The 210,697-nt window shown below is 40.3% G+C and overlaps 13 protein-coding genes and 2 long non-coding RNA genes across 29 annotated transcripts in view; 8 read left to right on the forward strand and 7 right to left on the reverse strand.

Moving 5' to 3' along the window:
* Positions 1-3,729: 3,729 nt before the first annotated feature.
* Positions 3,730-9,953, reverse strand: LOC108882692 (uncharacterized). 2 transcript variants are annotated; one of them, XR_007813368.1, is made up of 4 exons: positions 8,573-9,953; positions 6,185-6,235; positions 4,657-4,746; positions 3,730-4,381 (listed from the first exon to the last, which is right to left on the reverse strand). It is a non-coding gene; the product is annotated as an uncharacterized LOC108882692 (long non-coding RNA). The 2 variants fall into 2 exon arrangements; XR_001960824.2 differs by lacking the exon at positions 8,573-9,953 and having other exon boundaries at positions 6,185-6,672.
* Positions 9,954-10,441: 488 nt separating this feature from the next.
* LOC108882690 (glutathione synthetase) lies at positions 10,442-20,185 on the reverse strand. Of its 2 annotated transcripts, none has more exons than XM_051071038.1 (14): positions 19,909-20,185; positions 19,441-19,585; positions 18,882-19,027; positions 18,666-18,741; positions 18,400-18,539; positions 18,117-18,233; positions 17,737-17,817; positions 17,553-17,630; positions 16,882-16,948; positions 16,084-16,227; positions 15,231-15,312; positions 14,794-14,983; positions 12,051-14,654; positions 10,442-11,686 (listed from the first exon to the last, which is right to left on the reverse strand). In XM_051071038.1, the coding sequence occupies exons 1-13, from the start codon at positions 20,019-20,021 to the stop codon at positions 14,537-14,539; spliced, it is 1,497 nt and encodes a 498-aa protein (XP_050926995.1). In that variant the 5' UTR covers positions 20,022-20,185; the 3' UTR covers positions 10,442-11,686; positions 12,051-14,536. The 2 variants fall into 2 exon arrangements, with proteins under 2 accessions (XP_050926995.1, XP_018530877.1); XM_018675361.2 differs by having other exon boundaries at positions 16,033-16,227; positions 19,909-20,184.
* A 466-nt stretch (positions 20,186-20,651) lies between these two features.
* Positions 20,652-31,401, reverse strand: gss (glutathione synthetase). The gene is made up of 13 exons (XM_018675357.1): positions 31,079-31,401; positions 30,584-30,725; positions 28,599-28,744; positions 28,319-28,394; positions 27,273-27,412; positions 26,832-26,948; positions 26,240-26,320; positions 25,884-25,961; positions 25,683-25,752; positions 24,486-24,680; positions 24,107-24,188; positions 23,741-23,930; positions 20,652-22,847 (listed from the first exon to the last, which is right to left on the reverse strand). Exons 2-13 carry the CDS (start codon positions 30,713-30,715, stop codon positions 22,724-22,726), a joined length of 1,431 nt encoding a protein of 476 aa, XP_018530873.1. The 5' UTR covers positions 30,716-30,725; positions 31,079-31,401; the 3' UTR covers positions 20,652-22,723.
* A 63-nt stretch (positions 31,402-31,464) lies between these two features.
* On the forward strand, positions 31,465-35,981 carry zgc:103759 (U8 snoRNA-decapping enzyme). Of its 2 annotated transcripts, none has more exons than XM_018675358.2 (5): positions 31,465-31,610; positions 32,641-32,783; positions 33,033-33,073; positions 35,097-35,340; positions 35,493-35,981. In XM_018675358.2, the coding sequence occupies exons 2-5, from the start codon at positions 32,652-32,654 to the stop codon at positions 35,736-35,738; spliced, it is 663 nt and encodes a 220-aa protein (XP_018530874.1). In that variant the 5' UTR covers positions 31,465-31,610; positions 32,641-32,651; the 3' UTR covers positions 35,739-35,981. The 2 variants fall into 2 exon arrangements, with proteins under 2 accessions (XP_018530874.1, XP_018530875.1); XM_018675359.2 differs by lacking the exon at positions 31,465-31,610 and adding an exon at positions 32,330-32,452.
* Positions 35,982-37,637: 1,656 nt separating this feature from the next.
* On the forward strand, positions 37,638-65,295 carry arhgap4b (Rho GTPase activating protein 4b). 2 transcript variants are annotated; one of them, XM_018675355.2, is made up of 24 exons: positions 37,638-37,885; positions 45,221-45,570; positions 48,107-48,278; positions 48,390-48,552; positions 49,793-49,855; positions 49,962-50,135; positions 50,445-50,573; positions 50,987-51,208; positions 51,688-51,789; positions 51,928-52,113; positions 52,397-52,481; positions 53,031-53,058; positions 53,928-53,955; positions 54,866-54,926; positions 55,126-55,203; positions 56,148-56,276; positions 56,896-57,001; positions 57,164-57,391; positions 58,786-58,841; positions 58,999-59,170; positions 60,852-60,950; positions 61,103-61,210; positions 61,980-62,082; positions 63,101-65,295. In XM_018675355.2, exons 2-24 carry the CDS (start codon positions 45,501-45,503, stop codon positions 63,302-63,304), a joined length of 2,766 nt encoding a protein of 921 aa, XP_018530871.1. In that variant the 5' UTR covers positions 37,638-37,885; positions 45,221-45,500; the 3' UTR covers positions 63,305-65,295. The 2 variants fall into 2 exon arrangements, with proteins under 2 accessions (XP_018530871.1, XP_018530870.1); XM_018675354.2 differs by lacking the exon at positions 53,928-53,955 and adding an exon at positions 53,327-53,423 and having other exon boundaries at positions 37,640-37,885.
* A 1,436-nt stretch (positions 65,296-66,731) lies between these two features.
* cav4b (caveolin 4b) lies at positions 66,732-70,754 on the forward strand. 4 transcript variants are annotated; one of them, XM_051071039.1, is made up of 5 exons: positions 66,732-66,983; positions 67,413-67,541; positions 67,618-67,850; positions 68,495-68,682; positions 70,270-70,754. In XM_051071039.1, the coding sequence occupies exons 3-5, from the start codon at positions 67,623-67,625 to the stop codon at positions 70,457-70,459; spliced, it is 606 nt and encodes a 201-aa protein (XP_050926996.1). In that variant the 5' UTR covers positions 66,732-66,983; positions 67,413-67,541; positions 67,618-67,622; the 3' UTR covers positions 70,460-70,754. The 4 variants fall into 4 exon arrangements, with proteins under 4 accessions (XP_050926996.1, XP_050926997.1, XP_018530869.1 ...); XM_051071040.1 differs by having other exon boundaries at positions 67,418-67,541; XM_018675353.2 differs by lacking the exon at positions 67,413-67,541 and having other exon boundaries at positions 67,584-67,850.
* A 346-nt stretch (positions 70,755-71,100) lies between these two features.
* Positions 71,101-83,336, forward strand: fam50a (family with sequence similarity 50 member A). Of its 2 annotated transcripts, none has more exons than XR_007813369.1 (13): positions 71,101-71,371; positions 71,646-71,730; positions 72,030-72,129; positions 73,793-73,914; positions 75,129-75,202; positions 75,602-75,668; positions 75,790-75,851; positions 75,999-76,075; positions 78,649-78,703; positions 78,805-78,883; positions 79,050-79,098; positions 79,258-79,328; positions 80,598-80,702. XR_007813369.1 is itself a non-coding variant. In XM_018675350.2 (13 exons), exons 1-13 carry the CDS (start codon positions 71,261-71,263, stop codon positions 83,047-83,049), a joined length of 993 nt encoding a protein of 330 aa, XP_018530866.1. In that variant the 5' UTR covers positions 71,102-71,260; the 3' UTR covers positions 83,050-83,336. The 2 variants fall into 2 exon arrangements, 1 of the variants encoding a protein (XP_018530866.1); XM_018675350.2 differs by lacking the exon at positions 78,805-78,883 and adding an exon at positions 83,041-83,336 and having other exon boundaries at positions 71,102-71,371; positions 80,598-80,708.
* Positions 83,337-83,500: 164 nt separating this feature from the next.
* si:ch211-207e14.4 (interleukin-17 receptor D) lies at positions 83,501-95,796 on the forward strand. The gene is given in 13 exon segments (XM_018675349.2): positions 83,501-83,889; positions 88,679-88,763; positions 89,696-89,845; positions 90,659-90,777; positions 92,119-92,242; positions 92,410-92,448; positions 92,579-92,724; positions 92,852-92,926; positions 93,310-93,376; positions 93,807-93,953; positions 94,137-94,309; positions 94,507-94,854; positions 94,856-95,796. Coding segments are annotated over 13 exon segments (1,800 nt in total). The 5' UTR covers positions 83,501-83,766; the 3' UTR covers positions 95,060-95,796.
* A 304-nt stretch (positions 95,797-96,100) lies between these two features.
* On the forward strand, positions 96,101-104,441 carry sars1 (seryl-tRNA synthetase 1). The gene is made up of 11 exons (XM_018675346.2): positions 96,101-96,278; positions 97,372-97,442; positions 97,605-97,685; positions 97,853-98,011; positions 99,290-99,433; positions 99,665-99,820; positions 100,131-100,352; positions 100,637-100,766; positions 101,616-101,773; positions 102,054-102,183; positions 103,355-104,441. The coding sequence occupies exons 1-11, from the start codon at positions 96,143-96,145 to the stop codon at positions 103,513-103,515; spliced, it is 1,548 nt and encodes a 515-aa protein (XP_018530862.1). The 5' UTR covers positions 96,101-96,142; the 3' UTR covers positions 103,516-104,441.
* A 287-nt stretch (positions 104,442-104,728) lies between these two features.
* LOC108882681 (PTB domain-containing engulfment adapter protein 1) lies at positions 104,729-107,208 on the forward strand. Its single transcript, XM_018675347.2, has 7 exons — positions 104,729-104,838; positions 104,943-105,009; positions 105,137-105,208; positions 105,793-105,892; positions 106,010-106,147; positions 106,298-106,402; positions 106,579-107,208. The coding sequence occupies exons 3-7, from the start codon at positions 105,168-105,170 to the stop codon at positions 106,636-106,638; spliced, it is 444 nt and encodes a 147-aa protein (XP_018530863.1). The 5' UTR covers positions 104,729-104,838; positions 104,943-105,009; positions 105,137-105,167; the 3' UTR covers positions 106,639-107,208.
* A 70-nt stretch (positions 107,209-107,278) lies between these two features.
* LOC108882683 (transmembrane protein 106C-like) lies at positions 107,279-114,337 on the forward strand. Its single transcript, XM_051071042.1, is given in 10 exon segments — positions 107,279-107,419; positions 107,725-107,953; positions 108,510-108,521; positions 108,524-108,574; positions 108,794-108,795; positions 109,091-109,246; positions 110,269-110,409; positions 111,127-111,176; positions 111,574-111,627; positions 112,605-114,337. Coding segments are annotated over 9 exon segments (849 nt in total). The 5' UTR covers positions 107,279-107,419; positions 107,725-107,739; the 3' UTR covers positions 112,774-114,337.
* Positions 114,338-114,610: 273 nt separating this feature from the next.
* Positions 114,611-164,488, reverse strand: tns2a (tensin 2a). Of its 6 annotated transcripts, none has more exons than XM_018675340.2 (28): positions 163,511-164,482; positions 148,406-148,514; positions 147,929-147,966; positions 133,740-133,778; positions 133,261-133,302; positions 131,809-131,858; positions 131,187-131,370; positions 130,850-130,900; positions 130,613-130,735; positions 128,883-128,947; positions 128,355-128,438; positions 127,148-127,260; positions 126,450-126,510; positions 125,955-126,030; positions 125,482-125,611; positions 123,960-124,025; positions 123,657-123,773; positions 121,835-123,412; positions 121,432-121,597; positions 119,948-121,134; positions 119,674-119,805; positions 119,412-119,507; positions 119,195-119,272; positions 118,951-119,028; positions 118,356-118,524; positions 118,000-118,068; positions 117,548-117,577; positions 114,611-117,163 (listed from the first exon to the last, which is right to left on the reverse strand). In XM_018675340.2, exons 1-28 carry the CDS (start codon positions 163,637-163,639, stop codon positions 117,025-117,027), a joined length of 5,199 nt encoding a protein of 1,732 aa, XP_018530856.1. In that variant the 5' UTR covers positions 163,640-164,482; the 3' UTR covers positions 114,611-117,024. The 6 variants fall into 6 exon arrangements, with proteins under 6 accessions (XP_018530856.1, XP_018530857.1, XP_018530861.1 ...); XM_018675341.2 differs by having other exon boundaries at positions 148,406-148,511; positions 163,511-164,477; XM_018675345.2 differs by lacking the exon at positions 163,511-164,482 and adding an exon at positions 157,206-157,425 and having other exon boundaries at positions 148,406-148,511.
* A 21,851-nt stretch (positions 164,489-186,339) lies between these two features.
* LOC108882678 (keratin, type I cytoskeletal 18) lies at positions 186,340-189,391 on the reverse strand. Its single transcript, XM_018675338.2, has 7 exons — positions 188,878-189,391; positions 188,124-188,206; positions 187,885-188,041; positions 187,482-187,646; positions 187,262-187,387; positions 186,855-187,078; positions 186,340-186,536 (listed from the first exon to the last, which is right to left on the reverse strand). The coding sequence occupies exons 1-7, from the start codon at positions 189,292-189,294 to the stop codon at positions 186,425-186,427; spliced, it is 1,284 nt and encodes a 427-aa protein (XP_018530854.1). The 5' UTR covers positions 189,295-189,391; the 3' UTR covers positions 186,340-186,424.
* Positions 189,392-190,771: 1,380 nt separating this feature from the next.
* Positions 190,772-197,027, reverse strand: LOC108882677 (keratin, type I cytoskeletal 18). 2 transcript variants are annotated; one of them, XM_018675336.2, is made up of 7 exons: positions 196,485-197,027; positions 194,051-194,133; positions 193,367-193,523; positions 192,174-192,338; positions 191,927-192,052; positions 191,481-191,701; positions 190,772-191,357 (listed from the first exon to the last, which is right to left on the reverse strand). In XM_018675336.2, exons 1-7 carry the CDS (start codon positions 196,917-196,919, stop codon positions 191,243-191,245), a joined length of 1,302 nt encoding a protein of 433 aa, XP_018530852.1. In that variant the 5' UTR covers positions 196,920-197,027; the 3' UTR covers positions 190,772-191,242. The 2 variants fall into 2 exon arrangements, with proteins under 2 accessions (XP_018530852.1, XP_018530853.1); XM_018675337.2 differs by having other exon boundaries at positions 191,444-191,701.
* Positions 197,028-210,321: 13,294 nt separating this feature from the next.
* LOC108882676 (uncharacterized) overlaps positions 210,322-210,697 on the reverse strand; it is a 20,729-nt gene continuing 20,353 nt past the window's right edge. Inside the window, exon 3 of the long non-coding RNA XR_001960822.2 lies at positions 210,322-210,697. This exon is cut by the window's right edge and continues 935 nt beyond it. This is a non-coding gene — a long non-coding RNA (uncharacterized LOC108882676).

Here is a 210,697-nt window from a genome sequence, read left to right on the forward strand (position 1 = left end):
GATCATCTGATGTCATGTTTCTTTCAGATGTCCATAAATTAATTAATTAACTGACAGCAATAAGCCAAATTATCTTTTAACCCTGCATGAAGAGGCAGTGCAACAAGCTGTAAAGACAACATTAGCATATTATCACATTATAAAGTTGTCATGGTTAACATGTTAGCAGATGGTTGCATAATTACACATCCAGCAGACACAGAGCAACATTATCATTTTGTTGACAAATAGGTGCAATATTAACTTTTAGTTCTCTTTTACTTTCTACCAACCTAAGACAAACTGCTGGGTCTTTAGCAGCTAACTTTGTCTATCTTCTGTTTAGTGCTGGGCTGGCAGCATTCATTGGGTACAGTGGTACAGCTGGACACAACAATAATGAAAGTGGTGAGAGTGAATCAGAACAGTAAAACTATGGGCTGCAAAACCCAGTAACTGCAGAGTCAGGTGATTTCTTTCATGACGGTTTATCACTACGAACAGCACCTTTCACGTTACATGAAGACATTGCACCCAGTGTTGATTTAAGCAATATTAACCAAGAGGGTGTGCTTTAACATTATTTGAGCATGACAGTGACGCGGTCAGGACTGAGGCGCTTGTGCCGAGGTCTGCAAGCATCACTGAAGTGCTCAAATGAAGTTAAAGGACATCCTCGAGTGTAATATTGCGATTATACAACTATTGTATTACTACTACAAAGCAAAATGTATAATCAAAATCTGTTCATGTTGAGGAGCAATTTGCTCTCAAAATTAAAAGTTTTTTTTTTTTCCCGTTTCCATGGAAATACATGCGGTCGCACAGATGTAGCTTTTGCAACCGCAAACTTTTACATGAATTTTAAGTTATAGCGCCGTGTCACCGGCACAGCTGATGGAGAAAGCCGAGGTGCTTTGCTCAAATGACGTTAAAGGACACCCTCGAGTGTAATCTTGCGTTTATACAACTATTACCAAGGAAGTAAAATGTACATGGTAAAATGTACATAGTAATATTTTTAGTGATGAGTAAGGTGTTCTGTCATGCTGATTTGAGCACATTTTAAATGTCTTGTGGACTAATTAGATTGCTCAGTCGGAACTACTTGTTGTGTGAATAAAAATACATACTAGAGCAGCTTTAACATAACTTCGATGAGCTCACCATTTGGGCAAGGAAGAGGTTCATTTGGATCAGGGCCAGGCAGACAAATAAGCATTCAGCAACCTGAGATGAGCTAAACTTCCCCTTCTATCCACCAGAAGAAAACAACAGATGGGACATTCAAACTAAGGAAGAAATTGGGAGCTCTGAGCTGACACAGGCCAGTTGAAACTTCTCACTGAAAACACTTGAACAGCCTCTTCTCTCTTTGTTTGCCTTAGTTAAAACATTTTCACTGAGTATTTTTCCCAGGCCTGGCTGGGAACTGCGGGAGTCTAGGAACTCACTGCGGTAGCTCAGTGGCTCTGTGTTTGTCTCCAGGATGCCTGTTGGGTTTCCAGGGTAGTGGGAGTAACATGTCTGAGCCAGGGGTGACCCTGACTTTCTTTTTTGCTAATTCCCCAAGCAGCTGATAGGCTGTGGGAGGGGGAGGCAGCAGATCCTTGAATATGAAAGGTTATGGGAAGGGGAGGTTTAGGAAGCTCTGAAGAATGAATTGGGGCAAAATCACCAAAAAAGGGTTCTGCTCAGCATTCATGGTGTGTGTGTTCAAGTCTATGTCATGACCTCTGCCATGTCATTCTCTTTCTTTTCTGTGTTAATGTCCAATTATCGTACAGTCTCACCTTAAAGGAATGGTTCAGCATTTTGGGAAATACACTTACTTTCTTACATTGATACCTTTCGAATAACTGACAATTACATTTCAGGCTGGAGCCCACAGGCGATTAACTTAGCATGGCATAAATAGTGCCGGGGGGAAACAGCTAGCCTAGCCCTGTCCAAAGTCCAAAGAATATACCTACCAGTACCTCTAAATTTTTCATTAGTACCACGAGACTTAACCAGATGAGATGCCAGGAAGTCACTGCTCCCCTCCTCTGTTTGCCAAGAAATGGTTACATCATGTATCTAAGTAACTAACTGAATGAACACAGCCACAATTAATAAAAATGCAGTGTCTGCTCAGCTAAAGGGGCAGATATCACGGTTTGAGATTCTCATTTAGCTCTTAGCAAGAGAGCTAACAGCTAACATTTCCCAAAATGTCAAACTATCCCAATAGTAATAAATGAATCCCTGTGGCTTAGCAGCAGTAGTATCTCCTACACTGATGTCTAAACAATCAGATAGACTCCTCCTCTGAGATTCATTGACGTCTTAACAGAGATAACAGCTTCTGTTGATGCTTGGTTTCTGACAGGTTAGACCTGAGGTTGAGGGAGTGGCAGTAGTTGGAGGGCTAATCAAGCTGTCTTGCAACCAGGTCGACCAGTTTCAAATTTCTCATCCAGCTGGGAGACTCTGGGTGGGGCTAATGACTAAGTTTTAATTAAACAAGTGATTATGTTAATTGACACTGAATCTTATGCCTGATCAGCATACAGGAAACAGGCTGTTTGCAGAACTAACAGAGTGTGTTTGCTAAAGGTGCTTTGCCATTTTGTGTAGTAACTAATCTTCTAAAAGGAGGATTTTTCACAAGCATTGAGCAAAAACATACTTTCATGACATTTATAAGTAATACGTCACCAGAGGGGATTAAGAAGAGAGTGATGGGTCCTTATCTACATGTAGAGGGTCATCCCTCCCAGAGCTCCCCCCTCTAAACACCATTTTTCTGTGAGAACCTTTGCAAGGTTTCCAGGAGATGCCGGGGGAGTGCCACATTCCTATTCACTGACTGACTCACCACATTACACAGAGTGCCGGCTGCTGCCACGTCCTTTAAGGGAAAAGGTCAGCCTGCTCTCCTTCTCTCTCAGTGATTGAAAAAACGGACACAGCAACACCAGATATGGAACTAAAATTACAATCACAGACACACATCAAAACATGTGTGAATCATGCTGAATTCTTCACTGTGTTTCTACACAGTGTGTTTTTTGCTGTCTTGCAATGTGTGTGCTATGTTTGTGTATTCACACGTTTCTTCCTCTGGAACATATTTTACCAACTTTTCCTGACATTGTGAAAGAGCACACAGTGTATCTTTGCCCCAGGCTACATTAATTCCCTTTTTGAATAACCTGTCAGTTTGCCAAAGAAGACACTGGTATGAAATTTTCTTTCACAATAACTGTCAGGTTTGCCAAGAGGCTGCAAGTATTAACAGTAACAATGATAGTCTAAGGGCTGGGTGGGTACACAGAAACTGACCACAGTGTGAGTAAAATGAGAAATGTGATTACCCAGTGTCAAATGTAATTAAAGTTTTCCACCTTTGCACTTTGCCTTTCTTCTCATCCTGCTCTTCTTGTCTGTCTTAACAAATATTTGTCATAACCTCCCCACCCACGTGCATTCCCACAAGCCCCTCCCTCCCACACTCATTGCCTTCCCGTAAAGATGCTGCCTCACACACTTCCTCATTCCTGAAAAACCAATAAAGAACACTGATGTGGTAACACTCATGCTTCTGCTTGCTAGTACAGGCTGCAGGGACTTTGATCCTCAGTGAGTGTGTACGTGGAAATGAGTTATTTGGAAGCAATGTCGGTACACTGATTTGTTATTGTAGCATATCAGTTAAGGTGATGATTCTTTGATGATTTATGATAAACAGTGCTGAGCAAAAGGTGATACAGGTGAAGTAAACAGGTTTTATTGACATATTAACAGTGTGTCATAACGCCTGCAAGCACAGGCACTGCAAGTGGTGGATGTAAACACACAAGGAGGGAGGAACATAATCCTCACACAGTATATGGTTTATTTGCACTTTTCCTCGGACAGAAACCATACAGTTCAGATTGGTTTGGTGTGGGTGTACAGAATTATAGAAAAATGACTAATTTAAACTTAGGGGGAAAAAAGGAAACTCAGTTATCAACAAAAGAAAAAGAGCTGGTGTGCAGGGCTTGATGTTTATGGTGATTTTTTAAAATTTTTTTTTTATCCTGAGCAGGATGTTCTGATCGACTTAAATTTGGTGTATTGCTGTGGAATCAAGGAAGTGCAGTGCAAAATGTTTTGAACAAGCGGTTCTCGAAAAAGCTTCTAACGTCACTTTTCTATGTATTACTAAACAAGAAGAAAAAGGCAGAGCTACATTATGAGGGCAGTGCAGCACCTGGGCAATTTAGAGCGTGCACATTCCAGGGTTTTAAGAAAGGTGGAACTCAACTGCAACGGTACTTTATACCCCATCACCCAGACACATCGAGTGAAGTAGAGCAGAGCTGCCAACTCCAGCAGTAGCAAACAAAGACAGACTGACCACACACACTGCAGCCTGGAAAATAAGATGGATAAATGCAGACCAAGCAATCAGCCCCTACCAACAGGCACATTTTGAACACGCACTGCACTATTTCACTAGAATCAAACACTGACACTAACAACACAGGAGGGATTTATGGTTTCTGAGGATGTATTATATTACAGTCTGTTTCACATGGTTTTATAGGGTTAAATATGAATTTTAGGTTCTACAACAGGCTAACAGCAACTTCACTTTAGGCAACAACTGCACTGTATTTTTGGGTAATTCATGCATTTCTGTCATACCTCACAGACCGCTGTCGATGGAAGTGTCACACCTCATGCCTGGAGACCCTACTGTCTTCCCATTGGCTCACAAACCTGGGGTTTGTGTGGCTTTATGTGAAGGTAACAAGAATGGCAGTACATGGTTACAAACATTTGATTATAACTGATTTATTGAATGTATCAATTAAGGAATTTTAATGTAGTAAACTGATTTGAATTTGTGTACTGAACAGAATATTAAAAATCAATCTATTGCTAAACCCCCTGTGCTTGTTTGTTCACTTCAAACTAACACAATTTAGCCTTAGAGGCTCTGGGATATGAGTGGTGCGGTAACAATTTAGCTATACTACATAACTAGACTACTACTCAATTTTGGAAAAATTGAATAAAAGAAGTAGAAACATACTAAATTTAAGGTTTATAATGCTGGTTTTAATAATCTTTAATAATCTGTCACTCTATGATGAACTTTCCCAGTGATAAAAGTAGTTTGAGCCAGTACATTCTTTTTGGTCCCATCTTTAAACGGCTCATTTTCCAGCAGTAAATACAATAATGTAATGAATTTCCCGCTTGTATGCTGTCACTGAGTGAGGCTTTCCGGCTCCAGCCAGGCTGATCGTAACTGCTGAATAAGGAGAGCCTGTCAGTAGCCACTGACCATTTATTATATAAAGCTCCCAGGACTGTACTCCCTGAATTTTCCATTGGGCTGTTTGCTAATCAGTCATTAATAGCAGAGGAAACTGGGGATTATGTGCTCTGCATTTTCTAGTAATGAAGAACTCAAAAAAGTACAAAAACAGGAACTGACCTTGAGTCCTCCTGCTGGCTGTGTGTGTGTGTGTGTGTGTGTGTGTGATTGTACAGTTATGCTTCCTCTGAGCCAAATCAGGTGGACAAAGCTTTGTTTGTGTGTGTGTGTGTGTTGTAGCTGGAATGTATATGGGAGTCATGGGAGTTCCTATGTGTTGAAAATGTCTGTCACTTTCTTGTTTCTGGCTCCATTCACAACACTAGACAGGATATTATCATCACACAGTGGTGATAGAACAGAATGTGATGATTAACTACAAACCGTGCAGATAGGCCTAGTGATAATATTAACTACAAACAGAAATATATGCGCACACCCACACTGTCATACATTATTGTGACAGTGACTGCAGTACACTTATTCAGTACATGACAGCGATAATGAAACAGATATAACAGTCTAATACCAAACACTGCTATCAGCACTAAGTGTCTGCTGTCAAATCATCTGTCAGGGCACAAGCACAACACTAAATGTAGATTACACAGAAAAAGTGCCTGTTAAGGTCAACCAAACCTTGTGCAATCATTTGCAAATTTGTGTTACACATCAGGGTCACATAACCCGGTCAAATGAAAAACAACAACAACAAAAAAAAGAGAACCAAGAAGAACCAATGAACAGCAGCTTATGACATGCAGATTGATTTTCAATATTTTGTAATAATTGTCCTCTCTAAAACTTGAATATGAACCATAACTGACACATGAAGTAGTCATTTCTTACCTTGTAGTCACTGCAGATGTGGCCATGGATGTAGCGGGTCAAGGTTCAGTGCTGTGTGTTATAGGAACATGTTTGTGTGGTGAGTAATGATCTTTACAGTTAAATTCCATTTTAACAAGACATGTGACAAGACAAGACGACTTGTTTACTGCTCTCTGAGCTGCTCATGCACAGCAGGGCTTTGAGCTAAATGCTATTGTCAGCGTGCTACCATGCCCACAATGACAGCAGGTAGAATGTTATCACATTTACCATCTTAATTTAGCATGTTAGCATGCTAACTTTTGATAATTAGCACTAAACACAAAATACTGCTGAGGGTGAGGGGAATATCATTTTACAAGCTTTCAAATTTTAACAAAAAATACCTACTAAAGAGTGCGAGAATGACAAGAGAAAGCAATTCAAATAAGTCTGACTGTATTTTTTAATAGAAATTCCAGCTGTTGTAGGTACATTCTACAGTATATAATCTAAATGCAGCTGCCAAATCTTGAAGAAGGACTTATACTGTTCTAGACTGTATGTAATCTTTTCAAAGGGAACACATCATCATTTCATTTTCATTCATTTCACAAACTTCCATGTCTTAGCAACTCACTTTATGGCAACATATAAGGCTTTTTTTCTTTTCTCTGTCTGATATTTCTTTTTACAAATACAAAATACTGCCTGCAGTGGGAGCTTAGTTCCCATGATCTTTTTTCAATATGTTACAGGTACAGTACAAAGAAAGACTCTTCCGCACGTCCATGTCTGAAACACATCTGTGTTTATTCAGGTTTGGAATTTTGCAGCTTCTGGGGTGTGAAATGGAGTGGTGAAGGAGGTTGTAATTTAGTTGTATAGTCTGTATCAAACATAAATAATAGTGGACATGCTATTGAGATTTATGCAAGCTTATGTGGCAATTTTCAATTTTGATCTGATGATGGCGCCACAGGAAATGTTATACAATCACAAAAATGATTGCAATCCATTCTTAGGGGAACATGAATGAATAGTAATAAATGTAACATTTCCAACATTTCATTAGAAATCCTTAATGTCAGCCTCATGGTAGCAATAGAGGAAAAGCCAGGAGATCACTGGTGTCATCAAGGAAGCATCCTCTGTACAACATTTAGTGACAGTCTATCCAGTAAACTTTGAGATCCTTCAACGAGTAAACAAAAACTTCGACCTGATGATAGCACTGCTGGAAAACTCAGAGGATCACTAAAGTTGGATTAATCCCCTGGGGAGCATGAATGCCAGTATCAATTTTCATGGTGATTCATCTGATAGTTTAAGACATTTAGCTAAAAACAAAACTATCAATGTTATGGTGGTGGAAGAGGAGGAGCCAGTAGATGACCAATGGCAGTAGGATTTGTCTCCAGGGGACCACAAATGTAACAACAAAATTTTAATTGCAAGCAACGGATGGATCCAATTAGCAGAGCGACCAATCAACTGATCAATCAACCAACAAGCCAACAATGCCATTCATAAAGTCATGCCAGGAGCACGGCAAAAAACAAAACTATTTCTGCACAGGATTTCCTTGTTGCAGTTTAATTTTAGCATGAAATCATTTGCACAAATGGGAGGCAGTGTTTGCTCTACTCAAGGGAAATAGGCTTATTTTAGGACAGTGGTGAGTGTGATGCCAGTAATTCTGCATTTTCCTGGACAGAAGGTGATAAAGGTGAGTTGACGTCAGCTGCTGGCTTAATTCACAGATGTTTTCTAGCATTCAGAGTGGAAAACCAACACTGATACCACAACAGGAAACTGAGAGTTGTGGTCTTAGCAGAGAATGTAGAGGGCAAAGGTACAATGAGAGCTGGGGGGCACATGTTCCAGCCACTGACAGCAATGATTTTACTTCCAGCTATTCTTGTTAATAGGATATAGTGGAAATGCTAGGAACAAAGCAGTGAGTGGTATGAGGTTAAAAAAAAACCTTCTTGTGCTGTATGTCCTCTCTATGTCTTCCCACTCTACATTAAGCAATGCATTTTACAAGAACCTGTGTTTTCATCCACTACATTCACACTTGCAGATATCTAAATCTTGCTGACACCAGTTCCCCAGCCTTCCCCATTGTGGAGCAGAGAAGAGGAGATCAGGGTGACTCTGACCCACTTCCATCCTGCCATGACCCACATCCTGTCCTCTGTCTGTGCAACACACACTCTAATCTACACAATTTCTACTCACACTTAAGAGAGAGAGAGATCCCTGGCTAACTGGGCCAACGCTTGTGTAACTGGCTTATTACACTGTGAATGTTTGGTCTGGAGTTGGATTGTGAGCAGTCAGAGCTGAGTAGTGAGATTTGAAGAGAAAACAAAACAGGGAATTGCTGGTTCTACAAAATTTCTGCTGAACCATTCCCTTTACCTTTACTTCCAATAAAATGTAAATCGAGAGGAACATAATCCATCCTGTCAGCAGACTATTTGGCTCCGACAACACTGCAAACTCTTGCAGTCATTCTGTAAACAATGACAAGCAAACAGACACATCAGCTCAAAGTAAAAGTTAAATTTGATTACAGACACTCAAGTTGGTTGGTTTGAACGTCCCGTAATGTTCATGTGATAATGAACACATTTGACAAATGTAAACCAGGTTAATTGCCAATATTCTGTAACCTTATCATCACACTCTCCCTGGGACAACAGCATCAGGGAACAAAATACAGAGGCATTTTTCCTCAGCTGCTGTGGCAGTAAAAAAGCTTGTGCCAGAGTGTTTCCTGTGGGAGATTCTTTGGTGCTGACGGCCCTCACTGACAATGACCCCTACCTCTGTTTGATGACCCGGAATGCTAACTGGAACGTGTCACATTTGCAAGTCAGCACTAAAGTGTTCAAATCATTAAGAAAGAACAAAAACAGGAGATGGACAAAACAACAGTAATACTTTAATTTAGAACTGTGGAAATGTTTGAGGCTGGATTGTAGTGGATTGGATGTTATGAGGTGTAAGTTCTATGATTGTACTGAATGATGTGAAGTATTCTCCTTGTACCAGACTAGAGTCTTATTGGCTAGAGGGTGCGGGTTATCTTTGAGTAACTGGACAGAAATAATGTCATAATGCAGGTATTTGTCTGCCATTCTAAATTAATGCATCTGTATTTAACTGTAGGTAACCACAGCAATCTACTGAAGCTTCAGTACTTCACAGTATCACAAAAGCGCCTTATTTTCGCTTGTGTTTCACATAAAACAACTTCTGGATAAAGAAATAAACACGAGAAGCAGGGACGTTAACATCTTATTTAAAGTGTTTGGTGAACATGGCACTTTTAAAGAGTGGAAAGGCTGCTTTTCATGAGTAAGAAATAGAAAACATCAGACACAAAACAGAAGCAGAAACAGCACATGGAGGAGGAACACAAGAAAAATATCAAGACTACAAAGTTGGCAGTTGACATATTAATGGATTTCCTTGAACAAAAACATAAAAACACAGACCTGAAATATATGATCTGTCCTTAATTGACACCTCCCAGCCAATCAGAATCAAGAACTATCAGTGCCCATTATATAATATAACATAAACTATTCAATTATCCACCTCTTGTTCATGCATACATACAAATTTAGAGTAATGACCAAATTCTAACATATGGGTCAAACAAAACTCCATGTTATAGGGGGAAAGGCAAAGTTATAAAGAAGTGTATGCACATCTCAATATCACATCAGGGTGCATTGAGAAGTCAGCAAACACATAATATGTCAACATTTCATTCTTGTTGTACCATACATAGTAGGTGTACTTACTCCTTTTTTAGGAAAACACCGTTGTCTTGACGAATGAAGATAATAACAGAAAATTCTAGTCTTCCACTGCAGGTTGGGCTCTTGCTGCAGTTCATGAAAAACAGGATATTAACTAATGACACAGGTTACACAGTTTAGAAAGCCACTGGTGGAAACTATTTTTTTCCTCAAATTACTTGTACTTTACTTGAATATTTCCATTTTATGCTGTTAATACTCAGACTGCACTACACTTCTCTGGGAAATATTGTACATTTTACTCCTCTACATTTATGCAATAACTGTGTTATACTGATTGATTCTCAGATTTCATGGTTTTAAATTTAAAAACATACAAGAAACTAGTAATGTACTACAACTGACATCAACCCTCTTGCCTCATTGGCCTGGTATGAACCCTGCAGATCTCCTACTGGGTTTTAACTATATGTGGAAAATGTCTTTGGTTTTGCTGACACATTAGTGTTCAGGCTTCGAAACTGCAAGCTGCTACATTCAGTGATTTGTAAAGATGATCTGTTTGAAACTCAGGGAACTGTATTCCAGTAATATGCAGTATTACCACTGACAAGAAGCAGAGTTTCTCTCAGCATGCTGTATGGAAGTGTAGAGTACTGTGAGGTTATTTTAGACTGAAAAAGACCAGCTCAGATTACAAAAACCAAACCAAATCACAAAATCAGTGCTTACTGTTATTAACTTCATAGTAATGTGCTGTGTCTGTAGCCCTTTTCCGAACAATATTATTGTGTGTGAAATGTTTCTTACTATGAGGTTATAGCCATGGGTCAAAATTTGTTAAAGATTATGAGCTTTATTTTAATTTCAGTGCATTCAAAACTTGACTGTGATTGTTCACAGAGCAGCAGTAAAGAGGAACCTTCAGTGAGGAACTTAAGAGAAATCACAAGGTTCCAGTCTGCTGTTTGAGATTAATAATAATAACATTTATTTTTATAGCACCTATCAGAACCGCAGATGCAGGTGCAACATAAATAAGAAAACTATATACTTATGTATTAAAACACTGTAATAACCTATATACACATACACTGTGCATACATGCTTGAGAAACAATTCACCAGAAATATATCAACCTATACAGAGGGATTTCAATAAAAATAACTTTCTAAAAGTGCTTTCTGATTCACAGCCATTAGGAGACCATTACAGTAATCTAAACCTGTGGAAATATAGTGACATTGGTATTAACTTCGGTTGTGATGACACATGATTACACCAATCAGAGGTCACCAAAATAAATGTTGAGTCAGTGTGCACATATGCAAAAACTATGGTGGACATGTAGACTATTGTCAAACACCTTTTCTCCTCGTTTTCTCTGGACCCATCATACTCACTCTCATTCACAAACCACAAAATAGCCAACCAGTATGGCTATCACCAGCTGCAACATCTAGCCTGAAAGAGCATTTTTTTTTATGTTTGCAGTTTTGGGCTGAGCTTTTGTTGTCCAAGGTTCAACAATATCTTCTGGATGAACTCAAATGTGTTCTTCATACCTTTGGGGTAATCTAGATGGAGTGTGTATATCAAGCCAAACAGAAGACAAAGTGCTGGGGGTTGTAGGAATCTCATCCATGACAATGTTTCCTTCAAGGATGATGGCAATGCTGTTAATCGATGGTGGTGTGTCCTCAGTCATGATTCTAAAAACCCCAACAGGCACCTGGGTGAAGTCAGCTGCAGTGTCTGAATCCTGCATTCAAAATAAAAATAAATGAATTTATTGGATATTATGACCCACTGTTATAGTGTGTTCACTGTTGTAATCAAAGTGAATAATTGTTTAGTGTTGTGACATCCCCACTTAAATATGTTTGGCTTGCAAAGTGTGAATACATGCTGTAATACCTAACTTGACCTCAGTTTTAGCAAAGTTTACTATTTTGTCTGAGACTGTGTTGTGTCATGCTGTTATGCCCATTGCAGGGCTTGAAGCAACTAAAGACGTGAGGCTGGAAAGTTCTGAAAAAAATCTAAGAACTAAACCTGAGGTCTGATGATGTCATAAAATAAGCACTGTGTGATGGTATTATGATCATTATTATAAATGTACTTACTGAGCAGCTGAGGAAGAATTCGCTGGAATTATCTCCAAGATACAGGGGAAGACACTGTAGGACAGCAGTGTGTGTTGTGGTGATGTCATTGGTCTCATGGAAAACATGACAAAAAAGCAATAAGACTATGACAGGCAGTGTGCTCAGGTTACAACATTGAATTCCAAGTGCTTGAGGTAGTTGGTGTAAGTAGTAGAATAATGTTATATATATTATTATTATTCTTACAGCGGCTACTACTACTTCTACAACAGTACATGTTATTATTTAAAGATACATTAGGTACATTAGCTTTAATTATCAGTACCTGTTGTTTTGAGATCCATGAAATAAGAATGTAACGTTAATGTAATGTAATGTAATGAGTTGTTTTCAAGGCAAATGCATAGCCGAAACTACTTTCCAGGTGGGCGGGGTGCACGTTTGGTGCCGCTTCTCCAGTTCCGGCTATGCATTTGCCTTGAAACAACTCTGTCTCGTAAAGATTATTATTTCATAGCGTGGTGAACGTGCAAGTCACAACTTGTTCTTCAGAGCGTTTTGGAGTTGTTGGATTGTGTATTTGATGAGTTTTGAGGGACCCTGTACCGTTCACCTCCACTGTGTTCACTGAGCATCAGCGTCTCTACCCCACAGATCTCAAAACAACAGGCACTGATAATTAAAGGTAATGTACCTACTCATATGACTATAGGGATAATTATTATTATTATTATTATGACAATAGGTGAATTTGCCAGAATGTAGAACTATCCCTTTGACTACCTCAAGCACAAGTAAGCACACTACTATAAGGTGATAATGATCACTTCTTTTTGGCCTTTTTATGTTACTACATGATGGCTCTCCTTCAGGGGAATCCCTCTTCCGCTTGTTGCCATTCACTGTGACATCGGCCATTCCAGATCTTCTCATTTATGTACGGAAATTCCCCATCTTGAACTTAATGCTATTCTTCCAACTGCAATATCCAGTGGGTGATCCAGCTTCTTTCAAACAATGATGCTTTGCAATCAGTGCAGAGGCCACTTCTCGACAGTGTTCTTCCAGTGGGGTATGCCGTATACTTGTACATTGTCTCTGCAAGTCTCTCTAAGATCACATGTTTCATGTCCCAGGTAACATCCATCCGAGTTCCAGCCTTCATATAGGCAAGCTCTCCCTGTCTCCAGTAGGAAATTTACATCCACAGAGAATTCTGGAATATCAAATACAGAAGGCCAAGGATCCGGCCTCATCAGCTGAGATTTTTCTTTACTTGTATACAGTATATCTGGAAACCAAAGAGAAGGACTCAAGATTTATAATTTTCAGTGTGGCTCGATCTGGCAGTTCTGACACATCTGTCAGGTTGCAGAGGGCATTGTTAAACAGTGGGTCTTCAAATTGTAGACTAAAGTCATATGGTAGTGTCAGTTTAACTTTCAAGTGATCCAACAGAGACTCAAGACTAATTCTTCTAATGTCACAATCAGTGACGATGACTCTGATTGGCCATTTCTGTTCCATCATTCTACAAAGAACAGAGGCATATCGTTAGTGCAGCTAGCATAATATATAATGTTTCAAAGAAACAAACAATGTGCCTCTGACTTGGTACACTGACAAAGGAAAACCATCGTTGAACTCAGTCAGATGAGTTGCAACCAAGCCTGTGCTGCTTTGTGTCAATTCATAAGCACAAAGGTGCTCATGATACCATGCTATCATTGGTTTGCACAAGAAAACAATGTCTGCATTAAGCACTAGCACTTGCTTAATCTGTCTGAACTCTGGAAGGCCTCCACATGAACCTACAGAAACCACCATATCTGAAGCATAGTTCATTCCATCAATATTGACAGACGGAGCTGACAGGACTGTGTTTTGGAGACCACACATATTCTAAACTTAATAGATATTAATATTTCAATACATTTCTGTATTTTTTTTGTGTTATTGATTTTTCTTAATGCTTTTGAACAAAGCGAGAGTTGCAAGGCACACACTAACAAATAAATGAAGACAAGAAAGGTATTGAGGAAATACAGATTATTTAAAGATATAATGGTAAAATCAAGTTGTGGACCATACATATTTTCATTGAAACATTAAAACATATTCTGCTGTTTACTTTCATATGTTTTTATATGAATAAAATCACTTTTGTAAATTCAATTTGCTATGAACACAAAAATGGGCGAGTTTCAGCTTCACTGTGATCCTTAAAACAGATTTTAACATGTCATCTAGTTTTTGTTGCCTCACAAGAATTTGTTATATATAACCTGTTGTTACACTGAATGATATTTTTTGTGGGTCTCCTCTGTAAATAGTGGCATGGACAGTAAGCAGGATCCACAACAACTGACACTGACCCCGTTGCCTCATTGGTCTGGTATGAACTCTGAAGATATCCTGGTGAGATTGTGTTTTGTCTATTTGTGTGTGTTTTCTTGAGCTGCCATGTGTTGAGCTCTCAGGCCGACCACAGCTATAAGGAGAGTTTAGATGATAAGAGGATTGTCAAACACAGTCACTCTATCAATTATCCCTGAATCATTGATGCTCATAGTCCTTAAAACGTGACCAGCAACTTCATTGAGGACCATTTCTCTTCCACGCCTGCATGGAGATACAGATGTATCATGATTAAATATGTAAAACACTGCTTTCATGACTATCTATGCATTTATGAGTCTTATTTTTCCATTTATGTCACATGAATCCTGCACAGTATGTCTCTGTGTCTACTACACCTTACCTCACATAAGCTCCAAGAACTCCTACTTCATAACAAATAGAGGTGAGTTTGAGTGGAAGTCCTCTCTTCAGCAGGAAGTTTTGTTGTGTCCTGGGTCGGATCTTGTCCATCAGAATATAAGCAGCTCTTCTTTCGTCACTTTTAACCTCCTGTAGTACTCGGACAATGTCCTCTCCAAAATAATTGTTCCCTGAAATCATAAAGCAGAGACATGTGAGGTCTCGTGAAGTCTTACAATAACATTTAGTGTCACAGTGCTACATTCACAAGTTGATCTGTTTTATAAAATGTAGGAAACTGTATCTTAATAACATATGGCATGAGGACAGTGGTGGGAATGCCATCAAAAAGACATGTAAAAAATCTCAAAGAACACTCAGAGACTACCAACACATCATACACTAGCCCTTTTTTGAGGTATGCTGATGTCATCTTACCTCCTCCTTCTCTCTGAGGCTTCAAGACAAATTCATCAGGGTTGGCCAAAGCCATGGCCACTGTCTGGTCACCTTCTGGACCCTGGAGTGAAAACGTGTCTTATTCTCATCTAGTTTTGTGACAGGCACATACAAAATTCCCATTGAAAAAAGTGAATAACATCTTTCAGCACAGAGCACCAGCATTTCTTTCAGCATGTCGTAAGTAGACATATGGAATTAAAGGGAAAACCTAAAAAAAATGAGTGGAGAAACGCAATGTCAGTGCCCCCATCCATAGGACATGAGGAGTTACTGAATGGTCTGATGAGCATGAAAATGACGTGAATCATATGCTATGGTCTTCACAGTCACCAGATTTCAAGCCAACTAAAGACCAATGGGAGATTATGGACTTTGGATGGATGGATGATCAGAGATGTTCCAATTTCTTAAATGCATCTTGATGAAGACAAAGAGCAAGATTCAAACCGGTTGTTAGGGAAACTAACCAAAGTTTAAATGTGTCTTCTGTAAAGCAGCAGTCAGTTTGTGTAAAAAGGACAAACTTACTCTACCAGCAGTCTTTCACAGACAGAATAATATGTTATTAATAATTTGTATGCAAATAATTAATATAATGCACAGTTAAACTTTGTGCATTAAGAATAATTGCTGATGTCTCCTAATTATTTGATATTGGAGTGAGAGTTCCACTTGGCAAATACACTTCCTCTGTCCTGACAAATCTTGGCACCACATGTGACCTCATCATCTTTGCACAGTAACAAATAAACCTGTGTAGTGTGTGTCATCCTCTCACCATGTCTAAAGTGTAGAGGCCAGCAAACGTTGCTCGGATCTGCTCCACTACCTGAGGCTGCTCAGAGAAGAACTTCTCCAGAATTCCAGGTCTTGCGAGCACCTGCTGGACCTTCTTGGTTCCTGCCAGGTGAGTGCTGATGTCTGGACATTTCACAGCCAGAGAGCGCTCCATCAGAAGACGAGCGTCCCAATTCTACATCATACATAAGTTTTGTGTTATAAGTGATACAGGTGCATATTATGAAATATTTCATAAAATGCAGGTGCAAGGTGATTACAAGCAGCAGATCTAAATTTACTCAACATGACACTTACATGTGTCTATAGCTTGGTTCTAGTTCATAACCCCGCCTCCAACACTGTAATCGTTATAAATAGCAGCTGTCTTGACATCAGCACTTCTCCCGTCCGACTATTACAAGTCTTGTCAGCAAGCTACAGCTCGGTCATCTGCTTATTACAATTTTCAAAGGCATCAAGATGAGGTGGATTAAGTGGCCGTTTCCCTCTGGTTAGTTTAACATTAGTTTCATCGGTGTAATCCACTGTCATTATTGAATGAGGCCTGAGTCCAAACCCCCACCCCAAGGCTGCTAGTATCTGTTTCACAGGTGGTGGTGCTAACAGGGAGCTAGCTGCCACTGTGCCGTAGCGTTAGAGTGGGCGTGGTTTCACCGCCTGCAGTGGACACGCCCCCAGCGTCTCAGAGCAGAGAGCTTATTTTGTCATGGTTTTGAAACTTATTTATATATATTTGACGTTTTTTTTAACCATTCAAATTTAGCTGAGTGGTTAATAGCTCATTTCTCTGTGGTGTGACCAACTCAGAATGGAAGGAAGTTCTTACCTGTCCAGTGTAGTGATCTGGCATGTAGCCATAGCGGTAGTAAACAACAGCTACCTCCAGCCCATCTCTGCAGAGTTAGAGTTATTAAGCATTAAGCCCTGAGAGAAACGTCTTCAACAGCTTTCAAAGAACTAACAGAGCTTGGTTGTAACTGATGTGAGGGTCAAAAATCAATCACTCTTGCTGATAAAATTGTCCACAAGTGACAGTTAAAAGAACAGTGTAGAGAAAAGATTGATATCAATCTGATATCTGTGCATCAGGTAGGAAGCTAAAGTCAGCAGGCAGTTAGGTTAGCTCACCATAAAGACTGGAAACGGGGGAAACCTCATTAATTAACATGTTATATCTCTGACAGTTACGGTGGTTGTCAAGAAATAGCTTAAGCACAGTGGTCTCTATAACACCTGACAACCTACATCCCATTGTTCTTTGACTATACTTTTGTAATTATCCTGTATTTCTCATTTTGTTTCCATTGCTCTGTCCTCTTAGTGTTCTGTCTTTTGTCTTTCCATGAAGGAAAAAAACAAAACACCCTCTAAAACCATTTTGCCTGCTGACTTCACCTTCATATATAGCATACAGGCATGTGTGGTATATATCTCTGCATCTAACTCTCAGCACGAAAGTGAAGATAGCTTTCACAGCTATTAAAAATGTATACTCACATAAACAGTCTCTTGTCACCATCAAGAGATCCTTTTCTGAACACATCCTCAAACCTTCTGCGGAGAACAGGAATATTCCTGCACAGAAAAAGAAAGAAAGTTGTCGTCTTCATACTAAAAATTCTCTAAGTTGTCATGTGTCATAATGACAACACAAAGTATCTTATAAATCCTTTTTGCCTACCTGGTCCAGAGCTCTTTTTCAACAGCGCAATGAGTGAGTTTGCTAATCTGGACATCCTCAACCAGAAAGAGAATTACTGCCCTGCAAAAAGAAAATCAAGATTAGTACTGATTTGTTGACATTATTCAGGCAACAATAAAATTGCTAATCTTTCTAGCTGTACAAGTTTCTATAAACAAATCAATAAAATAATACAGACTATTATTTGCAGTGTGATCATTGTTTTATTGAGTGAGTTTGTATTTTCCAAGAAAATAAATTGTGAAAATGTATAATATTATAATATGGTCATCATATGTAATCAACCAAAACATGCTTTTCTCTGTCCACACACTTGTGATACACTTGTGTCACATACAGTCAACCACCACTACACTCACTTCTGTCGGCCGTAGAGCTCCCAGGCCTTGGCTAGTGCGGCACTCATTCTAGGAGTCCTGTTGGTATCCTGGATACATTTGCTCTCTTCCAACAGACCGACTGACTTCAATACATGCCTGAAAGATTTAGGGAGAGTCATGTATTTGTACAAATGGAAATTACATAAATAGCATAGTATGAGCATGATAAGTTAATTTGACACTTCTCTCATCTTTTGCACATTTAAGTTAATCTTAGTAGCAAACATACACCTAACCTGACGGGCAACATTTCCTGACATACCTGTGCACCACAGGGAGACGGTCAGACACACCAAAACCACCTACAGCAATAGTGTTGATTTCTATCTGCTTCATTGAGGATATTCCATCCTCCCTCTGGTCAACCATGTAGTCAGACCGGTTCAATCCAACAACAATGGACTGGGGAGAAGATAAAAATGGCAACTGTGTCTGAAACTAGTAAATACACCTGGGTTGTGCTTGGCAGGGGTTGTAGATCAGGGCCTGATTCTAAGGAAGTTTATCAAGTAAAGTAAAGTTTCTTACCTGATTTTGCCCTTCCTGCTGCACTTTTCTGTATATGTCAAACAACCTAGCTGTGAAATCATCTCCATGCAAAGTGCTGTGATGTGGAAGAAGACAAATCATCCTTACATCAACACCATACATCAGTGAACTTTTTTGTCACCATAAAAATCATGGCAGGTAAAGGCAGTTTTACACATGGTTTTAGAAAGAAAATATAGCAGTTTCCCTCAATACCCTGCAAGAGCCTCCTCTAGAAAGTCGGGGTCCTGGCTGATCTTATCCACCAGTGTGTTAAAGTGAGTTTGCACTGCCAGAGCCTGGAGGAAGACGGCTTTGGGCACAGGAGAGGGGAAGAGTGTGAATGGGGCATAGGTCACAGCCTGAAATGATAACACAAATATATTGATTCATTGCTTTTAGAACTACGAATGTACATGAGTCAGTGGTGCATTACTTATTGCACTTTGAATTTCAGTTCTCATCATGATATAAGAATATATCTTGCAGCACTCTTGGTCACAGAGGTACCCACTCTTAGCATGACTAGTGTATGGGACACTCAACCTTTGTTAGTTGTTTGATTAAGTTATTGCTTTGGTGTTATATTGACACAGGCTAGGTCAAATTTTAACACAGTTGTTTTTTGTGTACATTCCTCTGAAGGCCTGGTTTTGTCAACCCATGGGTCCCATTGGATTCAACTTTTTATGTCAACCTCAAATGCAAACCAATAATTAACATGAATTTAACATACATAAGAGGAATGAAAACAAATCTGCATGTTTGCCCCTACCTCCGATGAATTTGGGGTCTCATGTGTCCGGAATACAATTCCATGTAACAAAGCCAAATCTTTCGCTTCATCCACTAAACTGTGAAGTCTGTCAGGATTTGCCATAAGCTGCTGGAGAACCGCTTTTGTTGCCATCACTGTGGGTCTGAGGGTAAAATACACCCCACTTTCACAATCACTACACAAAATGCAACTTCCAAACCCCAATTTATAGCCCTCAAATATTACTAAACGGTAGAGATGTACTCAAAAATGAAACTAAGAAGAGAAAGAGTAATGATGCAAATAAGGAAATCAACTTCACATCAAATATGTCAAATGTCTCTGAGAGTTATTAGTCTTTGAAAATGGTCAGTATCAATACAAATGTTATCTATAAAAGCTAGATCTGCATGTTGCCATCTCAGATGATTTCCTATCTTCCCCAGTTAATCAGAATTTTTTTACATGATAATAACACATGCTTACCCTGTGAGGCCACAGATGCCTTTCGGTGCAACACCACTTCTGAAAAACAGTTGCTGCTGAAGCACAATGTGACTCAGAGAAACCACAGCTAAATGCAAAGTGTGATGTAGCATGAAACTGTCAGAAAGTCAACCACGAATCAAAACTAATCCCGCCTTCTGGAGGAGTGGGTAAGTGTTTCACTGTTTTCATCTGGCATGGGGCTCAGGAGGTAGAGCAGTTGCCCACCAATCAGAAGGTCGGTTCCATTCTGCATGCCGAAGTATCCTTGGGCAAGATACTGAACTCCAAATTGCCTCCGATGTGTGTCATCGGTGTGTGAGTGTGTTTAGAAAGCACATTATATATATATATATATATATATATAACATGTGCTGTATGAATGTGTGTGAATGGGGTGAATGTGATCTGTAGTGTAAAGCGCTTTGAGTGGTCGAAAAGACTAGAAAAGCGCTATACAAGTACAGTCCAAACTTCAAAGTAGTTGTAAAGTTCACATTTTTTCTGACATTTTGTGGTAAAACAAGACAAGCATTGTGTCACTATGTAACTGTGATGAGTACTTCTATTTTATCACAAGATAAGTAACAATGAAGACAACAGTCAGCAGATTAGCCCATAAGGAAAATGATCATGAAATATAGTCATATACACAAAACAGTTAAAATTATGATGAGTAGGAATGGTCTCACCACTGTGCTTGATTTGATTGTAAAAACAAAAAAGGGAGACTGAACCCAAAGTGTCTGACATTTGCTTTTTAATTCTCCTTCTGTGGTAGAATTTACAGATGTATGATGTTTGAATAATTGCTGAATCACTCTTAAGTTGTCTTTTATAATAATAATAATAATTATAATTCATTAGGATCATTGTAACCTTTGACGCCCAGTTGTGATTGTACTGTCTCAGTGTCTGAGATATGCTTATTATAAACTGTTCTCAATGGAATTTGTTGCTCCAAGACACTATGACCTTGTCCTTGAGTTGTTATAAAAGGCTGGTGGAGGAAGCAATATTAGGAACAGACTCTGTAAACAGAGTCTGTTGCTTGGGCTCAGATTAAATACAATCATTGAAGCCAGCAGAGACTGACCAGAGAGTGTGTTTTTTTTATTCATCATATCAAGAATTGCAATCAATATGTTACTGTACACAATCACAGTATTAACCCTTGAATGCACCATGGGAGGACAAAATCAGTGTGTGAATGATCCAGAGTCTAGTCCAAATATAAAGTCCAGCAGAGTGAGCAGCCTTGATATTATTTTGACCTGAGACTTTGATGATGATGATGATACTCAACTACTCAACTCAATTTTTTAATTTTCAATAGAAATACAGTGCTACTGAATTGTTCTGTTAATCCATTGTCACTCTCCTTCTCTCTTGGTTTCCCTTCATGGTTAGCTGTATGTCTTCAATGAAAGTTGCTATAAAAATACATCATCATTATTATTATTATTATTACTGTTGTGATTATTATTTATAGTTGCAATAATATTAGTAATACTGCCACAGTAGCAGTAGTAGCATTAGTATTATTACTTTCTGCATAAACAAATTTTCACTTCACCCCTCAGCTGTGTTGGCTGTTACATATGAAGAGGGAATTTATTTATAATGAAGAAAAGTGACTAAAAGTGTTTGGGGTTATTTTAGTTTCTAATTTTGTTGGTGCAATCCAGGGGTAAAGAAATCACAGCAATGCCACAGTATCTGTATGTATAAAGTAAAAGTTTGTTAATTGTCCGTCTCAGTCATAAAAACTCACAGTTCTCAGCATAGTTCAAGTGAAAAAATAGTAAAATAAAAGCCATCAGTTGATAGCTACTTTTTGCAGTCTAAGGACACTTGTTTCTTTTCTTCCAAACTTCCAGTTATTCCTGTTAACCTGGGTTTTACCATTCTAGTTTTTGCCATCGTGATGATCAACTTTTATCATGTTTTAAACCATGGGACATATAAAAAAACTTTTACTGAGCCAGTTCAAATTCCAATCACACATAATCTAAATCTTAACATTACACTGTGCTGCCACATTATAGGGTAACAACAGAGCTGCATTAAATCCTAAAGAACCTCTTGTGAAATCGTTATCAGTTTTATGTTTAACTAAAATTGTGTCCGAGGGTTATTAGAAAGCTGCAGTCGTGTTGAATTGTATTGAAATATGTTGAAAGATGTCTTACTTATTTTTGAAACACCTGTCAGTAACACAGCGTTCCTACACTGCTTTTAAGGATTTAAATGTTTCTAACAAGGTAAAGCACAGGACAGTATCTCTTGTCCTATCAGAAATGTTCCAAAGTATATCTCTGAAAGAGTGACAGTGAGGCTTTTCATTAAAGCACTGAAGTATTTACTATTATAAATACAATGAGAGGTAATGGCTTCAGCTTGCATCTAACCAAGTACTGCTCCTCTCCTTCTCTGAGGTAAATAAAGACATAAGTATTCATAGCATTTAAACATGTCACTCAACTGAGCATGGTATTGTGTTAAAGTTGTGTCTTTTTAACATCACTCACAAAGTCACTGATATTGGTAATATCTGCAAATGCCAAACTACATCAGAAATCATACAAAGACATGTGTCTGCTGCATCACCTCTAACAGCAGGAGGGATCCTTAAGGAAGAAACTTCAGTCCAATCTTTGTCAAACAGACAAAATATGTGGAACACATTTGCTCAGCCTTACCTTCATACTGTAGCAGCAAAAGTTACAATGTGATTTAAAAGTGCAACCATGACTTCACTGTTGTCAATTTGTGCATTTTTTGTTTAAAGCCCAGAAAGTAGGAGTGTAAATTCTCAGATGAGGAGAGGATTGTCCAGCACGGCCACTCCTGCTGCTACGCCTCCGTCTGAGTGTTCTGAACTCTTGGTCCTTAGCAGATGGCCCACACACTCATTCATCACCATGTCGTTACCTTGCCTGGGAACAAACAAAGAGAAATGACAGATAAACACTAGTGAATGAAAATAATATAAATACATTTCACATAAACAGGGGAGGATTAGAAGTGTGCACTCTCCTGACTCATATTATCACATCTATTATTCGGTCTTAATTGTAAACTTAGGTTATGCTTTTTACTTAATTTTATTCACATAAGTACATGTTACATGTAAAACTGCTCACTGCAGCTGGAAGAGGCACTGGTGAGAGCAGTGAGAGTGAAAGAAAACAAAAGTTGAAAGTTGTGAGCCATAAAACCAAAACAGTTATCTTAAAACTAAAATTCTCTGTAAAGTTGTGGTTGCAGAGTTGGGTGATCATAGTTCATAAATAATATATATAATATCAACTGGTGCAGCTTTAAAAATAGTTAGTAAGTCCACAGTGTCTCATAACATCAATGTCAGATTTCCCAGATTTCCTCTACATCAATGAGCAGTAGTCCACAAAATTCTACACAAAGAGTCTGTTCCTTTTTTAAATACTTTCTTGAATTAAATTATCAGATAGTTAATGCCTCAGTTATCTGATCATTAGCTTTAGCTGAGCTTTGCAGTGTGCTTCTTTGAAGAACAAGTATTATGGATTGTGTCTCATTTCTTCCAGTGAGATGAGGAGCTAATCCTGCAGAGGAGGAGGATTACAGAGATCAAGAATCCTATCTGTGCTTATTGGCAGTGAGTATAATATCTAAATTAATTTTGTTATTCTACCTTTATTCTTTAATAAACATAGAATGATACAGCTCTATCTGCTTAAACTGCAGTTCTGAGATACTGAGCAATAGTTGAAGCTGAAATTATCTTAAACTATCTTAAACAAATTCATGCACACAATAAATTTATACCAGTGAAATCGTGATTGCATACCTGACATATGCTCCAAACACTCCCAGCTCACTGAGACAGTTTCTGATCTGGAGGGGAGCATCTCGTCTCAGCAGGTAGTTCTGTGAGGGGGTGGGATGGATTTTATCCATCAGAATAAAGGCCATCCTCTCCGTGCTCTCCTTCATTCCCTCCAGGACCTGGCAGATCTCCGATCCATAGATGTTATTACCTAGAAAAACAAAATTATAATGAAGTGTTGATAAACCATGAAGAAATCGACACAATAGTTCCTAAACTTCTAGCTATGACACATATTACTGTGAAGTTACAAACACTCAAAACTCTTCTGGTTAAAGAAATGGTGAACAACAGGAAAGTGATTTTAGGATGGTTATGTAATTGTACCTCCGCCCTCTCGCTGAGGTTTCAAGACAAATTGGTCTGGTGCTGCCAAAGCCATTGCTACTGTTTTGTCACCTTCTGGGCCCTGAAGGCATCAACAATGACAACAGAGAAATTAGGAAAGACACTACAACAGAACATTAGAATTAAGTGATTTTAGTTTAACATTTTCCCTACATATTTTCAGCACAAAAACAAGAACACACTGTAGGTTTTATGTGACCATCACAAGGCAGTGCTTGGGCATGAGAAAGAATAAAGTAACTCTATCTTGTGAAATAAAACAATACTTCCTAGATCCACCCATTGTGATATAGTCACATGATGTAGCCATGTTTGGTGTATATACAATTTCACAATTGCAGGAAAAAAAAAAGCTTACCATGTCTAAAGTGTAGAGGCCAGCGAAAGTTGCTCGGATCTGCTCCACTACCTGAGGCTGCTCAGGGAAGAACTTCTCCAGAACTCCAGGTCTTGCGAGCACCTGCTGAACCTTCTTGGTTCCTGCCAGGTGAGTGCTGATGTCTGGACATTTCACAGCCAGAGAGCGCTCCATCAGAAGACGAGCGTCCCAAGTCTATAATTTAAAAACAAGAAAAAAAAAAAAAAGACAAATCTGATTCTGTATTCAGACCTGTCTCTGTACATCAGTGACATGACAGGATACCATATTGTTTGATATTCAGTCATAAAGAGTTTCATCTAATTGACCACTGTTTACATAAAGTTATTTTTGAATTCAGTATACTATATGTGCATGTAAACAATCACTAAAATTGCTCTCCTCACATGTAACTGACATTTTAATTGCAATCTTATATTTGCCACCACCAGAGTTGGTTTGTAGATATTTCACAGCTGCTCAACTACTTTTATGTGTTGGCCATCTGCTTTCTCTTGGCTGAGACAGCTGACAAAGCACATTGGCCAGCAGAGCATTAAAAAGTTTGTTTTTGGGCAGGTAGCATATAACCCTAGACTAACAACACTGACAGTAGAATGAAGGAGAGTAACATACAGTTGCACAATCAGGAGCATTATAAATATAAAATATTAATTCAGCTGTGATTTCTCTCATTCTGCTTGAAGCAACTGTGTTACTGTGTTACTAGGATGATTTGCTCTGTTTCAAAATTTAGTTATTCAGAATCGCACCTCTGACAATTTGATTTGTAGTTCTTATCAGATATTTATAGTATATTGTTCATAATATAGCTGCACAGTGCATTCAATATGGTAAAACCAATCCAAGTTTAGTAAGATATACCTGACTAAACAGCTCCATTATAAGAAAAAGGCCAGCACAAACATAATTCTTTTTTAAATCTTATATAGCCTATAAAAAGAAGCGTCTGCTCTGGCAGTTCATGTCCAATGTGGCAGTGTGGCATACTCTAATGTAACTATCATTTTCATTTGGCAGATCTACATCCAATCAGTATTTAATGGTCTATGTCCCAAAGTTAAAAAGTAGTGCTGTCTGCAATTTTCCATATAGACTGCACTTTATATACTGAAAACCTAAAAACACTACAACACTACAACAACTAAAACCAAGAATAAAGAAAGAAGTCAAGACCTGTTCAGAAACATAGTTCTGTGGCATGTAGCCATTCCTGAAGTACACCACTGCAACCTCCAGGCCATCACTGAAAACACAGGAACACAGCAAAACTGATTGTTATCTCTTACTGTTACGTATAGCATATAGTTTTAATTTGTGGATGATATGTTTTATAGAAACCATGAATGTACATTTAACTAACAGAAACAGACTTACACAAATAGCCTCTTTTCCTGATCAAGAGATCCTGTTTTACAAACATCATCAAACCGCTTTCTTATCGTGGGAATGTTTCTGAAAAACATTGAGAATAACCCTCCTGTTTAGTCTGCTTCCATGATGGCCACATTTTTTGCACAATTCAAAAATGCAGCAAGAGGCACCATAAGATAAGAGAGGTAAATATGTGAATCAAGACACAAAGCTCCCAGCTCATTTCAAATGGTGGGGATTAGGGAAAGACACAGTTACAGATGTAGATATATCCTCCATTAAATTTGCATTATTTTCATATCAAACATAACCTTAATGCTTGCTTCTTCAAATACAGCTCCTCAGTACTAACATCTTACCTCTTCCACAGTTCATTCTCTATGTATCGCTGATCAAAGATGTTCCTTTGGCTCTCTTCCACCAAGAACATGATGACTGCTCTGTAATGACAACCATTACTCCTGGTAAACACTTTAACCACTACATTTAAACTTCATTTTGGACACTCAGTTGCTCTGGGATAGTTAACTGTGTTACAATTTCTTTGATCAGGAAGTACTTTTATACCAATAGTAAATCATACTGAATTTCTTAATACACTGGTTCCACAATCAACTTGGAATCAATTAAATCACTCTGGTGTTAGATGAGATCAGTGACATACTTATGCATCTGTTTCTAGCAACATCATGCCAAACATATCAGTGTGGTGGTTTCCATCCAGTATTAGTTTACAAGGAATTTGTATGATGGAGCTGATGTATTAAAAACAGAGTTTGAATATTCCACCAAGATTTTTTTACTCTTTGTACGATGAATTATCCAGCACTTGATCTGAGTGTATTCTTTTTTTAACAGTGTTTTTTTAACAGTGAGTGAAGTAAGGGGAGCCAGTAGGCAAAGACCTGTAATTTCATAGGCTTTAGTGGAAGTACTGTGCTTAACTCCCACCTCTCTGATCCATAGAGCTCCCAGGCTTTAGCAATTGCTCCAGCCAGGCCAGCGGCAGGGTTGTTGTCTAGGATGCGCTGGCTCTCCTCCAGCTGGCCGGCCACCTTAAGTATGTGTCTGTTCAAGCAAGATGAAGGACACGCAGTTATTTCTTCAGCTAATCAAAGCAACATCACACGCTCATTTGCCTGGGCAAAAGATTTCACACAGTGGATGTGAGAGATTATCATTTTTTGGTTTGGTTTTGTTTTGTTTTTTAAACATAGGAAAAGTGGCAGCATGAAATGATTGTGAGTGAACCAAATCTGACTGTTTGTTGAGTCCTAATAGGTAATCAATTTTTCATGAGATATACTGATCACCAAAAGATTTTACAAGACAGTTAATTAATTTATTTATAAATTACACAATCTGTGAGTGATAGGTTAACAAGTGACTTACCGGTGCACATCTGGTGTGCGTGATGAGAGACCCCCAAAACTAGCAGCAAAGGTGTTGATCTCTATCTGCTTTAGAGATGACGTCCCATCTTCTCTCTGGTCCAGCATGTAGTCAGACCGATTGAGACCCAACACAATAGACTGGCAAGAAGGCAAAGAAACACCATTCAGACTACTTGAATCATTAGAAAGCAATGTTCAAGGCACACAGCTCAGCATTCAGCACAGATTAATCTGTGCACGCTCCAAAATTAAGTCATTTGGCCCAGGATATATGGTATAGGTGACAAGTTGATTTGTCAAAGGACAGGAAGTTAATCAGTAGCAGTTTGATTAATTTGATTAATCATTAATAATACATTTTGACTTTCCTTGGTTCCAGCATTTAGTTCCATTGCTGTTTTTTTGTCTTATGTGATAGTAAATCTATAATTTTAGGATTTTGGACCAAAAAAAGGCATCTGAGGGCATTAGCTTAGACTTTAGGAGTCTGAAGGACTTTTTTTTTTTTTACTATTTCCTAACATTTAATAGACCGAGCAATTATAGCTAATTCCATCAGATGGCAGATCAATAAATAATGACGACAATTGTTATTTGCAGTCTCAATATTGTGTTATTTTAATGAAAGTATTTTTTTGATTTGACCACAAGATGGTGCCATAATGAGAAACAATGCAGGTGCCAAGATGATGACTTCATTACTGAATGAAGGAACTATCATATTGGACAATTTGTATGATGTCAGAGAGGTAGTTTTCTGCTTATTACTGTTACTATTACTGTTCAGTCCCTGATGACGGTGTAAGCCAAAATGTTAGACTCAACATAACTGCAGTTTGAATTAAAAAGTTTCTGTCTGATACTCCTCCCTCATCTCGCGAAGTACCAAATTATTTAATCAAAATATAAAAGTGGTCCTTTTAATGGATAAACAACAAGGCCTGTAGCCCCAAAGACAACTGATAACCTTAACAGTACCACGCCAGGATCAGCAAGGCTCAGTAATTTACATAACTGTAGCCTGACAGAAGTAAGCTGACATACCTGAGACCTTCCCTCTCTCAGGATCTGTTGGTGGATCCTGAACAACCTTGCAGTGAAATCATCCACTGCAATGGTGCTATAAAACAAAGAAGGTCTGTTAAAATCCTGACAATTTATTTATCATTATTTTTATATTATATATATTATATTAGAAGTTACATGAAGACGATGAAGAAGATGAGACAGACTGAGAGAACTGAACAACAATGTGACCTTTAGGAGAAGTTTTATATTGTCAATCTACTGAGAAGGCCATCATTTTAGCAGGCTGATACACTACCTTGCAAGAGCCTCTTGCAGAAAGTCTGGGTCCCGGCTGATCTTGTCCACCAGTGTGTTGTAGTGAGTTTGCACTGCCAGAGCCTGGAGGAACACAGCTTTAGGCACGGGCGTGGGAAAGAGTGTGAATGGGGCATAGGTCACCAACTGAAAAACAAGGTGAAAATGTAAGAAAAGAATGCTGACATCAAAATGAATCCAAAAACACAGTCACTGCACACACCATGTGAGGAATGAAAGTAAGCATTTGGGCATAAAATCCCTGTAACTGCAAACACAGGCTTAATATAGATCTGTCCTGAATCCAGTGGGCTAAAGCAGATCGAATTCCTAACATGACTTCACATTGAACACGCCTGTTTAAACAGCCATGGCTTAACAGCCCAAATCATGGACTCTCTTACCGGCTGGGGCTCACTCTGTTAAATCACACAAATTCATGTTCGACTATTTGCTCTACAAATTTATGTTTTGTTTTTTTTTGTTTTTAAATCAAATTGTGACAAAGCAAAGCAAAGTCTCTTACTGAAAATGCAATGTCCTCAAACATGACGGCATTCACTGCTAAGGGAGTCCAAGTTGTGACTTGAAAACTTACTATGATAGCAAAGGAAGAGGAGAGCTTTCAGTTCTCTCATAGGCTACTTCACAGATGGATTTTAAAAGTATTTTGTCAATGAAGCCTTAAATACTGGTAACGACCATTGTGACCATTCTCACAATAAATCCACTCATTTATTTTTGTCAGTTTCATAGTTCAATGAGTAATTCTGCTGCCTGTAAATTTCCCCATTGTGGGACTAATAAAGGATTATCTTATCTTATCTTATTCTGTAATGCTAAACAGTGCACAATCAAGAAAGAAGAGATGCATAAGTATTACTGAATATTCAAAACTTTAAAGGCTGTTTAGGATCAATCTACTTTTCACTTTTGTATTTACTGCATCCTTTTTCATGCAGAATTCTCCTCTGGTTTCTCTGATATTTGGATGATTAACTCATTTAACCAAAGTAATATAACACACTTTGCTATTCATCAGTCCAGTCAGACAAATTGTCTATAAATGGATAAATGGAAACCATTTAGTTCTACAGCTACTCTTCCAGGGGCCACCTAGCTAAGATGACTCAAAAAGCACAATGCAGTGGAGGGAGCATAATGATTTGAGGCAGCTTTGCAGTCTGGACAGCATCATTGAAGGGAAAATTAATTTTGCTGAGGTATCTCACAGGACAATGCCAGGGTGGGTGTCAGCCAGCTGAAGCAAAAAAAAAAAAAAAAACAAAACAAACAAACAAAAAAACAATCTGCCTTTTGGAGTGGCCCAGTCAGTGACCTTAACCCAACAGAGATGCTGCAGCACAGAGAGCCGTTCACACCAGACATCCTAAGAATTTGGCTGAGCTGAAGCAACTCTGTAGGAAGAAAGTCCAAAATTCCTCCTGAACATTGTGTAAGTCTGATCAGCAGCTACTGGAAAAGCTGTTACTATTAGTTACTATTTTATCACCAGCACTGTTGATTTGGTGTGTTAAATAAAGACATGAAAGATTTTAATTGTTTACATGATATTAGCTTAAGCACGTTGTGTTTGTATGTACTTTTGACTTAGAAGAAGATGAGAAAACATTTTATGACCAGACCAGGTCATTTCACAGGGTTCATACTTTTTCTTGCCACTGTCTTGACCATCATTTTATACTAATTTCCCTAAAATGCATCATGACATAATTGCTATCTTTAAAAAGTTTGGCATGTACACTAGTAGAATACACAACGCGGTTCTGAGGGGTTGTATAATGTGGCTGCACCACATGAAACGTGAAAGTATTAAAGATAGCTGACTTGGCAGATTATATTTCATGCCAGAGGATGCTAAATTAACTTTATACTACTATACTGTAGTACTATACTACTTTACAATGAATTACGTCACATCCAGCTGCAGCTCAACTGAAAAATGCCTGTGTTTCTACTTCTCACCTCCGATGAGTTGGGAGTGTCTTGGATCCTCATTATCACACCCTGCAGAAGCGCTGCATCTTTTCCTACATCTGCCAGGTCCTTTATCAGTGTAGTATTCAACATCACCTCCTCTGGTATCCCCTGGGCCATTCTGAACCACCTGAGATACGAGGAAAAGTCAAAGTCTGTGGTAAGACGGTACTAAAAAGCAATACAACAACAACTTCGCCGAGTCATATATTTTTAAAAAGCAAATAGGATGAATCTTTTTTCCCTTAAAATCGGGTTTTTCCACTACTGATATAAAAAGTCATTTTAGGGATCATAGCAGATTGACAGCTCTGTGTTCTGAGTTTAGTATCTGGGTTTACCTTTCTGTCAGTAAATTATTGCGCACACTCACTCGTTAACACGCTAAAACATTAAGTAAACAAAATAGTGCAGTCTTGTTGGATACTGGCTGGTAGTGGGCCTGTGTATACTGTCAAAAACAACTCCTGAAGCTTAACTTACCTAACGCTTACTTGGTTTTACATGTACAGATGTTGAACGCCGTCAGCTAACAGCCAGAGGCTGGTGGTAGTAGCTAACACTGTTGGTTAGCTGTCTGCACTGACGCTAGCAGGTTTCCCCTGGCAGTCAGCGATTTGTGTCCCGCAAGAAAAGTCTCACACGCACAACGTGTCCGCTTGCGATAGCCAAAGAATATTATCTCTCTAAGCTCACTGCTATTCTTTGAATCACCACGGCAGAGGTGTGGTTGAAATGTTGAGACAAGCGCCTGAAATTTACGAGGAAATAGATGCTGTGCCTCTCGCTAGTCTCCTCTGATTGGTCGGTCGGATCCCGCTACTGGCCAGACAGAGCCATTTTGCTTTGTTCAACCAATCAGTGCTTAAAACGTCACCGAAAGAAGCTTAAAGTCCAGTCCGGCAGTGAATGAGTTGTTGCTCAACACTATGGACGTACTACATATAATGCTGAGTGGGAATGAAACAGCACTTCGGGAATCCAGGTTACCTGCAAAGAGGCATTTATGTGGCAGGTAATGAATGTGACTCAAGTCACGTGTTAGTGGTTTTGCTTACTCTCATTATTGCCTACATATCAGCAGTCACGCTGTGAGACTGAAACATATAATATATATGTATGTTATTTTATATTTTGTTGTGAAAAACTCTGATATTAGAACTATATTTCTGGAGTATTAAAAGTAGATTGCTAAACGCATTTTGTATATAGCATTTTAATGGGTTGGTAATGAGCAATGATTTTATCAATATGGATTTTTTTAAATAATATAAATGTTGTTTTCTCCTGACGTGCAGACATCATAAAAACCACAGATTATGTTTCTATTAATAAAAAATGATCAGAAATGTCACAATGAATATAACTTGAAAAATTTAACTTTAATTTAAAAAAAACTGTATTAAGTCAACACCAAGACAAGGATAGAAGTGTTTTAGCAGAGTTTTAGCGGAATAGAAATGGATAGCATCGATGTAGTTTTAAACGAACTCTTAAAGACCAGGCCCAAACTATGCTCCATGGAATATTTGACTTGAACTTTCCCCAGTAACTGACTACATATGGAATAGTGACATTAATAGCAACTTCTTTAAGTAGCCAAACACTATGCATTGTGGATAAAAATATGAAGGAAAAGGAAAGAATTAAAATAGAATAAAAATAAGAATGAAATAAAAAATAACATGGATTTTCTAATTGTCAGCCTTCTCCAGACCAACAGGGGGAGCTAAAGCCTTTTTTGATACAAGTCAAAAAGCTCTTCCTTGAAGTTTCCTAGTACTGCGTTACCTATGTGCGTAGAGAGCTCTCTCCGTGAGATTTTGCGTACAAGACCACAGGCCTGTAGGCTTAGCGGTAGGTTTCAGTGAGATCAGGTCTGTTGATTCGGCACGTGAGGGAGGGGGAGAGATAAACAGAGAGGAGCAAATGTATTTGGATGTGGTCACACTGGCACCACATGAGAAGGGGGCAGCACTCCAAAAACACAGAGTAATCAGGAAGCACAGAACTGTGACTGTATAATTTTGCACTGTGTTTGTTAGTATACTTGTAGATGGCGAGTGGACAGCTGTCGAGGGAGGAGGCGTTGGCGTGCTCGGAGTGCCGGCATGCATGCCATGTGATGCTTTACTCTGACACGAAAACTCAGCTGTTTGGGAGAATTCCCATCAGACATATCATACTGGTGAGGAAGAGCACTGTGTTCGCGAGCGCTGTAAGAGCGGTGCATGGATGGAAATGGTTGAGTCCTTGTACAATCATGAATGCACACGCACCAGTGCACAAATAATGCACACCTTTGCTTTTAATGTTTCTGTCTGTTTGCATTAAAACACACTCATCTTGGTGCCTCTGTGTGTATGTGTTTGTCAGCGTTTGTGTATGTGGATGCATCAGTGTGTGAGTGTCTAACAGCCTCTGTCATTTCCCACAGATGCAGATGCGCTTTGACGGTCTGCTGGGTTTCCCTGGCGGGTGAGTCTTTCCTGGTGCTGCTATGCTTTTATGCCTTTATGTGCACAGGTTTGTTTAGCTCAGGTTTGTAAGTCTTTCTTTTTTTTCACAGATGAGCCCTGTCAAAAGATATAAACTCTTACAGCAGAGAACAAACACACACTGTCATTAGAATACTTGTACCACAAGAGGAAGATAAGAAAATATGTGTGACAGGTTCCTCTGTAAGGTGCCTTATCTTGCATTAAAAGCCCATCTAAAAAAATTGCGATTGTCAGACTCATCCTGTGCTCCACATAATATGAAGCACTTTGTATCTGTGATTTACAGTAGTCGCTGCCAGACTTTCTGGGGCATCACTCGCCAACACAGTGAAATTATATAACCAGACAAGAGGAGAAGTCTGAAAAATGATGACAAGAATAGAATAGAATAGAAGAGTACTTTATTGATCCTTGACAGGAAATTGCTTTGATACAGACATATGCAAAATAAAGGAAAACTGCAAATACATATGGAAACAATGGTCAGAACTAACAGTGTGTACCAATTTCACTCTATATACTAATGTTATCCATTATATTTTACATACTGTATCACTGTCTTAGCATGTTGTTTTGCAGCTGGTAGACAAAGAAATAAACATACATGTATTTAATCATTAATTACTAACTAATTATGAAACAGTACAATACATGGGCCAGCGAATCAATCAAACTATGAGCTTGGAATGTTACTACCAATTACACTTCAAAAATACATTGCAAAATGTGTGTGTTGACAAAACTCTTTCAGCACCATTCATTTTTTGTGCTGCTCACACATGTTTTCCATGTGTGAGCAGCACTTGCATTTCCTCTGTGCAGTGCATTATGGGGAAATGGCATCCATTAGCAGCACATTCAAAAGACATTTTTAGGATGCATACTGGATTTTTTGTCATAGCAGTAGCGTGGCTCAATGTTAGTTAGTCCACCACCTTGGTTCAGATAAACTGCTATGAAATGATGTGAATGATGAATAGTGAACTATCTTACCAACTATTAGCTGGATTGACATGAAATTTGACACACAGCCATGTCCCATGAAATTTTGGTGATTTTGCAACTCTCAATACTTGAGTTTATTACAAAATACCTGTAGACCTGTAGCTAATGACATTCACATCAGCCTATGTGTTAAGCACTAATTTGCAAGTATTAGCACAGTAACATGCTAAATCAAGATGGTGAACATGGTAACAATTATACCTGTTAAACATCAGCATGCTAGCATTGTGAGTTAGCATATTGGCATGCTGACATTAACATTTAGTTCAAACAGTGCTGTGCCTAATCGCAAATTCACAGAGCCACTAGCATAGCTGATAGCTCTGTTACTCTCTTATATCTTTTTCTTCTATGTTCCATGTATCTACAAAAGGGAAGGTTTCAAACCCTGCTTAGAATTAGTATTAGTATAGAACTGGATCACAGCACTGACCAAATGAAACTCAACAGCATGTTTGCCTAACAGTATTAAAAACAATTAGTTAAATGGTGAAACATTTAGAAATTGACTGCATGGCTGTGCCATAATGTTATTTTGTCACATGTCATGAGTGCAAGTCAGAGAAAAGTTGTTTTTCATTTCTAATACATACTGTTTAATTGAAAGCATAAACTGAAGATAATGGTCAGAGTTAAAACCAGAATAAGTCATATCAGGGACCAGTTTATATTAAATGTTTCGGACTAACAGCTAATGACATGACACAGACCACAAGTTGAGTGAAGTTGAATAAAGTCAAATTTTTCATAAAATGTTGTAATGAATAGCTCAGTCCCCTAAGGGGCGCCAGTAGGCATCTCACCCAGGGCATCAAAATGTCCAGCCATTTTCACCTGGCTCTAACTTTAGACTTAAAATCTAATGACTTGGGCTTTGAAATTCATTGATTTATTTACTCCTGCGCTGAGGAGTCTCAGGACGACAATATAGCCGGCATTGTTTATCTACTTTCATATCTGATCCTGACCTTTGACCCCCACCTCCCACTCTTCAGGCTCGTTAACCCAGCAGAGGAGACCCTGGAGGCGGGCCTCAGCAGGGAATTGTTGGAGGAGGTGGGCGTGGCTCTTCCTGTATCAGTAGAAGATCATGTGGCCACTTGCTTTGCCCCTGCTTCATCCCCCTCCTCCTCATCCTCTCGTCTTATCCTTCACTTCTACGTGAAGAAGATTGAGGAGGAGCAGATTAGGGAGGTGGAGAGAGCAGCTGCATCCACTGCAACAGATCATGGACTTGAGGTAATGTGTGTTTGTGTGTGTGTATGAGAGAGACTGATTGCAGCCATTTACCTGATCTCATGCTCTGTTCCTCTCTCTCTCTCTCTCTCTCTCTCTCTCCTCTCTCTCTCTCCTCTCTCTCTCTCTCTCTCTCTCTCTCTCTCTCTCTCTAGGTTCTGGGGATGGTCAGAGTTCCGCTCTACACCATGAAAGGCGGGGGAGGCCTTGGGCTTTTCATGTCGCACACGTTCATCGGCAACGCTCGTTCCCAGCTGGTCGACGCTCTGCTGCGCTTCAACCTGATCGCCCCCAAGGATTTGCACAAGGCCCTCACACACTCTCTGAAGAAACATGCACACACCGCAGAAGACCTGAAAGCGGCCCTTGCCCTTACAGAGGCGAAGAGGAAATGGTGTTGAAACACACCTGCACATGCATCAGAACATCCTCTCAAGCATACCCATAAGATTCAGTTTGGCCATCAGCAACACAATCCTTCACTCACACACTTAATCCTACACACACAAACACACACTCTCACACTCATACTGATTCTGAGCTGGTGACTCATAATTGCCTGCTGTGCATCAAGCAGTTTGGGGAAAACATTATCAACTCCTTTACCATTAATGGAAATAAAGTCATTCACAGTGACTGTCATATTCATGCATTTTCTGTCATTTTACTCCTTTGAAGCAGCAGTATGTTGTTGATTTCAAACCGCAACATTGAAATACTAATTATATGATGTGAGGGTAATTGTTATTTTAATCTTCATCAAACCCTTTAATGCATCTTGCAAGTTACTGACAGCCAAAATAACAAAATACAAAATGACACCAAAGGGAAACATTGCACAGGACTGTGCTACCTTATATGGTAATACATATGCATCCTGTGGTATTCTATAACTGACAGGATCAAAGGGGCATGATCAGCAGAAATGTGCCCAATCAGGTAGAATTATTTGTCTGTCTTTGTGCTGCTCACATTTTTGGTGGTTGCTTTTATTAAGTTATAGAGCGCACTGGCACTGGTGCAATCCAAAGATTAATCACGTCCGTGACATACTATATAGCCTGCAGGCGAAGATTTGATTCTGTCTAAGTGTACCCTCGGTGCACATAGAACGCCTGCACCAGATGTTAGTAACCTCATTCCCAGACAATATTGCTGGCAGTGAGCAAGAGCAGAGACATGATGCTGCCTAGTGTCTTAGATAGCTGCCGTACTGTAAGTGTACAATGTAAATCTGTCGACTGTTTTTTTTCTTTTCATGCAGGTGAATCAGCCCGTCATGCTGAATGTGTTATATGCAGTAATGTACAGTGAAGAAAAACAGGCTGAGAACATGTAACAAAACACTGAGTTTATCTGATTCATTGATCATGCAGCAGATTTACTGCACTCCACTTCATAAATTAACCTCAGTGTTCAAAAAATCAGATACAGAATGTGCATAAAAGACGGAATCAAAACAAGAAGGATGCTGAAAGAAAGACACTCATTCGCTTATCTTTTATTCAGCTTTATAATCCAGTAAATTCCATAAAGACTTATTGCAGGTACATCTATCAACCTTAACTTCCTACAGATTGACTCATGCTTGAGCAGGTGCTAATGCAATTAGTGATGTGAGTAGAATTCATTTGTGAAGTACAATGTGATTTGCTGTCGATGCAGATCTCTCTGTCAGAGTGTGTTTTTCTCAGCTGTTAGGAGGAAAAATACACCACCACATCCGGCACAAACAGACAGGAAGCACAGTAGACGGATAGCACAAAGCACAGTTGTCTGTTGTAGTGTTAATGTGGGTCTCTGGGTATATGCGGCTGCCTGAGGACATGCCTCCTCAAAGCATACACCTTATGTGTGTATGCGTACATCTTGCACGAGAGTGTGTGAGGAGAAAGGATCCTGTCATGTGATGGTGTTGTAAGGGCGAATAATACAAGGTCATCAGGAAGGGAAAAAAAAAACATTTCGAGATAGAAAGGGATGGAGGGATGGAGCGAGGGAGGGAGGGAGGGATGTAGGGAGGGCAGTGCAGGCAAGGAATGGACGGATGGAGGGAGAGAGCAGGAACGAGGGATGCTGAGGGAGAAAGACGGTATATTCATAGCAGCAGCGGTATTTATAGCCGCCCAGAGGAGAGGAGAGAGCGGGGGCGTGGCTTGGATTGTGGCTTTCGCACTGCTTCACAAGGCAAAGAGGGAGAGAGGGAGGGAATGGGAGGAGAGAGGCAGCTCTGGTGCCAGTGAGAGAGAGCGAGAGTGGAGGCTATTTGGCATATTTGGCAGGAGAAGGAAGAAAGAAAGGAGGGAGGGAGGGGGAGGGCTGTTTTTGAGCGTGTGCCTGAGAAATGAGAGAGAAAGAGAGAGAGAGAGAGAGAGCGAGAGAGGGAGGAGAGAGGAGGGAACTGAGCTGAGAGAAATCTGTCAGATTCAAACACACTGCTCTGTCTGTGTGAGTGTGTGTGTGTGATAGAGAGAACGAGGGATGAGAAGAAGAGAGGGGGAGAGCTGAGGAACAGATAGAAAGAGACAGCACAGGACCACAAAGTGAGGTATGTACGGCTGTCACGCTGCTCACGAATCCAATAACAACCTGTGTGTGTAAATATGTATATATATATATATATATATATGTGTGTGTGTGTGTGTGTGTGTAAGAGTGCATGCATGCCTGTGTACATGCGTGACTAAAGTGAATGTGTCTTTGTGTTTATATATAGTTTAGTGTTTTAAAGGGACACTGTATTCACTTGGGGTTTTCTAAGTGGACAAATGGATGTTGGCTACTGACTGTTAGGGGTATCAATTATGTAATATGTGTGCACCATTTTTAGTGTTGATGCTCTGTGTGCATCTGTGTGTGTGTGTGTGTGTGCATGTGTTTACATGCTTGTGTAATTATACCGAGGTGTTTATGTGGCCATTGTGTGGAGCACTGCTACAGTCCATTGACCATATGGGGTGATTTACAGCCATTGTAAATATAACTTAACACTCCTCCTTAATTCCCCCCCAACACATCACCGACACTATTGACAGATAATTTGATAAAGATCCAGTAAATGGCTTAAACAGAGAAGCTTTTCAGAGGCATTTACAAAATAGCATTCCATTTCTGCTGTTGGTTTACAGTGTAACAACAAAGGCTGTGATGGTAATGTGACAGAGAAGCCCTGCTTAAGAAATTCCAACATTAAAAGCTTTTGTATGTAGATTTTTTTTGTTTGTTTCTATGAGGAGTTAAAGTTTACTTAACCCTAGACAGGAGGTCCAGTGCAAGTATCAGGTGCAGTTTCTCAAACATACAGTATGGTTGTGCTTATGATTATGATCCTCTGTTGACTTGTGATTGAATGTCCACTAATGTAAAATACAACACTTGCCTTAAAGGTGGGTTCAGTCTGGTCTAAGATGCAAATCCCTGACCTCAAACAACATGACAGACGGCCACTCTGCCTTCAGTGAATCACACAACCGGTTGTTTAAAACAAAAGAAAAAACACCAGTGAGGAGCATATGACAGATTATTTATTTCATTTGGTGCATTTGCTGTACTGGCACATGTATTTGAGTAACTGTACTTACTTTCTGGCACTGTATTTTTTACAGTGAGATTTACTCTTACACCCTGTAGCACAGTAGAAGCTAACCTCAAAATTGGCAGTAGAGCCAAACCTAAATTGATCCCTAATTAGCTCTGTCAAAGAAAGTTCCAAGGAAAATGCAGATGGAGAAGTGAAGGTTTCAGCAGAGCGGATGTGGGCAGCCTGACAGCCACTCGCCCCGCACAGTACCCAACTGTCAGGAACTGTTTTCATTTCACTTTTTATTCATCTTTTTCCATTTTTGCCCTCTGCCAGGACCTACAGGTATGCATTCCACAAACATTACCTGTAAATGGTCCTCTACATAAAACCCGACCATGGCAGAACCTGAGAAATGTGGACAGCAGTGGAAAGTTTTCTCTGCCCTTTGGTTTTAATTTTGCGTCCGTTTGATGCAAAATTGCCCTCTGTGCTGTTGCAATTAGGGACCATGCTAAAATCTGAAAGGCATCTTACACTGTGTAAAATCTACTTACTGTGCTACTGCCAAAGGATATTAATTTTCACCCTTTTTCTGTACAAGTCATTGGTGGCCACACTTTTTATAATGTGATGCATTATGTCCCAGTCTCCGCTGGCACCTTTAAAACTAGTCATTCCTGTGGAGTGTGTTTTGGCAGTGATGAGAAGCAGGATTAAACTGCTGCTGAAAAGTTTCTGTGAGTCTTGCAGGTATAGAGTAATTCTCTACAGATGCTGCAAGAGTGAAAACCTGTGGTAACATACTATGATTTGGTTTCCTGTTTGCTACTGCAGCTGCTGCACAAGCAGTAATTGAGAAGGATATAGTATAGAGAGACTCTGGCATGAAGCAAACTTTGTTAGTGATATGATGAATTTGGATATTTCTACTTTGCATAGCTAATCTTGCATCGCCCTAAATCTCATGACTCGTTCTAAATGAAACCTAGGGACAGAGCCAGTATGAGGGCGCTCTACCTGTTGTAGTGCAGTCAGGTTGGCAGTAGGAGCTACATTCAGATTTGTTTTGCAATCTAGAAGCCAATGAATGAGCTGACGTGTCATCTAGCTACTAGTGACCCAAAGTAGATCAGCTTCAGTGATGTACAGCAACATGCTGTACTCTGACTACAGCCTCAGAATCTGATTGGTCATGTAGATTTTATCTAGTGAGACTGTAACTTTTGAAAGTAGATATGATACTGCCTTCCCCTCACAAATTAAAAACTGACTTTGTCAGCAACAAAGTTCAACACAGTCAGGGTATTTTCTGTCACAGCCTTATTTGGTTTGGTATGACCAGGATACAGTTACTCACTGTTTGAGCTACTGTTATGCTACGTTTTTATATTGGTTTCCCATGTGTGGCGAACATTAGCATTGCTAGCACCGGCAGCTTCTTACCTCGCAGGGTGACACCCACATACCTGCACTGAATGTGGTGACACGTTGCTGTTGCGTCAAGCAATTGTATGCCACTTTATTCTGACACAGTCTACAACCTCATTTTCATTTTCTAGATTAAGATAATAACAACCCATAATGGTTTTACGAGATGTGCTTGAAGAGCCTGGCCACTGGGAACTAACCACCCTAATACATTATAAATCTAACCAACTAGTATTTCTGGTGCTGACTAGCAAGGGTAGCGACGTTTAATCATTTAGTTGATAAATCACACAAACCCCTACACCAAACTGCAGCAGTGGGTTTCTCAAGTCACTTTAGCGGACAAGGATATTCCTGGAGACAGCACGTATCAGCATAAACTTGGTTTGTGATGAACCAGATTCTGATCAAAATCTGCTGCAGTGGAGGCCAAGTCACTACTGCTCCAAAAACATTGGATCCTTATCATTTCTTTGCTCACTCCATTTTAGCCTCTTGAACATCCACATCACCAGGTATACTGGGGACTTTTAGTTATAAACTTGTAGCCTCCAAGCCCAGATGGAGCTAGCCATGATGACATCATTTGGGACTTTGGATTGCTCCCTCCAGAGCCACAGAAGACATTACACAGCTGTTTGAATAATCAGAGTAGTACTTCTCATGACGAGTTAACTGACCTTTATGTGTAAAACCGATGGGGTTCTCCCTTAATTAAGTGATCTTTGACTGGAGGGACCTGTACCAAAATAGCCCAATACTGTACGTCCATCCAAATAATACAATTATATAAAATAACACAAAAGAAAAGAAAATACATGACAAAGGCCAGCAGCTGTTATTCTACAATATATTGAAAGACATTTTAATCACTGCCACTTCAGGTCATGATGAGGTCTGTTTGTGCAAAAGCTGCTGTAAGCTGTGACTGCACAGAGAACTGTCTGTCATTGATTATTTGGGCTAATTCCATTACACTTCATGTCAGTGCTACACCTACAGCCCACTCAGTAAGGTAACATGTTGTACATACAGCATGAATCATTCTGAAATGATTTTCTCTTGTTGTATTTGTTTAAAGCCATTTTATACTCAGCATTATGATAAATAGACTTTTTCCATTGAGATCTGTTCTATTCCACCAACTGTTTATCTGACTGCTTCCTCCTGCAGCATAAATTGCAACAAGCTCAATCTTTTCCCAATCATCTCTCTGTCTGTAAGAGCCTCTCCAATCAGTCTGTCACACAGATGAGTGTCTCACCTGACTCTATCTTGCTTGTGTTCACAGTGGTGAACATACAGCTGCAGCACATCTGACAGCACAGATTAGCATAAGATCATGTCTGACACGTATCCGTTGCTCTTCTGTGATCGTACTGCACTGATAAAGACAATACCTCAACTCCCATGCATGCTGTTACAGCTGAAACCTTACATTTCCCAAAAGTCAAAACTTTTCAGGATGTGAGATCATCTGGCTGAGGGTCCCGCTGACACCCATCTGTTTTCTTTGTGACATTTTCCACTGCATTAGCAATGGTTTGGCTTTGTCCGCATGGATGAGAAATGATTTTCTACTCATAGGGGGCAGCGGTTAAGAGACAGCATAGCTGTAAGAATTGCAAAAGAAAAAAAAGGATAGATTTCTGCAAGAAACGTGTCACAAGAAAACGTTCTTTACAGTTACAGGGTCACTGAGTGTGGTTTTCTCCCTGCAATGTCAGGAAATCCCCATATAGTATCATAACATCAACCACAATGTCCCACTTGTATCCTGTATTACTTCTTCTTAGCGCTTAATTTTTTTCTTCAGAAAAAATTAACAGAAAATCCCCTCAGTGGTAATAAGGATCTATCACACTGCACCACATGTATTCTCTCTTGTCTTCAGTCTACTTTATATTCATCACATATATCACATGACCTTCTCCTTTCAATGACATTGACTTTAGGTATGAAACATTGTTCCTCCGATAACCTCCATCTCTTTGCCCTCACTGCCCTTTTTTGTGTTTTGCTTTTTCCTCATCTTTTGCTGAATCTCTTACAACCCCTCCTCTCTCTCTCTCTCTCTCTCTCTCTCTTTCTCTCAGATCATTTACATTCGCTTTGTTCTGTGCAGATTAAGGTCACAGGCTGATGAAGGCCTCTGGAGCCTCCAAGGTCTCGGGGCCCTCGCGGTCTCATTTGCAGAAATCTCTCTGCGTTCGTTCACTGTACTTCTCCATTTACTTGCTAGTTCAGTCTGAAACCGTCACATAAGTATGTCTGGATCACATCTACCACAGAACTTTGGAAGAGGAAATGAAAGCAGGGGCCTAAGAGCAAATGTTAAGTCATGAGTGGTTTGCTTTAGTTATGATAACTGGGTATGATATACAATGTGTCAGACCAACTCTACATTTTCCATTTTCTGAATGTACTGAATAGTGCTTTGAAACAATGCCCTCATGCTTTCAAAACTGCATTGACAACCTGCATTACAATATTATGTTTTCCCACGGTAATGCAGAAGACCACATTAAACCAGTAGAAAACCACATGTTATTTAATGTGGTAGGTCACATTAAATCACATTATTGTCAGAGAGAGTGTGTTCTTCTGATCACATTTTACCTCAATTACTGTTTTTGCATTTTACTCAAAAAAGTTGAAGCTGAAGCTTGAAGCTGATTGAGGAACAATGTTTCCAGCGAAAGCAGCACACTTTGGCACTCTTTGAGTGCAGAGTACTGAAACCTGTTGAGAAATTGACACAGGATGTGGGAAGTGAAGTTGCCTCTGTATGCCGGTGTGAAAGTTAAAAGCAAGATATGATGTGTGTGTGACCTCAGTACAGTTTACGCTGACTAATAAGGATCCATGCAAAAACCTGTGTCTAATGCAATGTAAGCATTTAGTTATGTGCATGTAGGGGTAATTTGGTAAAATGTTTGTAGGCTAACTGGGTCATCTGTCTCTACTGTCCTAGTAGTGCAGAAATTGATTTTCATTATTCAAAAAAAGTATTCAAGTTTGCTGTCAACACAAAAAAATCAAGTTGGACAACTTGCAAGAGACAGATTTAAAAAGAGTGGCCAATGCAGCAGAGGCCAAGAAGATATCTGGATTTTTAAGACATTAGACTGTTAATTCTGGTTCCCAAAAGTGCTACTCTTTCTGTCATGTCAGTACACCCTGCTTGCCTGGTAAAGAACATGCCTTTTGATGCCCTCAGTTTGTCATGCATTATTCCATTAAGACTAGGTATGGGCATGCGTAATTATAAAATCCTATTAGATCATGGAATGTCTCTCCTGCTGGGCTGCTGACAGCATTATCAGTTGATGTTAACTTGGCCAGCAACAGCAGTAGTTTTCCTCTTAGCTGTGCACGTTTCCACGATGGGCATACAGCTCTCAGCATGTAGGCAGAACTCTGTTAACACCTGATGCTGGAGCTGAGAGTATGAGAGTATGAGATTATTAGAGTATGAGAGTGGTCAAACAGAAATGAGAAGCACCCTGTGATGACATATAATAGAGAATGTTTGTAACAAATCATTTTGACAGAGCAACAGCCAATGGGAGAAGGCCAATAGCCAGCCGACCGATGGTGTAACTCCATCACAGCCAGCCAGCCAACTCAGTCACTCCCTCAGTCACAGATATTCACATTTACATCCCAAAAGGCCAATAGTATAATAAAGTGGGAGGAGCTATTTTGGGTGCCACTTGTTCAAGAAGTTAAAAGTCCCATTCATTTTTCCCATGTTGTGTGGCTCATAGCTGGAGCGCTTTCAAAGCTTGGACAGACGTGAAACTGTCCTGGCAAGTACAACCAGGACAGTGTGCAAGACTGTGTGCACTAAAAATAAGAGTCCCAAAAGGGATTTTAGTTCAAAACATCCAATCATCAGAGCAACAAAATACTTTTACATGCACCATTAACCATGTGCAGAGGCAAAAACTATGGTGTTAAGAAACACAGTGACACAGTGTGTTGCTTAAATTAATGCAATTTCAAATTTTAGGTCAATTTTGGATGAATTCAGCAATTATAGAGCTGCATGACAAAGCATTTTGATGAGCAACAAACTAAGATTCATGATTTTTGCAGTATGTTGACCCAACTGCCATGCCAAAATGATGTGCATGATTGTGACTTTATTTTGGAGAGTCCTGTGTTTATTCTGTGCTGTTGAATAACAATGAGGAGATCATTTTTAAAAATCTGAAATGAGAATTAAGCTCTTTCCACCTAAATTACATGGCAAGGTTTTCTCAGACTGAGTCGTACTTCTCAAGTTGGGTAAAGTCACTTTATTGTGTAAAACTGGAGGAGCTGCCTTTTAGTACGTGTAAACAGTAAAGATAGCCCACCAATCAAATTGTTAATACATCAACAAACCGCAATTCGAGACACAAAGCAGATCACAGGCCAGTTTGTGGTGGGTCTCCAAACAATATTTACTACATCCTACTGTGACTCATATCTTTGACCTTTTTCCTTGTTAAGCTTGGTACAGTATGTTTTTATAAAATCACTGAAGACATTTGCTTGTGTATTTGATCATTACCTGTATAGACATCCCCAACCCCCGACCTCAAGGCACAGAATGTCCTTCATTACTGCTGTTACTCATCACCTCTCATCCTCCCATCCCCCATCCTTCATCCTTCTTCCCTCACGTCCCCATCACTCTGCCCTCTTACTGTCCATTCTGTGCTCTGCCCCCATCTCACTGTCTGCCCTATTAAATCTCCCTATCTGGTGTCACTGCCCCTTTCTGTCTTGTCGCTCTGGCCTCATTTGTCCTCTTCCTCTGACTCTTTAATCCTCTGATTCTGGTCTCAATAAATCTCTTGCCCCCTATTGTCCACTTGTCATCCAGTTCTTCTCTGACCAGTATCTTCTTTTTGCTCTATTCTCCCACTGTCTCCTGCTCAGGCCAGTTCACCTATGGCTCAACATTCATACCAGAGGCCCAGGCAATTCCATGGACACATCGACCCGACTGACATCCCTGCTGAGTGCAGCCGATCGACACTGATGCTGATGCGCTGCATGCAGCTGTAGAGCAGCAAGGTCAAGGGGTCAGGGGTGAAAGGTCAGAGTCTACAGAGCCAGAGCCGGCTAAAAGGTTTCAGGAGGGGAGACTGAGCATACAAGAAGAATCAGGGTTCAGGAAGTAAGGTCTCAGTGACAGACGAGGGTCAAGGGGTCAAAGATGATGACATCACATGGAAAGCTGAGGAGGGAGAAGGGGAGTCTGGCCGAGTATGAATCGCAGATGAAAGGTAAATCACTCTATGTATGCGTGTGTGTGTGTGTGTTGGTGTGTTCTGTGTGTGTGTGCATGTGTGTGCCCTTTATCGCACCTCTGTTTGTGCATGTGCACTTTTTTTGCATGCATGAATGCATATAAGACAGAGCATGTGCATTCATGCATGACTGTGTGCAGCTGCTTTGCACAGTCACCCAGCCACATACTCTCTCTGGATGCATTTGTGCATATGTACATGTAATCAAAATTCCCTCCTTGCTCAGGAAGTGATAACATCACCTTTGCTTTGAGCTTGATGACAATCCATGAAAAGAGTTTCCTTATGTCAGCATGAAAATCTTTTCAGCCTGTAAAGGAGCCTTTAATCAAAAAGAAAACACGAGCATACTGGCATTGCAAGATTTTTATATGACAACAGCTTTGTGTGTGTGTGTGTGTGTGTGTGTGTGTATTATGTGCTGTGTTCTAGAGCGTGCATGCTGTGGCTGGCTGGCTCTCTCTACTGTACTACAAGGGTGTATTTATAGTCAGTATTAGTGATGCTGTCTCCTCACATCCAGTCAGCCCAGGGCTGTGCACTCACACAGAGACAGAGAAAAAGAGTAAAGGGGGGAAAGATGGAGTGGGCAGAGTGGTTTGTTGGGGGGGGGGGGCAACTGAGGAAGAAAAAAATGTGAGATGAGAGTGGGTAAAAAAAAGAAAGAGAGGTGAGAGAGCAAAACAAAGGCGGTGTTACTTGAGAGAATGATGTTTGTATTAGCCTTTTCAAACCACAGCGCAGTGCTGGGCCACATCGCTACTGGTTTAGTTATGTTTGTATACAAGGATGTGTGTGTTAGGAGGTTATGTTGGGTTATTACAAGTGAGCTGTGTGTAATAATCCACACACTGCTGTCAAATTCCTCTGTAAAACACAATCAGTCACACCCACAAATGACAGGTATGGACAGCATTTTATTAGATCTTGCGTAAAGGGAGATTATTCCAATGAAATGTGTGATGTGAAAAAAAAACATTTTTATTATTCTCTAATTTATTATTCTCTAATTGGATCAGTTCTTTCCAGTTAAATTATTGTATGAGTTAATTGTTCTTCAGTGAGCCAAGGAAGCCTAACCCTAACCCTACCCTAACCCCATGCATTTAATATATCTAAAAGCATTATTTGTATATACACTATATTGTATGTCTCCATACTGTACACTGTGTGCCTGCATGGAGCAGCTGTGATATGCATGTATCAGTGTTATTCATTCGTTTTTAATTTGTATTATCAACATACAACATGCACATGTAAAGATGTGAAATACACATACAGTGAAGAAAAAGACAAAAAAAAAAATTATATTATATATATTATATATTTTTTTTTATTTATTTGCATATAACTGTATGGATATGACAAGAGCAAGCTGTTGACAATGATGATGTATCACTTCATGGATGGATAATTGGTGTATATATACACATATATTTCTTACTGCCCCTTCTTCCAGATAAATAATACGACTATGAAAGTAACCAACTGGGCTGTTCAAGTGAAACACCAAGTTTTATGTTTTAAGATACAGTCTGTATTATAACCATGATAAACTAATCAGGGAATCATCATTTAGGTTTAGAACAATGGAGAAACAAAGACTATTCTTTACCACTTTCCAAAATAGAGAGACTTCTTGGCATTCCCAATCAGTGTGATGATATGGCAACCACTGGGACATATTTCACTCTGTAGGAGATGACAACAACTTGATTTGTTATAAAAATTGAGGAGTAGAATATTCACTGTGAGTGTATTTATAAAGCACCTAATGATGATCAGTATTTCTAGAACAAAGTTTAACATTACTCTAGACTCTACTACAGTTAATTGAAATATCACTCCAATCTGTCTTAAGTGAGCAAAGACCTTGATTGTAAATAGAAAAAAAAAAGCTGCAAGCAGCGTTGAACAGGCCCTCGCACCCTGCACCTGTCGGGTGACAAAAGCCTTAAGAGTATCCTGACCAAGTTTGAGGGTGATATGATAAAAACTGTAGGAGGAGTTCGATCAAATACAACATCACCAAATGCCCAATAATGGCCAAAAATGAACAAAATTTTCAAATTAAAATTAAAATGGCCGCCAACTTCCTGTAGGTTTGAGGCTATGATGTCATGAGACTTTTTGGTGCATCTCGGCATGTTACATCATGCCTTCGAATTTCGTTCACTTCAGACAAACTAAGCCCAATGGCAAGGGGGTTTGAGTGTGTCCAAGGGGGAGCTATGGAACAATTTTATGGTGCCAATGAACGAGACCCCTATCAGATGTAAATTTTTGCCAGGTCTGATGCGTGTGCAAAGTTTAGTGAGCATGCTAGTGCTCGGGCCCTAATAATAATTTTATCAGCTGTGTGCATCCATGTATGTGCGTGTATGTTTTCATTTCACTCTCTGTGTTTGCATGTCAGTATGTGTCCAGGCTTACATCTATTTACTTAAATGACCGTCCTCCATTTCCTTTCTGTGTCTATCTCCCTGTCTGTCTCTGTCACTCTGTGTGTCAGACCTGCGGGCCCAGCTGACAGACCAGATAAAGATTTTAGATTCTCAGGTGGAGGTAAAACAGCAGCAGCTCTCAGACCTCTCTGAGTTTCTCCGGCGCCGTGGCGACATTGAGGCTGAATATGCACGTGCCCTCGACAAACTCACTGAGAGGTTCACCCACAAGACTAAGAAGTAAGTGTGTGTACTGCATGGGAGTGCACATTTGTGTCTTTCCTCCTTCTCAAGTGTTTCTAAAGTTATTATTTTTCTATATCTCAATGAGGATGTCTGTTTTTTCTCCAGGAAGGAGCAGTGGGGTCAGTCTGTGTGTCAGGTCTGGTCAGTTTTGCTGACTCAGACTCGTTTAGAGAGCCGGGAACATGCAGCACTGGGTGACACCTGCTGTAACACGCTCACCCAGAGACTGACCCACAGTACGGAGGATACACACCGTCTACACAAACGGGTAAGTAGAGGATCATATGTATAAAGACATGTGCATGACATGCAGACACACACAGTACAAGGCCAGGAGGTTCACCTACAAGACTAAGTAGTTAAAGTGTTAAGTGTGTATACAGTTAGTGTGTGCAATGCATATATAGGTCATCTTCCCATCATTCCTCTCAGCTATTGTAACATTATCCTGTTCAGTCTTTTACCAGTTGTTTTCAAGTCTTTCCAAGTCTCGTGTTTTTTAATTATACAAATGAAGTTTCCATAGACTGTCAGTATGGCACAAAGCACAATTAGCAAATGACAACACTAACATCAAGTTACATTAACAGACAAGTGAAATAACTCCAATCTGTCAGCTCTATCTCCTGTAAGGAAAATAAGCCCTAATGAATTTATGAATGTATAATTTTTTCCAGCATTGCCAGATTCATCTCTTAGTAGCACAACACTCAAATGATGCCAATTATTAGTTGCCAACCTTGAAGGAAGAACAGACTCACCAAAAAATAAGCTCTTTAAGTTGACACGTACTGAACACAATGAAACTCTTGATTTAAATCCCCCATTATGCATTTGTCCTGTTATCTGTCTTGGTACTGCAGTGGCATCTGCAGTCTCATTCATTTTATAAAGTACACAGACTCATCTTGCTCAAATTACTGGTTGTCAGACACACTCTCTGCACCTTCTCAGAGATGAAAAGTGAGCAGAATTTTAATTAAGCCACTTCAATATTTTCAGAGAAGCTAAGAGGAGTTGGTAGGCCCAACAGAAAGTTGAGCAAGACCCTTTTAGCATCTCTAAAATCATTGTTGGCACTATCCTGAATGTGTTATTGATGTTTGTTGACTTAAAATTAGCCAGCAGGTGGTTAGCTTAGCTAAATATAAAAACTGGAGACAGCTAGCTTGGATCTGTCCAGCAGAATAAAAAACAAATGCGACTATCATTGCCTCTAAAGTTTGTTCCATCTATACAAAACCTTAGATGTGTAAACATCAAGTTGGACTGTAAAAGTATTGTAAAAGTAAGTAAGTATTGTAAAGTGCACTGGAACTAAGCTAAACTAATTGCCTGCTGGCAGAAAGGTAGATTTATGTTAGGCATACAAACATGAGTGGTAACAATCTTCTCACCTATCAGCAAGAAAGCTAAGCTAAGTGTATTTCCAAAATGTCAAACTGTTCTTTAAAATAACAACAACTGTAGAATGTGTTTGGCTAACCGTTCACTTTTGTAAATTGCAGAGCAAAGAGGTTGGAATTCAGATGCAGGATGAGCTGCTAAAGGTCACCACTGAACTCCAGACAGTGAGTTCAATGTCATGGATACAACTATGCAAAATACTGTAATAATGCACTGACAGTGACAATGCTAATGTGGAGTTTGTGTTATGTGACCTGTGTGCTGATGAAGGCTCTGAAGACATATAACCAGTACCACACAGACTGCCTGATAGCTGAGGGGAAGCTGAAGGAAGCCGAGCGATTGGAGGAGAGACACACCGGCAAGTCCGCTGAGCTCGGCCCCGGCCAATCAGGAGGACAGAGGCGGAGTTCTGTGAAGAAGATGGAGAGATTAATGGAGAAGGTGAGTGTGTGTTTGTGTGCGAGAGCAGGTGACAGGAAATCTTGTTTCCACAAAACAAAACCAGACATTTCCTGCTCTTGATGTTTTGTCTGAGTGTGTTTAGGTGTATAAATGTCACAGCCCTGTGAAATCATGCACCCTTTATACATAGTATGTTTTTGAGTGAGACGGTGCATGTTATGGTCATGGGCACATGATATCATAATGCATTGTCTTGATTCAACGCATGATTTTATGTTCTTATGTATGTTATCTTCTCTTGTTTGTTTGTGTGTGTGTGTGTGTGTGTGTGTGTGCCTGTGCGTACAGAGGCATGGCAGAGTGCAGGAGACCCAGCTGAAGTGTACCAAGGCTCGTAATGACTACCTGCTGAATCTAGCAGCAGCCAATGCAGCCATGAACAAGTACTACCTGCAGGACGTGAGCACTCTCATCGACGTAAGAAACATGCAATTTCAGTTGTGTCGTTGTCTGTGTGTTTATGAGTGTGACTGTTCAGTGGTTTTGAGATGCCTTTTTATACTTTTTCTTGTTATTTTCTGAAGAAAAGCTGAGATTTTATGGGGAGAAAGAGTAGTATTGATTTTTGAAGGGTTCCCTGTCAAAAAATAAAAGCCTCCTCTCTCCTGCCTGTCTTTTCTCCCACACTACAAACACCACATTATTTTTTACATTCTTTCTTTACCTTCCCTCTCCTTTCTCCCTTCTCCTGCCCCATCACTGACTGCACACCTCATCCCTTCCTATCTGTCTCTTTCTGGTCGCACCCTTCCATCTGCATTTCCTCCTTCCTTTTTCCATCATAACACTTTCCTTTTATCTTTGTTTTCCTTTTCTTTCCCTCCTGGCAGTGCTGTGACCTCGGTTTCCACCTGTCTGTGGAGAGGATGATGAGGTGCTACCTGGCCAGTAGGTGGCGCATCCAGAAAACAGAGGAGACAGGGCTTAAGCAGCTGGAGGCAGCTGTGACATCCCTGGACCAGGGAGGAGATAGGGATGCGTTACTGCAGCAACATGACGCTGCCTTCTGCCTTCCATTCAGATTCAACTACCACCCACATGAGGGAGACCAGGTAAAATCACTGTACCTCTGGAAGAAGTGTATGGTTTCTGTGGAGGTAACTTTTTGTTACATTCATAGGTATAGTGCTCAACTAAGACACAACATTAATAGCATTATTATTATGTACTTACAGCATTACTGATCATTTCACAATCTGTTGGCCATGTTTGGTATGTTTATCTCATGTCTAGGTTTTTTGTTTGCTTCTTTGTTTTGTTTATTTTTTCTTTTCCAAAGATTTTAGGAATGGATTAAACAGTGCCTTTGTCTGCTGCTAACATTAGCATGTCCAGCTAATTAGCTTACTATCTATTGTGGTAACCCAGTATTACTTCCAAAGCCAAGGGCCGTATCATTGCCGGTTGTTTTATTATGTGGGGTTACAGGTTATGCTACAAAAATGACCGTTATCATCCACTATGTTGACGATGCTACAAGATAATAGTTTATGCTACAGCTAAAAAATCATATATTGTTTGTGTATTTCAGGTGTGTGAGGTGAGTGCGGAAAGCCAGGTGAGGTACGAGCTGGAGACCAGATTCCAACAGCTTCAGTCTCGACTCGCTGCCGTTACCTTGGAAACAGAGGAGGTTAGCTAATTATTACCACTTCCTGTTTCCACAGTGATCTGTCTGTCTGTCAGTCAGTGAGTGAGTGAGTGAGAAAAATATCTATATATCTATATAAGAAATGAATTAACAAATCAATATTTTGTTTCCCTTTCTCAGATCAGTAAAACGCTTAAGGCTACACTCACAGCTCTGCTGGACAGTATGTGTGACAGCGACTGTAACCCCTCCCCCGATGTGCCCAGCAGCCTATCACATGAGCCCCCTGGAGGAAGTGCTGCCCCAAAACTTACCCTTGCCAAGCGTCGAGCCAATCAGCAGGAGACAGAGACCTACTATTTTACAGTGAGTGACTGCAGAGTGCTGATCAATGCTTCTGTTAAACTGTACTCAGGCCAATATAGGCTGGATATCAAAACGGATTATAGGCCAATCAATGCCGTCTGTCTCTGGAAATCTGATGTGCATGATTTAGTTCACAGATTTATTCTCTACCTGATCACAGTTAATCATTAATTATGCTTTAAGCAGCAGTGTGGTGATGTGTTTGCTCTGGGTTTCCTGGAGCTTTTCCATCCTATCAAGGACTCAGTTATTTACTTTATTTATATGTTGTTTTTAATCTCAGAAAGTGAAGGAGTTCCTCACCAGCAGTTCTCTGACCTCCAAACTTCAAGCCAAACATGACCTTCTACAAGATGCCATACAGAAAGGTACTCTTATTTGGTTCAGTGTAAACAAGCAAGGGTAATCAAGGGACTTTTTAATGGCATTATAGCACAATCTCATTGTTAAAGGGGCTACTGTCAGAAAATGCGTGAGGTCATTTCTTCTAATGTTGCCTCTGGTTGAATCTGCAGAAGTCAGTTTCCTGGGGCTTCATTTGTAAAACTGCAAATGCATCGTCAGGTGACTCTGACTTCTGCAGAATTTCTGAAGTTTAAAAGATCACTCAATCGATTTAGCATTGCACTCTTATAACATTGTCGGACTCGGAATGTACAGTTTAGAAAAAAATGATTAAAATCGATACAGCTGAACCAGAGATATCATCTTTTTTATTTCCACTCATTCTTCTTCCTTCTCAAAACCTTCACAAAAGGCTCTTTTTCACATATGCAGTAATACTCCCCAAAACCTGTACACAGAGATTCATGTGCAAAATTGACAGAATTTCCCTTTAATATTGTTTCTCATTCTTTGCACCAGGCTCCTGCACCAAACCTCACTGTCTCACTTGTTTTTCTGTCTCTTTCTTCCAGCTGAGGCCGTCGACAGTGACCCTTCCAGGTAACCAATGTATTTGCACAGCCAAGAATAAAAAGAGAGTATGACTGAGAGAGGCGTAGAGATGTGGAGAGAGCAGAGAGGACGAAGGGAAGAGGAAAGAGACTGACCAAATTTAAATCAAAATGCCATTTTGAGGATTTTAAGTAGATTTTTTTGGTGGGGCAGACATACATAAAGTGTAACTGATCATAGCGATTAGCCATCATCATCAGATCCTGAGTATCAATACTCACATTTATATACATTTAATATTTATTATATTTCCCAGAATGCAATGTGCTCGGTCAGTGCGTGTTCGGAAGTCCAGACCTGTTTCCCAATTCTGCCACACACTCTTCACCACAGACATGCTCTCCTACATACAGGTAACACTCATGAATACACACACAAATGCAAATAAAAAAAATCTTTGAAGTAGACCCTTGTTGTTAACGTCCTTTTTATTTGCTTGCTGCACTGTGCTGCACTGCTGTTCAACCCTCCAATGGAAATTATATGGAAAATCCTGTGACACTGATACAGAAGAATTGGGGGGGGGGGTCCAGCAGCACATGCACACACTAACCCCCCCCCCAGTGTATTTGGTGCTGCCTTCATGTGTATGGTCATGCTTACAGCTTATTGCTGGCTTTCTCTCCTTTCGGTCCATTTCCCTCCTTTTATCTCTTCCTCTCTTGTGAAAGGGATTAAAATGCACTGGCCTCTTTGCTGCCTCCTCTCTCGACTCCTCTATTGAGTGTGTGCGTGTGTGTGCTTATGTGCGCCTCTTCCCACTGCTTCTAAGTCTTTATTCCCCTTATTTCTCACTCTTCCTTTTCTAATCTCTGCTTTTTCTCTGTCTCTGCTCTGCTGTGCTTGGCTTGGTACAGAAGAAGAAGGAGAATGTCTCGGACACAGGTACTGAATCCCATCTGTGCCCACTTATATACTGCACACTTATTTACTGGATAAATTTGGAGCTTTAGCAAACTTGAAGGGAATAGTTTGACATTTTGAGGCATCTAAAATCCAGCAGTAGTTGAACAAACTAAGAAACTTTTTTGGGTAATTACATGCTCCTGCATAACAATACAGACACAGTTTAGTGTTTATTCCTTTAAACATGGTGGATGTTTTTCAGACTCATTCCAATATTTTTAGACTCCCTATTTTTAAATTTAAGCCAAATAACTGAATAATGAATACATGATTCAGTATTCATTCACCAGAATTTTATGAGATTTTATTTACAGTCATGTGAAAAAGAAAGTACACCCTCTTTGAATTCTATGGTTTTACATATCAGGACATAAAAAAATCATCTGATCCTTAACAGGTTTTAAAATTAGGTAACTACAACCTTAGATGAACAACAACATATGACATATTATATCATGTCATTATTTATTTTAAGTAAAACCATAGAATTCAAAGAGGGTGTATTTTCTTTTTCACATGACCAGATGCAGCAGATGTTGATTTCCAGAAGAATCTCCTTAAAAGAACAACAGAAATGGACAGAATTCAACATCATCTATGGCCCTGCTAGTGTCATCTTACATTTTGTCCATTAGCGACTGATTAGTTATATTGTCCACTCAGTGGTATTCCCCCACTCTGTTACCCCCCTTCTTCTGTTTATTTGCTTGTTTCCCTCACATAGTATCTTCCTGTGCACATTCTTCCTCCCTGTAATGGCAGTTATTTTCAATGTCAACCTTGTCCTCCTCTTTGTCTGCATCTCTATCACCAACCACCACTCTCCCTCTGCCTCTAACACTCTCTTCTCTCTTCTTCTCTCCTTCTCTAATCATCTTTTCTACTCCAGAGCTCTGGGCAGCAGATTCCTGTGGTGGTTGAAAGCTGCATCCGTTTCATAAATCTTCACGGTGAGTCATTTTTTATGATATAGCACTAAGCCATGCTCAGACTGCTTTGGACACTGAGAATGAGTAGGTGGAAGTTCTTGTTTGTGTATATGTATGAGGCATCTGTGAACATTTGATATAATGTGTGTGTGTGTGTGTGTGTGTGTGTGTGTGTGTGTGTGTGTGTGTGTGTGTGTGTGTGTGTGCGTGCGTGTGTCAGGCCTCCACCATGAAGGAATATTCAGAGTTCCTGGGTCACAGAGGGAGGTTAACCTCATTAGAGATGCATTTGAGAGAGGTAAGTGATTACTTCATCTTATCACAGTATAGATAGAAAAGAGGTGAAGTGGAACTACTGAAATTGCATCAGAGTGAAATGCAAAAAAACAATAAAAAATTTGAATTTTAATAACAATGGTCCAATGAACATAATTAGGGGGTGGGAAGTCAGTGAGGGACCATGTCCTTATCGCTGCACTTCAGCCTCCTACTCAATGGTCATTGTGCTTGCACAGAAGCAGGTAGTATAAACCTGTGAGCGAGACTCAAGCAAGTATTGGAGGGTGTATATCTAAAATAAAACTAAAAAGAAAGATCTTTGGACTGGAGTTATTTTTGATTACTTCTCTTAGTCATGTGGCCAGAGGTTTACACTTGTTGAACATCACAAATAGTGTAACTACTTACTCATCACAGTGAGTGATACATTATTCATGACCTCAAACTTGCAGTAATTCACTTGTTGCAGCCGAAAATGATGCTATGAGAGCAATGAGAGCAGACCGAAACAGTAATGTTGTGGGTTGGAAAACCATAACACTGAGCTGAGAGCTCAACAGAGCTGAAGGGTCAGGTAATAACTCTGTGGGTTTGTCACAATGAGCAACCCACTTCATATACAGGTAGTTATTTTATCTAGTGCTATTATAAAAGTATTTATTTAGAGTTGCTTTCAAGAAAAGAAATAAGTAATCTTGAATGATTATGGCTAAGATGTCAGGGGCTATAATAATAATAATCACAATTCAATTTCTGATGATCAACTAAACTATTAACTCTAATATATTATAACCTTCAATAATTACTTGTTTGTGGAACACAATTTTACATCTTACAGGAATGTCCTGTGCTTTGTCGGTAGCCTTACTGCATGTAACCATATGTCTTGTTTTTGCACAAAAGTAGATTTCAGAAGCAGGTGTTGGTACATTCATCAGACGTGTCTGATTTAACGTCCTGTAGGAGAGGATCCTCTGTCAGACAGTGAGTGTGACCTGGACTCTGTGGCTGGTGTGTTGAAGCTTTACTTCAGAGGCCTTGAGCCTCCTCTCTTCCCTTACGACAGCTACTCTCAGCTGCTGGAGTGTGTTCGTAAGTCCCCCTTATGTAATTTTTATATCTGTGTGTGTGTGTGTGTCCTCAAATCATGTATTGGTTTCACTTGGTTTTCATGTCGGCTTTCAGTTACTTTGTCATTTAAATATGGTTTGGTTTCTAGGTGCTTACTGAACCTCGGTTAAGCTCACTCTCGCCCTCATGTAGGATATAAATAAATTCCTTTGCATATGAATAAATCTGATAATGTTGTTGTAGCTTTGCGCAGCTAAAATAGTAGTCTTACACAGTAGCTGCACTACCACTTCAGTGATGCTCAACACATAAAAAAGCTTGTTTGTGAAATTCTCCCTTACAAAGGGGTTACATGTACTGTTGATGTAAGGTCGTGCAATGTCTCCTCTCTCTCCTGATGCATCACGCTGACTTGTTTGCCCTGTAATTATCTCTTTCATTGTCTCATTATCTTTACCTTTATTAAAGATGTGTACCCAATTCTGTTTTCCATTACAGAAACTTACATTTATTGTCACTGGCCAAACACATCAGCCCCAACCCAGCCCAACCCTCATCTCAGAAGTTAAAGTACTTGTCACAACATTTCTTCAAGTCTTGTCAACTTGCTCCTTTTCTCTTTCATTTCTATCATGATCAGAAATTGAGGGAGACACAGAGAAAGCTGCCCAGATTAAAGCGATTGTCTCCACCTTCCCACGGCCCCTCCTCATCGTGATGCGTTACCTTTTCGCTTTCCTCAATCAGTAAGCTATAACATAACCCAGTGTGGGATATTCTGATACTTGAAATATCTGCCACATAAAATTTTACTTAAATTACTTAAATTTTACTTAACCTTTACTTAAAATTTAAACACAACCAGTAAATTCTGAGTGTGTGTGTGTGTGTGTGTGTGTGTTTTCCAGTGTGTCTCAGTACAGTGATGAGAACATGATGCAGCCCTACAACCTGGCCGTTTGCTTTGGCCCGAGCCTGCTGAGGGGAATGGACTCTGATGACGCTGTTGCTAGGCAGCCACAGGTCAATGACCTCATCAAAACCATGATCCTCCAACATGACGTCATCTTCCCTGGCCAATCAGAACTTCCAGGCCCCGTCTACGAGAAGCACATGACTCTGGAGCAGGAGTACTGGTGAGAGATGAATAGTCATCAATATAAATGTTACATTAGTTGTGACTAAATGCTGTTAACATCAATTCCTAATTGTTGCAAATACAAGTGTGATATTATGGAGCGTCAAAACTGACAAAATGTAGTAAAAAGTTTTCAGAAAATTCAAAAGTATAATCCATATAGTCTAAAATATACAAGTCAGTTAATAAAACTCATTTAGATTTTTATATATATATACATATGTGTGTGTGTGTGTGTGTATGTATATATATATATATATATATATGGACATTACCTGTACTGGTTGGTGTGGTTTGAATGAATGTTAGCTGCAACTAGGTAAGTAAGCTAACTAGGTAAAGACTGTCACTCAGTGTGTTAAGCTGCCTGTGATTCCAAGCGGATGAGTGGGCAAACCTGTTGACTTCAAGATATCAGGAAATTTTTCCACTGTCAACACACTGTATCTCCCACTTGGTGAGAAGAGCTACAGATATGTCAACAAACTGCCAGCATTTGCAATTGATTGAGCTAATGTTGTAGAAGCTATGCGTTGTTTGTTTGTATCTGCTTTCACTTTGTAATGGACTGCTAATAAATACATAATGTAAAAAAGTCTTAGCAAAGTTAGCACTAGGGCAAACTACCTCATAATAGTGGTTGAACTTTCAACTTGAAGTTGGAATAATGAGTGTTTTATTTATTTAAACTATCAATATGATTTATTGATGGATTTGGTTAACACTATATTTTTGCTTGTCTGATAACCTTATACCACATATGGTCAAACCTGGCCTCTATGATTTATGTTAAAATCGTCTGTGCTGTGAAAAACTATATGGACTTATTTCTGTCTTGATAACTTGTAGTAAACGAATGGCTAAGCAACAGCTTTGCATTGCTCCAGAGATTTGTTGATCATGTTAGAGTTTAATACTCAGTCAGCTTCAAGTGCAGCCCCCAATTTTATGGCTCATCCTCTTGAAACGGAATTTCATGCCACACCAGAGGCATTTTTGTGCAGCTTGCAATGCTTTGTGTTAAAACGGCTTAATACTATTAAGCTGATTGCTCACAATAATGGAACACAAGCCTCCAGCCTGTCGACAGTGTCCATGGAAACCTCTAACACCCAAAAATCTGCTTTTGGGGATTCAATAAAACTGTCTGTTCTCTTCATGAACATTTATATAATATATATCTTTTTGACATTTCACAGAGCATCATCAGTGATTTGGTCCATTGTTGTCTGTAGAACACTGAAATTGTAGGGTCATTTGAATCTCTCTCGTGTGAAATTGCATAAGCAAAGTGAGAAATTGTACCATAGAAAGACTGTGGTATGACAGTTGGTGAGTGTGTCAGACAGAAGAGGAACTGGGCATGACCACCATTTTTCTGCTTGTCTGCAGTGAACCAATCACAGAGGAGGGAGATGGAGAGACTGAGCATCTGCCCAGTGAGGACGGTGAGTACATACAGTGCACACACACACACAACAGTGTCACTTCACTGTACTTCACATAAATGTCACAATTCATATGCATACAAGAATCATAAAGATTATGAATAAGATTAATTTAGAAAGATCCATTTTGATGAGTTGATAATTGTGCTGTGCGCAGAGTGGGAAGCAGTGGCTATGTTCGACTACGTGGCGAGATCTCCAGCAGAACTATCGTTTAAGCAGGGAGAGCTGCTCATCCTTCACAGCAAAGCCTCCTCTGATTGGTGGAGAGGCGAAGTGGGAGGGGTTAAGGGTCTCATCCCTCACAAGTACATCAGCGTGCTGGAAGGGTGAGTGACATTTCTGCTTGTACCTGGCACTCAGAGCCATGGCCAAGATGATCTTGGAAGCCTCTTTCCTAATTTGATACATTGAATTTGGGTCTTAGTTGCCAGAGTTGCTTTATTTACTTCCCAATTGTTTTTTGAGTGCCAGAGTGCTTGTATTTGCCAGCAAGAATCTTTAAAGTGAGCACTGCATCACCCTGGGATGTTGTAAGGAGTAAGGACTAGCAAGATTAATTTGTACAAACCAAAGTGTGGGAACGCAAATGCAGTTAAATGTGGGGGACAAATTATTTATTGATTTCTTATGCATAGTGACATAGTGACATATAACATTTTAGGAAATGTGATTATATTATTTACTCCACATACTTTCATGTCTGTCTGCCATTAAATGTGACACTACAGCCAGGATATGGTTTGCTTATTTTAGCATAAACATTGAAAGCAGGGGAAACCGCTAACCAAGCTCTGTCCAAAGTTACAAAGACAGAATCCACCCACCAGCACCTGTAAAGCTTACTAACTAACACATCCAGAAACTGAAGAGTAGAAATGGCAATTTGTGGATTTATGCAGGGTTAAGTGCCTGATTTCTTGTTGGGGGTGACTACCAGGAGTCTTGTTGTCACCATGAGCTTTGCCACATAACTCCCCATAAAACCACAAATTGCACTTCATTTTTTCATTCATTTCTTTCTTCATTTTCTCAAACAAACATGATATAATGTTTCAATTAATGAGCAGATTTCTTAACTACCTTTGGACCTGTTTCCCTCTGTTTCCAGCCCTTATGTTAGGCTAAGATAAGCTAACCCTGCTGCATAGATCATAGAGCATAAAGTCATGGCAGTGGCGTCACACTTCTCAGCTAACTCTCAGCAAGAAAGTGAAGAAGCACATCCCCAAAAATGTCAAGCTGTTCCTTCAAGTTGACATTCAAGTCAAAATATTAAATATAGGCAATAAAAATAATTCATACTAAAATCACCTGTGCAATCAAATGGTGCAGTGTTGCAGCAAGCAGGATTTCTGCTGCAACAGGTAACATCTGTCAGTGTGTCAGGGAATGCGCATGTACAGGTTCATGGCAGTTAGAAATAGCAGCTAGGGGAGCAAGCGTTGGAGAAGCAGGCCTAAAAGAAATGCTGTATCTCAGTCTGAGAACCAAAGCCAGCCATGCAAAAGTGTGTGTGTGGTGATCGGGTGCCATGAACAGAAACATCACGTTAAACAGGTGCTAGGAACCACTAGTTTAGAGAATCAGAGTATGTGAACATCTAATTCATTCATATTGCTGTATACCCTTCCATAGTTAACTCTGGCCATAGTAATATATGGTACAGATCAAGTACAAGTTGTATAAAAAGGAGGTTTACAAAATAACATCACTTAAAGCCATGGCCTCAAGAAATGCCATACATTTGAATTAGCACTGACACAGGCTCAACAGTATTACAGAGGTAGTATTTCTGAAAGCTGTTGCCTGTGTTATATTGTAAGGAGTTTCTGCCTCAAAGATTCCATGTATAAAAATCTGGTCACACACATATTTTACTCCTGCTTCTGCTCCCTCCTACAATTATTTTGTCACTCTGTCTTTATCCCATACTTAAACTTGTACTAGTTGTACTTTCTGTGATGAAATATATGCTTAATATATCTCTCTCTTTTTCTCCTCCCTCAGGTCAGAGCGAGGGAAAAGAGAAGAAGGAGGAGGAGGAGGAGGAGGAGGCAGCACTGGAAACCTGACAGCAGAAGATCCACAGACGGAGAACACAACTCGGTATACACACACACATAGATGCAGACAGTAAAATACACCCAAGCAGACAGAAATACTCACTTCCACATTATTGCACACAGCCAAACATACAAACTCACACACATGAATGCACACAACACAGTGTTATATAGGTTCTGTATATGTCCTGACAGGATGCGGGTGAACAGCGACAGTGCTTCGTTACCTGGAAGACAGAGAGCAAGTGAGGGGAGCCCCAGTCGAAAGCCGCCAACCTCCCCTGCCACACGACACCTGCCAGTGTAAGACTGACACACACCTTGGACACAGCATGTGCTGTATAAAATATGAAAACACCATGCTTGACTCATCACTCAAATACAGAGGTTCAGTTATACGGGATAAATATAATTCACATAGAACCATTGGGCATGGAGAGAAATAACAGAGAAACAACACACAACACTACCATTAACATTCTTCAGAGCAGTTACTATCCATATTTTATGTTAATAATTGGTAATATGATTATGCACATCACCTGACTCTGCAGTTCTACTCAGCTCTATGCAGGTATTTAGTGTCTTTCAGCTTGTTTTTTTTTTTTGTTTTTTTTGGTGAGCACAGCATTATTGTTAGTGGAGACCAAAAAGTGAGCAAAAAGGAATGTGAATATAGAATTGTTCATCTGTAATGGCTGGATTTGTAAATAGGCAACTGACTCACAATATTGTATCATGTTGCATATTTCTGAGGTGATAATATGTCAGCGTCGTGTTTACGACTTGTTTCCACTCCCCTCATTTGACCAAAATCATTGCAGGTTTAAGTGTGTTAATAGTAATCACATACCACTGGTAGACACCGGCTGTGTAATCACAGCAAAGAGATCTTTGTCTGCCTGTAATTTTTGAATGGAATTTAGACAGTTGCAATGGCCTGATATGATGTGAATTGTGAAACAGAGTAACAGTATAGATCAGACTTCAGCAGAAATCAGGATCTATCTGTGTCTTTCAGTTATATCAGCCCGTTTAGTCTAGCCTGTTTTACCCTCTAACTGTCTTTCAGGTCTCACGAGAGAAGACACACTTTGGACACTGTGAGACAGGGTGGCTTCAGACCCACAGACAGACCTCCATTTGGTCAGGGAGACAGAACCACAGTTGACAAGGTCAGTAGTTCATCCTATTCAGTTATTTCGTTTGAATCAAATATTGCTACAAAAGCAAAAAAAAAGTATGTCACACTAAAATTAACAGCTGAATGTGCTGATATTGCTTAAGATACATCCTGCAGTGTTTTGGTGTAGAGCACTAAAGATAAGATGCTTTGAAAGGAAATGTATTTCATCAGACTTTTTGTTCTGATGATTAGTGCACACAGGCAGTTTTCCTCTGATGGCAGCTTAAATAAATCTCTAATATATTATACAGAATTTTTACACTCAGTGACCAGGAAAATATAGACTGTACCTCTGTAGAAATCCCTTTTCTCTTCCATTTGTGTATGTGTTGCTGCGTCAGACATTTGCCAAAGAAACTCAAATGAATTTGAATAAATCTGTTAAAATGGACTTATATTGATCTAACAGACCAGTTCCTGGACTTTTTAAAGGCAGCAATTTTCAACAAAGATATAAGAATCTCCAGAAAATATTTCATATATGATGCTGTAGATAAACAGGAAAAGTATCTGGAGTCCACAAAACAAGAGCTAACAAACAAGAGTGAGGTGCAGCGACACATCCTCCCTTCATGAGTTATAAAAGCAGGGTGCCTTTTCTGTTATTGGTAAACCACAGAAGGCCTTTGGGCTAGATCAGGCAAAACTCTAGCCTCTCACAAGAAATGCAAAGCTCTTACAAGTAGCAATGTTAAAAAATGTGCAACTTAGGCACAGCTCAGTACACTTGGTATATTGTAACATTTCAACAGTAACCAAAAAGGAGGAAAGTACTTTTTTTCCACCACTGCCATACATCTTAGTATACATTATACATGAACACAAGAATCATCCAGTCACCCATGCAGCATCTCAGGCAGTTAAGAAGTTCACACTGGGACGGGACAGGTCCTGTGTTCAGTGGGACGTGTCGTCAGCGTCAGACTTTGGTTACTGAGGCTACATTTTTCACTGTCTTCCATGTCTCTCTACTCTCATATTTGCCTCTCTTCCTCTTGCTTTCTCAGGAGATGATCAGCCGTCAAATGAACTCAGTGTTCAAGGAGCTCCTGTCACGCCAGCCTCCTGTCCAGTCGTCCACCCTCGCCACCCCTGCTGCCCCTGCTCCCTCTTCCTCCTCCTCCTCTTCCTCTCTTCCTCAAGCTGCCCCCGCTGCCAAAAAAGTAGGATTCGGCCTCAGAGGACGGGCCCTTTTCAGGCCAGTGGACTGAGAGAGAGGAGAGGATGACTGGAATCACTGATTTATTGTTTGACGATGATGATGATTACACTGATGATAATGATGATGCATTTGGTGAAGATCTTGATTTATTTTTTTGACACGTGTATAATACTTCCGTCTCTGCCATCTCATAGTGCCACTAGTCTCGGTGCCGTGTTACTGTACGTCCAGTGTGTCTGTTTTCCAGCTGGTTTCGGTCCTTTTATGTTCTGGTCTGTTTTCATTCTCCAGGCTTTTGCAGTTTTTGGAGAATCAGGGATGTGACATCACCAGTGATATCACCAGACTGACTTGTAAAAGTGGTTGCCATGATACTTACGTCAAAAACAACAACAGACTTAAGCTGCCCCCTAGCGGCAGGTCTGAGATCAGCTCACCCTATAATATTTGCTTTATTTTGAATAACAAACTGATCTGGGGCCTGTGTCTAGGAGTGCCTTCACATCTTATTCTTATCCTGTTCTTCTTATTCTTCACATTTATTTCACTTGAAAATATCTGATAGGTTTTAACTCTGCATATGAATATGTTTAAAAATGTGATTCAGAAGGACATTTTTGGAACCCCACGTTGTTCAATTTTATTTCAATAAGATGTCATGAAATGAAGAACCATATGATTAAACTGTGTAAAATATATATTGATAAAAAAAAGTGAAATAACTAAGGAAATTGTTAAAATGCAACTCATTATGATGAAATGTTATGTACCATTGGCATTGTAACGGTTTTCTAAATAAACCAAGAAGAAGCTGCTACTATAAATAAACACAGAACTCAAGCTTTTAGCTTTTAGCTTTTCTTGCTCAAGCTAACAGGAGCTAACTGGCTAAATCAGGTAGCAGTTGTTGAGCTTGCTAGTAAGAGCATGATAATAACATAACTGTCATGAAAAACGGCAACACTGAAGAAAAAGTGGTATGAAAGTGTATCTGTGAAAAATAAACTCCTATAAAATAATTATTATCAGAAGAAGGCTAACATAACATTTCATAATGAGCTGAGTTTCAAAAATTCCTTACATTACTTCACAAATTATTGTTCCATATTCATATTCAGTCAGGTAACAAAGGAAAAACCTGAAAAATGAATGGAGAAACAGGATGGCAGTGCACATCCACAGCACATGAGGGGTCATTGAATGTACACAGTTTATTCAACTGGTAATTTATTTCATAATTTTATTAATGCATTGGATACTGAACACTGTGGGGCTCCCTAGATGTTAGTTGGGAAAACTGTAAGCAGTAAGGTCAGTATTTTATATCAGCATGCAGTGTTAGCATAGACACACACACACACACACACGCACACAGATGAAACACACATTCCCCTTCATATGTGATACATGGCCTAATGGAGAGGCCAAATCTCAGGGCTTTTGCAGAGTTAGAGATGGGCTAACTCAGGTTTGGCTTTGAAGGAATAAGTAAGAGTTTTTTTTTTTTTGTTTGTTTGTTTGTTTGTTTTGTTTTTTCACTCAGGGCTTCGGTTGACTTACTCTTCAACTAGAAACTGTGCCCTAGCCTCAAGAGCCAAAATGGCCCCCATATCAGAGAGGATAAAGTGACATCCTCTGGTTTAAACTGTGAATGCAATGGCAACATTTTGGAGCCACAATCAAAACTCTGTCTCATTCATCCACACATTTTGCCCCCCGACTATATATCTAGCACCATCCACAGGTCCCATTCAAATTCAAATGTATGTTCCAGGATTTTTGCAGTGAGGTGTACAATTCCTTTGATTCTGAAAGCATTAGAAATGTTTTTACTTATGGCATCTCCCCTCTGTTGTGTTCAGTATTGGAAACATAGAAGTAGAATCTTTTTTTTTTAATTGATTCTGCTTCTATGATTAAAACACCCTGTTATTCTGGATCACTGTTTGATGATGTCACTAAATTTACTGTGTCCAACTGTATATGTGGTTTAAAAAAAGATATGAAAACAATAAAGATGATAAAGTGATTAATGATTAATGGGCTGTCAGTGTATTTGAACTGCATAATTGGCTGTATTTCAGGAGTGGATCCACAGGGGGGCATGAGGGAACAACTGTTACACGTACTATGAGGTTTGCCTTCAAAGTTTTTCAGCTCCTGAAAACTGTGATTGTTAAGTAATGCAGTTATCACTGTGTCACTAAGGCGTCCAGCACCAAAATAGGCAATAATTAGTAGAAACAGCACTGTTTCTGCCACAGTTAAATTCACTCAGTGTGAGTTACAGCAAAGTGCTGCTGCATCTGGAGGTGAAATCAGAGTTTCTCTGTTTGAAGTTACATGCTAACCAAGTCAGTCATAACAGTTACTTCCGTTTCACTGAATTCAATAATCAGAGCTTGATCATGATCAATCATCAGGTTCAGTTGCTTGCAACAATAGAGCTGGTGGGTTTGTTGAGAGCAACTTCAGTTCATCACCAGAAGTGATTTGGAGCAGCCTGAATGATACGAACTAACATCAAGAAACTCCAAGTCCAAAAAGTTGTTGTGTTATCATGTTTGTTGATGTTTACAGCAGGGATTTAACCTCTAAGGGTAAATCTGAGGGGTCCTCAGATGAAGACACAATTATGGAAAGTTTTCCCTCTTTATACCACTAAAAACTCTTCAACTGAAACAATCTAAGAGGGGAACATCACTCTTTAGCTGAACTGCTCAAAACTTGCAATGTAACCTCTGACATGGCTGAGCGGTCATGAGTAGACAACTTTGTTTTTAAAGGTCATAAGCCTCTGGATTAGGGAATGCTAAACTTGACAGTTTATTCTTAAGGAATATATTTTGTTTCTGATTTTGTGATGACTGTAGCCTTAAACCTGCAGTGCCAGCGCCAGAAGATTGGCTATTTTTAGAGTAGAAAATATGAGAAAATAAATATATTTAGACTTGGCCTTTTTCCAGCATCCACCTGTTAATCTGACCACAGGTCTGAAAACAAACAGCCTGCATCCTCAGACTGGAAATATACTAGCCATGCTTCAACAATGTAAAACACAGAGATCATATTATATATTGACTGTTACACATTAAGTCTGTACAGCAGTATACAGGCTGCTATACAATGAGACAGATGAGACAGAATCCAAGAGAGAGAGAAACTATGAAGAGACAGATGGAGAGAGAGACAGATGGCCCACTGCCTGCCACAACCACCCGCCAATGCCACCCTGCCATAACCTGTTGCCAACCCATGCAAAAACTTCGAGATCTACTGCTTCTTACTCATCATATGTCAAATGCAAACATGAATGCAGAATCCCAAATTTAGACTTGTTCACTTAATTATTGGTGTGTGCATGTATTTCATTGTTTCAGTTTCTGTGTTAAGACAGCACCCCAGTGCTGTAATGTGATCTTTTAGACCTATCCACTCCTCCTCCTAAAATAACCTCCTCCAAAACCACCCATTACACACACACACACATACACAAGGAGTGAGGGACACTATACCACATTAGCACTTCTGCCTCTCTAAGTCAGTGTCAAACACTGTAGGTGTCTGTGCGCCTCTGTATGAGTTCTCATATGCCAGATCAGCTCTGAGGGACATTGTGATTAAGCGGTTGAACTGATCTCATTGACATTTTAGATTAGCACTCTCTGCAGGGCTCCCCTGCCCCGTCTCTGTCACTGATACAGGATTAAGATAACACTTTAAGTAAGGTAAGTCAGACATGACTCACCATTTCTACTGTTGCTGTCCCAGCTGTAGATCTGCTACAATGAATTCTCAATAAGAATATGAATTACAACTACAGTTTGTCACCTTGCAACATCTGTTTCATATATATTATATATCTGGTACATGCAAGTTGATTAAAAGTTTTTTAAGCAATTGTTTTCAGTTTTCAGGGATTGTACCCAGCAAATGTGTTTAAATTGGTTCATTTTTTATTGGAAACTCCTCACTTTAATTTAGCAAAACTAACAAAGATATTATTAATTGCTCTATCCCCTGTGGGGGAAAAAATATAAATAAGAAAACTGATAGAGAATAACTGCACTGTATGTGTTTCATTTTTGACATGTAATTTTAAAATGACCAGCTGCTATTTACAGATTTTGGTGTGGCTTCTTTTTTGGGGGCTAAAGAACAGGTGGTGGAGCCAGTGCTCAGCTCACTGTTACATGCCTGCAATCTGCTGCTCGACTGTACATTATGCGTGTGTATGTGAGTGAGCACTGGTAGATGTTACAGTTAAAAGCAAGATCAGAATGAAGGTATCCCAGTTCAATTGACCGTTTGTGTTCATCTGTCTTCAGGCATGTGCAAACAAACATGTGCTTCCTCCTGCAGTGAGGATGATGATGGTGAGTGATGACTGTCTGGTGGAGTGTAAGATCGACGATGACAGCGATGGAGATGAGGGAGGAGGAGAACAGATGAACACTCCTCCTCCTCCTCCAGAGTTTGCATCTAAAGCCTCCACCCCAGCACCCAAACCTCCGACCCCTCCCACAGTCCCCGCTACGCCCACACCTACCCATCCTGTCAGCAGGGACCCTTATGGCATCAACAAGCACCTAAAGGTCTACATTGTCTGTCATGGTAGTGATACTGTTTGCACTTGAATGTCTGAAAGTCAAGTTTTTTTTAATTGTATTTTTAAATGCAGGACTTTTTTTGTAATGGAATACTTTTACTTTAATGTACTGGAGCTTTTGAGTACATCCTCTACCAGAACTTAAGCTTTCTTTAGACTCTGCCAGTTTCTGTTAAAGGATAACTTCAGCATGTTTTAACCTGGACCTTATTTTCTAATGTTTTTAGATGTAAATAATTGAACGGGACAGAAATCTTTGCAATCAGTCCACTATTAAGCAAGCTGGAGTCTGTTTTTAGAAAATATAACATCTCTTATCTTTTCAGAGTTCATGACAGACACAGCATATTTTGAAGGAAAGAAAATGTTGCATGCTCAAAAATTTCTTCCCGCTAAATGATAGTATAGCAAGTCCTTATCAGTCCTGCAAATTCCACCAGTGATGTGGTCAGTTTTATTGAGCTTCTGTCTTCAAATATTGCTCAAATCAAGATTTCAAAAATCTTTCTTTTGAAGATCTGGAGACCGCCTTATATGCTTTTATCTTCTCATGCCTTGAGCACTGTATTCTACAAGAGTCAGTAATCTTTGTCTCACCTGAGGCTCGTGTCTCTTGTTCCCTGTCTGCAGGTGGAGGTCAGTGACGTGCTGGCAGAACCTCCTACACCTCGTAGCATAGACCTAGTGTGGCTTTACAGTGTCATTGGCTTTGAGAGGGCTCGTATCTGGACGTACCGCTGTCTTACCTTGCTGTTTGCTGTGCCCTTCGCTCTCCTCTGTGGCATTTTCCTGGCCATTCTCGCAAGTCTACACGTCTGGTATGCTGGTGCAAGCATTAGACAGTCACATACTCACTCAATCAACAGATTACAACAGAAGATACACTATAATACCACAACTGCTCTAAACTTACTGTTCCCTTGTGACCCCTTGCTCTTTTTTTAGAGTCTAAGTTAATATCTTTTAAATGGTGGCTCTGCTTGAACAACAGTTAAGGGGGTCAGGAAGATAACTCATTTCTCACTTACAGTATGAAAAGGCATCTACTTGAAATAAGATTTGCTTGTATTCACTTGTTCTTGACTAATACTTTTTTTCACATTCTATCCTCATCACTACTTCTCTAATCCTCTCTATCCTTCCAGATAAAGCAAAAAACAGACCAAAAAAACCCAAACTAACTTAGAAAAAATTTCTTACTTTCAAGGGATGGATCAAGGTAACACTCTCCATACTTTATGACAGTGTGCAAAACACAAAAAAGCTGTTTGCTTAGCTCTCTGCAAACAGCATTTTTATATCTTCCAAACATGTTGTTCATCTTGCTCAGCCCTAATCAGTGATGTCACAGCAGGTATGTCACTGAAACACCTGCTGTGACATCACTGATTGAATTTGTTGAAGTGCCAGCATCCATCATGTACCCCCTGTTTATGCCTGTAGGGGAGAATAGATCCAGTTCAGAGGCAGCGATGAGCATACAACATAACAGACATGACTTGTAATGATGTTTTGGAGTCTTTCGGATACATTAATTTGCTCAATTGAACTCAATAGGTCACAAATGCAAGATATACAGTGGGTTCCAAAGGTCTGAAACCATTTTTCCATTCACTCTCTACAAGTATGAAACAAGTCATTTGTATGTTCCCCAGGTTTATGTGGCACATTGGGAATGTGACAAATTGTCCTATGTTCCCAGGGTCTTTCCAGTTCTATGTGCTCTCCCAAGAACACACTTCCTTGTGAAACTATAGCCAAAAAGTGATTAACTTAGCAGAAAGAACTGAACCTGGCTCCATTCAAAGGCAATAAAATCTGCCTACTAGATCAAACTATTCCTTTAAATCATTCTTTGATTCCCTATTGTGTGCATTGTTTCTTGAATTGACCAGTAATTGTTACACCACTGCCCTGTATGTAACAGTGCTCCTTACCTCTTCTAAAAACCTTAGTTAACCAGTTTCTTTGATATTATCTTAATGGTCAGGGGAACCAAACTGTTTTTTGCTGATAAAATCAAATGATAGCAAAGAAAAATGATCTTTTCTGCCATCATGACAAGAGAATACCTGTTTGAGTGGAATATGGCTGTTTTGGATACATTAATTTGACTTCTGTAAGCAACAACTTGTTTTTTCTCCACCCAGCACAGTACTCACAAAAGTAAGCATTTTAGATATTGTATTTTGGTGTCACGGGTTACCATTTTGGATGTTGCTTGCTCAGGGATTTGTCATCTAAATTCTTAACAAGATACAAAATTGCATGTTTGTTTGTTTGTTTTTGCTTTTTTACACATAATCGGTCTCTTTCTATTTCTCCTCCTCTCTCTGTCTGTCATGACAGAGCAGGAAAGTTTGACACAGTCTTTTAATTAAATCTCTCTCTTGCTCTCTCTCCAGGTTTGTGGTGCCTTGCATACAGCTGAGCAACACCTTCCTTCCATGCCTGCGCTCCTTGTGTATGTGTGCTGTGAACTCTATCATCTCTCCTTTTTGTTTGTCTGTAGCACTCTGCTGCAGTCAAATTGCCATCTCACTGTCTAACAAGGACTGGCATCAGGTGAGGGACAAAGAGGCCGCACCAGTGTGAGAAATAGCAAGTGATACTAAATAATTGAATGACCAAGTGAGTGGCAGAGAGAGTGAGAGAATTTTGTTTAAATTTGCATGTCTTTTTTAAAATTTTTTAATTGGCAGTTCTGTAACATGGTAGTGTTACTATTTGATATTTTTTTTTCTACATGTAAAGCCAATTCAGGAAAATCATTGTTATTATTATTATTATTGCTATTATTATTATTGCTATCATTATTGTCTTTCATTGTACACTTAAGCTGCAATTCTGTGTATTAGGCTACCAATAAAATGTAAAAAATCGTCAACAATTCCTCAGTCATTTTTGTTTTGTTTTATCAAATAGAAAGTGTGAACAGAATTTTGAGTCAAGTTTAATAAGTCAGTAAATCAATAAATGCTATCGATCTGAACGTTTTAGTTTTAGAATTTCAAACATTTTGCCACTTCTCTTTTGAAAATAATGTTTGGGAACATGTTTGGGTTTGCTTTTAAACTGTTGCATAATGCATTTTGGATGGAAATACACAAATTTTCGTATTCATTTCACCTAAACACACCTATATGCCGGTTTTTGTTCGGTCGTTACTGAGTTCGTAATACCGTGGTTTCCTGAGGTACATGAAGGCATCTTACGTGTCATAGTAACTACCCAGCATGCACTTCGTCATCGCCATTTTTCTTGTTGTGATAAGCAGAAAAGCCTTCCTGCACAAATCTGGAAAAGTCTGCGTTTTATTTTAGCATTTACAGTGTCTTTCTTTAACTTTTGTCTGAAGATTTCTTGTAAGCGAGCGTTAAAAACAGAAAAGGCGTCATGGCGCAGTACAAGGGAGCTGCTAGTGAGGCTGGGAGAGCCATGCAGCTGATGAAAAAACGAGAAAAAGAAAGAGAACATCTCGAACAGCTGAAGCAGAAGATTGCAGAGGTTTGTAACTTTTTTTATCCTAGATTATATTGTTGTTTATCAGTCACATGGTATTACTGCGAGCTAATTTTGCCCTCAGTCTTCAGTCAAATATATTTAACCATTACAATAGAGAAAGTTCCTGACGGCCTGACGGCCAGCAGGGTCAGTGAAGGGGTCACTGTTACAGATAATAGAAGAATGTTAACATGTGAAATAAAGCATACATCACTGGTATTATGGGCACCTTAACTCACCTTTATTCCTGCGCTCTGCTGTGTCTGTTCTCTCACAGGACAACATGGTCAAGTCCAACATTGATAAGAAATTCTCAGCTCACTATGATGCTGTAGAAGCAGAGCTGAAGTCCAGCACAGTTGGTAAGTGTCTTTGCTGTTGCTGTACCTAAACCATCCTGCGTTACTACAACATATCATTTTTAGGTGAAGAAAGGCCTGGGCTGTAAGTGTAACTGTGAGTGTAACTTAAAGAATTTAATATGTGATATAGTTGTGTCAGACGCAGTGAAGGGTTTCAGCCAAACTGACAGCTGGAATGGATCATCTGCACCCAAAATAAAAGCTTGTTGTATAACTTTATAACTAGTTTTTGATATTATTGCTGATGGATAAATCGATGTGAACCCTGTGAACAGTCATGTGTTTTATGTTTTGATCAGGTCTGGTGACGCTGAATGATATGAAGGCGAAGCAGGAGGCGCTGGTGAAGGAGCGAGAGAAACAGCTGGCAAAGAAGGAGCAGTCCAAGGAGCTCCAGCTGTGAGTTATTGCTTACTGTCTGGCTTACTTTCACACAGTAGTTTTTGCTTGATGATGTGGAGCGCATATTTCTGGCAGTGGCAGTGCTGGCCAGCTGTTTGGCTAAGGTGCTGTACATTTTTCATGTGAAGAATCCTCTTATGCACAGGAAGTAGGAAGTTTCATTACACATTTCTGAGAGCAGAGACAAAATGATTTATTGCTGCTCTCAGTACGAAAAGTTTGCACCAAAACAAAAACATCAACCACAACTCTTACAGGTCATCTCTGAAAAAGATCATTGAATGGCTAGAGCATGTGGACAGGGTTGTCTCCCTGTCTTTCATGGGTTAAGGGAAGCCTTAATGCTACAATGCATTATGATATTTCTAGACCAATGTTTCCCAACGTGGGGTTGGTACCCCCGAGGAGTTCCAAGATATATATATATATATATATATATATATATATATACATATATATATATATGTTAAGATATATCTGCAGCCTCAGACGAGACACCTGTGTCTGCCAAGGTGCATAGTTGTACTCTTGTCGGAGCACATGCACACTTCTTGTACTTGTAGTGTTGTGAAACAAATTGGAGAAAGAGCCTCGCATTCACCCTTTGATGGCAAAATATACAGTACATGTCAAGTCAAGACAAGTCAGTTTTATTGTCACAGCGCCAATTCACAACAGAAGTTATCTCGAGGCACTGTACATATAGAGCAGGTCTAGACCGTACTCTTTATCTTATAAAATTTACCGAGAGAGACCCAACTAGCATCCCCAACCTGCCGAACTAAAAGTGGTAACCTGAAATCAGAATCAGAATAAAGTCAACATCATGTGGACCATCACTGAGTTTTCTCTGATTTTTGCTTTTTTCACCGCAATCTTTTTCGGCCTCTGCGGGGGCCACATTGGTGGGGTTTTTCTCCATTAGTGGGGTTTTTCTTTTATTTTTTTTTCAAGCTCCTTAAGACGTAGTAACTGTAATGTCATCAGACAAGTTTGGTCAGTGCCTGATTTGCAACAGGCTGTTTTGAAATAACAAAACTACAAGAAAACAACAAGTTGTCCTCAGTTTCACTCACAGTTTTTATTGTTGAAAGAAGCTTGTCAAAGAATATAACTAACAGTGACATGTAAAGACAAATAATAAAAATGAAAAGCTGAGAGTAATAAATCCTTCTATCCAGTAAGACAGGCCAAATGCCAAATGACAGGATTATAGCTTGCTGATCTTCCAGCTTTTGTATGAAGTTTCAGATGTTATCTGTGAGTAATTACAAATGCTTTGAAACAAGGAGTCCACTACAGTTGGAGCAGGATTTATGAAGCAGTCATATCCATGGTAACAGGAAACAAGCTTTGGCTTAAGGGTTTGTAATTATAGAGGAATGTTCCCACAAAGCTGAAAAGAAATATAAAAATGTAAACTCTGGGTCATGTTCAGCCTGACACACCAAGCATATTAGAGCCAGGAACACACAGATGTTTCTTGAGGTGCAGTCAATAATACAAAAATTTTGTTCTGCTAGGTACTAGATAAACGTGGCTGATAATAATGCAGCTGCAACTGTGTCAGACTAACTTTCCTTTAGCTCTTCTACAAAAACATACTGTTTATTTAAAACATATTTGAGTAGGTCATTATTTATGTTTTTTTTCTTTGCAGCAAACTAGAGAAACAGAAAGAAAAGAAGAGAAAGGAGGAACAGAAGAGGAAAATAGCCAGTTTATCCTTTAATCCTGAAGACGAAGAAGAAGATGAAGAGGAAAATGAGGACGAAGAGGATTGTGAGTACTGATGTGAGGAATATTACAGTTTCAACTGTATACTAGATATCCAATTTTGCCGGTCCATTCTGGTGTAGAACCGGCTGTGCTGACATTTGCTAGGCTAGACAGGTTCTGACTAATTAAAAAGAAGTTTGCATCAGCAATGTGCACCAATGGCGTTAAGACACTAAATCCAACTTGTATTGCATTAGAAATAAGCAATATAGCACGATTGACACTATGTTTCTAAACAGACTTAACAGAGCCACTAGTGTCTAATGAGCAGTGGGGAGTTTAGCTGAGTCCTGCAACATGACAGGGATCAAATTTCATTAGAGGGAGTGGGCAAGATGTGCAGAGTGCATGCATGTTGTGCCTGTTTATAAGAAAGGTCACTTGTTTTGTGAGGTGATGACAAGAAGAGACACAACAGACGTAGTCTCATAGAAAACTAAAACTGGGCCAATATGGCAACATTTCAGATTTGAAGCCAAAGAAAGAGGTGAGTTGAAAAACGTACACAAGGCAACATGTAAACACTTCAGGAAAAAAGTCATGGCAAAAGGTGATAATACATATAATTTGCATACTCAATTGCAAAAACGTCATGCCTCCATCGCTGCACAGATGTGCTCTACACCAAAGGGAGGACAGTTTTCTGGATCTTCTGCTTCAACACAACTATCAAAAAGTTACACTGAATGGCTGTTGTGAGAAACAAAAACAGCCTTGTGTTATATAGTGGTGTTGTTGTATAATGTTTTTAATATGTTGTCAGACATTTAGAATAACAGTCTGAGCCTTGACACATCGCAGTGGCCAGGTACACTGTTCTTGCTCAGTTCGGCAGCAATTCCAAAGATTTTTGTCCCTATCATTCATTTACACTCAAAAACGTAGGAAAACAGGCCTAAGTAAATAGGCCTATTTTTTGCAAAGAGGGTTAGAGATGAGAGGGTTGATGCCACTTTGATGTCTGTATGCTAAATATGAAGCTACAACCAGCAGCTAGTTAACTTAGCTTAGCATAAAGACTGGAAGCTGGGGGGATACAGCGTGTAACAGGGGCCATGTCACCACAGCAGACCAATGGAGACTCCACAAAGTCAGAGGCCTGGGTATAGCTTCTTCCTAAGTCACAGTCATTTTTACGTTTTGGACTTAAAAAAACAAGTGTTTTAATTACAGAGTTTGCCCAGTAGATATGTGTTTTTGTCTCACCCTAACCCTAGATGTGCCGGCTAAGAAGAAACTTGGGAAAAATCCAGATGTTGACACAAGTTTCCTTCCTGATCGGGACAGAGAGGTGAGGTCAATGAGAATAAGACTTGCTGTGTTTAAATCAAACCAATAAGACTGATGGTCTTACTTGGTAAGCCACAGGAAAATGCACAAATCCAGCCATCATTAGGGCAAGTAATAACCAGCAAATACTAGACTAACCCAAATATACTTTTACAGTTGTCCATGTCTGTTTATATTTAACAAAACAAACAGATTTCTGAATGATTGGCAGCTTATGTGCTACATAGGGTAGGGTTATAAGGCTGGAAACAAGGCCACTCATGCTCTTCACTCAAGTAAATTTTTATACTTTGACATGCTCAGTCCAGTTTCTCTGTCATGTAAGTGTAACATGGTTTTGTAATATACAGTAAATGTTAACATTTTCACTGCACTGATATTGTCTGCGTCTTGTGTTCAGGAGGAGGAGAATCGCCTCAGAGAGGAGCTCAGGCAGGAGTGGGAGCTCAAACAGGAGAAGATTAAGAGTGAGTGTCAGGACCACCAGGAGCTTTGGAGAATTCCTCACTGTCTTGTCTTTTCATTGCTATAAGTACAAAGACACTCACTCTCTCTCAGTTTAACAATGGTATGTGTCTTTGTTCCCAGGCGAGGAGATTGAGATTACATTCAGCTACTGGGATGGCTCTGGACATCGCAAGACAGTCAAGGTAAAATGAGCTTCAACACTAGTTCATGGGGTTGTGACTAGTCACCCTTGTTTTGCTGTACTGCAGTGCACATGTGTGTAGAGTATTGAATTTAGGAGGACATAACAGTGCATATTCTCATTGTCCTTGTGTATATTTCTCCTGCAGATGAAGAAGGGTAATACTATTCAGAACTTCCTGCAGAGAGCCCTGGAAGTCCTCAGGAAGGACTTCAGTGAGCTCAGGTGAGGCAGTAAAAAGGAAAGAGTGTCAATCAAACATACACTGTCACTATTAATGAATGAATGAGGGCACTTATCAATTCTCGTGGTAAGTTGATTCCATATTAACAATAGGTCATCTTCTTCCTTTGATTTCCTCTTTCCCACACTTGTTGCTTAACAATGCAAAATAAATTGCCAAAGTAAAAATACTGTTTTGCCAATTAAAAAAAGATTAGCTTGTTTTATATGGTGGTTTTCTGAATACATGTTTTTTTAATTCTTATTTATTTACACTATTTAGAGTGTTATGAGTTTATGCATATATAATTCACTAAAATTAAACACAAATGTAAGGTGTGTAATTACATCACCTACACTTTATGTAACTTCCATGATGTATTTTTTGCATTGCTGTTACACCAAAAAAAGTTTTTCTGTTTTGAATTTTATCATAAAACCTAACACTGATGCATCATAATACATCCATCTGTGAGCCAGATCTTCACAGTGTTTTGTTTGGACTGAGATGAGGCTGAAAACACAGAACATCTAATCTTATTTGAATAGAACACATATAGTGGCAAGAAAAAGTATGTGAACCTTTTGGAATTTAATGGTTTTCTGCATTAATTTGTCATAAAATGTGATCTGATCCTCATCTAAGTCAAGGATATTGACAAATATAATGTGCCTAAAATAATAACACAAATTTATTTTTTGATCTTTCATGTCTTTATTGAACACACTAATTCAACATTCAAAATGGTAGTGGAAAAAGTCAATGAACCCTTGGAATTAATAGCTGGTTGACCCCCTCTTGGCAGCAATAACCTCAACCAGGCGCTTCCTGTAGCTGTGGATCAGACCTGCACTGTTTAACTGCATCGTTCAGGAGGAATTTTAGCCCATACTTCCTGGCAGAGCTGCTTTAGCTCTGTCATATTCTTTGGACATCTCATGTGTATGGCTCTCTTCAAGTCATCCCATAGCATCTCTATTGGATTGAGGTCTGGGCTCTGACTTGGCCACGCCAAAAGGTGGATTTTGTTGTTCTGAAGGCCATTCTGTTGTGGACTTGCTCTGGTGTTTTAGATCATTGTCTTGTTGCATCACCCAACTTATACAGAGTTTCAGCTGACATACAGACATTCTCACATTATCCTGAAGAATTTTTTGATACACTTGGAATTCATCTTCCCCTCAATGATTGCAAGCTGGCCAGGCCCTGATGCAGCAAAGCAGGCCCAAATCATGATGTTTCCTCCACCATACTTTTTGGTTGGGATGATGTTTTCATGATGATATGCAGTGCCCTTTTTACACCAGATGTAGTGCTGCGTGTTCTTTCCAAATAGTTCACTCTTAGTTTCATCAGTCCACAAAACATTTTGCCAATACCGCTGTGGAGTGTCAATGTGCTCTTTCGCAAACTTCAGGCATGCAGCAATGTTCTTTTTGGTAAGCAGCCTTCTTCGTGGTGTCCTGCCATAGACACCCTGCTTGTTCAATGTTTTACGGACTGTAGACTCATGAACACAGATGTTAGCCAGCTCCAATGACGCCTTCAAATCTTTGGCTGTCACTCAGGGTTGTTTCTTTACCTCATTGATGAGTCTTTGTTGTGCTCTTGGAGTCATTTTGACTGGGCGCCCACCAATGTTCCCCCTAATTTTTCATGTGTCTGAGCATACACACAAACTCCCTGAGAATTCCTTGGACCACTGTGAGCAACATCAGACGTGCACACTGTCGCACACTGTAATTTTATGCGCTACATAGTTTTGCTGTGCGCGGAGAAAGCGGGAGCAGTGCGCGATTGCGCAGGTGCGCAACTTAGAGGGAACTGTTGGCGCCCTCTTCTCAGTAGAAGTAGCAACAGTCCAAAGTGTCTCAAAGTCCCAAAGATTGTTTGCCTAACTGTAGACTGGTGAATTTCTAAAGTCTTTGAAATGACTTTATAACCCTTTCCAGCTTTATGTAAATCAACAATTCTTGATCGTAGATCTCTGAAAGCTCTTTTTGGTGAGGCATGGCTCTCATAAGCGTATTCTTCTTGTGCAGAGCAAACTCAAAAAGTTTTTGTGGTTTTTATCAAAGTAGTAGTTTTTGTCAAAGTAGCTCTAGTCCACACCTCCAAACTCATTTTCTTAACTCATTAATTTAAGGGTTCACATACTTTTACCACTTGTACTATGAGGTTTTTCTGGTTGCTCTCAATAAAAACATGAAAGGTCTACATTTTTTTTTGTGTTATTATTTTAGGCACATTATATTTGTCAATATCCTTGACTTAGATGAGGATCAGATCACATTTTATGACAAATTAATGCAGAAAACCATGAAATTCCAAAAGGTTCACATACTTTTTCTTGCCACTGTACACAAGAGGTCACTCAGCTACACACACTCAGTCTGTCTGCCACAGTGTGTTCTTCAATACTACCACTAGAGATCGCCATCGCCAGAAATGTTCAAATCCAGCTAACTGAGACTTCAAACTGGAAAAACAAGTCTGTTTTCTACCTGGAAGTGAGTGGACCAGGTGACATACTGTTTACTTTATCTTCACTGGACTTCATTTCTCCTCTGTGCAGGTCTGCTGGAGTAGAGCAGCTCATGTATATCAAGGAGGATCTGATAATCCCACATGTAAGTGCTGTGTGCAGTAATGACACACCCATGAAAACCACAGCTGAACTGTTCCTTCACTTTGTTTTGATTTGGCCCATTTCACCTCTCATAATATTCAGGTGTTACAGCACCTTGGATGTGTGTCTGTGCCCAAGAATAACACAGACTCATTTCAAGCCACACATTCTGGTTGCACTGGTATATTTTTCACTGTTTAACATTAAAGTAACAGCATTGATTGCTAAAATTGATGTGATACAATGGTGTGAGTTGTGAGATTATACTGGTTAGTGTTTTAGATCTGTCCTGCAGCTGTGGCACGTTTTCTCTCTGAGAATGTCTTCTTGCTCTTTGTCTCATTCAGCACCACAGTTTTTATGACTTCATTGTGACCAAAGCCAGAGGCAAATCTGGTAAGTGAACTCCAGCAGCATCCAGACCATTCATATAGTGTATCTTGATGTGTTTTTAGGTGTCAGATTCTGAAGTGGTAAGTCACTGTTTCTGCACTTCATGTGAAACAAATGAAGCTATGTTCTTGCCTTTTGATTTTTAGCTTTTTTCTTCCACAGGTCCTCTTTTCAGCTTTGACGTCCATGATGATATTCGGCTTGTGAACGACGCCACTGTAGAAAAAGATGAGGTGAGGTTTTTTTTTTTTTTTTTTGGTGGTTGTTGTAACTCCTCCACCCAGTCAACAGCCATGGCCAGAGTTAGTATTTTTTCAGGTTCTGTCCATCAGGTGGACCACAGTCAACATTTAATCAGATTCAATTTGGATGGATCAAGGTCACTGTAACTGCAAAACACATTTTTGGCCATAACTCAACACATCTCATAATTAAGGTAATTAACTGCAACTGGACTGGTTGGCACACGACAACCGTGAGGAAGTAATTCTGTGTTTTTTTCTCTTTAGCAGCAAAAACAGGAGAACAAAAAAAATGAACAAAATAAAAAACTTTGATCTGAACTAATTTCAACCATAAAGCTAACTGAGACTAAAATGACCAACAGATGCTCAATGGAATATTTTTGTTACTTTGTATTGGAAGAAAATCGTAAGAAGTACTAAGATGAACCAGACTTTTCAGCAGAGGAAACTTCTCTTCATATTCATTGCTGCTGGTGTGACTGTGAGGCTGACTTTCCAAATCCATAGGGCAGAAAAAACAAGCCAACCCACTGACTCTTTTAATTATGTATTTGTTCTTTTATTTCTTTGTCTTCCTCTGCAGTAACCTTTTGTGTATTTCACTACCCACATGACAGACTGTTTCTTGGTTGCCTTGTTACTGAAGTCATCAACAATAATGATAATTATTACAATATAATTTTGTGTCGCAGTGTAAAATTATAGAATGATGATATCGTTTTCCTTGAAAGAAATATAACAAATAGTTGATAAATGTTTAGTGCAATTCATTTCCGTGCTTAGACAGCATGCACAGAAATGAATCACAAACTGCCAGTCACGTCACAGGAATAGAGGTATGCATTGCCCAACCTAGGTTTCCTTTCAGTCAGGTTAGTCTCTATAATTAGAATTGTTTTTCTACCTGTTGCTGTTTGGCAAGTGTTTGACACTTTCTGACCAAAGAAAAGTCTTTCAAAAACAGCCTTTAAGCTTTCCTTTGACATTTATATGATGATAATTATTGATATTGAGTAATATGAACATTTTTATCAGGATAAGATTTTTGTCCATATTGCTCAGCCCTATTTTAACAAGCACTCTAGTTTGTATGGGCAATAATTATTTTGAAATTCACTGGAGACTAAAATTCTGAATTGAACATGTGGGATACCAAAGACAAACCCTGTGGTGCCCACAATGATGAGTCTGACACAGACTGCGCATGCATTTAAAAGCTGTGTCAAAGTGAACCAAGCTGTGTTCTTTTGCCTTAAGTCTCATGCAGGTAAAGTGGTGCTGAGGAGCTGGTATGAGAAGAACAAGCACATCTTCCCTGCTAGTCGCTGGGAGCCATATGATCCTGAGAAGAAGTGGGACAAATATACGGTGAGAGACCTTTTGCTGAATGTGGGCGTGGTTCATTTTAGTAGTTAATCACCTAGTTTCCCTGAAGGGATCATTCATCTTTCATCTTAAATTTGATCTGCCAACTAAAATTCCTGCCATAGTGGAGCATTTAACCACTAAAAAGTGAGATTATTCTCAGGAGTTAATAGAATCCAAAACAGCTAAAAGGACAGTGAGTACTGAACTTGGATTCGACAGATGGACTGAAGCCCAGCAAAATTACAATGCTGCTCGGAGTCTGCTGGAGGTGTAAATTGGCAGCTGTCTGCCAGAACAAGTTTATAAGGTGATTTTGATGTTGTGTTTAGAGTTTGTGGAGCGCCTCCAGAGTGGCCGTGAAGTTAGTTACTGCAGGATTAAAGCTGCAGTAAACAATGTAGTATAAATGTCTTTAAATGGCAGCAGGAAGTTAAAAAAAGTTTTCTATTAAGGTTGAGGATTTATAGTCTATTCCCAACCTTTAAATCGTTGCCTGTATCTCCGAGTTTTTTTCCCCCAATTCAAATAGGTTTGGCATTGTGCTCCCTCACAGGTTTAACATTGTCATCTTTGTCTAGCTGGAATGACCATTCTTGACCAGTAGCAGCATTTGTCAACTAGTCACAGTTGTTCACAACTACAACTTCTGTCCTCAGGTTCATGTTTGTGAGTGGAAACAAGAATTTCACATCAGAGTTTCAAGTCCTGCTGTCAGAAATCGGCAGGCATGTTAAGCAGTGGCAGTGCAGAGCAGACAGCTAGAAAATTGTGTTAGTACAGAGCAGCTCCGTACTGTGACAGACGTAAAGAGGGAATAATTTAACATGAAGCCAGATGTGAAAAAAACTTTTCTAAAGCAAAGTGGCCCATGACTAATATGAGAGGTGGTCATGTGACCAACCTGGAGATATTACTGGGATGATATTACAGCTGACAGTAGGTGACATTACGCTGCCAGGTGTAACAGAGGATGATACCGGACAGAGACTTGCATTAAGTCCCTGAGACAGCTGAATGCACAATGGGACAATTTTCCAACAGAAACTGCAATGTATACATTTCTGTGCTGAATTATGTAAAAAAAAATATCTTAAAAAACAACCTTGCATTAAATAGGAATAAACCTGTTTATATGAGTGGTTGCTGCATGAGGCCCATTGCCTCTTTCTAGTTTATTTCTTTTATCTTGTGCACATCCATAGTGACAATTAATGATGCACGTTAAAAGGAAATAGAACTGGATATAAATGTTATCTGGATGATTTGTGTTCAAATTGGCCTTCTGATTTTTAAAGGGTAATATTGGAAAGAATTCAGAAGCTTTGTAGTGTTGGAGAGTATATTTTCCACCACTAGATGTTTTTTTAACACAGTTTTACACTGAGTTACATCCATTTGGTTGAAATATGGGAAAACTGAGAAAACCAAAGAATTTGAAGGAGTGAACATGAAGGTGATTTTTATCAGCTCATCTCAAGATGTGGTGGAGGATGGGACAAGCTGGTGGTGCCAAACAAAAAAACATACAAAAAAAAAAGAAGAAGAAAAAGAACTTTATCAGAACAAATACAGAGGTGGCACTAACCAGCAATTCTAGTTTTTCCTGACTGAAGTTACCTATTGTCCTCAACCTCCCACCACATCCCTTTTTAAATTATTCTTAAAAAGTTTGCTCAAAACACTGCAGCTACAGCTCAGGAAGAGCAGAGGGAATGAACCTTGAGGGCATGCTCCCTTTTATTGAGAACCCAGAATGATGATAGGCCAGCTCAAACTCCTAGAAAACCAATAAACAGGCATGATCAGGACCGCACAGGTGGAAACCCCTTCGTGTTAGTAGCACCTGGAGAGAAAACAGAGGAGCGGGAGAAAAAGAAAAGTAGGAGGAAAAGAAAACACACACACACACACAACAGGCACTTTGTCTCCGTCTGACATGTAACACGCTGAAGTAAATCTTCACTCTAAACCTGTGTTCACGTGCCAAAGCAGTCTATGATAGAAGTATTCAAGTATTTCCTTGAGGAAACTGGATAAACTGTGTGCGCTGCATGTTGCCACTCTACCTACGGTTGCTCTGTGCAGAGAATCCCGACAGATCAGCCAGCGTTTTCTTGCATGGGCATGCTGTGACATTAGTGCATCCAGATGCCTGGCAAATACAGACTGTTCTCTACGGCTGAATTATGACCAGTCATTATTATTTCCTGAAGAGGATTAAATATTTGGACACAAATAATTCTGCAGTCATCAATTTATTATTTAGTTTGGACATGATGTTTTGGCCTGGGTGAGTAACTTCTCTCTCACCCTTTCTCTCTTTGTTTTTCAGATCCGATGAAACATCTGCAAAGCAGTCTTCTCCAGTCACTGGAATCTTTGATGCAAACTTTTTCTTATTCATTTCCATCTTATTTCACACTCTTGTACCTTCTTGTATAGCTCATCTGTGCTGCATCAAGATTTGATTTTTAAAAAAAATTCTACTTGATATTTGAAATACTAGTTCTCCCAGATGTATTTGAACAGCCAGTGTAATGTTTCCTGTGAGAACAACCGCAAATTCATATGTACATACTGTAGCTCACAAACATGTGTGCTCAATAAAACAAACCTGGCTTCAACTCACTGGACTCATGTCACCTTAGCTACTTTAGCCTCTTGTTGAAAACATGTTGATCATTCCTACATGTGTTGATGTTGAATATGACTATGATTTCTTGGCTCTAGCTACTAGCCGTAAATTGTGTGAGAGCCAAACCTGGCATGTGCCTCCTGGCACTAAATCACAAAATGATGTGTGGCTGCATAACTGTTAAAACATGTACAGGGAACTAGCTGACTGCACCTCCACCCATAGCCCAAAGACACCACTCCCCTCATCGCCTTTCTCCCTCCTCCCAGGTTCTTGTCATTCACTCAGCGCTACATCAGATTTGACTTCTCACACCAAGCGCTGGCTTCTCACCACCGTTCGGTTTGGTTCAGTGAGTATGTGAGTGAATGCGTTTGAGGTCTGGTGCTCACAGTTGGACAATGTCATGTTGGCTGTAACAGCATGTGGAGAGCAGCTCTTGTTCTGTACCAGCTCTTGGCACTTGGTCGGCCACTCTGGGCTCAAGATCATGTCGCAGCAGCTGCCATCACTCCTCAGGACTGCAGTCTGGACTGCGTCCAACAGGTAAGCCAGAATTCAAACCTACTGTAAATTTATACAGACTCTCTTTATGGAAGTTTTGTGTTACAGCCTTGAAGCGGGCTCGTCTAAACCGTGGTGTACACTACTAGTGAAATGAATCATGCTGCTTCTCCACCAGCTGTTTACCCTGTCTCTTTTGGCTGTTGTGTACAGTGGGGGAGCTCACAAACACTCAACAAACATGGGCTTCATGTCTAATGGACAATAAACTAATCTAGATCGGGTGAACAATTCTGAAATTCATGAATTAGATTCATTCTTGCTGTCTGCCTTTACGTTGTTACGCAGTGTCTTGTGCAGTACATGTCTCTATGCATAGAATTTATTTTTTATCAAGCATGTTTTGTAATTCCAATTACAAATGCTTCAGATTGTTTCTTCTTTCTAACCCAACAGTTTTGGCAAATTAGAACAGAAATTGTGTCTAGAAACCTGGAATTTGAAGCAGTATGTGAAATATACAGTGCGTCATAATATATATTATGCAGCTGTAAACCAGCGGGCCCCTTAATCTTAACTTTCTTTCATGAATTGCTAGAAAATTATACCGCAGACCACAAACTTCTCAACTAAAACAAAAAGAGGGAAAAAAATCAGAATTCCTTGGTCAACCTGTTAATAACCTGCAGCTGTGGTTCCCAGTCTGAAAGTCGATTCCCTTGAGGCTGTAGCACGGTAAATCTGAAGGGTCATGAACGAAGACACCTGATAACCATAAGAGAAAAAAAATACCTCTGAGCAACAGCTACAACGTGTGACGAGGGGTGGCAAAAAGAAAGAGTTAAATTGGTCGGGCCCACTGTCCTAGATGACAGATGAACTGTAATTGTCAACAAGTCTAGAAAGATCTGTAACAGTTTTAAATGGGAGGTTTGTGGTTTCCCCAGCAGAACACACTGGATGTTCGAAGACAAGTTTGTTTGTGACTAATATTTACTTTGCCCGCTCCGTCTTTGTGAAAATTCCTGAACTTCTCAAAGATGATATTTATGTTTCTACACTGAGGAAAGGTTGTTTCCAAAGCTTTTTGAATGTGATTATAAATACTGTGGAACCCAGTTGCTTCTTGCAGCTTATTTGTCGCACTGTAGTTTAATCACAATGTCATTTTTCTATATTTATAAGGGGGATAAAACATCCACCTTTGCTGAAAACACCACTAGTCAGATGTCAAGTGTCTCTCCTGTTGTAGATGTTCTGACCTGTCAGACATATGGTACACATAGACTCTCATTGGTTACTCCAGGCAGTACATAGCGATACCATCTCTGGTTTGAGACTTTCTGTGCTGTTTTCAGCCTTTGGCAGAGAGTTGTTTTCGTTTGTAAATCTTAATGGACAAAGGAAGAATGCAAGGTTGTCATCTTGACCTAAGCTCTAAGGTTAGTGTGTATTATGTAGAAATCCCCTGTGACTGACACACACTGTCGCTTTTGACAATGCGGCAACTCCTCTCAAGTTTCTTTGATCTCTTGTGTTAGTTAATGAGTGTAACTACAGAGAGTTAGATGTAAAAAACATTCTGCAGGTGTTGTCTTTTGTGATTTACATCACCTAAAGTGTGAGCATGTGAGTATAAAGCACTTTTCATTCGTACTATTGATTATGTTCTCTCATCAGCTTGCGTGCAAGTGAGTATTTAGGCTATAGAGACTTTATGGCGGCCATTACCTCACCTGACAGCTTAACTACCATTGTATGAACTGATGTGTGTGTGTGTGTATGTGTGTTCACATATAGTCTTTTGCTCTCATGCCTGAGGCAGAGAGAGTATTTCTTCCTCTCTCATTTTCTCCACCTGTTTGTCTAGCTGCAGTCTCTGAACCTGCGAGGCGAGTTGGCAGTGTTTATCAGAGGTGGAAGAAGCACTCCGACCCTTTACTCAAGTAGAAGCACTGATAATATTATCAGCTAAATGTACTGAAAGTATCAAAATTAAAAGCACTTGGTTCATGTTACTGATAGATTGTTCTGTATTATCTTAATAAACTGTAATCAAACTGTAGGAGGTGGAGTTAGTTTTAACCACTATATATGTAGTTACCTAGTTTGGCCCAGTGGTTCCTAGCCAAGGGGTTGGATCCCTCCAAAGGGTCACCAGATAAAACGGCTCATGAGATGATTAATGACAACAGAAAGAAAAGAAAAAAAAAATCATAGTTCTGCGACACTCATCTGTAGTTTCATTCTTTCTCTGATCTTTGTTCTTTGTGAATTATTAGATCATTGTACTCCCCAGGGCCTCAAACAGTTATTTAAATGAAACCATGTGAGAGGCTTAGAGAGGAAATAACCCTTTGGTTGAACTTTTAACAACTAATAAACACCTGAAACCTGTGACACTGGAGCACAGTGCTATATTGACACATTTGTGTTGAATTTTGTAAATTTATCACAAAGTTTTTTAATATGAAAGTTTAATCTGAAAAGTGACCATTAAGTCCAGTACTGGGTGCTGCTGGTTTCTGAAACGATCACTCTCACCTGTATCTTGAGGCAGTTACCACAAATTCATATCAAAGAAATGAATCATCTCTTAGAGATCCTGTTTTGATTTATGAATGTCAGAATGGGAGTCAAACTGGTCTTATGTGAAACCTTTTTTCTATGAAAGTAAGTGAAGAGTTTCACACATATGTATATACCGGTGGTGGAAAGTAGACATACCTTTGCTCAAGTGCTGTGCTGTACAATTTTAAGTACTTGTACTTTACTTGAGTAATTCCTTTTAATACTACCTTGTACTACCACTTTCTATGGGGAAACATTTTGCTTTGTATTGCACTAGATTTATCTGGTGACTGTTAAATGGAACCACATTTTACATATTGAACATGACACAGAGAATGTTCAGAAACAGACTCATATTGTTCAGTGAATTGAATAGTTTATGATTCCCCATAAATTCAGTCTGACGCCATGTCAGTGTTGATTGGGGGATTGAGCCACTGATGTAAGTATGTGCAGATGTTTGGAAATAACAGCCCCATTTTTGTTCTATACTTGGCTCATTAAATAGTACATTCCTATTTCCCTCAAGTTTCTTCTACTGTTTTTTTTTTCTCTTAGTATAAAAGTGCAGCTGCTTTTTGTTTATATCTTGTATTTAAAAAAGGCATTTTGTTTGTACATTGCCGCTGAGTCCAGCTCAGTATTCCTGTAGAATAAATACAAACTTTTGTTCTCTCCTACTGTGTCAAAAAATAGCTATCATGGGATCCAGCTGAATCACCATTTGTGCAGTGGACAAATCAGGACATTGCCAGAATTAGTGTGCTTGAGAGGCAGGTGAGAGTCTGCACCTGTCTCATATGTAAGAGAAGTGGAGGCAACACAGCACCTTGATTTGAATGAGGCCATACTGGACACAGATTGAGGCTGTATGCACTCCATTTAGTGCTCTTCATTTGAAGGAGAGAGGAGAGATTCCACGGGTGATTTCTCAGGCAAAATTATGGTGGCCCTGAAGGTCAACACTCAGTGACAAGTCACAAAACACTACAACATTTCAGAAAACACAACAACATTTTACAAAACACTACAACATTTCACAAAACACAACAACATTTTACAAAACACAACATTTCACAAAACAAAACGTTTTGATTGATTCATGTGCACAAGATAAGTTTATAGTCTATACAGAGAGCCATTACAACAGACTGGCTTTCTCACACTTTATCTGTGTCTATACCTCGCTAAACTGCTGCAGCTGGAGAGAGAGAGAGAGAGAGAGAGAAGATGTGCGCACGGGAAACTGGCCTTCATATTATGTTCTGTTAGCTCACTGACATAATGTAAATGTAACCTAAATATAACAGTCGGTGCCCCTCAAAAGCCCAACAGGTTGTTGTGGCCGGGACACACAATTGTGTGTGTTTATCGTGTTGTAGTTCACATGCAGCTTTGTAACGTGTGATGCGGATGTGACACTGTTGTTTTTACTGATAAAAACAGTCCGCTGAAACTGTCAGACTATCCTTCATCTTAAGTGAAGCATTGGCTTTTAACAGCTTCCTGACGCCCAGTGTGTGAGCACTGAAGGCCAATTTTCTCTCTCTCTGCGTACCAGCTGCAGCAGTTTAGCGAGATATAGACGCACAGATAAAGTGGTGTTGCCCAGTTTCCAGACTGACTTACACTCTCATTATTAATGAGTAATAAATGGCTATTTAATTAACATAGTTACCACCCTCTCTCTCTCTCTCTCTCCAGCTGCAGCAGTTTAGCGAGGTATAGACACAGATAAAGTGTGAGAAAGCCGGTCTGTTGTAATGGCTGTCTGTATAGACTATAAACTTATCTCGTGCGCATGAATTAATCAAAATGTAGGAACGTCATAAAACATACCCTCACTGTATAGCCTATACACTAATTTTCTCTCTCTGTTTCTCATTCTGTCGATCCTTAGGCTCAATTCTATCACCCACCGACTTTGAACAAATCACTGGATAAACTCTGAATTGACAGGGATTCTGTCCAATCACAAAGAAGAGCTATTGTCTCTACCCTTTCCATTTTGTAAAATGTTGTTGTGTTTTATGAAATGTTGCTGTGTTTTGTGAAATGTTGTGTTTTCTGACTTGTCGTTGTATGTTGACCTTCAGGGCCACTGTACAAGATGCTGCTTTTCTCCATTACAGTGTTTTTCTGTTGTCCTTCCCAGTTTTATGTGTTTTTACATCAAGTGACCTTGCTAACAATTTGCCAACAGCATTCAAAGGCATAAATGTTGCTTAGTCTGAATTCATTCTTACTTTCTCCTCTGCAGGGAGGACCAGGATGTGAGTACTGCAGAATAACCAGAAGTGATGTCAAGAAGGCTCTGGGGTTTAACTCCATTGAAGCATTTGGAAGTAAGTCTGATTCAGATAGACTGCACTGGATTCACAGCCAACCTGTAAATGTATGTGACCATAGACTAACTTCACCAATAAACTGTGTTAAAGTATAGAATGCACATATTTTGGCAGCTCTGAGACATCGTTCACCTTCATACTAGCCTTAACTTGAAACTATGCCTCACAGTATTAGCATTGTAATGAGCGGATGTCACATTGTTTGCACTTCATATTAGGATTTCAACACAGACCAGCCTAAAGAGCAAAGGGTATGACAGGTTTTCATCACTGAGGTCACAGAAAATTAAATGTGAGTCTCTCTCATTACTTATAAAGGATAACTACGTTATTTAAGAACCGCTGGGTACTCCCTTGTCAAATATTTGTCAAACTTCAACCTTTAGAGTTTCTGTTGTGCTAATATTTTTTTTGATGCAAAGATCAACAACTACTTCCACAGTTATTTTTTACCCATGCTGGCGCTGGTCCACCATTACAACTACAGGCTGGATTGCCATGACATTTTGTACAGACATGTTGACCAAAGAACAAACCCCACTGACTTTGGTGATCCTTTGACTTTTCCTCTCTAGTCACTATGAGGTGAAATATCTAATATTGGATGCTAAAATACTGCTACAGTGGACGATCCCAGCATCAGCTCTATTTTGTATTTAGTATTAATTGTAAATGTTAGGATGCACACTAACACACTAAATAAGATGGTGAACTAACACTGGCTAAGCATTACCTGCTGACCATAAGTGTGAAAAGTGATTGCACATTAGCCTTACATGGCTGTACACTCGGCTTGCTCAAATATACCATTTGCTTCCTATAAGATGTCCAGATTTATTGAATTCTGACTTGTGTTTTACATAGAAATTATACTGAAAATGTCTGAATATACTTGGACATTGTATGTATTTATTATTATTTCCTCTCAGGTTGTATTCCATGGCCATGTTTTGAGTTGCTAGACCCTGAAATCTGTCAGCACTACGTCCATGCACCAAATGATGTGAAGATTGAATTTGTAAATGAGCCAGACACCACTTCTGACACTATCGTTGTCTCCTGGAGGCCAAGTTACTATGGTATGTTCATGCACTGACTACACATTTCTCTTAGAACCAGTTTCTCTAGACAGTTATTTTTCATGGCGTGACTTTTAATTGACTGGGAGTCCTGTGGTTTGGTTGGTTTAGAGTTACCTCCCCCTGTGTAATTTCCCACATCAGTGTTTGACATGAATAAGACTTATATCAGGTGACAGTGAATTATCACTAATAGGTTGTTATGGCTGTAGGTTTGTGGTGCTCTGTCCTTTTCCTGTCTTCCCACTAGCTCCACCCAGGTGATATCTGATGAGCCATCAATAAGCTGCACTTGGCATTAATGAAGTCAGTGTCAGAAGGCAGAGGCTCCTAGGGTGGGACTGCTGGGCATGTTGCCTCTCAGCTTGTTTCTTTTTGTGTTGCTGTTGTGTTTTGACATTGTGTCTTTTATAGTCTTGGTTTTGTCTTCGTTGTTTGTATGTTTGTTTTTATGTTAATAAATACCATGAATTTGATTGTTTGTAAGATGTTTTCTGTGGCTGATTTGGGTCAATGGTGGAGTGTTGTGCTCCACATAGGGCCACCCAAGGGTGGGTACATAGGTAAAAATTATGCAATGCATTATGTTAACACATAAAGGTGGTAGAGACAACTCAGTTAATTATTCCATGTATAACCAAGGTTTTGACAGATAACAGCGTAGCAGACTTTCATGTTACAAGCTTAATTGACCATGCAGATGCAGCACACACATTTTTGACACAGGCGTGTACTGTATATGCAACTTGGATGATGGACTGTCACTGAGTCTGTGACGCTGATTTCACTCTGTCCCATCTGTGTTTGCTGCAGGGATCGCCTTCCTGCGAGGCTTTCAGGTGTCCCTCCAGGCCCTGGGAGGGTCTGCTATTGCCTGTCAGCTTTTCCTCTTCCACCGTAACCTCTCACTACCAGCTTCACATGCTCAAAGGGTAGGTAGGGCCCCACTCACTTTGGTCTTTGCTGTCTGGTATGCTGTGACAACACAAGTTCTCCTTGTTTTACTCACACTTATCGAGAGTCAATTTTGATTTTAGATACAAATAACAACAAAATTATAATTTCATGGAAATATCTTTTATTTTGCTTTTTTTTTTTTAATTTTGCTTTTTTTGGGATATCATAAATCTTTCCCACTCCTGTTTTATGACATTCCCCTGGCAGGACACACCAGGGGAATTTCTGTGCACACACTCAAATTATTGTGATTGCAAAATGTGATTGCCATATTTCAGATGGGATCACAGTGACATCATCTTTAGTATGTCCTTAGAGACAGAGCTGTCCATTTTACACTGATTATGACTTAATTCATCATTCATCAAACTACAGTGAATAAGTAATATTTATTCACAGTAATGGGCACTTACGCAATACACAGGCAGACATGTAAGTTCAGCACTAATTGGAGATAGTAATGGAAGGGAAAGGGAAGCACATTCTGATACAAACCACATAAAGAAGAAGAAAATCACTGTACTGCAAATAGTTTTTCAGAGATGTTGTGTTACTGTGTGTTGTGTGGTATACCTTGCTTAAGTATGGAAAAGGTAACTATCACATGAATTGAAATTCCAGGGATAAAATTATTAGAATTATTGTAATTACACTTATCATTTTCTTATTATATTATCATATTTATCAGACTACAACCAGTCCAAGTCACATATCCAAACTATAATTATCTTTGTAATCTTAAAGAAAAACAAACTCTACAATATGATTAAAGATATAAATCTTTCAGAAGTCTACTAATGAAGACATTTCAAGCTAATATTTCAGTACACTTTTAGGAATATCAAGTAAATTAAACAATGCATGCAATTCTCAAACAATCAAAAAGGAGAAATTGTCAAAATGTTAAACAAATAAAAACAACTATTAACATACAACCTCCTAAAAAGAGGGAAAAAGGAAAAACCTCTTTAAAAAGATATCATGTCACAAATGGCAAAACAATGGCTATATATGTATATATATTCTGCAGATCTTGACATGAGTAAACTTTTTCCATTAAAACATAAAAACACAAATAGAAACAATAATATTATTATAAAGATAGGAACAGAGTAGAAAACAAGGCAGACTTTAAAGCAGAGCTGTTTATAACAACAACATATAAGGTTTTATATGAGAGAGAATTTCTCCTCCACCTTAAATAAAGCATATGTCAAAAAGTCTTATCTCACTTTATCACTAAAACGTGTGCAGAGATAAAAGTGCGCAGTGTGTTTAAACAAAACCAAGGTCATGATTGCTGCTGTATTCTGTAGGTGTACAAATCAGACCCCTTCCCCGGCCTCCCCCTTGGGTCTCAGTATGCTGTTACTGTCATGGCTCTGCCAGTGCCTGAGGATTGGGAGAGGTTCTACCACAGCAAGATCTTCTCAACACGCTGTAAGACCCTTTTAAGCTCTAGGCTAGTTCTCTTATAAGGCACACACACACACATAGTTTCAATTGAACACACAGTCACTGAGTCTCCTTAAGGGTAACATACATACATATTAAAATATTTCACATCTGTCTACTCTCCACATAATATGCACATTATGTTTTTGCAGCGTGTGCAGAGAAGAGCGGAATTGAGAAATGCAAAAAGGGTGAGAAAAAATGTTTTCTCAGTTTGTCATACTTCCTAGATAAACTTAATGAAATGTTCAATAGTTTTTTTTTTTTTTTTTTTCTTATAATCAGTTTTACATCTGTCAGTATTTTATGGTCTGGTTGTAGATTGGTACCCCCAACATATTGAGGTCCAGCAGGAAGGGACTGCCATCACTGTGACTTTTAACCTGGCTCCCCCAGACCTGGGCATCAGAAGCTACTTCTCATTTTGTTATGCAAACGGCATGAAGAAATACACAGACATAATACCTGTAAGTGGTTTCAACTCATGCAACTTTATATTCATTTTTCAGTTTTTTTCTGTCATTTATATCACAGAAATATTTGATAATGAAGTGAACTTCATAATTGTATTTACCATTAACACAATTTCCTTAGAATTCCACCAAAAACAAAACTCACCACAGCTATCAGCTGAACGACCTTCAAGAAGGAACCAATTACACTTGTGAGGTAAGATAAAAGTGGATTAGCATTATTCAGTACTTCACTTTGATAGCACAACATGTAGCTACAGTTATTTTTTTCCACCAACCTCAGGTGGCTTTGTGTTTAATATATAGTATTTGAATATTTCCCCCCAGTGTCTCCCTGGAGGGAATATTTCCACTTACATTCATGACATAGCCAGAAACACAACTTTAAATAAATTCAGATGACATGAGTTTTGTTTTTGAGCCAGCATGTTTGTTATATTGATTTTATAAAGTAATACTGAGGATGTGTTACAGCTTCTTGTGTGGCACCTGGCCAAAAACTCAATCAAAGTTTAAAATTATCTTTTCAAACTTCCATTTCCAAGATCAAGTATGAACTCAACATTTCTTACGCCACAGATTGCAGCTAATGAGGTGGATGCAGTGAGAAAAATGTTCAATGTCCAGGTCATGCACATTCAGAAAGGTAGGGGAGGCTGATTTGCTGCTTCTGATCCTTATAGTCACAGTGTACCATTGTCTGTGCTGTGCAAATATTGTCTTACTTTTTGTCTGTATCTGCATGCTAATAATAGAGCTAAAGCCAGGAGGCGATTAGCTTAGCATGAAGACTCAGGGGAAACAGCAAGTCTGTCTCTCAAAATTATCTCTATCAACAAAAGAAATACAAAGGCAAGTGACAAAGATCACTCTAGTGACAACCAAGCTAGCTAGCTAGCTAGCTGTTTCCCCCTGTCTTAAGGGGGAAACTAAACTAACTGACTCCCAGGTCTAGCTCCATAATCAGCGCACAGACATGACAGTGGTATTAATTTTCTCATCTAACTCACAGCAGTAATGCATATGATTTCTTCAGGGTCTGTCACTGATTTGTCATGTAACTCCCCCATCCTCAGAGGGTGTCCCGCAGCTCTCTGTCACTCCGTCCCTGACTCTGGTGCTTCCACTGTGCCTGGCTGTGGTAGCCATACTTGTGATCTCATTGGCTGTTCTTGCAAGGACAAGGCCCAAGCTGCAGATGAAGAAACTTAATATAAAACCAGGTGCACAAACAAACAAAAATATCATGTTTATATTTCATTATTGCTAATTTGATAAATCATGGTTATTGTTCATTTTAAACTGTATGACAGAGAACCATCCTTGCACCTCTGGTCTGTCTTTTCCATTACCAGCAGCATGTGAAATGCAACCAGGTTTCTTTTTCTTTTTTGACATCCATTCAGATATAATCAAGCAGCACCAAGAGAGTGGGACTCAGGAGGAAGTGGTGATATTATCCAGAGGCAGACTGACCCCTCCTCGTCTTCTGATTTGCTACAGCAGCTATGATGGCCCTGCTCATGTCAAAGCTGTCATGCAGTTAGGGGCCTTCATACAGCAGCACATGGCCACTCAGGTAGTGGACATGACATATAAAGGTGTAATTTGCCATAGGCATTTTGTTCATATTGAGCAGTTTCAGTTTTATAGACCATTTCTGCAACAATTTGCTAAATGTGCTAGTGATTCTGTTGTCCATTTCTTTTTCCTTCTTCTTCTTCTTTTTTAAAAATACAAAATAGTGTTGGAGTTATACATTTTTTTTCTTCCTAGGTGTGCCTCGACCTGTGGGACTCTCTCAGCATGGCTGAGGAGGGCAGTATGGCCTGGCACTACCGGCAGATCCGGGAGAGTGACTTCATCTTGGTGATCTGTTCTCAGGGTCTTAACCACAGACCTGAGCCTCCACAACCAAACAGCAACGACAAAGATGAGGATGCAGACAGGAGGCTAGACTTTGGGTCTTACGCCTTCAGCTCTGATGCAGCTGTCCAGCTTATTGGAGAGGAGGTGGGCCGAGCCAAAGCCAGGGGCCAGGACCTGTCCAAATACATGGCAGCCATTTTTGAGTACTCTGAGGAAACTGACATCCCCAATGAGCTGAATCTGGTATCTCGCTACATCGCTCACGAGTGACTTACCACTGCTCTTCTCCCACCTCCATGGAGTGGCTCTGCACAGGCCTGGGGGTTACCTGAAGATAAACCATATCTCAGAGGAAGGTTTTGCCAAGTTACCAGCTGGAGCAGCTCTGCAGTGCGCTATCTATGAGGCTGGAATGGCAATGAGGGCCAAAGCACATCACTCTGTGGGAGGGGGTGACTAAATACACACAAAAAAAGAATCTGTATGCCCCAATTTAATGATTGTTCTCAGCCCAGTACAGCAGGAAGGTTAGCTTGAAGATAAACGTTGGTGATGGCCAAAAATTTGCTGGTTCTGTATCTGGCCAGATAGGAGGAGCTTGGAGCTCACTGCTAGAGGGTGACCAGTACACCTACAATCCCTGCTGATGTGCCCTCAAGCAATTGACCAACTAACCACCTCCGCCTAAGCTATGCTACAGTGGCAGCAATTGTGCACTTTGACCTCTGAAATGTGTTGACTTACGTGTGTGTACAGGAAGGATTTGTAAAAAAGAACATTCAGTAATGTGTGTAATGCTCACTGAAACTAAAAGTATTTGACATTTTCTGTTCATTTTTATCGCTGTGTCATGTAAAAAGCCACCATGTTTATATTGGCACTGTATATAAAAATCATATTAATCTCATTTGAATTAGTGAAGTTATTCTGTGAGGATGTTTACCTTGAAGTGGATATTGAAAAATAAGTGCATGCATGTTAACAGTCATGCTTACATTTTATTTATGCATGTGCATATCTCAAATATAAATAAGAATTGTTAGATTTAATAGGTCCTATCAGTTTTAGTTTTATGCTGATGTTCGGTTACACTCACGAAAAAATGTTGTGAGCTGCCTTGTATTTTATGTTGTATCTTTGTGAATTATAAATGTTACTTTGTGCATCTAACCATCTAATAAAATCATTCTAAAACAAGTTTTCTCATAACATGTTGTATTCATGACATTTATGAGTGATTCTTTTCTTTCTTCTTCTTGCTAAGAATTTTGCGGATGCTGCAGGTTGCCAGAGTAGAAAAAAAAAACCTTAGACTTTTTGTATCTAAAATATTTGAAGTAAATACACATGTCATCTGAATACAAATGATTGCATGGAGTTTTGCTTAGCGAGGGTCTGGTGTGATAATTATGATAATTAATTCGTATAACAAATCAAACTGTTATTACGGTTTAGTTACTCGAGCAACAGGATCTGGCAACCCGTTTGAACGAGTCATCGTTGTGAGCTCATTCAGACTCTCTCTGACAGGCAGCGTGGAAAGATGGTGCTCGACTTGGACCTGTTTCGTACCGACAAAGGTGGCGATCCAGAAATCGTCCGTGAGACTCAAAGGAAGAGGTTTAAAGATGTGACACTCGTTGATAAACTGGTCGCCGCAGATACAGAGTGGAGAAAATGTAAGCGCCGTTTCATTCCTTTTGTTTCAGTCATTGTAGCTAACGTTAGCGCGGTGGCTAATGATGCTAATGTTAGCGTAGCTCCAGTGTATTACCCATTGGAGAGGAGCTCACGCCCAACTCCCTTTAAAATCTTGTCATTTTTTGTGTTTGTACGCGAATACAGTCATTTTTTTTACACCCTATGTGAAATAATAGAATATTTCACATTTTTAGTACCCAGTCTTCTGTTCGGCATTTTAAAATGCACAAAAGGGCTTTCACGAATATACTCTTAAAATGATTTTGCTTGCCATTTCTACGTCCAGACACCGCAGTAGCGAATTATTTGCTACACTGCAGCGCACTACGAAATCAATTCAGAAGGTTGACGAATTACATAGTAAATATAGGACTGCTTGTTGTATTGTATTCATGTCGTATTCATCGGTTGTCACTTTTTGACCAAATGTAAAAAAAAGCACCTCTTATGTCCTGGATGTCGGTCCGTAAATTAGGCAACAATTTAGAGCAAAATTTGAATGGAGTTTGGTTGATGGTCTCACAGCAGGAAGAGAATAGCTCGCAATGGGGCTAATGTTAGCACAGCTAGCATCATTCAGTGAACCCAGATGAGCCATATGGCTGTCACCCACGTACTTAAATGTAGTTACTTAAGATCAGGTTTCTTGTTCATAGACACCAAGCAATAGTTTACCACGCGTTCTCATACTCTTATTGGCAGGTACAAGTGTTGGCTAACGTTAAGGCTGAGTTAGCTTAGCGATGCCGGGTAATAACGTGCAATCTGATGCAATCCCAGCCAGCAACATGTCAAGTCAACCTCGCCCTGCAGTGTAGCTAAAGACGGTGTCATTCTGATCCAGCACGATAAGATTCATGATTTTATCCGTGCAGTGTTGCTAACATATAAGTAACAAAACTAGTTTGTTCGTTTTTATCATCGTTTTTGACTGTATGAAGATGAGTTGTTAGTGACAGCAACCCCTGTTACCAGGTTACTAGTCCTGCTACTGCAGCTCACACTCATACTCTTATAAGTCTAGTTCAGTCCCATGATGCACTGACAGACTGTGATTTTACCTCCTGACAGGCCGCTTCACTGCAGACAACCTGAACAAAGCAAAGAACCTCTGCAGCAAGAGCATTGGGGAGAAAATGAAGGTATGGAAACATAACACACTGCATGACTGAACAGGCTGTGGAGCTTAGGTTAATGAGTGAGAGAGGAGAAGTCAGTATGTGTCCAACAGTCATATTAAAAATAGAGAGACCTGTGAAGGGAATTTGAACATCCTTTAATACCTTTCTGTGTTGCAAATACAGAAGAAGGAACCAGTTGGGGAAGATGACTCGTTGCCCGAAGAAGCACAGAACCTGGAGTCCCTAACAGCTGAAATGCTATCGGTATGGCTGTCTGTTCTCCAAGCACTTATCCCCACCTGCATGGCTGCATTTTTGCATATTGTTACATGGATCTATAAAAGATGGGCAGAGCTTGAAGCCTACAAATCTGTAACTCTCTTTCTTTGCTTCTCTTTACCTGTTTGCATGTTTATGTTTTTCTGTATCAGGCCCTGACGGTAACCCAGATCAAGAAGGTACGTGTATTGGTGGACGAGGCTGTGGAGAAAACTGACAGTGAGAGGATAAAGCTGGAGGCAGAGCGCTTTGAGTACCTGAGGGAGATCGGCAACCTTCTGCATCCATCTGTACCCATCAGCAATGATGAGGTGGGTGGTTTGACACAGGCAGATCTGATTAATGTGGGAGTTGATCACATGACTTGGATTTAATAATGCATGCACGCAAGTAGATGCAAATCCTCTGTCATTTTATACACTGTCACACTGATTGACATGATCTTCAGTGACATGATTCATGCAAGTAGGAGGGCACGTCCTAACAAAATGTTAAAATATAACAAAACTGAGTGCACACCTGTGCAATATAAATTCAAAATTGTTCAGTCTTATAAAAATTGTGTCATTTTTAATTCGTGTAAGGTATTTGATCATATGTATGATTTAGAACAAACAGGTCAGATAGACTACATTGAAAATTTGGGCCCCAAAGTACAACCTCAATGCAACAAAAGTGATTACTGCTGTGATTTTCAATTAAGGCTATTTATGACTACAAAGAATGTTATAAATTAATCTGTGAAAACCACAGCTTCCTCTGTTGGGATTGTATGTAATACAATATGGCTCCACATGGTAAGGAGCTACCTGGACAAGTAAGAAATGGGATTTTGAGGCTTTATAAAGATAGTGAGGGTACAGGAGCATAATGAACATGAGCTGAAACAAAGTTGCAGCATTGGTTAGGAGGTATAGGAAGAGTCAAATGATAACAGAGGGCACAGTGGCCGTCCTTGAAAAATGACTTATCTCACAATTCACTATTTGCACAAGCTTGCATTGCATCTACAAACAGCATCCAAGAAGAAAACCACTGCTCACAGAACAGCAAACAACTGCAAGGTTGAACTTTCCTAAACAACATGAAAAGAGGCCTGATGACTGCAGCACATTCTTTGGTTACATGACACAAAAATAATTTAGTTTGGATCAGATGGGGCCTGCATGTTTGGTTGTGGACCTGACCTGGACCACCACAGTACCAGCACAGTGCTGGCCATGAAACATGGAGGTGGGAGTTTGCTTTTGTGGGGCTGCATGACGATGATAAACACAAACGCTGCACATATCACACAAGAGTTTGTAAAGGAGAAAAAAGAGAAAACAACAACTTGGCCAAGTGCGTCCCCTGACTTGAATCTAGTTGAGTGGCTTTGGAGTATTGTTAAGGTGAAAGGTGTAACATCAAAACGACCAGCTGTAAATAATCCTATTTGATGAAAGGCAGAACATTTCCTCACAGTTTTGTTTTCGTTCCTGCCCAGGAGGATGGACTCTGTCATCAAAAATAAAGCTGGACATACAAAATGTTGGCTTCCTCTGTTTGTATAATAACAAATCATACCTCCTCTTGTTTCCTCCCAACAGGATGAAGACAACAAGGTGGAGCGTACCTGGGGTGACTGCACTGTGCAGAAGAAGTACTCCCATGTTGACCTGGTAGTCATGATTGATGGCTTTGATGGAGAGAGGGGAGCTATTGTAGCTGGGAGCAGAGGTTACTTTCTGAAGGTGAGGTCAAATATAAGCTACAACACCATGCCCAAACAAGTAAACCAGGGCATACAAGTACGAACACGCCGTCATTTTCTCCTCTTTGAGGCCCTTTTCCCCATAAAAATAGCATTTTTAACTTGCACAGACACACCCGAAGAAGAGAACCGTGACTGGCCTTTTGCTTCCCGGACCTACAATTCAAGAGACCAGTTGTTAAGTTGTTTTCCTCTCCTGTGTTGCGTTTAGGGACCATTGGTGTTCCTGGAGCAGGCTCTGATCAGTTACGCCTTAAGGATCCTCCACAGCAAGAATTATACCATGCTCTACACACCCTTCTTCATGAGAAAGGAGGTCATGCAGGAAGTCGCCCAACTGAGCCAGTTTGACGAAGAGCTTTATAAGGTGCAGAAACACATTGCAGATTTAGAATGAGATGTTTAGGCATTCACATACTTTTGATCATACTTTGTAGTTGTTGCCCTGCCACCTAGAGGCCTTAACAAAGAGCTACATGTTGGAGATGTTCGAGTTATTGTATATAGTCTGTTGCTCTGCTGACAGCTGCTATAGGAGATACCGAATGATACAGTGTTGAAGTCCATTCAAGATCTAAAGTTCTTACAGAACAGAGTTGGGTTCATTCACAGTGAGCTTGATCAGTGGATTCCTGTCCATTGTTCCTTTTCTCAACCCCTTTATGTGTTCACATCAGGTCATCGGTAAGAGCAGTGAGAAGTCAGATGACAACTCCATAGATGAGAAGTACCTCATCGCCACCTCTGAGCAGCCCATCGCAGCCTTCCTGAGGGAAGAGTGGCTCAAACCCGAGGACCTGCCCATCCGCTATGCTGGCCTCTCCACCTGCTTCAGACAGGAAGTGGGCTCCCATGGCCGAGACACCCGCGGGATCTTCAGGGTGCACCAGTTTGAAAAGGTCAGAAATAATGTTCTATATACAGTTTAGATAAATGAATAGTTTTTTAAATCACTATTTCCGTTATTATCCTAAAACTGTATGCCCAACGCACACTGAAGTAGTTTAAAAGAGAATGATCATTAATATTCAGGTAAACAGGTTTTTGGGAATCAGAACACATAATTAATTTTAAAATGTGTCATTATGTATACTGATTTTTCTTTCTTTTGGTATATTTGTGTTTTCTAGATGTATAGATGCTAGAATTGATCCATAAAGTTTTTCTCTTTCTTCCTTTATAGATTGAGCAGTTTGTCTATGCCTCTCCACATGATGGCAAGTCCTGGGAGATGTTTGATGAGATGATAGGGACGGCAGAAGAGTTCTACCAGTCACTAGGAATTCCTTACCGCATCGTCAACATTGTCTCTGGTAGGTCTGACACGCGCACTGAAGTCACAGTGTGCAGTTGTAGTTGCCTCATGTCTGAAACTGTTTGTCAAACAGTGACACACTTTATGCCCAGCAAACTACAGAGTAAGGACTTACTCTAAAAATTGGACAAAACAGATTAATGAGTGACGATGGTTTGTTACTGTTACTACAACAAAACAACAGAATCAAGAGTCAGGTTGCTCTTTGAGTGAGTTTGATGTGAAAATGAAAGACAAAAATGAGAGAGAAGAAAGACACCTGTCTGAAAAGTTGCATAGGTACATTGTTGTTTTAAAATGTTTTCTTGTCTTTTTGTTATAGTGAATATCTACAGCATAACAAATAGTGTTGAGTTTCATATTTTTGTCTCTCACTCTCTCTCTCTTCCACTCTTACATAATCTTGCCTGTGTGTCTGCTAATCAGGAAGCTCTGTAACATTAAACCAAGTTGCCATCACAAGTCCCCAATTGGTACAAATTGATAGAACCCACCAGTGCTTGTTTGCAGTGTGAAAGAATGCATGCATGTGCACAGGTTTTTGCAGCTGACAGATTTTTTTGACCAGTCAGCAGTATTCAGTGTGACAAATGCAACTCTGATAGTTCCTAATCACGATCGTTAGTTGAAGCCCCATTTAGTTCTGTTAGTACAACACACCCCTTGTTTTTTTTACATTGTTTATTTACAGCGAGAGGGTTTCAGGCAGTTTGCTCGATGTTATGTGCAATAACTCATGTCAGCTGTTCTTTCAGCTTAGTCACCAGGCCCTGTTAGAACAGCATGTGCTTGCATAATGATCAGACCATGATATAACCTAAATGCTTACCTATATATGTCATCACAGGTGCCCTGAATCATGCAGCAAGTAAGAAGCTGGATCTGGAGGCCTGGTTCCCTGCCTCAGGCGCTTTCAGAGAGCTGGTCTCCTGCTCAAACTGCACTGACTACCAGGCCAGGCGCCTCCGCATCCGCTACGGACAGACCAAAAAGATGATGGACAAGGTGTGTGCTCAGTTCCAACGCAGCTGTGCATCTCAGCAAAGGCGTTTTTATGACCAAGCCTCACAAGATCCTCTAAGGCTTTTCAGCATTTACAGCATTGCTGAAATAATGAGCTCATTTTAGAGGTCCACAAACAGTGTGTATTATAAAATTCAATTAATTGCGTACAGCTCATTAAAATATTACATTAATATTCCAGTCATTAATTTCCCTTGTTAGATGTTTTATTCCTTTTGTAGCTGCAGGCTCTAAACACACTTTGTCATTCTCTGTTATGTAGGCAGAGTTTGTGCACATGCTGAATGCTACCATGTGTGCCACCACACGTGTGATGTGTGCCATCCTGGAGAATTACCAAACCGAAGAAGGCATCATTATTCCAGAGAAGCTCAGGGAGTTCATGCCTCCTGGTAAGCTGTGCTGAATGCTTTCACATGTGGTGTGTGCAGAGGTCGTTCAGATGTATTCTAGATAGCTGTTACTGTTTTGGTTATAGAAGAGATACAGTCCAAGTGAATAATTAGGAGTAAGTTGCTTTACAAACAACTAAATTTTGGGGGAATTTTAGTCCAATGTAAATATATGCTCTTAGTACAGCAATAACAATAACAATACTCCTATAACATATGCTCCTCATACACTATGTATAAAGTGATTAATACATGGCGATATTTAGAGCTAGTCTCATAATGTAGCTTACTGCAGATAGATCTATATTGACGTCTGTCGGTCGATAAGTAAAAAGAAATTTCAGTACAGAAATGGCAGACTTTGAGGTCATTTAAAGAGTGTCAACATTACATAGTTTGTCCACCAGGGGGCACTTGACAAGTAGATTTTTACTTTCAGTATTTATTTTGGTCACAATTTTAAAAATGAAAAACAACTCTAAGGAGATCATTTCCAGATTGTTTCGCCCATGTGTTTTTAGTCATACAAATGTTAGGATTGGCTGATATATTGTTATTGTGCAGTACAGTGCTTGCTGAAGATCAGTATATGATACCAACACATTTCCAAAACACACAAAATTTCCATGAAGTTTACTTGAAAAACACACTGTAGCATTTGACAGAAACAAACGTTTCTGGAGTTTGAACCCATTTGACACTTACTTTTTGCCCAGAGTAAGATGAGAAGATTGATGCTATATTCATGTCTGTACAGTAACTATAGAGCTACAGCCAGTTAGTTTAGCTTAGCACAAAGACTGGAAGCAGGGAGAAGCAACCGGCCTGGCTATCACTATATATATAAGTCTACACAATATATCTTGGTTGTTTAATTCATGTAAAAACTGACATGTAAATTAACAGTTTGAGATAAAATGCATTAATTAGTGAGCTTTAGAGGTTAGATTGTGTCAGCTTTGGAGAGAGCCAGGTTACTTGTTTTGCCTACTCTAGTATTAATGCTAAGCTACCATGCTACCTGGCCATTAAGTAGTGTCACTGTTTAACTATGGAGGTTTTAAACCCACAATTTTTTTTTCAATGTGGAAATTATTAAATTCATATAGAAGATCTTTTGTTTTTCATTTGGAGGCTTGAATTTATTTTTTTCCCTCTGTCTGTCCTCTAGGTTTGACTGAGATCATTAAGTTTGTCAAGCCCGCTCCTATTGATCAGGAGATGTCTAAAAAAGCAAAGAAACAGCAGGAAGGAGGGAAGAAGAAGAAGCAGGGAGGAGGAGACCAGAACCTACCTAACTCCATGGAGAACATGTCCGTCAATGACTCATAGACTGCAGTACACGATGACAGTGTCGCTTCATCAACCTGACAGACAGAAACTGATGGACTAGAGCCTCATGTATAATGATCCAAAGTCAAACTTAAATGGTTAAAATTGAGAAAATGGAGACAAAAATCTCTCAAGCTGGCACTTAATGTTATCCTTACCTTATAGTGAAGGCCTCGCTCTGTCCCATCTGTGTCTGTCTAAAAGGTTGGTGTTCATTCATCTCAGTTGTTTGTCCCCTCATTGACATTAAGCACACTGAAAAAGGGATCCCTCTGTGCTCCTACCCATCCACAGTCCTCTTCAGAGTCCACTGACCACCTGTCTGTCTGACACTTTCTCACATCTGCAGCAACACTGAGTCTAAATCAAACAGATAAGACCACTTGAGCTGTCTGAGGTTCACCAGTGACATGTCTGGCTCTATTTCCACAGCAGTTAGTAGTTTTTGTGACTGGGCTGTAGTGCAGATGAATCACTGGTCATATACAAGTACATGTTTGTTTCTAGCAGTTTTGGGATCTGTCATTAATATTGAAAAGAATGGTTTCCAAATGTCTGGTGGTTTATACAACTGATCAGTTACTGTCTGGAATCTTTATTCATTGACAAAAACCTACACCTCTTCTGTGATTACTTCATGTCTGAAATGGCTTTAACATTAATACAAAAATGTAAAATTCTGTCTCGTGAAAAAGATCAGGTATTTTAACTGTCTGTTTAAGGCTTCCTCTCATGTTGTCTCTGACCACAATCATCATCTTCTACTATTGTTGCTTGATGTCATTGTTGACCATAATGCTGTTAACTAGCTTATGATTGAGACATTGACATTGTATTTACTTGCTGATATAAAGATATATATAAATATATGATTGAGCATTGATAAAGTGGCACTCACTAAACAAATAAATACAGTTGATATGGAAGATATTTTTTTGTGTGTGGTTTTTCTACATATCTTTAAAATTATAAAACTGCTCTACGTGCAACTCGACACACTGTTACTAACACCCTGTTAAAAACACTGAACACACGCTGTCTACAGTGGGAATTCACCAAATAGCATGTTAGCCTTTAAATATATGCAACTCTTAGCCATTTTAAGAGGATCATTTGTTACTCAAAGCATTTGGAATAACATGACAGCTGCTGTCTCCAGGCCAGTCCTTGTATCCATGAAACTTCCAGGCAGCCTGGATATCTGATAAAGAGCAATAAGGAAGACATGCAGGTTATATATTAACTCCAATAGACTTTACACCCATCCATTTGTAATACCATAAGAAGGCGACTCACTCTGATTGCTGTATATTTATAAAAAAGGTGAGATTAATATTCAATATGTCTTGTCAACACTGAGTTGATTCAAATATTTATGTAAGTCTTAATGTTAGTTTGTAAAATGTTCATGTTTCTGTGACAAACAGCAGGTACAGGCGTGTCGAGATGAGTGACACATCAGAAGATGACAATGAGATCTCCTTTCGGGTAAAGGTAAAGAAATATTTGATGGTTAAAAAACTGAAGGTGGAAAATAAGGTGAAGGTACGTATGTAACATTTTGTTTTGTTCAAAACACCATTTTCGTTTTGCTTCATCTGTGTTTCTCTCTCAATGCTAGTTTCTTGGGCGAGTTGAGGTAGTTCGTCCTGATGGACTACAGATCCTGGATGAAGCAGCTCAGAGCCTCAAGGTTGGTAATTACAGCCACTAACATTTTTAAAGCTACGGTTTATTTTAATGCATTTAAAATGCTCCTTTAGTGTATAGAATTTTTAGCCACACAAATAGCATGGCTCACTGGGATGGCAACACTGGTCTGTCAGTCTGTTGGTTCACCACATTGGTCCAGACTGAATGTCTTTATTTACTGGATGGATTTGCAAAAAATGTGGTACAGGCATCCATAGTTCCTATAGAAGATGAATAATGATTTTGATGATCCCCAGACTTTTCACCTTGCACCACAATAAAGTTGACATATTTAGGTTTTTTTGAACCATCTCAAGAATTATTGGACGGATTTCTATGATGTTTGGAGGAGACAGCCATGGTGCCCAGAAGATGGATCCTAATGAACCTCATGATGCCCTGTTTTTTTTTTTCTGTGGCACCATGAGGTTCACTATTTGTGGTTTTGGGGACTCCTCTCTGTAGCTACTATGGATGCACCATGGCTACTTGATTTTCAGACTGATTATTTTTATGAACTCCACATGTTGTTGACAGAGATGCAGTGACAAGCATGACATGTAAACCATCCCCTCTCATCCGTAGACAGCAGATAAATACTCTCCTAGAAAAGGCAGCCAAGAAGAGCAAAGTTCATCTCTTCCTGTCTCTGAGTGGGATAGACATTTTGGAAAACAAAACCAAGGTGTGTGACAAAAGTGTACAAGTTATACCGGTCCAAGGACGCATACAGTTAAATTACATATCTTGCTTACTCTGGCCTTGAATCATCACATCTTCTCACAATCTTTTCTTTCCTCAGTTTTTGTTGTATACATGCCCACTCTCCACTGTTTCCTTCTGTGCCGTCCTGTCATCCTCACCCAAAGTCTTTGGCTTTGTGGCCAAACACCCTGCAGCAGACATGTACCACTGTTATCTGTTCCAGAGCAAGAAGTTTGTGAGTATTCCCAGTACTGCATAACAGACACTATGAACTACAATCTGGTGATTCACTTTTTTAGTAGACGTGGAGACCACAAATATTGCCACAGCAAAACCATGTGATAAATGAGATATTCAGACATGAATTTCTAAAACATTTTTTCAGTCTCATGTGCTGGTGTCACTTATTGGGGACGCCTTCCGAACATCGAAAAAGGAGGAGAGCATCAGGGGAGGACGGGACCTGATTGTGGAGGCGCTCAGACATAAGGTGAGTTCCACTTACTGTCCACTACTCTCGGGGTTAGGGTCACTGTTTTTCAGTTTAAGACATCTCACCTCATTTTTACCACTTTATCCTAATGGCTTAACTTAAAGGGAATTAAATGTGAGTCATGTTGAGTGGTGCATTTTTACAGCTGTATACTGGTTCTCATTCTTCTTCAGAATAAAATGCTGCAGAGGGAGAATTCTGAGCTGAAGAGGAGGCTGGCACAAACTGACTAACAACTACACTGTATGTTGTTGCATTTGTACACTCAGAAAGTACTTGTGATGTGAAAGTAACTGTTTTAAATGTAGTAGTTCCCCTTTAGAAAACCTTTCAGCAAATGGTGGAACATGGAAAAGGGAAAGAGGAGAGAGTTCTGTAGAATATATATGTCAATTAAAATTGGTTTTGAGGAAAAAAAGAATGCAATAAATATCTTAATGTTTTGTTTTTCTGAAATATTTACTGTGGAATCCACTCTGACTGTGTTGTCTGTTTCCATAACAGTAGATGGCAGCATTAAACTTCTCACTGACATTCCGCAACATGTCAACTTAAACACTAGGTGGTTGTGTTAAAGTGCTGTTGTCACCGTGTCGGAAAAATGAGTGTTTTGGTTGTGTCTACACGAGGAACCAAATAAAGTTTTAAATACTACCACTACACATGACGATCGAATTGCTATATATCTGTAACTAAGGAGTGACTTGTAAGAACTGACAGTGTATGTAATGGAGGTACCTAATGGTAGAATAATTGTTTGCAAGTGTACAACAACTGGATAATAAATAGAACCTGCATGTCCACTTTTCTGTGTTGCGCACTTGAGTCTATAAAAAGCACTTGAATGCAACAACGAATCACGTTTGATCATTGAGTCTTGGATGGGCGGCCGTACGTAGGACACCTGAAGGCAACACAACATGAACGTAAACTTTGGTGTGACAGACGACAGGAAATGCGCGCTGCTGTAAATACGACATCATAATGACAACGGTGACTTGTTTTGTTTAAACGGTAAGTAAAATTTGTGTTATGAAGCAAACTAAGGTTGCAGACGACCACCGCCGGTGGCAGCACAGCTAACTTATAAAACACCTGTTAGCAAACTAGTTAGCGAAAGCTCAGAGACTACACCCTGAGCAACACTGAAGTCCGCGCTGTGTCAGCTAATTTAACGAATTTTCCCATTTTATTGTTGGACACAGAATCATAGATGATAATGGATATTTTTTTTCACACATTTTTTGGCCTAATGGTTCGGTCTCACTCGCCTGGAGACGGGCAGTAGTCGGCGTGAAACTGACTCTTACCATCCACAGGCGAGTCGAGTCGCCATGGGGACGCGGTGGTCTCGAAGCGGCAGCAGCCTGTCGCTCCTCCCGGACAGGCAGAGCTCTGGGCGGCAGGGAGAGGACAGGGACTCCGACAATGAGTCTTTGGATGGACTCGGTAGACGGGAGGACATAGCCCAGTTCCCATACGTGGAGTTCACCGGGAGGGACAGCATAACATGTCCGACATGTCAAGGCACTGGACGAATACCCTCAGGTGAGTGAAAAAAGTTTAATATTATTTAGCACGTTGACCATTAGCCTATTGAAGCAGCAGACATGATGTTTGCGCGAAACAATAGCTTTCCCACGCTGTAGACTCTTGCCTGAAAAGTTTTTTATATTTTCTGAGACCATGGCTGTAACTTTACATACTTAACTAACTTTAAATATACAATATTAAGGCTTAAAAGTTAGTCGTAGAAATCTTGGAAAATAATTAGTTATGGTTTGTTTGCAGAGCCCATGCAGTCATAGTTTGAATATGTGCAAACATCTCGTAGAGTAAATAGCACACAGGGTTACAGTCTGCATGTGTCTGTTCTGGTCTTTGATTCAAACTAATACAGAGTTAAAGAGCTTTAAGCAATATAACTTGATGAAACACACACTCTGGTGGGTTAAACAATGCTTTTCTAATCATATAGCATTGCAGGTGCTGTATTTTGATTTAAGAAAAAGAGTATGATTATGCAGATTTAGAGGCTTGCTGTGTGTCAAAAAAGAAAAAACTAATCATTATGTTTCATTACCTGTTATCTCTTCCTTGATAGATCAAGTGAATGAACTGTTGCACTGATCCCATACAGCGATCAAAGACTACAGCCCAAGAACGTAAGTAACCAAACCTTATTAATACAGTCGCAGGAAAAAGTAAGTCACTGCTTTGGGATTATGTGCATACACCTATAAATTGGGTTTAAAATGTGGTCACATCTTCATCTAAGTTATGTTTATGAACAGACATCATCTATTTTAACTAACAACACACAAATCACTGTATTGCTCTTGTCTACACTGAATACATCATTCAAAAACTCACGGTGTAGATTGGGAGAAGTATGTGATCCCCTCAGCTAATAACTTAAACAAAAGCTAATTGTCAGAAGTTAGCAAGCCTGAAGTCCTGTCAGTGAAAGCAGACTGGAGGTGATGGTTAGAGCTACAACTGATAAAAATACTCAAAAGGCATTTTGAGTTTGTTATTCATAAGGAGTATCTGCTAATGTGAAACATGCTTTGCAAAAAAGAGATCCCAGAGGACTTACTATACATTTGATCCAGGCATGTACAAGCTTTGTTCTGTTAGCATGGTGCACAGCACTTTAACCTTCATTTTCTCTGTTCTAGGAAGCTGTATGTGGTCTTGTCAGTAGTGCTGTGCCTCCTGGCCTCTTTGCTTGTTGCCTTCTTCCTCTTCCCTCGCTCAGTGGTTGTGGTGGATAATGGGATTCGCTCTGTGATTGTTCACTTTGACCACTCCAATATGAGGGTCCTGATGAATATGACGGTAGGTTTTCTCCATACCAACATACCACAGCTTATACAACTTATATTAAGTTCCACTCACTAAAATTTTGATGGTGTGGTATAAGAAATAGTAAGTCATCGTCAGGGTCCTTGTTTTGATTCCAAATCAGAGGTGAAATGGTCGACAGAAATGTAATTATCAATGATAGTGATACTCTGTTAATAATTTCAGTCATTATTAAGCTAAAGTGCCAAACATTATCTGGTGATTTTTAAAATTGAGGATCTGATGATTTTCTTTGTCATATGTGAAAATGAATATTGTTAGTTTTTGGACTGTTTGAATTATACAAACAATCTTAATATGCTACGTCAGACTCTTAGACACTGTAACAGGCAGTCTTCACTATTTTCTAACAGATATTCTGACCAGATAATTAATAGGTTAATCTAGATAATAATCAGTAGTAATTAATAATGAAATAAATTGCAAGTTACAACCCTAATCCAAATGCAGGCCCCATTATCATTATTATTTGTTGCAGTAGTAGTAGTTGTAGGATTTTGGCCTGCTATATTTTCTGCACTTCACCAATGTGTTTATGAATCTAAGAGTCAAGTTTAAAGCTAGGACAGATGAAATGTTGGCAATGCCATCATGATTACTGCTTTATAAATGTTTCAGAATGAGATATGGAACAATCTCAAGGTGAAAAGCTGTGTGAGAAAATTTCATTTGACCTGTTGGCTTTGTGTGAGAATGGCCTCGGTCGACCAATCTGATTTTCAATCTAAGCAGTCTAATTCAGTACAGCAGCTACTTTCCTTTGTGAAGTTTCTAATGTGTCAGAGGTTTTCATATAACTTTGAGAATTGGAAGAATTGGTTTGTACAGTTGTCTCATGTTCAAGGTTTTGTGACTTCCTCCCAGAAAGTGCTGACTGTATCACCACTCAGCTCTCCTGACACCAGGACTTCATTTGACCAAACATGGCAGGCTACCGAAGCATGTTGCATAATAGTTTGTGTCTTTTATTTCACTGCATGCTGTTTTTTTCTCAGAGCACATTGAACTTCAGCAACCCAAACTTCTTCTCAGTGCTGGTTCAGAGTGTGAGCTGCCAGGTCCTTTACATGAAGACAGTCATTGGAACTCAGCAGCTAGACAATGTCACCAACATCCTGCCACTCAGTGAGCGTCAGGTACGGGAAAATACACATTCAAAATGCACACATTGACCTCTTGATGTATTTCACAATAAAACATTTTCCTTTTTTCTTAGTAATTATTGTTCCGTATACATAATAAATGTTATCACTGGTGCTCCAGTGACGATAGAGCTTCTTGGTACAATATGCAAACAGATGCATAATCTGGAAAGCATGCTGTAGGTGTGCCTGCTACAGGATCTCACCTCTGTTTCATATGCTGTTTTAAAAACTCTTCTGCTAAAGGTTAATGCGGAGGCAACACACACTGTCACTGACTGAACCAGAAACCTAAAGGATGAGCCTCTTGAAGTTCTATATTCCTCTTACTGTCAACAAAAACTGTGAGAAGGCTAAAACCAAAAACTATAAAGAAGTGAAACACACTGTTGACATGTTCTTTTTGTAGTTTACTTTGAGTCAGTCCCACATACATTCTCCTGATGTTGTAGATTCTCACTTACATATTGAATCTACAGCTGACAATAGTAGCCACACACACAAATTTCCCCCTTTGACTAACCTGGGTATTCACTGACATGCATATGTGATGAAATGTCCTGAGGTTGATGATTTAGCTTTTTAGGCAAACATTCCAGTGTCTCACTGTTGATTAAGTTTATGTACATTTGTTATGAAGTTACATCTTCTTTTACTCTAGACAACAACACTTTGAGCTTTGCTGTTGTCTGACTTGCCGGTCTTCTGCAGGTAAACTACACTGTCAGCGTGGAGATTGGTAGCAGTGCCCCCTATGTCTAGTAAGTGTTGAGCCTTTATCTAAACTTTATCCCAGCAGACTATCAGTGTCTTGAGGAAAGACACATGCTTACAAATGTGTCTATAGTTTTCTTTAAGCAGTAAATTCATTAACTTATTGATCCTACATTTACCATCATGCAGCTCAGTTCCCTACCTTCCAAGATCCAAGCTGAGATAAGCCACAGAGGACATTTTACAATGGTTTCCACAGGCTAACAAGTAAATAGACTGTGATGTGTCAGATTTGTGGAGTGCCACTAATACATTGGAGTTTTTCAGTGTTGGTAGCAAAACCACATGTAGATTGGACATAGAGAAAATAGTGGTTTACAAGCCTACTCAAAAGTCAACAGCACAATTTAACGATAAACCTCTTCTGCTTTCTATTTTAATCAGCGCCTTCTGCACCATGCGCAGCATCAAGGTCCACAACATTGTTGTATTTATGCAGTAAGTAACTCACTTGTTTCTTTTTGCCCTGTTTCATCTGTTGTTTTTATTTTCATCATAATAAAAGTCCTTCATTCCAAATCTTACTCAAGCACAGATGTACAAGCATTAAAATACAGCATAGTTAAAGCAGCAAAAATACTTCTTGTGCATTATGCCCTCCCAGTGTTTTATGTATTATAGGATTATCGTCACTGGTTGTTCTATAGTTTTTAACAATATAATATTGAAAAACCTCAACCTCTTCTAAAGACCTTTGCAACGCAAAAAAACCTTTGTGCACTCAGAGTACCTAGTGCAAACCAGTAATTTAAATGAACTTGATTAAAATGTGTGTGTGTGTGTGTGTGTGTGTGTGAGTGTGTGTGTGTGTGTCCTGAAAAAAAGGTGATTAATTGAAATATGTTGAAATATTCCTACTAGACTTTTTTCTAACTTAAGTGGGAGATTTGTTTTCACTGAACAGTTCATTACAGTTTAGAAGGTGATAATATGTTTTGAATGAAAAAATTACTTGTAAAATATGCAAAGTAATTATAGCTGTCAGATAAATGTAGTGAAGGAAGAACTATATACAGTATACTTTCCACCGCTGCATCATCATAACCTTCGCTCGTCAGCCTACAGCAAAGAGGTTTTGCTGTGTTGTTGTGTTATATAAGACTGACAGCAATGTTACCACATAGACCACTTCCTCACTGTTACAGGTGTGAACTTCTTACTATTACTTGATATTTTGCAGAGGACTATAATTACTGCTTTTTAGTTTGTAGACACAGTAACCATAACTTCACATGAAATGTCTGGAATCATTTTTTTCTGCAGGTGTAGTTTTCCCTGCTAATTTCTGTAGCAAAGCCTGTCTTAAGATCCCGTGGTCACTTCATGCATTTCGTCTGTAGTTAATTGATTGCAACAGGCAGCGTTGTGTGCAGAAGTTTGGTCTTTATTTGTCTGTCTGCTTGCCTGTTTATCAGAACATCAGTAAAAACCTCGTACATGGTGCGAACATCGCAGAACAGCCTGGAGGCCTATCGCTACATAGACTGCGGGTCCAACACCACATACCATCAGATATCCAAGCAACTCAGGCACCTCTCCTCCACCCACTCGTCAGCCACGTCCCACAGTGCCCCTCTGCTGTGAGTAGAACATCCCTGGATGACATGGACCATTTCTCTGCAGGAGGTGGGGGATGATGGTGTAAACTCTAGGGTGGATTTTGTTCTATCTTGCAGATAAACCCAGTAGCAATATAAATACCAAAGGGTGCTTTTCTCTTAAGGTCGCTTAAGGTTAAAAGTTACTTGTGCCACTGAATGATGAAGCTCTTTCCTGGAATACACAGGTGTGCCAAGGGAATGTTGTAAAGGGTGCTTCATGACCTTTTTTTTTTTTTTTTGCAAGGTCAGTATTGCTTTTAATACCTTATCTGTCACTTCTGGATTTGGCTATTCCTACTTTTGGTTTTTACTTGACTTACTGCAGCTTATGATTTCCTGGACTCATCATATGTAAATGGAGGCAAACTGAATGAGTCATTACCAGCGAGCTCTCTGTGGCCCTGTTTTGGAAACCGGGCAAATGTCAGAGAAAGCTCTTTTCTTTGGCCAACATTCCCAGCTGACAATGAAGCTTTAATTAACACTGCATAGCTCTGTCTGTGTCTGCTGCTGCTGTAACATCAGGTCCTTCAGCATAGCTTGGATTGGCACTATTAACACTATGTTGACCAAAGGCTGCTGACTTTTCTTTTAAAAAAGAAGGGAAGGAGCCAGTCTGCTGTTTCTATGTTGGATTTAAAGCAAGGGATCATTTAGCGACTGTTTCTGCACCTTGAAACTGGTACACATGGTTATCCTCACATATTGTTTTTGCTGTGTTATTTAACTGCTTCTGAAGCTAAAAATGGCATTTACACATTTAACATATCACAGATGTTTTTAAATGAAATGATTACCGTAGTTATCTCTAAGTACCCATCATCTCAGCAAGTCCAAGCACACTGATTTTAAATTCAGGGCATAGGTCATAGTGTCGTAGTGAGGAATACTGTTCTCAGACTAGGTTTATTTTTCAGTGACGCTCATGTATTGATATGACTTAATCTCTCATCCTGTAATCACTCATTAGTATCCTGGTTAAAAAGTTCTTATCCATTTACACTCCTGGATAAGCCACTGAAAGAGGAGTTTAAGGCTGTATTATTTTGTACACTAGTATCTTCTCCATCATTGCCTTAATAATCCAGACGTACAACAGTAAACATCATGACTGAAAGTATGAGTGTTAAATGTACTAACAGTGTGTCTGTTAGACTGACCTTTGGCTTGTCCTTCATCTGTGTGTTTTGCTCAACTCCTCTGTGGCTTATCAAGACTTCTAATGTCTCTGCAGAGTATTTAAGTCCATTCAGTTTATTATCTCAGAGCCTGCTAGCTGATAGTTTGACTGAAACCTCATCATCATCAGATATTCTCAAATGAATTCTCTTGCAGTATCAGCTCTGTCATAAGATTGATGTGACAGTGGAAACAGAGACTGAAAGCAATTGTGTAATGACTTTTTTTAAAGGGACAGTTGTTTGTAATTTATGAATGAACATTTTACCAGTTTTTTAAAAACAGTGTATATTTTGTGCTTGTTTCTAGTTTGAAAGAAGATATTAAAGAAAATTATGACTAAATAAAGTTAATAATGATCACCAGTACTTCCAGGAATCTTTTGTTGTTTTGTTTGTTTACATTGATGATTGATTGATCATTCCAGTCCTGGTTCAAGCCTCTAAAATGTGAGGATTTGAAGTTTTCCCTGGTTGAATATCATTGTTAACTGAGTGTCTTTGGGTTTTGTACTGTTGGTCAGACAAGACCTTTAAAGAAATATTTTTTCCTCCTTTTCTGGTATGTGACTAACCGAGAAACAAATCGTTAGCTGCAGACCTATGACCATTAACCCAAAATAATCACTGACCCAAAAGGACTTTAGGTACCACATCATTTCGGTTTAATTCTATTCTTTGTTTTTTTGCATATAAAATAGCATATTATTCTTTTCAAAAAACCAAATGTTTCCTTTTTATGTCTCATACACTGTCCTATAGCTGCATGTGAAAATATATTACTACATAATACAGAGATCAACAAGAAAACAGACCACAATATATTATCGCTGTAATACAAGTAGTGTTTTTCTAGGTTTTTACCAAACAAGGCGACACACTAAATAAATGCATAGTAAAAATACAAGAAGCAATAAGTACAAAAATATAGCTGGATAAAAAGCTTATTAATACAAGAGTGCTTTGTCTTTGGTTAAGTACATCTGTCTATAGGCCACTGTCTTGCTTTTGTGTGTTTATTTGTCTTTAATAACATGTAAATACGTTTTATATAATGGATTTAGTCACAAGATGTGAAGCGGTGAATGAACAGCAAACATTTCATGGCAGTGGTGTGGTTTAACACTGTACGTCCTTCTACATCTAGCTTTTTCCCCATTTCACATACATTTCTTTGAAAAGTGGACGTAACAATACCTCTACCCAACATATTTACCTAAATGCCCTCGACACACACACGCACGCAGGCACGCCACTTCCTCGCACACACACTCATTAAAAGTTAAAAACCTCACATTCACATTTACTTTCATCAGAGAGTTATGTCTCTCACTCGCTCTGGTGTTTTCAGTGTATGTGAGTGAAAAAAAAAAAACAACATGATTGTCGATTATGATTAAATGTGTTACACTGGTAAAGGTGCTGTGGGTGGGGAAGGCAAGAGTGGCTGTACATACATCGCAATACCAAACATGTCAAGATATAGAAACTAAATTACACCATCAGGGCTTTGGTCACGTTTTTCAACAAAGAAAAATAAGGGATTTTGAAACAATACAGAATATAAACACCTGCTGTTTTTTAAGGTCCAAGTGTTGAACCTCACAGCGCTTTGTTGGCCTCAGACAGTGCAAGGAAGTATCCTCTTTGTAACTGCTCCACACTGTCTGCTCTGTGTCCTTAAAGCTGCTTTAAGCACTTATATCATTGTTTGACTGGAGCCACACCACAGTGATAAAAACTGTGTTTAACCATCGTTTACCAGAGACCTGTATCAGGGAGCAAGTCCAGCTTTGTCTGGTTCTCTGTGAGCTACCTGGCCTCAGTGATCCTGGACATCATCAAGCTGGTTATCAACTGGCTCAGCTGACTCTTGGTTTACCTATTCATCTATGAGCATGTTAATGTGAAGTTAATGTAGCACAAGATGAATGGTGGTACCCATGTGTCAATGAGGTTAGAGTAGCAGCAAAAAGTGATGTAAATCCACCACTAAAAGATAAAAGAGCTGTTATACAGGTATATTCATATATGGCTGGCATTTCCAATGTGCTCAGTAGTCTAGAGTAGGTATGGAAAAAATAATTTGATGTCCGATTGTTTATTTCCTATGGTGAAAAATCTCATGATGAAGAAAGTACAAAAAACAGCTAACTGGTAAACTCAGGCTGTTTCTGCTGCAAAAGGCAGAGAGGAAAAGTTGAGATAGTCCATCTAAAAAAATCTGATGAGAATAAACTGATCCCAGATAAAATGTATCCCACTGCAAATGTTACATTTATAATCCACTGAGCTAATTAACAGTGTGCGCAGTTAATATGCAGCTACAGTTGCCATTTTTTGTTTGTCAGTGAGGTGAAGACAGACTCACTCTATTACTTTGATACTGAAGTGAACTTAAAAATGTGTTGATTCTCAGGCAGTTTCTGGAGTTATAAGGAGCATACTTTGATTGCAGAGCTGTCTTACACTTATCATGATGTAAAATTAAAGTGAAACTGAGCACGATATGTCACAGGGTGATATACTCCTGTTAAAAGTGAGCCAGCTTTGTGATACCAGAAAACGTGGGTTAAGTCCAAAGATAGCAGACTACCCCATTAATCTTTCTTCATGATACAGGTCCCTGTGAGACGTAGAAAGCCATTGTGGATTTAAGTTTCCTCTGAAGCCTCCTCAGCCATGGAGGAGTTGTAACACTATACATCATGGCTTTGTTTGAACTCTGACTGTGTTTTTGCATCCAATAAGACTGTGTTGTATTAGAAAACTGTTACCTTTTGGAAAAGGAGCAGACAGAGTGACAAATGAAATGAAAAACCATCAGTAGGGATCATGGACTAAGATTTTCAGTTGCCTCTTAATGTATTTACACCTTACAATAAGAAAATCTTTGTCACATCATCAGCTGATGAACAAAGATCAGTGTCACAGCCCAAACGTAGAGAACACAAGCACTGGCACTAGGGTCATTACACTGCAGTAAATGCCTTGTCAATACTATATGCTCCATGCCACTGCTTGTATGCTCTGAGTTTAGTTTCCTATCTTTGTCTTTATCGGCGCTGCGACAACATGACCTTGTTGATAAAGTTGACGATGGCAGAGGCAGGTTGCTCTGGGTCCAACTCTGCAAACATGTGGCAAACGTTCTCTGCCAGGCTGCCGGGCTTCTTGGCTACGAAACCAAACACCCTGAGAGAGGAAGGGTCAAGAGAGAGAGGATGTGAAAGAACAAGTTACTGAGCATGACAGGAAGTGAAAGGGAGGTCACTACACAAACATTTTGAGTCTGAGTAAGCAAGGTAGTACTGTCTGTTTGAGGCAGCTTACAGGGTTAACTGTAATGATAGGATTAGTATTATATGGGGTCATGTAGGACTGGATTGTCATTATTATATCATATTTGCTGGAATGATTATGCCAAGGCTCACACGCAATCTGATGCCATGCAAAGGCTTTAATATCAATGACTTTGCAGGCGCAGGTGAACCTGCACGCACACCCTTTCTAAGATACACACACACATCCACGTCCACTCACTTTCTCTGAGTCACCAAACACAAACAGAGCACTTACTTAACAGTGGTGTTGTCTGAGTTAGTCCACCTAAAGCCGAGAGAAAGAGAGAGAGAAAGAGAGAGAGAGAGAGAGAGAGAGAGAGAGAGAGAGAGAGAGAGAGAGAGAGAGAGAGAGAGAGAGAGAAACCAGACTCAGACATACACACACAGACAGAGCTGCCAAACAAGCTGATGCAGCTGCAGCCTCAGCCACAGCCAGCATGCTCACGGACATAATGACTTGTCTCTCATGCACGCTCGCACATATTCATGGGCAAACAAATGCACTCACAAAACAGACATACAAACAGATCCATGCGAGGGGTCACAGCAACAAATGCAGTGAATGATCGTGGGTGCAGTGAGTGACTCGATTGTGGTGATGTGTCTGTGATTTTTGCTGATTTTAGGTTAGTTATGGTTCCGACTACAAGAATCAAATAAGATGAACTGCGTCTTTTAATGTCCCACCTCCTGTCCTTTGGGTCGATGCTGCTGAAGGTTACGCTGTTAACTGGGTAATGTCTCCTGAAGAAAACCCTAGAGGAGAGAAAGATACAACATATGTAGAGCAAAGCATAGGAAACTTTTTAAGTAGTAAATCAGTCATTATAGCTGCAGCTACAGCGTTGTCCATCATCATAGTTAATAAGGCTAATGTTTTCTTGCCAGCAATCAGGCAAACTGGATGCATGCATAAAGAACAAAAGTAGACTGTCACACTAAGAGCAATTTTTTTGTATTGAAGATAAAATCTGTAAATAGTAAAATGAATAATTACGCCACTTTTATTTTTTGACGTATTAATTCACAGGGAAGTTTCTTACCTGCGCTGGCTGTCTGTGAGTGTGATGCCCTGCGACGTCACCTTGAACTGTACAACAGTGGCAGCGGGACGCGGGTTACGACCCAAGGTAGCATCTGTTGCCTTGGCGATGGCCTGGGGGCCAGTCAGAGACTCTGTTTCCACAGAGTTCAGGTAGAGGACGTTACAGGCTGAGGGAAGAGGGGCAGAAAGTGAACATACTGACCACTGAGATGACAAACACACCTCTCAGAATTCTGCCTGCTGCATGTGAACGATGTCGACCCTTAAATGAACTCAATGCGTTTTATGCAAAAATTCAAGTTATGTTACAGCAATTCAGTGCTGCATTATTTCCATCTTTTTTGATATTTATATTTGTAGTAATATTGGTAGAGATGGTAGATACATGTACAGTGTATACCTAAAGTCCCACTATTTGATCTGTTTTGTACCTCACTGTCAGAACACCCTCAGTTAGTATTGTGACAGTCACTTAAAGAAATTACAGCAGCTATGTGTGTGTGTATGTAAAGTATGAACATAATAATATGACTCGGGTAGAATCTGTGTGCTGCGGGGGGGGGGGGGGGGGGGGGGGAGGACAGAGAACTCACCTGCTCCTTGTTTCAGCAGGTCAGCAGCCGTACTGATGTTACTCACTGGTTGAACCTCCTGTACCTCTCCTATCAGATCTGACAACATGGAGACAAAGTTATACAGTGCATTTCCTGTAATGATGAACTCATCACAGATTATTATAAGAATAACTTATCTTAAACAATAAGTAGACTTTTTGATTAAAAATGCTGAACATTATCTAGCTAAAGCAGCCCCTTTCAAAAGCTAAGGAATACCAACCTTTTTCTGGGATCTTCAGAGCACAGGGCAAAGAAATGGGGGTGATGGAGTGTTGGTACACCAATGCAGACAAACTCCCTGTGCAGAACAGATAACAGTTCCTTACACTCCCTAACAACCACCAGATGTATATAAAAATAATTCTCTGTCCTGCAGATGCCTCATTCATTGAAACAGTCATAAAAAGCATCCATAAAGCTGGGGAAGGACCACTTACCAAAGTAGGGCTCATTCTGACATCCTTTAATCTTGACTCCTCGGGGGCCTGTTTCTATTAGAAAGTGTCTGACCAGCTGTTCCAGAGGGTCACTCACTGTAACAGCAGAAACAGATTATTAAAAAGTTGCTAATATTGTGGACAAAGCAACTGCTGAAAGAGTAAAATGTTCCACCGAACATCTCAAATGGCTAAATTGTTGTTGAGCTGGAAGAACAAAAATATGAAAAGAAGATCTCTTCATGATGTGAATTAATTTTACCTTTGCTGCTGTGGTTGTTGACATTGGGAGGAGGTGTAGCCACCTTCAGGGCCAAACCATAGGCCCCCTGGAAAGAGTTACTGTCCCTGATCAGGAAGGTTCCTGGTTCTCTCTCCTTTAGAGCTGCGATCGCTAAAGCCAAGCACAACCAAAACTTTGGAGAACTGTATAATCTGGAATTCTCAATACAACAGTATTTTTGATCGTATCAAATTATCCATTTTGACAAATATAGGAAAATCAAATAAAAAAAGTGAGAAAATATCAGACCTACCTTGCTCTCTGGAGATGCTAGGCTTGTACCAGAATCTAGAACTATCCTGGACAAACTTCACACTGACCCTGTTCGCACTCTCAACCTCCACAGAGGCCACGCCATCATTCTGGCCTGCAGGGGGTGCAATTTCCCCCACGGTGGGAGAGAATGTGACATGGTGCTGATGCTGGGTGGTGCTGGCAGTGGTGGGAGGCACATGGCCCACGGCTGGCCTCAGAGTCCCCACGCTATCGCTGGGTAAACCTGACTGGGTGGGTGGGTGACGCTTCTCTGGCAAAGGCGGTTGCGGGTGAGGAAGGGGGATGGAGATGGTGGAGTAGTTTGAGTAGGAGGATGGGTGAAGCTGAGGAGTGTGAGCGGAGTAGCAGTGCCTCTTGTTGGTGTCCAGAGCAGCAGAGTGCTCCGTGGCTGGGTAGTTGTGATGCGGAGGTCCGTGCTGCTGAATGTGGTTTGGATGTTGGGGGTCAGAGCCACTCAACATCAACCTCCTGCCCAAGGTGGCGAAGCCTGGAACTGGGGCATCAGAGACAGGGGAGCCCTCCATGCTGCTGGATGCAGGCTGAGGAGATGATGATGAAGCTGGGGTGGGAGATGCAGGAGCTTGGGTGTTGGAGGTGTTGCTGGGTTTTGGGGCTTCTGGGTGAGCTTCCCTGGTCGGAGAAGACCCACTGACCTCTGCGGAGCCAGTGGCTTGGGTCTGGGTCTGGCTCTGAGGCTGGGACGCTGCCTGTGCCACAGCGGAAGGCAGAGCAGCAGCCTCTGATGGATGGGGGGTCAGGAGAGGGCCAGGTTGGGGGTGTGTATCTGGTGCAGGTGAAGCATGGACAGGGGATAAAGGAGCCTGGCAGTGTCCCTGGTTTGGGGTGACTGGTGTCACAGAGTCAAACAGAGAAGATGAGGGCATAACTGGGCTACAGTGCTGCTGGTGGGGAGTCATAGGGGATGGGTCTGTTTGTTCAGTGCAGTGGTTGTGGGGTTCTGTTTGTGTAGGTGTGGTTGTGTGTGACTGTGTGTCATTGGTGGATGACAAAGATGACGGCTCTGTGCTGATTTTTTGGCTCTCGGGGGATTCTTGGACGATATCATCAGCTCGATAGTGTCTGTCCTGGGGCTGGGAAGCCTCACAGTCACTGCTGATGATGTCTGTGGTCCGGATCTCATACTCCCTCCCTCCTGGACTGGGGCTTAAATGGACAGACAGAGTATTACTGTCACACACCTGCTTGTGATCTGGAAAATGTTTCTAAAATTTATACTCTGACCTACTACCTGAATCTTAATAGTCATCAACTGAGCAGTATCCCCACTGGCTCAGATGTTGTCAGCATAGAACAGCCAACTCTCTTATATAACCTAAATTTATGTTGCCTTCAGCTGAAATGTTAAATGTCTCATGTCTCTGTCCTTCTTTCCACTCTGACAGCGAGGAGCACTCATGCTGACAAAACTCTTTGCTTAGTGAAGGAGTAAAGGTGGGATACCTTTCCTGTGTGCGTAGAGGGCTGCTGGTGTGGACAGGAGTGGGTGGTCCAGACATGTCAGACGGTGTGGAGCACGCGGCGTGGGCGTCTCTGTGGACCCTCTTGAAGGATCCGTGGGTAATGTGATCCCTCCAGCCCACGCTTTCACCAGAGCTGCGGAGGCCATCTGAGATCGGAAAGGAACAATGAATTACATTCACAAAAGTTAACATCCATAAACTCAGTATCAGCTGAGGGTGGCGACTGCCAAGAAGAGGCAATTTGTGAGTAATGTGTGAGGCATCTGTCTAGTTAAGCACAAATTTTCAGTAGATGCTGTTGTTGATTATGGATAATTTATCCACTCCCATTTCCCGTTAAAAGAAAACACATCTCTGAGTGTCTCTGTTTTAATGTGACTCACCAGTGTGTGAGTCAGAGCCGTATGACTGCTGTGAGTCTGGATGGTGATGGTGGTGGTTATGGTTATGCTCTGCCGGCCCATTGCTGTGGCTGCAGGGCCCTGTCATGGAGGAAGCAGGAGGCAGCGGGGACGTGGACTCAGACTGGTAGCCCGAGGCGTAGCCCCTGCTTTCAGATGGCGACGGCTGGTAAGGCGAGCAGGGGCACACCTGGCGGGGTGTTTGGTACCCACTGCTGCTGCTGCTGTACTTCAGATCCAGGTGAGAATGAGCATGAGACCTCGATGCCTCTGGATAAGCTGGGTGACCTGATGGTAAGGGGTCAAATGCGTAGGCTGGAAAATCGTGACCCTGTGGTCCATAGGAAGCTACGGTGGCTCTCCTGTGCCAATATTCAGCCTCTCTGTCCCTCTCCCACTGCAGCTCAGCCTCCCTGTCTCGCTCCCAGTGGAGGGACAGCTCCCTGCCTCGCCTTAGCCCAGGATCCCTCTCCCAGTGAAGTTCTGACCCTCTGGGTAATTCTGCCTCCCTGGCTCTCCTAAGCCCCACTTCCCTCTGTTGAAGTTCTGCCTCTCTGTCCCAGTGGAAGTTGTCACCTCGGTCCAGCCTCAGACTATGATAGGCCGCAGAATCTTCTCTCCTCATAGCACAGTCTCTGCAAGGGCAGCCAGGGGGCGGCAGACCATCCATTAGCATTATATCATGGTAGGTAGGGCTGGTGGAGGTTTTGGAGTGATGTGCATGGGCATGGTGGTGGCTGTGAGGCGGAGGAGGGTGGTGGTACGGACCGTAGTCATCTTCTCGACAGCAGAGGCGACCCGGGGCAGACAGAGGGTGGTGATGTGGGGGGTTCTGAGAGTGAGGGCTAAGGTCAGGTGATGGGTATGGGCAGATATGTCGAGATGAGGGAGCCTCTGAGCAGGAGCGGTGTAGGTAGTGGGGTGGACCGCTCTGGCGGTCCCACACCAAATCTGGAGGGGGAAGGGACTGGTGGGAGTGGGGACTATAGTGCTGACACAGATCCATGTGTGACGGAGGAGCAGCTGGGTTGGGGCTGGCAGAAGGGGTCGCTCCGTGGTGCCCGTTGGTGCCGGGAGCGCGATCGAGGCAGTAACCATTAGGCATGAGGAGGGTGCGGTCACAGCCAGGTTCGGCGCAGCGCTGGGACCTGTAACCATCGCGGCAGGAACATGAGCGACTGAGCCTCAGCGTCCCAGTTCGCTCAGAAGGCAAGGAATCTCCATCATCCAAGATGGCGGTCTCTCGCTCTCCATCTCGGCTACCCTCTATGCCTCCAAGAAGACGCTCAAGCTCCTCTCGTTCCTGTCTGGTTGGAGGCGGCGGACGAATGGGCTCCTCCTGGCGGTCAGAGTGGGCAGATGATTGGTTCAAATGGATGGAATGGCCTGAGAGGGCGGAGTCAGAACCTTGAGCGCTGAAATGATCAGGCCTATCTTCAGGAAGGCCTGCCCCTGGACTGCTGCCATTAGTTGAGGTGAGAGAACCTGAGCCAGGCCCTCGGCGCTTCTTTATCTGAGCGTAGAGACTGCCATCTAGAGGACCTCTGGTGTGAGCAATATCTAAGACAAAAAAGAAAAGAAACATGGAGGTAATTTTGTTATTCAAAAGGTATTATCCTCGATTGTCCTTTCATGTCTACTTGATATCCAGGCTGTGTGTTTTGGAAATGGCCAAGGTCTAAGGTTAAGGTCAGAGCTGGTAGTTTCAGCAAAAAGGGCACACTTTTTGTAATTCTACACAATTCTACGCAATCCCTTAAAATCAAGCTGAGATGGGATTTAAAGAAAACAGTTGGTGTGTTACCTTCCAGACTGTCCTGGTATCGCTGGTTAAAGTTCTCATAGGAATCCCAGCGAACCACTGGGTCAGCAGTGTTGTAGTCGACTGTGACAGCCGGGTCATTCTTCTGGTACTCACGACCTGAGGAAAGACACATTTCATTTCCTTTTTTCTGCATTTGTTTCCTTCCTTAACCAGGACTATTTTTGTTTTACTCACTCACTTTTAGAGTCTAGTACTGCCATTTATTTTTTTTTCGACAAATATAAACTTAATTTTCAAAGTAGATAAGGGGATGAAAAAGAATTTGAAGTGGAATAAACCAACCTTTGATCTTTTCAGGACCAGAGGAAAAGACAAACTCCACTGTGGCATCAGATGGAAAACGCTCATCTGGGGAGAAGCGAAGGAAAAAAAAAAAACAATTCTCAATAAAACATAAAGGGAATTCTACGTTAAAATCCACAAAAATCATGGTAAATAGCTCGTTAAAATGTACTTACGGGAGTTTAGAATTCTCTTTACATTAAAACCTACAAATGTAATATACTAATACCTTTCACAGATGTGTCCTGAGTTGCATGAACCCACAATAGTGTGTTTATGAACATTTGTAATGCTTCATTTAGTGTAATGGATTGACGACCACATACACAACCTCCCTTGCTTTACAGACATGCTGCTCAGCCACACATGTTCTGTCATTTCAGAGAAAGTGAAACCAAAGAGGAAATGAAGTAATGAGCATATTCATTATGGACTTAAGAAAAACATCAGCACTCACTAGGCCTCCACTTCCCGCTCTGAGGGATAGTTGAGACACTCCGGCATACAACACAACTCATTTTCATTATACTTGCCTACAGTGAGCTGTTATTATGTCCAGGATCGGGATTATGCTGCTATTATTTAGGGATTTATTCAGCCATGGTATTATGAGGCCAAACCACTGTGAATACATTCCCACAAGGCCAATTTAAAGAGCTCTTATTATACCCATTAGTAGTATGTGGTGATTATCCTACCACAGTCAACAAATTGTGCCTGAATGACAATTTGAGAGTATTCAAAAATCATGCAAACTCCACTCTGGTCTTTAGGGGAGCAATGAACAACAAGTGGTCTTGTAAAAGTGAGACTTAACTGTGTATGTAGAAAATAACCCAGTCCTTCTCTCACAAATCAAAAGTTAAACTCATAAGGATAAAAAGCACCCTTGCTCATGTCAACACACTCATGGGTTTTGCAGTTAAAGCCTTACTTGGTCTGGTATGACCAGTAGCTTAAGGTGGCTAATGTTAGCTAGATTTAGATTTAGATATTTCTGTATAACTGACATTACTAGTCTTACTGACCTTATGACTCCTCTCTATTTTGTATCTTTGTTTTTGGTCTCCACTAATTCTTGAGAAATACATCTGGACTGTAGCTGCTAAATGTGCCACTGTGTTCACTATTGAGTTGCTAACTTTGTCTGTCTGCTGTTTGTGCTGTTGAGTGAAGAAAAACACTGAGCTGAAAGATGCTATGAAGCTCCACAGAGCTGACAGGAACTGCAGAGTTGGGTGACTCGGGTGAAGGTGCAATTACAGCCATTGTACATATTCCAAACAAAGGATGCCTGTTGTACTTCCTTAAGAAGAAATTCTTATGAAAATACTGCAGTACCAATGCAGAACAGGTACTGAATTATTGTGGCATGTTTCTCCTTTTCTCTTGAATCCTGTTCCACCCACCACCCCTCAAGCACTATAAGACATTTTCTGGCAAATATACCACAGCCATACTGTCTGTCCCCTGTGATTCTTAATCTCTGATCAGCTGTTTCTACCCCCTAAATTAAACTCACCAATACAAGCTTCATCCAGCTCCCCTTTGCCAAACCAGAGCTGGGATCCGTGGATGGTACACGTGTGGAACTGTAGTCTGAAAACAGTGTCTCTGTCAGCGCTCTGAGCTCGCCTGTGGTAGCATTTGACCTGCAGAGGGCAGCAGAGAGGGAGGGAGCGCCACAGATCAAAATGCATGTGGGATAATGAGGGGTTGGAAAAGTAAGATTTAAGGCTTTGAGTTCCAAAATGAGTGTCGCCTACACTTTGTAAATGACTGACTGCATAAAACAGACAAATTATGATTCCTTGTTAACAAAGTGACAAAACCCTCTTTCCTGACCAAAACTTATATTATCAGAAATGAGATATGTCAGCTTCACCAAACTTCTGCAGTATCTTTATTGAAGATAAATTAAGTTATTAAAGCAAAATTACAACCCCACCCATGGCGAGGGTCCTCTGTTTGTCATTTCCTTCCCATATGACTCACCATGATGTCACCTTTGAGCAGCAGTGCTGGTTCGATTGTCACACACAGCCGCCTGCCGCCAGTTCCTTGAAGGTCACTGCAGACAACACAGCGTACACAAACAAGCCTGTTAGATAACTAAAAACATACAAGGAGTGCAGGCAGATATAACATGAGACCAAACAAAGACAAACTGACACACTGTGAGAGACTGACGTGTTGATGATGCAAATACAACTTGTGACCATGTAATTAGTTTAAATGATCGTTTTTAATGCCATTTTGATCATGTTTTCACTTGACAATAGCTATACTCACATTTATTAGCTGGGAAAGATATGAGTCAAAAGCTGGACTGAAGAAGAAAGGTGTCCTTTGTGTAATATTATTCAGTCCTGTCTCTTTAATTACTATGTGACAATGCTGAAACCTAAACACAAAACACCCCTGTTCCAACAAATACACTCCGGCTTATCTGTGCTATCAGTTGGCCATATGACAGCAAAAAACACTCACTATATGCCTGAAGTGTAAACCAACTGCATGGCCTGGTAGATCTTCAAGAAGGGGTAGTAACCTGAAGAGAGAGATGAGGGAGAAATTAAGACAAGCATTACCAACGTGAAGACAGAGGAATGTGCTGACTGCCACCCCCTCCTCCTGGACTCGATCATCTGATTAAAGATAAACAGACCAGCGCGTGTGGGAGGAGTAGGGTGAATGCGGCCGTCTATGAGAGCTGCAGTCAGTAACATTGCTGTGATTCATGAGGGAAGCCTGTCGGAGCGCCACGCCAAGACAAACCTCACATCACATTATACATTTTATCTGCATACAGAGGAACAGTCAGATCAGGAGAACAGAGGCTTGCGGGACATGTCAGTTCCCTTAACTGCTGCTACGTTTCCCTTAACTTGTGTCTCAGTCTGAGAGAGGAATTGAAGAAACATGTTTTAGCAAAAATGTTATGTTTTCCTTTCTGGCGTTATTTGAGGTGAAGTTGTGCTGATGAAATGTCAAAGCAGTCAGATCAACTGCAGCGTTCAGATCAGACAGATCTGACAACACTCTTCATAATGGAGAGGAGTGAGGAGAGAGGAATAATAAAATAAGGGAACTGGGATCTATCCATGTAGATAGATACATTAGGAACAAACAGATGTTCAGAATGTTTTATGCTTTAGTGATTTGGCTAAAAGGACTAACACACACACCTCCTTCACCCTGGAAGTTGGGGAGCGATGGGATGAGAACTTGGTGGAGGAAGAGAGGGCTACTGTTCATCTTGATTGCCCCAGACAGAAGGCCCCCAAAGTAATAGATATACCTGAGAGAAAGAGAGAGAAAATTAAGTGAGATAAAAATGGGGAATATGAATAACAGATGTAGACTGAGATTACGAGCAAATGTCTTTCAAAGAGAGATGAAAAATGTAAACAGCCCCGGGGCAAACGATGCTGTTGTCAGATAGCCAGCAACAGTAACTTCTTCAAAGGAGAAAGAGAAAAAAGAGAGAAAAATATCTTTAGCTGAGTCTAAATATTTCACTTTTCCTAAAACTATCCCCCTTGTCGGATAAGGAAATATTTCTTGTGTCTGTCAGACCTGAAGTTGATTCAGGAAAGCTCTTGAGGAAGTTGTCGTTTTCTGCCTATTATTCTACCAAGGGAAATGGGGAAACAGCTAACTTGGTTCTGTAAAAAGTTAACAAAACCACCTGTACCTCTAAAGCTTGATGAGTAATATATTATAGTTCATTTGTTTAATCAGTACATAAACCAAAGTGTAACAATCAAACTAAAGTTGTGGTTTTACATTTGAGCCAAGCTTGCTCTTTACCTCCACTGAGATGAGATGAGCAATACTACTCTCATGCCTGGACTCTGAACATGAAGCTGGGGGGTGGGGGTGACTTTGTTTAAGAAATTGCCTACCATCACCAATACATTTTGCTTATTAATCCAGAGAGTTACATGCTCCTGTGACTGTGTCCAAAATCACTCCCTCATTCTCCCATTGACTACTCATTACATAACAGCCACTAGATAGTTTGCTCAGTAGTGAGAAGTAAATCGAGATTTTGGACACATACTTATCATTATCATTACTGTCAACTGTTGAGTTGTGCAACAGTAATTATAACATCTATATAATGAGGAGCATTGTATTGTGATAATGCCATGTACACTACTTATTTTGTTCCATTGTGGAATTGGCTTAATTTGTGCTAAATGAAGACAATCACCTGTTGGCTGCAGCTTCATTTTCAGCATCAAGACATGAGAGTGCTTTGAGGTATCGTTCTTGTCATTTAACTCTTGGCAAGAAAACTCCAATTTTCAAAAAATAAGAACTATTCCTTTTATTATCTATCTATGAAGAGCTTGAAGCTAAAAGTTCAGATCATCCCATGGCCTCTACCTGTTTTGGGACGGCTGGAGGGAAGAGGACACCTTATCTTCACAGAACTTCCTCATGGCGAGAGTACTGAGAGCCTGGTCCGCCCTGCAAATAAATGCACGCAAACACACACACACACACACGCTTTCAGCCAACAATTTCCATCATGGGACTTGCACCAGACTCTCTAGATGCCAGAAAGTACATGGAGAGGATACAGCTGGCATTGGCCACAGGATAAACCAGTTTCCACTGTTCCTGTGCAAAATCCACAGGGCTTAATTTATCAAATGACTTATCAACAAAGTCTGAATGGAAATCATTGTGCTGCATATACAGTACTTGAATTAGAACACATCAGCCACTAGATACACTGTTGTAATAAGTTTTTAAACATATTTGGCTCACACATTTGAGTAGTCAAATGTAAATCCAACATGCTTTTACTCGTCAGTTTAATAATCTTTAATGCGTTCCATGTGTGGATATTCTGATGAACAAGAAAATGTCAAATGTGGCTTTGGATGCCTCAGACACACACACACTCACCCTGCGGAGATCTTGCTGTAGTGCATGTAGGCCGCAATAATCACGCCTGTTTTCCCTTTGTTGCCCTGTAGGAGGGAGAGGGAACAACAATGACAAAATCATGATGGTGATTGCATAGTCAAAGACTGTGGTTTGCAGTAAGACATCTGATTTCTACAGCAGTTTTGACTGTAGGGCTGATTTTTTAAAGAGAGACACAGTTAGACAGAGAGAAGGCAAGAGAAAGAGAAAGAGAGAGACAAGGAAGGGACATAGAAAGACGTGGACAAGCAGTTTGAGTTCAAATTAAAAAGCTCCCTGTGGCGTTTATTTCACACCGGGTGCTCTATAGTTTCTGACACATTCCAAAGACATTCCAGCCTCAAATTCCTAATGTGACCCCTCAAGATACCACTATGAAGGCTGCTCCTACACACTGAGCGCAAATTAAAGCTTGTTTTGCTCAGTCTATCTCCCAATGAAAGATTCTTCATTGACAAAAACTTGTTTATTCCCGTCCCTGGCGTGATCTGCAGCTGGGAAAAAATTGCCTGTAACTGGAATGTTTTGGAACGTCAGCCGACCACAGAAGTAGTCTGGTTTTAGTATTTAAATTCTCCTGACCAAAACCAATAAATAAAACATCCAGACAAGCCGTGGGAGCTTGGTCGCCCTTGGTGTTGCTGGTCACTGTTTGGTAGCAGCGGAAAGGTTCAAATTGCCACTACTTTCCTGATGATGGCATGAATGAATCACTAAATGATGCGTAACTGTGTGAAAGTTAAATGTTGACACAGTTTGATCTAAATTGTAGGGTTAATTTTCTGCAGAGACTTATTGAATTATACGAGGCACTCTGCAATTTTGGTTTTAGTCAAGTTATATTTTAGCTGCAATATCTGATTTAATTTATTGCATTTTAAACCAGAAATAGTAAATGGAGAAATTAAAGCTAATTAATTCCTTTTTTTTTTTACCCCAAAACATCAGTTACAGCATGTTACTGTAACAAAAAAAAAACTATTCCAACTATTTGGTAATGTTAGAATATAGTATCATTTTAATGAACTTGTACTTTACTTGAGTATTTTAACTTTCTTCTGCTTTATACTTCTACTCCAGAAATATTGTACTCAAATACATTCATCTGACTTATTTAGTGACTAGTTACTTTTCATATTAAGATGATTAATTTTACAATGTCATTGAATTGACTGATTTATAACTATGATGAAAGTTATGGGTTACAGTGCTCAACAGTGGAGGTAGTTAAAACCTGTTACAACATTAAAATGCTTCCTACATGTCAGTAATAACAATCCAATAATACTGCTTGTATTTTGCTGATAACACCTCTGTACCTTTGAATGCAGGACTTTTAATTGTAACAAAGTATTTTTTAAAGTGTGATATTACTACTTTTACTCTGGTAGAGGATCTGAGTTGCGTGTTTGTAGCTATGGTTTGAATTATAATTTTAAAATGCTTAAAATATTCTCTAAGAGCAGGCACTATAAGTCTCCACTGATCCTTTTGCATGTTAATATTGTACTTCATGTAACCTTTACATTAAGTGCTTACATGATATATAATACTAATATAACTGTTATTTCTAACTAAATCTAAATCAACATTTGTTGTTACCTCATTACAACACTTCACTCATTACTGCATTCTGATCTGCCCAGTTTACAGCCTAGGAAACAGTGGGGCATCTGTCTGAAAACCCCTTTGGCCTCCTGAGCTCTGACCTTGCAGTGTAGGACCACCACGTGCTGGGGGTCAGAGGTCAACCACGTCTCCATGGCCTTACATATGGCGCAGATCTTATCCAGCGGTGGGGCGTGGAGGTCAGGCCAGCCGAAGTCATGAACCTGGTGGTGGATGGACATGGAGGATAAGATCATGTGATTTGAAGAGATTAAATAAAGGTTGTGAATTTCATTCTCAACACCAAGTTGTGAGAGTTTCTATAAGAAAAGCTGTACCTTTGGATTTAATCTGGTGATGTCGTGGCGCCTCTCGGAGAGATTCAGGAGCTGAAACAGAAAAGATGTTTATCACTGCAGCAAGTTCTAATTTCAGTTATTTTATTATGGGTGTAACCAAAAAAACCAAACAAACAGACTGCCAATTTGTGGGTGGCTAAGTGTATTTTGCGGCTTCTTGATGCTATATGTTAAAACATATTGTCTCTGTTGTCTATTGTGCAACAAGCATCTTAAGATGAATTAAACTGAATTCTCTAAGGAGGGAGATTGTGAAAGCTACTGTAATTACTGTCTATCTCAGCTGACAGAGTACAATGCATTTTTGTTCCCTCACCAGGAATTTGTCTTGATGTTTGGACTTGAGCATGGCAGCCACCTCCTTCAGGTTCAACCGGTATCTCTGCTCCTCCAGCTTCGGAGGGAAAAAGACGGAGATGATCCTCTCTGTGATGTAGGTCAAGTCGAAATCGTAGTGGCGCTCCATCACTCTCTCCATCACACGGTCCACACTGAAGCTCCTGGAGGAACAACGAGGAGAAATGGAGGGAAAAGGAGCGGAGGGATCAAGGGTTGGTTGGTCATGCAGAGAGACACGGAGAGAAAGGTGGACATGGGTCAAAATGCGAGCTTTAATTCAGATTGTTTTTGGCAGCTCAACATGATTGCGCTCCCTCATGAACTCCAATGAACCTTGTGGCTGGATGTATGGAGAAAGGAGGAAAAAGAAAAAGAGAGAAACTGGATACTGTGTGTAACATGTAGGGCAGATCAAAAGCCAACTTCCTCCATCACATAGTTGACACTAAACCTGGACAATGAATGAGAGTTGGCACTAGTCTGAGGAACAAGCGGAAGAGGGCAGAAACAAAGCATTGGCAGTAAGGAAACTAAATATTTGTTAAAAATGCCTCAGTTACACATATTGCTGTATGAGAAAAGACCTAGAGGACCTTTACCTTGGCAGGGTGTTTCTCTGTTTGGTATAGGTCAGAGACTTGGTGGACCCCTGTGGAATAAAACAAAAACAAACAAATAAAAGTGATTAAAACTAATCCATAATTATTGACCATTTTAGTGATTACATATTTTGAACCACTAGTGCTTTGGCCTAATGATGGGGATGTCAGTCAGTTGGCTGGTCTGTCTAACACCAGCCACGTCAGACCTTTCCTCTAGTTCTCCTCGAGCAGGGATTGCCAGATTCTTTCTTTTATGTCCCCTGTGGAGGCTAAACACATTTTAAATTTTAAAACCCTTCTAATACATGTTTATACATTTGTTTCTGTGAAACCTGCCAATTATAATCCAGACTGAAATATGTCAGTAAATATTTGATAGACTGCCATTGAAGTTTGTCCAGACATTTACAGTCTGCAGAGGATGGCTATTGGGCGGCACGGTAGAGCAGTGGTTAGCACTGTCGCCTCACAGCAAGAGGGTTTCTGGTTCCAGCCCAGGGCTTTTCTGTGTGGAGTTCGCATGTTCTCCCTGTGCCTGCGTGGTTTCTCTCTGGCTTCCTCCCACAGTCCAAAGACATGCAGCTTAGGTTAACTGGTGACTCTAAATTGCTTGTAGGTGTGAGTATGAATGGTTGTTTGTCTGTATGTGTTGGCCCTGTGATGGACTGGTGATGCGTACAGGGTGTACCCTGCCTCTTGCCCAATGACAGCTGGGATAGGCTCCAGCCCCCTCATGACCCTTAACAAATAAGCAGTATAGATAATGAATGGATAAGAGGATGGCTGGTGATCCCCTGACTTTTCCTCTGGCGCCACCAGCAGGTAAAGTCTTTCACTTATCCAACACAAATTTTGGTACAAACATTTGTGGTTCCTAGAAGTGGTTTTTGTGATCTCCTAACTTATCATCCGGTGCCATCACCTGTTCAAAAATGTTAGTTTGTCTAATACTTTGGGTTATGATGGAATACCTGCAAAAATAATGACATTAGCATCATCCTCAATTATGACATTTTACTGACAATATTCAAACCCTCCAGTGGAGGAACCTATAAATTCTTTTTGTCAGCAGCATAAAGATATGTCTCATGCCGTTCAATTTGCTGAGCAGATACAAGTTCCCAAGAGGAAGACTGTGTTTGATTTGAAGGACTCCATGGCATGTAATGGACATTACAGTCCACAGAAGTCACAAGCTTTAGGATTTGTTTTATGTTCGCAGAGACTCGTGTCTGGCACTGCTCTGACTTTGGTTTGTTTAGTATGTACTAAATCAAATTCAATGAAGCCACAAACGGTCTTTGCCTGACAGGTTTGGAAATGTCCAAGACAAATAGCATGACGCTTGGGACATGGAGGAAAAGACAGAGGAAAGGGGAAGATGCAGAGAAAAAGTATGTGGGTTAGGAGGAGGACAAGGAGAGAGGATGGAGATTAAAGTGTGCTCACCAGTTGCTGGGTGTGTCGAGAAGGAGCGGTCCCTCTACGCTGCTGGATACGAGGAAGGAGCGGCGACAGGATAAAGGAGAAGAGGGGAGAGCAGGGTGTGAAGAGAGGTATGGTAAGAGGAAGTGGGGCAAAGGGAGGAGGTTGAAAGGAGGTGAGAGAGGGGAGAGGATGAGGGGATACAGAGGAAGGAAAGGAGAGTTAATTAAACAAACAGACCCTCTAATGGATAAACATTACTACTTCCTATAGCAACATCAACTATTTTTTCTTTTAGACTGGAATGCTACAGCACTCCAGGAATGAACTGAGCTCAAACTGGGCTGAGGGCTCGGCTTCCCAGAAAGAATTCAACGAGAGGAAACCATACAGTGGTTTTTGGGAAGCCATAACTCGTAACCATGGATAGACCAAGTGGGAAAACTAGTCTTTTATATAGAATGCTCTTGAGGGAATGAAATGGATAAATGAAGGGGACTTACCAGATCATTGGCAGGCACTGGGATGCATGCAGAGGTCACCTGGAACACACAGACACAGCCACATCTGAATACAAGACTGATTCACGTGCACACACACAGACACAAAAACATCCTTTTTGCTTCAGGACAGAGGGAAAGGTCACAGCTCAGAGATGATTAGGAACAAATGCTTCCTTACCAAATAAGATATAGATGGTCAGATGGACTAAAATACACTTATTTGCTTTTTTGCTAAAAGTTAGATGAGAAGATTGATACCACACTCTTATCAGTCTGTTAAACACATATGTACGAAGCTGGAGCCAGGAGATAGTTCCTCAATTAAGCCTCAATTAACTACGCTAAGCTATTGTCTTTGCAAATAAAAAAAAAAAAAAAAGAAAGAGAAAACTAGCATGCTATACTGAACGGACAATTCCAATACCAAAGCATCTCTGAAGTAAAGTTTGAAGCATTTTGAATTCAACGCCATGGACAGAAAAATAATGGATCAGGTAAGGCTGTTGGATACTTTTAAAATCTGCCTCACGGTCATGTTAGCTTGTTATTCAAACTTAGCTGGCCAGGCAAAGAAAATTTCCAGCATTTAAGTCCCTGTAAAACCACAACATTCATTTTTACATTCCAGTTTTTGTCAGGGTTTAAAAAGAGGGACATAATGTGTTATTTAATGAGCTTTAGAGGTGTTGGGAAGTGTATTTTTATGTCTGGACAGATCTAGGCTAGCTGCCCTCCCCCTCCAGTCTTACTGAGACATGAAAGATTTCTCATTATGTTAAAATAATAAGGAATGAAGGAATTTTGTGTCATCATCATAAACAGTAAGTGCCTCTGTACTGTTGTGGAGGAATGTGTAATTGCTAAAAAATAGTGACCCTTCTTATTTTAGTTTGTCAACTACTGCTAGGAATGCAGCTCATCTGAGATTAAGATAATATTTCACCACTGTCAGACAGCTCTTGTTGAGACCAGACAGGGGGCGGAATACACAGAAAGGCAAATGATGATGAATAGAGAACAAACACTGTCTGCACAACTACTTAGATACACATAATCACCAAGTAAACACGAGCACAGCTGATGTTTGAGAGCATGATTGCAAAATGTTAAGTATGTACAAATGTGAAGCCAAATACAGAGCTACACAGCTGGAGGAGCACTGAGACAGAAACACACACATACGGAGTGACACATCCGCTTCCCATGTCTGTTATGGGCCTGCGGGTCAATGAACTGTGACCAAGGGAAGCAGGAGCTGAACAGCAGCCCTAATGAAGGGGGCTGAGAGCCACAGTCATGCTTACGTAATACACGCAACACATGGACACACACACATATACACAGACACAAAAGGCAGTGTTCCCGCTACATAACCCTTTTTGGACTGTTTATTTGGATACAGGAAAAGGGCAAGGACTTGTGTATATCTCATTGTGCACAAAAGGGAAGTTACACAGGCCCTGAACCTGGGGGTGTGTCACCACAGTGTGTGTATGTTGTACACTTAGTGTTAATCTTTCTTTCTTCCCTTCAAGTATCAAGCTCAGACTCTTATTGTTGCTTATACGTAACTACAGACATCAACAGGAAAGCAGAAAAACAGATAATGAGCTAAATTGAGACTTACTGTGTTTTACAAAAGTCGCAGGAAACAGGTTCAGGTTGAACATCAGGTATCAAGTGGCTAACTGGACAATGTTCCTGTATGACTCACTGTTTATTTCCATATCCAAAGGGAATGTATCTCAAATCTTAGCCTGTGTTGTGGTTCCTTTTCACTTGCAGCCTGAACCCAATTCATGACCAGATAGGTTTGGGCTCAGTGGGATCTAATTTCTCTGAATTCCTCCAGGCTGTGGAAGGTCAGTTACATTTAATGTATGGCACATCTAAAAGTCCCTGTTTAAAAAGATAGTGAATTTGACTCTGCAGCAACATATGAAACTCATCTACTATTATAAAAATGTGGCTTTCAGTTGGGCTTATGCTCTTTACATGTTGCATGACTGGATCTGATTTTGGGGCCCAGGCAGAACTTTACATCCTATACCCTTCTTCTGTCACTCTGCTAAACAACTCTAAATTTCTAACAATTGTGGCAAGCAATTACTTCCTTCCTGTCCCAGTCATATATGTCTTTCCGTCTCTTCACTCTTCGACTCATCAAGGGGAAAGATCCCTCTTTTTCAAAGTAGTAATTGTAAGTAAATTAAGGTCATAGCATATGATACACATCCTTTTCATATTTATTTTCACCAAGTCTTTCTTTTTGAAGTTCCTCACTCTTATGAGTACCTGTTTAGTCAATAAAGGTAAAAATGGATTTGTACTTTAGCTTACAAGGCTGTGATGATGGAGAAATATATTTGAATATGCTATAAAAGAGGAGAATTAGTAAAAGTACTGTATGATATCTGGTCAGTGAACACCTCATTCTTGCTTGGCAGGGCTTGATTTGCGTAATTTTTGATGAAAGACATTCCAGATGAAATCTGGTGGTACTGATGGAAAATGCAGCTTCTAACGAGAAAAATCTAAACCACTCCAGCCACAAATTTTCTTTTGGATTGGGGTCTCAGCTTTGACTCGGCCTCTCTCTAACATTCACCCTGTTGTCTTTAAGCCATTTCTGTGTAACTTTTATTGTATGCTTCAAGTCAGTGTCTTGCTAGAAAATAAATCTTTGGCGAGTTACACTGATTTTACTGTTGTGAACATTACTGTTGTTGCTCTAGAAACATTTTTTAGTTTTATTTAAAATATGACTCACTTGTTACTCCTGTCCTGAATGTATTCTTTTACGAAATGAAAAATTTATAAACACAGTTATTTAGTAATGAAAAAGAGCCAGTAATGGTCTGAGCTGGACTGATAGGGTCTGGATGGATAAAGATAAAATCCTAATGATATCCATCCCTACAGCTGGTTAGAGGCTTCGCCCTGACTTTAGGCAGATGAGCAAATCACTGTTCAAATCACTTCACTATAACTCTGGTTTAACCAGTGATTTTTTGTGATTATTATTTTTTATGGCACATAGTGCGATCACTCTGAAAAAGGCAACTTAAATCATTCATGTAGATTTTAATAATACTTTTACCTTTAAAATGAAACAATATATTGTTATTGTCTATTTATTACCAAAGCACATATTAGTAATACAACTAACATGGGAAAAAAATCAGAATTTGTTGCACTGAATGTCGATTTAAGCGGTGCTCCTAACTCTTTGGCTGGTGCTCCTAAAATTTTCAGTAAGGAGCACCAGTGCTACTAGAGGAAAAGTTAGTCTGGAATCCTGCCTCTGGAATCATCCACTGGTTCCAGTTTTTCTTCACTCAGCCAATCCTGGAAATAGTCCACACAGTCCACATTGTTTCAAATTTCCAGTTGTTATGACGACAGTTACCCAATTTTGACTGTGTGCACCCATTTCTGAACATAGGCTTTACCTGGGTTGATGCTTTCATACTTATCGCTGAGCCATTCTTTTTCCTAATCTTTCCCTCTTTCCCTCCATTTATTCCTCTACATCCCTCTCTCCCAGCACCCAGCAGAGGGGCCTGCTCAGGGCAGCCCCTAAGCCAGAACAAACACACCACACCAGATTCCATCTCCTCAGGCCAACACTTATGCACAAACTTCCTGCTAATAGACCTCCACCCTTCTCTCTCTTTCTCTTTTCATCCCTCTGGAGCCCATTTGCCTACTCTCTGTCACTTAATTTGTGGCTCTTTCTTTGTTTGGTTACTCCATTTTTCATCTGTTCTTTTCCTTCTTTACTTGTGCTTTTGTTATTCTGCTGTATTTTCTGATACTTTTGTTTCCATCTCATTTCATCCTTCTTGTTCTAGTCTCTCACTTCATTTTCTCTGAAACAGTTTTCTTTCTTTCTTCCTTTGTTTATCTTACCCCCCTTCACTCAACCCCTATATTTACTTCCTCTTTCTTTCCTTCCTTCTCTAATCGTTTTTTAACAAAACCCTTCCTGTTGGTCTTCCTCTCACCTCTCCAACTTCCCACCTGTAGTTTTCTTGAAATCCTTTCATTCTCCCCTGCATTTTAACCTCCACTACTATTCTTACAGCTTCATGGTTTTGAGGAGTCTTAAAACTCGAAGGTCACAGGTTTGATCCCCTGTGTCCATCTGTAACCAAATATCCTTGAAAAAGACCCACGACTAGCAAGCTTGTTCTGACTTGCTCTGGATACAAGTGCTGCTACATGTCCAAACTGATCTAAATAAAAACCAAAATAAACACTGTAGCAGCTCAAGAGAAGTACAATAACTTCAAAGTGACCAATATGATCAAAATGACAAGTACCAATATGCATATTGCTTCTGTTTTCATAATATTCTTCTTCTCTGTACATTTTATTCTATATGCCCCAGCTTCTCCTTCACTCTCAGTAAAATGCTGCCCCTCCCTTCACTTCCACTGCCTCCAGCTGGCGACACTCAGAAAGCCCTGACCCCCATAACCCTCTCTCCCATCTCTCTGCCCCATCCCTCCTCCATCCCTTTCCCCTCCCCTTTTCCCTCCATCTTCATCTGTTAGGTCTCTGTCCTCTTCCTCTATGTCCGTTTTGTTTTGCAGCAGGAGCCCTGGTTCCTCTTTGCAGGCTTTTTGATCCATCAAAGCAGAAATATAGCTAATGGATAACACACAGCTCTCTGCTCTCAACGCATGGCTAAAGAGCTGTAGGCTCCAAGAGGAATAACTAGAGGGTGAGGTAGCAGCCTTGGTATGTTTTTACTGAGAACGTGTATGTGAGGGCAATGTTTGTGAGAGCCAGCGATAGTGTGTGTGAGAGTGATTAAGATGACAGACAAAAAAAATCTGGTAACATTATCATGCTATTTATGGTAATATATTCTTTCTCCTGTTTTCATAAATTTACAAATGTCCTATTAATGCTGACAGTGCATAGTAGGTCACTAGATACCACCTATAGATGAAATCCCCAGTCTCCTCTGCGAGAAAGCCCACACACCGATGGTATAAAGACACATGTCAAAATACAGCACTGTCCTGTTTCATAGCTTTGATATGTTCCAGAAAAACTGTAGTTTTAATATATTCACTCCAGAGACTGGCATATCCCAGCGACAACAGATATAGCTTTTTATTCCAAATTCACAAGGTTTGTGTGACCCATTTCTCATGCCATTTGCATGCATTTTCTAAATGATTCTGTGATTCAGTCACATGGCATTCCAAACCATAACAGAAATTTTAATCTTAATTTACTTTTTGCATTCAGCAGTGAATAGCATCTTAAAAGGTATTTCCATGATCTCACAGATGTTTGCATCCTGCCCGGAATCGTAAAATGTCTGCCCGTGGAAAAACAAACATTTTCACAGATTGCATCACGCCAGTCATGCTCTTCTTCTTCTTTGTCCAATCTTTCGGCCGGAGCAATGCCCGTGCATTCTGTGGAAATACTGGATTAAAATGTTTGCATAACTTGTTATCTTTCGGGATAGAATCTGTGAGATCACAAAAATACTTTCACACTTCACTGCTGGAAAATAGGAAAAATAAATAATGCTTAGATTTTCTCACTAATTTCTTTTAGGGAACAGCATGTGACCAAATCACGATGCACAGGGCACTGAGGTCATCAGTGGAATATAACCCACCCACTTCATTCCATTATGTTTTTTAAGATTAAGCTATATAGGTTATGTAATTTATATGAATTACATATTAGTTAGAATTTGCTCATACTTGATTTTTAAAAAAGTGACAGCTACTCACTGCCATAACTTGACTACTACTTCTGTCTGCATGGTACATCTGCTTCATTTGATGGTCAACAAATGAAGCATGTTATATGATGCCACGTGACCAGTGTTACACTTTATGTCCCCTTCTTTCCAAAAACTGAATGGAGAACAGAGAGATGAGTAGAATGTGTGAAAGTACAAAGCAATGGGTCACTTTTTATCTATGTAATAAAGACAGTGCGCAATGAGCAAGATGGACAAAAACAACTGTTGCTCAAATAAAGTCCTGCTATCATGCAGCAAGAATTCATAGTTCACTGAGAGAAAGCACGACATAATACAACTAACTACATCTGTGAGCAAAGCAAACTATCTGCTCCTTTATTACATATGAACAAGGCACTTATGGAGCATGTCCTTTGATGGTTAGCCTTAGGCTTAATAGTCCTCCATTCCTTAAGCTCCCCCCAGGAGAGCCAATCAGAGAACACTGATGAAAGGCGCAACGAATCAGCAGTGAAAGCCGATGCTGGCTGTGACCTTGTGTGCTTTCATCATCATCATCAGCAGCTAGCGAGCTAGACAAGAATGCCTGGGGCCTTGAAGTGAACAGCACACAGTGATGTCTTAAGAGTAAGACCACAGAGGGTAATTCTTTCTGTGATCACAAGAGTAATGATGATGCAACAGGTATGTCAGCATCAATGAAGCACCTACAGACAACTGACTCAATAAAGTAGTCGATGGACATTCACCAACTACTGTAACGCTAATTTGACCAGTCAGACATGTGTTAATAATGGTTACCTCCACTCCTTTCAAGCAGGCATTCTGACTAACCATGTACTACCCTTTAGGCAATATTGCTCCTGCTTGTCAAGAGTTTGAGTGATATGGTATATCTTTATGCCTTACACCTGTTTTCTGACATAGTTCAGATTCCATATGGATGAATGGTAAAGGAATGTCAGTAAAAAAAAACTGTCTGAGCCAATTAAAACCATTTTAAAGAGCAGGAAAATTAGTAACAGAGATGTTTTTTCACACTCATTTGAAATTTAAGTGTGCTGTGGCTGTTGGCAATTACGTCCACTATTTTTTCATCATCTGTTGACTAAAGACCTTATGGTTAACATGGGTATAAAATACTGCAATTGCTGTTGGCTAGTCTGCATGACGTGTTTCAGAGCCTGCTTCGAAGGGTTAGGAGAACAATTTGGCTTTCACAAGATGATAGAAATCCCACTTTCTTACATGCTCACTGACTCTTTTGTCTGTCATACACTAAATGTCTGTACTAGAATGTTATCCAAAGAGAATCATTTGGAAAGTTGTTTGTTATGTGGGTTATATGTAGACTTTCTGTAATAGTTACCACTGTACAGTTTATCATGCTCTTGCAGTTAAGTATCCCTGTTTTAAGTCCTGCTTTAAGAGTCTAACAAGGCATCAAAATTTATGGAGTTCTGACAACATGCCATCTTTTGTGAACTCCGTTCACTTCACATTAATAAAAATGTATTTTTTTTAAATATGTCTGGCAGTCAAAAATGCACATGGTCTCTCTTTTGCACAGACACCAGAAGGACTCATTTTATGGCAGTTTTGAGAGTTACCTGGCTTAGACGTGCAACTATCCTTCAAATGTACCACACATGTCTAATGCTTCTTAATCATGACAAGGTGAACTTCATGAGAAAACCAGAGAGCACTCAGCCTAACTCAAGGGAACTTCAAGGCCATAACTAAGCAAAAACAACACCTGAAGGTGAAATATGTCTATCCCCACGACTTAGGAGTCCCCTTTCACACTTTTAGTGCTTTCCTGCATGTGAGGCCAGCTTACAAAGTGTTTATCTGTTTTCTATCTTTTTTTCTTGTAAATTTTTTCCACTGCTCAGCACGTTTTCCTCTGTTACACTTTGTCTCTTGTTCCCACACTTTCTTATGACCCCAAAAGGAAAGAAAGGGGTCTCTGTCTCTAGCTGTTTCGTTTTCACTCGAAGCAGCTGAGAGGGAGGCCGAAGATATCACAAGTCACATGGGTCCCTGTGGTGGAGCTTTAATGACCGGGTGGGAAGCAAATCCCTGTTATGGAGCTGGGGGTCAACAGTTTTGACTACATCGACTACATGTAGTACTCATAAAGCTATGCAGATGGAAAACACAAACAGGAATGCACACATGTTGCTTGTACAGAGGTTTTCTAGATACACGCAAGAGGCTGAATTACATGCACACAGTTCACCACAGCAGTTTTCTCATACATATAAGATAGATAAGATATAAGATACTATAAGATATAAGATACATCCATCTTTACTCTTCTCCCAAGCCCAACACGCGCTGAAAGCTCAAATCTAGACGAAAATAAATGTGGGCAAACAAACAAAGCAGGAAAACATGGGCCGGGATGAGATTGGCAGAGATCAACAATGGAAAAAATCTCCTTTGAACCAACAAACCCAGGGCATTATTACAGATCTTCAGTCCTTCCCTCCCTGTCTGCCCTCTGTGGTTGAGCTGCATCAGTCATCCTGTTGAAAAGGAGGCAGTGACACAACTCCCAAAAGCACAACATCCCCTCTTCTTTCTATATTTGCAACATCCTTCAGCCTAAACAGTGTTTACCATACGCACAAAAATGCATTCACATTCTTCAGACAGGCATTGTGCATTGTCAACAATTTGCTTCAGGGCCATCTTCTTCTGTAGTACATCACAGTTCATCAACAAGACGGCCCTGTGGTCAAAGTCTTTACTGTCATTCAGATTTTTTTAATTTTACTGTTTATCATTTTGGTTGAGGCCTGAGGAGGTGAATTTAAGGAACTGATGGAAAAAATGAAAGAGATGAAAAGACAAGAAGACGGGACTTGCCCATTAGTCACGGGGATACATGTGGTGGCACCAGATGTTACACTTCACACAGATCAATATCGACAGTTATAGGGAGTTGATCGGATGACACTGGCTTTGTGATTTAAGCATTAGTTCCTTCCTGGATTTGTACGTATTTCTTCCAACCCGAGCTTTGTATCCATATTTTTTATTTTGTTTGTTAATTTGTCATAATGTGAAACATCCCTGAATTAAAAGCCAGAACAAACAGTAAGTGGGGATATCACTAAAATCTATGACTCATGTCCTGCACCAGTGTGGGTGTCAATATTTAAGAACCCTGGTAGCAGAGATATCCAAACTGTCTCTTCCTGTTTAGAATTTAGGAAAGGCCAAATCTACTGGCCAATTAGTGCACCTCACGCCTCTGCTGGTACACACACATACACACACACACACACACACATCAACATCAACATTCTTCACTCACCTATTCCTTCCTTTGCTAAGCCTACGCTCACTGTACAGATGTACACACACGCACACACACACACACTAACATATACATACATACACGTACACACACACAGCTCAGACTCCAAACACGCAAGCCTATCTCTGCAATTACCAGAGTTGTCTGTGATAAAGTAGCGACTCCTTTAGTCAGAGGAGACAGCCGTGGTCCTGGTAATGTTAAAACGATACAGTTGGATCTTGTTATCCTGAATGACTCACACATGAGTATTTGCTGAAGTGCTAGGCCTGCAGGAGGGAAACCAGAGGCCTGGGCTCAAGGCCACAAAGCTCTAACCAGATTATTCACCAGTGATGTCACTGAGATCCCCGCAAACTACATTTCTGTGATGCTTTCCACCACCTACTGAAGTGATAATGAGGGTTGCTTACAGTAAGCTGTCTGAATGAAGGTTTAGATACCTACACTTTTTTTTTACACGTTTTGTTTTTTTGTCTTTTTGTAAGTCTTACAGCCTAGGTAATGAAAAGGCCTATATGAGTGATATATTCCTATAGTAACATCACTGCAACCACCCATAGATTTGACAGGGAGGTTTCCATTTGACAGGAAGTCTGTAGGGTGAGGGGGATATTGGGGTCAGCTGCGATGTTGGGAAAACACGGACTATGGTGCCATTACTCCATCATTCCATTCTTACATAACTTCCTAGAGTATGTTTCTTCTGTATGGTTTGCATGTAAGGAACTCTTTAATTAATGCAAAGTTAAAAAAGAACAATACAATGTTGAGCACAGTTGGAATAAATTAAATTACTGCCACTAATAAGGATGTTTGCCAGACAAAATCTAATATATGTACCATGGCCTTGGGGAAAATGGCTCCAGTAAATGAAGACCAGGGTTTTAACAGTATCAGAGAAAGACACTGGAGTTTGCACACGGTTTCCTCTACAGTATCTGTCTCTCTTCCATCTAAAATGCACTTTACTTACTAAAAATAAAGAGGATCTGGGGAGCAGGACACTAACAACAACTGTCCTAATGAAAGGCTTTTACGTTAGAGAAACATCAGGCGGGTTATGTTGTTCTTCCTCTCATCCCTGCATCCTCCCCCACTTCCGCTCTTTCTATCTGTACTCGATTGTACATCCTCTTCTTGTAAATGGGAGCAGACAGTTCACAGCTTAGTCTCATGTAAAATGTATTTTGACATGTTGGGCAGATAAGAGGACCGACAGGGACGAGAGACAACGAGGAATCCTGATGCACAGAGGGGAAGCAGGGATTGTAATTACCATGATAACAGCTCTGCACTGCCAACATACACCATCTGTAGGATGACTTTACCAGTCAGTACTATCAACTGTACTCACAAGTATTTTAGTCTACTCATCAGTTGGTCAATTGAGTGAAGTGTCACAGGACATGCAATGGGTTACCCCCAAAATAAAACTGTAGAAAGTTTGGGGCTGAACAATTTAGCATCTTTATGTTGTAGGTATATTTCAAACAGTGCAGTTTTCAAACCACAAGAGCAGAGATTTTACCTATAACTAACAAACATTTTCATAACCAGCTGCAAGGTTTAAGCCAGAGAAATCAATTGTTGCCACCAAATCAAAAAAATAGTTCTGTAAATACCACTTGTTATCTATCTATCTGTCTGGTTAATATGCTGCGTGAATGCCAGTGTCTATACATTTACACTTAATGTCAAACGAAGACACTATGATTGGTCTACGTAGGGTAATAAACCGGTCAGCCAATCACAACATCAATTAATCTAAATGTCCCTCACTCTCAGAGTCAATAGGTTTCATATTAGTATTGTACCTCTGTTTCTGCAAGTACAGTACATCAGTCATTCAGTGAACCAGCCTGTGTGATTCCAGATCAGAGGGGTTCTCCTGTGTGACTAATCTACAAGCTAGGCAGTCGGTCAGTGAAACAGTCAGTCGTGGAGTTTTTCCCCCTGACGAGCGGAAATGACTCTTCTTGCCTAATTAGACAGACAGACTGATCAAGTCGTCACGGGCTGCATTTCACTCATTTTAATCCTTCCTCCTCCCACTGCTGCTCTCTTTCCCCCTCCCTGCCTCTGTGTCTTTATACAACCTTCCCTCCATCTCACTGCCCCCAGGCCACAGTCAACCAAACCCCCCACCCCCATTTCCCTGTGGACTAAATTTTCCACTTGGGATCAAAGATAAGGAGGAACTGTTCTCTGAGAGAAGAACATGCTGAAATAAAACTTCATGGCCCTGTTTGTGTGTGAGAGAGAAAGAGAGAGAGAGAAAGAGAGATAGAGAGAGAGACAGAGAGAGAGAGAGCCTCTGTGTGTTTTTAATAGAATAGAGATGAACCAGCTGGAGGCTGTTGACCTTGTGGGCAAAAAGTAGCGAACAGAATGACAGAGGACAACAACAACAAAAGAGAATTTCTACATAGACTACCTATTACCCCCAATCATTCTCATTCTCTCCGGGAAGTTTAAAGTTTAATAGGGGGTTTTTCCAGAGACCTGCGGCAGACACACTGACAGGATACCGGACGGTGTAGTAATGAGATGATTTGTCACCGCGCTTACAGCAATTCCAGCCGGGTGGCGATGTAAACAGACGCCTGGTGAGATCAGGATGGCTAACAGATGACAGGGCAGGCCTCCAGATGTGTGTGTTTGTACGTACACACTGTAAATCTGCTTGTTGAGGAGGGTAGAGGTGGTTGATTCAAACACAAGATTTTAGATAATAACTGCCAAATGTGGATCAAGTGAAAATGAGAAAACACAGTGAACTAATAGCACTGTTAACACAGGTGACAAAGGTGTTCCGCATAAACCAGATCATATATATGCAAGGAAGGTTATAGCTAATAGACTAGGCAAGCAGACAGCTGAGATCTGTTATTTAGATCTATGAATGGGCCATGTCTCTATCATCACTGAAGATGTACGATTTATTAATATGATATTTCAGAAATCACAGTATTAGAGATTGATGCCATCCCATCTCCCTCTACACACGAGGGTAGATAACAGTTGAGACGGACACAACAGCCAGACCCCCACACCCTGCCTTATCCGACCTCTCCCTTCCTGAGCTGCAGTGATGGATATCGCTGTTTAACTACCAGTCAACAACCGCACATCAGACAGTTACAGTAAGGCTGTCTAACAACATCCTGCTCCTTTCTGTTATCAGTTTTAGCTATTAATAAATGCTGTCCAGCATTTTTCTGTAGATTGTTTTGTTGTTTCCCAATGAGCTCGCTTGCGACAGTTCTAGGATTTCTTTCCAAAAAGAGATAACAATTTGAAAAGTGAGATGTTGTGATAACATGACTGTTGCCTTTAAGTAACTCATCAGTTCCTGTGCCATTTATCTACTCCAAATAAGGGAATGCAAGTGTATAGATGGTTGATGGACAACGTTTTCACATCTGCCAAATCAAACTCTTGGATGAAGGTCAAATAAGGATTCTTGAAGTGTTTCTGAGAGTGGGCAGCTCCACAGACTGCACTACCACATCTGGTCTTGTATCAAGTCGCTATCTGAGTGTACATCTCATTTTTCTGTATGTATCCTAAAAATGAAGCTGTAGCTAGCACCTCCAAAGTGTATTAGTTAACATGTCATATCTTCTTTGTTTAATTCATTGAACTAGGTTAACCAGCTGTAACTTTATATTAAGCAAACTGACATGAAAGTGGTATTGACCTTTGCATCTACCATAAGAAAACATACAGAAGACAGTATCTCCTCCTACACCAGGAGAGTAAAAATACTAATCGTGCCTATCTTCTCTCATGTCAGATATATTGTACAAAGAATAATATGCCCATGCAGAAACTAATCAACTTATCAACACCATGCAAGAATAAAAGACAAGCCATATCACAAGTTGTCCTGAAAAGCCTGATTCTGCTTTTTTTTTTTTTTTTTTTTTTTTTTAAGTGTACCATTTCAAAGCTATCCTTTCATCTTTGAACTCATCCTCAGGGCTCTCTTCTCCCCAGATAAAAGACAAGAGGATGGAGGGATGCTAGAGGAATGAGTTTTGCCTTTGCCACATGCCTTCGCCCTTGGCTTTCTCTCCCTCGCCCGCTGACTGCCCGGGCTCCCTGCCTCAAGCCTCTACCCCCTCTTCGTCACCCTGCCCATGGCTGGCATTCTCCTCTCCCCTCTGCATCCCTCTGTCTATTCATTATACCATCCCTCCATCAATGACCCTTTCACAGAGGCAGCAGTGTGGGGCTGGAGCAAGGCTTGGAGCTCTTTCTGAGGAATGCAACTAAGCAGCCTTCATATTAGCAGAGATCTTGAGACTTGTGCCCTCATAGAGCCACTGCCATGTGTCTTTTCACACCTCAAACAACTCAGCTAAGCTTTTCTATGTAGTTCCTATAGTCCAGTGCATCACATCAATATCTACAAACAAGCTTAGTGGGTCATCATTTAGGCTTAACCTTGAATTAGTGGGATCATGCTAGTGTCTAGTGATGACTTGACATTTAACCTGCTCCACAGCAGGATACATTCACACTGTTGACTTCAAACAGTTGGCTCATATTAGTGCAGTAATCAATGCTGATTGATGTGTGTTTCCAACCACTATTGTTATGCAAAAATTAGGAGGTGAGCATACTGAGATGAGCAGTTGGTGGCACTGATTCTCCAGTCTGGTGCCAGTAAACCACTGCAGAATGGGGAAACAAGATGACGGCATTAAAAGAGTCAGACTTCAAATGGTGGAGGAACTTGTGGAAAGTGTGATGGAAATATGGCTTTTCTGTTAGTTTCATGTATTAAACTCTAGGATCCTTAAAATCTCCTCGCTGCTGCACACATATTTGAAGAGATAATACTTCACATGCTTCATATACTGTATACCATTATTATCTATACATCAGCTTTTCCTCCCCAGTCAGTTTCCACTTTGGCTTTTTATAAGCAAACTGAAAACGAGCATACAGACAATGCACCTTTATAGTGGATGCAAATAATTTCCTCCATCCCAGCTGATCACAGAAGCACTTTCAATACTGTCCATGACTACATCACAACTGATTCTTTTTTTTGTTTGTTTTTCATTTGGAGACCATGTTCAGATGTGAAGGGTGGTGGTTGATCCTTACCTTGGCCTCGCACTTCCTGTGGGTGGCTGTCTTGCACACTTAAAGAAATGAGAGTAGGGAAGAGGGAAGAAAAAAGAGGACAAAAATAATACTATCGTAACTACATTGTTCAGTTATTTACAATGACAAGCTAAATTAGTTGTCTACACATGAATACAGTCAATTTGCCAACTACTGTATAATCTCCATTTGCTTTTATTACACTTATGCATCACCATCATCATCATCATGTTCAATTTAACTCCATACTGCATCCTCTACTCTAACCTACTCTCACATTAGTTTGTGAAATACTAACAAAATTAATGATTCGTGAATTCATACTGATTCATTCATGTGTCCTATGTGCTGCTGGTGCTCTTTTACTAAATCATCATGTTGTTTGATAGAGCTAGACTTTCACATCAGCCTGCCACCAAAAACTCAGTAGTTAACACCGCAACACAAAAAGACCTCACGAGATCATGCTTGCAATACCTCTGCAGAAGGAGCCCACGTGGTCCACGCTCTGACGACACACGCTGCACTGCCGCTTCTTCTTGAAGGTCTTTTCCTTGAAGACGTGGGGCTCGCCCTTCCCCGCCTGCTAACACACACACACACACACACACAGAAAAATGAGATGTACATTCAGTTAGCAACTTGATACAGGACCAGATGTGGCAATGCAGTCTGTGGAGCTGCCCACTCTCAGAAACACTTCAAGAATCCTTGTTTGACCTTCATCCAAGACTTGGCAGATGTGAAATGTTGTCTGACAACCATCTATAGACTTTCACCTAAAGCATGAAAACAAGACAGAAACTGAAAGAAACTGGGCTTCTCAGCTCTCAAAAAGAAAGAAAATTAAGTAATAGCTTGTGAGTTAGTGAACTGTATAATTGACGGGAGCTTAGAGCTGTCAGCTTTAACCTATAAGTATGAAAGACCAAGGTGTGTAGTTGTCTGTGCGACTGTATGAATGTATGCGCACAACAATGGCAACATCCACTCTATTCCTTTCGCCTCTTGAACTCCTGTTCTGGTTGTGTAACTGTCTTCCAGTAATAAGCCTTGTGGTTCCCGCCCATACCCCATTATAATCCTTAAGTGTGTGTGTTGGGTGGGGGGTGGGGTGTGGGGTGTAAAATAGAGCAAATGTGTTGGACTATTTCTTAAAAGACAGAGAGAGAAGTGGAAAGTAAAAGAAATCTACCACGTTTCTCTCTCATGGTTACATGATGTGTAACTGTGTGAGTGTGCGAGCGCATACATCAGTGTGTATGTGCGTTAGTTGATGTGGTTGCCCCTCCCACCCACTGCCTCTTTGTTTCCCAACATGGGATCAGATCCACAGATGACTGGGCCTGACATGACTCTGAGGAGGCTTTGAACATGAGAACGCTAACGACTACAGGCTAAGTAGGGGGACTGCTTAGCATGTTTTCATGCATGGATACATAATGGGAGAAGAAGGAGAAAAAAAGGTGGGTGTGGGTGGAAGGGACAAACAGTATGTGCAAAGTCATGTTGAGAGTCAGCACACATATTCTGGAAACTGGCGGGTATCCAGTTAAAAGCGTAGGATTTGGGACAGAAGGCTCACTCATTTGTGCAAACACACACACCGTCAACATCATCACCATGAAAAAATAGTAACATGTAAGACAGCGATCATGCTGCTGAGGCTACTCAGCATCCATGTTTCCATAGTTTAGTATAATTAAACTGATATACATAAAGGGGTTTTGTTTCCTCTGTGTGTGCTTTTCCTCCTTGGTAACAAAGAAAGGGGGCTGTTTGCACACTTTTTCCATTATCCCACTGCTTTGACTGCTCTCGGGACTGGACAGTGTTTGGACAGCTGCCTGCCTGGCATCACCCTCTGCCAGCTGTGTTCAGCGGCTGCTGGCCTGCTACAGTACAAGTGTACTATGACCGCAGCACCCTGGATGGTGGAGGTGGACTGGGTGGGTGGCTCAGGGGGTTGGTGCTGAGCCGACGTCTGTTATGTAATATGGTGTGGTTGGGGGATTGACATTCCTCTCTAAAAACTGTGCAGTCATTACTTTTGGAAGTTGTATATTTTCTATGTTGGGATGTTCATTAATTTTGTTTGACTCAGTATGACTTGGCTTATTCTCATTTATACTTTCCTCACAGTAACAAACCAAAATCCACACAGGCTTCATTAAAATTCCATGTTATCTTGTATTATCTTGATCCTTTTTTGATGAATCCTTGATTTTGCTCTCATTCTTTACTCCAAGTACATCTGTCCCTGAACCCCAAACAAAATAAATGTTCCTTCATCTCATGACCAGTTAAACTACCTCATGTAATCCTTGCTCATTAGCCCTGCTCTGACATTTATGCCTATTGACCAAGCATATTAGACATGGACTTTGACACACACCGTCACATAAATACACCAAACTTCATCTCACAAACTCCTTTTTGTGTATGTATTTCATTTCAATCTATAGTCTGCCATTCTCATTCTCATCTATGAACTTGTGCAATAATTTTGTGAAGTATGTGTGTGTGTGCATATATGTGTACAAGCATGAATGAGTACACACACAGGGCCCACGGTGAGTTTAAAAAAGCAACCAGTTACTGTCAGCTAAACCACAGTGGTGATGTGGGCTCAGAGATAAACACACAGAAGAGAGGTTGGCAGCATTCCTCCTGTTTCAGACACAATCAAGACCACTATATGGTTCAACCACAGGCAATCATGGTCAGACAGTCATACATGGCTCTGCTACTGAATGCTGTATAAGCTCTCATATTTAACACCAATATAAGCTGCTACATAGTTCATGTGAGGGAACCAGAGGGTAAATCGTCACAGACGTAGATGAAACCACTTTATACTTCATTCAGCTAACAATGGTGGCCTGGGGATTAAGGCGCCTACCATGAACCACAACGTCCCCTGTTCATATCCGGCCCAGGGACCTTTGTGGCATGTCAAACTCCATCTCTCTTTCTCTCTCTCCCCTCATTTGCTGTCACCTCTGTGCCTGGCTGTCCATTAAAGGCATAATATGAACAAGGAGTGATTACATAAAAAAATAAACAAATCAGTAATAGGAGTGATACTCTTCTTTGTCAAAAGCAATGCAATATGTTAGCCAAATGGTTAATGACCACTGGTTATTCCAAAAGGTTGCAGATTTGATCTCTGCTACAGCTACATCCAAAAGAAGCACACTAACAAATACAGTGTCAATGGTGAATGCAATCGCTGGAATGAAGTACATGGTTCAAATTTGAGTGCAACTCACAGACAGTCTATGGTGCAACTCTTCACATTATAATAGATTTGCAGTACCATATGGAGCCAAAATGAGAGACAAAGTGAAAGATGGGTGAATATTAACATTCAAGCACCAACACAGTGGGAAAAAATGGTTGAACAGGTAAAATACTAGCCAAAAATAAACTTTGCAGCTGGCTGTTCAGATATATAAATAATGCTGACGTTATAGTAGATGTGCTAGCTGTGTGTGTGAATATTTGTTTGAAAAGCTGTGTTAGCAATGTCCACCAGCTTCTTTGCCTTATCTAATAAAACAATTATGTTAGGGAAAATCCCCCAAAACACAAAGCCTTACACCAGCCAAAGCTGCGTTAATGATGTTACATAAACAACATGTCTTCGCTAGATATGAATGAAATGGCACGACGCTCACTGTACTACCATCTTCATTGTTATCATTTCAGTTGACTTTTGCTGCCATAAAGGGTGAGAAAATATGTTCAGCTTTAACAGTGAAATGAAAATAAACAATAAAAATAATGTTTATTATTACTATAGTTATTATTAGAATTTGTAAGGCTGAAGTTGCCACTACACTGGTGGAAAACACACGTTTGAACATTCACATCAACTCCAGCACAGTTAAGTATTTCACATTATTGTATGAAATAGTGGTAAGAAAGTAAAACACTAGAGAAGAACTCTTTAACTCGATAGCCTGGGACCTACCACACGTGAGTCCTGTATCGTGGGGAAATTACCACAAGCACCAGTGTATTCACAACATAATTAACCAAAGAATACAGAGAAAAACCAAACCAAATCTATCGAAACTCGCAATTCACCTCAACTTGACTTGGAGTCCAACAGAGGAAACCACAGTGAAGGAGGTTTACAATTTTGAGGAGGATTACAACAGAGGAAGCAGAAAACAGCTGGTAGAGTCTTAGTGTATGAGCACTAAAAACAACCTGTGATGCTCAGCCCAGTCCCCAGGATAGTAATTACTGTCACTGCTGTAATGGATAAAAAACATCTTCCTCTGGTAAAACATGTGTTATTTGGTATACAGTCCTCTGACCTAATAAAGAAATGTACATTTCTGCTGCCTGAGAGAAAAGAGCTGAAAAACAGAAAAACATTCAAAATCAGAGATTGGACCACTTAGCAGACATGAATAAGTATGTTTATTCACTCACACCGTAGATGCACATTTCCACAACCTCACGGGTTAACCTACCTACATCCATCTGCCATCAAACAAGCAGTGATGGACAAACCCTCACAGACATACAGTACATGTGACATGCTACAAGGCCTCCACCAGCTGGGACCTGCCTACATTTCCAAAGAAGTGACACAAGTTGTAAACAGCTACCTGAGACCTCAGGAAGGAAAACACAAGCTTCACACACACACACACTGACTCACGTGGAGACGTGTATCCCTGCAGACAGTCAGTGGAAACAGACAGCCTTCCCCTTCCCGTCCCCGTGTCCCCCCACCCCGTGCGCCAGGACAGACCCCACCTCCGCTACAACATCTGCTACGCACAAGAAGGTCCTTTTTCTAATATTTTTAGCCTTCTGGCAGAAAAAGGAACCAGAGGTTTTTGGAGTCAAAGAGATGCTTTCTAACCAGAGATCCCTCCCCTTCCTTGCTGCACGTCTGCCAGCCGTCACAGAACAGTAGCTGGATTGAATAAGGGAGGGGTTGGACACACACACAAGAGATGCACACAGGCAGAGATTTATGCATACAAATGTAAAAACAAATACCCCGAAACAGAGAGCCATTCGTGAACACACACACACACACACATCCCTGGAAACTCTCTTGCCTCCACCCACTTGTTTCTTTCTAAATATAGTGTTGATATTTCGACAATGATGGGCATTGTGTGGGAGTGGTTCATTACTGACTGGACATTGACCTCAGTTTCAGCTGCAGATGGTCAGTGAGGACACGTATTGAAAGTACCCTTGAGGGGAAAGTCTTCTCACCAATTTTGTCATTAGAAGAACTCTGCAATTGTCACTTATGATGGGACTTTTTCTTCAGCTCTTTGGATCATTATTTTACAGGTCAACCAGTCAACCACACAACTGTGTGTCACTTCTGCACTGCCAAAAGCGGCAGGTGTTTCACAGTATATTCTGCTTCTCTCTTTTCTAAAACACTATTTAATCATGCTTTCCTGTTTTATATTCCCTAATTTGACAAACCCCTAACCCCAAGTGTAACTTGCCTGAAATAAACCATTTCAGTTTTTCCTCATTCCATAACAAGCATGTTAGCCCTTTCACTGATAATGAATTAGGGCTGTTTTCTGTATCAATTATGTTGATTGTTTTTGATTAACAAAAAAGTAAAAACTTGCCTGCCCGCATTGCTCTTGGATTCACGATGGACAGTATAAAAATAGTATTAAAATTAATGAAGCACAACCAGACATATCTTTTTTATTCCATGCCCTCTTCTTCTCTGCCACCTGGCACCTACATTACCCACAAAGCAACTTGACTTGATTCACTCAGTTGTTTACATTTAGGTAATTTATGCTAATAGCAGCTACAGTACCTTAAAGCAGTGATGATGAGATGGCTGCAAAGGTCGTGCCTAGATCCTTCTCATTTTTATTTTCAAACTTGTAGTCTTCAGGCTTACTACTAGCCTGCTACTACTGCTAATACACTAACAAGCTGGGACCATGCTAGTGCTACTCAGTCACTAAAGTCTTTTTTAGATTTTTTATTTCTGCCATTTACTATTTGCCTCTAGAACTGTGTATAACCTCATTCATAATGATTTCTTGAAGGGGGGAAAGGCCACTCCTGTCCAACTGATAGCTAACAAGCTAACAGGACAGTGAATTCACACTGGTTATTAATGATAAGATAAGATAAGATAATCCTTTATTAGTCCCACAATGGGGAAATTTACATGGGGAAATGGTGGGAATTGTTGGGTCTCTGTAAATAATATTATAAAGAGTACGGTTTAAACCTGCTCTGTGTGAAAAGTGCCATAACTTCTGTTGTGACTCACCGCTATATAAATAAAATTGAATTGAATTCAAAAGACATGTTTGTAGCAAAAGGTGGAGCCCACAATTACTAACATTTTTCCTTTAAAATTACTTCATGATTAGTTGATTATCAAAATAGTTAGCTTTTGTGAACTGACTGACAGATTAATTGTTTCAGCTCCATGATGAATAGAAGAACCTTCACAGGTCAAATCGCATCTGGTGTGCAAATGGTGTGAGTGCAAAGCAGGTTTTCCCATTAACAATCACATACTGAGTCTTCTGCAATGAGGGGAAACATTCTTAGGTCAGTAAAAGGAATTTACAGACTTGACCCTCAGTTTCAGTGGAAATGACCTGAGTCTCCTTTTTGTGGCAGGAAAGTTCAATGTCCATCAGGACAACAATAATTTTGTAATGGCTGTTAATCACAGAATGTTGGTTCTGTGCACTCATGCACCACGACACACACAGTCTTTCAATGGAGTGGTTGTGACTTCTTGTGTACTTAAATCCCACCCTACATTGAGAGGGCCGGTATCTGGGTTCCTGCATCATTTGTTGGCATCCAGGCCAGCATGTGTGTTAATACACGTGTGTCACTTCACTTGTATGTAAGTGCACGACACCAAAGGGTGGGACAGGCAGTGGAGGGAACAGAGACTGCCTGTTCCTGAGGTGAGGTCAGTGTGCCGCCATGTTACACTTCCGTTCCCTTGGACTTTTGCTACAAACACACACACACACACACACACACACACACACACACACACACAGAATGGTGTCTTGCTCCAGCTGCACCACCAACACCCCCTGCTGCAGTTGTTCATATTTACTGGCAAAATGTACCATCTGTTTTGCCTCAAAATGTTACTGTGAAGTGGCCTCAGTAAGAGGATGACATCATCCAGGGGTGATGATTAAGTGATGGTTAGTAATCGCGCTAGTTAGGACCAGGTATGATCTGACAGAAGCCACAAACACATGCCAATGAAGTTGCTGCGTCTGCAGGAGTAAAGGGGAATCATTTGCATCCATCCTGTTTTAATGCTTCAGGATTTTCCAGGTAAGTGTGAATAGCTGCTACTGTAGACCTGAGCTCAGTGTAACTGCATCTGGCACAAGGGAATGTGAACCAGCCTCTGTTTCAGCCTCTTGACTTGGCAGCAAACAGGGGGTCTCCCAGGTAAACAAAACCATCATGTGCCATTTCTGGACCATCAAACTTCTCAGTTACACCCAATAATTACAACTATAGAATACCTGCTGTACACTGAACACAACCACAGTAGTGTACAGCAGCTGGCTTAACTGCCTTTCTCAAAGGCAACAGTGTTTTTTGTTTGAGACGGAAGATGTGCATTAATTATTTGACTTTCCTGCTTTCCTGCTTTTCCTGAAAGTCAGATTTTTTCATCATAAGCTCCTTATCCAATCTGACCAATGCTTATCTGCATTAAATATGGTTCACATAGGAGAAAAATTGCCAATGACCACACTGTTATCAGTAAAGGAAAGGTTGGCAGAGATTGGACAATCTTATCTTGTTGTTAATCCGTAGCTGTTTTCCTCACGTTGCAAAGAAGGATAGGAACTCTGACAAGCTGAGATCATGATATGGAGCCAAAACTAATTGGCCTACACACAAACCACACAACAGTCATTAATCAGTGTCCAAATGCATACACATACACATACACACACATCTGTGATGGACTACTCCACCATGGACATGTGTGCAATCATGTATACACGTATGACATGAACTTTTTGTTCACAGCATACTTTTAGTAAGCTTGTACTCTTTAATGTGCCTTTGGAATAAGTGTACATTACACTCACACACACTCAGCCCTGGCCTGTCATTACAATCTGACAAGGGCGGAAGCAACAAATTGCAATTACTCTTATATAATTGAAGCCTACTTTTCTTACACGAGGCACACATTTTTGACAAAATTACATTTAAACTCACTGCATCAGACAGGAAACACATACTTTCAGTATCCATCACACCACAGAAAAGTCGATTTATGAGTGATGAGTTGAGAGAGACAAGGTAAGGGAAAGTCAGTGACAGCTGATCCAAATTGCCTCTCCAGCTCCTTTCCTTGGCATTGGCCTGTTTAGATTTACAACTGGGAATACACAAGGAAAGTTATTGGAGAAGTAATAAGTTTAGAGAAAACATTTCCAGTTCAATTCCACAACGAACTGATTTACACTTAAATTTCTTCCAACTACATAAAGATTTCTAACTGGAGAATCACTAGGTTTTGTAGCCGCATTTAATCCAACAAAACACCTGTCACCTTATCAGTGGAAACCTTGCAAGGCAAGGCTCGTGAGAAACAGTCCAACATGACACTGCGACATTAATAATAACTGACTGGTGGTGACGCAGAAATAATGGGAATGGTGGGGGGGGGGTGCTGCTCAGTGCATCATATGACCCTATTCAGAACATTTTATGTCAGTTTAATGAAGTGGGACGCGTCGAGCAACTTCTCAGTGAACAGCAACAAGTCACAGTAAGTCATCAAGCTTTCTTCATAAATGTTAGCTAACAGTACCTACTGATACGACAGTAGAGAAGAACTACGAAAATGTAGGATTACCGCCGAAACCGTTGGGTCAGAGATGGTAAGTTCTTAATGAACGGCATAGACATACAGTAGACTAGTAGCCCCAGAAAATCTTCGAAAAAAATATCTAGTACTATGACTGTAAATATACAGCGTGGTCAAACATTAACGCTTAAACAGTTCATACAGGCAAAACCTCAACATGACTTTAAAGTTATGGCGTCTATACGTAAGACAGTCAATCCACAAAGTGCGCAACCGCACGGTCAACACATGCGCATGAAAAGTCAGCATCATACATCCATCCAAGCTCCATACAGACCCCAAATACGACCTCTGAAGTAAACGCGGGTGAACCGAATCTAACGCAAACATAACCAAACCCTCAAACTTTTCCTCCCAGGCTAACAGACTTACCTTGCTCATTTTCCCGCTATTCATATCCCCTGGTTTAAGAGCTGCCCCTCATTCCCAGGAAGGCCATCAATAACATGGCTTGCGACTATGAGATAACTTGTTTTCTTTACTCTGGTCCACCCTCCTTACTGGGGCTGCGGGGAGGAGCAACATGCAGCTACAAGCATGTGTGGAGTACTATTACTGGTATTTCATCCCATGATTGGTCGGTTTCTGGAGGGGAGCGTAGGAATACTCGATCTGGATTGGTTTAATTATTCACTATAATATTCCTACAAAAACCTCAAGTGTGATTGAAGTTGTTAATCCAGAATGTACTTCAGTAGATTTAGAATTAGTATTTATTTGATTATTTATAATATATTATCAGGAATGCTAGATAAGTATATGATGTGTCTATGCCATCCAATATTATAGTCACATTGATAGTTCACAATAGCAAAGTGAATAATTGTGATAAATTACTAGAATTAGTCCTGTCTTTCATGAGAACATATAAGGAAACATGTAGCTATGTAGCTGACACACACACACATGCACTGAGACATTTTAATTATGGGCCCCATGCCATGCACATGAGGTGGCTTTGGGTCGCTCCTCTCCTCCTGTTATACCACCAAATTAAATTGGGTGTTACATGATATTATTGAACATACATCATCTCTTTTAAAAATTTTACCTACATTCAGTCAGATTTGTATTTGTCCTGCCAACACTTAGAGTGGCAGAGGCTGTATGTTAAAAACATTATTAACATTATTTTAGCTTCTTTGCTCACCTGCTGACAAGTTTTCATTCACTGTTGGAAGCAAGGTGATGAAGTGTTACATGTGACTGGGATCAGTGAGACACCAGTTGCCCTCTGCCAGAAGGAAGCAATGCTTACATTGAAGATCAGCATCTCACCATTTTGAATTAATGTATCTGTATTTTCATCCTTCATACACACATGTGGTGATGTCTGTGTGTTTTTCCACCAAATAAACCTGACCAAACCAGATGTGCTTTGATTAACATCTGCATTGATGCTGCTGCTGAGGGTAACTAGCGTGTTAGTAGCAGCACCTAGTGGTGAAAGAAGAGAACTGGAACAGGTAAAGTCAGGTTTTGCTGCTTTATCAAGCACATTCTTGATATTAATATCTTTTCTGTGTATTTTTGACCTAACCTTTCTGCAGCTATTGAGTTTCAGGACAATTCTCATATTTGTTTCAGTCATTAATACAGACAGAGGCTAACTACTATGTTGATACTGTGAATGTAGATGCATAGTCAAAAGATGCATAGAGCATCACTGAATTTTTCAGATTTTAAAGTAAAAAAAACTCGACAGCAGTCTGAGCAAAGAAGCAAAGCAAAGAATTCCTTGCATGATGATATAAATCTTTTTTCTTGCCAAGCTGACTGCATATGCTTATGGTTGTGATTATACTATTACACTACTATATGTGCCCATATAGGTGAATTCCTTTTTGAGTTGCCTGTCTTAAATTGTTAGCCCATAATATTCCCCAGCCTCAGACTGCTAATGCAGAGCATTATTTCTGTCTGCTGCCTCAGTCTCTTAGTCACTTCCATATGTGTTAGATTGACATGCAGGTATAAAGGCTGTACAGTACATCCCTTCCAATCAGTGCAAAAGGTGACTGTGAATTATGACGTATACAGTGATCCCCTGCCAAACAACATGTACAGTAATGTGGTCTAGTCCTTTTGCTCACAACCTAGGAATTTCCGGTTTATGGTACAAAAAAAAGGAGGACAGGGGAGCTTAACTGTTTGTGGAATTTTCGGCTCTCTTTCTTGTGAATTGTGGCAGGGTGAGGGGTAAAGAGGAGGGAGCTGAAGGCGAGGAGAGATGGATTAAGAAGTGAGGAGCAAAGTATTAAGGTGAAAAAGGTAACAGGAGGGGCAGGGAGGTCACGTGTGAGTCCTAACAAAATGGTGAGGGACCGTGAGAGACAGGAAGCTGGTGCTTGGGATTGGAATGAGGGGTTGAGTTGGTGAGTAAAGTGGGGGAGGGTCATGTTGGACGAAAGATGGAGATGAGGAAAGAGGGGGGAACGATGTTGCTGTGGATGAAAAAGAAAAGATGGGAAAATAGAGGAATAATTTTAGCAGTAGTTTTGAGCACGTGAGACTTTTGTATTGTGGTAAACTGAACTGAAGTTTCCTCTGCACTCAGACCAAATGGTCACAGTCAACACCATACTGCAAGGTGTTGCACGTTGCATGATATATTACAGGGGATGTCAGGTGTGTTTTTGTCTAGCCTGTCTACCGAATTTAGAGTTTTGAGGAAGTGGAAGGATCTTGGATCATGCTTGGAGGTAAATGAGAAAGAGGTGGACAGAGTGGCAACCTGGGCCAAGAGGAAATGAGAGGAGGAGGAGGAGGAGGAGGAGGAGGAGGCAAGAAAAGGGAGCTGTGTAGCTTGACGAAGGATTGCGTAAGACAGCACTAAGCCAAAGGCTGATAAGGTGCAGCTGTTGAGGGAGCGAAAGAGCGAGAAAGTAGTGGGAAGAGTGGGTGAGACAGAGAGGTACAGAGGACACAAATAAGCACGTGTTCACGTTTATTGTGTTGATGAGTTCAATAAAATTCTCTCTGTCAGCCAACGTTGACACAACACAGACATTTTTAAAAAGCTGGCTAAATGTCAAGCTCGACATTTTTGCGTGTAAGAAAAGAAGATATTTTGTGAATAGTTTGTTCTGAGGTGTTTCTTTTAAGGGCGGTTGAGGGATTTGTTGAGGGTGGGGTGTGGGGGGTGGAGACTAACTGAGGGAGGAAATGGTTTATGTCTTTCCCTTTTCCCCCGATCAGCTTTCATCTGCGTGCCCGCTACACACAACAACAGGCATTCCTCAAATCCTGCTCAGAGTTTGGGACAGATCATTGTTTTCAAGCCACAGGAATCTGGTCTACTACAGCCACCCTCTGAGCCTGGACTTTATGTTGGAATTTACCTTTTTTTCTAAGATGGAGTGTGTGAAATACTTGTATTATATTCTACTCTGTTCTATTCTATTCTGGATGTTAAGGGTCTATATTTAACCCTAACTGGTCAGTGTTCCTTCCTGTGTTGGGTGTGTGTTTGTAGTGAATGCCTGTGGTTCAAGGCCTCAGTATTGGTCACAGCCAATCTAAACTTTGTTGTTCATGAGAAATTACAGGGGAGTTAGACAAATACATATAAAAACGGCTGTCACAACATCAGTTCTCTATATATTTCTTGAGTCAACAACACACACACACACACACACAAAAGACCAGAGCTAGTGTGATGATGAATTTGACATTTTATACTCAATGGCGACCATCAGCAGGTTAATAGTGGAGGATGAACTTAAACTTCTAGCGCACTGCATTACAAGCAACTACAAGCAAGAACGGAGAGTTAGAATTAGGAAGTAAAGCAGGATTTGAACTCTCTCTCTCAAGCTCTTTTTTATATTTGTTAGACAGCTATTTTTGTGTGTATGAAGGAGTCCTGGCTTTTCACCCCGCTTCGTGTGTGGCTCTTCAGAACAGCTATGAACACTTTTGCCCTCTGATGTGGGTGAACAATATGTGCTATGGTCTAACTCTTTTCTAGCATTCTGCCACCATTGTAGAGTCTACATCCATGCTCGTGGCTCCATATGACTGTATTCAGGCACAGTGTTGAACTACTATTACAAACCTTTGCTTTTGCTTTTTGCTAGCATGGCTGCCATTTTCCTGGTAATGGAAGCTGAGAGATATGTTTCATATTAAAATTCATGTGCCAAGTGATCCCATTAATGACTCTCATACTTGAACTCTTGGCTGTGCATGTTGGTGAATTAAACACATACTTTCAGTGAAGCCTGCCAAGATATTAAGGCATTTAGCTTTCAGTGCCAATACAGTCTGTTTGTGATCATCACACACAATGTGACAGATCAGAAAAATTATTTTATTACAGGGATTATAACCCTGAGGTGGCAGTTTCATTACTTCTGTCCGAGGCTCGCCTATTTTGATTTGTCCCACATGAATTCCGAACTTGCCACTCTGTTTTTTTTTTTTTTTTAAAGAGAACCATATGAACTATCAACTCTCACTGCCAGGAAGTGTTTATTTTGAGAATACATTTTTAGAGGGTTGTTTATTGATGCTCAGCTACTTTTCATCAACAACTGATAAAGCAGCAAAGGACAGAGGCAAACTTAGCGCAGTCAAGCGTGTTTTGAGCACAGCAAGGACATCTGGACGTAAATGAGAATATGAAATCAGACAAAGCTATGGAAAATCCAACAACTGGCTGTAAAATACTGTACCCCAACACTCACAAAATCATTAACAACACAAAATAATCAAAATGGAATTCGGCACTGTCTGAAGGATGTGTTCCAACCACACTTTGCACACTATGATCTGTTTTCTTGTTATAATTTGATTAAAAAACCATGATGAAAAAAATTATGAATTATAAAAAAAGGAATGAGGTGTCTCCCTCCCATGTTACTGACATAACATAAGCAAATTATGTAATCTGTGCTGAAAGCAGCATGTGGAATCATTTCATGTTGCCAAGTGTTTCCAGTAAGTGCTTGGCAAGAGTCTGATTAGGAATACATGTGCATGGTTGATGCCAGGATATAAAGACATAAAAAACATGAATCATATTGGTTTTCAGCAGCATCTGAACTACAGTATCTGTCACACCTATGATTGTTGGCCATGAAAAAAAGAAGTGGAAAAACAAGTTTATTAAAAAAAGACCATAAATAGATGAGACAACATCTCCTCCTCTGGGATAATCAGTGGGATCCAACTAGTTCCCACACCCATGTAGTGGGGTCAGTCACTGCAGGATGACGTAGTCCAGAGGGCTCAACATTCCCACACTGCTCAGCATGTGATATGGAGCCACAGGGACTGAAGTGCAACCAAGCATACACACACACACACACATGCACATGCACATACACAGATGGAAAACACATGCATCTATTTAAAACAAACAAAAAAAAAAATGCATGTAAACAAACCTGACAGTTCACACATCTGGAGGAAAAAAGCCACTAAATTTCATGCTTGTACATAATCTGGTGTGATGTAAACTCATGGACAAAGGTCAAGGCTTTCTGTGTTCTCTTGATGGCTTATAAAACTTCAGATCACTCCAGCCAGCCAATGTGCCTCTGTTGACATTATGGTAATTCCATAGCAGTACTGAGGCCATCACAACAGTGCCATTGTATCTGCACAGATGTGGCCTCAGCTCAGAGATACATCGTCATCCACATCATCTTTTAAATCAAGGCCAAACAAAACATGCACACACACACAGACACATAGTGTAGTTAATTCCTGGAAATTTTCTATCACACAAGGATCTGATATTTATCCACTCCATGCTCACTGACACTGACCTTTGACCTCCTTTTAGAACAGAACAGGAGGAAAGAAAATTTCTATCATGTATCCAAAGTGTAATATAAGATCACTTATTCAGCACTTATCCTGCCCTATTGATAATGGTCTGGTGAAAATGGAACCCCAATACACCAACTTTCAAGTTATTTAGCATTACACTCCCATAACACTATTTAACTCACAATGGACAATAAAAAAACAAACCAGATTAAAATCAATACAGCTGAGCCAGACCTATTTCTCCATGCATTCCTCTTCCTTTTCAAAATCTACCATATCCATAACACCTACCTACAGTACCAACAATTCAACTTGACTCTGGCATGTTATGCTAGCAGCGGCTAATGTAGCCTTAAGCAGAGGTGAGCAGTGGAATACAGAAGTCTGGTAAATCCACTTTTTTCCAATCCCAAGCGCCCAGATTTTTTTGACTTTTCAAACTTGTAGTTTTAAACCAACACTGACTCAGGTGACATCACTTTAAGGCAATAAATCAGACTACACTCTGCTCCATTTGGAGCCACAAACAGCTTTATACAACCTGTTTCACATATGCAGTACTATTGCCCAGAGTTCCTCTTCAGTGAAGCTATTGATATTATTGATTTGGAAGATGTCATTGGCTCCAAAAATTACAGTTTCATTCTAACTTCATAGTCATTAAGATTAGATGATCAGCATATATAATGATTAACAAAAAGCTCACTCACTAGAAAAAAATTGTCATTTTGCTCCATCACTCGGTCAGTGACGGATGTCATGTGCAGTACCTGGACTACATGCAGACACCCTTCATGGAGGCCCAAGTTGGTGCATATCAACATTTGCACACCCAATTATAACATCCATATTCAGCTACAACTTCATCACACACACGTGAGCACCACATGCACACTGACCTTTGTCAGCCTCATCCTGCCGCTCTCACTCCTCTCCAGGCTCCTTCTCTTCAGAGACGAGTTTCTGACCACCGGCACTGGTTGCTCCTCTTCCTCCCCACACCAGTCCGAACTCAGGACGCAACCCATATAGGTGGACAGGGCCCTGGACTTGTGGACTTTTTCCTCCTCCTCCTCTCTATTCTCTCCGTCTGTCCTCCCTCCTCCTCTCTCCCTCTCTGTCCTCTTTCCCTCGTCCTCTAAACAGGCTCCAGCCCGGGCTCCTGGGCAGCTGTTTTTGTCAGCTGGAGAGGAGGAGAAGGAGGCCCTTCCCCTTTTCCTGGCTCTTGTTCAGCTGTGCTATGGGGACAGAGGGAAGGATACACTCTGCATGCTCTCACTGCCCCCCCACTCCCACCCTCTCCGTTCTATACGCACTTTAAAAACACCTCTTTATCCAACTCAGTCCTGCTGCAGTTACATGTGGACTCCCCATTTATCTACCTCCACTCCCTTCTCACTGTCCGTCTTTGTTTCACACACACAGTTACAAACACGCCAACTTTCTTAGGCACACTTGGGCTCCCAACTTGACTTTTTCTTTCTGTTTTTCTTTGTGCCAGTCGATCACACCCACTACATCCTCCGTCTCTGGACTCACACACATGACCTTTGTGTCAGTGCTCAAGGACTCATCCTCCCATCCTGTGAAGCTCTTTTGTGCTCCTTCTTTCTGTCTTCACCCTTTTCTCTCCTTTTGATGCTTTTCTTCTTCTTTCCCAGTCCTCCCATCCCAAGAACTCATATCTCCCTTCCTTCTCTCTCCCTTTCCTCCTGCTTCTACCCTTCTGCTAGGGTTGCCTCACTCTTACATATACAATTACCTCTCTGTTCTCACCCCCACCCATCTCTCCTCCTCAGCTCCCCTCTGTTTCCTGCTCCCAGATACAGGCACTCTCTCCTTAGCTCGGGCAACACATTGTTGGTATTGTCTAGAAAACAACCAAGAAAACCACAACAGTGACGGTAGCTGTTAGGATGCTGTGCAAGCCAGTGATTCAGAGTGGACTGAGCCTTCCCTTGTTTACAATGCAATAGCCTGTTTGTTGCAGTCATGAAACAAGCCCTCTTTCACAGAATCCATACCTAACATATAACAAAGGATATGAGAAGTTTTCTGGAGGAATGTTAGATGCATCCTTGTCATTGTTTAGATGATCTCTGTCATAAATTTCAAGTCCCCTGCATTTTTAATATTGCCCCAGTGTGTGACAGACATTAGCATTGTTCATGTTTCTTTTCCTCCCAGTCTTTTGCTGTTGTTTATTTCTTCTCCCTTGAGTGTTTTGGCTGCTACGCAGAGCTCTCAAGGCTTGGAAGAGTGAGACTGTACCCCTTAAAAGGCAAATTCTTGATGCGCCTCCAAAAGCCCCCCCGCCCCCCACCCCACCCCTCTCCCAACTTTGTATTTACTCTCTGCGTTCCCCTTTTCCTCTCATTTGTTTTCGTCTTTCTCCCTGTGTCTCTCTTGTCTTTCTTTTCTTTCTTCAGGCTGAAACCACTGGCGAGGCAGTTTTATTTTTGCAGGCATTTTGCCCCAGACAGGCCTTCCAGGTGTCCTTCCTCTCCTCCCCTTCTGTACCCTACCACACATCCATCCCTTCCACCATGTCTCATTCTCCCCCAGTCCTGTGTTTTAGGCCCCCTTCCCTGACCCCTCCTTTTGCTTTGCTCAGTCCCTCCCCTTCATGTATATATTTCAGGCAAGGTCTCAGACATGAGCTCAGGCTACAGACAGCGTTTACAACAAACCCCCTCCTGGTTTAACATGCCATGAAATTAACTCCTTCTAATCAACTCAGGTTCTGCCTGAAAAACAGGGAGAAAGACAGGCGGTAGTTTGCTGACTGAGCCATTATCTATGGCTAATTTCAAAGCCAAAAGAAAGATCCCAATTTCATCTGATTAGAAAATATGTTACTAAAGGAAACTAAAAGTGCAATTATGATCTCTTATACCAGGTCTTTCTGGCAAAGATGTGGATAATTCTGCTGTTCTGCTCCACTGTTGCAGAATATTTGGCACTTGTTAGGAGACTTGGCAGAAATCAGTTTTAGTCTGGATCAGTGAAGATTAATGACAGATTTTGGGAAGAGGGGAGTTTATGATGAGGAGGAGAGGAGGGATAGAAAAAACAACATCTAAGAGAAGAGTTGAGAAAGACAAGATAAACTAGAAAGTCCAAATATGGAGAACCAGAGGGAAAGAGAGGAGAATTGTCATCTGAAGAAACAAACACTGAAGAAACAAAGGAGTACAGAAATAGACGCAGTTGTGATGATGTCAGGGATGATGCTATCAAAATCCTGTGATGGCCTTTTCTCATATCAGAGCATCTTTTAACTGAGGATACATTTTATTTTCACATCTCAAGTTGATGACTTCCATCAGCTTTAGTAAACATATTTTGGCTTGTTTTCCTGAAGTTGTTAAATAGACGTGTGCACACTTCAACATGTAAAGAAACCTCTCTTTGGCCCCTTTGCTGTGCCCAGGCATCTGTTTTTGTGGGTCAGTCTTGGACTACACCACAACTCCACTGTGCCTGTGTGTTAAATGTGCACAGCAATGACATGCTTGTCAGACCACAGACTAACTGAGGACATTCATGCCAAGGGTGTGTGTGCTGGTTAAACTCACGTCTCACAATATCAAAACGACAGGATGACCACTGCAATGTCACACACAGACATTTGATTTATTGTTTTTTGTTTTTCTGGGTGTGTTATGCAGTTTCTCTGCCCTCTTGTGGGCAAAAGTAACTTAATGCAAATTTAACATTTAAAGGATGAAGCTAATGATATTCTATATTTTATTATTGTCAATAAATCGCATGAAAAGACTAAACCCAACAATGAAGGAAGGAACCAGTGGGGGTGGGGCTGACTGCCACAGACAGAGCAGGGAAGTCAGAATGCACCAACATCGACTAGCACATTGTTGATCTTAATAGTTTTCCTGGGATTTGCTGACAATAAGTAAAGAATAGTAGTACTCCCAGCAGGGAGGATCAGGATTTAAACAGGTTAGGGAGTAAAAGTGAAAGAATGACTGACGGCATAAAGTCCTGGGATCAAGTTTGAAAGGATAACATTTTCACACCCGTGTTGCCCTCTGTGGGTCTGAGCCCAGTAACAACACAGACTTATGAACAGGAAGGTCAAAAAAAAAAGAAAAGAAAAAAAAAAAGTCCATTATAATGGTAGGGTTAAAAATTTAACCATGCCAACTAGGAAATTAAAAAGAGAATTGTTGCAAATAGAGAGGTGTAGCTCAGAAGGAATTTCATTTATTAGGACGGCAAATTCTTTGCTTTTGCTCCAAGGTCAGGAAGATTTATCCTCATCTATGAGATTGACGTCAAATTTGACACAGAGCTCGCAGTGGATACAAAAGCCGGAAACAGAGTGTCTAACTCTGAGAGGCGTCTAGCATAGTCATCATGGAAAAGATGGGAGGAAATTGAAATAAAAGTCAAGCCAGGCTGGAAATGTGTCATTTCCAAAATCTGGACAATCCTGCAGATAGAAAATAGTGTCCAGTACTGCATTCTCTTGTCTGTGCTCTATAAATCAGTGGGCTTAAAGAATACTGGAGGCCAAGTAAAAAGTGGTTTCCAGTAAACATTCAAGATGTGTGCTGTACCTCTCTACAGCAGGTTACAGTGCAGTGGTAGAATTCTACCAGCAAAGTTGTTTTTCAACAACTTACCATTGAAAATGGTCTCTTAACTTGCAGATTTCACACAGCACAGCTGCTTCACCATCTTAAAAACACCATGGGAGTCACGTCAGTACTGTATGAGCAGACAGCCTTTATTGTGTGACATACAAAGACAAAGTTTTCTACTTTTAGTGAATGCCTCATTACCATTAATCATGCACTGACAATGAATTTGTGCTGGAATCAAATGTACTCCTGAAAGCATTTCTTGAGTCTTTATAAGTTTACAGAATTACTGCACAGTTTACACCTCAAGGGAAGATAACAGTGCTTTTACTTTGACTACACACACACTCTTTGCATCCATACTGTTTCTCCAAACAATTTTCCAGTGCATGGGTGCAGATTTGTGAATGTGCTTTCTATTGATTTCCATTTATTTCTGTACGGTGTCACAAGAACATGATGTTTCTGGAACAAAATAACTTAAACTCAAATGTATGCTCGTTCGTTTTTAGTTTCAGAGCTTTCAACCACATCTCACAGTTTTCTTCAGTAAATGGAGTTGGCGTGTGATAATAAGTAATCAAATGTACCTTATGCAGGATGACACATGAACCAGCTGATTTGTCAAGGAAGACTGTGGATACAGCAAGGCTTTAAAAGGCCAGTAAGTGTACATATGAAATGCAGAAATGCATGTTTATATGGTCCATCAACAGTCTTTGGTTGTCACCAAAACACAAAAACCTAACTATAAAGTATGGGTGGAGGTACAAACCAAATAGTTTGTTTGTAGATGGCTGCATGGAATATATTAAGCTCATCAGCAATCCCCATTTCTCAGAGAAGGTGTATATGTATATGACGCAGAAGTCTTAAGCAATCCACAGTTTTCTGGGAAATTAATGAGGATTAACTCTGTTCTTGGGAAACAGTTACAATGCTATTCCCATTTATGAAGATGGCATTCCAATATAAATTAGACAGGAACCTGCTGACATGGAGTCTCCAAGGGCTTGGCCACAACATGGAGGTCACAGAGGAGAGGCTGGGAAAAAGTTTTGACTGTGCTTACAGTGGATCTAAGTGGGGGCATTCAGTGAAAAGACAATCACTTAAACAAAAATCAAACTCTAAAAAAAGGAACACTGTGGCAGATGAATTGTCCAGGACTTGATACTGCCCTGTCATACTGTGAAACCCTTGCCTTCACCCTTCACTACTTCTAAGCAGTTCAACAAGTACTGAATATCTAGTTATAGTGGAAATGGAACCACATACCCTTTATAAAGTAAAAAGGCTACTATGCTACACAGATGATTGTGATTTTACTCATTTTGGAAGGATAATATTCAAATGACTTGTAGAAGATGATTGAAATATGTGGTAAACCTTTCTCTACAGGGGATGAGTAAGTAATAAATTCCTCGCATCCATTTTGGTTGACCTGGGCCACTCTAAAACAGTCTCATGCTGAGATGATTGAGAATAATTCTTCAAATTTCCATGGCTGTCTAGTGGTATGAGAAAGTCATTCTTATGAGCCTTATGGACAATTAAGGAATGCTGGAGGACCATATGTTGTTTGGTAAAATCACAGATCATCTAAATGCACTTCAGGCAAAGAGTAAAATAAGAAAACCATGGGTAATGCATCTGTTAATTTACAAAATGTCTTTGAAGTGGGATTCATAGCTTAAATGGCTGATTAAAACTTTAAAAACAGTAGTTTCTCTCCATCCCGGCCCATCTCCAGAAAGCCTGGTGTACCCTCTTGATGTCTAACATAGACATATAGACATTGTTTTAAATCCTTAACTGCTGGGTATTGGCAGTGTGGATTATAGCAGATGGACATACAAAGTTGGTTCCTCTTTTAATCTGTGTTGATAAAACTATGTGTATGAGAATTCTTCTTCTTTTTCGGGTTTTCAGGTTCCCATTATGTGTCATAGGGAACATGGGACCCTGGGACTTTGGGAGCATAGATAGGCTCCCACATGTTTGTTAGCATCAAGCTGGTGTCATGTCATTCATCTGTGACCATGAGGCACAGCTTTTATTTCACTTAATTCTTGGGCTGGTTAGTTTTAATCCTGTAGGATTTGTACCTTTCTGGGATATTGTTATTGCTGATTATTGCTAGTCCAAATCTGAGTGTTCGTAAGCGGGATAATTGCAGCATGTATGTTCCCATATATACATATGGCACCTACAGTAATATTAGTAAGGAGGCTATTTTACCTGGCTATTTTTCATTCTCCTTAAATTCAACCAATTACAGTCATTTTCAAAGGAAAGTGTGGGATGCAAATGGGTGGAAAGGTAAAACAGAAGGAAAGGTAAATCATCTCAGTCAGCACTTTTTCTTCTAGTTCACATCAGCATTGGAGAATGAAGTCACTGTAGAAAATATTCAGTCAGGTTTGATTTTGTAATATATATAGTACTAAAAACAGTGAAAATCTGATTTGTTTGAGGTTCCTCTTCACAATTATCTTCCTCTAAATTATGAGTATGACAAAACAATACATTTAGTAGCTGTTTGGCTTTTGATCATATTGCACAATCTTTCTCAGCAGATGGAAATACTCAGCTGTCACAAAATTGTTGATGTTCCAGTCTTCACTTTTTCTGAGCACTTTCTCTTCCATGATGTTTTTTAAAGTGGAGAAAACTGGCAAATAATCTCACCACAAAATCCATTCCCATACAATTCCATGACAACTGGGCTAATTCCATTTGCTGAGGAAAATACTGAGATAAAATCAAAAGTTTCAGCAACAGAGCCTTGTGGTGAGATTGTTTTGACAACCACTGTTTCAAGATCTTACTTTCAATCAGATTTAACCTGTGCACACAAACAAAAGGTTTGAGTTTTTTTCTACCTACAGTGTATTGCACAACACTGGATTCCAGTCTTTTTGCTTTGTGACCCTCTAAAGCTACTGTATGTATATCTTGAACTGTGAGCACTTCAGCCAAAGAAGGGTGTTCCATCCTCAGATTATAGAGAGTTTTGAGGAAAAGAAATCTGTCTTCTTCTAAACAGACAGACTTCTAAATTAAACAATCCTTTATGGGATCCTGACTCTCAGGTTGGAAACCTGTGCTGTACAGAACGGTATGCTGAGACCACACTGTGTATAATGGTGACATCTTGTGGTTAAACTCAACAAAACATCCCTATGCATTTTACTCAATGATCACTAGGGGGCAGTGCAGGAAAAGCTATCAGCACAATGAAACCAAACAGATTTTCTATTCAGACTATAAGTCTATTCATTTCTTTCTGTATTGTAAAATTTGCCCATCATTCATTATATTCACTGGATGAATTCATTATACCATCCAAGCATTCTTGAAATAAATAATCTATACGGGTGAATGTGCTCCAGACTTTGCACTCTTACGTCCTAGGGGTGTTTTAATGTACCCTGTAACTGAAGTGATACTGGACTGAGGTGATCTGTCTGCTTGTGTGCCTGCACAGGTCAATCACACCACTATTTGACGTACTACTGTCACACATCTGTTGACCTCTCTGACCTCTCTGTTTTGCCCAAAACTTAACCATTATCTCTTTGACAATGACCTCTGAAGGACAAGGTGTGTGTTTGTGTACATACAATTGCGTGTCTGTCCCGAATGGGCAAGTCTACAACACTGTGTTTGTAAAGGTCCAAATCCATACGAACATGAAGGTAAACCTGACAAAGGAGGTGAAGAGAGAGATGAAAAGAATACTAGCGAAGGAGGATTTTCTTACTCCTTCACAGATTTTTCCTGCTGGTCATCAAAACCAAAGCCTGAGAGTCTTAGTAACTCCCAAACAGTTCAATCATTGTTTTGACAACAGTGACTCCCCCAGACATTCCAGCAGTAGCCGCAGGACCTGAACTACTGTGGACTTGTCTGTTTGATATGGTTTTCATTAATGTACCACCCAGGATTTTTTTGTTCTCATTCCTGACCATTACAGTTTCTGCCTGGTTAGTCATACATTATCATCAATTAAAAAGGGGAAGTTGATTTAACAGTGACAGTTACCATACCAAGAAGGCAATCCATTATTCACCCAGTCAACTAATGTATTTTGCAACTGAAGTTAGGACAGTCACATGCACAGTACTTCCCACTCCTTTTTCATTGTCATGACAACATTTGAAAACACAAATGCATGTCGGAGTTACTTGTCAGGAAATAATCTTTTTTCTTGGACTTTTGACATTTGTGCAAATGAGATCTACAGAGAAAGCTTTGACACTAACAGAGATGATATGTATGTATGTTTGTTGTACGTATGTTTTAATAGCTCAAAACAAACTCATTAATTACAACTAAACTTTTGTGATTTACACTGCACAGATGGTGTTGTTGTCAAGCGTGACTGGGCTTTAAACATTGGACTTTGGTCTGATTTCTATGAGTAGTTTTGAACCTTGGTGCCTAAAGCTTTTAGCATTGGTGAAAGAGGACACTTTTTTTCAGTGCTGTGATAATTAAAAAGACTGACACTGTTGGCCCTTTTTTCAACAAAACACAAACAAACAAAAACTAAAACAAAGACAGTTCAAGTATATGTGAAAATTGCCATATATTATACAAATATACTGTTCTGTTTGTAATATCTGTTTGTAAAGCTGACTAACCAAAAAACACATGCAGCTTGGAAATTAGATTTAACGTACATGTGCTATGAGTAGACAATGTGTGTATGGAGGCTATGTGTCTACCTCTTTTGTGGAAAATTTCCCGGAATATTTTTTCCCCCATTGCCCTCTTTCCAAAATTGTTCAGCACAAGCTTGTCATTTAGTGACACAATTTCAGAAACCTTATGTACATTAAGCTAGACTAAAGTGGTGACTGAAGTCCTCTTTTAGTGAGTGTGTGGTGTGTTGGTGACAAAGCTTCAGCCATCACCTCCCAAATAAATTCTAATCCAGACCATTTCAGCAAAGGCTAATAATTTATCTTATATCAAACATACTAAGTATACATCATCAGCTCATCTGTATTGAGATCTTCTCATAAAAGCTTCACAGCAAATGGCAGTGTATTATACCTGATGTGATGATGGAAAAAAAAAAGATGATGTGTTGAGGTGTGTTAGAGCTTGAATGAATGGAGGGAAGCAGGAAGTGCACCAGCTGTCCTCTTGTCAGCTCCAGCTGTCCTCTTGGTAAATAAACTTGTATAATACTAATACATAAGCAGTTGATGGATTTTGGATCAAATGACCACATGCAATTTGAGAAATTCTCTCTTAAACATAATTTTTCTGTGTCCGTAGTAAAACAAATAGAATGCACTGAAGTCCAGTAGTGACTGGCTGCAGATGTGATTCTCCCTCTGGAATGAAACATGGCTTGATTTGAGTAAGATCACTGTGTGGTTTCTGGCAGAAATCATTTCTTAGATTCCTCAGCATGGAGACTCTCAGACAGACTCCTTGCTGAACTCAAACTGAGGGGCTTTCAGAAATTCAGATTCAACCAACCACATTACCCCCTCTAAGCCAGCCAGGCTTTGCTCTGGTGCAGCAGTGAAAGAGCTATATTGTCTGCACCCTTTTACTGCACATTCAGAACAAATGAATCAGCTGAATTGTTCTGAAGGCTTTAGAGAATATCTTGGTATTAGAGTTTGATTGGAAAGTTATAGTATGATCTTTGTATTGTATTGTAGCAGTCAAACTAAAGTAAACTCTATTAATCTTGCCCCTGGAAGGCTCGTAATATCCACTCAGACAACTTCCTGTATGATCCCAGAATTCATGTGTGTATATACATTAACTCTTGCAGGTGTCCTACATTCTTTTTAGATGAAGTTATGTGCTGTGGCATTACTGTGTGAAACCCCACAGAAGATTACATATACACACAATTACATAAGGCAAGCAGACAGTCAACAAGTAAGAGCACAGAATGACCTGACAAACCCAACTGATTTATCGCCACATTAAAATGCCAGAGAGGCATTACAACTCATTAGTTTTATAGTCAGTAAATAAACAGTAAGCCAATGAATGCAGGAATATGAGCCTGCTCTGACATGATCACAAACAGAATGATTAGCTACTACTAGACTACTACTTGACCTGTGTCATTGCATAGAAATTTGCTTTCAATCATATAAACTAACATTGGGTTAAACAGGGATAGAATGTCAAAGACAGCAGCCTGAAATAATGCCCATGCGCTCATGTTTTGTAAAAGAAATAGTTTGATATTTTGGAAAATTTGCTTAATTTGCTTAAGGATCGACACCTCTCTCATGTCTGCACATTAACTATGGAGCTAGAGTGAGCAATTAGCTTAGCCTGAAATAAAGGCTGTAATTAGAGAAACTAGCCTGGCTTTATCTGAAGGTAACCTACCAGCACCTCTAGAGCTCATCAATGAACATGTTACATTACGTTTGTTTAATTGTTAGACAGTCTGAAATACATTTAAAAATCTGGTGGGCTTTCTTGTCTTATCTTTGGGCGATGAGAGTGAAATGACAAAGTGACAACAAGCTTGAGTCATTGCCCCGGGACAGAAAAAGTTCCAGCACTTGACTCCACAAATCGTTGTTATTTGGCTCAGAGCCAAGATGTTTTTCTTAGGACTTGGTAGAGACCAAAAACAGAGCTAAAGAGGACGAATATCACACTAACTTTTGCCACGTGGTCATAAAAATCTGATATTGTAGGTTTACTTTGCAGTCCATGAAAGACATCCAGCATTAGTCCTGCCAGCTTGGCTAAAAATGAGATGTGGTGTAGTGTTGTAGTAGTAGTGTTGCTGCTACAGTGAGCTTCAGAGATGCTGTTCATTTAAAAATCTATACAGCTGTATGGAGGACCCCCATATGCTTTGACAGCATATTGCCATAATGCTGGCTGTAGCTTTACAGTGATTCCCTGCAGACTTGTTTGTCATTTCATTCCACATCATATGAAGCAGTTCATGTGAAAGGCTTACGTTGGCACTCAGTCATTTTAATTAACAGCCACCATAATTATATCTTTCCCTTATCTCAACACTCTCAAACTCCCTTCTCTCTTTTCTCCTCGTCTCTCCAGTCCCTCCCCCATTTTCTCTGTTTTCTTTCACAAACTTGGCAAGAAAACAGGTCTTATGAGGTTTTCCAGAGGTCTGGCTCACGGAAATGTCAGTTTGGTTCATATTCTGCTTGAAATGATGAAAGACACACATGGAGGAATTACATGAGCCATTTATAATCTTGCATTTATTTATCCCTGATTTAAGTCTTAATCCTGATTGTTCTAGATTACCACCATCAAATAAAAATATCCAAAGCCTGATAAAACATTCTATTATCCACAAAAAGGTTCAAGGTAAAAGTGGTAAGTTTAAATATTTTTGCAGCCGATGAGGCCACTGCTGTGTTTATGGATTACATCACCTGTGAACACACATACTGTGTGAACCCCTCAGGTCAAGAAAAGCTTGTAGGATTATAGTATCGTACAATGATGTCATTGAGAGGAAGGAGCTGGGTTATACAAACTGACATCATCATCTTGGAAAGATTTGCCAAACATTCTTGTTATTATTTCATTAAGTGACAAACTAACACTCTTTTTGAGACAGGTGTACATAATGAAATCCTGCCTTTATTAACTCTGGGTACAGATAATCAAACTACTTAGAAATTTTAGAGGGATGCAGGGCTTTTTTCCATCAAAGCCCCCCCCCAGCTGTTGCCAAGGGACACAGTAGTAAGACCCAGGAGATTTTGTTTGATATCCCTTATTTATTTGACATGCTGCTATGTTGTTGTCTGACATGCCCAGGCTTTTGTTGAGCTGAGAGCCGCCAGCAGACAATGATCTCAGTTTAAGGTTGGGTTGGTATTATCCAGCTCTAAGTCTCTAGATTATTTTGAGATTGGGTGAGGTTCCAGAGAACTGTTTGTGACTTAAGATTTGGACAAATGTCCTTTTGTCTCTACAGTTCATGGGATAAGGGAAAGCTGTGAGTGCCAGTTGTGGAATTTCCATGTCAGAGTTGCTAGTTTAAAAGAAATGTTTAATAATCCTGTGCAGTAAGGAAGATAAATGAATAAAAAACAAGACATATGGATAATGCCTGTACCAACAACAGACATGCATACTAAGAAAAGCAGCCAGAAAGAGTTCAAAGAGGTATTCATACTCATACTGTTGTCAGGCTGTACCAAAAGCTAATCTAATCAATATTTAACAGGATCAAATGACTACATGTAATATGGAAGGTGTCAGTTGTAGAGACAAACCCACAGAGAATTACCTACTCACTTTGCAATTCTTTTCTGCTTTAAGGAGCTCATTGTTTTGATTTTATGACTTCTGACTTTTTTGTTTACTGTTTTGATTCACTTGCGACTAGCTGGTGAACACAGTGAAACATGTAGTAGCTGAATTTGTAGAAACCAAAACAGGGCTAAAAGGAGAGAAAAGTTTGAACTTCTTTTTGGTAGGGGTGCACAAAAACAACTCCATATGTGATCATTTTGTTTTATTTTCTCTCAAATGTAATAAAATAAATTATTTGGTGACACAACCTCTATATTAACTGTATAAGGAGATAATATGTCTTCTTGTTGTGTTCATAGCTTGTTTCCACTGCCTCCATTTGGCCAGTCAGTGTGCTACCATGCTCACAATTGCTATCTTTGCGTTTGGCCTTGCTTTTAGCACTAAACACAATTATTACAATGTAGTTGTTGTGATGCAGTATTTCACCTGAACCTAAAAATATCAACTTCATGGTAGTGCTACATGAAAAGTCAGGGGATCAACAAAGATATTAGGTTTCATGCTGCAGGAATCGTGAATGTCTGTCCAACATTTCATGTCAAATATCCAGTGGGTATTAAGATGTTTCAGTCTAGACCAAGTGGTGGACCAACAGACTGGCTAAAAACAGTATGATGTGTAAAATGCTTTTTTCCCTTCTCCTTTATTGTCTGTTTTTGCTTCACATCTGGATCTGGTTTTTGGATTTTGGTGGCTTAAAATGGTTCATTACTCTCATCGCTCTGCAGTGAACCAGAGTTGAAATATCAACACTGTTTCACAGTTGGGGTCACATCTTACGTCAGAAGTGAATTAAACACAGGGTTATTCCTTTCACTCTCTACTATTTGGAAGCACGACTGAGCTGGACTATCCTCTCTGCTCTTATAAGGAAGGCTTCTTGTCAACTTAGGCACGGATGAGGATGAGAAGCTGTGGGTATGCGGAGATGAGTAAACTCCCCAGAGTCCTGACTTCACCCGATTAGGTGAAGTCAGGAGAAAACATTAAATGGTCAACTAAGTGTTCTCACTTGACCAAAATAAAAGATACCTTTAAAATGAGATCACTGCAGGAGTCTCCCTTACATAGCCTCAGTCTTGTGTGTGCTCAGAAGCACAGAGTTGGCCCCAAAGACAGGAAGACCAGCATGCTCTTTACCCTGCTTACGTAAGAACGCTGTGTCTGGGCCAAGACTAAAAGCCTGATGCTCTTTAAGAGGCTGCGATCAAGCTGTCCACTGTAATTTGAATTAATTTCCTCTCACTCTGCCCCAGTCTCTCACATTCTTTTGAAGTTGTTCCTCATTATATTAAGGATTTGTTTGCACAGTGTGATTAGAGAGGGCATTGACCAGAGGAAAAGGTTAGTGCATGGTTTTGATATTACCTCAGCTACTTCTATAATTCTTTATGTGTTACTGCTATATCTACTCTTGTTGTCATGTCAAGGTCTAAGACTGTAAATGTTTGCCAGGACAGATAAAATAACTCTTTTTGTAATGTTTTTGTTCCCACATACCTGCACTGCATCAGGTAGATAAGTTAATAATTACATGAACTGCACTTAACAAGTCTTAAAGGTCTCATCATTTACCTAAAGATCACATACTCATGTAGATACACTAAAACAGAACCACTGTTACCTTCTGTTCGACCCATCCCATCTCCCTCATTTGTCACAGTTTTTTCCAGAGCTTCCGTGTTGACCTTTAGCAGCACATTGCAACACTCTAACCCCATGTGGGTGAGAGATAAAGGCCGGATTCCCAGTAGCAGTGAGCAGTGAAAAGCCTTTTTTGGTCATATCACAGTAATCGGAGGCCAAATAAGCCAGCTGCTGGGAAGAACTCTGTAGACTCAGCACTGAACTGCATTACTGCTGCTTGACCTATCACTGGCAAAATTCATTGGCATGCACTGGCTGTCTTAGCGTGGCTGTTTTGGAGATTTAGATCAAGGAAATAGTTTAGATCCTGATTATTAAATTAAGATTTATAAAGCAGTAGATTTTTTTTCCCTCAAGGCCATGACATCTTAAGAATTTTATTTGCTTTCTCGTCTCTTATGTAATGTCTTTGGCAAATACTGTGAAATAGACATAACCAGACATTTTTGGTTCTCTCAACACAAGGGGGAGTGAAGTGCTAATATTTGCAACATATAAATGGCTGTGCAAACTAGCTTTAACCCTACAGAATCATATTATTAACCTATTAACTGTTCATCATCTGTGTCAGAAATGAAAGTCAAACCAGAGAAGAGTGTGCTGTCTCATAGTAATCCAGCAGCACATCCCGTATAGCACTTGCAGGGGGAAGGAACAGACTGTGGCACTTCCTTTCTGTTAGTCATTGCTAAAAGTGGCTCCCTTGGGGACAAACCTTCCACTGGAGAGGATGTGCTGAAGAATGGGGAAAAGGGTGGAAGTTTACCACAAGATGTTGATAGATGGTAATATTTGGCCCAGCTGAGGTAGTCTCACGCAAATCAAATAAATCTAAGTCACAGATCGAACATTCAGATTTCTGTTAATAAAAAGAAACACTAGTACCAATAAAAGTCCAGGAGCTCCTTAGTGTTTGTGTGTCTACTTTAGGAGTTGAGACGGTGTCCTGCATGACTGGTCTGCAGTGGACTGTGACAATTTTGTAACACCCCTGCACTTTGTGAGGTTATGGGGGGTGTTGTTGTGATGACAGACACTGGATGGCCTCTGTTAACACTCTAGGTGGACCGCCATGCACAGTCGAATACAAATACAGACACAGAGAGACACTTGAAAAGAATCCGTTACAGATGAACATGTCAAGGATGCATTTGGTAAAGACTTATGACATATAAACAAAACTGCTAAAAAGAAAAGAAAAAAACCCATTTGCTGGTATATACTATACCATATTCATATGTACTCCAGCAGCTGGCCCATGACTTTTCTCACCTTTCATTATTTGCTGCAACGTTTAACATACAGTCTTTCTCTTTTCTTTTCACTGTGTTGCTATGACAACACAGTAAACACAGTGCAACAGGATCCCTGAATGAACCTAACCTTTGACCCACAACTGTACATTCACCTGCTGGTGAGATTAATAGCTGCTCATTTTCCCTGAAACTTTGAGCTTGTTCCCACTGCCAAACATCCAAAGCCCCCAAAACACCTTGGGTAAACAATGATGTCAGGTGAGCCTCCGATTGCTCTGTCTTCTCAGAGAATATATAGGCAAGTAAAAGGTTTCAAGAAGATGCTTCTTCCTGAAAGGAATGGTGAGGGTTTCCTTTGACTGTCCACCCAGATTACACTTGATTTGTCTTGTTTGCTAGAAACAGTTCCCTGCGGTTTCATGTTAAGTGTATGAGGAGGTTTATGAGAGAGGTACTAAGTATATTTGTAGGCAGGAGAACCAAAACAACAAGTCAAAAGAGGCTAAAAACAACATAGGACTGTGCAACTGAGCTATGAGTTGTTTTTATGCAAATTAGTATCACTCCATGCATGTTGGAGCAAAAAACGCACACACAAAGTCTCAGCAGAAAATCACAGGTGTATTCATCTTTGAACAAAATGTGATATAAATACATTCAGAAAAGCAACATTGTTTTTTTTCATTCTGTTTAAAGTTACTGCCACAGCAGGAAGCTGCCCACTGTTCTCAGCACAGTCGTGTCAAAGTGAGGGTGTGGAGAGGCTGATGGATGGATGAACAGGAACTTGACTTTGACTGCAGAGACAGAGGTCTGCGTCCTATTTCAGTGTTAGGTTCCTTTAAACAATAAAGTTGGTCATTCAGTTACCATTACCCATGACCATGATGTTCCCTTGATCTTGACCAGTTTTAGTCATAAAAAGTCAACCGTACCTTAACAGATTATAAAATGTCATTTTAGAATGCAGCAATGCAAATTTTCTTTCAGGCAAGAGAACTTGATGGGCCAGTCAGAGTGAGAGCAACCATTTTGCTCATCCCATGCATGGGCTTTTATACAAGATTGTTTAATGCATACCCATTTCTAACTTTTATAACACATCATGGATAAAGGCACAAAATGGGAAAACATAAACATATTCCCTCCCATCTAACCCTGTCAGGGCAAGTAATAAACTAACAAAAAACAAATATACTTTTCAATTATTATGTGGGAAACCACTCGATTTTAACTGATGACTCATATACCTCATCCCCCTCTTAAATCCCCCTGGTTTTACTACTGGTGATTAGAGAGAAGATTCAGTCACACCCTTCATGCCCCTTTCTTACTCTCTGTTTGGATTTCGATTTCACATGAGGAAACAAGCCAAAGCTCTGTCAAGATTATATTACATAGGCCTTTTTGTATGCTAGCAGCATGCATGAAAAGTAAGTATGCAGGTGTGCCTGTGTGTGCCTTTTACCCGTATCTGTGTGTGTGTGTGTTTAGATGGGCATGCTGTTATGACAGAGGGTCGTTCCAACCTTTGGAACTCTTTAAATGCAGACTCTCCCTTCCTGTGATGGAATTCCTCACGTCAAAAAAATTCTCCCAAACAATCGCCATAATTAGAGTTCCCTCTCCAACTGCATCCTGCAGTAAGTGGATTATCTTGGGTTAAATAAAGAGAATTAATAAGGAGACAAAGAGGTCTCTGTACAAAGTGTCATGGCTGTCCTGAGAAACAAAATCTGATGGTGGTTTTAATTTGTTTTATTTCTTCTACCAAACCTTTTTATTATGCTCTGTTGACATTGTGAGCATATCATAAATAATTCAAAAACCACAAGAGGAACTTCTTATCACATAAAAAAACAATAATACATTATTATTTATTTGAGAGAGGATATGAGAGTGAGGGGGTATTTGTCAAAGGTCCTGCCACATTCACACCCACATATGTTTAAGCCAAAATTACACCCAGATTGTCCCAAAGTGACCTTAACAACAACAACAAACACATGGAGCCAACATACTTTGACGAAAAGTCTCTTTTCTTTTCTCTATTTACATATTTGCCAGTCACTTCTCAATCAGCATATTAACATGCTCATAATGCTAACATGCTGATACCACGCAAGCGTCATAGCCCATTTATGTTCAACATCTTTGTTTAGCTTGTTAATCCTAACAATTGCTAATTTACACAACATACAAACTACAGGTGAGGCTATGTGAAAGTGAGTGGTTTATATTATTATTTAGTTTTGGATGAATAAAAAATGTTGACTTGATGTACAGATCTGATGGTGCTAGAGTCAGTAGAATTCACAGACCTAAATGTTACATGCCAATATATCAAGTAGATGTAGAGATATTTAATTTAACACATGAATTTAATACAACTGGATATACTGGCCTTCACCTGACGTTCTGTTAAGTGACATAATATAAATATAACCTAGGCTCTCCTTTACCTTACGCTGAAAAGCACCAGGTATGCTCACTCCCGAGGGTGCCCAGCATTCTTCAACCAGTGTGATGGAGAACCCAGTGTGTTCCCCACAGCCACAGCATCAGGTGAAGGAGAGTCTGATGCTGTTGTCAGAAGGCTGTGTGTGAGCTGCAAGAGTTCAGCGAGGCAGACACACTGGTGAAGATGTGCTGCCAAGTTTCCAGATCAAGTTATCTCCTGATTTATATTCTCATAATTAATGACAGGTTTCCTCAGAAAACAGCAGTTCTGGAGACAGTGATGATTGCTGGTGTTGTTTCACTAGTCTCACTTGTTGGTAGTGATAAGAAAGTTCCAGGGACATTCATGTGACTATTTAACAAAATATTTTCTGTATCATGGCATGAGCTTAACTAACTATAAAGTGTATGCATGTTTGCAAACAATATGTCACTAGTAAACAGATGGAGGTATTTTTACTGGGTAAAGTCGGTGACTGATAGCAGCTTGACAACCTAGACTTTTGGAATGGGATAAAAACAGTATATTTCTCAATAAGTCATTGTAGCTTCCTTGCTACCCAGTTATTCGTGTCCCTTTTGAAAATGTAGGATGGTACGTTCTGTCACTCACACTCCACAGAACTATGGGCCACCATGGAGCTTGTGGACAGGAGGGTGTGTGAGTGAGGTTGGAGAGAAAAGTTAGGGTGGAGTTGGATCTGTGGCCTTGAGGAGTTTATAGGTCCTTGTTGCCACTGAGTGCTGCTATAAACTCCACATGGCTTATTTAACACCTTGCATTTTGTAAAAATCATAATGAGAAACACTAGAGAGACACAGTAGTTCAAAATATATAGATGTGTAGAATCTTTCCTACTGCACACTGTTGTTGTGATATGGCGCTATATAAATAAAATTGAATTGAATTGAATTGAAATTATGACTTGTTGAAACCCTGACAATGTCATGCCCGTGCAAACTGGGCCCTGATATACAAGACAGTGGAATAGAAAAATATACTTTACTGTATCTTATAAACTTTTCTCTCTTTTACCTCAGAGCAGATTGAGTGGTGTGGTCCCACTTGCAGTTTTAATCATTTACCCTTCGCTCTGGAATGTGACTTAGTTACTCATTCAAAGAATGTCAAGGTTAATGAAACTGCTACAGATAACAAGATTCAAGTATATATGAATCATAAAACGTCACTTGTTTGGAAGGGAAGAAGAATCGACTCTGTTGCTTCGTGAAGATAAAGTATTTGCTTCATCATGGGCAAAGCTGGATGCTTTTATATCGTTGAACTCAGCAGCATCTTTTTGCAGGAGTCGTTTCAGGCTGGATTCATCTACAGCAGAGAGCTGCTCTGCTGTATTTTTAGCAGAGGATAGGCGGTAATCATCTTTCTCCTTTGGGTGTACGGCTTGCGACTTTCTGGTCACCAAGTTCTTTTTGGTTAGTTTCCACGGAAACCAGATGAATGAGTCACTAAACAAGTTCAGCCAATTCAGCCTTCAGTTTTGGAGGCCAGCCTTGGATTTCCAGCTCGCTCCTCATGCAACAGGACTGGAAAATGAAAACGGGGGAGAGAAAACGGTGGCTGGATGTCGGCATACTGCCCAGTTTTGTTCTTACTCAATCCGCCCTCTGCACCTCCTCCTTCTCTGCCTCGTTCACATCCCTGCTCTCCCACACTCCTGTTTTCCCTCTTTTCCTCAGTCTTGTTCAGTTTCGTCCTCACATTCACTTTTTTACCCTCCATCTCCTCACCTCTCCTGTGCCCTCAACCTACACAACTCAAAGAACTTCTGCACTTTGGCAAGACTTAAAATAGATTTAAAACATGATTTTCTGTTCCCAGAAGTCTTTTAAGGTGACATTAGTATGTTTACTCATCATGTTTGAGATGCTGTGACAGGCCAAAGATCTCATTTTGGTGAGTCAGTCTTTCAATGTGCAGAGCATTTACCCACCACTGTTTGGATTCTGATTGCAGGTTTTGATTATGAACACTTCCTGTGGGCCGTCTGTGTCTAGAACAGAGTGTTTATTCTACCAAATAGAGTGAATTCACTGAAGCATCAATTCTTTGATTCTTTTCCCACAATCTCACATCCTTCCTCCTGCCACTGTTCTTGTTTCTCACCCATTACTTTCATTTTTCTTTCACATAAGGCCTGCTCCACCCCTCAGACCTGCTGACCCCATGTCCAAATGTGTCCTGTGCACACAAACACAAACACAAACACACACACAGACGCACACCACACCCTTCTCCTTCCACCACTGGTCCCTAACATTTCCCCCTCTTTTGCTCCCACTGGGAGGAGGTCCCACTGTGTTGGGAGCAATGCATTACTGACTGACTCACACCCGACACACCCAGCAGATGTGTGAGGTAGAGGGAAAGATCAAGAACGTGTGTGTGTGTGAGAGAGAGAGAGAGAGCAAGCGATAGATGATTCATGGTTTATCTATGTCAAGCCTCTTAACTGTTTTACCACGGAAAAGGGAGATTGACATGACACAGAGGTCGTTTATATTGCAGGCCTCTGACCTGCTGTGACTGACTCATACACGACTGCGAGAAAGTTCTGAATGAACTTTTACGTTCCAGCTACAACAGTTTATCTTAACTCATGATAGCTGCTGATAACTCTCTAAGAGGTCTGTTCTTATTAAAATAAAATAAAAAGGTCTGTAATCCTGTCAAGGGAAAAGGGAGGAGGCTCATGAATTTCAGCACTCTGTGTGATGCAATGTGCTTGCAACATTTGGTATGTGGTGTGTTTTTAACATGTAAAATGTATTCACATTTTTTTGTGATTGCAACATTTATCAGGGACATGGGCGACACATTATGTAGGCTACGTGTCAGAAGATACATTTTTTCCACTCTGGATGACATCTTTTAATAATAACGTCTGTTGGGTTTTTCTTCATCTGAGCAGCAATGAAATGTCATATTTTAATCTCGGTCTAGTTACACTAGTTAGGCAGAGGAGTTGAAGCTTCACCCTTTTCCATGGTAATCGACATCCATATAAGTATTTGAATTTAAAGGATAGGCTCAGAGCTTTTCAAGTTTGTCTTAATCCAGTTCTCAAATGCCCATATGTAGTCACCAGTTGCTATAATCAGTTCTCCAACTTTATTTTCTGTGTGAAAAAATACATGCTTAAGTTCAACTGAGCAGTCTGGCTCAGCCAAATCAAGTGAAAGTCAAAGTCTTTTTAGTATGACATTCTCTCTTTTTGAAGACAGTCTTTGCTGAGCTGCAGTGGAGGGATACGTTTTGGACGTCACATGTAGGTTTGTTGTCAGCACACAAAACCAGTAATAAACCTAAATATGACAATTCATTATAGCAACCAAATTTGAATTTGTTTTTTTTCCTCTGCAGCAAAACACCTAACAAAGCACTTTGAGGCTGATTAAAACACTTGAAAACACTTGCTAGTTTAGCAGCATTAATCCATTATTCAACACTATCTGTAAAAGACTGTAGTTAGACTGGTACTTTCTCTATTTAAAAAGAATGATTAATGTTGCAAACATATAATTGATTGTTTATTTCTCAAATATACAAAGATGACCCCCAGTTTTTCTAACATAATTTCCAGAAAAAATATTATTTCCTGTCCAGTATGGTACTAGGTTATGATATTTGGTGAGTGAAAAGATGTCAGTGACATTAATGTAGCTGTGCAGGTTGTTTTAATGTGAAATAACAACCTTTAAAATGATATTTATATTTTATATTTCTTTCAGTGACAAAAATATTAACTGCTCCTGAAGGGATGTAAACATCACTCACTACTCCTTTACTTATACAAGACAAAACAAAATAAACCCTTGTGACAAGATACCAACTGACTTGAACAATATGAAGCTGAACGAATGAAGTGAAATGAATTACCAAGCTATAGTTGAAGTGAAACCTCTTCCTTCTTTTTTTGCATTTGCTGTGTCTTTGTTCATGTGCTTGCAAAATTTTGAGGAAACCTAAAAATACTTATGGTAGAAGAATTTAATCTAAGAATTGAAGAGTTCTTCCCCTCTCTGTTTTTGATGAGTAACATGACTAAGCAAAGTGAATCATCTCTCTCCATGCAGAGAGCTATTGTTCAACCAGCCCTCTTTTTGGGGCCCACTGAGGAATTACAGGCATGCAGTGGAGAGGTGCACTTGTACTTTTTATCTATCCTCCCATCGATCTCCCATGTCTGTTAGTCCACCATCCCTCCTTTTCTACTCATTCACTCTCTCTCTGGTTTGTCTGTCCAGCCTCTTTCAGTGAGACCAGAATATGAAGCATCTGGCTGCAAGGTATGAGCAGCAAAGTCTTAGAGTGTAAGGGAAGGCAGCTTTATAATAGCTAGAAACACACTTTATTACACTAGACACTGACACAAACTGGGAAACTATTACTTATTGTCGGCTTCAGTCGGGAGGCCAGTCTCGATAAAATCCTGGCAGGATGATTAATGGCCTGTCTGAGGAATGTTGCAATTGTGGATTACCAAAAATCGTGACATTGTGCACTGATTTATAAACGCTGAACGCAGGCTGTAAAATCATCCCCAAATTTCCCATCCAATTACCAAAATCTGTCGCTCCCCACATCTCTGTTAACAACATATGAAATAACCTATTATCATGAAGTTGTGCACTGATTGAACTGAGACCAAAAGAGGCCAGTTTATATCAAAGCGAACACAGGAATTAGACTGACTAATGTGAATGTAAATAAACAGAAAGCAGAGATACAGCACGGAACTGGCCTGCTCGGACATGGCATGGGAACAGGGGTGTTCTGTCTATAAAGGGAAAAGGCTAAAGAACTGCAGGTCAGAATGTGAATTTCTCAGAAACTGAAAGAATTTCCTGCGCTCACTGCAGACATGGGTGTGTGGGAGGGTGATGGCAAGAGGCCAGACAGCCATCACAGTGTATGTTCAGAACAGGGGAGTTGCCTTACAATCTGTATGTCTGCAAGCTGAAGATGTATAATAATTTTCAGCTTCTGCAAACTTAAAAGAGTAGTTTATTAGCTTAGCTTAACATAATGACTGGAAACAGGTAAAACACCAACAATCCTGGCCAAGGTGGATTTTGTTACGTTTGGACAGAGTTAGGCTAGCTATTTACCCTGTTTCCAGTCTTTTTGCTAAGCTAAGCTAACTGCTGACTGTAGCTCCATATTCAATGTATGGACAAGAGAGTGGTATAAATTTTCTCATCTAACCTCCGAAAAGAAAGATAATAAACATATTTCCCCCCCCCAAAAAAAAAATAAAAAAAAAATTGTTCCTTAATGGAATTATGAATGAAGTATATGAAGCATATGAAGTAATCTAAAATATCAATCAATATAACCATGATCAGTGGATAGGAATGGATAACTGTGATTGTAATTATTGCTTTCCTTCGTAACACAAAGCTAAAAAACAGTCACAGGCATGATGGTACACTTTTTGTTGTTCATTTTATTTTTGTTACAAAGAGTTTTTTTTTGTTGTTTGTTTGTTTCCAGTTTCTATATAACATGGTTTTAACTGGATTTAACATCCTTGCTCTCTGACACCACTTTGCCATCCACCAGAGTCTGAGTGACTGTCACCACTTTTGTCTGGACCGTCTTCTTATCAACTGCATCCTCCAGTCTGGAAAAGCGAAAAAAATAAAAAAAATAAATAAAATTTGTTTTACTTTGGTCTTTGTTATGAGAAAAAAATAGTCATGGTTTATAAACTGGATTAACTGCTGATATTCAGCAGTTGAACATGTAAGTGATAGGAAGAGTATTGTATGGATTAGTTTTACTTTCTATATTAATGCCACCTCATGTTTGCATGAAGCAGATTTGAATCAAATTTGCAAAAGCTGCCCTGGGATGAACAAAGCTCTTATATTAGTCATCACACAATGCAGTATACAAGCAGCTTTCTCCAATGCTTTCTGCCTCCTCTCCTCATACTCACTTTAAATCTGCCCCCCCGTCCAGCAGTCTCCTGTACTCTGCGATCTCGGCCTCCAGTTTCACCTTGATGTTGAGCAGGTGATCGTACTCTCTTGTGTTATGTTGGATGTCGGTGCGGATCTGAGTCAGCTCCTCCTGCAGCCTCAGGATGATGTTGTTGTACTTCTCCACCTCCATGTTGTAACGCATCTCGATGTCACGGAGGGTGGCCTCCAGGGACGCTTTCTGTCAAGAGGTGAAAGACAAATTTGATTATCCATTTGACTGATGCAACAGAGAAAGGAAATAGCTGCCGTGCTGAGAGATAGATGAGAAGACTGATATCAGTCAATGATAAACTATAACCACTGGTGACACTATAAGAGTTGAAGTTGCACTTATTATGTAAATTGGTACAAAGGTTCTTACCAGACTAAGCGCAGACTGCATTTCAATATCCAGTGCCTGATACCTTCTTCTAGTTTCAGTCATTACACTTGTGGCTTCCTTTAGGGCTTCTGTGCTCTCAGTCACTTGGATCTGCACCTCTGTGATCTGGATACAAGATAAATACATATAGTTCATAGAAAAGGTGCTTAACAAATATAGAACCTAAAGTGTGTTTAACAAAAATACACTGACAAATTACCTGAGATTCATGCCATGCTTTGAGTTCCTCCTGGTTCTTCAGTGCTATCTTCTCATACTTGGCCCTCATCTCCTCCATGATCTTGGACAGGTCCTGTCCTTTAGGAGCATCAACATCCACGTGGACACCAACTTGGGTGATCTGGGCACGCAATTCAGCAACATCCTGTTGAGGGGGAAATAGTCAGGGAGGGATTTCCACAGCAAGGTTAGTGGGGTTATCCTGTGCAAAGAGGTTAAGGAACAAACAGCCTGCTATAATGGTAAGTACTTGTAGTCCTGTTTACAGCAGTATTGAGATTATCAAATAAGTTTTTCTCTTTGAACTATGATCTCACGGTTTTGTTGGTTTAGACCAAATCCAGTAATCATCATGCAAATAATTTCTGACTAATGTCCCTCACAGCCTCATGGTTCTTCTTCAGGCTGATCAACTCTTCCTTTAGAGACTCGATGTCGCTCTCCAGGTGCAGACGAATTACGTTGGTGTCATCCAGAACCTTCCTAAGTCTGGCAACATCGGCCTCCACTGTTTGACGCATGGACATCTCGTACTCCATCCTGACAACACATATGGTATATCAGATATGCTCAGGCTGGATAGAGAGCCTATTTCAATTTACATACAGATCTGAACACTCACTTGACTCTGAAGTCATCTGAAGCCAGGCGTGCGTTGTCCAGAGCGATAGCAAGATGTGCATTGTCCTTGATCATGTCAAATATCTGAAAGAGAGGAAATTTGTTTGTGTATATACTATTCTATTTTCCCACAGTCATCTTAATAGATAGACTGTGACTCTCACTTGATAAATTGTGCAGGTGAAAGAACTGCCCTGATAACACACAGTCATAAAAGTACAAAGCAGGTTGTCTTTTTGATGCTATCTGTCATAGTTCGACACAGCCATAAAGATTAAAGTCAGATTACTGGTAATAAATGTTGCGAAATGAGAGGTAGAGAGATGCATGAAGACTTAGGAATGCAGGAGTTATGGTAAGGAAGCCCCTACATTATGGGTCATTTAGAGGGTAAGGAAAGTGGAACATTGAGATCATGGTCAGTGCTCTTTTAAAAAAACCATCATTTAACAGGTTTTCTCAAAAATGAGCATTAGCTTACCACAGCTCCTTAACTAAGGACTATATTTGAAAAATATTTTGTGCGTCAGCATGAAATCATGTAATACATTCATTGTCATTCATGCTATTTGACCACAAACCATTTCCTTTTTTGAAGACTCCGCAATGTCTGTAAATCCAGAATTCTGAAGCAGACCCAAAGTCATCACTCATAGTTTTTTTTCTGCATTTCTTTTTGATCTCACTTTTTTGTTTTCCATTAAATGACCAAATGAAATATCAGAGAGCAATGACTAATTGATTGGTTGACTCACCTTGGCCCTCAGCTCTGCAATGATGGCGTTGTACTTGCCGTAGTCCCTCCCCTCCAAGGGGCCTCTCTTTTCGATGGCCTCTCTGATTTTGATCTCCAGCTTGCTGTTGGCCTTCTCCAGATTCCTGACGGTCTCCAGGTAGCTGGCCAGACGGTCGTTCAGGTGCTGCATGGTTAGCTTCTCATTTGCGATGCCCAGGGTTCCAGAGGTGGACCCAGAAGACTGGTAGTCATACCCACCGCTGAAGCCACTGCCAACCCGTGTGCCATATGTGACAGTGGAGATCCTGGTACCGTGACCACCTGCCCCACCGCTGACACTGTGCGCGTAGCCCCGGTGCATCTGAAGAGGTCTTTGAATACCTTCTAAATGGTAACCATAATTTTGAGAAGTCTGGCGTTTAAACAGGGGCTCCATTGCTAAAAGACACAGTCAGAAGAAGAGGAGGAGAGTCCTGGCTCAGAGGAGTTTGGCAGTGGAGAGTGAAGGACAGAGTAGAGCCCTGGGGTCTTATATATCACTCTGAAAAGCAATATTCCCTTCTGCCACTCCTCTCCTATCTATATTACATTTTTACCTTTAGCCTTCTCATTTAGACTTTGTCCCCCCAACACCCACTCTGACTCAGTCTGTCAAAGGCAAAAAGGTGTGCTGATTTTTCATAGTGATTGTGTGTAGTAAATTAACTGTATCTATGGTAACTGTAATGCCATAGAACTACATTATTGTCAGACCATTAAACCATCAAACACTTCAGTTAGTCACACTGTTGTACTAAACGTAGCCATTGTAGTTTTTCTGTAAGTTGTTTACATACACTGTTGTAGATACTCATCTGAGTACCATACATGTGTAAATCTGCGTTTAAAGTAGTGGTCAACGAATGCACTATTTATTCCTGTGTAATCAGTGTTTTCTAAAAATTACAGTGTGTCGAGACTGACTTAAAGAGCCATGGCAAATAAAGGGAGAGACACCCAGAATGGATGAGTGGGGAATGTGGTGGATGAATGTTAGTGGGAAAAAAATAGAGGAACCAAACAAAAGTGTGTACACGTGACCCATCTTTTTGAAATAAATATTAACCTCTTGGAACCAGCAGGTTTGGGGCTGAGTGCCACAGGCAGCTGAGGGAAGTCAAAAAGTATTTAGTGACAAACTTAACAGAATATTGAATTACACCAGCCTTATCCTGTAATTGGGTGTTCAGACCAAAAATGCAAGGGCTTATACTGGTGGGGGTATGTTACTTCAGGTACCTGGGAGATGATAAACATGATTCAGGAATGGCAGGGGTAATTGATAAAGCCTGTGAAATGCTAGAACACTACACAGTGGTTTCTAATACTATACAGAAGGATTTTACTCCAGTATCTTATCATGGCAACAATAATTTTATCCTCCATCTCAACAGTCACACCATAAATGTTGTAAACAAGAGCGTTCAGGTTACAGAATAGCCTGACAGGAATGTAACTGGTTGGTTTACAAAGTGTGGTGTCACAAGGCCCTCTGTGGCACCACACTGGGCTATGTATTTTTTGGAGCTTTATAGTGATTGTAATTGTGGCAGTGCTTTACTAAAAGGAGAAGAAGAAGCAACCTAAATTAGTGAGTGATAGATTAAGAATGAAGGATCTAAAACTTATAATACTTGAAGCTTAATTTAGGCATGTCTTTTTGGCAGCAGCTAAGAGTACAGTGGGTGTCATGGATTTTATTCTAAAGAATTCATAGATTGCTATGGGCAGTGAAAACCATCTGCTGTCATTATGTGTCCTTTTTCTTGCTGCTTCATTCATTCATTATATTTATTATGTTGTGATAATATAATTTAATATATTTGACAAGAATGATTTTAAGTTTCAAACAAAACACCATGGTCACACCAAGGTACATTTCTCAAATTGACTTTATTGCAATGTCTGAACGTTACAGCGCAACAGGCAGACTTCACTGGACAGAGAGAAAACCAAAGATGATGAAATATAAAAGATGTTTTGCATTTAATTGGACTTTTTATTTTTTTACTTTGAAATATTCAATGTCTGAAACCAGTTTGTCTCTGAAAAAGCTCTCAGTTCTCCAATTCTGAATTCTGAACTCTGATGGTCAATACACAAACTCATAAATAACATCATGATGAAATAAATAAAAGATGATTTAGTTTTCTTCTGATCCAGTTTTTTTCTATCAGCCTGTGGAAGAGCTGTATACCCAGGAAGTTAAACTAATTGCAGCGACAGCTGAGAGAGTTAGTGCTGTCCGACTAAGAAGTCAGGGGAACCCAAATGGCCAATTGAATGTTAGTGTTATGATGCAATGAAAGTGACTGTTGGAAGTGTCAGGTAGTTGCTTCCAGTATTCACAGGTTCTTGGTTTCTGTGCTGGAGGAAACCACCTTGCCACCCACCAGGGTCTGTGTGACAGTCATCACTTTGGTCTTTACTGTTTTCTGTTCTTCCAGAGCATCCTGGAGCCTGAACAAAAAGACAAAAAACAAATTAATTTTGCCTCTGCAGGTTGGATATGTAGAATGTAAGATATGTAAGAAAAAGGTAAGTACAGTCAAAGTTCTTCTTTAGAGTCCTTAATCTACGCACTTGAAGTCTCCGCCGTCCAGCAGCTGCCTGTATGTTGCGATCTCGGCCTCCAGCTTCATCTTCAGGTTGAGCAGGGTCTCGTACTCCTGTGTCTGCATCTGGATGTTGTTACGCAGCTGTGTGAGCTCCGCCTCCAGACCCAGGATCATGCTGTTGAGAGACTCAATCTCCATGTTGTAACGCATTTCTGTGTCCCTCAGTGTACCCTCTAGAGAGGCTTTCTGTAAGCATGAGACAATACAAGGGTTAAAAAGGGGTTAAAATTTTACAGTGGACCTAGCTTGCTGATGACAGCTCCATAGCGACGGGTCACCAGAGTGTAAAGCTTGTGTCAACAAAATAAATGTGAGAGACTTGAACTGAGAGTGCTGAGTTGGGCATTGCAGAGAGTTAAGATAGGCGTGTGTTGAGGTAAATGAAGTGTGTGCTGACGGAATGCTTCTCACCAGGCTCCTCTGTGACTCCAGCTCAATCTCCAGGGTTTGTATCTGTCTGCGCAGTTCATTCACCTCTGTCTGGGCACCCTTCAGGGCCTCTGTGTTCTGGCTGACCTGGGTCTGCACTTCTGTTATCTAAAATAATAATTGCAATCAGAAGATGAGTCACAGTCAATTTAAAACATAAGTAACTAACTTTTTATGCTTGAAAAGAACTCTATTAACTACTGTTTGTAGATGACTGATGGTCGTTTACCTGAGATTCGTGCCATGCTTTCAGGTCTTCTTGGTTCTTCTGTGCCATCTTCTCATACTTGGCCCTAATTTCTGCCATGATCTGAGCCAGGTCCTGTCCCTTAGGAGCATCAACATCAACGTGGACTCCTGACTGGGCAATCTGGTTACGAAGCTCCATTACTTCCTAAAAAAACAAGAATTGACAGAGGAATTAATACACATAATCACAAATCCTAACTTTGTTTTTTTTTTTTTTTTTAACTTGAAACTATATGAAAAGTAATGCATTTAATAGTAGACATAAGTTGAGCAAATGTGAAAACTTTTACTGAACTGTGACCCAGCTGTGAACCATAGCCTCTTCCAAGCTTAATCACACGTTAAGTTTGGGTAAATATACACAGGGTGCATCTAAACCTGCATCGGGGGGCCTTAAACACTTTATTCAATATTTCCCTTCAGTAAACAAATGGTTGAGTTTTTATGCGCTTAAATGATAGTCATTTGAATTCTTTGGTGTTTTCTCTGTTGCCAAATGTGGATGGGGATCATTTTTTATGATGAGGCTTCCCACAGGATTCACATACAGTTATTTCAGATTTCTTAACAAACCTCCCTCTTCCCACTGAAGTTTTCTCAAGCTTGTTTTCAAGATCGCCCCTGCAGCCTCTCAGGATGTGTCGGCTGCAGTCATTGCGTAATGTGTAACATACATATGTAACTTAAACACACACAGTGGTGATGTTTGAGGGGATTATTGAGATGATGAGCAAATATTAATTTAGCTCTCCTAAAGGTGTGGATGTTTGCTTAAATGATGTTCTGGGGTCAAAGTGGCTTTTGTTTGGGATTTATTTGAAGCAGTAAAAATGTCACCACTGAAATTGCATAAATACAACCTTAAATAATTCCCTTAAATAATCTTACTTTCACTGACAAATTGTGTCATGCTTTTAAAATGAGCCTCTCAATATAAATAATGGGATCCAACATCTGTACAAATTTTATGCCACAATTTGAACAGTTTTTGTTATTTCACATATGAGATTTGTGTTTTGTCCCTGATTTTTTTCCCCTAATCTAAACTGGGTTGATTTGGTCATTCCTTATGCAGTCAGTATAATGTAATCTCATAGAGAAATACTTAAGATTTGAAACCAAAGGTCTCAGATGGTTTAAAGTTGAGGTTTGGACTTGAATCCTTATACTCACATTTTCATGGTTCTTCTTGAGGTGGATGAGCTCCTCCTTCAGGGCTTCGATCTCGCTCTCCAGATTCATGCGGCTCATGTTGGTGTCGTCGATGACCTTCCTCAGACCAACAATATCGGCCTCCACAGACTGGCGGATGGCCAGCTCAGACTCGTATCTGAACGGCACAGGGCAGGGAAGTGAGGAACTTGAAAGCCTGAATCAGCTTCTTACATTCACTGAGACTGGTACAACTTTTAAATCTGCTCCTCAAAATGTGTGTTAACAGTTCTATGGTTAATTAACTCAGTATAGACCTACACCTAGTCTCCAACAATCTTTTCTAAGGTATCAGTACCTTCAGTTTATATATACATTGATCAGCCACAACTTTAAAACTAGTCACCCTTATTTAATATGTCTTTTTAAAGTGGTGTATATGGTCATCATTTGGTCATCAAACAATATTCTACATCGTAATAGTCAGCTGTATTTGCTATGACATTTAATTTATGACACAACTGCAACATCTCTGTGGGCTATGATGCAAAGGTGATGATTTATAACTACAAGACAAATGACTGTGTCTGCAAATCATCATGCTATATATTCATCCTACAACCCATTCAGCAGTAAGACAGGGTGTGCCCACAACTGTCTGGCTTAGTGTTTTACAGGCTCAGTGGTGCTGCGGGCGGGCCTTACTTCACTCTGAAGTCATCGGCTGCCAGGCGAGCATTGTCGATGTTGAGAACCAGGCGGGCATTATCAGTTGTGGCATCAAACACCTAGAACAGGTTTACAAAAGAAAAAGCTTGCTTAGATTGCAAACTGAGGACAGGAGCAGCACAAACAACAAATAGCTGAATTAACATTTACACCAAAGAGCTGACAAAAGGTTTTTTTAATCAAAGTATTACTTTTGTTACTGAGTAATGGCACCTTCAAGTAATTATTCGATCATACCACTCTCATATGTGTTCAGTAAATATGAACCTACAGCCAGCAGCCAGTTGGCTCAGAGTGGGGACAGTTAAATTTGCTCTGTCTGAAGGTAACAGAGCAACTTGTCATTTTACATTTTGGTTTAAGTAAGAATGAAACATCGGCCAAACAGGACAGAATATCTTAACTACAGAGTAATAGAGGTGATGGCTGATTCTGCTACCTTTGGATAGAGCCAGGTTAGCTGTTTCCCCTTGTTTCTAGTCTTCATGCTAAGCTATGCTAAAAAGCTATACATTTATTGTCCAGACATGAGAGTGATAGAGGCAGTAAAAGGTTCAGTGTTAGTGAGAAAGAGTCTTTGTCTGTGTGTAAATGAGGACAGCGCAGGCAGGCCACTTCAAAAACCAGATGGTTGCAGTATTTGCTTTAGCAGTCATGGTGGGGTAGATAAGGGCTGGGATGGATGGCAGAGGAGGCATCCAGGTGACAAAGTCCAAGAGCCAATCATTGGCTGCCAGACAGCAACTCTTCTTTCCCTGCTCAGGAACAGGATCTATCCTGTCAGCAGGGCAGGGTGGGGGTGGGTGATTTGCATAACGAAGGTGGTGATGGTGGTTGTGATGGCGGTTGTGTGTGTGCGTGCTCGGTCATTTGATTGTCCATGTGAGTGTGTGTGTTTGCATGGGTAGTTGACTTGGTTGGACTGGGCTGTTTTAATGCGGCCGTGGGAGTCTGTGTTTTCTCATATGGGGAATGTGGTGGAGGGCACCATTTGAGTGATGTTTGCGTCACCCCAAAAGAAAAATGAGGTCACGTTGACCCGGGCTGTTTGGATGAACTGAGGCCCTCAGCTGTTAGTAGAGTAAATAAAACCTCTTTTTTACTTGGGATGCTCCCATGCAATGTTATGAGAATGATAACACTTTGGGATACAGATACTAAACTTAATCTTCTCTCTTTGCCTCCCACTTTGTCCAATTCATTGGTGTCATCATTTCAGCTGACCTTGGTGCTGCTATTTGTGTTGCTCTCAGAAGGAAAAACATAGAAAAGACGTGCTCTTTGTGGGCATGCACACTTTTCCTACAGTGAGAGCAGTATTTGGCTGTTTCTAAAGTTTGGCCCATTGGAGCTCAACTGGAATGTTCCATTTGGAAATTGCACTTGACTTAACTGAAAAGGAGAATATAGTTTTCAGCGACAAGTAGCAGCAAGTGAAAGGTTACACAGCCCAGTTTTGCTTTCAGTCAATCTGGTTTTTTTGTGTGTTTTTTTTTCTGTGGCATTCAACGGGGCAAAACCTGGAATGAATGACTGACCAGTTTTCCTGGTTGTGCAATGCCCTTATTTTCTTTGGGTTCTGAAATTTTTTTGCACTAAGTACCTGTGCCAGATGTATTTGTATGAGGTGTATCAGGTTGTGTGAATTTAATTGTGTTATCAGATCAATTAATTATAAAACGCAGAACGTAAAGTCACTGAACTAATAAGCTCCACCTTGAGAGACTCACTTTAAATGAGCTGAGTTTCTCCCCTTTTCCTTTTCCTTATCAGCTTATTTGATGTATACACAGTAGCAGTGACTGTACAGTATGTTCAGTCCCATTGTCCAACTAACAACACATTGTTTGTATTACACTAAACGAAGAGGAAAAGGGTAGTTAAACTCATGATGTATAGATCTGCAAACTGACCCCTTGCAGTCTGTTAAGTCCCTGGACTCATTTTTAGTTTTTTTGTGCTTTCCTGTCCCTGTGACCCCTGATGCTCCAACATTCCTCCTCTATACTGTTTCCGGTCCAGCCCTCACCCCCCTGGCCCATAGAGTATCAGTGGGCACTGTGCCAAGGACCAGCAGGAACCAAATCAACCCCCTCTGTCAGGAGTCTACAGAAAATCAGCACATGGGTACAGAATAAATTGCTTTGAACACATATGCAGTGTAAAATGCCTTTGAGATGTATTGTGCTTTAGTCTGTTCGACCCATTTCTTGCTCAATCACACTTACATATCTTCTCAAAACATTTAACATTTCATAACTCACCCTGGGTTTCATCTTTCCCATCCACCATACCTCCCTCCCTCCCTCCATCCAACTTCCCCCCTCTGCTCTTGTTCAACACTTAATAAATCAACACATGCACATTCTCCCTGTCTGCTCTCACCATGCTCCCCCAGCCCCCTCCTCACCTTCTTCCTCAAGTCATCCAGGATGGCCTGGTACTTGCTGTAGTCTCTGAAGTCAGGTCCGCTCTTCTCCAGGGCCTCCTTGATCTTAATCTCCAGCTTGTGGTTGGCCTGCTCCAGGTTCCTCACTGTCTCCAGGTAGTTGGCCAGGCGGTCATTCAGGTTCTGCATGGCAAACTTCTCGTTGCCCATGATGTCAGCGCTGTTCCCGCTCACCTGGACGCTGCTGGAGAAGCCCCCTGCTCCGGAGCCCACTCCCATCCCAGCTCCCAACCCACTGCGGTGAGTGGAGGAGACACTGATGCGGTGCCCGGTGGCCCCACCATGGACAGAGCGGGCCCTGTAGGTAGGAACAGAGGCACGGGTCACTGATATAGCAGGAGTTCTGCCACTAGTGGAGGAGCGCATAGAGTATGTAGTTTGCCTGGAGGTTTGCATTGTTGCTGTAGAGTGTGAGACTCAGTGAGACAGACTGTGAGTAAGAGAGAGAGGCACAGGCTGGGCAGGAGAACTGGGAGCTCACAGACACAAGGCAGGAGGAGAGGGAAGCTGTTAAACTATATAAACCTTGTGGGCCCTCAGGTCCGCCCCTCAGACCACTCCCCCTCACCCTGAGTCACCTCCCTCTTTTCCACCGGACCAAACCACAGGGCTGCTCACAGCATGCCTTTGTCCTCCACAACCTCCAAAGTTGGTGAATTGTGACGACTCAATGGGATTCAATAACTTGGAGATTTGGAAAATATTACTAGACATGTTTTATTAGACATGAATGATACTAAATCTGACTTGGAGTTTACTAATAGAGCGGTAGAGCAGCAAAGTCAAATGGATATTATTTTATCAAAATCCCCAGAGATATTAAAACCAAGAATACCTTTCTTCTTCGTTTTCTTCTTCTTAGACAACAATTGAGTTAAGTGGCACTGGGGCATAAATGATATCAGCTACACAGTCAATGTTGGTAGAATACATTTATTGTCACCAGTCTTTGAGATTGTTACTTGGGTATGAAGCTATACTGTGTGAACAAAGTTTTGTCTTGGCATTTGTTACAGATGGGTGAAATAGGCAGTGATCCTAAAATTAAGAAACATTTCTCGGCGTGATACCTGCATGTTGACTCATCACAACATGTTATCAGTAGCTTCACGCTCCCCACCCTAAAAACAGGGACATATCAGGGAGCGATCATCACTTTTTTGAGAATTCAAGTGAGGCATGTCTCAGGGTCAGTTCAGTCAGTTTACTGGAATGATTTCACCATTGCCTTTAGTCACTGAGTGTGAGATCAGGTCACATAACACCTGGGGAAGCGACGCCTCCTCCGCGGTAGTCATTTCAGGGCAGAATGAATTGCATGACATGAGCGACGCAACTAACTGCAAACTTTACATCACCACTTAGATCAACAGTTTTCCTAAAAGTGGAAGTATGTTTTCTATTTTTATACTACTCCAGAGATCTGTTGGTTTCCACTCACTTCTATATAATATTAATTTCTATACACATATAAATGGAAACACACGATGTCAGGGTCTTTTAATGCCTTGATGGTTAATAGACCTGAACAAAAAACAGAAAACTGAGTTGAATCAGATAAGAGTTTTTGAGGTGTTAGGTGGCTCCAGATGTTAAGCACAGAACAGTATGTTATCTATCCTACGTAGCCGGATGTGTGTTGGATTGTCCCCCTGCCATAAAGGATATGGCCAAACAAAGGAACAATTCCACATTCTCCTCTGTAGATTCGTTGGAACAATGACTTTTATAAACCAGTAAACATATTCCAAATGCCCCCATGCAGGCATCATCAGGCATAGCACATTCCACACAGGATGCCTTTAAAGCTACTTGTTATTAGCTTATGTTATTATAGCTTATGGTTTTTTTGTTGTTGCAGTTTTATGGTTTTTGTTGTTGCAGTTTTATGGTTTCTTTTGCTTCTTATTTTACAGTTAGGAAAATGCATGGAAGCTTGTGTTTGTGTTTTTTTTTCTGTCTGTCTGTCTGTCATCCAAGCAAGTTTTCCAAGGTACAAACTGTTAAGTAACAACACTTAGGCATTATTTGGAAATCATAGTTTGTCCTCCCACCCACAGTCTGTATCAGCATCAACTTGTTTTCCGATGCAATTCCTTCTTAACAGTTTTCGATTTGTCTATAGTCATGCACAGTCTGATCTTTTGCACTCAGCATTTGTTTGTTTTTCAGGAAGGAACATGTAGCAGGATATTAAAGTATAAAGAGCTCATGATGAAATCAAAACAGCTCTTGTACTGTCATTGAGCAGGCAAACAAAAGAGGATTCTTACTAAGCATAGCAATAAAGTGGCTTCATAACAAAAAATGTTTTATAATAATAATGATAAAGATAACAATTGCAACCAAGCCTATTTGTAAGTTTTTGTTATATTAAAATGTTGTCTACAAGGGCAGTTGTATGCATAAGCCATAGAGATGGACAGACAAAGAGAACCAGAGATAAAATGAAGGTGGAGTTACAGACAGAAGATAAAAAAGATGCATTTTTGATTACAAGATAAATATCACACACTCCAAATCTTTTTCCAAAAGTGAGTAATCTCAAATACAGAGAGAACCAGCACTGCTCACCCAGGGTCTTTTTATGGTTGGCTAGTTTTAAGGGATTGTGCTTGCCTAGCAATGGTGGTGATTACTGCAGTGTTTTGTCTGGTCCTGATGGCTGCCACGCCCGACAGAGAAAACAAAGATTAAGGTGCAGAGATGATGGTGGTATAGAGCAGATAATTCAAGTTCCAAACCCACTGGACATGTAAGATAAATGATGGAGATTACTGCAGGCCTCAGTGTCAGTATTTTCCCAACTAAGGCATTAGTATTTTTTTTCAATGCAAAGACACTCTAATTCAGTGAACGTGATTACTTTGAAGGAATTATTCAAGGTTTGGAAAAAGGTATATGTAAAGATTGAGACCACTGTCATGTCTGTGTATAAGCATGAAGATGGAGCCAGAGCATGGTTGTCTATCTACCTTTGGAGATGGACAAACTGCTGTTTGTTGAGACAGTACTTGATGTTTTTGTGCACAGATTAAACAAATGAGACACAGTGTGTAACTGGATGTGTATTTTTATACTGTGGAGAAAGTCAGGTCAGCTCATCCCCCCCTGCTTCAGCTCATTTGTGCCAGTTGCTAAGAAAACCATGTCCCTCACCCAGCTTACTGTAGATATAAGACTAGAAGTATCTATTTTCTCAACTCACTCTCAGAGGAGTATTTCCCAACATGTAATTTGTTGAAGTTTATGTCACCCAGGGTCTTTTTGCTTCACTAGCCATAACAGCAACAAGAGCACCTTTCATCCAGGTGTGTGAAATAGTTTTTCTTCTTTACTCATGTTTCTTGGCAGGACCTAAGTGTTATTGCATCAGGTGTTCATTTCACATAAAATCAACATGTTCATGGTGTTTGGAAAACCACCATGTTATGACAAAGGTGACGCACGGTACAGTGTGTTTAATGACATTTTGACTTGTGAGAATTTTGTGTTGCACAATGGTTGCAATTAACCACAAACACCTCTCAACTGACAGAGGTTAATTCCTCTCACTGACTCTTGTTGGATTTCCTGTTAGTTTAAATACCATCTTTCTGTAATGGGAAATATGACAAAAATAAAAATGCTTTTTTTGAAGACATCCCACTGAAATAATGTCAAAACATCATTCTGTCCTTTGTCAGGGAATGACACCACCTAGGACTCAACTCAAAGCTTTCTGGCCCAGTATGAAGAATTTTTGTCAGTCATTACCCTGATAGGCATCACCCACCATGAATGGTTCCCCTCTCAGCTGCACACTAATCTCTGATCCTACAAGGAGCAAAGCACAGTTTGTTCTCATAAATATTAACAGATTTTGGCTTCAAATGTCAACATGTTAAAAAAGCTGTTATTATCCTTCTGTGTACAGATATAGACAGACATAGGGTATGACTGTTTATTTTGAAAATGATTTTTTCAGTATTCATTCTGAATCTTAAAAACTATGTTATAAATATACCACAGACTAACCATTTACTGTCTGTTGTCTATTTTCATTTTCTATTTTGTATTTTACTTTCATTTACTGTGAACATTTTCTCACCTGTCTTCACTGCAAGAGCGCTTCACTTACTATAAACCACGAAGAATGGCAGGATACACAGCTTCCTGCAGAAAATACGAGTGGGGAGTTAAAATTCAGAAATCAGACTGACACAAGTCTGAAACAATGGGTCATAAGTGTTTACAAGGACAAAATAAAAAAAACTATAAGTGAGTACATGAATTGAAAAATTAGGACCTATGCATGTTTAATTGAATATAATTAATACAAGTATATAATTAATTGATTTGTAGAAACAGGGGTTTCCAAATAATCCTGATTTTAAAAAAATAATTAAAAAACAAAACAAAACAAAACAAAAAAACCTCTAAATGAGTGTCAGTCTCTAGTGCGTGTATGTCTGGGGGCAAAGCTGAGCCCCTGTTTACTCTATCCTTATCATCGTCATGTAATAATGTCATTGACCAGAATGGACCATGAGTCTGGGAAGTCACAAGACAGTCACACCTGCAGTATGACAGATGTGATGCCAGACCATACTCTCACTTTTGCCAGATACGTGGGTGGGAAAAGGGTCAAATGTGTATGTCTATATTTGGTATTTATGTTGTCAGAGTGAAATTCACCTGAGGAGTCATCACTTTCCTGTTTGGTCAGTGTACTGTTAAGTTACAAGGGTTGTGTTTGTTGTTAATGCTGAAGTAATTCACATTTGACTCATGACCATCTGATTATGTGTTGAAACTCTTCTTTACTGGGACAAAAAAAGCAGCTTGGCTAGCTTGAACAGTTGAGACTGTAGAGTTCTTGTTTGGTCGGACCATCCTTGCTCTGTTCTGAGCCCAGGGGTCAGAACACCCACAGAAAGTACTAAATCAGAGCAGCCCTGACAGATGCAGAGAGCGACCACTGAGAAGCCTCACTTACAGGCCTGGCCAAGGGATCGTCCAGTATCTGACCTTGGGTCAGCTAATAACCAAGCCCTTGGCTATTTATCACTCACGACCTCATTCAGTAGGAGGACAAACCCCCATAAAAGATTTCAGTGGAACTCCCATTAAAACTCCTACTGACACAAGGGCCTTCAGTTACAACTTACTCACACAGTCACTCATTTACTCTCAGTCAAAGATATCATCTGACAGCACTGTGATACCTCTGACTGGATGTGAGAATATGCAGCGCAAGCCATACAGCTCACAAAACCATTGTGAGAATATAACAGCATAAAGAGGTTGATAATGACTCACTGGGGGGTCAGATGGAAAACACTTGTGTGGAGACAATTTACAGGTGTGTGGAACATTCCTACCAGGTGCAGTGGGCCACTGCAGACAGTGCTGAATCACTGATGTGATATGAGACAATGATAGATATCGGGAAATGCCTGTGTCAGTGTTCCCGTGTGTGTGTACGTGTGAGAGAAAATGAAAAGGACTGGCGCACTGTCAGAGGGTGCTTTCTTCTGTAACTCTTAAACCAAAATAATGTGCATGCAGTGTGAAGACGAATAAAAGAATGTCTGGTTCTTGATTCCAGGAAGCCAGGGGTGTAAATTTTCAGGTCTGAAGGGCAGGTGGCCAAGATGACAGACAGAGGAACTTGGTAAGCTTTTAAGCAGGTTTTAATTAAGGCTCTGTATGTTTTAAGAGGCTGCAAATGAAAGAGGCGGACAAATGTTTTTATGAATAAAATACGAGTAACATTTGACAGCTATAAACCCAAATTCCACCCACAGATTGAATCAGGGTGTTGTGTTGTGTATCATGAAAGTTGTGACGTTAACAGTTGAGCTGAATGTTTTAACAAATAAAAGAAAAATAAATACAATGTATCTGAACAAAACAGACATGATGCAAAACCTTTAACATCTGAATTCTGAAAAGGTGAAGTTGAAACTAAATTGAAGACTAAAGATTATGACTCTGAACGAAGATTTCTTAGCACATCAAAAAGAATGTTCTAAACACATTATCCGTCACGTTTCAACCAGTTGAAGAGGAAATATAACTCATCCAACAAAAATCTCTTTTGTTTTTTCCAGATGAGATCCTATCATAAAACTACCTTGTGACCTGACTTAACCTGTGTGCATTGAGTGTGGGAAATACTTGTAGATTTATTTCAAGAACGCACTCTGTCAGTCAGTGAGGTAAACCAGAGCCACACTACAATCATACATGAATATCAGGATTTATGTATAATTGTGGTCAGACTTGAGTTAAGTCATTACTGTGAGGTGCAAATTTTTTTGTCAGAAACAAACAAGATATGGTATCAATGAATGTTTTACCAATGTTTTCAGTATGAATATTTTACACAGGAACACTTACTAAAAACATTTCCTCATTATGTTGATAAGAAACTAGCAGACATAATTAGCTTAGCATAGCATAAAGACTGAAAGCAGGGGGAAACAAGCTTGATCTGGTTTATTAAAATGTAACAAAACCCACCAGCACCTTTACAGCTAATTAACTTGTACTTTGTTCTAATCATATGAAAACTGAAGGTTAAAACTTTGGAGTCTTGTCATCACAGTGAGTTTGTCAAGGAACCACTTGAGACTCCTGGCTGACTGCTACACAGGCTCCAGCTTCATAATCACAGGCATGAGAGTGGTATCAATCCTCTCATCTGACTCTCAGCAACAGAGTGGATTAGAACATTTCCCAGAATAAAGTCTGTCTTTGTTCATTGGCTAGGAGAAGATGTATATCAATAGGAACTGTTTGATTCTGCTCTGTAGATAGGACAGTTGTGCTCCTTTTGTAAAGACCACATATATATATTAGATTGAGTTCTTTCGAGAATTTGGATTATATGTGTATGTTCATGCCACCAGTTAAGCTTTTCAGTTTCTTAGTGTATTGACATACAGTATGTATTGTGTCCTAGAGAGTGGATAGTTGTGGCTGGTACAGTATACCTGTAGGTTAGATGAGTTTAGGGCAGATACTGGGTGGACTGATTAAGATGTCAAGGTTGGGAATGTGTTGAGGCGCTGGGAAGATATTCCACAGAGGAATACTGATTGTGTGAGATACTGAGAGGAGGGGGGAGGTTAATTTATGTAACGGTAAAAGAGGAGTAGGTCTGAAAAGCAAATGCATGTTTTCTTCAGAATAGTGTGTGTGCATACTGACTTCTAGGAAAAAGGATTTGAAAGGATGCTGCAGGAAAGGCTCATGGAGGGTGTGTCAGCTCTAAAAACTGTTATAGGGTGGAGGTTAGCTCAGTAAAGATGAACACTGTGTGAGCATTCAGGGAGCTCTGGATGGGAATAGCATTTTAAAAACAGGGCAAGGCCAGTATCTGACACGTAGGACCTTATTTATGAGGAAATTATAAAATTTTCTGGAGCAACTCATACATTCTCAATGAGCATGACAGTAAGCCAATGAATCACATGCACACAAATAATAGTGAATGTATGCTGTCTAAATCACTTTCTTTCTCAGTCCCTCAGTTTCTTTCTTTCACACACTCAGACATTCTTAGCCACTGTGTCTCCTCCTCTTCCCCATCACAACCCACATTCCCGCTCTATAATTGCTCCCAGAATCCCTCCCTCTGACGCAGAGTGCTACTAGAGAAAGAAAGTTCCAAACTGGGTTCCTACCATGTTACCATGGCAGCAGGAAACAAATTTTCAGACTTCATTTTGGGAAAGCGCTCTGCTGAGACCATTATTTTACGACGTTACTGGGCACACATGATGGGCCTGTATAGAAGCCTCCTGGCAAATCCCTGGTGGAGTTGACACACAACATTTCACAAGCATGTGCAAGAATGCACTGCAGTAGTCAGGGTCCAATTTTTCTGAGCTGTTCTCTGCTCCCTTCTGTGTCTGAGCTGCCGGGCTGGCTGTTTTCAGACACAATGGATTCATTTGAGTGGACAGGCACAGTGTAAAAAAAAAGTTCTCCAAAGCACTCTCAGTCTCAGTCAAGGATGAAAAAGAATGAACAGAAGGGGGAGAGGAAGAATGACCACTGTCTGGTCTCAAAGAATGTTAACACTGGCCAAGTTTGACTCTCAGATGAATCAGCCATTGATTAAGATGAGTGTGAGAGGCAAGTGTTCCTGTTCACAACACAGGCTTTTAATGTGAAGCCAGTTACATGGGGTGTATCCACGATGGACAACTTGTGGTTATGCAACACATGCAAATGTCAATATCGTCAAAAGTTGGGTTCATAAGCAATGAAACGCACCCTTGCTCAATTCATTATACTGCTCCTATAGCTCTGCTTGGTCTGCTGCAACAAGTAGCTTATGGTGGTTGATGTTAGCTATTGTTAGCAAACTATAAATAGATATTAATAGTACCTGACATTGCTCAGTCAGTTTTTTGACTTTATGACTTTTCTCTGTTTGAGCTGCTGATACATGACATTTTATGGAACACCACTGCCCCATGTTTACACAGCTTAGCTGCTCTGACAACTAAAGTCCTCAGTTCGTGTTTATACAGTATTCAGTATATCACCTGTGTTTCTGGCAGTGATTAGAGTCCAACACACAATCATTGTGGATATACCAATAGAGAACTGAAGAAAATAGATGTGAAATGTGTGTCTCTGACCTTGGGCAGGGACAGGTTTGACTCACATACAGTAGTGGGACTGGACTCTGTCCAGGACAGTGTCACCCATGTAATGTGACATCTCCTGCTGAGGCTGATGGTGGCTGGTCAGCCTTTTCTGGCTCTGGTCCGCCCACACTTCTTCACTGTTGATGTAGGTAGTTCAGATTTTATTTAGTGAGCAAAATGACAAAGTTTCCAAATTGTTACACAGTCCAAAATAGCAAATGAATTATACTAGACCTGCCCATCCTGTCCCGACTCTCACATCTCTTCCACAACATACTCTACTATACCAAACTAAAAGAGTTATCATAACCTTTACACTTGCCTCATGTGCTCATAGTAACATGGTTACTGATTAGCAGACGTTACACAAGGTCCCTTTAAAATGACCACAGGTGCCAGTGTGTGGTTCACACTGGTCATACAAGACAAAGACTGATGTATTTAATGTATTGAACTGAGCAAAGGTGTTTCTTATTGCTTATGAATTTAACTTTTCATTTGTAAAGGGTTAAAACTTACATAGCCTTGCTTTAAAAAGATATTACTCCTCATGTCAGTTGCCTGAAATTTCTAACAATTTGAGATCATATTAACAAAGGAACGACACAGACGTTCTCATTTATGAGAAATAGATTTATTCTAATATATCATATACTTTAACAGCCAGAAAACCTGGAAGATTAATTAGTTTACCCTTATTTTTCCATTGTTTGCATTGGTTCTCAAAGCCTGCGGGTATATCTGTCCCATCTGTTAACGGCTTTTTGCAAGCTGTGTCTATTTCAGGTACAGTGGCTGACTCATTCCTCCCACATAATTACCTCCTGGCTGACCAGCTGCCGCCTCAGATTGTACAGTTAATGAAACGTGCAGGGAGGGAGGCAACTTCAGGGAAATCCCTCTAAAAAGGGGGTATCCCCATACCAAGGAAACCCTTTACGTTCCCTTCCCCTCCTTGTCCTGACCACCCTCAAACATCCACAAGGACCATAGTCACATCTGGAAAACATTACATCTTCCTACAGCTTTCCACTCCCTCTCTGTCTGTCTTTCCATCCTTTTTTTTCCATGCCACGCCACCTTGGCTGTGTATGGTTTTAATTCATTCCAAATAGCGGGAAAAGCACTGCTCTTCTTCCTCTTCACTATTCCTCTTACTGTGGCCTGTGTTGCCTCTATGATTTGCAGGCAAACACACTGTTGCATGTACATGCTCCTTCACAGCCAGACACACTTACACACATAGAGAGACAGTGAGAGTAAAAGAGGGAGCAGTGGAAAGAAACAAAGCTGGAGTGAAAGAGAGGAAGAGCCAGTTTGGGGAGTTGATAAATATCGCATATGTTCACTAGCTGCAGCATAGGAGTATGAAAATGCTAAATGACAATCTGCAGCCACCTCAATGCCTCTCAGCCAGTGCTGATGTCTGGTCCTAGAGGAATTTGTCTGTCTGGCAACCATATGTTGGCATGTCGAGGCGTCAGCCAGTAGGCCATTCACTGACCTTTTGAGTTGCCCCTCCCTGAGCTTTCCTGCAGAGCCACAGAAACCTTATGTGGCACAATAAAATGTGACAGCATCACTGAATACTGACCATTCAATTGAATTCTCACACAGAAATTTTAATTCTTCATCTTCCTTTCTATATGGAAATGTGGACTATAATGATACTGCAGCTATTGTGCATATTTTCCTGATTTCAAAGGATTAAAAAAATGAAACCTTTTTAGGAAATATTTGTTGAAACTGTGCCTTGGCTTTAAGTCTCTGGTTTGGCGGTTCCTATGGTGGTGGTTAAGTGACATTTGAGGGAAGGTGTTGCTAAGAGATGTGCTCTATCAACTGGGACACTTTGTACTTTGTGGAAGACATTGTTTTATCCTGTATATAACACTGGTTACATACTGTCTGTCCCTGTACAACATTTGGGAGGACCTATCGTGCTGTTTAGTTTTTCTTGCACTCCAAATGTGGAGGCTAGTTAGCTTAGCTTGATAACGTTAACATCGATTACAATTAGACATTAGGTATCATTCATATTATTTCAACACATGCTGAGTCTGGCAGCTCTGCACACTCAGTGCCATGCTCATTCTGCACAATTATGTAAGTACACAAAAAACAAAACACCAAGGGGATACAGTATATACTGACAAAATCATTTTAATTTCATTTACATTTTCTCTTTATCTTGAGCACAAGACTCAAGTCTGTTATTCAGTGTGTGCATTGTGTAGAATGTTAGTATATACTTGTTTATACAGTGTATGCATGCAGTAAGTGGCTCTGTTTGGCTGGGTGTTTCTCAGTGTCCTAGTGTGTGGCCTCATGTGTGCATAGCTGTCACCATTCCTGCTTCTGTGTTTGCATCCACGGATCAGTGTCTGTTTTGATGCGCTCATGTGACCTTGTGTCTTCTTATTGACTGCATGTGTAATTTCTGGGTGTGGAGTTAATGTCATTTTGTCTTTTCTCTTGACCTTTGACCTGGGAGTGGCAGCTGATGACCAGAGACCGACTGGAAGAATGCAGAAGTAATCAGACTTAGGCCTCCCTCCTTCCTTTCCCTCCCAAAACAGTCACTTCCCTCATGCTTCAAACTCCCTCTTTTCTCTTCAGGATTTCTTTTTTCAGTTGTTGTTGTATCTTTTCCTGTACCAACCCTGTCCTCCACTTTGTGTCACCTTTCATCTAGTTGTAAGTCTGGCCTCTTATCTGACCTTGGTCTCATTTGCTTCCAGCCTTCTATCTGCTTTATGCTTATTTTCTCCTGCTCCCCCATCACACCGTAAATACAGATTAAATTTTGCTCTACTGTATCTCTGCTCACTTTTTCTTCCCACGGCCATCTGTCTTCCAACCACCCTTCCAGATCTTGTATGCAGTATTGTGAATCCTCTAATCATTTTTTGCCTCAGTGTGTATTCATTTTCTCTCTCCCTCCCTCTTTACCTCCCCTTCTGCTTCCATGTCCTCCTGACCATCCAGCTGCAGAGAGCAGTGCTCAGATCCTGTTCTGCACACCCGTCTCCCCCACAGGAATGTGCTGTTTGTACATAAACATAACAAGAGGACTGATAAGAACATTTCTGCACAAGGGCAGCTCTCTGACCAGTAACAATACTATTAGGGGATATATGGAGGAAGGATGACAAAGATTAGTAAGCAGATTCAAGGTTTGATATCTGGGGGGGGATTCCTGATTGTTGGTCAATGACGCCTTGTCCCAAACACTGGGGTTTAAAACTATTATTATGTGGTGACTATTTGAAAAGGAATTTCACAGTGGACCTTAATGATGTCTCCCTGGTATCATTTCAAAACAGATTTTCTGTTTAAATAGGCAGAAGACATTTTAATAGTATCTGAATTGTTTTACACAAACTGAATCAAAAAATATAGTATTGACACAATATTGGAGTAATATCATAGTAATGGTATCTTTTATATAACTGTTGAGGTACTTGCCTTGAATAATATGGATAGAATATGGTTACTTTGACCCAGTGTTTCACACAAGCTCAAGTATCACCTAAAAAATATGTGCATTTCCAGGATGACCCAGTGAAACAAATATAAATGTAATATTGCCTTCATTTCCTACATTGTTTTCCACCTGTGACAGGTGCTCTTTTAATTATATCATCCAGATACACACCACAGTAGTTTAATGGCTCCCAACTGGAGAATTAGTGTCAACAATTGTTTATTTCAATAAACCATTTCTTAATATTTGCATAGCAGTGAAGATTTTCTATAAATTATTTTCAATTATTGGGTTAAATTATTGGTTAAAATTTGCACTATTTTTGGACAGAAGCTCTGTTTGCCGTCACATATTCATATTTACATATATAGTTGTGGGTGGCACAGTAGTGCAGTGGTCAGCACTGTCCCTTCATTGCAAGAAGGTTCCACGTTCAAATCCCAGTTAGCCTGAGGGAGGTTGCATGCACTCCTTGTGCCTGTGTTTTCTCCAGGTACTCCAGCTTCTTCCCACAGTCCAAAGACATTCAGGTGAATTAGTGACTCTATATTGCCCTAGGTGTGAGTGGTTGTTTGTCTCTATATATCAGTCCTATGATAGTCTGGTGACCTGTCCCAGATGTACTCTACCTCTTGCCCAATGTAAGCTGGGATAGGCTCCAACCCCCATGACCCTTACGGATAAGCAGTATAGATAATGAATGGATATATAGTTGTACAGAACAAAGAGAATATAACATTCAAACCTGCAAAGCATACACGTATCTTTAACAATCAGTAACAAATAGTGATATCTAAGTTTTAAAAAAAGAGCCAGAAAGAAACACATTTATACTGGTTATCTTCCCATGGGTACTGGGTAAAGTGGCCCCAGCATTGTGCTGGTACCACACTGATCCAATTTGGGTCAAAATATCAAATTGTAAATTGTGAATAATTATTGTAATAAAGAACAAACTACAAGCAGGTTTCCCTGCAATGATGTGAGTTAGATGACAGGCATTAGTTTGCTTTGCTGGCAGTCTGCAAAGACAAAACACAACCCTCAGTTATTGACATGGTTTACTCAGTGACTTTGAGATAGAGTGAGCAGCAGCTGGATGTTACTACTTAGTCATGGATGCCTGCGCCAATCTTCCATGAAATGACGGGTGGGGACGCACCAGTCTCCATGGAAACGGGACGTAGCAGCTGACTCATTGCGCAAAATGGATAAACCTTAAACTTCCCTTCAAAATAGGAAATGTTGCTCATTGCTGTAAATATCCAGCCTATTCTCTTGCTGATAGACTTAACATCCCCAGGATCTAACTCCTCTGATGCACAAATCTCCCAAGTGAGGCATTACATAACAGTATCATATTACATGTAAACACATGCAGCCGGGGCCCCACAATCGCTGCATTTTCTTTTGCCACTGTGCTGAACAGACAGCTGGACATTGCCATATGAGGAAATGACAGACAAATATTTTTTTAATTTGACCAGAGTCATTTCAATTTCAGTTTCTATTCAGAACACACCCGTACTGGTTTGATGAAAGTTTTTCATGAAATTGAAAGTTCAGAGTGCTTACTTTTCAGTGGCTCCTTATTTTGTGGCAGCAGCTGCAGCAGAAGGGGGCAGTATAGTGCAGGTGTTTGGTGCACAGGTAGAGGCAGCAGGTATCAGGTGAGGAACATGATTATCCAACTAATCTTTCTAGACCTTTGCAGTCCTTTGGTTTCACCGGTTGGTGTCCTTTATTACATAATGTTCGTCTCTGCTCCTTGTGTCCATGTGGGCTTATCTGATATAGGTAAGTTGTGTGTGTACGTATGTGTGTGTGTGTGTGTGTGTGTGACGGACGTGGAGACAGAGACATCCAGTGGAGAACAGAAACTGTGGGACTTCAAAAGGGTGGGTGTGGGTGGATATGTGTGTGGGTGGGTGGATATGTATGTGTGGGTGGATATGTGTGTGTGTGTGTGTGTGTGTTCTCGGAATCAGCGCTCTTATCAGCAGCGGGGGAGCCAGCAACATTAAAGGTGTTGTGACTGG

Source organism: Lates calcarifer, linkage group LG6 (assembly GCF_001640805.2).
Source record: "Lates calcarifer isolate ASB-BC8 linkage group LG6, TLL_Latcal_v3, whole genome shotgun sequence".
NCBI lineage: Eukaryota > Metazoa > Chordata > Actinopteri > Centropomidae > Lates > Lates calcarifer.

Excerpts from the sequence above, each read along its gene's own strand:
- LOC108882690 (XM_018675361.2), bottom strand. The coding sequence starts at position 20,021 with ATGCTACATCACACTTTGCATTTAGCTGTGGTTTCTCTGAGTCACATT. Across the intron at positions 18,540-18,665 it reads AGCAGGAAGGGCAAAATCAG|TCCATTGTTGTTGGATTGAA; the intron begins GTAAGAAACTTT and ends TCTTCTCCCCAG. Across the intron at positions 18,234-18,399 it reads CGTCTCCCTGTGGTGCACAG|GCATGTATTGAAGTCAGTCG; the intron begins GTATGTCAGGAA and ends TAAATCTTTCAG.
- gss (XM_018675357.1), bottom strand. The coding sequence starts at position 30,715 with ATGGCCCAGGGGATACCAGAGGAGGTGATGTTGAATACTACACTGATA. Across the intron at positions 26,949-27,272 it reads CGCACACCAGATGTGCACCG|ACACATACTTAAGGTGGCCG; the intron begins GTAAGTCACTTG and ends TTGCTTGAACAG. Across the intron at positions 22,848-23,740 it reads GTGTTTGGAGCATATGTCAG|GCAAGGTAACGACATGGTGA; the intron begins GTATGCAATCAC and ends GTTTGTTCCCAG.
- zgc:103759 (XM_018675358.2), top strand. The coding sequence starts at position 32,652 with ATGGCGAGTGGACAGCTGTCGAGGGAGGAGGCGTTGGCGTGCTCGGAG. Across the intron at positions 32,784-33,032 it reads CCATCAGACATATCATACTG|ATGCAGATGCGCTTTGACGG; the intron begins GTGAGGAAGAGC and ends CATTTCCCACAG. Across the intron at positions 35,341-35,492 it reads CAACAGATCATGGACTTGAG|GTTCTGGGGATGGTCAGAGT; the intron begins GTAATGTGTGTT and ends CTCTCTCTCTAG.
- arhgap4b (XM_018675354.2), top strand. The coding sequence starts at position 45,501 with ATGATGACATCACATGGAAAGCTGAGGAGGGAGAAGGGGAGTCTGGCC. Across the intron at positions 54,927-55,125 it reads CCGTTTCATAAATCTTCACG|GCCTCCACCATGAAGGAATA; the intron begins GTGAGTCATTTT and ends TGCGTGTGTCAG. Across the intron at positions 55,204-56,147 it reads TAGAGATGCATTTGAGAGAG|GAGAGGATCCTCTGTCAGAC; the intron begins GTAAGTGATTAC and ends AACGTCCTGTAG.
- cav4b (XM_051071039.1), top strand. The coding sequence starts at position 67,623 with ATGATGATGGTGAGTGATGACTGTCTGGTGGAGTGTAAGATCGACGAT. Across the intron at positions 67,851-68,494 it reads GCATCAACAAGCACCTAAAG|GTGGAGGTCAGTGACGTGCT; the intron begins GTCTACATTGTC and ends CCCTGTCTGCAG. Across the intron at positions 68,683-70,269 it reads CTCGCAAGTCTACACGTCTG|GTTTGTGGTGCCTTGCATAC; the intron begins GTATGCTGGTGC and ends CTCTCTCTCCAG.
- fam50a (XM_018675350.2), top strand. The coding sequence starts at position 71,261 with ATGGCGCAGTACAAGGGAGCTGCTAGTGAGGCTGGGAGAGCCATGCAG. Across the intron at positions 76,076-78,648 it reads AAGGACTTCAGTGAGCTCAG|GTCTGCTGGAGTAGAGCAGC; the intron begins GTGAGGCAGTAA and ends TCCTCTGTGCAG. Across the intron at positions 79,099-79,257 it reads CAAAGCCAGAGGCAAATCTG|GTCCTCTTTTCAGCTTTGAC; the intron begins GTAAGTGAACTC and ends TTTCTTCCACAG.
- sars1 (XM_018675346.2), top strand. The coding sequence starts at position 96,143 with ATGGTGCTCGACTTGGACCTGTTTCGTACCGACAAAGGTGGCGATCCA. Across the intron at positions 96,279-97,371 it reads AGATACAGAGTGGAGAAAAT|GCCGCTTCACTGCAGACAAC; the intron begins GTAAGCGCCGTT and ends ACCTCCTGACAG. Across the intron at positions 99,821-100,130 it reads TTGACGAAGAGCTTTATAAG|GTCATCGGTAAGAGCAGTGA; the intron begins GTGCAGAAACAC and ends TGTTCACATCAG.
- LOC108882681 (XM_018675347.2), top strand. The coding sequence starts at position 105,168 with ATGGACTACAGATCCTGGATGAAGCAGCTCAGAGCCTCAAG. Across the intron at positions 106,148-106,297 it reads TGTTCCAGAGCAAGAAGTTT|TCTCATGTGCTGGTGTCACT; the intron begins GTGAGTATTCCC and ends ACATTTTTTCAG. Across the intron at positions 106,403-106,578 it reads TGGAGGCGCTCAGACATAAG|AATAAAATGCTGCAGAGGGA; the intron begins GTGAGTTCCACT and ends ATTCTTCTTCAG.
- tns2a (XM_018675340.2), bottom strand. The coding sequence starts at position 163,639 with ATGGGTTGCGTCCTGAGTTCGGACTGGTGTGGGGAGGAAGAGGAGCAA. Across the intron at positions 128,439-128,882 it reads TACAGCAAGATCTCCGCAGG|GGCGGACCAGGCTCTCAGTA; the intron begins GTGAGTGTGTGT and ends ATTTATTTGCAG. Across the intron at positions 117,578-117,999 it reads ATCGACCCAAAGGACAGGAG|GTGGACTAACTCAGACAACA; the intron begins GTGGGACATTAA and ends TCTCGGCTTTAG.
- LOC108882678 (XM_018675338.2), bottom strand. The coding sequence starts at position 189,294 with ATGGAGCCCCTGTTTAAACGCCAGACTTCTCAAAATTATGGTTACCAT. Across the intron at positions 188,207-188,877 it reads TTGCAGAGCTGAGGGCCAAG|ATATTTGACATGATCAAGGA; the intron begins GTGAGTCAACCA and ends CCTCTCTTTCAG. Across the intron at positions 187,647-187,884 it reads TGAAGAAGAACCATGAGGCT|GATGTTGCTGAATTGCGTGC; the intron begins GTGAGGGACATT and ends CCCCCTCAACAG.
- LOC108882677 (XM_018675336.2), bottom strand. The coding sequence starts at position 196,919 with ATGCAAACCTCCAGGCAAACTACATACTCTATGCGCTCCTCCACTAGT. Across the intron at positions 193,524-194,050 it reads GCCGATGACTTCAGAGTGAA|ATACGAGTCTGAGCTGGCCA; the intron begins GTAAGGCCCGCC and ends TGTGCCGTTCAG. Across the intron at positions 191,702-191,926 it reads TGGAGTCACAGAGGAGCCTG|AAAGCCTCTCTAGAGGGTAC; the intron begins GTGAGAAGCATT and ends TCATGCTTACAG.